At 43.6% G+C, this 267,168-nt stretch overlaps 32 protein-coding genes across 67 annotated transcripts; 12 read left to right on the top strand and 20 right to left on the bottom strand.

Moving 5' to 3' along the window:
* The first annotated feature begins 708 nt into the window (after positions 1–708).
* Positions 709–10,486, top strand: pah (phenylalanine hydroxylase). 2 transcript variants are annotated; one of them, XM_047022864.1, is made up of 13 exons: positions 709–920; positions 1,839–1,955; positions 5,119–5,302; positions 6,215–6,303; positions 6,689–6,756; positions 7,215–7,411; positions 7,799–7,934; positions 8,077–8,146; positions 8,320–8,376; positions 8,485–8,580; positions 9,179–9,312; positions 9,435–9,550; positions 9,798–10,486. In XM_047022864.1, the coding sequence occupies exons 1-13, from the start codon at positions 855–857 to the stop codon at positions 9,839–9,841; spliced, it is 1,374 nt and encodes a 457-aa protein (XP_046878820.1). In that variant the 5' UTR covers positions 709–854; the 3' UTR covers positions 9,842–10,486. The 2 variants fall into 2 exon arrangements, with proteins under 2 accessions (XP_046878820.1, XP_046878821.1); XM_047022865.1 differs by lacking the exons at positions 709–920; positions 1,839–1,955 and adding an exon at positions 3,027–3,275 and having other exon boundaries at positions 9,798–10,480.
* Positions 10,487–10,727: 241 nt separating this feature from the next.
* On the top strand, positions 10,728–13,890 carry th2 (tyrosine hydroxylase 2). Its single transcript, XM_047022863.1, has 12 exons — positions 10,728–11,167; positions 11,252–11,426; positions 11,523–11,611; positions 11,703–11,770; positions 11,849–11,899; positions 12,067–12,212; positions 12,428–12,563; positions 12,657–12,726; positions 12,813–12,869; positions 13,088–13,183; positions 13,331–13,464; positions 13,582–13,890. Exons 1-12 carry the CDS (start codon positions 10,940–10,942, stop codon positions 13,739–13,741), a joined length of 1,410 nt encoding a protein of 469 aa, XP_046878819.1. The 5' UTR covers positions 10,728–10,939; the 3' UTR covers positions 13,742–13,890.
* A 99-nt stretch (positions 13,891–13,989) lies between these two features.
* On the bottom strand, positions 13,990–26,541 carry nup37 (nucleoporin 37). Of its 4 annotated transcripts, none has more exons than XM_047022869.1 (10): positions 26,300–26,538; positions 25,256–25,469; positions 25,040–25,164; positions 23,540–23,612; positions 22,935–23,029; positions 19,390–19,480; positions 19,063–19,244; positions 18,885–18,935; positions 18,619–18,712; positions 13,990–16,585 (listed from the first exon to the last, which is right to left on the bottom strand). In XM_047022869.1, exons 2-10 carry the CDS (start codon positions 25,409–25,411, stop codon positions 16,571–16,573), a joined length of 882 nt encoding a protein of 293 aa, XP_046878825.1. In that variant the 5' UTR covers positions 25,412–25,469; positions 26,300–26,538; the 3' UTR covers positions 13,990–16,570. The 4 variants fall into 4 exon arrangements, with proteins under 4 accessions (XP_046878825.1, XP_046878823.1, XP_046878822.1 ...); XM_047022867.1 differs by lacking the exon at positions 13,990–16,585 and adding an exon at positions 18,247–18,477 and having other exon boundaries at positions 26,373–26,541; XM_047022866.1 differs by lacking the exon at positions 13,990–16,585 and adding an exon at positions 18,247–18,477.
* A 302-nt stretch (positions 26,542–26,843) lies between these two features.
* On the top strand, positions 26,844–35,104 carry LOC124469726 (PARP1 binding protein). 3 transcript variants are annotated; one of them, XM_047023195.1, is made up of 11 exons: positions 26,844–26,953; positions 27,168–27,322; positions 27,657–27,890; positions 28,196–28,300; positions 28,961–29,131; positions 29,224–29,378; positions 30,536–30,713; positions 31,016–31,197; positions 31,414–31,495; positions 33,692–33,893; positions 34,465–35,104. In XM_047023195.1, exons 2-11 carry the CDS (start codon positions 27,173–27,175, stop codon positions 34,767–34,769), a joined length of 1,764 nt encoding a protein of 587 aa, XP_046879151.1. In that variant the 5' UTR covers positions 26,844–26,953; positions 27,168–27,172; the 3' UTR covers positions 34,770–35,104. The 3 variants fall into 3 exon arrangements, with proteins under 3 accessions (XP_046879151.1, XP_046879152.1, XP_046879153.1); XM_047023196.1 differs by having other exon boundaries at positions 34,468–35,104; XM_047023197.1 differs by lacking the exons at positions 33,692–33,893; positions 34,465–35,104 and adding an exon at positions 31,768–33,683.
* Positions 35,093–36,550, bottom strand: pmch (pro-melanin-concentrating hormone). Its single transcript, XM_047023198.1, has 3 exons — positions 36,228–36,550; positions 35,433–35,568; positions 35,093–35,285 (listed from the first exon to the last, which is right to left on the bottom strand). Exons 1-3 carry the CDS (start codon positions 36,474–36,476, stop codon positions 35,236–35,238), a joined length of 435 nt encoding a protein of 144 aa, XP_046879154.1. The 5' UTR covers positions 36,477–36,550; the 3' UTR covers positions 35,093–35,235.
* Positions 36,551–42,118: 5,568 nt separating this feature from the next.
* On the bottom strand, positions 42,119–55,521 carry igf1 (insulin-like growth factor 1). Of its 3 annotated transcripts, none has more exons than XM_047022951.1 (5): positions 55,242–55,521; positions 53,753–53,912; positions 46,956–47,218; positions 46,621–46,659; positions 42,119–45,242 (listed from the first exon to the last, which is right to left on the bottom strand). In XM_047022951.1, the coding sequence occupies exons 1-5, from the start codon at positions 55,287–55,289 to the stop codon at positions 45,183–45,185; spliced, it is 570 nt and encodes a 189-aa protein (XP_046878907.1). In that variant the 5' UTR covers positions 55,290–55,521; the 3' UTR covers positions 42,119–45,182. The 3 variants fall into 3 exon arrangements, with proteins under 3 accessions (XP_046878907.1, XP_046878909.1, XP_046878908.1); XM_047022953.1 differs by having other exon boundaries at positions 47,037–47,218; positions 55,242–55,507; XM_047022952.1 differs by lacking the exon at positions 46,621–46,659 and having other exon boundaries at positions 55,242–55,507.
* A 4,138-nt stretch (positions 55,522–59,659) lies between these two features.
* Positions 59,660–62,216, top strand: washc3 (WASH complex subunit 3). Its single transcript, XM_047023143.1, has 7 exons — positions 59,660–59,852; positions 60,161–60,259; positions 60,364–60,429; positions 60,534–60,668; positions 60,748–60,861; positions 60,946–61,010; positions 61,140–62,216. The coding sequence occupies exons 1-7, from the start codon at positions 59,802–59,804 to the stop codon at positions 61,231–61,233; spliced, it is 624 nt and encodes a 207-aa protein (XP_046879099.1). The 5' UTR covers positions 59,660–59,801; the 3' UTR covers positions 61,234–62,216.
* Positions 62,217–62,237: 21 nt separating this feature from the next.
* On the bottom strand, positions 62,238–65,115 carry dram1 (DNA-damage regulated autophagy modulator 1). 2 transcript variants are annotated; one of them, XM_047023142.1, is made up of 7 exons: positions 64,720–65,104; positions 64,089–64,156; positions 63,636–63,679; positions 63,333–63,510; positions 63,157–63,215; positions 62,970–63,062; positions 62,238–62,870 (listed from the first exon to the last, which is right to left on the bottom strand). In XM_047023142.1, exons 1-7 carry the CDS (start codon positions 64,848–64,850, stop codon positions 62,823–62,825), a joined length of 621 nt encoding a protein of 206 aa, XP_046879098.1. In that variant the 5' UTR covers positions 64,851–65,104; the 3' UTR covers positions 62,238–62,822. The 2 variants fall into 2 exon arrangements, with proteins under 2 accessions (XP_046879098.1, XP_046879097.1); XM_047023141.1 differs by having other exon boundaries at positions 62,240–62,870; positions 63,636–63,778; positions 64,720–65,115.
* Positions 65,116–65,311: 196 nt separating this feature from the next.
* Positions 65,312–78,746, top strand: gnptab (N-acetylglucosamine-1-phosphate transferase subunits alpha and beta). Of its 2 annotated transcripts, none has more exons than XM_047022532.1 (21): positions 65,312–65,600; positions 65,831–65,916; positions 66,082–66,201; positions 66,749–66,799; positions 67,572–67,774; positions 67,917–67,981; positions 68,110–68,244; positions 71,421–71,582; positions 71,723–71,902; positions 72,042–72,212; positions 72,317–72,440; positions 72,532–72,747; positions 72,862–74,024; positions 74,156–74,355; positions 74,495–74,714; positions 74,808–74,921; positions 75,024–75,109; positions 75,196–75,294; positions 75,413–75,580; positions 76,532–76,622; positions 77,307–78,746. In XM_047022532.1, exons 1-21 carry the CDS (start codon positions 65,469–65,471, stop codon positions 77,376–77,378), a joined length of 3,858 nt encoding a protein of 1,285 aa, XP_046878488.1. In that variant the 5' UTR covers positions 65,312–65,468; the 3' UTR covers positions 77,379–78,746. The 2 variants fall into 2 exon arrangements, with proteins under 2 accessions (XP_046878488.1, XP_046878489.1); XM_047022533.1 differs by having other exon boundaries at positions 72,538–72,747.
* chpt1 (choline phosphotransferase 1) lies at positions 78,735–86,164 on the bottom strand. Its single transcript, XM_047022534.1, has 8 exons — positions 85,701–86,164; positions 84,006–84,153; positions 83,080–83,221; positions 82,874–82,958; positions 81,972–82,103; positions 81,642–81,800; positions 81,340–81,465; positions 78,735–81,006 (listed from the first exon to the last, which is right to left on the bottom strand). Exons 1-8 carry the CDS (start codon positions 85,938–85,940, stop codon positions 80,890–80,892), a joined length of 1,149 nt encoding a protein of 382 aa, XP_046878490.1. The 5' UTR covers positions 85,941–86,164; the 3' UTR covers positions 78,735–80,889.
* Positions 86,165–86,400: 236 nt separating this feature from the next.
* On the bottom strand, positions 86,401–111,259 carry mybpc1 (myosin binding protein C1). Of its 19 annotated transcripts, XM_047022510.1 has the most exons (36): positions 110,994–111,259; positions 106,912–106,938; positions 105,999–106,070; positions 104,922–105,125; positions 104,215–104,307; positions 103,077–103,127; positions 102,293–102,334; positions 101,422–101,463; positions 100,535–100,645; positions 100,238–100,386; positions 100,044–100,161; positions 99,855–99,906; positions 99,014–99,070; positions 98,452–98,460; positions 96,637–96,800; positions 96,213–96,345; positions 94,975–94,983; positions 94,451–94,575; positions 94,212–94,317; positions 93,911–94,077; positions 93,580–93,745; positions 92,923–93,029; positions 92,675–92,811; positions 92,388–92,547; positions 92,196–92,300; positions 91,912–92,100; positions 91,170–91,304; positions 90,902–91,069; positions 90,732–90,820; positions 90,448–90,643; positions 90,199–90,338; positions 89,955–90,114; positions 89,511–89,647; positions 88,832–89,018; positions 88,209–88,247; positions 86,401–87,193 (listed from the first exon to the last, which is right to left on the bottom strand). In XM_047022510.1, exons 1-35 carry the CDS (start codon positions 111,013–111,015, stop codon positions 88,231–88,233), a joined length of 3,846 nt encoding a protein of 1,281 aa, XP_046878466.1. In that variant the 5' UTR covers positions 111,016–111,259; the 3' UTR covers positions 86,401–87,193; positions 88,209–88,230. The 19 variants fall into 19 exon arrangements, with proteins under 19 accessions (XP_046878466.1, XP_046878464.1, XP_046878460.1 ...); XM_047022508.1 differs by lacking the exon at positions 88,209–88,247 and having other exon boundaries at positions 104,215–104,292; XM_047022504.1 differs by lacking the exon at positions 88,209–88,247 and having other exon boundaries at positions 99,014–99,067.
* A 1,846-nt stretch (positions 111,260–113,105) lies between these two features.
* On the bottom strand, positions 113,106–115,178 carry spi2 (Spi-2 proto-oncogene). The gene is made up of 5 exons (XM_047023085.1): positions 115,017–115,178; positions 114,808–114,901; positions 114,644–114,720; positions 114,338–114,488; positions 113,106–114,026 (listed from the first exon to the last, which is right to left on the bottom strand). The coding sequence occupies exons 1-5, from the start codon at positions 115,017–115,019 to the stop codon at positions 113,689–113,691; spliced, it is 663 nt and encodes a 220-aa protein (XP_046879041.1). The 5' UTR covers positions 115,020–115,178; the 3' UTR covers positions 113,106–113,688.
* Positions 115,179–115,484: 306 nt separating this feature from the next.
* On the bottom strand, positions 115,485–117,568 carry spic (Spi-C transcription factor (Spi-1/PU.1 related)). The gene is made up of 5 exons (XM_047022862.1): positions 117,428–117,568; positions 117,084–117,171; positions 116,657–116,760; positions 116,448–116,565; positions 115,485–116,298 (listed from the first exon to the last, which is right to left on the bottom strand). The coding sequence occupies exons 1-5, from the start codon at positions 117,437–117,439 to the stop codon at positions 115,796–115,798; spliced, it is 825 nt and encodes a 274-aa protein (XP_046878818.1). The 5' UTR covers positions 117,440–117,568; the 3' UTR covers positions 115,485–115,795.
* Positions 117,569–118,273: 705 nt separating this feature from the next.
* Positions 118,274–123,189, bottom strand: si:ch211-214j24.14 (uncharacterized protein LOC559160 homolog). Of its 2 annotated transcripts, XM_047023019.1 has the most exons (3): positions 122,975–123,189; positions 122,315–122,357; positions 118,274–120,747 (listed from the first exon to the last, which is right to left on the bottom strand). In XM_047023019.1, exon 3 carries the CDS (start codon positions 120,553–120,555, stop codon positions 119,815–119,817), a length of 741 nt encoding a protein of 246 aa, XP_046878975.1. In that variant the 5' UTR covers positions 120,556–120,747; positions 122,315–122,357; positions 122,975–123,189; the 3' UTR covers positions 118,274–119,814. The 2 variants fall into 2 exon arrangements, with proteins under 2 accessions (XP_046878975.1, XP_046878974.1); XM_047023018.1 differs by lacking the exon at positions 122,315–122,357 and having other exon boundaries at positions 118,280–120,747; positions 122,975–123,179.
* An 894-nt stretch (positions 123,190–124,083) lies between these two features.
* Positions 124,084–127,942, top strand: atp6v1e1b (ATPase H+ transporting V1 subunit E1b). 2 transcript variants are annotated; one of them, XM_047023020.1, is made up of 10 exons: positions 124,084–124,169; positions 124,273–124,327; positions 125,043–125,108; positions 125,387–125,496; positions 125,714–125,780; positions 126,305–126,394; positions 126,613–126,681; positions 126,784–126,878; positions 126,970–127,057; positions 127,160–127,942. In XM_047023020.1, the coding sequence occupies exons 2-10, from the start codon at positions 124,295–124,297 to the stop codon at positions 127,220–127,222; spliced, it is 681 nt and encodes a 226-aa protein (XP_046878976.1). In that variant the 5' UTR covers positions 124,084–124,169; positions 124,273–124,294; the 3' UTR covers positions 127,223–127,942. The 2 variants fall into 2 exon arrangements, with proteins under 2 accessions (XP_046878976.1, XP_046878977.1); XM_047023021.1 differs by having other exon boundaries at positions 124,119–124,169; positions 124,276–124,327.
* Positions 127,943–128,201: 259 nt separating this feature from the next.
* Positions 128,202–131,774, top strand: ada2b (adenosine deaminase 2b). Of its 2 annotated transcripts, none has more exons than XM_047023014.1 (10): positions 128,202–128,279; positions 128,431–128,808; positions 128,930–129,149; positions 129,398–129,608; positions 129,715–129,842; positions 129,950–130,040; positions 130,135–130,243; positions 130,548–130,705; positions 130,921–131,123; positions 131,430–131,774. In XM_047023014.1, the coding sequence occupies exons 2-10, from the start codon at positions 128,496–128,498 to the stop codon at positions 131,527–131,529; spliced, it is 1,533 nt and encodes a 510-aa protein (XP_046878970.1). In that variant the 5' UTR covers positions 128,202–128,279; positions 128,431–128,495; the 3' UTR covers positions 131,530–131,774. The 2 variants fall into 2 exon arrangements, with proteins under 2 accessions (XP_046878970.1, XP_046878971.1); XM_047023015.1 differs by having other exon boundaries at positions 128,210–128,279; positions 128,393–128,808.
* LOC124469614 (probable polypeptide N-acetylgalactosaminyltransferase 8) lies at positions 131,552–135,441 on the bottom strand. The gene is made up of 11 exons (XM_047023011.1): positions 135,191–135,441; positions 134,469–134,709; positions 134,172–134,338; positions 133,865–134,048; positions 133,564–133,761; positions 133,351–133,465; positions 132,960–133,145; positions 132,552–132,689; positions 132,322–132,417; positions 132,062–132,229; positions 131,552–131,941 (listed from the first exon to the last, which is right to left on the bottom strand). The coding sequence occupies exons 1-11, from the start codon at positions 135,384–135,386 to the stop codon at positions 131,807–131,809; spliced, it is 1,824 nt and encodes a 607-aa protein (XP_046878967.1). The 5' UTR covers positions 135,387–135,441; the 3' UTR covers positions 131,552–131,806.
* A 1,921-nt stretch (positions 135,442–137,362) lies between these two features.
* Positions 137,363–144,224, bottom strand: LOC124469615 (dual specificity tyrosine-phosphorylation-regulated kinase 4-like). Its single transcript, XM_047023012.1, has 14 exons — positions 142,996–144,224; positions 142,023–142,112; positions 141,445–141,528; positions 140,522–140,662; positions 140,011–140,292; positions 139,735–139,871; positions 139,400–139,540; positions 139,079–139,217; positions 138,736–138,817; positions 138,430–138,602; positions 138,263–138,323; positions 137,990–138,119; positions 137,706–137,869; positions 137,363–137,612 (listed from the first exon to the last, which is right to left on the bottom strand). The coding sequence occupies exons 2-14, from the start codon at positions 142,044–142,046 to the stop codon at positions 137,380–137,382; spliced, it is 1,791 nt and encodes a 596-aa protein (XP_046878968.1). The 5' UTR covers positions 142,047–142,112; positions 142,996–144,224; the 3' UTR covers positions 137,363–137,379.
* Positions 144,225–145,529: 1,305 nt separating this feature from the next.
* On the bottom strand, positions 145,530–148,646 carry rad51ap1 (RAD51 associated protein 1). Its single transcript, XM_047022888.1, has 9 exons — positions 148,493–148,646; positions 148,007–148,056; positions 147,695–147,842; positions 147,284–147,390; positions 147,045–147,131; positions 146,761–146,898; positions 146,472–146,660; positions 146,233–146,376; positions 145,530–146,098 (listed from the first exon to the last, which is right to left on the bottom strand). Exons 1-9 carry the CDS (start codon positions 148,507–148,509, stop codon positions 145,971–145,973), a joined length of 1,008 nt encoding a protein of 335 aa, XP_046878844.1. The 5' UTR covers positions 148,510–148,646; the 3' UTR covers positions 145,530–145,970.
* Positions 148,647–156,336: 7,690 nt separating this feature from the next.
* Positions 156,337–160,599, top strand: fgf6b (fibroblast growth factor 6b). The gene is made up of 3 exons (XM_047023205.1): positions 156,337–157,533; positions 158,022–158,125; positions 158,905–160,599. The coding sequence occupies exons 1-3, from the start codon at positions 157,194–157,196 to the stop codon at positions 159,079–159,081; spliced, it is 621 nt and encodes a 206-aa protein (XP_046879161.1). The 5' UTR covers positions 156,337–157,193; the 3' UTR covers positions 159,082–160,599.
* A 3,580-nt stretch (positions 160,600–164,179) lies between these two features.
* Positions 164,180–165,932, top strand: fgf23 (fibroblast growth factor 23). 2 transcript variants are annotated; one of them, XM_047023063.1, is made up of 3 exons: positions 164,180–164,494; positions 164,576–164,679; positions 164,931–165,932. In XM_047023063.1, exons 1-3 carry the CDS (start codon positions 164,260–164,262, stop codon positions 165,366–165,368), a joined length of 777 nt encoding a protein of 258 aa, XP_046879019.1. In that variant the 5' UTR covers positions 164,180–164,259; the 3' UTR covers positions 165,369–165,932. The 2 variants fall into 2 exon arrangements, with proteins under 2 accessions (XP_046879019.1, XP_046879020.1); XM_047023064.1 differs by having other exon boundaries at positions 165,099–165,932.
* A 1,437-nt stretch (positions 165,933–167,369) lies between these two features.
* tigarb (TP53 induced glycolysis regulatory phosphatase b) lies at positions 167,370–169,908 on the bottom strand. The gene is made up of 6 exons (XM_047022818.1): positions 169,816–169,908; positions 169,410–169,447; positions 169,089–169,210; positions 168,809–168,886; positions 168,560–168,670; positions 167,370–168,364 (listed from the first exon to the last, which is right to left on the bottom strand). Exons 1-6 carry the CDS (start codon positions 169,902–169,904, stop codon positions 167,930–167,932), a joined length of 873 nt encoding a protein of 290 aa, XP_046878774.1. The 5' UTR covers positions 169,905–169,908; the 3' UTR covers positions 167,370–167,929.
* Positions 169,909–170,219: 311 nt separating this feature from the next.
* ccnd2b (cyclin D2, b) lies at positions 170,220–180,373 on the bottom strand. 2 transcript variants are annotated; one of them, XM_047022767.1, is made up of 5 exons: positions 179,800–180,371; positions 178,685–178,900; positions 176,930–177,089; positions 174,928–175,076; positions 170,220–173,416 (listed from the first exon to the last, which is right to left on the bottom strand). In XM_047022767.1, the coding sequence occupies exons 1-5, from the start codon at positions 179,989–179,991 to the stop codon at positions 173,249–173,251; spliced, it is 885 nt and encodes a 294-aa protein (XP_046878723.1). In that variant the 5' UTR covers positions 179,992–180,371; the 3' UTR covers positions 170,220–173,248. The 2 variants fall into 2 exon arrangements, with proteins under 2 accessions (XP_046878723.1, XP_046878724.1); XM_047022768.1 differs by lacking the exon at positions 178,685–178,900 and having other exon boundaries at positions 179,800–180,373.
* Positions 180,374–196,162: 15,789 nt separating this feature from the next.
* On the bottom strand, positions 196,163–198,961 carry usp18 (ubiquitin specific peptidase 18). Its single transcript, XM_047022880.1, has 10 exons — positions 198,751–198,961; positions 198,520–198,616; positions 198,230–198,372; positions 198,030–198,109; positions 197,759–197,893; positions 197,558–197,653; positions 197,268–197,432; positions 197,026–197,157; positions 196,872–196,915; positions 196,163–196,763 (listed from the first exon to the last, which is right to left on the bottom strand). Exons 1-10 carry the CDS (start codon positions 198,821–198,823, stop codon positions 196,709–196,711), a joined length of 1,020 nt encoding a protein of 339 aa, XP_046878836.1. The 5' UTR covers positions 198,824–198,961; the 3' UTR covers positions 196,163–196,708.
* Positions 198,962–199,052: 91 nt separating this feature from the next.
* Positions 199,053–201,419, bottom strand: pex26 (peroxisomal biogenesis factor 26). Of its 2 annotated transcripts, none has more exons than XM_047022879.1 (5): positions 200,967–201,376; positions 200,561–200,701; positions 200,120–200,445; positions 199,857–199,951; positions 199,053–199,697 (listed from the first exon to the last, which is right to left on the bottom strand). In XM_047022879.1, the coding sequence occupies exons 1-4, from the start codon at positions 201,356–201,358 to the stop codon at positions 199,863–199,865; spliced, it is 948 nt and encodes a 315-aa protein (XP_046878835.1). In that variant the 5' UTR covers positions 201,359–201,376; the 3' UTR covers positions 199,053–199,697; positions 199,857–199,862. The 2 variants fall into 2 exon arrangements, with proteins under 2 accessions (XP_046878835.1, XP_046878834.1); XM_047022878.1 differs by having other exon boundaries at positions 199,054–199,697; positions 199,857–199,997; positions 200,967–201,419.
* A 4-nt stretch (positions 201,420–201,423) lies between these two features.
* Positions 201,424–202,415, top strand: llph (LLP homolog, long-term synaptic facilitation factor). 2 transcript variants are annotated; one of them, XM_047022883.1, is made up of 3 exons: positions 201,424–201,521; positions 201,860–202,081; positions 202,243–202,415. In XM_047022883.1, the coding sequence occupies exons 2-3, from the start codon at positions 201,868–201,870 to the stop codon at positions 202,404–202,406; spliced, it is 378 nt and encodes a 125-aa protein (XP_046878839.1). In that variant the 5' UTR covers positions 201,424–201,521; positions 201,860–201,867; the 3' UTR covers positions 202,407–202,415. The 2 variants fall into 2 exon arrangements, with proteins under 2 accessions (XP_046878839.1, XP_046878837.1); XM_047022881.1 differs by having other exon boundaries at positions 201,428–201,521; positions 201,860–202,087.
* An 813-nt stretch (positions 202,416–203,228) lies between these two features.
* hcls1 (hematopoietic cell-specific Lyn substrate 1) lies at positions 203,229–206,477 on the bottom strand. The gene is made up of 13 exons (XM_047023252.1): positions 206,394–206,477; positions 206,101–206,174; positions 205,623–205,752; positions 205,367–205,477; positions 205,178–205,232; positions 204,979–205,089; positions 204,744–204,854; positions 204,612–204,667; positions 204,456–204,525; positions 204,130–204,278; positions 203,637–203,790; positions 203,472–203,540; positions 203,229–203,365 (listed from the first exon to the last, which is right to left on the bottom strand). The coding sequence occupies exons 1-13, from the start codon at positions 206,475–206,477 to the stop codon at positions 203,229–203,231; spliced, it is 1,311 nt and encodes a 436-aa protein (XP_046879208.1).
* Positions 205,183–223,460, bottom strand: golgb1 (golgin B1). The gene is made up of 24 exons (XM_047022877.1): positions 221,901–223,460; positions 221,188–221,278; positions 220,852–221,025; positions 220,400–220,513; positions 219,946–220,107; positions 219,726–219,848; positions 219,423–219,536; positions 218,385–219,279; positions 218,155–218,231; positions 217,444–217,513; positions 212,076–217,101; positions 211,517–211,940; positions 211,131–211,364; positions 210,121–210,957; positions 209,843–210,015; positions 209,582–209,741; positions 209,341–209,441; positions 209,067–209,229; positions 207,178–208,929; positions 206,394–206,477; positions 206,101–206,174; positions 205,623–205,752; positions 205,367–205,477; positions 205,183–205,232 (listed from the first exon to the last, which is right to left on the bottom strand). The coding sequence occupies exons 2-19, from the start codon at positions 221,266–221,268 to the stop codon at positions 208,792–208,794; spliced, it is 9,066 nt and encodes a 3,021-aa protein (XP_046878833.1). The 5' UTR covers positions 221,269–221,278; positions 221,901–223,460; the 3' UTR covers positions 205,183–205,232; positions 205,367–205,477; positions 205,623–205,752; positions 206,101–206,174; positions 206,394–206,477; positions 207,178–208,791.
* Positions 223,461–223,785: 325 nt separating this feature from the next.
* Positions 223,786–226,204, top strand: guca1a (guanylate cyclase activator 1A). Its single transcript, XM_047023323.1, has 4 exons — positions 223,786–224,112; positions 224,915–225,064; positions 225,169–225,262; positions 225,357–226,204. Exons 1-4 carry the CDS (start codon positions 223,915–223,917, stop codon positions 225,482–225,484), a joined length of 570 nt encoding a protein of 189 aa, XP_046879279.1. The 5' UTR covers positions 223,786–223,914; the 3' UTR covers positions 225,485–226,204.
* A 376-nt stretch (positions 226,205–226,580) lies between these two features.
* Positions 226,581–232,432, bottom strand: orc5 (origin recognition complex, subunit 5). The gene is made up of 15 exons (XM_047023321.1): positions 232,246–232,432; positions 231,879–232,061; positions 231,630–231,722; positions 231,297–231,482; positions 231,062–231,136; positions 230,635–230,746; positions 230,319–230,449; positions 229,077–229,125; positions 228,867–228,957; positions 228,649–228,704; positions 228,148–228,260; positions 227,989–228,036; positions 227,734–227,844; positions 227,486–227,598; positions 226,581–227,361 (listed from the first exon to the last, which is right to left on the bottom strand). Exons 2-15 carry the CDS (start codon positions 231,990–231,992, stop codon positions 227,316–227,318), a joined length of 1,338 nt encoding a protein of 445 aa, XP_046879277.1. The 5' UTR covers positions 231,993–232,061; positions 232,246–232,432; the 3' UTR covers positions 226,581–227,315.
* Positions 232,433–233,003: 571 nt separating this feature from the next.
* On the top strand, positions 233,004–253,222 carry lhfpl3 (LHFPL tetraspan subfamily member 3). Its single transcript, XM_047023322.1, has 4 exons — positions 233,004–234,092; positions 249,443–249,673; positions 250,878–250,911; positions 251,028–253,222. Exons 1-3 carry the CDS (start codon positions 233,666–233,668, stop codon positions 250,892–250,894), a joined length of 675 nt encoding a protein of 224 aa, XP_046879278.1. The 5' UTR covers positions 233,004–233,665; the 3' UTR covers positions 250,895–250,911; positions 251,028–253,222.
* On the bottom strand, positions 252,957–266,666 carry kmt2e (lysine (K)-specific methyltransferase 2E; the record flags this gene model as incomplete). Its single annotated transcript, XM_047023253.1, has 22 exons — positions 252,957–255,302; positions 255,412–255,583; positions 255,739–256,013; positions 256,154–256,705; positions 256,815–256,871; positions 256,961–257,187; positions 257,300–257,450; positions 257,593–257,910; positions 258,045–258,374; positions 258,508–258,687; positions 259,288–259,359; positions 261,193–261,291; positions 262,437–262,689; positions 262,812–262,921; positions 263,045–263,162; positions 263,379–263,509; positions 264,227–264,427; positions 264,647–264,685; positions 264,882–265,063; positions 265,559–265,698; positions 265,832–266,058; positions 266,517–266,666. Coding segments are annotated over 22 exons (5,025 nt in total), but the record flags the coding sequence as incomplete, so codon positions are not given.
* Positions 266,667–267,168: the final 502 nt, after the last annotated feature.

Here is a 267,168-nt window from a genome sequence, read left to right on the forward strand (position 1 = left end):
GGACTCTAGGAAAAAGTGAACTTACCCTTATATACTGCCGTCTAGTGGTAAACACTCAAGCAACCGCTTACTCTTTTTCATGAAAGGCGACATTTGGAACATTTAGAACTACATAGGGATCGATTCAACTTGGTCTGTAAACAAAGAGTAGGCCATAACTACTTTTCTTCCGGTAGCTTGAGTGCCATTATAATAATCCACTATAAAAGGTGTTATAAAACTACTCCTATTAGGTGGTTGTTAGGCGTCACCTAGTGGCAAGTCTGTTTTCAGCACTGGAAGCCAAGTGCTCCAAAGGATTCCCCCAAAAGGTGATTAACTGTTAAATAATCTGTCTTTATTTTCTTCCGTACAGTCGAATGGCTTGCTGTCAAAACGCAATAACAAAGTAGAGTAAAATAATCAAATACATATGTTTATTGTTGTACCTACAACTACTTTTATTTTATTTTATAAGTACATTGTTTTCATGGGTTTAATGACAGCTATCCAGGTATAGTTGAATTACTGTTTCCATTATGTATCTTGTATAAGATGACCGCGGAGGCGTTTGGACGGGCTTGACTTTGTCAGCAGGAAGGCTCCAGTCGGTTTTATAATGCAAACTTGACGCTGAAGGTATTCCTCCTGCCTACTGCCCCAGCAGCACTGAACAATGCGGACCAGATGTGCCATTTCACAACACACAACCAGTCGCGTGACAGGAGTATGCCCATAGGGCCAAAGGGGGTGTGGTGTCACGTGGCCCAACTTTAAATTGCTGAGGCTTAACAAGAGCTGCTCAGACAAACTTCACCAAACCAATACTGTTTCACGTCCGTGGTTTCATACCTGTGCAGCACTCAGACCAGAGGATGGACGCAGCATACAAAAGAGTGAACGGAGACCATGGACCCATAGAGGACCAGAGTCAGTTACAGGTAAACCTTTATTAATTACTCATTATGTAGCAGTACTGAAAATCATTTATTTCTGATGAACAACTGGACAAATAATGAATTGATTGCGTGATTAAATGATTGAAATGAACATCATGATCTGAGCAGTGTTGCATTTATTTCAAATATCACCTTTCAAAAGTTTCTTTACCATATTGTGCTTTCCAATGTATTATTTCCTACTTGGGAAAAATGTTAACAGACCAGCGTCACTCAAATCTGCAGTTTCAAATAAAAGTGATGCACAACTCAAGGAGCATCCATAGCCATAGTTGTGCTGAGATTAATATACTGCAGAGTTCAGAGTGGAGAGGTTAATGATATGAACTAACTTTTAGCTAAATCCATTGAAATGTAAAATATCATGGGGTTTAACCACACAGACAGACACACACATCCACACCCACACTCTGATACTATTGTGACTGATGACACAAGATGAATGCATAGGTGGCTGCTGTTCTTGACCATTACATTTACAGTGCTATGCATTCATGGGTTTGTGATGTATGTGGGTTGGATAATGCCTAGTCATGCTGGAGTCCGGTGAGCAGCCTGTGTTTGCAGTTCAAGGGATCAGAGGGACGAACAGGAAAGGGCAAGACACAACCGTACAGAAGTTTCATTTAACAGAGCAAAGTCTTGTCAGGCAACAAGCTTCATTATCAGCTTACTGCCTCTGCTACCCTGCTAAACCCAAACCCCCCGAAAAACAAGTTAAGGCTCCATTCCAGAGTCCACCATGACACAATTTGCTATGCCCCTCTCTCTACACCCAGTGTCCAATGCTATGTGTTTGAAGGTGTAATCTCTGGGCCAGCTCCTTTTCACTCTCTGGATAGAGTGTACAGTGGTGTTATTGGTCCCGCAAGTCACTCTTCTCTCTTTTCTCCCCGGTAGAGGAGAGGCTCCATGTACCTGGAGGAAGAGACCAGCAACAAGACAGGTGTGCTTTCCTGCTTCTTCTCTCTGAAGGAGGAGGTTGGGGCGCTGGCTAAGGCCCTCAGGTTGTTTGAGGTAATTCCCCTCCCCCCTCACACACACACACACACACACACACACACACACACACACGCACGCACGCACACACAAACCACCATCCACACTACCACCAATTCCCCAGTCTACTTACTACTGTCTAAACACATGTCATAGATAAAAACACAATAAATATGAGTATAACCCCAAAATACTGTACAATAGTTTGTTGGTGGAGAGACAATTGGGGAGGAGGAGTTGGGTTACCATGCTAATATGTAAGCGGTAAAATGTATGAAAAAATACAAAATTAATTGCTCCTCCTCCTGCACCAAGAAAGAGTCACCCATATCATATTGACAGCTGCTTGTGGACACATGAGATTGTTCTGGCTCAGAACCTTCTTCTCGCCTCCTGTGCTGAGCAGAAGGAAACGTTTCACAGATAATATCACTGACCATAACATGAGAGCAGATCAAACAGAAGTTTCTGTCAGATAGAGGGGTTCATCTTAAAGAGACAGGTAGGACTTTACACTAACTTAAGAAGATCCTTTCTCTCTTCCTCCCCAACCACGTAGGAATTTACGAGCCACATAATGGGTTGCATACGGCAAGGTGGTTTTACTCAGCTGCAGATGCTAAAGGCATCGTCCTGCAACCCCATGACGCTGTCAGTGACGGCTCTGAAAGGGGCTCCAGCAGCAGCAGTTTAGGGTTATAGACCATAGCACTCACCAGTCATGCACCTAAGAAGGTAGAAATACTAGACCTTTAATTAGACTGCTTACGTGCATACCCAAAGCATTTAATAAGCCTTGAGGCAATTCACCAGTATTTAAATTACATTTACATTTAGTCATTTAGCAGACACTCTTATCCAGAGCGACCTACAGTAAGTACAGGGACATTCCCCCCGAGGCAAGAAGGGTGAAGTGCCTTACCCAAGGTCACACTGACATTTGGCAAGAACCGCCAACCTTCTGAGTAATAGCCCGATTCCCCAACCGCTCAGCCATCTGACTGGTATTGAGGTGTTGGAACAGTCTGTTCCCTTTGTTTAAACTATAAACAGAGTATCACACAGTGATACTTCCCCTAAGGGCAGCACTGTATATAATTGTGAGGTGTGTTATGAAGAAAAGTGTGGGTTGATATACAAGATGCGATATACTCATTATAATAGTATTATAGTGAGAAAGTAGCAAATGGTTCTTCAGGAAGCCAGCGGAGGCTTTACCTGGTTTGGGAAATGATAAAAACATTGAGCTGGAATCACAATCCTCTGACTAGGTCTTATGCCATAGTATCGATTGGCCACTGTTGTTGTGTCACCATCAGAAGGTCATCTTGTTGCAAGGTACGTCCTGGTTTTATTTTCTGTTTACTTACAACCTACGTGCTAAATCACATGAAGTTAGGGCTTGATAGATTGATAGCATTTTATCCTATTAACCTGCTGTGTGTGATGTCAGGTGATCTACACTCCAAACACAGTTGTAAACATGAGAAGTTTCTCTGGGCCTATGGGCTCCCATCCTTCAGATCCACCCCCTGCTCCACCTCCTCTGCTTACCCCCTCCCCACCAAATCCGGCAGCAGTCCAGCAACCTCATTGCCTCTCCACATCTCTCTTTCTAGAAAACAGGCTGAATACAACATCAGCACACCCTTGTCAATATCCAAAGATTTTCTGTATAAACCAGGTAAATTGTAATGTATATGACCAACTGGATCTGGTTGAAAGAAAATCAATACATTTCTGGTTTCTAAAACCAAAGTGTGATCATATGGACAGATCATTCAGGAATGCAGAAGTCCATATGGCTCTGTTGATAGATGTGGAGTAAAACATCAAGGTAGCTTGTGCCTCTCGCACACATGTTTTCTTTCAAGGGAATTTCTTTTTTAACAACAGACATCTCACAGTCATCCTTTTTTATTTTCAGTGAAACATCTTCATCAAGAAGTGTATTTATTTTTCTAAAACCCCATCACAGTTGACTTTGTAGAATCAAGGTGGCGAGATCTCTTTATTTGAAACCATGGTTTCTAAACTTAAATCACAACTCACTGTTTATCCCTTGGAAGCCCAGCACATGTGATGTGGTGTGGGCATCATGTGAGGTGCAGCAATTACCAGCATCTTTTAAGCTTGTTCTGCCCAGACCCAGACCAGGGAGGTCATCCAGTCAGGCCAGGAGCAGGGTTCATGTCCCGCACGGTACACTTGAATTCTCAATGGTGAAATAGCCACAGTAAAACCTCTGTAAGTTACTTAGATCAAACCTAGCTGTCTTATATTTACCAACTCAGCCCTGTGACTGTCACGAGCAAGGCAACACACTCTCATCCACATCATGTTAGTTTAATTGATGTTTGTTGATGTAGAACAATAACCAATGATTTACCCCTGAACTAATTCTGCTGACATTGAGACCCAGCAAACAGTTTGGGCATGTTCCCTGACTCTGCAGAATAATCACACATTCTTACGTGATAATAGCAGGGAGGTGCTATTCAGGACTGAGCATTGTTTTGCTAGAGGATGCAGGGCCATGTGACCCCTAGAGAGCCACAGTTGGGAATAGGATCCAGATGGAGAGAAGGAGCAACGAGAGAAAGAAATGGGCAGAATGCCGCCCCTTTCCTCCTCTCTATTGGACCAATGGCAGGAAGAGAACACTACACTCCCTCTCCATCCCTATGGTTTACATAAATAAAAACACATTTTTATCACAATTACTGATATTTTTAGTGTCTAGGAATTTGAGTATTGAAACCATACTTTAGATGTGTGTGCCACAACGAGGAACAGAACAATTTAGTTGGAAGATATTCAACTTGGCTGTACATTTTGTGACCAGTGTAAATGTGTAGACTCACTCTAGTCAGTTTTGTAACAGCTAATGGTTGATAAGCTGGTTGATTGTTCTCTGAGGTTTTGACCCCAGGGCGTGGTAGACTCCAGAAAGTCTAACCGAGCACGCACAGTCAGACATGCTTATACTGACCTCCAGTGGTGAAACATAAACTTTTAAAGCTCTTGGATACAGCAAGCAATTATACAGAAACGAATGCCTTATCAGAATCTGCCTTACAATACCACACTAAACAATTAAACACTGCAACATATCAAATAACTTACATTTAATGCATGGAAGTTAGTATAAAAAAACATGCCCTGTTTCCATGAATGACAGGAAAAGGGGATGAACCTGACACACATCGAGTCTCGTCCGTCGCGAATGAACAAAGAGGAGTTTGAGTTCTTCATCAGTGTGGACACCACCTGCTCCAAGGCCCTGGATGAGGTCATCGACGGCCTGCGCACACAGATCAGCGGCCATGTGCATGAGCTGTCACGCAACAAGAAGAAGGACACAGGTGTGTGATTGAGAATAAAGACTTGTTTGAAGGCCTGTGTGTGTTGGAAGACGATATCATACAAACCAAGTGGAATTTCCAAAAAGCAGTTTCAATAACATAATTGTTAGACTTGTTTGTGCAGTGAGAACAAATACTGTACAAGGGTTTGGCTGATTCCATTTTAATTCTGAATTACAAATGGAATGTGTTCATTGTCCAGAAGTAGACAAAGCTGGTGTTATTGATGATGTTTTGGCAACATTGCATGAACTCTGGGATGTGCTTTAGCAGGCAACCAGCCAGACATGGTGATGACTAACTAGCGTCGCCACAGAGACGGATGGCCTGTCTCCCACATCCAGCCATTTATTAGTTGTTTCCAGAATGACATTAGTTTAGTTACTGAGGACCAACAGGCCTGGTAGGAACAGAGGGGCCCAGTGTCACTGAACCCCTACAGAACAGACAGCCAGTGTGACAGCCTTGGCCCAGGGAGACCCTAACAAGGTCAAGGGTCAAACATGATCCAGACATAGAGACTGAGACAGACAGGGCCACCATCGAGTATGCATTCCCTGACCCATCCCCAGCCTATGATATTCTGGACAGGGTCAAGAGTATGAGGGGATATCTATATTTATGGCCTGCGATGGAGACAGCCTGTTTGTAGAGGGGCCTGGTAGGGGTCTATTGTTCTCAAAGCCTCAGGCTTGACCACACTGCACAAATGTAGATTAATGAGTAGACCCCAGTGATTCTGTCTGTCATAAATCCACATCCAGCCAAGAGATGACCCCTTCCTGCTGTTCTGTTTAACGTCAAAATGTCTCCCTTCCACCCAAGCACATAACACTCAACAGAAAATTCTCCACAATTCCATACTCATCAAAATTCACTTGTTGTTGATTAACATGATGTTTTTTTCTACAGTCCCATGGTTCCCCAATCAAATCCAAGACTTGGACCGCTTTGCCAACCAGATTCTGAGTTATGGATCAGAGCTAGATTCGGATCACCCAGTGAGTCATTTATCTCCTGGTCACGACATCCTGTTTTGTCCAGAGTGTCTGGGTGTGTTTGCCTGTGTGTGTTTCATTAAAAAGATGGAGATGACAGCCCCTTCTTCTGCAATGGAAACTGTCCAAGCCCACAAATTGATGTCCTTGCTTTAATTGAGCCCCTATAATTATAGATAATTGCTCTCTTTTGCAACCGCCATTTGAGTGAAATGTATTCATCATAAGCTGAAAACACTCTACAAAGGCTCCATTTGAATATGTATTTCAGTATACTTATTAGAGTGGGAGTGCATAACGCTGTCAAAGGCCACAGGACTTCTGTTTTATATGAAACAGAGGATCAGGGGATCTAACACAGCCTACATTTACCTCTCTCTTTCTCCAGGGCTTCACAGATCCTGTCTACAGAGCCCGGAGGAAGGAGTTTGCCGACATTGCCTTTAACTACCGACAGTAACTATCCTTTTGAATTCATATCAATAATGCGTTTTCACTTTACGTGAAGACTTACTTGTTCTTGTACAGTTGGTGAGATCAAATCCTTAGTCCTGTACTGCGGAGCCTCATAAGCCTGTGACAATCCCCACATTTCCTTTTAATGAAAATGACCGCAGACAAAAGAGAGACAAATGACAGGGGAGCAGTGGTGGACTTGAAGCCTTTGGCTTTGTCTACATAATTGAGACGTTATTCAGAGGCACTACAAAGAGCACCAGCCCCAATGAAACGCCCACAGAGGGGAATCTCATTTACATTCTGTAGCGGGGAGACCTCGCTGGTCGGCCTACAACCACCCGACTCGTTCCTGGCTTCCTATTTGTCCCCCTGCCCAAAGTTTTGAGTGTGTGTGTTTGTGTGTGTGTGTGTGGCTGTGCATGCATGTGTGTGTTAACAGCATACCTTTGTCTCAGTGGCCAGGTTATCCCCATGGTTGAGTACACACCTGAGGAGAGGGCCACATGGGGCACGGTGTTCAAGGAGCTGAAGACCCTGTACCCCACGCACGCATGCCGCGAGCACAACCGTGTGTTCCCCTTACTGGAGAAATACTGCGGCTACAGACAGGACAACATTCCCCAGCTGGAGGACATTTCAAACTACCTGCAGTGTATGTGAAAAGCAGTTTCCTCACGTCTACCACTGAATCAAAGGGTTCAGTGGGATGGGTGTAGCTCAGGAGCAGAAGGTTTGACTGAGAGGTAAAAGATTCTGCTACATGAAAGACAAGGAAGGCCATTAGCCTGTACGGTAACAGAGGCTCAGTCCCTTTGAGTTATCTAGCTGTAAGTGTGGCCTCTTCATCTTTTCATTCTGAGACAGTGTCTTCTGTGATGATATGCAAAGTGGGCCATGTAATTAACCAATTTTTTCAGACCAAATATAGTCCTACACTCACATGATACCCTCCCACCACCCTCATTCCCCCTCATTCCCACTCCCTCTCTCCCCAATCTCCCCCTCCTTATCTCCCTGTCCGTCTCCCTCCCTCTTGCAGCATGCACAGGGTTCCGGCTGCGCCCTGTGGCTGGCCTGCTTTCCTCCCGTGACTTCCTGGCTGGTCTGGCCTTCCGGGTCTTCCATTCCACACAGTACATCCGCCATGGATCCAAGCCTATGTACACACCTGAGCCGTGAGTATCTCCTACAGGAGAGAAATCTATGAAAACATCAGTGAACTGTGTGCTTGTGGGGGCGATCTGCAATCCAACACTCTTAGAAGGGTAGCAATTCAGTAGGAACCTGTCTACTCTGTTTGGACTTATCTTTCCCCAGGGATATCTGCCATGAACTCCTGGGACACGTTCCTCTCTTTGCAGACCCCAGCTTTGCCCTGTTCTCCCAGGTCAAGTTTCTCAGTAGTATTCCTCCAAATCAGCGTAAAAGAAAGAGCTCAAATTCATTTTTGCTCAAGGGGAATCTTATAGCTGAAGGCTGCATTATACTGAGGTTACCTGCCAACCTTCATCTCTTAGATATGTATTTTTTTCAAAGTTTGTTTGACTTTTCTCTGTACAGGAAATTGGTCTGGCTTCTCTGGGCGCACCTGACGAGTACATTGAAAAGCTTGCCACTGTAAGTATGTCCAACATTGCATAACTTCTTCAAAACGAATAACTACACTTTCACCTCTAGCTTAGGACTGTGGATGTGAGGGTGATGTTGAGCTAGTATTTCCTCTAGGTATACTGGTTTACTGTGGAGTTTGGCCTCTGCAAGCAGGGCTCTGAGATCAAGGCCTATGGAGCTGGACTGCTTTCCTCCTTTGGAGAGCTGCAGGTGACTGGTTTTATAACAGCACACATAACATACAGTGTCACATGAAAATACACGACATCTACAAGAGCACATACTGTAAATACTGACTGGTTCCATAACAGCAGAACTTATGTATTGTGTTGATCTCAGCTTTCCTTTACATGTGACACAAAGTATTGGCCATTTGAGCACTATTTTCTACCAAACACAAGCATGTTGTTAACCTAGCAGTAGGTTATTGGTTCACCTTGGGCTCTGGATAAATGAGTCACTTGTGAGTACTGCTCACAAGTCACTGCTGCCAGGTAAATGGGTTAGTGGTTCACTGAGAATGAGAGGCTGTGTCTGGTCAAATGTTACATCAGAGAGGAGACAACAGAGGATGTTCAGTTTACTGAGTCATATCAGAGGCAGAGTAGCACACTGCACTGCACATCCTGTTTAATCTGGAACCCTATCGGATCCAGAATCCATCTCATTGAAGAGTCCATCTTCCTCTTGGTCCACAAACAGCAACCCTCCCTCTTAGACCTTGACAAGATGTCTTCAGTATTCATTGTGTCTTACTTTTTGATCACAGAACAGTCATTGAAAAGTAGGGATTATGACTGTTTTCCAGTACTGTCTGTCCGACAAGCCCCAGATTCTGGCCTTTGACCCCGAGAAGACAAGTCTCCAGAAGTACCCAATCACAGAGTTCCAGCCTGTTTACTTTGTTGCTGAGAGCTTTGATGACGCTAAAGACAAAGTCGGGTAAAACTAAGCATCAAGCATTGATTGTTTATTGAGACAAATATTCATTATAATGATGCAGCTGCTTAGGAGCATATATTTGCAATGCAAATCTTTTTTTTATTGTGTGACCCTTCCCAAAGGAAATTTGCTGCCACTATCCCTCGCCCTTTCACTGTGCGCTACAATGCTTACACTCATAGCATCGAAGTCCTGGACTGCACCCAGCAGCTGAGGAACCTGGCTGACAGTATCAGTGGTAGGTGACACAATAGGTTCACTCCTTTAGTCCGTGTAACTGTCCTATGGAACATGCCAGTATATTCTCATTGCTAGAAATGCACAATACATTTGCTTTAAAACGAAAACTAGTATAAAATGATGAATAACTCAAATTAGCCCTTTCGTTTGTCACTTTCACTGTGTTTCCGTAAAAATAATTAGGCTACCTTAGAATACATAACAAAATTAAATAATGCCGTGTTTTTTTATGCTTGCCTTTCAAGGTGAAATCGGAATCTTGTGCAACGCCCTGCGGAAGATGGAGTAAAAAAAAATACCTTGATTGAGAACCGTCACGAAAATGATTGAATTATGCAATAGAAACAGTCTTTGTTATCAGCCTGTTGCAATATTTGTACGTATGTATGTACGTATGCTACATTGCTTGCCTGACAAATGTAACATTTGTATTTTTGTAGAGTAGCCTCCATTAAGTAACCGAATTAAGGGATATGCATGGGTTAGGGCAAATTGACATTAAGTGACATTATAATAGTATAGTCACATAGTTTCAGTAGAATATGTTATCATACAAACATGCCAATAGCCAAACGCCTAATTGCAATTAAATGTATTCGCATTTTATGAATCTATTAGCCTGCGTTTAGGAAGCATAAACCTTCTTGAAATTAATTGTAGGATATGATTGTGATTTTTCATTTGCTTTTACTCAATAAAAAATAACGAACGCAATGGTCCTGCAATGAACGTCGGCTACAGCCTACTTTAGGCCTATACCATGAATACCGCACATAGAATATCACTTGATTGTGATAAAAAAAAATAGTTGCATCTGTTAGGCCTTAAATGGGGGATCAACTAGCTTAATGAAAACGGGGAACAGAAAACCACAAACAAAATGAAAAGTGTTATATGCATGAAATAAATTGTAATTGTAATGTGATTAAAAACATATATTTACTGTAAGTTATTAACTGTATTATTGTTGCTATTATTATTTCGAATATTATTATTACATTATAATGATATTGATGATCAAATAGCCAGATTTTTCGCTTTCAGCACCTTGGACAGCACACATCTTCCCTGTCGGCTATATTAGAACTTATTTTGGTAAAGTCACGTTTTTTTTTTTTCAACCCATCTGCGTCTTTTTTTCAGAAATCACCAATTTCTGTTCCATAATAGAAGATGCAGAATGACGCATAACACCTTAAAATTCATACGCACGCATTTGCGTAAGTAATTTCCATAAGGAATCCTTGTGGCATGGTATATAAACCTGTCTCCCGGCCGATGGCACAGAATGAATCAAACCGTTGTGGACTTATCCAGCACACTTTTACAAATAATACTACATATCAGATATACATCAGCAATATTATCTCAGGAAAGTCCTAACTAAATGAAGACGGAAGGGGTAGTTCAAAATGTTCCTTTCACCGGCAGAAAGCGGAGTCTTATTGAAGATGCTCGCAAAGAGCGCGCGAGCAGCTCATCCTCACCGGGTCCGTCACAATGCGGGGACAACTTTGTGTTTGAGGGGAAGGATGGAACAGTGACACTGAATATTCTTTTCACACTCAGCAACGAGAAAAATGCAGGGTTCCTACAAACTGGCAAGGTCTTTGAGGTAGGTGAACAGGCCAACTCTCCGATGTGATTGCGTAATGTTGCCCATTACTAACAGTAACCTTGGAAATGTGATGATTTGCAGACATTTAAAGCCAAGCTCCTACACATTGAAAGCCGACCTGGGAGGAAATCGAAAAACAGTCTGATGGAATTAGAATTCTTCATGAAATGTGAAATCCACAGCTCTGATGTTGACGTATTCCTTAACTCCCTCAAACGAGTTGCCGAAGATGTGCGTCCTGTTCAAGAGGAGAAAGGCAAGGCAAACATTTTTTACATCATATACCTGTATTATCTCTCGATAATAACAAAAATCTGTTTACTTATGTGCATTTTACTTTTCAATGTTTTAGTTCCATGGTTTCCCAGAAAAATAAATGATCTGGACAAATGCAACCTGTTAATAACAAAATATGATCCAGACATGGACCAGGATCATCCCGTGAGTATTATTTTTCCAGTTTAATAATTCTAGCATTGCAATTCAGATTCATTTGCAATTGGAGTCATGTATGCTTATGACTTCGCTCTAGGGATTCACAGATCAAGAGTACAGAAAGAGAAGAGCTTACATCTCGGAACTTGCCGTCAACTACAAACAGTGAGTCAGACTTTATTTCCTGACAGACAGTTGCAAATGGTCCTTCTACTGTCATGCCTGACTTTCTGTGTTCCACAGGGGGGATCCATTACCCACAGTGGAATACACTCCAGAGGAGGTGGCAACATGGTGAGAACTCAGCCTTTAAACATGGAAATCATGAAGACTGTTAATTGATCATTGATCATTTATCAGCTATGTTGCCCATGTCTTGCATGCAGAACGCAGAACTGTTCTTTTACCGTAAAGTTCATTGAGTAGTTGTCTTTACGCTTACATGCTTTGTTTCCTCACAGGAGAGAGGTGTATCGCACCCTGCATGATATCTACCCTAGCCTGGCCTGCAGACAGTTCCTGGAGGGCCTGCAGCAGCTGGAGAGGGAATGTGGCTATGGCGAGAACCGCATCCCTCAGCTCAGAGAGGTGTCTGCCTTCCTCAAAGGTGAGAATGCGGTGGTCACTGTCGAATTGATATGAAAATCAGGCCAACATAGGCAATAATTGTGTTAGAGTAAATGTATATCGAATGAAACAAACAGGTGTTTTGTACAATAGCACAATATTGATTCTGTTCACATAAACGTTCTAAGGACATACATGTGGCTGGTGTGAGTTTATCTGACAAGTCTGGCTTGCTGTGTTTTGTGATGTCATCAGGGAAGTCAGGTTTCCAGCTGCGGCCAGCGGCTGGCCTGCTCTCAGCCAGAGACTTCCTGGCCAGCCTGGCCTTCCGGGTGTTCCAGTGCACTCAGTACATCCGCCACGCATCCGCCCCCATGCACTCCCCTGAACCGTAAGGCAAAGAATTAGTCTCATACATTACCAAATTGTAGCCTTGTGAAATCTATGTCGTCACTCGTATTGTCTCTGGTTTGGACTTTTACAGAGATTGTTGTCATGAGTTGCTTGGCCATATTCCAATGCTTGCAGACAAAGAATTTGCTCAGTTTTCCCAGGTAAAGTTCCACTTCCACGTTTGTCATTGATGTTACAATTGATTGATGTCTCCTCTCTCGCCAAAGTCAATTCTTCTTTGTTACAGGAAATTGGTCTTGCTTCTCTTGGAGCGTCAGATGAAGACATTGAGAGACTATCAACAGTAAGTCACACAGACATACATCAGTGTATTTAAAATTCAACCATTTTTGTTTAACCTATAACAAAATAGTGCAACTTTACTGCCATCTAGTGGAAATAAAATAAGGCACCGCACACTTCATAAAACATTGCATTTACCCGTTTAAACTAATTTCTATTCGATTGGAAGTGGCACATGGAATCTGATCATTTGCTCATCTCTTCTCCTTACCTTTACAGCTGTATTGGTTTACGGTGGAATTTGGACTCTGTAAGCAGAATGGAACAGTAAAAGCCTACGGCGCTGGCCTCCTATCATCATATGGAGAACTTATAGTGGGTTCAATTTATGGGTAGCATTATCTTGCTTCTATTCCACCCTGTTAAGGATCTTAACTGAAGGAGATCATTTGAACACGTTTCCCTACTGTGCAACGTCTTGTTTGCTTTTCTCAGGCTTTCAATCATTCTTTCTTTTTTCAGTATGCCCTCTCTAATGAGCCAGAATACAAGGCCTTTAGTCCAGAGGAGACAGCAGTTCAACCATACCAGGACCAAACATACCAGCCAGTTTACTTTGTGTCAGAAAGCTTTGAGGATGCCAAGTTAAAGATGAGGTACACATATTTGCTTCATATTTGTGCCTTATTTGAAGTTAGAGTATTTAATAAATAGTGTAATATTGTGTAAGATATGTGTGTGAGGTACTAAATCAGTAATTTCCTATGCTTCAGGAGGTTCTCAGCAAAAATCCAGCGCCCCTTCTCTGTGCGGTACGACCCGTTCACTTGCAGTCTGGACATCCTTGACCAGCCAAGCAAAATCCAGAATGTTCTGAGCCAGATGAGAGAAGATCTGAAGATCCTTCACAATGCCATAGAGAAGCTTGGCTGAACCACCTGGGCCAGTTATTTAGTCGTCTGTTTTGCATGGATGTGTGCTACTGTTTTCATTAAATAATTTAGTTGAGACACAAAATTCACAGCATAATATAATGTTGAGACAATGTAAGAACCAATAAATGTATTTATTTACTTTTTAAATAACTTGGAATAGTGATGCATCTTGCACGGACCACAATGGTAAAAAGACAAAGTCAGAAAGACAAAAAAAAAGTGAGTATGATAAGGGAGGTGGAGCAAGAAAACAAGGTGCCTGATTGAGAGGAAAAGTAAATGAGTAATAGAAAGAGAGAGGGACAGAAAGTGTGTGGGAGAGAGAAAGAGTAAGAGTGGTGGGACCATAACAAAACTGTGTTCTGTGTCTGCTTTGCCATCCAAACCAACCGTTTCCATTTCCAAACTTCTTGGAATCCATTTGTCTTCACGTGTTATTAGACAGAGGGAAGAAGCTAATTTTGAACAATTTAAGTATCACATTTCCTTAGCTGGCTCAAGTCAGAGCCAGCACTAAAGCCCGATGAATCTGAGCTGGACTGGGTCACTGCAACCTCACAGTAGAACATGGCAGTCAACAGGGCTTTCCAGCTGACAGATATCCTTCTTCCTTTCTCACTTCCCCTCTCCTTGCATATTTCTACCAGGGACATTTCCTGTGTGATTCTGTCTATGGGGGTTTAAGGGTGTCAGATGTGTTTCCACATAAATGACGCTTTGACTGTAAGTCTACTTCAAGAATCAGGGCACAAATCACCCCACTACAGCAATCATAAAACACCATGATGTACACGGTGCCTGGTAAAGCCTCCACATGATGTGGGAGGCCTTCCTTTCCTGTGATTCAACTGTAAATCACCGCTCCTTCGCCCTTCCAGGGTAACCCAAGCCCTCTGCACTGCACTGAGAACATTGTGCGGTGGCCGCGGAAGGGGAGGAGGGATCTGCCGCTTGACTAGAGTGCAGTGGTGCACACACACATCCACTTCCTTCACCCTAAAAGTTGAACACTTCATCATTTCTAGTAGCTCATCTTACTTCCAGCACATTGAAATCCACAAATCCCCACAAATCACCCCTGAAACCACAACTGGGAACCAAATACACAGAGCCCCAAACAAAAGTGAGTTACCATGGCAATAAGATAACCACCACAATTTCCAGCAAAATCCTTGTGCCTAACATGTTACCCGCAAATCCCAAACTCTGTATCATCCTGCCTCCAATCATGAGTGTTTCCTTTGTCAATGTAACGATAACTATCGTTACCTTGGCAGGCCCACATATTCCAAGATGAAAACTGGGTCAAAGGGTTTACCAAGACCTCAAAGACAGGAGAAAACTGAGAAACTCGTGGGAAAGTTTCTATTCCCTTCCAGAAGTTATTTAGTTTGTATTAAGAATATTTACTTGCACTACCTTTAGAGTTTTTTGTAGCTTTTAACAAGACTTCTGCACTTGTTGAACAGGTAGTTTGGCCCACTCTTCCTGAGCAAACTGCCCAGCTGTCTCAGGTTTGATGGGTGCCCTCTCCAGACTGCAAGTTTCAGCTCTTACCATAAATATTTGATAGGATTCAGATCAGGACTCATAGAAGGCCACTGGACAGAACAGTCCAATGACCTTTGAGAGAGCTGTCTGACAGTGTACAGTACATTTAGTTCCAGAATGCCCTGAGAGTCTTGAGATTTAATTGGGCCCTGCACGAATTCAAGACATCCTAGGCAAAGCTTAATCTATTTGTCTGCAAACATAGAGCGGATGTGAATTGGCAAAAAGCTAACATTTTTACTCACCTGTCCAAAGGGCATTCTACCAGAAGGATAGTGGCTTGTCAATAGGCATTTGAACAAATTCCAGTCTGGCTCTATATTTTTCTTTTAAATGTGGTCCCCTTGGGTCTTCTTCTATGGAGGCCACTTTCACTCACAAAGCAATGGATGTTGCCATCAGAAACGGACTTACCTTCACCTTGGAGTTCAGCTTGTATTTTACAGCCATCCTTGGTTCTTTTCCTACCGTTCGCACTATCCTTCTGTTCAATCTGGGGTAAATGTTACTCGAGGCCTCACCCAGGGAGTTTTGCTACAATTCCATTCCATGTACCTTGAAATTCTTTAATAATATTTGCAACTGTCAATCTGCAAATATCAATCTGCTTGGAGATAGTCTTGTATTCTTTACCTGTACCATGCTTGTCTAATATTTTCTGTCTGATTCCCCCAGACAAGTCTCTTTTGCTTTGTCTGGTCCATGTTCAGTGTGGTGCACACAATGATACCAAACACAGAGACTACTTTCCTTTATTTGAAAAGGTCTGAAATGACTGATTATAAGATATGTGTTATACTAATTAAAGAAACTAACTGGTTTGATGAACCAATTATGTATTATATTTTCAAAGGGGTACCAACAAATATGTCCAGGCCATTTGAGAAAATTTTAGTAGATTGAGATTCACAGCTTCATTTCTTTGTTCTATGACATTCCAAAGGCATGCAAGTATTCATGATGCAATAGCTTTAAATGCCATAATTTTTCAGGAGGAATGAAACCTAATTTCAATGAACTGTAAGGGTACCAACACACTTCCTCGTCTGTATATGAATTGTTGTAATCATTCTCTAATGATATACCGACATTTAGCTTTTATCCAGACCACTCTATCCAGACTTTAAACTTCATGACATCATTCAACAAACCAGCAGATTAAACTAAAGTCTTCAAAGGCGATTCATCCATCCCTTTGTTTTCCCGCCTCATTATTTGAATGCGTTCTCCTTGTCTTGATCCCTGGCTTTAGAGGTGGGCTCAGAAAAGTATTATCTTAGAGCACCACCATCTGAAATAGTGGAGGAGATTAAAGACGCTGAGGTGTAGAGTTTAAATCTGTCTGATCTCTCTTTGATCAATTTCTGGCTTTGTTATCACATCACAGCAAGAGACGAGATTGTACTATCAAGGCAAAGTTTACACTTCTCCCACATGGTCAAGAGCAGGTATAGGAGGGTATTTCTCCTTTGTTTCCATATGTACCATCTCACAATCATGTTCCAAGGAGTAGAGTAGCCAGACACTTAAAACCAGGGGACACATGCACGCTGAAAATGTAGAATCCACCAGATGGTGCTCAAGTCATCTTAATTTGCCGGTGTACCACTGACAGGGAGATTCTTGACTCGTGTTTCAGAGAAAATCTCTTCTTACTTAGCAATTCTAATTCTCACTCAAAGTAACCTAGTTTTATATCCTTTGGAAAAATGTCCAGTGTTTGCACAGAGATGTGGCAGCAGCTCTCTCTGACATTGACATTGAGACTCTGATTTCTCCAAAGTGTTATAAACAGCTGTTCCAGCCCCACTTGTGCCCAGCCTTGCAAACGTAGTGGAGACCACATTGGACTTGTTTAAACAAAGAGAGTGGACCAGCAGAGCGGTAGCATGTTATTATTGTAGATGGTGGTTCGAGTACACTGTCCAAGAATCATACATGGCTGTCTAAGGGGTTTGAAGCCGTCTTCCCCCGTATACCTGTCCCACTCGTCCACACAGACAGATCACTCACTGCACAATACAACCCAGTGTTTGAGTCAAACACATACATTAAGAGCACAATAAACTGCTCTGTTCCTCCCCTGGACACGCACTCTGCTGTCACTTTAAATGATGCATGATTAAAGTAAATGCGTGACTTCTGTAGTTTATTAGATGTCTAACCACCTTGTAATGCATTAAGTGGGATTTTCAAGTAAACCCTTCCAAGGTGATACAATGAGTCCTTGTTTTTACACAGTGAACATGACAGGCCGCTGGCAAACTACATCTCCCATCTCAGCATCCCTGATTATCCACACCCTCTATGATGGAGGGATGAGTGTCTTTTCTCTATTCTTCTGCCACCACCTCCTCTCTTCAACCCTGCCAGTAACTAGCATCTGACCTGAGAGGACTTCAAACTCCCAGTTTCCTGAGATGTCCTAGAAAGAACATGCTTCTTGAGCCATCTCTCTCGTTTCCTGTTGTTGTCTTAAGGGTTTACCCCGGTCTTTGAAACCGAGCCAGGAGCCCCAGAGCCGAGTGCCTGTCTAGGCCTTCCTCTACCACACCAGTCCATCCTAGCACACTGTTATACACTGGTGCAATGAGTATGTCACAAAGGGCGATGGCTGTCTATACTGCCACTAATGTGAGTTTGAGAGAGAGTGTTAGAGGGGAAAAAGGGAGAGAGATATAGAGAGAAAAAAGCAGAAGATAGAGAGCGAGAGAATGTGCACCTGTGGAGGAGTGATTATCATGTTGACCGGTAGAGTGGTGTGCTGGCACAGTAGACCTAACACATTCCTGGGAGTTGGAGCTTACTCAACTCTTCTGAGAAAAAACAGGCAGGTTTTCACAGAAGCCAGATCAACCCATTGGTTTGTCCAAGGGGTGACAGAGGTGGTCAGTTAGAAATACCAAAGGTCACCTAGTGCATTTGTCCAGTATCCCATTAGCACACATCACATTAAATAGATAAGTTTATTGAAACGTTATGACACACACTTTATCAAAATACAAAAATAGGACCTTGTGACACAGAAGCGCAGTGTCTATAGTCCATATCCCCAAGTGAAGTGCAAATTTACATTTCTGTCATCCAAAAGAACAGTTTCCTGTCTCCACCAATAACACACAGTGGAAGTGTCCTGTGCCAGCTCAGCCCTGCCCCCACCATGGCTGATCCAATCATAACAGGCTGAAACATAAACACATACGACACATACTTTGCATCCTCAAAGACAGAACACTTATTAGACTTACAGGGACCAGTGGAAGGTTCTTCTCAGGGTATCGTTAACCTTGATAGGGAGCCAGTACAAACACAAAGCAGACTGACCTGTGGGTGACCCAGATGATGCACCAGCAGCTGACTGCTGATTTTTCCTGGACATCCCGTAGTGGAGAAGAGGTTCTCATTGGCCCTCGACCACCTGTGTAAGTAAGTGGAACCCATGATTAGCACCATTATTATTTCCATCCTCATTAGAAGTGAAGTCATTACCATATCCTCTGGTTAACAGTTGGACCATTGTATATGTGAAAAGCCTATATACTAATGAAATGGCAAACGATGAGGCACCAGTTTAGGGTGAAAATTCTTACTTGAAGAGCCGCGCTCGGCCTACGTGGGCAGGCCTTTTCTCTTGAGGGTAACTGAAGGAGAACAAATAATTAGAGCTGACCTTTAAGCTAGCACATTACTGTCATTTCCCATGATGGAATCAGGTACAGTGGGCAGAGTAGACAACAAGCTGAGCCAGGGGCCATCCTGTCCACTCACCTGGAGCGGGTTATGTCCCAGATGAGCCAATCACTGCCCACCACAGCGCCAACCTTGATGGTATTGGTGAGACACCAGTCAGCAGACATGAGTGGAGACTGGCCGCAATCCAGCGACAGAATAGCCTGCCGGGTAACCAGGTCATAAAAGCGAATTGTCCCCCGCTTTTCAGCTACCATCAGCTGCAAAGAAAGGAAGACGTTGAAACATTAGATTTGCCCAGTCTTATCCTTTTCTCATATACCAGTAACTAGAGATCAATTCACTTTAATAATCCCGAAGGAAATTCGTAAGGCGTTGCTGTAGATGCCAATGCTGTGTTGGTACCTTGAAGACCTCCTCGGGATGCCAGCATACACTGATGCCAGGGGAACGCAGTCTGAAGGAGGTCGTCTCATTGCCCTGCAGGTCCCATACCCTGTGAGATGCATCAAATATCACAAGGATACAGGTTAGGTCAAACCATGGATTTGTACATGCTGTCCAATCAATGCAGAAATCAGTGGTTCGAACTGAATTGTTTTGTAACAGTGCGACTGCTGTCTTCAACAACCCCTGGTCCCCAATCACATGCAGGGAGCATGGAATTCAAAAGCCGTGTTTGAATCCTCAGAATAAAAATCATTATTAAGACAAAAAAACAAAATTAATAGGCTGGTCAGACTGTAGGCGCACAGGTCCTAAAATAGCTTCCAGAGTCTAGCCACCCTCTGTGTGCAGAGATGACGCACAGGCGGAAGGCTTGGTGCTGACAGCACAGAGAACAAAGGATAACACAAGCGAGCTAAAAATACCATGGAACAAAGTGTCGCTGGCTGGCTGTTCTCTCACAGCTTCTTGCCTCAAAGGTCTGCTGTACCTTGGTTAACTTCCCTTTCTCCTTTCTCCTCCTTTTATTAGCACACAAGGTGTTTGCAGGGTATAATGATGAGAGATTTAAAAATAAATAAAACATTTGAAAGTATGTCATTTCCTGTAGGCCGCCATTAGGCTCATCTTTACACGGTGGAGAAGCAGTTTAGAAATACCAGAACATTCCCTTCTTCCTAGAAGAGAGGGGATCTTGTCTTTAAGCTGGTCTCTGAGCTGTGAAGATGGACGGGCCGAGCACTGGGACTGATGACACAATGAACCTGCACACTGTGGCAATAAATCACATGGATGGAAGAGACAGAAGCTTCTGGAAGCTGGATCTAAAGCCAACCCACATCTAAAAGGCACCACCCCGGCATGTTCCCCCGAGCAAGGGGCGCCAGACTTGCAAAGGTTTCTGGGAATCTCAAATAAATAAATAAATTAATAACCGGGGGAATGATGTGAAGGCGCTGACTGATGAGGTCATGCAGAAGACTTCATCTGAAGCCTCAAAGTCCTCCAAAGCCAGTCTAAATGTCGAGCGGTTATGGGAGAGATTAATATCCTCGAGGGTACAAGTGGCAAAGACAGATCAGGATGATTATCCCTTCTCAACGGAAGATTTCTGCAAACTCTTAACTTTTCTCAATTCTCCTCCAACCCACCACCCCCCCCCCCCCCCCCCCCCCCCCCTTCTACAGAAGTTGAACCCTAGAGTTCTTGGGGCCTTTTCCTCTTGTCCCGTTCAGAGTCCAACCCTCTTCCATGTACGTAGTGTGTGTGAGGTTAAAAGCCTCAGACCACAGCAGACAAACAAGCCTCAACCCTCTCCTCTCAGATTATAACCAAACAAGAGTTCAATCGCACGCTACGCCACCGCCAGCCAAACCGTGGTCAACCACGCTCCCTTTCAAATGATGGGGGAGGACTGCCCAGTTAAACGTAACCCTTGCCGAAAGAGGTGAAAGGCATGAGATGCAAAAACAAGAGCAACCGCCTCTGACAAAGCACCGTGTAATTGCATAACACTACAACTGACACGGCATCAAAAAGTCACACTTAGCTTCCATTCACAATAGAGTTGAAAGGGGAGTCGAGCATTTGAAGTTGCCGTACTTTAGATCCTAGTGAGAAAAGCAGCTGGCCAGACTGTTTGGGTTTGTCAATGTTTTCCCAAAAGTGGAGGAAACGGGAAATGTTGTGTACACTGTGATCTGATTTATCAGAGAGCGCAGGGTTAACAACCGTGGCGACCCTATGGGGAACCAGAGATAACAACAATCCTGCCTTGGACATCTCACAGGAGAGTTGAGTCAGAGGTGCGCGCCCTTTCTCGACTTCACCACCTCAGCATCCATCTTAAATCAGACCTGCTCAAGTGTCTTAAGCAACAACATTGTTTTTAAACATTAGATATTTGGATTGTTGAAATGATCTAGGCCATTAGTCACTTTTATTGGATCAACTCACCCCTCTAGGGCTGAGAGCCCCTAGCACTACATCAGAGGGATAGCGAAGCACTTACAGTGCGTGAGAACATGTGCTGAGAAGACGGAAGCTGAAAGAGTGATGATTAGAACCAGGGTTTAGTCCAGTAGAGAGGTGAGCATGACCTAGTGGGATTATTATTATTTTCATTAAAAAAAGGATTCAAACTGATGGGGAAAGGAGTTTGGATCCGTACAGTTGTAGACAGTGGACTTAATTCACTATCCCAGGTCATCTGTGAACTGTCCACAGCCCCAAAATAGATATAGGTAGCTGTCCAGCGTAGGGTAGCAAATGCAATCAAGATCAAGGTTGTGCCATCGAGCAGGTGGTGCGGTCCAGAGGAGGTGGCCTACAGCTACAAGTTGCTTTCACAGGAACAACCTGTCGTGTTGCAGTAACAACATGCCAGACACTGAGGTGACGGCAGCTTGAAGTCACACAAGCCCAATTTGGTTCTGAAGGTAATTACGTGCACACGCAGGGAGAAATCCGTTTCCCCCTTTCCTATTAGGGGCTCAGTTTGGGTGGGCTGACTGAAAAGCTCTGTCCTATTAACCTGATCTTTCACTCGTTACGCCTCTCTCTTCTTCCTGCGTCCTATATTTTCTCAAGATGACATGTCTTTAAATCTTTCTGCAGATGGAGTGCAGCCCTGTTTTCTCTGGCCGGCCAGTAGGGGGAGGGCTGAGCGAACCCAGCGGATGTTCTCTGCTTCAGAGGGGCCTTCCTCACCTCTCTCTGCTCATCCCCTCCCTCCTCCCACCGCCACGGGGGGAAAGAAGGGAGCGGATCAGTGGCTGTGACCCAGACAGTGCCGTTACCATGACACTCTGAAACTCCAAAAAACAACTGGCCGTTCCTGCTGAGTCGTGGCTGGAGGAACCTTTGCTGGGGTAGAATGATCATCTGAAACCATGGGTTCATAACTCTTAGGACACAGATTCAATAATACATACAGAATCTACATCTAGAATTTCTATTTGCTTTATTTATAGTAGCTATCGTACATAATCTAACTATTAGCCAGATGTTACAGTTTAATTGAAAGCGGATTAAACTTACATATTATATTATAGGCTATTACTGAGAACTCGGACTCCAGTAACACATAACAGGTGGCTACACGGGTAACAGTGTGTGTGGGAAGGAGAACAATCCCTGTGGTTAGACCTGGCTACTAACACACTTTTCCTTTTCCACTACTGATTGAAAAGACACATTTGGGGACCTTGTTAAGAACCCCCGCCTCCCCCCTTTTCCCCTTTCCCCAGGAAGGGAAAGACTCAGCAACTAATTGGATTTCCATATTTAACTAATTAGTTAGAAAAGCTGGGAGGCAGTTGTGTGCTTACGCACAGCAACACTGGGGCATGTTGAACTAAGCGTTGGGTTTCGCTGTGGAATCACAGTCAGGACTTTCTGCACCATTAACAGAGAACAGAACACAGAATGAAGAAGAGAGAACACACACACTCGAACAGTCTCTACTGTTGTCAGGCTTAGAAGCAAGAGAGGGTCATCCTGACCTGCAAGTGTGGTCGTCACTGACGGAAGCTATTTGTTGTCCCTCAGTGGGCTCGTACACCAAGTGATTGATGAAGCTGGTGTGACCGCCAAAAACCTGAACGACACAGATGTCCACAAAAATAAGCAAACAAGTGCAAATAGAAAACTTTCCTTTTTTCCCCTCATTGTATGAGAGCTTTTATTGGCCAACTGTTGGCTCACTAGGTACTCATTATTCCATTACTGATTTATAACCTTTCATTACTTCTAATTCGATTTCCATAACTATTAAACGTACGACACGCAATGTTTGCTTCTGTTTTTAGGTAGCTAGGAACATAATTGCAGACATGACAGTTAAGTTAAAAGGGAGGCTACAGTTCTCAATTGTTTAAAGGGAGAAGTTTTACATCTAAGGAAACAAACATTCCATAACTCCAGATCCAACATTCCAGCAAAGACATGAACACCTGCCTGTACTGAAATACACTTGACAACATTCTAATAAGAACAATGGAATGGAATATGATCAACAGAATAATAATATTCCAGTAAGATAATTATCCCTTGAAACACAAGTGACCTATTGACAGGAGTTGTTGATGGAGTGCAGATGGTCCAGTACCTTGACTTCATGTTTGTTCTGTAGGTCAGAAGACAACACCCTCAGTTTGAAGTCAGCCGCTGCGGTGCAAAATCTGGAGAGGGAAAGAAAGTGAGATGAAAAATCAAAATAAACACGGAGAGAGAACATCCTAACAGAGCCTAAACGTCTTCCTGAGAAACCACCTTCCCCCCACCCACATCTATGCGTGTGACTGCTGCCTGCCCTGACACCTTTGGATAAGTGTGAGTAAGTGTGCGTGTGGTAAGGACTTGGACATTCATCCAGGAAAACATTGCCAGGGAGATTGTAATTGCACTGTAAGATAAACATGGAGAAAAACAAGAAGGCTCACGCCATTTGACCATTTCTCTCTTCAAATCCTAAGCAAAGCCAAGGAGCCTACTTTCCCTCTAATCAGCTGGATGATATACCAGTAATTAGTCACACAATTACACAAGAAAAAGCACACACATCACAAGGTGCAGAAACATATGGACTCGGGTCATGACACATCGATTGTATACTCAGAATGATAGCAGTAGATTAGTATAAACTAGATCATACTTCAGTGTCTGCTAATAATGTTTTATTCTGCAATTGAGTTTCCTTACAATGCATTTAAATTTCCCACCTTGACAAATCAGTTAAAGCAAACCTCACATATTGAATTGTTTGACTTTTGTAATATGATGAAAGAGCAGGCACTTAGAAAGACAATGCCTATCATCAGAACCATATATCACAGCCCTTTTTCCTGTCTTAGCTGGAGAGGTTTGACAGTACTGGTAGACCAGATTCACAACTCATCCTGGTTCCCAATAGTATACTGCTGACTGGACATCCCTTGCTGGCCTGGTAGAACCTGGCAGAGCCCCAGTACAAGCCCCCTTCTCCCACCCACCCACCCACCCTCGCCTGCCCTGGCCCCCTCTCCAGGCCACTGCCTCAGGCACGCCCGTGAGAACACTGTACTTTTCCTGGAAGGCACCGATACGTGCAAAATGGGGGTGGAAGGGGGAGGGTGGAGGGGTCTGGAACATGAGCGGGGAAGCCATCAGTGCAATAACATGTATGGACGTCACAAGGCTGCACTCAGGGCCCTGCAGGCCTAACCACGGAAGGGCCAGGAAGTATCACTGCCTTTCTCTTTCAATTACAGCAATCTGAAACACCTCCAGAGGGATTGTGGCATTCCCATCCAAGATTCCAATTAGAGAAGAAGTATTTGCTTTCTAGCAGGTTACTGTAGTCCCTTCCAAACCTACAGCGTGACACCATGATGACTAGGCTAATCTTGTTTGTAAGCTTTGGCTGCTCTGTGCTCACTCTATGTTTGAGCCTTTTTAGTCCATTTTGTTAAGACCATTCTGTATAAATAAATACATAAACAAGTATGAATAAATGAATGCAGCTGAAGCTGAAAGTCTTAAGTATATATATATTTTTTTTTGTATTGATATATATATTATTTTAATAGCTTTATTGTGACAGCGCTTAGAGTGTCACTCAGGAGCCTACCTTATGAGCTGGGGCAACTTGTCCAGATGAGATTCAGGACTCCAAGCTAGCGCATCCACACGCAACGTGTGGCTGAAAACCTGCAGTGTCGTAAACTCAACTCCCTCTACCTCAAGATCTTCCTCCTGCATAAAACAAATAGCACAGCTGAATAAAAGTCAAATGTAAACAGACTAAACTAAAACGTTCCACAAAATTGACCAAGATCTCACTAACCTGGAATCGGACACTGCCTACAACCACAAGCTGGTTTCCTCCATAGGCCAGAAGGGATCCTGCTGTGCCGTTGTCAAATGGGCTGAATTCCACCACATCCACATAACCCTCACATGGCACAGTGTAACTGGCACTGCGACGGCTGTCCTCCTGCATTGTGTCAACTTGGAATAAGCCTTTGTCAAATCAGATGATCAAGTTGACTTCACCACACCTGAAATGGGATGACAGCCGCATTATAGTAAAGTCAATTTGTTTCAACATCTATTATGAGACAAGTGTTTTTGTTGGTTATACACAATCTAATGGGATACAACTGTTTCCAATGGGGTGTATTAACTTGGTACTGTAGAGTTAAGTGATTACAAGACCAGCGGCCGCCTCAACATGCGGCATTTCCACTAGAGACTGACCAGACAGTCATATAATCAGTGTTTCCAAGGAGTGGTGTGTGTGTGTTCAACACGTCTCTCCCACACATACGGACCCAGGGTTCATGTAAATTCAAGCTTTTTAAATGTGTGAAAGGGCATAGGTGACAGCTGTCACCAGCACACCGTGACTTTATTCTTGGTGTTTAAAGTGACATGTTTTAATCAAAATGGGTGATCTGACGGCTAGCATAAACTGGGATGCAGAACAGACCATCTGATCCCGTTATCTGTTGTAACGTTGAGTAGTTAACTTGTGCAAGGCGCTCGATGAGATGCTAGCTTGTTAGTGCTAACGTTATAAGTTGAGGCTGTGGATAGTTAGTAGTTGTGCAGCATGTACAAGTTACCACGTGTAACTAGCATCATATAATAGTGATTAAACATGTGTACTGCAGATTCCATTGTTTTCACAGTGCTCTACAGTTTTGCTAACGCTTTGCTTGGTTAGCTCAGTTAACTTTGGTTGGTTAGTTAGATAACTAGAATAGGTACAACTAACTAACGTTCTAGCTAACATTAGCTCGGTTTCCTAGTAAATTGACTAATATAATTATGGAAATTTGTTCACCAAGTAAAACACATCGTCGAAGTTCATAGTTTGTCGACTGACCTGAGCTTCTAGATACATCGTTTCGACAAATTGTTTGACACTATAAAGCTATTCATGTTGTATTGACTCATACCTCCGCGCGCCTTTCATTCATTCTTTAAACGTGCTGCACTTCTTGTCTATGTCGCTTGGTTTAGTGTCGTCCAGATAATGGAAACCCAAAGCCGCCCGGTTAATCTGAAATCGAGGGAAGTTGAGTCCAAAATATTCGTGAGCTATAATACAATGCACCGGGAGGCAGCCCGGGCGTATTAAACTAGTTTTTCATTAGTTCCGGGTCGGAAACAGAATGTACCAATTTGCAGCACAATCTAAAGGGTGGTTGCCCCATGGATGTGTATTAAACCAATGACGAATAAACGTTAAAAAAAACAACTAACTGTTAATAATTTTGAATTGTTATACATAAATGTCATTATTATGTTTTCTTAGCCCTACAAATGTGTAGTATATACAAAATGTAATCTATAGTTACACGATGAAACCCATTCGGTGACGATCCTTGTCAGTAATTATCGAGACGAGACATCATTGGTCAGATTCATTCGTTGAAGGAGATTTAAATTTTCAAAATGTCAGCTACGTTAGTGCGTTTAGTTTGCTGTTAATTATTGTTTTGGATGCGTCTTATTCCTAGCTAGACTTCAGAGCAAGGTGAGTGGTTGTTTGTGCCTGGAAAAGGTAACTTGTATTTGCTACTTTGTTGCAACAGAATATAAAATAAAGATCTGGTTGGTTGGCAGTACAGTGTGCATTTGAACTGTTCTTGTAAAACAGTTACTTTAATCTAAACTTGCTTGTTGGTAACATAAATCGCATCCCTCAAGTCAAGTAATAGACAAATACAGCAAATTATGTTGTGTAACAGGTACAATGGCGATTTTGGAGGAGAGTCTGAAGACAATGGTGAGAATCTTTAGAAGAGAATGTCACCGAGTTCTGGAATCGGAGAGGACAACTATTCTGGGAGCAAATGAAATATTGATGGTTTTACAACTTACCATAGCAGACGTCAATAAACAGGTAAATATTACCATTAAGTGCACCACAAAATACTGATGAGGATGTATGTGGTAACAGCAAGGCTGCAATTTATTCACTAGCATTAGATATTCCTTTGACGTGCATGAGCACAATACATTTCAAGAGTGTGGTAGTGTTAAAAACAGTCACTCAATCACTTGAACCCTATATTCTACTAGGTCATATTCTCCCTCATTAAGGCCTCAAACACACCTGACATCAGCATCACCATTAGATTCCCAATTTTTTCCCATGGTAACAGGACTCAAGGACACTTCTTCCATAACATGCGGTCGTGTCTGATTACATTTCTTTTTCTCGCTCTCTTTGACAGGAGTGTGGAGAGTTTAGTGTGGCGCTGAGTGAAGTTCTAAAGATCTGGAAATACTTACTGTGTGACAAGCTTCACCTACCCCACAACGACTCCCCACGCCCAGAGAACTATGACCTCATTCGCAGAGCGTACGAATCCTTTCTGAAACGGACAAACTCTGTGGACCTGATTGATATCCAGTCTATGTACAAACAGCTGAAAGTCGACTCAGACCCAGGGGAGACTTTGAGCTCAGTGAGTAGTAGTATGATTTAAATGGGTTCACTAGGACCCTGTTTTAAATTGTGTAATTTTAGCAGATGCTCTTAATACAATTTTCAATAGTTTTCATACAATACAGCTTCAACCTTAAATTCTCTCTAAACTGGACCTGTGCCTTTACACAGCTGTGTTACCAGCTACCTATTTGCTTGTCATTTTGCCAAAGAATGGTTGCTATTAAAGTTAAACAGGCCACTACGTTCTGCCTTCATAGACGCCAGCAAAGCCAAAAAGCTAAGTCGGCCAAGCCTAACTTCCATGTTTTGTTTTCTGCCAAGATCCAGCTGTTCCAGTTTCTGACAGGTAATACAGAGACTGGTGATCTGAGGGATTCCACAGTCCCTTTAACTCCATCCAGCAAGTCAAGGCCATGCAGCACACAGGTAATGGCTGCTCATGTATTGTAGCGTATATGCCAGTCTTGGAATAGCACATTATATATAATTTTCCCCTCTGCATCACTGATGGTGGTTGTGTCCATAGAATGAAATGTTATATTGGCTCATGTCATTATACCAAAGTCCAAACAGGAACTTTGTGTCTGCCGTCTAATTTTCCCTTTTGGCAAGGATTCATTCATCTCTTCTTTCCCAGCACTCGTTTACCCTCTGAAATCTGTCTCGCTCTTATTAAGAGGAACTTTAAATCATATCACTCAGATTTATGTGAGAAATGTGAATTCAATTACCAGGCAGATGTTTTAAAACACAACACAATGTGGGCTTGGACAAGAGCTTTTGCAGCCCAGTCTCCTCTCCAGATGCTTTGACAACTGATGATTTGTGTTAGAAACTAGTTGCTACTATGCTAGGAGCTAGAGTGATGAGGTTTATGAATTTTTGTTTTTATAAACCTACCTGTCGTTCAAAAGCCTTTGCAAGCCGAGTTGCATTTACCAATACTTTTTCAAAGAATATAACTTTTTATGGGTCTAGTAAAACTGTCTCTTCCTTGTGACATGAAGTTTTGAGAGTGCTTGGATGTTTTATAGGATTATTTGGAGTGGTATCAACTGAGTTGCATTTTTGTTTTCAATCTCCAAGGTTAAAAAGGTCATGAGGATGGTGTTCTGCTCATACTTAAATCTGCTAGTCAACACCAAGAATGACATAGCTTTAGCACACATTCTTGACACACCTAATCGTTCGCTTGGACGCGTAGCATTTACCAACCTCAAGCATGCAGCACGAGACAAGGACACATCACTCTTCCTGGTACAGTAAACACTTTATTTCTTTGCATTCTGCTAAGGTGACTTCTATTGATCTGTCAGCCAACGATGTTCCATATCTGTTCTGCATTTCAGGCCGTGACCTCATTCGTAAGGGCCATCCAGCTGGGGGGGAGGGGCTATGCCCCAGCTGAGTCTGATCCACTGAGGAAACACTTAAAAGGACTATCCGACTTTGTCCATTTCATGGACAACTTGGACGAGATACTGGGAGATAACCCCGACCCCAGGTGAAAGACACAATCTGGAATCTGTACCCACCCTTGTCTATGAGATCCTGGTGGTAGTGTTTGAGAGGAGATGTGAAGCCCATCTGTTTGGGAATTCTGTTGATTGTAAAATGCACATGGAGAACAGACTGTTCTGCACAGCCTTGTCAATAGATCCCACCTGCTCCATCATGGTGTCTAGATCTTGTTGTTCTCTTGAAATAACTCCTAATGACCTCTGACGCAAGGTCTTACGATAGCATATAAATTGCAAAAACATGTTTATCTTAACATAAAAGTCAAATTTGCTAACAGTCAAAATATCTTTATGGACTTTATCGGTCTGATCAGTTAGGGGAATTATCATCAAACTAAGCTTCCCTTGATCCGCCCCTCCCCCATCTGTCATTATACAGCGCAACGTGTTCTTGGCAATGCATCAAAAGCTTTCTTTTTTTTAAATCATTATAAGTACTGAATGTTGAGGTAATGCTGTGTGTAACCAAAGGATTTCCTTCACTGCAGAAACTGCTAACAAGTTACAGTACCTGTGATACTTCTTGATCTCTGACTGCTCCATAGTGCTATTAACATAGCTGTAGAATGAAATATTGTCCCAGTTTCATTTTAGCCCATCAGTTGTGTTGATAACTGCAAGCCTTGCAAAGGGTTTCCTACCAACACGGCTGCATGGTGCTTCTATGATGAGATTGTGAATGTTTGGAGCCAGAATTGCTCTTTCAACAGCCCGCACCCCTAGCCTTTCCCCTTCACCTCCAGTGGAGTACTGTATTTCCACACACAAACACCTTCTATAGAGGGTTCAGGGCCTCTTGTTCAACTAACATCTGTTTTCCCAGATGATTCTGTTACTGAGCCTCACTCTCTTAAACAAGAGCTTGATCAGGGGATTTAAAACCATTCCTTCCCACCTTACTACAATGTTTACACCCATTTTTTAACACCCAAAGTGTGACCGCTCTATGCTAACATTTCAAGTTGCTCCTTCTTTAAGTAAATGCTATGCTTTTTGAATTATTTATGGATATGTACTCTCAACTAAGTCAGTGCAAAATATGCATCATTGTCATTAATGGCAGTGTTTTTATTAGTAACTAGGTCTAGACACTGAATCTGTTTGTATTTAGAAATTTACTTTGTTTTGTTATTCTCCACAGTATTGCGGGAATAAGACTAGTGACCAGTATTAGAGCAGCTCTTGTGAAGGGCCGCAGCAGGGATGATGTGGTGTATGCTGCAGCAGAGGAAACTGCCAGGGATCTGAACAAGAGGATCCAGCAGATCCATCAGACCCGGAATAAGACGACTAGTGGAACAGGGATAAGCCCAGCCAGGGTAACTGATACTGCAGTCTGGTCCTGAAGCTTATCAATTTTGGTGGCCACTACAGTCCCTTTACATTTAGTCATTTAGCAGACACTCTTATCCAGAGCGACTTACAGTAAATACAGGGACATTCCACCCGAGGCAAGTAGGGTGAAGTACCTTGCCCAAGGAGACATTTTTCACTGCCGGGAATAAAACCGACAAACCCTCTGAGTAGTAGCCCGATTCCCTAACCGCTCAGCCATCTGACTTTACATGTCTACATATTTGAAATATGAATAATCTAAAGTATGCATTTTGTTGAATGTCAGCCCAAAGCGTATGCGATCAACCACGCCACTGCGTTAGGAGGCCGGGAGACAGTGAAGGTCCTGATGGCGCTGCTCGATGAGGAGGCCCTGGTCCCATCGTGCAGGAACAAGGCAGACCTGCTGTCTGAGGATCTGGCTGTCCTCACTGGGGCAGAGGAGACCTGCATGCTCACACTGTTCAGGTAGCCTTGTGCCCATTATCTTACCCACAAGACACCCCACACAAGTGGTTTTATTCTTTGCCAAGACAAGTAGAAGGAGGGTTAGTGCAAGCGTGATGGAGATTGTGCTCTTCTCTTAACAATTACTAATTGAATTTGCTCATTCAGGCTTGTGCAGCTGTCTGACCCAAACTCATGAACTCTGCTCTCTCCTTCTGATCGCTTCTGTGTCCTCAGATCTCCTGCAGCTCCTTCTGTGTCTTCTCCAAAGCCGCTGGCCAACCGTCTCCAGGATCGTCAAGACTCCTTTAAACCCAAGGTACCCCCCCCCCCCTTCACCTCCCTGAGTATAGAGACCAGGGGACGCAAATCCCAAACATCAGTTAGCTCAAATTATATCAGATGTACAAACACTGAAAATAATGTCTTTACGCCCTGTAATTTCTCCCCGGTGTTATATTATTTATTTGCTTAGCTGACGCCCTCATCTTAACTTGCTTCCACAATTCACGTTTGCACAGCTGTATTATTACTCCTTATGTTGGTTTAGTGTGTTGCTCGAATCTGAGGTGTAAAACTACTCATCCGCAGGGGATTCAAACCGTCAACCTCCTGATCCTGATGGTCAGGACTCCACCCTATTGACATGTGGGCAAGATCTGCATTGTAGATTCTCATTTTTTTTTCTTTATCTAGTTGAGTCATATCCGTAGGTATGTATATGTTATTTTAGCATCTGGGACTGTAAAATAATCAAATATTATACTTTTTTTTTTTCTGCAGCCAAGGAGGCTGTGTGGTATATACTTATACTTGGCATAAACAGGTTTCTGTTTTTCAATGGACTAAAGAACAATGATTTCAAGAGGGTCCTGGTACATGGGTATGTTTTAATACACCCTACCATAGTAGTTGCCAATATCCAGTATCCAGACATCAAACTGCTGAATCATTCAAAGATTATCTCCAATGACAATTTTAGATTTAAAGGGTTGGGCTGTTCTTTCAACATGGAAATAAACTGCTTGAACCCCTTTAAGCATGTATGCTAAACGCATTTTGTAAATGGCTTCTTTATTTGATTGCGCTAGCAGATGTCACTTTAGCTCCCCACAATCCTCCGGTCTTCCTGTTTGAGTGCAATGTAATGGTCCCTGGGTAGCTCACTGTTTCCTGAACTCGGCCGGCGGAAGCTTTCTGCATCAAATTCACTTTGAGGATGCCATATCAGTGGTGTAACTGGACTGGCAGGGTGAACTTGAAAGGTTATTGTTTCCTGTTGTCTGCTGAATAACTTTATCCTGCTATCCTGCTCTCTTGAACAGTTTCATCATGTGCTGACGTCAACTGGCACACGAGAGATACTGCAGACAGATGCAGTTTCTGCTTTGTGTTTCCCCACATGCGTTTCACTTTTTGGATATAGCTCAATCCAAGCGAGATTATGAAAACATCATGCACATTTTTTTTTTGTCTGTTTTGAATTTAATGCCAAGAGAAAGTCTTCATGATTGGGAAACTTTGTGTATTTGCACGATGGTTGAAATTGTTGCAAGATGCATGGTTGTGGCCTGTCAACAATTGTGAGGGAGCGTGCATGTGCACTTTAAAAATGGGTAAAACGGTAGCTGCATTTCCAGTGTGCCTATGCCCCACAGCTAGATCATCAAGCCATTTGCATGGCGTTCCTACCATCTTAAACACTACTTTAATCCACATGACTGGAACCCCATGTACGTGCCTTCTGATAATCTGCAAGATTATGATGTTAACCATTTGGAGGCCTGCCTGTAGTGCAGTCTATTCTTGTTTGGAGTTTGTGGGGGTCATTCGGTCTACTGGGGTTATGTAAGGACAGGACGGCCTCCACCGACCACTCCTTCCTCCAGGGAACGGAGGACTGAGCGCGCGGCGCCACATCAGGCCCCCACCTGCTCTAATTGGATTAGGTGTTCTATCCACTTTGGCCCTGTTTGCCATGTCTCGGCCTCTCTCTCATTGTTTCTGAGAGGTGTGTTATTAAAATGCAACGGGGGCAAGCCAAGCCCTCTTTTTAGCTCCCATTATTGAAGCTCCTGGTCTGAGGGTTACTGTTGTTTTAGGTGCTCTTTTGAGAAGTTCTGTGAACATCCCCCCCACCTCTCAGGTCTTTGATCCACACCCAGCTTTTCAAACTGTATTTCTTTCCTCACATTCGTCTTCCCTACTGCGGCCCACTAGCCCGGAGGGTGAAGTTCTTGGATCCTGATAATCCAGACCAGGCGTAGATCAAACGGTGGATGAAAGGAGGGGATCACTGTGTGTCCCTGGGGCTGGGATTGAGGCCCCTGGAGGTCATTGACTTTATCTAGGATGTTCTGCACCCACTTCTTTTAATAGGCTACCCTAGTCAAGTTTTGGCCGTCTATGGAATGTTCGTTGTCTAATTGTGATTGCAAAATAGTTCTGTGTCCCTCCTCCCCCCAAAAAACATTTTTTCTCCAAGTTTAAAACTATTCCGTCTTTTTTTTTTTAGGTCGCTAAACTGGTCATTAGGTCCCAGTTTGCCTGTACCTATCTGGATGAGGAGCTGCCCCTGAACCGTGTGCTGGAGTTCCCCAGCACCAGCCAGGTCCCCACCTGTGTGCACCCTGCCCCCAAACGGACCATCACCGCCGTGCCAGAGGAGGAAGACTGGGAGCCAAAATCCACCTCTGCTGTGGAGGACCCAGGCACAGGTACAAGTTCTAGCTGTGTTACATCCATCTCCATTTCCCACCTCCTAACTGCTTGCACTAGGCTGCGTGCTGAGAACAGGGTCCAGATTTCATCACAGAAAAGTGCAGCATACACACTCTTAGAACCCCCCTCTCTTCTGGGATAGGCTTCTATTCCCTCTGACGCCACACAGTGGGCCCAATGCCTAGCCCCACCCTCACAGCCTGGCCTCAAACCCTGCCCGGTCCCAGTCTGGGGACTGCTACTTACGATCAACCTTTTAAATGATTCCCCGTTCTATAAAACCTGGCCACCCCCACATCTGTAGTAAAAGGAAAAACTAAAGAACACCCCCTCCTTCTCCTCCCCCGTCACTCTTTTCCTTTCTGTGGGAAATCCGGCTGTGCTCCTTCAGGTTACATGACAAATGTACACTTTCAGCTCTGAAGAATAAACACACCAGCTGTTAAACGGCAGGCTAACGTCTACAATTTTGTCATATGTAACCCCCCCCTTCTCCTTCACTTCTGTTATATCCTTGTTTTTGTTTTTTTTACATATTGTTTCCTTTTCTTTTTTGTGTGTTTCCAGCAGAGGTGAACACCGAGTCTGTGAGGAAGGAGCGAGGACGTCCACTTGGGCAAAGGTGTGGAAATGCCTCTGAGAGGCTGGCTATCCAGAGCAGGAAGAAGACCACCAGCCAGACATCAGTCAAAGCTTGTAAGAGGAAGCAGGTGGATGGAAATGAAGATGACAGCTCGGAGAACCAGCCTCCTCAGAAGAAGCCATCCATAACGGTCTTAAAGAAGATGCCAGTGAAAAATGCCCCCAAAGCCCCTGGTAAAAAGAAGTTGATTTCTGGGCAGGGCAAACTTACCAGCTTCTTCAGAGTGTGAACATTTTGCTTTTGTTGTGGAGGTGGGAGGCATGGACAATGCATCTTCTCTCCAGTTATACAGGGAAAAGTGTAAAATGTGTTTTTGAATGTTCATAATGCATTGATGCAAAATAACCATGAGGCAATTTGGAAAATCTGAGCCCTGTCAACCCAACCAGTTTATTTTGGTACTAGATCAGTTGACGTAGTTTAACTTTGCCCTGGTAGTTTGGCCAAAGGCTTCTCTTTATCTTGTGTATCTCTGCCATCATGGATCTATTTTTATTCTTGTTGCCTGTGGAATTATAATTCTATTCCGGTAATGAAACACACACTGTACATATTGTTCAAGTTTAACATTTAATAAAGTTATAATTTTTTATCTATTAGTTTACACTATTGTTTTTACAGCATGCAACACATTTTTAAAGGAACACATAGAGCAGGTTGAGGACACAAGTCAGGGGTGCTGGGGTCGCACTTCCTTAGGACTGCCAGCAGGGGCGGTAGACTCTTCCTATCATACATCGGAGCACTAGATAGAAGAACATAAGAACAACTGAAGTAACTGGTACTTCGCTGTGTCGACCATTCACATCAAGTTTCCGATACGATTTTACATTCATTGGCAAATAATTTTTTTTTCTTCAGATTAGAGGAGCACCATATAGTTGATACTCACTGTCGAGATCTGCCTCCCTGCGCTCTATTCTCAGATTGTATTCAGCTGGAGTATGGTCTGTGCTGCGCTCTGTGAGAAGAGGGGGAGCGCGAGCAGGGTTCAGGCCCCGTCTGCTGTGCCGTTTCAATCCGATATCCTGTGGGAGGGAGTCGATCAGTGCATTGGCAGTGGCAGACTTCTACTAAATCATATCAACCACTTTTAACGTTGGTTCACACCATGATTTCGCAATGTTCTGCGTAAAGGATCCTCTGGTAGTTCAAGCCGCAGCAAATCTGTAACAGCTTTGTAAGATTTTCAATTTAAGACCCAACAGTGAACATCAAGTAGCAGAACAGACCCTCTGGGTCCCAAACCTCAGAGTCTGGACAAGTGCCAGCTCAATGAAATAAAAAACACATGGAAAAGATGGCCAATGCCTCACCTAACCCATGTTAACTATAATACAGTGGCCTCGTTACTCCAAAGCCTTGTTTTGCTGAACTGACTTTGTTCCCCCCGTCATCTTATTCCAATGCAGTTCCATTACAGCAGAGACAACCACCATGTCCATGACACCATCTGCCTGACAAACTCCCTACAGATGTCTGGCCAAACCTTTGTGGCGACAAAGACATCTTGCTACTTTTTACCACTGTGACAGTAAAACATTGCTATCCTTTTACGTCTCGATGATATTTTTGGAAAATCTTTGCTCATAAACTTCAGTTAGAGAGAATGACATGCATGGTGGGGATCAGAGTCTAAATAGACTAGAGGTATTGCCTAACATGGGTAGTGTGAGGAACCACTTACTGAGAGGATGAGGATCTTGGGAGTTCCATCTTCATCTTCCAGTCTGTTGTCCTGGATGGAGTTCTGCCTGTACGCAGGGACATGGATGGAAGGCTCAGCTATTGCCTCATCATCCAGCATCAAATTCAAGTTCTGCCGGTCCAGCCTGCCTTCTTCCAGCTTCCCTGTTGGTATGCCCTGGCAGACGGCATGGGTGCTGAACTCACAGAGGAGCACCAGAGTGAACATGACTGAGTGGATGGAGATCATGATATCTACACTGTTTCTGCGTCCTTTTGAGTGACAGTGACTCTAGACTGACTTGATGTCTTCTGTGGCGACTGTTTTTGGTGGCCTGCCAGTGTCTTTTATATTATTGATTACCAGAGGGTGCCTATTTAGAGAAATCCGAACAAAGGGAGCAAATGTGACGTGGTTTGAGGGCTCCTGTTGGGATGATTACGTCTTCATTGGAAAACGTGTTCAACAACAAACTGAGACGAGGCTGAGGGGGATGTGTTTGCTAAGCTGCAACCAAAAGTGTCTTTTACAAAGACTAAACAGAACATAGGTCAACAAAAGGATTACTCTATGTGTATAGACATTAAATACCCATGTGAATGAGAGGGAGAACCCTGGTTCACCCCACTGTGCAGTCAGGGTCTTCACCGGCCCTTTGAATGTCATAGGTCTGAAATTGACAGCATATTTCCTCTAAAGAGATAAAGAGAGAGAATAGACACAGACCTACTGTGCACTGTGAAAGACATCCACTGCATGTCCAATGTGGATTTGTTAGCATCATTAAATGACATCAATGCGAGACCAGTATTCTTTGTGAGGGCAAAATATTGCACAAATCAAGTCTCCAACCATGAAAGGATGCTGTGCAAATCAGGGTCACAATGTCATAAGGCTTCAACACAATCTCATAGAAATGTGCACCAACCTGTATTGGTCCTGTGATTTAATGAGTGGTTAATGCACTTTTGGGTAAGAGAACTTGCCATGTTAGTGTGAGAGGTGCCACTGTCCTTTTAAGAGAAAGGACATGGCTGCACCCAGGGACGGTGCACCTGTTAAGCCATTCTTTCTGATGTGTGGTAGTGGGTAGCAATTAAGCACTCTTTATTTATTTTTTTGGTGTGCTGGGTACTGCCATAGTGTTTCACCTTGTCCTCCCATCTCGCCACAGTTGGGAAAAGTGACTTTATCGTCTCTTCAGGTTTTAACAACAGCGTGTTAATATCAAGACGTGTGGATCAATACGTTATATTTTGTGAATCCACATCTCTGCTCTCTTCATTTGGTTGAAGGCTTGCAAGGAGGTTTAGATGTTAGGTGGACCACCAATCACCACCTTGCCACATTAGCATCATCGTTATTAGCTGCCTGCTGAGTACCTGCGGTTTACATGCTTGATATCTGTAGGGGTTATGGCCATCAGTTTGGGAAATGAAGGTGGAGGAGTTTTACAAATGAAAACAAAAAGGCCTTGTTGACATAGGTCTCCCAAGCTCCTCTTCTGGTCTTAGGAAAACATAGGAGGGCTTACATTATTACCATCACAGAAGCTGTAGCAGATGGATGGAGAAATGGGACATGAATAATAGTTATTGAACTCAGTTGAAGTGATTTTACTTGGAGCGCTCAGCCTTTATTTTGTGAGTATTTTTGTTGGAGAGTGACGGGGCTCTACTGAAGGACTGAACTGGTCTGCTGGGGCACGGCTGTTCCAGCAGCAGCACAACTGAAGCTCTGAGCTTCAAGCTCTGTTGTTGTAACCTCTCTTTCTCCACTCCCTCTCCTTTTTTTTTGTTCTGTCCGTCTTTCATTCTCTGTATGACTCTATTCAACAGAAGTCGGGTGGTCTTCACATTATTCTTGAGAATGAATCTGTGTTGAACCGTTCCTGAAACAGCCCCTCTGCTGCTATTTCAGGTTGTTGCCCACAATGAACACATTATTTACCTCTAAGGCACCTATGTTATCTCTTAGACACCCCTCAGTGCTTCAGTAAAACACATTTTACTAGTGCACCTTTGCCCCCTTTACTCCGATGAATTCTTAAGTCGGGGTGAAGCTGTTTATCTGGGGGTTTTCTATTTTCCTAACAGGAAAACTTTGCATAATTCAGAAAAATATCTAAACTCACATAAAAGAGAAGAACAGAATAATCTCGTAAGAACCAGATGTGATATGTGGTCAAAGTGTGAACATAAATGTGTACGCTCTGTGCCTGTTGAAGAGCTATGAAAATGAAGGTGATATATCATGCTGTTTAACTACCTTGTTTAAAAGTCATGGGGCATCATTGAACTGAATGCCTGCAACCAAGTGGCACAACTGACATTTTATCATGTTGTATAATAATTTTACCTAGAAAAAATATTATATTATATTTCCCCATCATAGCTACCAGCACCAAGACATCAGGCTGGGGAATCATTTTCTCATCAGCTCCTTCTGGCAGTTGTCAGGGGCCCAATGCTGTAACTTGATCAAATCCATCTTTCAGTCATTTCAGAGTTCCTAAGAAGTCAAGGCCAGATAGACTACATCAACGGCAGCATCACTTGATCGTTCCCCCCGGAACAAAATTTTTTGATACATCCCCTTTCATCACTTAATCTTCATCACTTGTGGTAAAAAAGAGTAGCAGTGTCTTTAACAGAGGGGACATTCCAGACGTGTGTAATGCTGCGAGTCCTGGATGCTGCTCACTGTGTACTGTCTAACTCAGGGTGAACGCAAGGGGGCTGGTGTAGGGGGGCTGGTGTAAGGGGGCTGGAGGGTGTGTATGTGTGTGTGTGGGGGGGGGGGGGTTGGGGGTGAGCATTGAGGTCTACAGAGATATGTGTGTGTAGGGCAGACCCTCTTTGTTGCCCCAGAACAGACCATGGTTTCCTGGAACAATGCAGCTGATGAGAAGCTCTCCAAGGAAAATATGGGTCTGACATCATTGGTTCTTAAAGTGCACAGCTGAGCCAACACTCTCCTGCTATAATCAGTGCTCAGTGAATTTCCACTGCAGAGTGCAACGGAGGAGGAAGAGTAGTGAGAATTGTAAGGCTGGGTGTCACCCTGCCCCCACCTCTCATATGCTAAAATCTGGAGTTGCTGGACGGGGTCTCTACTTGATGGCTCTCACACCCCATTGTGTAACTTTGATTGAATTGATGTTTATTGGCCATGAAAGTTTGCACAGACACGGAATTTGATTTGGCAGGAGAGCCTACCTAGGCAGCCATCAAAGGCGCCCACCAGAAAGATTACAGCAAAGCATAACATGAGGAGAGAGGAGGAGAGAAAAAGGCAACCCCCATACAATGCTCCTAGAGGAGTACAGTATGGGAACAGGCAAAAACCTCAGCACATAAGCCCACAAACATTAACAACACAACATTACAAACACTTGCAATGGGAAAGGGCGGTGGGGTAGACCAGCAGCATCTGGACCTGCGACCGTAATAGGCGCTGGACACAGACCCGCCAGCCACCCAGGGAAAAGCAATCGAAGGCGTTGGATGGGGGTGGGGGGGTGGTGGTATCTGTAGTAGGTGAAAGTTAGTGTGTGAGTAGGTCTGGGTTGGCGCCCTCGACCTAGGCCACAATCAGTCCGAGTCTCTCTATGCAGATAGTGTTGGCAAGGAGACGTCCTTGGTCATGACCCGGGTAGAGACCAAGCCACAGATGTTGATGGTGGGGGAGTGGGAAGGGAAGGCAAGATGGTCTCGCTTCAGCGCTCTCCAGGGGAGTTGTTTTCCAGCAACGGCCTTGGCCAAGGCCTGAGCTGGTTACGGGGCCGAAAGTAGATGAGATTGGTGTAGATGTTTAGACGAGTAGATGCGACTCAATTTTCACGTCCACCCTTCAGGAAGGCCTCCAGATCCTCAAACCTTCTTTGCTGAGCCGCGAACTTATCCCTGTTGTACTCCCTATTCTGCTGTAAGTTCACAGTCAGTGCTCCAACGGCTCTGCCCACCGTCTCAATCAGGTCGGGCAGCCTAAGGGGGCTTACCTTACTGTAGCACTGCTAGTCATATATTGATAAGTAAGGGTCAAGAAGTGGTCTGACTGGTGGTTCTTGTGTATAAAGGGAATTGTAGCATTTTTCTGTGGATTCTTGATCTCCTGAGGCCTTCTCAGCTCTGGCTTGTCCTTGTACTCATTCTCCTTCCTCACATCTTGCTTTCTATCTTTGGTTTACAGTAATCATGGTAGCGTAGGTCAGAATTAACCTTCATTTTGTAACATGTTTGCCTTGTAATTGATTTCATTCATTTGCAATGTTATATAATGTTTATTTCATTTAACCTTACTTTGACCGTTCTTGCTCTGATTTAACCCATAGAGTCAAATAACAGTAATTCCATTGATATTGGCATTATTTGGTTAATGTAAATACACTGTTCAGTTTCCCATCTTCCTTTAAACCATAGGGGAATTAGTTTTGGTTGTTTCGCCAATATTTAACCCCCTACAGAATCATGAGTGGGCATGGATGGGCATTTCATACACTTGCCTGCTTGCTCGTTGTTACAGTGAATTAAAGGCATTTAGAGTGCATGTGGGATAAGGGTTTCTTTATGATGGCCATTTAGGGCTACTTTTCCAATCACAACTGAGTATTTGACCAATGATTATGATACCTATGTCCAGAGCCCCTAAGCCAAAGATAATTGAAATATTGTTGTTGTCCAGGTGGGTAGAACAGTGTGACTGAAAGACTAATGGAGTATAAAATAAATGTTTCCTAGCCTGTGTTAGAAATGAATGAAGAGGATTGTTTGCCACACAAAACAAAAAGAAGAGAAAACTGAAGCTTGTATTGGAATAAACCACAAGTCCATTCTAAAGTCAATAGGGTATGTAAGTAGTGGGGGAACAGATTCAATTTTGGGCTGGGTCCAAAATCTGTGTCCTGAGGTGCACTCAATTCTGTGAGCTAAAAATTAATTGGGAAGCTGTCTCTGTTTCTCTAAAATCATTCAGTTGAATGTTAAGATAGAGTTGCACTGGAATAGAATAACAAATTGTACCTCATCAATTTGTTTTGTTGTCACATTTGGAATTTCATGAACATAGGTATTTGGTATCGATTTGCAAGCGTCACGATTTTTAGGTAGCCACAATGGACTGAAGTACTCAGGTCATCCAGCATCAGCAAGCAATTTATCAGGGGTTACTTGAAGATTTATTTGAACTTAATCTGTGTAGCTTGCACACAGCAATTTCACTATCTTGGACTGATAACTGATCCTGTATTAGGAGGTTTGGTGGGGTGAAATACCATCCACGATAGTTGGACCAGATGCCTGCCAACCCCCTACTCCACATTTCAAACTGTAAGGTCTTGCTGAATGCCAGCCAGGCGGCCAATTTATCAGTGAAAATGACTTGATTGTTCCGCTATATATTCATTAAAAAGTGCTGACAGTAACTGAAAGCTTTGTCCTGTCACTGTGTTCGTCCTCCAAAGACCTGAACATGAAGCTCTACCCTCGGTACACCCACATCAACTCTGTTTTCTTTGGCAGAACATGCCATTTTTTAGGAAGTATCACTTTGTCATGGAGAGTGTGTTTAGTTTCAGACTGGTGAAAAGATTTCCAATCTAATTTATGGGCTGATATACTGTACATCTGACAGTTATCCTCCTTCATAGAATTTGCACATGCTCAGAGACAAGTCTCCTTTGTTCTCATCCAGCAGTCCATGCCCGTATCCACTAGCTTTCTCCTACAGAGTTGTCTCTTTGTGTAGATAGCAATATCAATTGTGTATTATTATGTAATAGTGCTGATGGTGTGCTTGTAAGATTTGATATAGAATAGAAGCATTTCACTTGGACAATTCAGTTCCATCATCCAGCATCAAGCAGTCAGTAAATAAATGTCCAGTCAGTGTAATAATGTTGACAAGTGGTTTTATTCAGCAGGAATGGTGAACAATCTGTCAGTATTTAAACATTTTCCTACAGAAAGCAATCAATCGAGTGCCAGAATAACAGCACTTTAATCAAACTGTTTTTTTTTATAGTGAGCTTTGAAGTCCTATGACAATACTGTGTTGTACTGAAGAGCTCACTAGAGTAACATTGTGGTTTCCAATTGTAATTAGGAACATTTTATTCTCTTGGGAAGTTATCAATTACTTTTCTCTCAATTAAAACATCAGCCATTGTAATGTAAATTGTAACACAAATCTGTTAAACTGTATTTTCATGATTGTATTGGAGGACCGGAGGCAGAGACATTAATCTCAGTCACAAGAGTTTTGATTGCAGTTTTATACATGTCTGCCTCTAAAGATGCCAAAAAGATATCTCTCAACTTTGCATTCAGCCTCACATAACTGCATCTTTAGCTTTGTTTCAGAGAACAGACTTGTTCATGTCTAAATGAATGACTGGTTGTCAACTCAAGCAGCTTTAGCATTGCTGAAAAATGTATGTGATGGAGCTAACTTCAATGAATAGTGATGGCTTATAATTGATTAAAAAGTATTGAAGTTGGTCAACAGTTTAGTTGACACTTTTCATAGATAGTTTGTAGATAATTACTAAGCTGTATTGAAGCAAGTGAGGCTGTGTTTTAATCAAAGGGTCTTTGGTATCATAGTCTGGTGATATGACTAAGGAGGACAATCATTGGCTGACCACAGCAACAACGCAGCCCTTGTCTAAAACAACATGCATCTTCATTGGTAAAAATGGGAGAGGCATCCATACATATAATATGTTGATAGGAGTCAAGGGTCAGAAAATTCAGTTAACCTTTACATAGAGCATCTGACCCCAGTTAATGTATGACCAAATACACACCCATCATATGGGCACTAGGAATAGCATTTGTTTCATGGTATGATTCACTGTCACTAATGGAGGACATGGATATAATTTAAAATAAAATGACTCTCTGAATGAATCTCTGCCTTACTCATACTCATACCTACCCAAGTGTTTGCAATAGTCAATAACCCGGGCTTTCAGATGAATGAAGTTCATGTACACACATTTCATGACAGACAAAAGTACACTATGACTTATAACACTTTAACATTATTGGAAGATCACAGTTCACAGTACTTTTTGTCAAGTCATTTGGCATAGGGATCCATGTTGAGTAACAACAATAATTTAAAAACAGTAGAAAAAATAGCGTTTTACCTTCTTGGGACCACAACATGATATTTTTCCATGCATTCACAGATTTCACACAAATACATTTGCTCGCTTACACTACTACCTTATTGAAATAGCTTACAAATAAAAACACTATTAAATGGTGGCCACAAGGCTGTGCAAAAGGGAAGACCTCCAACAAGAAGCATTTCCATCTCACGCTTTGTTTTCTTTTTTTCAGCCAAACCCTTGCAAGTAACAAACTACAAAATAGCACCATTAAACAGTGGATAGGATTTTCTTAATACGGTTTTGCTATATGAAACCATCATGTAAAATGATAGAGGAAGAATGCATAGGATAACATAAATGGGAGTATTGGTTGATTATACAGACACAGACAGAGGAGGCAGTGCCAGAGATACGCTGTCTAATCTGGTTACTAGAATGGGACTGGACTATCATCCACATGGAGGATTGTGTAAGCAGCCCTTCCTCGCAGTCCTGGGACAACCACAGGACTTCTCAGAACAGGGTTTTGATGGAGCCAGTGTGTGTGAACCTTGCTCTTAGTAGCAGAGCTCTGATTTATTATACAGTAACATGGTCTGAATGTGAAAAAGAGTAAATGGGATTGAGGACGTGTGACAGCATTTGAAGACTGCAGATTTTTGTGTATGTGTTTGTGTATAGGTGTGTATGCATATGTGATTTGAGTGTACTTTGGTTTGGAGGTCATTGGTCTCTCTTTTTTAATAAAAAAAACGTGCAGTCCAAATTGTTAGAAAAGTAACCAAGGTCCCTGTCTCCCTAAGCTAACAAATGAAAGACTGTAGACCTATTCAAATTAATCATTGATCCTCCTTTTAGTGGCTATTCTTTGGCTTCTCTGTCCTCTGTATTGGCCCCAGTTTTTGACAATACTAAGTGTTTGACACAGGGAATCTCTTTCTAATCAAACATCTACATTTGAGAATAGCATTATTATGGGTTAGGGTTAGGGTTAGCCCTAGGGTTAAGTGTTTTCTCTCAACTTGAAATATGACTTAAATGTGACTCTTTCACCTGTGATCAACTTTATGTGGTACTGCATTTTCTTTTTCAATCAAACTATTATTTTCCCCCTGTTAGTCATGTATGATAATGAATCAGATTTAGGCCATCCCTTTTCTAGGACACCTAAAGCTCTACTCCGATTTCTTGACTGTCTAATCGACAAATATTATGTGTGAATATGGGATTCCATCTCTAAAACCTTAGTCATTCAGTACCTTAAATTGTGAAACAGTGTCTTCTTCTGACAAATGCATGACACTCCAATAAAATGGAATCACTCTATCAATCTTGAAAACAGAAGCTTGATCTTACCTAACACGGCCAAACCTCTCAGTGTAAGATTCAACTCTTCAGAGATCAGGAAATGAGAACATCCCAACGAAGCGACAGACCTCTGTTAGCTGCTCTCCGACTGGTTGTTGCCCCAAAAATGTCAGACCATTCCAGCAGCAATGGAGCACTACTTACACATGGAGGAATAATAAGATCTTGTATGTGTCTCAGCAGCTAAACTAGTCTGTTACATTGATTGATTTGACATAGAGAATTCATACTAACATGAAATGGTGCAGTGGGTGGGGTGTATTAAATAATCAGGACACCTCTCACATAGCCCAGCACTTAAAATGTCAGGTTTATATCAAACATAGAGCTTATTGTACCATTTCTCCATTTTGATTTTTTTGTTTTGTTTTACAGTGAACCATTCCATAGGGGCACCAGGTAAGGCCACACCCTTCTCTCCTCCCTATGCACCATCGGCCCGTCTGTGGTCCCCTACATTCTGTGGTCCCCTACATTCTGTAGTTTCTGCCTCCTGTGTTCCCTCGACTTGAGTTTTTCTGATGGACCTCCTAAAGAAAACAAAGAAGAAAACAAATTCAGTTAAGCAATGGAAAAGTAAGAAAACTCCTGGGGTCATAAATCCTTCCCTACTAAATAAATCCTACCCTCTGAAATGTAATGGACAGGTTTTGTACATTCTGTTGCCACATTCCACAAGCCTTGGACTGACGTTGTGTCTGCTGCTATTTCAATGTGTACTGTATGCCTTATTCTTGGACCATGCACATACCAACCTGTTAAAACCAGAGGCTGGGATTTCAGCACATGATGTACAGTACAGTAAGAGCAGAATATGCCCTGGGAGGGAGAGTGCCTGCAGGTCTACCACAAAAACCACTTAGTCCTTCTTTACTAATGGAAGAGTACAGAGAAAGTATAACACTGGGACACAGGTTGGAAGCTAGAAATCAAAATCTCTACATCTTGTCCTCACTGTTTCCTATTTTGGGACTAGTTAAATATGCAGTCTAGCACTTATTGGTTTGGTGATGAGTGTCTCTATTTTAACAGACTCTATATGCTGCACTGGCTTTGTAAAGTGTTTGATATACACTTGCATAATCTTCCCTCTCACAAACCCATAGTTGAGAATGTGGGTGTGTCTTCCAACCATATCACAAGTACACAATCAGCCCTTCTTGACACCATCAAGCCAAACAAGGGAAAGAAAAGGGGGGCGACCCCCTCTACTCTGCATTGTATTGCTTTCTGATCTTTACAACTGACCTTCAAAAGATCTTTCTAGACTACCTGACTTCAGTCACCAGTTCTCTTCCTCACTATTTCCTTGGCGGGCCTTTCAACAAAGGAGCAGGTGTTTACCATGGAATGCAGTGAACAGAACTTTACGTCTTAATTCTTCCAAGACTACACCTTTACCACCAAGAGTATAAGGTGTCGATTTAAGATAGGAATACAGGTGTGATGATAGCTACTTTTGTTGTGTTGACTTTAATTTGTTGTGTCCATCAATGCCAATATGATGCTGTTGCAAGAACCATCAGGATTGTCTGGCATCTGAACTTTGTTGAGGGATGTTCAAAAAACTCATGACTCAAAATTAATAATCAAACTTGTTCATTTTATTTCATATTTACTTTACTTCATCCTTAAATATTATTTTAACCTGTGTGTTCATCATGTTTACATTCTGCTGGAGAATATGGCAATTATTACATTGTATATCTTTCCCTTGATTGGTCTTAAGGCAATGTAACAGTGATCCCATACGTAATAAATACCAAAATACTTCATGCAAATGATGTAACAGATCCAAATGATCCAAGTGTTAATCACAAGCATGCTTTAAATATGGCCTATCATGGCCCATTCACACCATGCTGTGGCTTACATCAAGTCCCATCACAAGTTCAGGGAGTGACATACCTTGCAAGAAGGGTGACTACTATGCCCAGATATAGGTTTCTGTGGGGACAATAAAGCAATTTAGATGTGATAGATTTGCTTCCTATTGTGTAACAGGCAGTTTACTGCCCATCAATGGAAGATCAATCTTCTAAAATATTTGAAGGGTACATTCAAATGAATTGTATTCTTAACCAAGTCAACTTCTATCATTTTCTGAAGCTGTTGTGGGATATGACATAATGAACCAATGTTAAAGCCTTGCAAGCCACCTCTATGCATTCTTTTTATGCGTCCCTGACTGTTGTCAACTATGACCTTTGTTTTGGTGTATATCGGTTTGGCGCTGTGCTCACCTTCTTGCTTTTAGTCTTGTCTGGGTGCTGTGCTGTCCTACGCTCTGTGCTCTTGTCCACTTTGTGCCCTGGGGTACTAACCTTAGGTGTTCTCGGCATGTCTGTGTGGCGTTGTGCACGGACAGAGCGAGCTGCCTTGTCAGGCTTGGCAGGTGCACAGTACATCTCCAGCCGCCTTAGCTCACAGCTCCGGAAGCAGCACTCGTCCACAATGCCACGGTTATGTGACCGCCGAGCACTGGGCCCATAGCCTGCCGGTTTGTCTGGGAAGGAGAGAAAATACTTTAGGAATCAACGTGTATCATTATTCTGTCACAGTGCCTCAAACAGAGTAGATAGCAACATCTTGCTGTTTGGGACCTATCGTCTGGATATCCATGTCAATAATGAGTTCAAATGTATTTGCATATAAATCAAAAGGAGGCAGTAGAGGTCAATACACAGGATAACATAACCTCTTAGCACTAGGTCTCCATTTCAGTATGTATGATGTTGCTGAATAAGACAAATTGACAGTCCAAGCCAATTCTATATATAATTAATTCACAAGGACACTGAATATGGTTATGGGCAGAGTTATGGTTAAGCGTTTGGTACAAACTTCATTTAGGTGGAGTACTTTCTTATATCACATACACAGTGCATCATCCCACCTCAATCTATCGCTGCTGTTGGGCTTTTAAATATTCCTCCTGTTACATGATTCAACTGCATTGATGACCGATACCTTCCGTCTTTTCATTTGATATGTAGCTATCATATGCTTGTATGAGGACAAAAAACAACACACAGACGTCCCTGTACAGGTGCTTTAGAAAAAGCCAATGGGTTTACAGGCAGACATTTAGATGTTGGATGTAGCCCAACTTTTATAGAGCAGGTTTTTCTCCAAGGTCTTATATCTATGAGAATAATTAATCACAAAGCTGTAACAACTTGTGGCTTGTAGCCAGGCTCTGGAGCCTGTAATAGCTGAGTGCTAACAGCCAGGTCTTGGGCCTGATTATTCTGATATACGGACAGCGTTAATGACATGGATTTCTTCAGTCTAAAATTTACAGGGTATCACATTGCTCCAAGTGGACCTTTTTTGGCAGCTGTTTCCCAGTAAAAGGGGGTCACCGTCACCCAAATGTTGAGAATATCACGTTTGGCCATTTCAGACCTGGTGTCTTTTACCCTGCGGCCCTGCAAGCAAGGCCAAACCTCAAGCCAGGTGGGCCCAATCAGCCCTCAGCAACCAGGCGGCCTGAAGTCCCGCCCCCTGTTGGCTAAGCTTCCACTTTTCATTCATATTTTCATCTGGATATCCAGATAGGCTTCACATGCTGACTTTCCGGGAGCCAGTCTATCTCTGGATATCACACAGTAGGTGGGAACAAACAACACCCAGCTTCATACCGTAGGTGTTTTTGAGGGCCACAAGAGAGACAGAAATTACATTCCTTGGAAGTCTGCTGTCCTTCAGTATTGCTTACCATCTTTCCAATCTCAGCACTTCTGTTTTAACCTTTTTAACCTCCATGTTCTCAGTATGATGGAAGGAGATGAATGTCACGTTGCACACCTGAATGTCAACAGCTACTTTTTATCCAAAACCCACGTTCTATCAGTGGCCTTTATAAAATATCCCACTCTCCATTTAAAATTCCCACGTCACCCTGGGCAATATAGCCCTGCTAGGCTTTTCCCTGTTACCAAATGAAATAATAATAATTTAATGTGGCATTTACAAGGAGGAAATGCCTTTCCCTCTCAGAGTTAATAGCTCTTGGCTCAGAAGCCTGCCAGTGCTGACAAAGTACATTAACTTCTTCTCTTTGCCTGCCTTATCCTGACAATGTTGTTTTGGATAGCGTGGAGGTCCCATTCAGAAACCCATGCAGCATCTCAGGTCCCTGGGCACAGTGTCCCATAGGATGATGGAGGGGACAGAGTGAGAGAAAAGGAAAGGAAGGCGGGAATGAGGGAAGGAGTTGTGCTGTATGTTGTTCTGTAGAGAAGTTATTAAAGTTATCTAGAACTAGTGCTATATCTTATATTTTAAAGTCTTACAAAGAGGTCTCTAATTCTCCCCTCTGGTCTGGAACATGGTTTGAATAATACAGTCTACTATGAATTGCCTTCTTAATCACGGTTCTTGTTGTCTAACAAGCACCTCTGGGAGAGAGAGACATGATGCTGAGCCTTAGCTTGTGATCTTGCAAGCAGACAGGTTGTTGCAAGCCAGAAGTCGACTGTGCGTAGTTCTTTGGACTGTTTTCCAATTCCTTCAAATAAAGCCTCACAAATTAACATCCGCTATTATTCTCAAAATAGCCCTGTAACCCTGCTGAACAAACAGCGGGAGGGGAGAGACAAATCAGCTGGCACAGTTTTTAACATGCAGAATAATCAGCTGAAGCAAGTATTAAAAAGCTGAATAATCAGGTTAAATAGTTTCTATGCCGTATTTTGAAGGGATCACTGTAATCCCCATAAACAGAGTTTTAGTCCGTGAGCTGTGGTAAACAAATAGGGAAAACAACCTTTCCTATCAGACTGAGCCTCAAAGATTGCCAGTTTAAGGGGGGATCCATTAGGAAAGCCATTGTTTTTTCGTTTGTTCGCTGACATTCAGATCAGATTAGTGGACACTTCTTTTGTTTGTCTCTCGTAGTAGGCAGTCACGACAGATTAGGGAACAATTTTGTTTTGATGTTGTTTGCTATGATGCACGCCTCCATCATGGGGTGGGGGAAGAGAGAAGACCCACTCCCTTTTTGTGCCATCTCACAGATATGTCAAGTATGTAATGACTCGAGGGACGAATGGTGGTGTAAGGAATAGTGAGTTCCTGCATCATGTCACACTTGATTGATGATTGGCATGTAGATCAAAACAAGTAGTGCTAATAATAAGTGCTATAGCTGCTTGAAAAGATGCATGCAAAAATCCACAAACATACATAAAATAACAGACATACTAAGTTAGAGACGACAGCCTCCCAACACAGTGACGACATCTCAAACCCAATGCCTCTGATAGTGATAACATAATCAACAGTTAATATTATTTTGAACAAGTCATAGTTTGCCTGACAGACAAGTGAGAAAAGTCATGGTGAGGTCGACCCGCCATCTGGCTACTTGAGAAGTCGAGTCCATGACTCTGCTGGAGATATTGCATATAGCAAGCATTCCTCAAAGGAGTAGCGCTGGAAAGAGACTGCTGGATTCGCCCCATCCAGAGTGGCACAGCAAGGATCGCAGTTTTAAGGCCTCGCCGTGGTCAATAAAAAAAGTGGATTCTTGGTCAGTGCAGCGCACTGCCTGCAGAGTGTCAGGGAGTTTATGGCTGGACTGGGACTACGAAAACTGCTATAGACCTGGAAACTAGCTCTTTATCACTGGTACCACAAAGCGTTTATAGCCAAACTACATTTTTCTTCTCATTTTCAACTGAGTTTCGTCTTCTTTTGTTACGCAATTAAAACGGAGTATTGAAAGGCACAGGCCTACATGATCTGTCTCTAAGTAGTGAGCCACACCCCCAGGGGACAGGACATGCAAGATGCCGCTGATGTATCTACAGAAAATAACATGACATGTACTTGGCAAGCTCTGAGTAGACAGATCTAAACATTTTACCAGGGTCTAGCTTTCATTTGCTAGCCTCAATGCAGGTCAGAGATATGGTTATAGGTATATGGATGGATAAATGAAAAGCTATATGACATATAAATTGAGTGACATTTAAATGTTATGATGGAGTTATTAAGGTTAAGTATGATGTACATTGCAGCACCCCAGGAGTTCTCAAAACACCTTCAGCCTGAATGCAGAGGCCCATGCCTGTTCTTTTCATGTGGTGCCTCTTTGTTCAGCTGAGTAGTAATTCAGACAGGGTCAGAGTTTTTATTTCATCCCTCGTTGGAAAACGACACCTTTTTTCCGTGATGAAGTGAACACAGGAGGCTTTTCTTTAATGCTGAGTGCCTTCCGCTGTGTGTTCAGGTCCAGAGAAAAACTGGGTGGGGGGGGGGGGGGGGGGGGGGCATCCTGATCATCCTGTAATCCCTGTAATCCCCTGCTGCTCAAGGACAAGGCCTAGCTGTGTGTGTGTGCGTGCGTGCGTGTGTGTGTGCATGTAGCTGATGTGCTGTTTACACGTTCTAACACTCTTGGCTCCAGCTGCTTCAAGTATAACAGAAGGAGACAAAGGCTAAGAAAGTCTCATCTATGCTTGCTTAAAAGCAATTTACTACCCACCTCTTCATTCCTTGTTCATTTCACATGCTGCTAGTAGAGGATGGCACAGCCCTAAAATAAATGCCTTGAGGCATTTATATAATATTTTTTTATCAGAAATCTTCTCTTTGTCTGAGATTGGTTCACTTTCAAATGGTAAATCCAAATCCAAACGGTCCTTAAGGGTTTGTGAAACAAAATAATTTAAAAGAATAATCGTGTTTAAAATCTCCAACAGGTTGTATTTCATAGACAAGCAAAAATGTACAGTGGGTGATTAATAGTACCTAACTACCTCTTAGATTTAGACTTGGGTTTATATTACATGTTGGGGGAGGCAGCTACTAAGAGACAAGTAGCTGAGAAGTCATTCTTCATTTTTATTCTGTTGTAATTCCTTTTGACCTTGTTCCCCCTGCGATCAATGGAGGGCATTGATCGCAGGGGGCGCAGATGTTAAACTGAGTATGTATCCCAGGATGCATTTCAGCAGGAAATGGATGTCACTTTAGGGCAATGAAGACAATGTCCCTGGCCAAGAGACCCCAGTATATAATTCATGGAATGCCTATCTACATATCCTCTTCGACACAACTCATGATTCTGCCTGCTAAGGCATTACAAAGACAACTGAGGATTTCTAGGTCAGGCTAATAATTGGAAAAACTGACTATAGTTATGCATTTTTTCCCTCTTTTTGGAGACCACACTACATAAAAAAGGTAGATATATATATAAAAATACAAAATTTCCACCGAGTAGTATTTCACATTTCTGTCAGGGTAATGAAATCTGAACACTTGAAATGCAAGTGCAGCTACTTTACCAGTGACACGAGGTAAGGTGGATTGGCACTGACTTTCACCACAGAGAGCCCAGTGTCACTGCAACACCCTCTGACAACACATCATCACCTTGGGGTTTGCCAAGTTCAACATAGGCAGACTGGAGGGTAAGAGTTCAGGCTGGGCCCAGCTGTCACACTCCCCAGTGCTGAACCAAAATGGATTCTCCAGATATCTCACCTAAAGAGTCATCGTTTTGAATGTGTTTCCATCTGACAGCAGGAGAGAGGCCTATTTTCCACAACCAGCACCCTGGTACACATAGCTCATCGTCTTCTTGAAAAAGTATAGTGTGCAAGGAATGCCCTCCTTTCTGAAACACAAGCGACTGTGGCATTGATGGATGGATAATTTGCAGTTCTGTGACTGCTCAGTATAGGGTAATGCCGTCAAGGCCCAAACCTCCATGAACTCATTTACACAGTTACAGAACAGGTCAGTTGAGGTCTGGGGATTAAGAGGGCAAACCGGTTAGTTCCTTTGCCATTGTCCGGTATTCAGTTCATCAACCACATGTTGAGTGGTGGCCTACTGTTAAACATTTATATATAGACTATGTGATATTAAAAAAACTATAAAAAAAGAGAAAAATGAATCAATTTAATATTCCCAGTCCATATTAAATCCATTCAGTCTCACCTCATCAAATCACTTGGACACCATCACACCTCATCAAAATCTTTACACATCTTAAATATATCAGTACATTTACACAAAGTCATCACTCATGTTACGTGCGTCTATGTTCTCAACTCTCACCCTTTTATAGAACAAACAGTCAGTGGTATAAAATGTGATTGACAAGAAGATTGACATGTCTGTGCACATTGCTGCACAATGGGAACATGATAGCTGTCCACATAAAAACACCACAGTTGTTCAGCATTTGAGAACTGCATGGGCTTGACATAGGCTACAGTGTTTGCTAGTGCCAAGTCAGTATATGATGCCAGAGAACCCATTCTGGGTCTGTAGCTCTATTTCTCCCAAAGAAGGGAACCAGGGTACACAGCAGTATTACTATCATTGAGGGAGAGCACCCAGCACCTTGCATCAGCAGCTCCATTTTAGTCATCTTGCTCTGGCTTTTGTGTCTCTAATGGAAACAAAAGATTTCAATCCTGGATTCTTATTGTGGGGTTTTCTTTGGATAGCTGTGCTCTCTCTCCTCCTCTCTCTCCCCCTCTCTCTCCCCCCCCTCTCTCTCCACCCCCCCCCCCCCCCCCCTCTCTCTGTGGAAAGAAGTTCACTGCAACATGGAGTTTTTCCCTCCTCTTTCTTATAGATATTAAGCCAAATTCCACTTAGTCCTTTTCCTCTTGGAAGGAGCTGCGATTTGCCATGAGAAAAATATACTATATTCCTGTTAAGCATCATTCTGCACGTCATTTACCTCTTTGTAACACCCATACTATCTCATTTCTGCGTCAAGAACTGGGCACCATGCCATACTATATTGAACTAGGTCGTAAGCACATTCCAATCAGTAATTAAGAAAACTAAGCTTGGATATATACTGCTGTCTTCTCTGATAATATAATTTGAATTGTTTAATACGAGTTAAGAAACCAAGACAGAACCCGCGAGAAGCGGGGGTGTGTGGGTCCATATCAGAAAGTAAAGGAAACATGAAGAATATGCTCTTTATTTATTCATGAGGTGCGCATAAGAGCAATGGGATAGAAGCCGCAATCCTTTATTAATAAGTAAAAGATGCACTTACTGAAATAAAAGCCTCTGTCTCCACATACAAACTGCAGCGTGTCGACCAGCTCCGCCCCACACAGGGTCTCTGGCCCTGCCCCTGTTGCCGCCGGAATCAGGGCTACGACGCACAGCAGTAGTGAAAGGGTGTGGGTACAGGAGATACAGCACATCGCACACTGCGCACAATGGGAAGAAGGAAGCATTTAGTTGGTTAGAACGACGGCGTAGCAGGTTGGTCACATGGCATCTAAAGATAATTCCACATTCAAAACCAAAGTAGTTTTATTAGGCTGTACGCTACCTTATACAGCCTAGCACTAACAGCTGCCAAACCGAAGGTGAGGGAACAGGTGTCAACCCGCCAGGACAGATTGTGACAACGTATGGGCCAAACTAGATAAGACTTCAATTAGAACATATTTGCCGTGTCACTAGCTATGCCTCCGTTTGGGCAACAAAATATTAGTTGTATCTTGAATCATCCATCGTGTAAATAAAAGCCTTCGTTTAAAGGATGCGCTGTGACCGGCAAGCGCCCTGTCTTGAGTAGAGGGCTGCATTTCAGTTCGGACCATGCAGTCACACTTTGCCTTGTCTCGTCCAAGATAGTTGACTAAAGGCTTCTTGCCATAACATCTGTGATATTGGAAAATACCTGCGTTATGCAAGGACCTGTCAGGTTACTCAGCATCAGCATGCGCAACTAAAATGATCTGTGCCAAATTATGTCTTTGAAATTGTTCATTTGCCTAGCACACTGACAGCAATATTGTAACGCTCTTAGTTTTAGCACAAAAAACGATGGTTTATGAGGCCCGGATCTTGCCTATCCAAATATGAGATGGAAAACGGCTATCCCGCCAGACCCAGCAGAGGAAGCTAAGTGGGCCAAATATACATAATAAAGAGAATAAACACAGGATCCATCTACATCAAACTCTTACCACATAGTCTCCGTTCCCAAATAGCGCTTTTAAGACTTCTTAAGTCATCCCCTTTAAAGTTTTTTTTTTTAATTATTGGTCATTAACAGAATCAATGCAGAGTCAGGAGAAATGACAGTGAAAGTTGAGTAACGCTGCATAAGGGTTTATGATTATGAAAATGACACCGGAGCGCACTGCGCAAACATAATGATGATTCTGGAAAAGCATTCATATCCAAGGAGTGTGCTAACTCATGCACGTAGATAGTCTATCAGGAGATCCCCAGAAAGTCAATTAAAGTAGAGGGGGGGAATTCCTATATTTCTATTTGAAAACAATTGGGGATGCTCTCCAGCGCATGCATTTAAATACATTTAATTTTCCTGATCAATTCTGAAAAAGCCTTAATGCGTAACATTTTTTACAGTATCTAATCCTAAATCGTATGCAATACCAGAACGAAGCTTTTTATTGATTTGTTATATTAATCTGAACATAAATCTGGTTGCTTTCTGCAAAAATGTAATAACTGAATGACCAAAGTGACAATCTGGTGTCAAATTAAATCAGATAAGTTACCTTGAAGACATCACATAAATGCCACTTGGAGGAATGACCGCTAGACATCCCCACGGGTCTCCGCACGACAAAGCCCAGCAAAAATGAACTTGTTTGAAGTCATTAAAAACAGCGAGAAAGAGGATGGATGCAGGCAATGTCACATCTCAATATTCCGACTTTGTTCCATTGCGCAGGCTCGTTTTGGAGAAGTGAGATTTAGCGAACAGGAGACGGATTTAGAGAGAAAATCCCTCACATTTATCTACATTACACAGACATTTTCAACAGGAAACAGCTGGGGCAGCATTTGCCTTCTCCTCGTTCTAAGTTATTCATTAAGGATTTTGGGCACATATTCAAATAACGTCATTTCTCTTTTTCTTAGAACGGGATTGAATTTTGATCTCTTTAAGACTTGGTTGGTAGTTCAAGTCAAGATCAAGCGCCACAGTTCCACCCGCGCCATCAAAAACTGTTGGGTGAAGAAATCTGAATTAATTGTTGAAGGTTTTGAAAATACCATTATTTTGTTCACTGCGCGCCCGTGCGTAATTTGGGTTGCTTTCGCCATGAAATGCCTTGCATTTATATTAATTCACCTGTAACCTTCCAGTATCAAAATTAAAATGTTTAACAAATGAATTCATTTTTTCATTGTGATTAATCGTTGTCCTCATTAGAATAAGACAACCCACAAATCAAAATGAATGAACAGATATACCTCTTTATTCATTGATTCATGCTTCATAAAGACTATGCTAATATGTCTCGACAATATGACACCTCGACTTGAACTTAATTCCATTTTATCAGACTTTATCAGACTCATTTTAAGACTAACACTGTGACTTGACATCCCACAAATGGAACCACAATGTGGACTTCAGATATATAAGACAATACATTTTGCATTACTTTGAAGATTCGTTGTATATGCTTCCAGCTAGGGGCAGTCTGTTTTGAAGAGAGTTCATTGGCTTAAGGAGAGTTCATTTTAGCAAACAAAGAAGAACAACACTGATTCAGTGACTAAACAGGAGATCATTGCTGACCCAATCATGAAGAAGGAGATCCTCACATAGCTAAGACACAGTTATAAGTGCACTGCACAAACAAGGTCAGATCTACATTGAACCAAATATGTTACTTGTAAGGATACATCTACAGTAGTAGCACTAATGTGGGGTCAAAGCACACAGGTTAGTTGTTTATTGAACGGGCAGAGCAACTTTTTGAAAAAAAATTGATTTATTCATTCATGTCCAATTGAAAAATTATTTTATGAATTGAATCACTTCAAATAATGTCATACAGAAGCATGTGAAACAGTCCATTTTTATTTTTTACCTATGACTAATAGCAGTGCAATAATTCCTTGGTTTCAAGCCCAGATAACTAAGAACATGTCCTCACCCCATTTCAAATCCTCTTGTCTGCTAGGGTTGAATATGTAGCTTACAGTTCTAAGGAGATTGGGTTCATTCTGAAGCCAGTCACTGCATAACCTTAGTGGCTCTCTCTCTTTCAAACATTTGACATCATAATCTCTGACTTGCTGACTGGCACAGAAGAGGCAGGATGTGCTCTCTATGTCTCTATTTCAAGTCCCAGGTGGATTGTTCCACTCTCAGGAGCTCGGAATATGATGATGCTCTTCTGATGAAAGACAGAGCTGCTTTGAAAACCAGAGGGTGACCTTGTTAGAATCAGGGTTAGAGTCCCTGATGCCAGGAAAAGAAAGCTCTGGCATTTTATAGTTCTCAAATATAATGTCTTAAAATGTGTTAGACGTTGACCCTTCTTGGTCTTTTGTCAGAGAAAGTTGTCAATGATATCAGTGGATTATCACAGTGCTGGGTGTTGCTGTCGTCACTGCTGCTGTACTATTGATGGAACTCTCTGCTGATGCATTGTGCTGACCTTCCCTCTTCTCCCCCTCTAATATGCAGCACTCAGGGCTGTCTCCTTGCCAGCCCCCTCTTCCCCTCCCTTTTCTCTCTCTTATTCTCTCTTTCTCCTGCTGTCTCTCTTTCTGTTTTTCTCTCTTTCTTTGCCCTCTCTATCTTGCTCTCTCTCTCTTTGTCTGTCTGTCCAAACCACTCCCTCCTCCCCCCCACACACACCCCCTAGGCACCACCCACCCCAGTGAACTCATTGACCAGCTAAAGGCTTGTTTTCACTCCCAGGGCTTCCAGGGGAAAAGGAAGGGCTGACAGCATCCTCTGTCTGGCCCAACCTCCCAAACATGCCCATGTCAGGCCAGAGGTGAGGACAATGGAGTAGCATACTAATCAATGTGAAGAGAGGAGAGAGATTCAGCACTGAAAGTTCCTGAAAGAGAGCTATTTCACAAACAGCGTCAAAGGCATTCACCACTGTGTGTACAAAAGTGTATTAATGGACAAAGTGGAGAGGTGTGTAGAGAGCAGAACTGGTACCCAGGAAGGAGGGGACTTTAGGCCAGAAATGTGTCTGGGTACACAGAGGAGTTCACCCGAGGACGCGTATAGACAGTCCAGTTCTATCAAGACTTCATATTCTTCATCCCACTGATTACATTCATTTCTCTCACTCTGATTAGTTGGAGTTATGAAGCCACAATATCTGTTGTATAAAAATATAAAACAAGGTTAAATATTGCATACAAGAGAGGAAGTGAATTATTTGAGGTTTTAGTCCACCCCTTTTTGAACAATGTTTATGGTTTTCTGTTAAATTGAAGAGTGCATTATTGATGTCTTTTTAAGGTGTTTTGCAGGGACATATCCTATTGGTCAACAAGGAAAAAGTTACGTGTGTCATAGCTCAGGCGGAAAAGGGAATGTCTCTTTTGATACTGCACGTTGCCATGGCAACATGTAGGGGTAAGCGTGTTTTAGTGAAAAAGGAAACACATTTCCACAATGGTGACTGTTGGTGATGACATTCCTAATTCAAATACAGTTCTATGATAGTTTAACTGTGTGTGTCTGATTGATGAACTCACCAGATTCTAGGAAAATGCTGAGTTAGCCAAGTGTCCGAAGGCTTTTCTATCCTTCTAGCACTGTAACAAGCTCCAGAAAATAAAAGGTTATTATCACTATCTTTTTAAACCCTTTCAAAGTGGTTTAGTGTGTAGACATAAACATTTGTATGAGTACATAACACGTTTAAACTTTCCAAAGACAAATGGACACATGTATGGAGGTAGTAAACAATGCCATTACACCACATTTTACAACCCTGGCTTCATCAATTCCCATAGTGACGATGAATTACAAAAAAACAACCCATGCTTGGAAAGCCATTTCAGAATAATTTAATCCTTATTATCATCATCATCATCATCATCATCATAGTAATTATTCAAGAGCAGAGCAGTGGGGATGCATGTGTGAATCATATATGAGAACTCTGACAGAGCAGCTTACTCCCCACACTGGGAGGAAGAGAGGGTTATTCGGGGGTAACAATCTACTGCTTGCTGCCTGGTTGGCGGAGGATAGTGGGCGTGGTGCTCCTTTGCCCGCTCCCTGGCACCGACCATGTCAAGGAGAAAGGGGTTTGCCAGGCCTCAATTATGGGGGAGTCATCCAGGACACACTGAAACAATTACAGCCCCATATAAATCAATATGCTGCTAGTTTAAAAGAACAGTGATCTGCTCCCAACACTATCTGAGTAGGGTCTGACTCAGGTCAACTTTGATTCTCTAACATGATAGCTTTTTTGATGAAAGTGGGGGACAACTTTGTGCTGCTGTTTCTGAGCAATGTTGAGTTGGCATGAGTTGGGCTTTTAGAGTTGTTTATGATCAATTTATTAAAAAAACGGAAACATTCAGGGATCAGGTTAAAGTGAATGGACTGGCCTTTGGATTGAGAAAAATACGATTTCTTTTAGTTCATAAAGAGGTCATCGTTAAAACCAGCAGATTTTGGTTCCCTCGCCTCAGTTTAGTCTTTAGAATGGTATTGATATTTAGTCTCCAGATATGTATGGTCCTTTGCATTTTGTAATTTTGTGGGTTGCCTTTCCCCCCAACAAACAGAACATAACATAACCGATTGATTGATTGAGTCCCTTGCTTGAGTATTTTTTCCCCATTTGATTTAACTTGTGCACAATTAATGGTAACACATTCACATTCTTTAGAATCTGAGAAACTCATTTAGATAGTCTACGCAGCCTATCAGTATCATGTACATTATTTGGAACTCATTGTGTATCTACTAACAACAACGCCATGATAAAACCTTCTGAAAGAGTGGTACGAAACGCCCTCATGCAGGCTCTTTCGGAACAGCAGTCTCATCCTTCTCAACCTTACGAAATATTTGACCACTTCTACTCTACTGCCACCTTGTGTTTAGTTTGAGAAATTCATCAAATGCGAATGCGAAAAAATAACAGAGCACCTCATTGGTTCGTGAACCCGGAAAAAGAGAGAGTCTGTGTATGACGTGTACATTTGGTCACAGTGTGGTCACATGAAACATATCCCTTTGGAAAGCTATTCTTTTTGATCTAGAAGCTATATACACAAGTTGTTTTTACATTTAAAACATCTAGCCAGTTGACTGACTGAGATTAAACATGGACGAAGACGGACTACCTATTGTGGGATCTGGAATCGATTTGACCAAGGTTAGTCCTTGCAAATTAATAAACTAAAGCTAAGTCACAAATAAGGTTTGCACGATTTGCAACTCAGGGTAACTACAATGCACGGAGTTTCCATGTACAGAATCGCTCCATAAGCGAAACTCCTGCCGCGGTAGTTACCCTATGTTTTAAATTTAAATAGCCTACCTTAAACGGTTGAAGTTCAGTCCATTATAGGCTAACGGTAATCATAAACGAGGCCACATATCTTGCTTATATAACATGTTGTCTCTTTCTTACTAAATGTGTTTGACTGAATACTTACCCAGCATACATTATATTCCATCCAGGTCCCAGCAATTCAGCAGAGGAGAGTCGTTGCCTATCTCAACCAGTTTATTGTCCACACAGTCCGATTCCTCAATCGCTTTTCGGTTGTTTGTGAAGAGGTAGGCCTATGTGCACTCTGCTCAGCATGTTCTCCGTGGCCTCTTTCAGTTTTCTTGGACATTAGCCTACTGAGAGATACAATGTTCCTCTCCTTTCTGTACAGAAACTTGCCAACATATCACTTCGGATACAGCAGATCGAAACAACCCTCAGTATTTTGGAAGCAAAGGTGGGTCACCCAGCCTGAAGAAAAATATTCATTTCATAGGGTTTGTGATGACAAGTTATGGAGGCTTGTGTACTAACAGAAGTGTATTATATCGGTAAACGTAGCTATCCTCTATCCCTGGTTTGGAAGATGTCAGAGTGGATGGGGTTGGTCAACAGCAAACGACAGAGGCCAATGGTCTAGTACCTGTTCTAAATGAAGTTCAGATACCTTCATCTCTACCGGTAGTACCAGCAGAGGTATTTGTTTTTTCAGTTACACATTCCGTTACACAAAACCTCTCTCATCGGTATGTAAGATGAATGTCCTGTGTCCCAGACATCTCAGATTGTCCCCGAACCTGCTCAGGAACAGAAAGGTGAATTGGCAGAGAATGTAGTCACTGTGGCCAAGGACGAACGGTATGCCCGTTATCTGAAAATGGTACAAGTGGTAAGTCTTGGAGAACCTACTCAATCTGAATCGAAAATTATTTCACGTAAAAAAATAAAAAGATAACGAAACATTCTTTGACAGGGTGTCCCAGTTATGGCAATAAAGAACAAGATGGTTTTGGAAGGACTGGATCCCAACCTTCTCGAGTGAGTCGACTCAGTCCACTGTTGTTAAAAACATATGTACTTTTGTACTTAAATTGGTTGGAATGTGATATTTAAAGGCAGACCTTTTTTGGACCCTTTTCACTTTTCTGTCCTTCCTTATCATTGCAGCACACCAGATGCACCTGTGCCTGACAGTGGTAAGAAAAACACAACGGAGGCAGATGATGATAGCTCTGGCAGCGAATCATCTTTCAGCGACTGATCTCTCCATATCGCCATGACACTCCTCTATGGACCGCCCCTCCCTGGTCATTAATGATCCAGGACTTTGCACTGTGCTGTGCATGCATGGCAGGATGTCTGTGTTCCTAACTGGAAGGACTGCAGAAAGGAATGTCCAGTCCCATCAGAGTTTCATGACTGAATCATTTGAAGGAAAGTTTGAGACGCACAAAAAAGCAGATTATTAAGTAGCTGCATCAGCAAAGAGTGAGTGAGTGAGATTTTCAAATGATAAAGTTCCAATGTTCAGGTATCTGGGTAGTGGAGTTTTTATCGACAGGAATCTTATAGTGAGACAAAACAGAATCACATAGTTATCATTTAGCATTTTTCTTTAATATGCATTGGGCAAATGTGCCTGCTTATAAAAACATTCCAATCCCTATACAATAAGTTGTTTAACAGCCACATACATTGATTGTTTTGTATTGTGTCTGTACTGAATGTTTTTGTGTGTTTGTGTAAGAGAGAATCAAGCCTGTGTTAATATTTTGAAAATGGTACTGTCTTACACTACCACTGCTACTGTATGAGGAATTTCATGTTAAACAGTAGGCGACTAATGTTATCCAGTGAGACACTGAAATGTATAACTTATTGTGTCTTGGCTGTCAAGAATACTTTAACATGGTTGCACTGTTGGGTAAATGTATCAAACTATACACCACTATTTGCAAAGTGAATCAATGATATTGTAAAGGTTACATAAACATATTTAATTGAAATAATGATCTAACCTTGTGTGACCAGATATGCTTAGCAAGCCTTGGATCTTTAGTTACATTGGCAGACCTGATATGTGGTCAAGTGTCAAGACAAAAAATAATGTAATGTAAATGAAAGCATCAGCAAATGTGTATGGATGGCCACAGCTGAATGGGTTTGATATGATTATGAGTGTCTTAAGGCAGTCAGAAAAACTGGAAAGCACTTTGTTTACAAATGTAGGCCCATTGACATTACTGTATTAAGCAATGTTTGAAATAAATATTAACACATTTTAGACTGGAGTGCATTTAATTTTTTCATTTTATACGTAAACTCATAACTTCAAGTTTCAGCAAGTACTGTAGCACCAAATTAGGAAATACAATGATGTCCATTTTCTTTTCAATTTTATTATTGGCTGTAGCTGAACAGTACAGTGTGGTCAGTGTTCACAAGTCCACTTGATCTTGTGATTACCTTCCACAAAACTGACCTACCCTTACTTGCCACATTGATCATGTGTTTGCCTTATCATTAACTTGGCTGTAAGTAAGAGGAAGTGGGCTGTGTCAGACAGCTTGAAGTTCTACTTTACTACAAACAATAAAATATCATTTCGATCACTAAGCGGTTCATGTATCACAGTAAGAGTAAGCTCTGGTCAGTTTTGATTGCTGACCATGCCTTAGCGCATCAGGAATTGTCAGTCATACAGTATTACAGTAATGTGCCAATCTCAGAATGTTTATCAGTTTCAAGGCAATATGCACATGGATTCATGGATTAGTAAAATACATTTTGTAATAAAATACAGTAACTTTTGATTAAAATGTGATGTGAAAAAGTTGTCAGTTCAAATGATTAATATGAATATTCCACAAACTCTGTCCTAATTTTTAATGTAAACATCTGCAAGAAAAAAAGAGAAAAAGTGAAAATGATATTACACGATCCAATTTTAATACCCAATATTCCTATCATTATGACAAAGCAATCGTTGAAACTCACTTTGAAATCCTGAATGTATGTGAAGAAGAAGAAGACAAAACTGAAGGCCACAATCCACTCACACACCGCACTCACAAGATGGAAAACAAAGTCCTGGAATGATATAGACAAAGAGACAAAGGGTAATGGTAACAGACTCCTTAGAGACTATCTTAAAGGACTGAATAAATATGTGTTAATACTACACCTTGTCCCCTGTGTTTCTGTGCAGACTGGTTTGTGTCACAAAACCAGCGCAAATTATTGCTGGATGACAGTTAAGAACATAAAGTAGACCTATGTAATGTAATTTTAAAAATCATGTTTGATTATTTATTGTTATACATAAATAATGTCATTATTTATTATTATTTCCAAGGATACTGGGGAAAGCCGCCAGGAATGCAATGGTGGCAATAGCCACACGTGTGTAGAACAGGGTTGTGGAGCATCCAAAGGGGTGAGCACAATATGAAATAACAGACTGTAGTATGGTGTAAACCACACCACACACAAAGAATAGCAGAGCTCCTGCATCATGAACTGCCGTTACCGTGGTTTCCTGAAAAGACAAATCACACAATAGAGGGGTCATTCACAAGCTGCTAACATCATTCAGATTTTTATAGTTAAAAATTGAGAAATCATTTATTCTTTCAAGCAAAATCCTTCCTCAATGAAACTTGCCTGAAAAGTGGCAACACAACTCATCCCCAGACAAGACAGCATTCCTATCCAGAAAGCAGTCTTATTCAGACATGGGGGCACAACATCTTCCCTCTCACTTAGTTTCTCCACAAACTTGTACCTGGCATACATGGTGACCATACCTGTAGGTCATTTAGCATGGTGCATTAAGTCTCAAATACACATTATGTGGTTCATATTTTATGTTCAGAACAGCTTGCATGGATTTTTTATATATGTAAATTATAAGTATTCTTACAATTTAACTGGTTTTAACATCTGATGCTAACTATAGTAACATGTCACACCCCTCTCATGATTAACTGTACGTTTCTGCTTTCAGTTTCTGGAAAAGGGGAAGAGTGACAAGCGTTTTGCCATGGGAAACCCAAAATTGAATTGGCCTGCAATGACCTTCCATCACATTTTCCTTTTCTCTTTCTTTCTTTTCACCTGTAAATGAAGTGATTGCTGTCATCAAGCCAAAAATGCAGCTCTCCGGTGGGTTGGCTCCAGTGTCACTTTTAGAGGGAAAATGTCAAGTGTTAGCGGTGGGTTACATCATTAATTGCAATTCGTTGTATTTTGTCAAATACATTTTTAAGGCACGGGCATTATCTTAAGGCGTAGAGTAAACATTGGCCCTTTTGAAAGAATTTGAGACAGAGGCCATGTAAGGACACGGTTGTAGTTGTAGGCTGCAGCTCCCTGCCTGGAATCCTATTACAAATACTACAGAAAACGAAACTGATTCAAAGGAACGTATAGTGTGTTTTCCGTTCATTTGTAAAACCTAAAAAAGTCAGTTATATATATCCGAAATGCAATTGTTGATATAAAAAATTCGAGTTGATTTCAACAATTCATTGGTCAAATGATAAAACGGATTGCCATACAGTTAACTCATTTAGTCATTTGACCCTCTTATCCAGAACTCAAAATTAAACCAATTCTGCCTTCTCTTAGAGCAAGAATTCACAATTTTCAGAATTACAAAGTTGGCTATAAACGACGACATTACAGAATAGGCTATTATCGCATATTGAAAAGGATAAACCAGGAAAAATAGTTTTTGTCTACTTACCTAATGTATGGAAATATAACATCAATATCTCGTTTAAACAATGCTATTACATATGAAACGATAAAAGTGCTTGAGGACGAAATGACCAAAAATGATGGCCAAAAGCACATTCCTTCCATAAACCAAAGCATGTCGATACATTCAGAAAAGTTAGATTACAGCTGGAAACTCGCGAAGATTAAGTGGTATTATTAAGCAACACCTACAAAGTTATTCAGTGTTTTTGTTTTTGACCATTTCAATTGTTTAGCGACATCTCTTACAGAAACAATATATATGCACACGTTTGTGTACAAGCAAGAATAAGCTACTTCCTTTCAATTGTAACATCTTCCTCAATCTTAATTTTGTGTCTGTCATTCATTTCATGCTCTCTCTCTCTCTCTCTCTCTCTCTCTCTCTCTCTCTCTCTCTCTCTCTCTCTCTCTCTCTCTCTCTCTCTCTCTTCGTCTCTCTCTCTCTCTCTCCCTCTCTCTCTCTTTGTCTCTCTCTCTCATGACAGTGGTAGATCATACAGTGCAGGCGCAGGGGCGCATGTGATGTGTTTCCTAGACGATAGGTGGCGATGTTAAGTTTTCCGAGAATTCTGCGTCATCACCATCCAGGAAGTACGATGTTTGGTCATGTGTTTTTTAGTGTATCGCTCGCAAGCTGTCAGGTGACTAAGACCTTGTTTATTTTCTACTAATTCGATATGTTATTTTATCCCTTTTGAATGGCTCGTATGAAATGGATTACCAAGGAGAACCATGGTGATCATCAATTCAGTCCTGAAGCTTTTGCAGAGACAGACCTATACCTGTCTGTCTCACCGCTATGGGCTATACCTCTGCTTTGGGGGGATTGTCCTCATGATAGTTTCCGCCTTCCAGTTTGGAGAAGTAAGTTGAAAGAAGGCTTTCACAAGTTCAACATTTTCACTCCATTGGCTGCTGGCCCTCCTGTATTAATTATGCACATTTTAGCATGATAGTAGCTAACTAGCTAATCCGATCTGACAAGCAGCTTGCTGCAATCGAGCTAGCCAGTAATAGACATGGCCCTCAGATATGTGATATATTGACATATTGACAGTGTGCATCTAAGATTTGCATGTCACATGTATGTACAGGTTGTTGTGGAGTGGAGTCGGGACCAGTACCATGTGTTGTTTGACTCCTACAGAGACAATGTAGCAGGGAAATCATTCCAGACCAGGTGAGTGACACCTTGTGTGACTTAGCATTGTCATTGGCTAAACTACAATTTTCACATTGATTCAACACTGTTGAGTCTAGAGTTATATTCTAACAAAAGTTTTTTTGAACAGTCCATGCATTTTTTTTTTTTGAAGAACAGACCTAACATGCTGTTTTAATATAGGTTGTGTCTGCCCATGCCTATCGATGTGGTGTATACCTGGGTTAACGGCACTGACACCGCTCTGATGAAGGAACTTCGAGCAGTCAGAGAGAACCTGGAAGAGGAGCAGAGAGCACTGAGGTACATGCATTATCTTACCACATTTCTTAAACGACTCTGGCCGGGTTTCCCAGATTCGTTAAGAAGATCTTAACGCTCAGAGCTTCTTTGGATCGTTCTAAGAACGCTCTAGAACGCTCTTAGAACGTTCTTAAGAAGCTCTTAGCGTTAAGAGCTTCTTAACGAATCTGGGAAACCCGACCTCTGTTACTTGGTGATGCAGTGTTGTTTCCCTCAGAACACATCTGTTGGCTGTAATAACAAAACACTTTTTTGATTGAGAGTATTATTGACAGAAGATGCTCCATCTGAACCAGTCTATTTTTCTGTTGACACACCAATCTTCTCAGAGTAACCAGGATGGCCTTATCATGGGTCAAAGGTTATTTCTCACTAAGTTTTGGCGCTTAAGTCTTATACCTGGTACACACAAAGCACAGTCATAAGAAAGATACATCAGAACATGTTTAAAATATGGCACTCTCAGTTTCATCCACACGTATCCATGTATCCTAATGGAGCATCTATAAAGTTGAAGCTGTATTAACTATGTTTCTTGCTGCTACAGAGAACGCTTGGGAAAGAATGCAAGTAATACAACTGAAGTGCCAAAGGATAAGTAAGTCAAAGAAAGTGTGTCTGCCGGCCTATGTGCTCTTTCACCACACCATGTATTGACTTTTGATGTGTCACTGAAATAGAAATAATAACATGCTCATCAGGGTTCCAGCAGTCATGGAAAACCTTGTGAATTCCATGGGAATTGATTAATTTTAAACTGTGGGAGTCTTGCCTGATGTTTTCTAAATGTTGGTCTATGTTCATGCATAGCCACGATACTTGAATGTACCGTTTAATTCCAGTAGCATGCATAGCCATATTGTTTTATATAAGGCTTGCCCTAGAGAATAAAAAAACACACCATTGGTAACAAAAACGGTCTCACTCTACCCTGTGGAAGTGTGTGGAAGCTTCCTCTGAACCCTCAGTGCACTGCAACCTATTTAGTTTTTAACCACATGAAGGTGTTTATGACCCCATAAAGGTGTGACATGGGTTCTCATACATGTAGGTCATTTAGCATGAGTACAGAGAGCTTTATGAAAAGTGTTCCAGGAATACCTGGAAATGTATGCATACACATATAAAAAAGAAATCATAAACAGCTCTTTCAAAGTGCAACAAAAAAAAGGACCTACTAGTCATTCTGAGTCACCAGCCTCCTTCCTGTCGTTAAGACGTTTTTTCATTCAGACTTTTTTTTAAACAAGGTTAAAACAATCTAGAAGTTTCTATTGTCTCATGCTACTTGAAGTCCTTAGAATGGAATAATAGAACACAGGTTTAATTATGCCATGTCCTGATGTTTAATACTGACTTTTTATTTCCAGAGTGAAGCCGGAGTGTCTGCTGTCTCACTGTATCATAGCACCCATGCTAGCTCTGGAGCCAGCTTTACCAGCTAATGTGACTGTGAAGGAGCTGCCTTCACTCTCACCCTCCTTCTCTACAGCCAAGCAGTTACTGCAAGTTGCAACACCTCTACACCCCTCAACCATGGTGTCTGTGGTTGTCTTTCATTCTCAAGCTGATGGTAAGACATCGCAAACCAGCCCTAGATGCATGCACACACACACACACACAAGCCCAATCACGCACACATCAATCCTATATCATGCTACTGCAATACACTCTGGCAGACCTTGTTGTAATTCTCTCCTATTCATCTCCTGTAGCTGAAAAGGCCTATATTGAAGTGTCTCAAGATGACTCGAAGAGGTCTGTTTCCCGATGTTACTTGGTGAGTCGACAAGTTTCTGCCAATAATATTTACAGTTCGCTTTGAATGAATAATAATGAATAAACTCTCGCTTTGAATGAATAAACTCCCGTTATTTCCATTACAATGCAGTAGTGTTTCCTCTGTAGACAACAGACAAGGAGACTCCAGGTCTGGTGCGTATGCATACGCTGGCCTACCTCAGTGGCTTCCCAGCGTCCTACAAGGAAACTGAGCTGCTGAGAGTCAAACTGCCCTCTGTTGTCACCAGCAAGATCAAGCAGGTGAGACAATCAGGCCACTGTTCAACCTGGATAAATAACTTCTGGGACAAGCAGCTAAATGCATGCAGAATGAGATGCTGGTTTGAGCTGTAGTGTATATTCACTTCAGGACACTAGAGGGCAGAGTTTGCCACTTAATTTTGTCAGCATAGTACAACTTGAAAAATACCTTTAATTCAAGATGTCTTACAATCATAGCACAGCTATGGCAAGATTGACAGTGTTGACAGATTAATAGTTCTACAAAATCAATTATTCATATTGATTATCATCTGAATGGATCAGTATTTTAAACAGTTAAGATGTGAAGAAAGAGGTTTGTTTAGTTTGGCAACGGTGTGTGTATCTAATAATTTTCTCTAATCAGAACTCTCCCAGAGATATTTCAAGGGGAGGAATGTTAATAATGAGCTTGCATTACTGTGTGTTAATCAAAGAAAACAATCTAGTGATGGTGGTCTCCCAGAGAACCACCTCTGTCTTCTCTGGGCCTGGGATGCAGATTATAACAGACAGACTTCTCAACAAAGCTTTTGATGCCTATGATAGATATTATAAAATGAAGATAGACAAGATTTCTGTCAAGGGTCAATCAAGGGTTTGTAACAAATAGTCCAATTTGTCAGAGATTCTGTCAATTCACAATTTAAGATGCATCTGTTGCCTGTGTCTTTAATCTACTCTCCTATTTGTGATAATGTACACTACAATATGCCAGACAAGTCCTGTGCTACCAAATATTATTTTAGAATTTTTTTTATGCAGTTCTAGATGTCCTAAATTGTACATATGAGCTAAGTGTAGTGCGTAGTCTCTCCCTCCAGTGGAGGGCTTTGTCTTCTTCTGGCCTGCGGTCGGTGGTCATATGATAATAGCAGGGGTATTAGGGTGAAACCCTAGCTGGGGGAGCTAGGGTTAACATTAGAACAACTGTTTGAAGTGGCGTGGCGCCAGTCAGCACACAGAAAGGTCACCAGGATTTTACTGTCCTTCCCTCTCTATCTCCCATTATCCTTATTCGTCAGTCACTTGTGCACATTTTTTCCTTTTTTTCTTGCATACATTGTGTGATTCAGAGTCTTTCCCCACTACAGGTATATTTAGCTTATTTTCCTGGCAGTTGGGCTGACAGTCAATGGATGGTATCGTCAGCTTTAATAACCTGGGTTACAAGTCGGGCAGGTTTGGTGTGAGGGGAGGTTAGGTGGGAGACGATGGGATTCAAGGTACGCAGGTGGTCCATCCATGGCACAATGGATGGATCCTGTTACGATGCTCTTCCTGGTGCCCTCAGGCTGATTCTGTGAAAGAGGGATGATGGGGAGAATGTGGAAAGGAGAGAGAGAGAGAAAGAGAGGGACTGTGTCACAGTACTGAGAGATGGCCAGTATTTATAGACACAGTGTTAGACTGAGTGCAATGGTGATGAAAGCTGGCCCTGCGACCCCCATCATCTACTCACACTGTCACCCTGTGAAATACTGCTCACTGTGGATGTGTTTGTTTATATGTTTGTGTATATATTTCTGTGTGTGACTTACGGGTCATCTAGCACCCATGAGGTTGTTTTCCTAAATGCTTCTGTGCATCGATGAAGTGGTTCGTAAAAGAACAGAGCAGAACCTGGTAGACTACACTGACCAATGTATCTACACTGATTCTTTCTAGATGTATTATTACCCATAGTCCACACTATATCCCAGTGTCGTCTATCATATTAGACAGCAGGAATGGGCCCAGGTGTATATTTCCCCTGACCTTGCATAGCCCACTCTCAGTCCTGGTTAATGATGGACCAATAAGACCAGCACAGGATGCCATAGCCCCAATGAGTCCAGGTCACCACCTCACCCATCACTTTTGACATCTCATTTTTCCTGACATGTAAACATACTGTATTTACTATAGCACTTATTCCAGGCCGTTTGATTTAGTGATTGTTAGCAGCGTTCAGTGTTGAATATCTAAGTATTTGTATATATTTTAAGGTAGGTTGGACATAAGCATGGAAGGTGTCAGTACTTAGCCTGGAGCAAGGTAAATTGTGTGGTGCTTGCTCCGGGTTCAATTGACCGTGGCTCATGTTGTATAGTAGTGACATGACCTACATTATTTTATCTGACTGGCAGTGTATTTAACTGGCTGTTGACAGGCAGACATGTTAGGGAATGTCACTGGCCATATCCCTCCCTGTAAAGCTATTTAAAATCTGTATTTTTTTTTTTTTTTACAATTGTCTTGCTGATCCACTGTCATAAACATGGAAATGTATTTGTGTTTTAACTGCGCTAGTCTGTAACAAAAATGGCAACGCGATCTGTGGGTTACCTTCCTCAGGTAAGGCTTCCTCACCTTCCTCAGGTAACCCCACTCCTAAAACCACAGCTGAGACAAAAAGAGTCAAGGCTGAGAAAGAGCCAGCAGTCTCTGGCTGGCACTGCTGCACACAGAGCGAAGTGTGTGGGCTGTGTGGATAGAATGTGATGTGCTTGCCTCTTTCATGGGAGGCTTAGGTTAGGCAGATGACAGAGATGGGACATATGGTTTGAAGAAGCAATGCCTGGGATGCCACCATGTCACACGCACACAAAACACGGAGCCAGTGCCTGCATGCCTCTCTTAAGATGCACCCCTTTCCACCCCTATCCACAGAGATGACATCACAGAATTTTCCACAAACACACACAATCCGATTCCCATGTCCAGGTCATCATGACTGAGGGCTGTTCGGTCGTGGAGGGGGGACAGTGTACGTCAAGGCGGCGACGAGTCCAGCACGTTCAAGCGGTTGCTCTGATCTCGCCCATCTCTGAATCAGTGAACAGCTAAGGGGTCAGAGGTCAACATGGCTGCTTTGAACCAAGCTCACGTTCAGCCGTGTAGTGGTTCTCACTCCTATCATCTGTTACCCAGGATTCCTCCAGGGACAAACGTGACCAAAGTCACAATGATGGAATCTGGGTCTGCATTGTAACCTTGACCACGGCCACGTCTTCAACCAGCTTTACGCCTGTTGTCGGAGCTTGTTGTGGAGGCATTGAGTGGCCTTGACTTGAAATAAATAATGTTGTTCTTTGTTTGTGGTGCTATACTAAGCATGTATATTTTCAGCTGCTGCCTCTTAACACCCCTTTGACTTCTTTGTGTTTGTTGTGTGTTCTTATTGGTTTGTTTAGTTCCAGCTGTATTCCGAGGCCAGCATAGCTCTGCTTCACCTTAACAGCCCCCAGGACTTCCTTGACCTGACCCAGCAAGCCAAGAAGAACCTGACCTTGGACGGGAAAGAGTTAAATATCAACCCTGCCTACCTGTTTTGGGACCTCACCACCATCACACAGGTACACCTCCCTCTCTACTTATCAATCACCACCATATGACTTTACTACTCCAGGTGTGCATTTTCTGTTTAATTCTGTTGTATAAAGAGTAGTTTGTCTCACACACACACACCTACGTGCTGTGTTCTCTGCCCCCTCAGTCTAAGCAGGATGAGGACGTTTCAGCCAGTCGCTTCGAAGACAACGAGGAGCTACGCTATTCGCTGCGCTCGGTGGAGAGACACGCCCCCTGGGTGCGGCACATCTTCATCGTAACTAACGGGCAGATTCCTTCCTGGCTGAACCTGGATAACCCCCGCGTTACCGTGGTTACGCACCAGGTGACATTTGAGTCCACTTCTCATCACACAGAAAATTTGTCCTGTAGTCTGTCATTTCAAAAATATTTTTGAAAATCGTTTGTTCTTTAGATTGTATGGATTATAATATGCCATGTGATGTCATTCCCTGTTTGTGTAGGATATCTTCCAGAACCTTACTCACCTTCCCACCTTCAGTTCTCCTGCCATTGAAACACACATCCACCGGATCCCAGGCCTGTCCCAGAAGTTCATCTACCTCAACGATGACGTCATGTTTGGGAAAGATGTGTGGCCAGATGACTTCTACAGTCACTCCAAGGGACAGAAGGTTGGACTCTAGAATCTAGTTAGAGAAGAATAGAGTAAAAATAAAAATAATAAAAGCTTTCATGGTATGATGTTTGATTATTCTCTATGTGTTCGTCTATACAGGTTTACCTGACATGGCCTGTCCCTAACTGTGCCGAGGGATGCCCAGGGTCCTGGATTAAAGACGGCTACTGTGACAAGGCCTGCAACAACTCTGCCTGTGACTGGGATGGCAGTGACTGCCTGGGTGAGGGAGGATCCTACGCTTTCCACCTTTTCTGACTGTCTCGCTACTTTTCTGGACGTCCCTCTCATATCTTCTTCTTGTCTTCCGTCAGGAGCAGCTGCGAACAATCGATTTGGGGCTGGTGTGGGAGCAGGTGGAGCCGGAGGGGCCGGGGGACCGCCATGGCACTTTGCAGGTGGCCTGGGAGGCATTGGAGGGATTTCTTACTGCAACCCGGGCTGTGCCAACTCTTGGTTGGCTGATAAGTTCTGCGACCAAGCCTGCAATGTGCTCTCCTGTGGGTTTGATGTAGGAGACTGTGGCCAAGGTAGGAGTCTGTTATTTATGACTTGGTACACAAAAAAATACACAGTTCTCAACAGCGTTTGTACCAGTGATCATGGTGTATCTAAGTGTTCATTATTCTGTATTTATCTTCCAGACCACTTTGGACAGCTGCACAGAGTGACGCTGCATAGGAACCAGACGCTGTACACTCTGCCAGTGGGGGAGATCAGGCCCCACTTCAGCTTCGCTGGCGTGGGTCACAAAGTGACGGACGCCCATGTCAGTGACAGCCCCGTGGTACGGCACACCTCGGTGGCCAACAAGTGGAAGACCGTCCACCTGCTGCTCCACCCAGGCCACAACGCCAGCCTGGTCCACTACAACCTCACCTTCCAGGACAAGGACGACAAGGAGTTCATCATGACCTTCACTGTGGCGGTGGACACCCGGGATCTCCCCCAGCCTAACGTCTCTGACCCTGTCCAGAGGGAAGGGAGCAAGGGGGACAAACCCACCACCGCCACCCCTGAACCCGAGGTCCCTTTTGCCGATGTCCCCAGGGAGAAACAGGGTCCTAAGGTCCAGAAGAGGCCCCCTGGAGAGCCCGAGGTGGCCGTAGAGGTGCCTGATCGGAACATTCCTCTGCTGCCTGTAGCTGTGCGCACTGAGCTGCAGAAGCTGGAGGAGAAGCTACTGATGGGTGATATAACTGTGAAGGGTTATAACCTCACAAAGGCTGCTCTGTTGGGTCCCTACAAGGCACTGGCCAAACCCAACCAGGAAGGCATTCGCCCACCGCTCAAAGTAGGGCCACAGCAGACTGAATCCCTGGATGAGCCATACAAAGAGCAGGTGGGGGATAAGATGGAGGCACCAACAGTGGGCACTAAACCACAGGAGGCCCAGAGAGAAGAAGGTGACGTGGAGACACACAAAGATTTGCCGGCCAAAGAAACCGAAGTCCCAGGTGATGTACCAAGGGCGGCGATTGAAGAGAGAGATGAGCAGAAATCCCAGTCTCCAGTGGCCCTTGTCCAAGTCCAGATTGATGGAAAACCTCCTGAAAACCCAGGAGGTCAACTCCCTGTGACAACGAAACCCGATGACGTCATAACAGAGCGTCCTCCATCCTCCAAGTTGCTGAGCACTCTGGTTGGAAGCATGTCCAAAAGCAAAGGCCCAGACAGCCAATCACACCAAGCCATCGACGGTGTAGGGGAGGTGGGGCTTGTTGGCAGGAAGTTGCAACACTACACTTCCTCAGACAGAGGCTTCTTGCCATGGGAGAGGAGGAAGTTCTTTCAGGATCTGCTGGATGTGAGTCTGGAGTGGGGATCATATGAGGGGCACCGAAAGTGTTTTGAAATAAGCATTTCAGACCTATTCTCAGGTTGGCTCTGTGCCGAAGGGTTACTAGGTTGTTGACTGTGTTCCCCCCTGCCTTGTAGGAAGATGAACGTCTGACACGGGAGCTCATGTACCAGTCTGACAGCACCGCCACTGGCCGGAGGCTGCAGGACACCTTCGCCGATTCGCTGCGCTATGTCAACAAGCTGTTGAACGGCCAGTTTGGATTCACGTCCCGCAAAGTCCCTGCCCACATGCCCCACATGATTGATAGGCTCATCATGCAAGAGCTTCAGGACATGTGAGAGCACACCAGACCAGAAGAAGAAGCTCTACACTTCCTGTCTTACAAAATTAGATGGTCAAACATGCCACCCACAAAATTGTTTTTTTAAAAGACAAAGTTGCTGTTGTCGGTTAACAGCTCCTCTTGTTCGCAGGTTCCCCGAGGGCTTCGACAAGACGTCGTCCCACCGGGTACGTCACTCCGAGGACATGCAGTTTGCCTTCTCCTACTTCTACTTCCTGATGAGCGCCCTGCAGCAGCTCAACGTCTCCCAGGTGTTCGACGAGATCGACACAGACCATTCAGGGGTGCTCTCGGACAGAGAGATCCGAACGCTCGCCACGAGGATACACGAGCTGCCCCTCAGCCTACAGGTCAGTCCTATGGATTTGTGTTGTCACTTAATAAGTTCTTCACTTAATAAGGTGTGTCTATGTATGTAGTGATGCACCACGTCTCTGTTTCAGGATCTGACGGGTCTGGAGCAGACGCTGATCAACTGCTCCAAGATGCTGCCTGCCAACCTGACCCGGCTCCACGTGGTCAACCCCACCCAGGAGGCCTACTATGACCCCAGCATGGTGAGTCTCACAGAACCACCCTCTAAAGGATTATGTGCCCTTCATTGTCTTCATGTCTCATTAGTTTGACCTGGTGGATTTCTTATGTGTTTGTGTTTGCAGCCTCCTGTCACCAAAGGTCTGGTCATCCACTGTAAACCCATTATAGAGCGTATACAGAAGGCCTTCAGAGACCAGAACAAATACAAGTAGGTGTTCTCTGTAGCACGCTTTAGGAATCTCTAAGGTGTCAATCCAATAATGTTTAATTAATAAGATCTCTGTCCTTTCTTAGGTTTGAGATCATGGGGGAGGAGGAGTTAGCCTTCAAGATGGTGCGCACTAACGTGTCCCATGTGGTGGGACAGTTGGACGATATCCGAAAGAACCCAAGGTGAGCGTTCCTTCCTGTGCCAGAACTGTCTATCCTGGTGCCTGCTAAAACGGATTTCAAGTTTTGGCTCCAAGGTCCTAGTTTCGCACTGTAACAGCCCGCTTCCTGTTCCTCACAGGAAGTTCATCTGTCTAAACGACAACATCGACCACAGCCATAAGGACGCCGGGACAGTGAAGGCGGTGCTGAGGGACTTCTATGAATCCATGTTTCCGCTGGCCTCCCAGTTTGAGCTGCCCAGAGAGTACCGGAACCGCTTCCTCCACATGGGAGAGCTGCAGGAATGGTAGAACACTAGAGCCATATGGATGAATGGATGGGTCGAAAGAAAGAAAGAAAGATAGACAGGAAGAGTCGGATTAGTAAACACACCATAAAGACTATGTTAAGACACTGTCTCATCCTGTGATGTTCTATTACTGTAGCACTGCTACAGTACATGCACATTTTTAGTACTTGACACATGGATTACTGTGCTATTCCAGAGCTATGTGCAAGGTTTCTTGCACGTGAAAGAATAGGTGATTTATCAAGTTTGTTTTTCCAGAAGGAATATTTAATGATCCAGGACTGTCAGCACCTGGGAGCTTCCAGTGTTCCCAGCGCCGGCCAGTGGGAATCCCTGCCGGTTTAGAAGCTCTGAGAAGGGATCCTACTCCCAGATATGCAGACCTCAGAATGTAGCAGCATACAGAGACTTTAAAATTAGACCCCTCTCTTTAGATCTATGACAGCCAGTAAGACTGGGACGATCCTTATCACCCACTATCCTTTAGCCTTTATTGTGAACGACCTGCTTCCCTTTTCCTTCCTCACCCTTCCACCTCCTTCTCTCTTCTCCCCCTTCCTTCTGTCCCTCCTTCATTCCACCCCCAGGTCTGTGTACCTCCCTGTGGTACTTGGTGTTAAAAGCCTGATGGTGTTAGTGAAGTAATAAGCAGGTGGGAGGGATGATGTCACCTTGTCACCTTGCTTGTCTGTGTTCCCAGAGCATTCTGCTGGGTCACATACTGTACAGGACATCAACTCCCCTTTTCCCACTTCCATGGTCTCCCTCAGGGATTGAGAGTTCAGCTGTTTTATCTTAGCTGCATCCCATACAGAAATATTTTATGTTGGCGTTCAAGTTCGGTGAATTGGCACAAGCCATGTTCCTATGGTATAAAGTTTAGACTTGAGTTTTTTTTTTTTTTTTAGTAATAACTATGTATAACTGTGTGTGTGTTTCATATTTCAGGCGAGTATACAGGGATAAGCTCAAGTTCTGGACACATTGTGTGCTCGTGACTCTGGTTATCTTTACTGTGATCTCCTTCTTCGCTGAACAGGTCAGTATTCCATTGCTCTGGTCTGATTCACCCCATTTCCAGTCCCAGACATGCTCCATAGAGATCTCCTGATTGTCACATCCCACCAGCACTACATGAATCTAGGCTGGAAAGTGAAGTGACATCATTAAAAGGAAACACCGCAGATGATGCATCTGTCACCCGTGGAGCACGACGTTACATACCTGCTTTGTTGACACGGGGCACCTGTTTGCCGACTGATCTAAGGGCACAGGAGTCCAGTTTCTCCTCAGAGATCCATGGAGGAAGGTCAACAGTCTGAGTGACCTAAAGGGAATGTTTGCTCTGCCTCGTTGGCTGTGGGACGTGAGGGACTGTGAGGGAGTGGGTAGCCCGATCATGCTCTCCCCAGTGAGCCCACACCGGCCACACGTCCCCCTCACAGGCATCAGCTCAACCCTCATCCAGCCCTGATCTGCTGGCCGCTAGAAGTGCGGCCACTTTTTAAATAGGGGTTACTGGTATTAGTGGAGTAGGCAACCTGACTCTTATTTGGGTGACTATAAAAGGACTTGGAAGTGAATTTGAAAAGCCTGATGTGTTAGTAAGGAGACTCAAAAGCCAACCACACCATATGCAAACCGACAAAAACTTGAGACCTTCCTCCTCCCCTTGTTTGTTTGAGTGCCTCTGTGATGTCATCCTTTGTTCCGTCTCCCTCAGCTGATCCTACTGAAGCGCAAGCTGTTCCCGAGACGCAGGGTCAGCAAGGACGTCAACCCAGAGCGTGTGTGAAGAAAAGGAAGTGTTCCTCTTCTCTGCACCATCCTCATCCTTCCTCTTGTCTCTCCCCCATATTCTTCACCCTTCTCGTGGCAAGGAAACGACCCTTAAGGGGTGAATAGGGGAAGAGACGTTGGAAGAGGAATAGCCGTCCCTCTGAAGCTTGTGAGGTGCTCACCTCAGAATGGCTTTAGAAAGTGGCCATTAAGTTTCTCGACAAAGAGGCCATCAACCATGTGTTGGCAAATGATTGACAGCCCTCAACTGCTGGTACAACAGATGCCAAATTATACCGGCGTTACTCTAGATTTCCTCCACTAGGGATGCCAGAGATCCTAGTCTCCAATCCAGTGAGCCAAATGTGTGCCACACTCCTGCTGCATCCGCGCCATTGTGATTTATGCAATGTTAAACCCTCGACCTGGGTGGGATTGGCTCGGAGGATCCTTTCTTGTGGGTTACATAGAACCACACTCACCAAGGCACAAGACGTTTCAGAGGTTAGGGTAGAAAGGGAGAACCAGAGAACAATGACCGAGGGATTCATCAATAATAATAATAAAAAAAAAGAGAGTTACACAAGTCGATACCTGTCTGTTTTAGCCTGCACAGTCTGTGCTCTCACTGTCCTCTGTCCAAGAAGTGCCTTTTCCTAAATAGCTTAACGCCTGAGCTGCATCCATGATCCATTTCTGATTGAATGCACTTGTTTTCTTCCTGTCCCTGCTTGCCTTTAAAATTTCCTTTACATATCATACCACCTAGGTATGTTGATTTCTTAGGTGATAGAGTTGCTAGTGTTTTATTTGTATGTTTTATTTTTATTGTGAATGTTTGACATTTTAGTGACTGCAGCATTCAGCCGTCCGTCGGTGCGTTCCCATGGGACATGTTTAGCTCTCGCTAGTGTCTGAAATTCAGACTTCTTGGGCATGCTGTTTATAAAGATGTGATTGTATCGTTTGTGAAAAGCCAAATGTTCTCATGCATCTGTAATGACTACCACGGAATGTTTATTAACCTCACAAAAGGTTCTACTGACCCTGTTTCTTTCCATGGTTTGACTTTTTTTTTTACCAGACATCCGTAAATCTTGTAGGGTGACAAATACTCACACTGAATAACTGTTTACAGCAGAGGGCCATGACAGATGTTTTGCTGCTGTACTGTTTGATGTCTGTCATGTTACCTACAAATTCAAATGCATGCCAGCCAATTTATTTTAGGGGAATAACTCTTTGGATGTTATTCTAATTCCAGCACATACAGTGCATAAGTTGTAATTTGCTTCCACCCCAGAATTCAAAATGACAACAAACAACTTTGCTTTCTTGGTCTTCGTTCTTTCAAATAAAGAAATACAAGTGATTGAATGAAAAATATGTCTTTATTAAAACCTTTTCACTCACTTTTGTTAGTACAAAGGTGTATTACTGTATAGTGTTGAACAGTGCAATACCATGTTATGGTTGAGCATGTGGACCTCTAATGCATAGTTCCATAGTTAACCAGCTGGAAAACCCCTGATTGAACAGAAACATCAAGTTAGTGTCAGTTACAGTCACTCAGCAACCTTACATCACCTGAAAGCTCTTATTTAGCATTCTACCTTCATTATCTGCATCCAAACAAAATGACCTTTTAGGGCATGGATCACTACTATATGCATGTTTAAGACAGAGGTGATTCATTTTGTATATTTGATCATTTAAGCCTCCATTATTACATGGGGTTTTGACCACCATTTCTCCCAAATGTATCCCTTTCTGTATCCTAATGTTAAACACAGATTTAATTTCAATGTTATGTTCTGTCATCCTTCAAGAAACAGAGCCATTATGTATGTTTGATATCGGAAAACTGTTCCAATCATGGTATCATTATTATCACAAATCATTGAGGTTCAAGTACCAAATGCATTCACCTGTACATTGTATAAATGTGTTTGTATAAATGTTAAATGAGAAACAGACAGATTCCAGTCAAGAGTTATGTCTAGTTAACGGTAAAACATATTCCAGTAGTCCTATGTCTTAGCTTGGGTATCTTGCATGATACTTAAATTACAGTTATAAAACACTGATCCATAAGTAAAGTTTTCTGCATAAACTACAGAAAATTTAAACAAAAAGACAGTGTTTATCAACTTCTCTCACCAAACATCCGCACAGAAATTTAAAATAAAACAATTAAAAAATAAACTTTAAGGCTTCAAACTAAATTCTGTACAATCACATATAATTATGTAGCCCTTTAGGGAGGAAAACAAAGAGAGCGTATGATCTTGTGTTAACACATCATCTCCAACAGACAAAACTCCACATGGACTTGGATGGATGGGAAACTAAGATTCCAGAGTGATTTGCAAAATACACGTTTTATGTAGTGTTTGTACACTTTAAACAGTTAGAGGAGTTGTAGTGTAGCCATAATGGTTAGATGGAGGAACCCTGTAAAAGCTTTGTCATTGTTGAGCCAGTGTTAACACAGACCCTCGCCCCTGCAGTCCTTGACAGATGTAGAGCTGACCACATGGAACTGAACAAAAGTTAGTCCACATTACAAATTTCATTGGAAATGATCAGAGGTTTAAAAAGTAAATTTTGGGAGAATTTTCTAGCCCTGATTTCAGTTGCTGCAACTTTTGATTGAATAACCCTATAAATAAATTCTAATGATTCACACATTTTAAGGAGGTACTAGGTCTATGCAAATTGTGGGCAAGTATCAAACAGTATAACACAATCTAGATCTGTATAAAAGCAACTAAAAGGCTTTTTTAGAAGGAGATATGTACTTATACTGCATAAAAGAAAGGTTATCAAGTGTAGTCAACATACCAATTGAACTATAACAGGCCAATAAACAATGCAGCATAGGCTACATTTGATATATTTACCCAGACTTACAACTAGTACCTCATGCTAGCAAGCAATACTTTTGTCTCTAAATTGAATAAGCTGGAGATGGAAACTCTGCCTTTTAGATGTTCAAGAAAACAGAACTGTCTTCTTTAATGAAGACATACATTTCAAGTTGACATTCTAAGATCTTCCAAATTGGCTCTGATAGTGAAAACGACCTACGTCATCAAAGACGAAAGGAACCCAAGACCCGCTTGGTTTTTCATCCTCCTGCCCGTGCTGCCTATACTACCTCTACATAGTGCTGCAGTCTGGCAGTGGGCGTGGTCAGCAGGAGTAGGGTTAGGGTTAGCCTAACCCTAACCCTAACCCTAACCCTATACTACCTCTACATAGTGCTGCAGTCTGGCAGTGGGCGTGGTCAGCAGGAGTACCCTTCATCTAAACCACGGCTGGTCGTCTTCCTTTCACAACTCTTGTATGTGGGACAGACTTTAGTTAGAGGTGGTCACTGTATCAAGATTGCTGCAGTTTTGGATCGAGGGGCTGTCGTCGTCGTCTGCTTTCAGGAGCGGGGTGGCATCGGCCTGCCCCTCCTCCTCCTCCTCCTTCTCCTCCTCCTCCTCCTCCTCCTCCTCCTCCTCCCGCCGGGCAAGGCCTCAGTCGTGGTGGCTGTGGCCCTGCGGTGCAATGCTGAACACGCTGATGCGCAGGTGTGAGGCGATCTGGAGGCAGACGCCTGTGCAGTAGCGTGTCAGGTCCAACAGAGACAAGACCTGAGGAAGCACAACAGAGAGAGATGACTCACCAGGGCACATATGTCCACTGTTTAACCAACACTCTAGACTTGATATATAGAATATGATCTATAATATCTCATTATTATATATATTATATAATATCTAATCATATATAATATTGTAAATGCAGTACTATTGTTATTATGTTACTTAGGTTGGTTATCAGTGCTGAATTGTGGGAATCTGTGAATCCCACTGTAACAGGGCTATACAAATACATTTTTATTTTATTACATTGTTATTGTAATATTGTTACTGCATTAGCCGACAGATTGACAGCCACTGACAGCCTATTCGGAGGGTACTCACCATTGCAACCCACAAGACTATGTACTCATCAATGAAGCTGTTAAAGTACTGGTTAAGGAAAAGAAGGCCAGGCCCGATAAAGGCTGTGTCTGGGAGATACAGCTCACTCTTGGTCATGTGAGCAACCTGCATATAGGAAGAGAACATTCTGAGGAACGTTGACGTACCCCTATAACTGGATTACAATACTGCGAGATAGTGACATTTAAATAAAAAGAGAACCAATAGGAAACTTTGTCTCTGTGTTCTCGTTGAAGACGTTTATCCATAAGTAACAGTTTTTCATCCATTTGTGCACCCACCACCAGTTTGTTGGAGATCTTGGCGATGACCATGCCGAAGGTGAGGATGTAGAGGCAAGGGTGCAACTGAAACAGCTGGGTAGAGGACTTCTTGAAGATGATGAAAGCCAAGGTGAGGATGAGGCCAATGTGCATGCCTGGGGTCAGTACACTGGTGTCCTGCACAAGATGGTAGAGCACAGAAACCATGCTGTATAAAATCAGTACATCGATCTTTGCAAAGATATTACAATGCAATGTGGAACTCAGAACTCAAAAGTCAGGGAATGTATCATTTTTTGTTGTTGTATTCTAATGAGTTTGATGACATCAGAATATACTTTGACTTACGGCAACAGTTGAGCCATTTTTGCCCACGCCCCCATTCAATATGACATAGAAGTAGTTATAGGTGGACAACAAGAATCCACCGATGATGCCTATGATGGGAAAGGCACTAAGCTTCAAACCCACGACAGGCAACTGAGGAGAAAAAGAAAATAAATAGTCAAGTTCGTGGAAATCTATCAACTTGTGTCCAGTAGCACTCCACAAGCTCTCTTTATACTGAAAGCTGCAGGCATGCCGAGCATGATGGGAAGAGAAGCCAAAGAAGCGGGTGACATCAGCTGTCTGAGCCAGATCATGGCCATGAGTGACCTGTTGCCATGAGGATAGCTACCCATAGTTACCTTCTCACTTCTCATTTGACGTTTAGTCAAGCCTCCACGGGCAGCCAGAGTAAAAGTAAAACAGAATTGCTATTTAATGACTATTAGGGTGATTGTGAGTTGGCTGACAGGTACTTTGTACACTGTTGTCACACAGTAACTGATTGGGTTTGGTTTCAGTTGTCACAGTCTAAGATACTGATCTAAAGCTAAAGGTTTAGTTTTGTGGTCCTTTCTTCTACAAAAGGTGTAGCACTATAAGACTTGTACTTCACTAACCTCAGAATGGATCTTCTATAAAGTGACTGGAGCACTAAACTGTTCTGGTACACAGATAACTACACATATCTCCAGTTCAAGACTCGCCCTTGCCATTTTGAAATGGGGGGAAAAAAGTATGTCACAAAGTTGGCTCCCCCTTATGCCAGATTTGCAGAGCTGTTATCCCAGTTTGTAGGACAGTCTGGGGCATTGAGACTAGAGGTTAGAGTCTGTATTAGAACCCTAAAGCCAAGAAAACAGAGAAAACAGTATGTATGACTGAATGTTTGGAGTATTTGCACATGCGTGTTTAAATCATACCCTGTTGTCCCAAAGGCCCACTCCACCAAAAGCTGACATCAGATACATGACAATGATGGAAATCTGGACCTCTGTAACATCAACCCTGCATGAGGACAGTGAAAGATACTTAAAAGGAAGATTCAGACCAGTTGTAAGAAAGCAATGAGGAAATGTAAGTTGCTTTGGATGGAACATATAAAACGTAGACTTATTACACAACTCACAAGCCAAAACGGAGAGTTCCAGAAACATAGGTCTGCCACTGGGCACAGAAGAACATGAACATCCCAACGAAACCGCAGAAGAACATCCAGTCTGGATACATTCCTATCCCACAGGATATACATGTTCCCACGGCAACAAACACTGTAATGAGAGTACACAAAATGTAACTATCACAAGTGAATTCAAATCACATGACAGATTGACACTAACTAAAGTAGTATAAAAGCGATTTGCTAAATGGAGTCAGATGGCTTAGCGGTGAGGGAGTTGGGCTAGTAATCAGAAGGTTGCCGGATCGATTCCCCGCCGTGCCACATGATTTGTGTCCTTGGGCAAGGCACTTCACCCTACTTGCCTCGGGGGGAATGTCCCTGTACTTACTGTAAGTCGCTCTGGGTAAGAGCGTCTGCTAAATGACTAAAATGTAAATGTAAAATGAATAAGTCACTGATCTGTAAATTTGCACTACTGCACTGTACTCCATTTAGGTTAGATTAGTTTATAGGGTTGTAACAGGTTTTTTTTTTTTTTTTTTTTTTTTTTTTTTTTTTTTTTTTTTTTTTTGTATTAGGGTTAGTATAGCGTACTATTTATTGTTATCTGTAATTTAGGAAGTTTTAGTGTTAGGGTTAGTATAGTCGTTTATTTATTGCTATCTGTATATTTAGGAAGTTCACTTATCTAAGCTCAGCATAGATGTAAATTTGTTCTGTGTACTTATATGTTATGTTATGCCAAGTGCTTGCGTTGTCTTGTCTTAAGAATTTCAGTGCCCAGTCTAACCTTGTGTTGCTCTGTGCACCTGACAAATAAAAGACTTGAACTTGAACTTGAACTTGAACTTGAATAAATCTAAACGTAATCCTAGTTGTGTACAACATTTTGGTCATACAACGTGCTGACAAAACAGCAAGGCCTACCACACCTGTAGAGACAGCGTCACAGCCATGGTCAAACAACTCTCCCAAAGGTGAGCTGCTGTTGGTCCTCCTGGCCTGTTTCCCATCGATCGCATCCAGAGACTGATAGATGAACAGTCCCAGTGCACTGAGGAAGAACGCCCATGCTGGAGCCTGGTAAAAAAGACAGGGGAAGAGGGGGTGAAGGACGAGAGATGAGTCGAGGCAAGGACAATCTGTTTCCTTGAAAATATTGTTTTTTCTTTCAGAGCACAGATGAAAGTAGAAATCATGTAATCTTCATTGCAGGATGCGGCTGTTGTGTCAGTAAAATCCTCTTTTTTTCCTAAGAAAGGGCCATCAGAGTTAGCTGAATGCTCGTGCCCAGTAAGGATCCCATACTTTACAAACTACTAAAGAGTATCCTATCATAATGCATGGGACCCCACACACAAGAACAGCGTAAAAAACATTGGGGGCACCACTTGTGTGTTGTACACTTAGTCACACAAGCCAAATCATTCCATATTAGGTTAACTCCTCTGAGGCTATGGCAGTGTGATCTGAACAACTGTTGTTGCATTTGTGTCATGCTAGACCAAGTGCCTGTAAAGTGTAGTAAAATGGCAAAAGTGGCAAGATTGCAAGTGTGTGTGTGTGTGTGTGCACTAAGACCAAAATAGTAAGACCAAAATGTCAAAAGAACAGGGCATTTCCAGAGATTTGACTTTTAGCAGCCATCTGCCCACCAAGAGCAAGCCAATACTCTGCTTGTCTCTCCACAAGACACTGTTTCAACACTATAGGCTAGGTGTGTGTAGGTGCATGCATGTGTAAAACAAACTAGAATAACAAGATGCTCTGCTCTTTCCCCTCATTCTGTGTCTCTCAGCCATGCCCTGTGTTATGACCATGGTAAAATGCTTGTAAATGATAATTGATTGTGAACAACCATTAAGCTGTACTTTCACATAAGTGTCCTTTTGGACATAGTCCAACAGTTTTTGGTCTTATCCTTATGTTTGCCAAGTAGGCAGTCGTCCCTAATCTTACCATTGACTGCTCTGACTTGTAGCATATCACCTACACAGGGTAATTATGGGTCATCAGTACAGTGGTTGCTCACTTAATCAGACCCAAGTAGGCTATGGCATAACAAGCAAAAACCTTTCAATCTTTTTGCAATCTGGACTTTGTCAGGGTTAAGGTTCTAATCTATACTGAAGCATACGGGCTAAGGCATTCTGCAAGTCTGATAACCTGAATGCCTCTGTTAAAGAATGAATGCATGCACCACACACACACACAAATGGGCCTACTCAGTATGGCAACACTAAGTCTCTATTGATGCCAGATAAATGGAACCTAGAGTCATCAACGTAATCAACGTGGCAATATCTTACTCGAACTGATTCTGACTGAGATAATGGGTTGAAAGCTGACTGCACACCATTGATCCAAAGTTCAAAGCTCGAGTTTTGTTTCCTATTAACAAACATCCGTCGTTTTGTACACTAAATTATTAAGTAGCCAATTTACTTCTGTCTATAAACCATTTGTCAAAATTACTGTGGTTCCTACAAACAAATGAATGACTGACCTAAAACGTGCTTAAATATAAGCAGACACTGGTTCCAGGTGTATCGTGGTATCAATTGTTACAACTACACATAGGACAGAGACATTATATCAGAAAGTTTCCCAAGGTCGCCGTCACTTACCTCTTCTGTTGCCGACGGGCAGTAATACACTAGCACTACAGTTGTGACAATATTCACAACGAGTCCAATTATAGTCAGCGTATTCGGTGCGATCGTGGTTGGAATTTGTTGGACCAGCCAATTCCAGTATACTTGACACGCTGGTTCGAAAAGGGATCGGCCGGAGGCGCTGTATTTATGCTCTTCTAGTCGCTTGAGTTGTGCGACTGACAGCGGCTCTGGACACAAGAAATGTGGCATTGTTTTTAGCCTCTGTGCTCCAAAAAGTACCCCCCAGCGATACTCCTAACTTTCTTCTGTCTCTCCGGATTTAATATTTGCTTGTCTCCAGACAGAAAACGGTTGTTCATTTGACATTTAAGAGTGAACGGTTATTTTTCAACCATGAGTTGTAAATACCCTCTCCGTTCATCGAAAATTGCTTTTCAGCAGGAAGCCAAGGCCCGGAAGAGAATGTAACCGGGAGATTCAAATGCGATGTATTCCTACCACCGCTATGTGCGCAATTTCCAAACATTTAGAAAAACAAAACACATCGGCTGTCAGTAGTTACGAGTTCACCATCGACAGCTTCGTAAACACCTACTAAAATAATAGGCTATGATTTTCCAACACAATTCTGAAAATATCAAATGGCTTAAGGGAATGTTAATTGTTATTTAATGACGTCACAAAAAAAGAAAAATCTCAATCTTTCCAGTTACAATGTACGTGTTTTTTATTCATGAGACATAATTACAAATTAAAGGTAAAGGCATGCACAATTGGTCAGACACACTCGAATACAGCACAGTATCAACGCTAAAAGCATTTGGCATGCAGTGACGGCTTTACAGTCACCAAAAAGGACAGTTTAATAAATCCAACATCACCTACTCACAAAAAAAGTTAAATCACCAATAAATAATAAAGTGTTAGTTTTAATGCTCCTTAATGTGTTTTCAGTCTTTTCTATTATGTGTCTCAATGTTTCATTCATTCTATAATCACAGGATTCCCTTTTACAGACATCAAACCATGTTATTATTCATTTCCAGTCTACAGTTTTTTTATTCAGGCCCTTGAAAGTATTCATACCCACTAGGACTTTCCCTAACAAAAAACTAAATGCATACAGGTGAAGGATGTTATTTAACCTATACTACACACTACTAATCTCAAAAAAAAATATAGAACCAAACCACTGCTGACATGCATCAGAGCTTAGACAGAGCTGTTAAATACCAGATGCTGACAAATGGGCTTTTCTCTATGACAACTAGCTCCAAACGCACACACAGCATGCCTAACACCACAGTCCTCTTCTCTGGCCTATTCAGACTGCAGGCAAAAACTGAAGAGGGGCACTGTTGGCAAGGATCCTTGAAAGCCTAGATGCATCCGTTCTCAGTCCAATCACTTCTCTGCCTCCACGTTCTTCGCCTCGTTCATGTACTTATCAATCAAGTGTAACGGCACTCCACGCTGCATGAGCTCGTAGAAGGTGAACCCTCCTGGAGGAAGGGAGAACAGACAGACTCAGGCTGTTGTTGGGAATGACAGAGGTCAAAGGTCAAGGAAAGGGTAAGAGGAGACAGAGAAAGAGAGAGAAAGCGTGTCTTTGTGTGTGTGTGTGTGTGTGTGTGTGTGTGTGTGTTTGTGTGTGGTGAAAAGGAAAAAGTGAGAGAGAAAGGGTCAAATAGAGAGACAAAGAGAGAAAGAGAGAAAGAGACAGCATGCCAGGACCAGCAGAGAAAGTCAAGAGCCAATGAGGAAAGTAGAAACGGACAGTGTGAAACAGAGGACAGCATACAGAAGAGTAAGAATCTGAAGAGAACAGCAAAAGGAGGGAAAAAGTCAGCGTTGGTACAAAGCAGGTGCAGAACACATAACTTTCAGTCTGTGAGTGAGTCTGTATATGCTTAGACTTGCAAAGCAAGGAGCAAAAGTGCTCATTCACCATGTGTGGCAAATAATATGAAATCTCAGTTATAATATGAATGTAAGATATAACATTCCGATACAAGTTGCAGCCCTTCATCCACAGCTGTATTATACAAGACCAAGCAAATATAGGGATATTCTTGAGAAATTCGCAAAATCTGCCTATTGTTTTTATTATGTCATACGTGATGTGAGGTTGAGTGTACAGTTGCTGGTTTAGACAGTGAGTCAAGTCCAGATAATTTGTACTTATACAAAGGTTACTCACCTTTTGTGTGGCACGTTATATGATAAATAATATTCAACAAGTCACACAAGCACACAAACAATGTTCTGAAATGTTAGTTGTATGGATAATAACACCACACATGACAACTACAAAAACAAAAAAAAATCACACACATCCCATTTGGATTAATACATGCCACGCATTCCTTTCCTGGTTCCTGTTCTCTCAGACTGGTGGTTGCTGACTAAAATAGTCTACATATTGAGTCACTGCTAAGAAAAGCTGGGTTAATGGTCTTTGAAAAATGCAAAATGAATGACATAAGCTTCATATGCCAAAAACATATGAAAGCTTACCTTAGATGGGAACATACAATCACTATTCCTGAAGGGGGACTGAGGGAGAGAAGAGAAAACGGGTTAACCAACTGTTTACATGAAGGAGTTATATTCCAGGGGATACTGTTAAGTTACTGTTGACTCTTTTACATGAGGAGTTAAACATGTATCTTGGGAAACATCCCGCCTGTGGAGGTGAAAAATATTTTTTTATGGAGTTACAACTTAATTTGGTCAAGGGAAACATTGATCTGATGTTATGTGGACTGTGCCACAACACAAGGACTGCTTGTCAGACGTGTTCAAATATGTGCTTTCAGGTAGGTGATGAGAAGGGCAAATATGAAATGAAGAGTATTGCTATTACATGTCTTGATAATGATATTTCCAATGATGATGGATAAATACTTGAAATAATGTAATTATGAAGATAAATAATATATTTTGAGACTAATTGAACTCAAATCCTGATTGAGATCCACAGCAAGGCTGATACTTACATGTCCAGCAGCTATTGGCGTCCTCATGGTTGTGTACTGAAACACTTGAGTCAGGCACTAGGCTAGGTGAGTCAGTAGGTTTACATAAACACACAGGGGGTGTATACCAGGGACAGAGTTTACCTCGTAGCCCAGACTGACCTTTGACCTCCAGCTTGCACTCCACCTGGGCATCCCCCAGGTCATTAATAGCCTTGCAGGAGTACGTCCCTCCGTCGTAGGGGTTAGGTTTGCGAATCTCCAATGAACAGACTCCTTGGTTGCTAAACATGCGGTAGCGTGGGTCATCGATGATGGCAATCTTATTCTTCATCCAAATAACTTTGGGCTGATGCCAAAAAAATACAAGTGAGCAGGAAGAAACAAAGAAGCTCAATATAATTATGAGGTTATTAAGAAGCTCTGTCAGTTTACACATTAATCTACAAGTTAATGTCAATGTTACGATAAGGAACCTGAACTAAAGCTGTCCTCAGTGGACAGTATATCCCTCAACATAGGACATCTGGGCTGCTGACTGAGAGTAGAACCTGACCCACAGGACAGAGAATAGTAGGCAGGTGTAAAGCCTGGTCAGGCCTTCTGAAAGGCTGCAGGTGTAAAGCTATTACATCTCATTGGGAGGTCTGGGTTGTTCAGGGTGCATCAAGAGGCATATGCCTCAGGTGAACTTCTCTCTAAGCACAGCCTTCATCATCCAAATGTATAAAACTTTAGAATTTTTGAATCTGTGAATGCCTGTTTGAAAGGTGACAGGCATTACCTGAGGTAATCATAAAATGACACTGGGCCATTGTAGGTGTAACTCCCCCCAACCTACCCTCGGATTGGCCCGAACGCTGCAGTTGAGCGTGGCGTTATAGCCAGCGATGGCGAACGTGTTGATCAGAGGCTGTGTGAACTTCGGGGGCTCTTTGAAGTCGTGGTCTATATACTCTGGGTTTTTGAGGTTCATGCCTGTGAAAGGAAGGGTAGAGGAATGGGGTTGTACATGATACGGGCATAGAGCTGTATCATGGGGGAATTTCCCTTGTGATGAAGAAGAAACAATGTTGTTTTTTATTTTTTGTCAGGCAAGTATTCATTTTTCTTTGACAGAAATGTAAAGGCGGTGACAGTGAGGCTTCTACAATATCTCTTTGAATGGGTAAATATTGTAAATGACTTGATGTCTATACTGCAACTTCAATATTATTGATACATCCTCTACTGATCACACTCATTGCTGTTCTTCTACATCCTCCTCAGCGGAGCTCAGACATACCTTCCTTGACGATGAGGGCGCTGTCCTTGGTCTGAGTGGCACACTCGCTCAGGCCACACATGTTCTCCGAGTAGATCCTGAAGTAGTACTCGTTCCCTACCACCAGCTCTGAGATGGTGATGCAGGTGCGGTGGTAGTGCTCAACACACGTATACCATTCCTGTCAAAGAGATCATGCTCACAGAGTCAAAACAAATGCAGTCACGGGCTGCACACTATTGATTATGTTTTCTAAATCTCATACCATGGTTTTCTTGTCTGCCTTCTGGATGGTGTAGCCTGTTATGGGGGCATTGCCGTTGTCCTTGGGAGGGGTCCAGTCCAGAGCCACATTCTCCCCCCATACCTCCTCTATCTTCACGTACTGTGGAGGGCCTGGCAGGTCTGAACAGAAACCAGAAAGTCATCAGTACCTCTTCAAGAACCAGGAGTGTGTAGAACGTACACGCTAACAGTGCTACGATCTGATGTGGAAAGGAAACCTTGGGCTCACCAACAATCTGGATGTCAATAATGGCTGTGTCCTCATGGTTCTCCACCTTCACATTCATCTCATACTTCCCGGAGTGGTTGCGATCCGCTTTGCGGATGAAGATAATGCTGTCACATTCTGTGTTGCGGATGCTGACGTGGGTTGGGTCGATGGCATTTCCCTCTTTCAGCCAGCTCACCTTTGGCCTGGGCTTCCCCTATGGATAAGACAGAGGAGGATGACCTCAACTGGTAACCATGGACACGGCTGTGAGGATGTGAATGTTTATGCCATGGCTGCTTTACCATAAATGGAACCACCAGATTTACAGCTTCTCCAACTCTACGAATGTATGTCTGCTTCAGGTGTCGGGGGATGCGAATCTTTGGTGGTTCTGGAAAAGACAGGTCAGATTGGCACAGGAACGGGATCAAAAATGTCAATGTGTGCCTTCTAATACAAGCCCTAGACTCACCTATGACCTCTTTGACCAGGATAGAATGCTGGAGGGTCCGAGGTGTGCTGGCACCAGCCGCATTGATGGCCCTAACTCTGACTAGGATCTTGGACTCTGGAGGCAGACCAGTGATCGTGTACTTGGTCTTCTCTGTCAGCCCCTTGTTGGCTCCAATCCAGTCATCGGCTATGGAGAAAAACACCTTGAGGTCCCTACAAATATTCATAGTCATAGAGAGTATAAATATCAGGTGAGTCAAAGAATTCCAAACAGGGTGTCATCTCACTTCCTTCTACGCAGTACTCCACCAGGTAGCCATCCAGGCCGGCAGCACCGATCGTCTCTGGGGGACGCCACTTCATGGTCACCGTGGTGTCTGTGACATCATCGACCACCAGCATGGTTGGCTCACTAGTCACAGCTGAAGAGGTTGAAATTTACAAACTTTTAAATCAAATTATAACGGGAAAAAACATGAGTCATACGAAAATCTTCATAGCCTCGATGTAATACAGGTATAGCCATGGGCACATGAGGACAGAAACCCTTGAGTTTGCATGCCATTAATCTGCTATTCAGATACATTAGGGGCTGCACCCAACTTCTATTCTTACTTTCAGAAACATATTTAACTCCACTGAACTCCGTGGGAACTTGATCTCCTAAACCTATAATCCGGAGGTGATTTGGCAGCCATTATTAAGACATATTTAACATCTTCCAAAGTGCCGGCCTGTGTGTTGGAGGTCATCGCCAGAATGCTTTGAATAGTGCAGCATCAAGAAAGACAGGTGCTGAAGGCTAACCAAGGGCACATCACAGATGCAAAAGTATTATAGCCCGAGTAGCTGAAATTCTTTCCCCATTATCATCATACAGTCAAAGGATAAACTGGAATACAGTCTTACGTAATAGTCTTATGTCATGTCTAATGTCCAGCAGTGGGATACTTTGAGTTCAGAGGCTACTAGTTTTACAATGCTGTGTGTACTTTCTGGACAGGGGATAAGGCATTAAGGGACACTTACCCAGGGGAACAAACGCTTTAGATGGCTCGCTTGGTTTGGAAACGCCAATGGCATTGACGGCAAAGACCCGCACCTCATATGGCACGCCCTCAATCATCTTCTTAGGCTCAAATGTAGCCTCTTTGTTCAGATCAAAGTTCAACCTCATCCACCTGGAACTCTGTTTCTTCTTTCTCTCAATGAAATAGCCTTCAGTTGGGTAAGAACAGAATGTTTTCTTTACATTCTCATGTTGTGGAATCAATCTTAATATTTATGTGTTGACACAACCTAAACAGACTCACCCAATATTGGCGAGCCCCCGTCATAGTGGGGTGGGTCCCATGTCATTGAGCACCAGTCTCCTCCCACGGCTGGGACCAGAGGAGCCTCAGGAGGGTCTGGGATATCTAACAAGTTACACCAGTCTGAGTTATCGAGAAGTTATTTGTTGCCACGGTGATCTTTGACTCTGATGCCACTTCTATATTTCTTACCAACGACCTTGACTCGGACACTCCCTGTGTCTTCCCCAGCCTCGTTCTGCAGGACTATCTTGTAGTTTCCCGTGTCTTCCCTCTCTGTGACTTCGATGGTGAAGCAGGTTTGATCAGCGAAGGTCTCAGCTCGAACACGGTTACCCGAATCTAGGATTACCTGTGATAGCAAGCAGATGAGGGTGTGGCGGTGCATGTAGTGATCTCATGACGCACATAGATACGGTTCCAAATGAAATGCATCTTCTAGAACCAATGTCAGTCTCCATCCCAGCCCCTCTACCTACCCTCTCTCCCTTCATCCACACCACTCTAGGTGCTGGTTCTCCACTGATGGGGATCTCCAGGCGGAGTTTGGTTCCTGCCACGATGACCACTGTGTTGTCAGGCACATTCAGGCTGTCTAGGTGCACCTTAGGGGGGTCTGTGGAAAATTAAATGACCACCAAATTAGAAAAAAAAAGAAAGAAGATAATAACTAATATTTTATTATCTTCATGTTTAACATGTTTTCATATGAGATTGAATACTGTACCGATGATATGAACTTTGGCACAGAGACTCTGTGTGTACCCTTCAGGCACAAACGTATAGTCCCCTGAATCATGGATTGAACTGCTTTCGATTTCAAGTCTGTGGTTCCTGTTAAACATAGAGATAAAATTTTAACGCAGCGGGCCGTCTCGTGATAGCACAGCAAGACAAATCCCTGGGATGTGTTAACAGAGCAGCTGACAGCAGTGGGAACGTATTGATAGAGTTGGATAGTCTTCAGATCAAGTCAGAGTGTACAGAGAAGACTTACTTACATTTACATTTACATGTATTCATTTAGCAGACGCTTTTATCCAAAGCGACTTCCAAGAGAGAGCTTTACAAAGTGCATCGGTCACTGATAATAGCAACAAGATAGCCCCAAAAACATTGCGAGCAGCCAAAACATGAAGCACATATTGTGAACAACCAAAATAAGTGCCAAAGGGAAGAACCATACGAGCATGTAGTTAAACAAGTTACAATTAAACAACATGAACCGCTATAAGTGCAAGTGTACCTGTAGAAAAACAAGCAACAATAAAAACAATATATCACAGCGAGTACAAAAATGTAAATCAGTTACCACTAACCACAAGAGCAAGAGTCATTGGGATCCTTGAGGAAACTAACATTGGGTCAAGCAAACCATTCCTACTTGGCTCTGTGCAGGATGTTGATGCGGTCGTTGGGTTGGATGAGCTGTCCGTTCCTGTACCAGCGTCCGGGGACGTTCCCAGGGTTGATCTCACAGTGCAGCTTCAGGGGCTGACCGAGCATGACCGTCACATTCTGGAGGTCCTGCAGAATCTTCAGCGGCTTCACTGACACAGCCAAGAACAGGGAGGTGAGAGAAGGGACGGATAAGGAGAACATTTTGAACATTCAGAGGATATGATTTAGACATAGACGACTTGAATCCTAATAATCAGTCGTTCATAGAATGCCATTGAGGAAGAGGATTGGTGAGATGTAAGCTCAACACCTACAGTCGACCTGTACACGGGCCTCAGTGGTGCCTCCGGTGGCCATGAGGGAGTAGGTCCCTGTGTCGTCCTTGGAAGCGTCGTCGATGATTAGCCAGTGTTTGGTCCCCTCTGACTTGACACGATAGCGTGAGCGTACCCCTGTAGGGACCTCCACGCCATTCTTCATCCTGAGAAAAAATACCCACAAAGCCTCAGAGACACATTTGCCAGCTCACGTCTTCACTTAAGTGACTTAATACGAACAGAAGAAGAACAGCAACAAGTATGTCACTCATTAAGAAATATATGTTTTCATTCTTACCATTTGACTTGAGCTCCTTCTTCAGACACCTCACACTCCAACTCAATCCTTTCATTCACAGTGGTTTTTACGGCCTCAATGTCTTTGACAATCTTCACCGGTAGCTCTTTGGATGGAAGGATCAACGTGTTAGATAAAGAAGATCAAGTAAAATGAAACATGATATTGTCAAGAAAATCCTGTCATCGCTGGGGAAGAACATGATCTCAAGAGAGATTGTGTTTGATTGAGTTTAGTACCTTTAACAAACAGCTCAGTAGTGCACTTCTCATCTCCAGCGGATACGGAATATGCAGCATCATCGTTTAGGACGCAATTGTTGATGATCATGATTCGCTGTGTGCCCTTGTGCTCAAAGATATACCTATACAGCAAGTCAATTAGTCAAAACACAGAGTACACACAGGTACATGCAGGAAACAAGTGTTGGATGTTTGAGTTGAGGGTGACTATAGAATGAGTAGTGAATGCAGTATATACGGAACGCCTATCTGCAAATAAGGGAATATACAATAGATTATCTTGCGACTGTGTCATTTATGGATGACTTTGTCACTGCTTTCTTGTGTCTTCTTAACAGAGAAATTTCAAGTAATTTTTTTTATAATTGTAATTATGGAATTGCAGACAAACAAAAATAGAAGAACCAACAAAATGTCATCATGCAGCATTTAGGGTTGTCACTGCACACAGATGGACGACTAGAAAGAGGGGAGGGGCCACACTTCATAGTTTTGTTATGCAATCAGACGAGTGAACTTACTTCCTTTGACTTAAGTTCATCAGTGGAGCCAGAAAGGGGCCGGAGCACAGTGTGGAGGAAGTAGTTATGGCAGACAGGAAGGAGTGCCATGGCATGGCATGACAGAACAGACAGACAGACAGACAGGGCAGAGGGACAGATAGACATCATGCCTGGAGGGGACTGCGATCACCAATAGTGTCACAGCAGTAAGAAGACAAACGAGAAAGAGAGCATATGGAACAGAGAATCCTGGGAATATTCCACTGGAGACCAATGACCAGAAAACTGCAATAGCCTCCCAGATGGCTTTAACCTGGCCTGGATCTGAACCTTCACAACATAGGGTGTAGCAAAAGTTTGCCATGACTACAGTAGGTTAATATGTAGGATTTGAGATGATGCATAAGGTGTTGCATTACCTTTCCAAATGTGATCTGAGCTTAGCATCTGGTCTACTTAATATAAACAGTAACCAAGTAGAGGTGAATAAAACATTTAAAACAGTAAAGCTACTAAATAATACGGTTTTCATCCATCTATAAAGTTACCAAGCCAGACAGAGTTAAAGACCTGTGAAGGAGGTACCACAATTTTCCTGTACAGAGAAGGACCTGTAGTTAATAGTAAAGGACTGTTTTTTAAAACATCGAACACAGGAATATCAATCACATAACGTTCAGGATCTACAGAGCCCTGGAAACATCTAACGTTCTTGCGATGCAGGGGTGACAACTCTTGAAGTGAAGTTAGAATTGAGAGAACGTTATTTGTTCACAGTATGTCGGCTGGCAATGGCTCACAGTGCAGTGGATGGTACTGGTTGTATATGGATGGACCAGGTTACAAAGAGAGCTCTGTGGGAGAGTGGAGATGTTTAGGTGAATGTAGGCCACAGTAGGCTGGAAATTAGAGTAAATGTGCTTGGTGTGCATGCTACATTTTCTGTGTTGAAATACAAGTTCATGTATGTATTTGTGTGCATGCCATGAATGGAGTAGGCAAGTCTGTTTCCCTTTCAATAGTGTTCCTTATATTAAACCTAGTAAATTTCCATAACATCAAACTAACATGTGAACCATTGCTTTTAAGCCCTGAGAGATGACAAATAACAAAATCACAAAGGATCAACAGACCAGCAGACAGGATCAGACCACGAATGAAACACATTTTTTGAGAGATGCTCAAAAACGTTTTTCATTTGTGAGAAGACGATGGGAGACCATCTAAAAAGATAGATAGAAGAAAACATGACATACTTGGGAGTGGGTCGAATCTCCTGTCCATTCTTGTACCATTTCAGCTCCACTGTGGGGTCTGCCAGTTCCACAACAAAGCGGATCTTCCCTCCCTTGTCCACCTGGTATGCTGGATCCAGCTTCTTAGCAAAAGCTTCAGATAAACAAAGGTTGCTGTTGAATTTTCTAGAAGTGTACTTAGACCCATTGTCCAACCTGCGAGAAGAATAACTCTCCAACCTGAATTATAGGGGAGTGTCAGTAAGCTAAATCCTCTTCTCTAAAATTATGGATTAACTATAAATAATATACATACTGTATCATATTAAATCACAAACATGTATATACATAATCAAAACAGTGCAACACTATTCCAACATACCACTGTTCCAAAATCCCATCTGAATTTGAGAACTGAAGCTTTGTTAAATGCTACAGTCAGTACCTTCGCTCTTCTTCTCCTCCTTCTTGGTCTTCTTCAGCCTCTTGAGCAGGCCCCTCAGGTCTGTGATGCCGTAGTTGAACGCTATCTTCTCGTATTCATCCGGCCGGGCCGACTTTAGGATCTCCCACACGTCCACATCAGGAGCCTCCTCCTGCTTGGGCTCTCTATTGGGACCGGACACCAGGGCAGGGTGTGAATCCCGGGGCGCCAGCTGGACGTTTGCAACATGTCCTGAGGAACTGCTAGTTGAAGTGCTCACGTGTTGAACAAAAGTAATGCTACATTGAATTCTCCGTGGACACTTGGTGGAGCTGAATCTTCTGATGTGGCTTACATGGATTGTTCTCAACCTGTTTGAACTATGATATTTTCTACAGTAGTAAACATATTTCTTTGTGTGTAAAACAGGCTATACAAATAAATGTTGATTTGATTTGATTTATTCAGCTAAACCTTATCTTGATTCTTTTGATCTTTTATGGTGATGCGTGATTATCTCTTCTCTGTAATCTCTGTATCTGTAATCTAATCTTTCTTTCTAGTCTATACATATAAAGTTCTTCTCCCTAATCAGTTCCTCAGGACATGTCACACAAAGGGATGGGCATGGTCTGCTGTCTTACCTGTGCTGTCACATAAGCCCTGGGAGAGTTATTACAGGGGCGGGAAGGCAGAACAGCATGTCCTACAGGGGGACTATGGTGGTAATACTGGGAGTTTCATCTGTGGTTCAATACTATAAGTGAAGTGAAGAGAGGGGGGGGGGGGTTGGGGGTGTGGGACTTCAGGGAAGGGTTTTGACCCAGTTTGGGTTCTTTTAGTTTGGTCATTGTTATTTGGCTTCAGGGTGAGCTTTTGGGAAATTAAACAGAAAAAATGTTTGATTTTATTGGTGTTGTAGAAACAAATTCAAACAACATTACATAGTGTGTGATGTGAAATGCAATTGTTCTTATGATTCATTGGGGCATAATTTACTGTCAGCGCAATCAAGTGTTTTTAGGATTTGGGAAAGTAATATATTTGTGCAGCATGCAGGAATGAAGGAGACCTTAGACAGAGGTGTACAGGTGAAGAAACATGTATAATTCCTATGACTATTTATGCTAGCCCATCCCTTTGTATCTATCTGTGTTCAGATGATCACTTCAGAAAGGTACTGACACTGTTAAAGATGGAGGCGTCCATAGCGGTTGTTAGATCTATGAGATCCAGGTTAATAAGCATGTTGTCCTGGGCGTGAGTACATTTATTAATTAGCTAAATAAAGAACAGTCAATCAGCCCTTTCTTTCTTAGACATTTTCCCAAATGTCTGAAAGGTTTAAGGCAAATAGCATGACATATTATTTCATTCTTTCTATGTAGGCTATATATCTTCTGTTTATTTTCAGGCAATTATCAACAAAGTCTGAAATAAACAATCTTAGAATGTGCCTTGTATTTCTGAGTTGAAATAAAATGACAATGTAGCGATAACACTATTTCACAGCTTCATTCATAAACGGCCCGCTAGCAGATCAGAAATGATCCAAAATGGAGATTTGTGCCTCATAAGGACAGTATTCAACTTGGAAGAGTGATCACCCTAACAATGGATACTGTATGAAGCAAAGTCCATTTTCACCAATGCTGATTATTAGTGGAGCATTTGAGAATGCAGCCTTTAAATGAAGTGTTACCGTACTCTGGGCCAACACTCTTGCTTGTCTAGTTCCTAGAGCTACATTCCATGCCAGGGACTCTGCAGGATTATAGTACTTACCCCAAAGTAAGGTCTAATCGTTTTATTACCTATGGTATTCTCTCTACTAACCTGTTCATTCTGAATGTGTAGGAAAGAAGAAGAGACAAGCCCATAATAAATGTGTAATTTTACCTTAGTGAACAATGTCACTGAATAAGTTGAATGTACTTATAGCAGTGTATTGAATACATGATTTTGCTCAACCAAGATTCATCTTTCTTGAAAAATCGAATTAAAACTCCAAAATACAGGTAACTCTCAGGAAGCAGAAAATAACTTTGTATTGAGTGTAAAAACTACTGTCATATCTAGCTATACTACAGAAACCATTTTGTGTATTAAGTAATAACTATGTTGTGCATGGTACAGGCATCGTCACCTTTGCACTCAACATTCAACTATGCATGGTATTATATTCTATTTTCCACAAATATGTAGCAATACCCATAAATACCATGTCATAAAATTACAAATTTGGAAGAGAAAAAGATTCAATAGCCGTTGTTGGGGAAACATAAGAAATATACAAGACTGAAAAAGAGAAAGAAAACTGGAAGCAAAATCCCAAATAAGGGGTACAAAAACAAAGAAAAAAGACTCCAGCCACTTTGGAGTGGAAAGTGTTTCTCACCTATGTTTAAGAAGACCACTAAAGTCAAGTTCCCCTGCATCCTCTTGTCCTTCACTGCTGTTGTTAACAAGAAGAGATTAATAGAGACTGAATTAGATAAACAGTCACGAGCTTTAGATAAACAATGTTAAAAGAACAACGCAAAGCAATGGCACTGACTTCAATCGATGCATTAGGTCCGAACTAACGCATGATTGGGGCTCACACAAAACCTTTCACTCCGATTTGCAATTAAAGATTCTGAGCAAACAGGTTTGTATAAGGAGCTTTGAGGGCTATATCCCAGACGACATTATGAAAACATTGCCACAATGTTTCTGCTATGTTGAAGCAACATCGCTGAGCAGTTACATTGTGAAAATGCTATGGCGCTGGGATGTTTTGCGTTGCTTTCTGACACATTGTTGGGAGGGAGGTTCCAAATGCAAGCGTTGGCCTTCAAGGAGATAAACACATAGAGGTGTTTGGTTGATTTGCAATTACCTTTGGTAAAGGTTAATGACATTTTGCAACCATATTCGCACACTGGTTTGTCAGATTTGTGTCATGGCTGAAACATGTCTCCCTCACTTAGCAATTTTATGTTCCCAATTATTTCGATTTACATAAGTATATTACAGAAGTCTATTAGTAAACTAAGACTACTACACCTACAAAAAAGATTGAAAGATTAAAAAGATTGTTTGGTAATTACTTAAATGTACATACAGTAATTTATTCATTATGTTGCACATAGTGTATCTTGAATACTAGTTTGTCCTGCTAATAAGTTAAATCTTTCTGACTTTATATATTTAAGTCAACTATGTTGTAATATTGTGGCCCTCATCTTGCTTATTACCTTCTTTTGAAAGCTGATCGAATATCAACATTCTGTGACCCCTGTTCAACTTCTGAAAGAAAAATAAACATACATATGGCATTCGTGTATCATCTTTGTGATTTATGTGTATTAAATGAATACATTATATTGTCACAGCTGTACTGTAACTGTAAATAAGCCAACAACAACAACAACAGCACAACTAACCTTTAACTTCCAGGTCGAAGGCACAGCTGTCAAACTTGTCTTTGTAGGTGACCTCACACCTGTAATTCCCTGCATAGTTATCTTTGGCTTTGATGATATGCATCTCAAAAGTATGTATCTGCAGGGTGATGAAAAAATAATTACATTAGGAGCAAACTGAGGGGTGAGGGGATAAACGGCATCAGACTACGTACCTTGGTGAATCGGTCAAAGGTTTCCTTTAGTTGTAAGTGCTTCCCAGTCTTGCTAGCGAGGTCCATCCATTTCCCTTTAAACCACTTGATGGTGGGTTTACGAAGCAGATCTTTAGCCTCCACCTTAGCAACAAAGGTGATGTCCCCACCTTGTTCACATGTGAAGCACAGCACAATGAACCATCGAGTCAGATGGCGTCTCAAACAGATCACTTACACACACTTTTCACTCATCTACCAGCTTGTTAATGGCAAAGAATCTTCTGAAATGGAATGCATGTATGCATAGTCACTCACCCACTGTTATGGAGCCTCCCTGAGGTTTCTCTATGAGGAGGGTGGACAATGGCGGAGTGTCTATGGGCTTGTCCAGGTCCTCTGGAAGTTGTCCCTCTCCCAGGGACCACACTGGTCGGACAGGGGATACAGATAAATCATCACACAGACACCACCCTATTCACTGTGTGACTTGTATCTTCCAGACAGGATAGATAGTCAGAAACAAGCTCACACGCAACAATCCTTCACAATACAGTTTAAAGCTGCGATTTAAGCATTTTGCAACATGTAAAGCATAGAACATGGAACACAGAACCGAGCTCCACCTAACGAGGAACGTATTCTTGAAAGGACAAACTGCAAGGAAATAATTTGATTTCTCCTTGGAAACAGGGAAGGGATGCTGACATCTTGACTCTCTAAGCTGTCATCTTAAAAAGCTGACAGCTGTTCACGTGCAAGTTCTCTGCATTCTCCACATCTCAATGAGTTGAAGAATTCCAGATCCAACATGTTCCTTGAGGCCAAACCAAAGACAACCCCATGTCATCAACTCTGACTAATCCTCAACTACAATTAAAACGTTCAAACTAATGCCAAATTGCAGTAACATTTTCAATTTCCCTATTGGTGTATGAAAAAGATGAGAATTTCCAAAAGCCCCATAGCTTCCTACAAGCTGTAGAGGAAATATGGCGTTTGAACTATGACATTTTAGGAAACCAATCTTTTTCATAAAGCACCACTGTACATAGTATTTAGCCAAATGAACTTGAACACTCAACGACAACTGTGACAGTTTACATTTGGCCCGCTATGTGAGGAAAATTAAGCACCAGTTACTTGAATGGACTGTTTGTAGCTCTTGCTTTCTTTGGGCAATACATTTGTTTACACAGCATTACCTGAGTCTTTTCTCCCCATGGCTGATAAAGGGACGCTATCATCTAAACAAAGACAGAGATAAGTTTACAGCATATTATAAGGAATAGTACTGTAAAGTCCATAGAAGCAAGCAAGCACACACCAAACAAACATACAATACACGATCAGCAAGCAATAACAAACAATTTAAAGCAAGCTGGGCCTGACGAATAAAAAAAGGAATCCACATAAAAAACTAACAGGTGACAGATTCCAAAAAAAGGGCATAACAAGCCTGGAAATCTTCCTGTGGATTTAATATTTCTCAAAACAGAACATATTTAAGGTCAATGTCTATTATATGATTCAATGTAAAATGCATGGAGAGACATCAATTAACCTCTATTGTAGTTAACCAGATTCAGGGGCTGCATAGGACTTAAATAATATATATCCTATTATATTTTTGTAATAATCAGTTAAGAATGTGTAAGTATTCAACACCATTATGCAGGTTTTTCAGATGTATGTGTATGAGACAAAGGAATCTGCATGAGTGTTTCTCATATTTAAATGTGTAAGTGATTCATATGAGGATGTATAAGTGTTCACATGAGCATGCATAGGTTTACAGAGTATATGTTTGCAAGAGCCATTCCGATGTATGACAACAAATCTTATTTAGGTCCTAAACAGCCCCTATTAAAAAAATGTTAATGCTCCAAATTTACCATTAATAATCTCCCCTCAGTCGGGGAAACATAAGTTATTTTAAAACACACAAAAAACTTCTAGAAATAAACATGTCTCCGAACATGTTTCCTACACCCAGGCAGTTGAACATTCTGGTCTATGAAGACTTGATAAGACCTACAATATAGTGGTACAGTAAGGTTAACAGAGAGATCTTACGAGGCAGCTCAATAGAGAGTTTCTTGAGTGAATAGGCATCCTCTGTGAAGAAAGCACATTATTATTTATATTAATGGAAGTGTTTTACTGTCCTTAATGGTTCATCTATTTTGATCACTCTGATATAAGGATGACACCCCGAAATTGAATTGAAAAATTGAAAAAAAAATTGGTTAAAAAGATTTTATGAGAGGATTCAAATTTTACAACCTAATTAGATAACCTATGTACTAGTATAATAAGACAAAACAGGTTTTAGACAATATAAAAGATTTCATGTATAATATTTACACATAACATATGCATATACATGATGAGCATACATACATACAGTACATGTATTGGTATTATATCATAATACATACATGTCAGATGTGATCATGTGACACATCCATACCTTTATTTGACATAATAAATAAAGGTTTATGTGCTTTTAGAAACTGTGCTTAGGAATTTTTGACACTGCACATAGATGGCAAATAGATTACATGTATGTCTGTGACATACACATACATACATTTAGTCATTTTTAGTCATTTAGAATACATACACTATAATAGTTTAAGATCTATTCTTCTATAAAAAAAAATATATAAAAAACGTGTTGCTTGTGTCAAGTTGAGGGACCCATCACCGTTGTTGAAAAATGTCCATAGTTTTTTATCGTCTTGGACTGTTGTTCATAGAAGCCCAAAACAGAAACCGTTCAAGAGTCTCCAATCCATGGTAACCATCATCAAGAGGAGAATAAGACCTAATGAGGGTGGTTGTTATGGTTACCAACCTGCTGGGGGCGTTGGGGAGGGGGTACTGGCTGCAGCATCATCATCTTTATCTGCAATAAAGGTGTGATTGATACACAGACCCACCTATGAAAAAGCTCCAAGTCCATCACGGGCAGGCCAGCAAAACATGCCACAAGACCAGACTGGTCATGCAAGACAAGACAGAATTCAGGACAAAAAATGGACATCATTGAAATGGACAGATGGAGTTTAAGATACATGATCAATGAGATTGAAAAGTGTTGGAGGAGAACACACCTGTGTGTTTGGGATGAGACAATGGTATGAGATCACACATGTGTAGTGATTTATGCTTGACACCACAAGCCTGTTGATAAACTATAGTACCACACCAGTGACTATGAACTAAAGTACCACACCAGTGATTGTGAACTAAAGTACCACACCAGTGATTGTGAACTAAAGTACCACAACAGTGACTATGAACTAAAGTACCACACTAGTGATTGTGAACTAAAGTACCACACCAGTGATTGTGAACTAAAGTACCACACCAGTGACGGTGAGATTAAGTACCACACCAGTGATTGTGAACTAAAGTACCACACCAGTGACGGTGAGATTAAGTCACCATGCGAAAAACAACCAGAAGACAAATCCCCCAAAACAGAGGCTTTCATTTCAAGTAACCCTGTCAACGGTCTGAGTTATATCCTTTGCATAACACCAACAAAACATTGAAAGACGCAGACAACAATGCAACAACATGAAGCCAGTGAGAGATATTTCTACTCTTATTGAGCAATACAACGAAACTACATCAAAAAAACTATATTAAATAACTGAGTATGGACATAACATGAAACCTGCCTTTTGCTTTCTGAAAAACAGGAAGTGACACTGATAACTAGGTCGAGATATGACCTTGCATGTGGCAGGTGTCAGGCGGTTGGCTGTGTGCTTGTTTTTTTTCAACTGCGTAAAACACAGATCCTCACCTATTGTCTATGAGAGGTACAGCACTTGAAAGTAATTCTGCACAGAACACACAGGCACAGACACACAGACACTCAAACAAACATAGGCAGACAAAATACACTTGCGCACAGAAAGCACACACACATACAGTATTCACACACACACACACAACAACACACGTCACATCCAGTCCCAGACCTGCTGGAGGTGGAGGTGGAGGTGTGGTAACAACTATAACTGGCTCTGCTTTCTCCATCTCAGCAGGACGGGGTGGGGCTGATTGGGACAAGGCTGTCATAAATGAAACCCACCTTCCACCCATGCAGTAGCCTATCACATCCACTCAAGAAGAATCTCAGCCAATCAGCACTGCCTTTTAGAAATGTTTCCTTAGACACTGAAACGTATAAATCCATGTTCAGTATGAAGCCATTGTACTGATTTCCTACTGTTGACTTACGAACTTAAAATTGTTTAACCTGTATAAGTGCATTTTAGGAGGGGCTTTTCACCAAAGAGAACAGGTTATAAAAGCAGATAGCAAAGCATGAACCAATGTATGGCCCAATCAAAGAATATCAATTAAGTCCATTGCATTGGGTCATATAGCAGCCCTGGAAGCAAACAAGATAACATTGTCTATAATTACAGATAACGTTTTCAACCAAAGACACCCTGAAATAGTGAAGCATCAATCTATTACTTGATGTTTTTATTCTCTGACAGAAGATACATGTTGACTTTCTCAAAGAGATACTGATTGTTCTGGCTACCAATGAAAGGTGGACTCCACTGCAGTCAGACAGGGTATTTGAATGAAAGCGCTACTTGAGTTAACTAAAAGAGCAGTAAACAGCGAGAGTTACGACTGTAAAAGGCTAGAGACTGAGTGTTCCAGTACTTACCAGGCGGTGGGGGGGAGCAAGGGGCCTCCTCCTTAACTTCAGGCTCGACTTGCTCTTTAACCCCAACAGCTACGGGCTCTGGGTCTGTAGAGCCATTCTCTACTGGCTCAGGCTCCTTAGCCACCACCACCTCTACCGGAACAGGCTCTACGGGGTCTGGCTCCTTCCCCTCAGTTTCTACTGGCTCTGCCTCCGCTACAGCCTCTGTACAGCAAACACAGCGCCTAGCTGGAGCAGCAGGCTTTGGGCAAAAGCAATGGACCAAAGCCTCGCGGAACACTGCCTTATTTGAGACGTGCATAGATCGCTAGTGACCACATTGGTTTGATTCACTGACATCCAATCAAGATTAAAATGTTCCGGAAACGAAATTTAAGTTGTTATGCTTTTGATCATTTTTTTTTAAAGCTAGTGTAACGACCTTTGGACTACAAGGTTACTATCAGTTACCTAGTCATTGGAAAGTTGTCACCAATCTGGTCACTTTATCTATAGTGTTAGTTCTAGAGATCTCAAGGAAGCAGTTTTACCAATTTTACTAAGCAGAGTTGAAAACGTTTTACCAATTAAAAACTGACCAATTTATCAAGAGGTTCTATCAGTATAGAGTTTACATATATATACATATATTTTTGACAACAAAAAGGTAAGCAAATGATTAAACACAGCTTCTAGTAGAATGAGTAAAATTCATACTTCCTCCATCTCCCAATACCTACTCTTTGGATGATTCCATCATGTTCAGCCCCTTTTACGGTTACACAAAAACTGTTACATATGGTTTTAGAGGCATCAAGGCATTTGTGCATTAGTAACAATGCAACGTAAGGGTTATGTGTTCAATAGGTAACTGAAATAGCAGTTAATAGGCCATATTATGCACATTCTTTCTTTGTATTGGTGCAGTTCTCTTTACTTCTGTGGTTCAGTTATGCTCATATGAAGATTGTCAAGTGGAACAGTGAGGACTCACACAAAACCAATGTGTGCTGTCACAGTGATATGCACAAGAACATCCTGGGAGTGTGGGGGGGGTAAAGGGAGGGAAGCCAGGGGGGAAGAGGGAGGGGTACCCACCTGGGGGAGGAGAGATCTGGAGCGATATCTCAGGGAGGGGCAGGACACCGTTACTTTCTGGGGCAATGCTCTCTGAGTGCGTGACAAATATAGCAAGAATGGAAAGGCTTCTTCACAAAGCACAAAGCAACTACACAGTCTCACATACTGACACACGTCCTGTTGAACCCATTCTCTCCATCTTTCAGTCAGACAGGGACACTTTATTCTTGCATGCACAGTATTGGACTGTCTTACAACTCCCTCTGTGTACATGTCTTTCGTTTGGTATGTAGGCACAAGAGGAAATACTGTGTATGAACGAATAGTACAGTGTGGCTTTCACTTACTGTACACCACGCTTTATCAGAATTTATCCATGTGCTAATTTAGGCTGAATATGATCAAGATCAGTTGAAAATAAAAAATGTCATGCAAACGTTTGTTTTTTTCCCCCTTGGATTATACCACTCCAAGGTCAAAGCCTAACGTGGTCTGACAGCACACTGCATGCCAGCGTACTGGTCACATGGCGGGACAGGGATGTCAGCTGAATCAACAGGGCAGGATCAGACAGTCAGGGGGCGGAATGTTGAAGATTCTGATCGCTTGGCTGTAACGACTGATCAGAGTCACAGTGACACAGTCGTACCTCTGAGTTCTCATTTGCTTAAACCCAGAATAGTGTCTGAACCCACCATGGTTACACACTGTACTAAATTCTGCACTGATGCCCTACCGCCTTTCGTGTTTGCACAACACAAAACAGGTTGTGTTTCAGTGAACAATATTTTACGCTATAGGTTAACCGTTCCCCATTGTGGTCTTGCAGCCGGTATTTGTCAATAGTATTGTCACTCAAAAAAATTTTTTACTGATCTGTCCCTCACCTCAACATCTTATAGTGTAATATTGGCCATTGGTCTTTACTCACCTTCTGGCTGGGCGTTTGCCGTCTCATCTAGAAAAGAAACACAGAGAAAAGAATCAAGGTTTATTTGTACGATTTGTTCCGCCAATAAAACCCCTCCACTAAAAACCAAATATCCCAGTAGATACATGTAGTGGTTATTTATGAGTAGGCAGCCATTTGACAGACTTTGCTGAGACATGTACTGTACTCACCTTTGGGCCTCAAGGCACCTCATGTCTAGACATTGTCTAGTCTTAACTGATTATAGAGGCTCCCTATGATACACCACTTGTCAGAACTCTGCACTGTGTGGACATACCAAACTGATGCAGAGGGCAGCATAACATATTTGGGAAGCATAATTATCAAAAGATTTAACGCTACAGTAGATCAAAGTCACCATACAGTAGGTCAACTGACATGCCACAGCTTCTAGGCTCCAGGTATTAGCCTTGTGTGTTATTAATGGGTTAGTGGGGCACAGTCATGTGTGTGTAGTTTTCTGTTCCTCATGGGAACGAGGCATAGAGCATCTCCACTCTGTCATTTTAGGCTTGGTTCCTTTTTCCTGTGTCTGAAAGTCCATGTGAGTCTGAGACTTCTGACACCATGATCATCATTTAGCATGAGAATTAGAAGAAGGAATTGTAGCTTCACCAAATTGTCGCACAACCCAAGCATCCTCAGGATGGATTCCGGTTTAACGTAACATGAACTCAGACATGGAAGCCTACAGACAATGTGAAAGCTCCATAACAGGAGATAAAGATTAAGGAAACAGAGATTATTGGGTGATGACGACACTACTGAACAGCCTTGTTGCCGTCACATGACCTTGCTTGTCCATTTCTACACTCTCAGTGATGAGCAGTGGCACAGCAGGCTGTGAATTCTGTTAGGATGCCAGTATTCCCTGTGCCTGCCATGATGGGTCCTTAATGCCCCAGAGAAACACTGGGCATTACAGTGCCATTCCTGTCCACAGTTTAAAGATGACAGGCAAGACAGCCTGGCAGTCTACTGTCGGCAAATCTTTCCTCTCCATTCCATGATGCTGAGGTGGTCTTGCTGTCTCTCACTTGAAAGTCCCTGTCACTTGACAATCTCTCCCATGTGTAATTGTACCACCAGAGGCAGTCATAAGGTTTTTTATACTTTCCCTGATGACCTTCAGCTCGGATCAACCTCTCTGCCCAGATTCTGTTATCCCTCAACTCTGATGATTCCCTCTGGGCATTCTAGGTCAGATATAGACATGTATTTATATATATAGACATATAGATGGTCACACCACACTGAAAACAATGTTTTGTTGGCTTCATCATCAGAGTCCCGCTGGGTCACATTTACATTTATTCATTTAGTAGACGCTTTTGTCCAAAGTGACTTACAAGAAAGAGCTTTACAAAAACTGATAAGTCAATGATCATAAGCAACGAGACAGCCAAACCATGAAGCATACATTGTGAAAAGCAAATAAGTGCCAATGGGTAGAATCAGAAGAGCATGAGTGTACCCGGAGGAAAGCAAGCAACAATAATATAATTCACAGCGAGTACATCATGCAGATATATTCTCTGTCTCATTGGGGAAATGATGAGACCAGGGAGAAGCAGATTCCCACTGCAGTTGGTGAAGCTGCAGGTATTTCAGCTGTTGTCCCTGTTGTTGTTGTGAAGACAGACAGGCTCATACAGAATCCAGCTTGAACCTAACCGAGTCTAGTTTATCTTCCTAATTTAGAATGTTTTTGTTTTTTTATTAAAGTGGAACTTCTTTGTTTCACCATCGTGAAGGGTGGCCGTCCATAAAATATTTACTTTTTTGGAGACAAAGTATGAGGATAGGACCTAATGAGAGCCAAAAGGTTTAACAGTGTTTGTGACAAGCAATCACCACGGCCCCCTGTGCTGTTTACCTAACCTAGAGATTGGTTTGAGTAAAATTCTGAAATTTACGACTTGACGCTGTTAGATGCTGCAGAGTAAATAGAGTGATGGTGGTAGTACATAAACAAAGGTGATGATGTAGATCTGTAGGTACTGAAAGCCAAGAGTGACTGAAGGAAGTCATAGGGGGGGGTCGGTTACTGTGAACCTGAACCCTGAAGGCAAGCCTGAAGAGAGGTTTTACCCCTGACTCATTCTAGTTGAAATGATACTGTCAAGCATTGAAGAGATGGTTGTGTTTCTGTTGTGGGGAGGTGAGAGAGGGAGAGAGGGAGAGGGGGACGAGGGATGAGGATTTAAAGTCTGGACTATTCCAGGAACAAGTATCCCAGTCCCAAGGGCTACATATGCTACTCAGCCAGTCCATCATCTCTCATCCTATTTTTCAAACCCTTTAGTGTGTAGCCTAAACATACAATGGCATTCTCCTGTTCAGCTGTTCCAAGTCATTCAGAGAACAATACTTTTTTTATTGCAATTCATCTGGTCTTCAGTACTCAGTGGTTATTTCAGGACCACGGTTGTGGTAGACTGGCATCTGCAGCCACTCCTTTTACTGTGCCTTAGTTTCATAGGATCATCAATGTTTATCACAGTGGATAAACTCTCTAATGAGGTCATTTCCAATACGTTAATTAAAATCTACGGATGTAGATTCCTAATCCCTTCAATTTTTCTGCTTCTATTCCTGCAACAATATTTTACAATGTAGCACAAAACTATATTGACAGCCGAATCGCAAAAACAAACTGGCCTAACATAAACCTGGCATAAACCTGAACAAAGGCAGGGTTTTAGAACACACAACTGGCTGTTTAGCTGCCAAAGGTGGATTGGAACATCCACTAAGGATTGTCTATCCTCTCTCCATATTTATTGCCGCTATTAAAATAACTTCCATGAAAGCAATCTTGCAAATCCCTCCCATTCCATCCTGTAATCTCCATTGTCATGAGGCGTACGGGAATGTGCCCACAGAATCGCCTGGATGTGTGTGTGTAGAAAGACGAGTCTGTTTTCACTCCAAACATGATTAGCGTCTGCTGACTTAACAAACTGTCCCTGGGCATATCTGGGCTGTCAGAAAAGTCTCCAAAGAAACTGCAGTAACGGATCAGGAAAATATCTTGATGACAGACAAGAGGGGGGAACAACAGGAGGTGCTGATGGAGATGATCGTACGGAGAAGTGATGACAGCTGAGCACAGCCACAGCTCAGCAAGGGCAAAACAGTGCATTAGTAATGCAGAAGATGAATATCAAGTTGAATGTGGAGTTATCTGTGTTGGATAGGGAGGGGGTATTGTCATTGGCATCTTGTTTTGCTACAGTTCCACAATGACGTGTTGCCAACCTTGCCACATGTCCATAAGTCATCTGTTGGGGCTCAGAACAACCACAAACACCTTCGTCATCACCTGGGACTGTGTCCATCATCCACAGGCATCCTCACACAGACCAGGGATAGGGAATCCCAAGGCATCATCCTACAGCGTCTTTGCTTGCTGTGTTCAGCTCAGCCCTGAGCCAAGCTCCTGTGCTCATCAACATTCCTCCAGACGGGCTCTTCAAAACATCTCATTCCAAAATGCTCCTGTCTCCAACAGCATTGTCCATCATGCCAACAGGGAAAACCGCAGCCTTTTTATAAACCTCTTTGAACTCTCTCCTTGGTAAGGTGGAAACACTCCAGAATGCCAATCAGTTCTTGCAGCTGGTTGCTGCAGACATCTAGAATTCTCCTTGCTCTTTTCAACACGTTAAAAATGATTCCATCCATCTATCTTTTCAACATATTAAAAATTATTCTACCCGTCTTCAAGCTGTGGAAGCTTTGGAAAAGACCAAAACTAAATGATAACAACAAGCTAAATGTTTAGAGGTGGACATTGGTGGCCCTTTTTTACAGTCTATTGAGAAGACAATACTTTCCCCATTAGAAACACTCACTCTGCAATGACGTACGTTTGTAATTCAACATAACAATTTCACCCTGTCATTTCAATAACAAACCATTTTTAAAATACCTATTTTTCCCTTTAAGATCTGAAGCAAGATCTTATCGCATTTGCTACATTTAGAAAACAATGTGAATTAAGGTTACTGCATGGTTTTGAACTGGCATCTTCAGTGAAGAGAACAGGCCGCTCCTACCTTTCTTTGTGGGCTCTGGCATCTTGAGCCGGGTCCCAAGAGAAGCGTCAATGAATCAAAATGTGCAGGTAGGCGCCTTGAGACCAGCGTTACTAAATGGGAGACCAGGCAAGATGTAGAAGCCCTCAGTCCAGGGGGAGAGAGCTGAAGATGGGCCACTAGTCACAAGTCTCTGGGACCCCGGGCCAGAGTGGTGGAAGGTGAGGAGGGCCCTGTGTGAGACAGAATTTGAAATCTCTGTGGGAAAGGACAGGTGGTAGAGTGACAGATTTGAGGGGGACAGGCTCCCTAACCTTATATAGAGCACCCACTGGCTCCTCCTCCATTTGACAGTATGGGCTCATTGTGCCCCTAGAATCATCGGCTTCAGTGCCACTCATTATGGAAAGTCAACACTCAGGGGTTCTGATATGGTATTGGGTAGGGAGGCTCTGAAAGAAGTGTGGTTTAAAGTCTAGACAAAAGATCTCAGGCACTGACCCCAGCAACTTGTGATATTGTAGTACCGGATCTAAATTATTAGCTTTTGATTACTTACCAAAGCTTCCAAGTTGAAGCAAATCCTTCTCCAGTTACAGACCTTTACACAATCTTGATCAAAACATTTCAGCAAACTGTGAGATGAATCACGGGTCAGGGCATCAACTTCGAAAGTGATGAGTGTGATCACTGTGATTTATAGAAGATCTATCATGTTAAAGATCTAGAGGTGAGGGATGAGGTGAACATTATGGTCATGACAGTGGAAGACGTATTAATCATTTTGGCCAAGGTGTTGGAAAACAGTAAAGTGGGGGGAAACTTTCTGTAAACAGAGACAAGTGGGGTATAAAAAGAAGATATATTTGGTGTGAGGTTCCCAATGATGTAATTGCATTCATATTCAAAAATATTTCTGAGTGACTGGGTGATCTCCACATTTAAAAAAAAGGTTAAGATGACACCCACTCACCTGATGCCAAGTGACAAAGATCTCTTTAATCCAGAGGGGATGCTGTCCAAGTGTAAAAGGCCTGCCTGCTTGGCCAATAAATACTGGAGAGATGCCTGGGCAATAGTGATGGCCTATACTTAGAAACTTGTCATAAACCTTGACATTTGAAATATTCAACATGGAAAGAGGGTTTGATATATTTTTGAGTCTTTTGCCATGGATGTGGTTGCTAGGTTCCTAATTAACATTATTGAAGTTAAACACGTGATAACTCAAGCTCTGGTCTCCAGTGAGGCCAATTTGGCCAACAAGGCTTAAAGCTGCTGAGCTTAAAGGAAGAGGTACAGTACTAAGGACTTTTGAACCCCACACATTAAGGCTTCTGATCATAGCCTAAAGACAAGATCCATAGCAATCCATAACCCGCTGAGACTTACTTTACATAACCTGTCACTGTTTTTTTTGTACCAACAATATCAACATTTATAATATTTGTCAGTCAATTGTCGTTAATCATAAGGGGATTTGCAGTACCACTGAAAACAAAAGCAACACGCAATGTACATTTTTTTCTCAGAGACAACCAGTCTGCATGCTGCTGTTCAGACAGTCACATCGGAATGGGAACAGTAAAGCCCTTCATTTGAAGTACGGCAGTTCATTTGTTCTCTCCCTCCTCCATAAGATAAATAACTCAGTCGCTGTAATGAAAGCCTTGATGATGCAGCCTAGAATTCATCAGGCAAAACAAGCTAGTCTTGACTCAGAGTTTGGTGACTGTGCTCAGTTAGGTTTTAAGTATGGCCTTTCTTGGTAACAGACACAGAGAGATCTGTTACCCCATTTATAACTCGGTGGGCTCCAGTGGTAAATGCTAGGCTTAAGGGAGTATCATGTGGGTCTGCTACAAAGAGCACACAAAATAATTTTGAATTGCCTGAGCTGGATAGGAGTTTGCATCACAGAGGAGATTTAGCCATAAAGTCACCCTCAAGAGTAGCAACAGCCAACGCAGATTCTTTGCAATAGATGTACTGCACTGCCCCCCTCAGGTAACACTACAACATGAAAACTTTAGCCATTTTTAATGCAATTGATAACACAAAGACAGCATAAGAAGATACACAGAAATATGCCAACGTGGTAACAAAACATTCAAATAATTTACGGTTTTAACAGCCAAAGTCAAACCTGTAGGCCTACAGGTTATTGACATCGGAAGACACAGTTACATAACACTACAGTTACATTATAAAGATGGACAACCATCTCACCCACATAGGCCCACGCATGATACGGTGGTGAACTTACTCGTCCAGTCATCAGTTGTCGCTGTCGCGTACGCTGCATATTTATGCTCCCCACAGAGTGTGGTCAGTTTTAAACTTTATGACGAAGCATGGAAAGTATCGATGCTAATGGCGTACTTTAAATATGCGTTCTCCCTTCTTTTAGAGAATGTAAATAAAATGATGCAAATTTGTTTGCTTGTAGAATTGGTTGAATCATCTAGTTATTAAATAATTAATTAATTAATTAATAAACAATTAATTTTCAATGAAACGGCCAGCTGTTTGGCGAAAAACGGTCTGATTAATTTTTAGGTATCGAGTCAGTGGCTTTATCTGTGCAGGAATTTGAGCAGTATTGCAAATGTAGCCTATAGCCTACTGAACAAAAATCTTAACGCAACATGCAACATAATGGATTAAATGCTATTTACCAAAATAACTAAAACTTCCTATCCGAAGCCCTTGTCATTTATAAAGTTTCAATCTTGTAAGCATTTGTGCTTGAATGTTTTCCGTGGCACATCCTCAAGGCACTCAGTGTGTCTCTGCTGAACTGGTAGGTGAGCTTCTTCTTAACTTTAAATATCTCTCCAGAACGCCTATAGTTCCTCAAAGCCCTGCACATCTTCTGGTATGTCATAAGCCTTCTGTTTCCTTTCCTCTGGCCCCAAAGTGCTGCTACCTGGTCCTTGTACTTTGAGGAAAAGCTGAAGACCCCTGAGGCCTCTGGCACCCAGGAAACACAATGGGCCATGTCTGGATCTTCGAGCATCTCAAACAGGAAGTGAAACAATCGTACCTTTCTACCTGTAAGTCACCATGGTGATTGTGGTTAGTAGATAAAGTACAGAGGATCAGTTAATCATTCCCCCACATCAGTCATTTGGGAGATGCTTTGTTATGACTGTGCCACATAGCAGTAAATTGTAACGTTTCCAAACTATTGGTTATCAGACATATGTAAAACATAGGGCCCCAAAGGTTTAGTACTGAATGGCATCATTGTGTTTTACAGTAAAGGGTAGGTCTGTTATTTATTATTTAAGTGTTGTTCACTTACTACCCGCTATCTCCAATGACAGTATGCCGATCTAGTAACCCACAAAAGGAGAACTCACCTCTCATAGCAGGTTCAGTGTGGCATGTGGACGATTTCCATTTAAACACAGAGTTTGGAGCCGACCGAAGCTCAGATAATGTGACAGTTGTTTGGTTTAATGTTGCGGTGTTACATTTTGATTGTGTTGGTTGGAGGTCAGCTTTATCACCCTGAACAGGATAACAGATAAAGTAATCAGAGAACAGATGTACAATATGAAAATGAAAATCATTAAACAACATGTATTGTTACATGTATTACAACATGTAATGTTGTTCCCCACATAAATCGCTGTAAAATGAAGTATAATCCTTCCTACAGTTACCTCATATGTCAATCCTGATTCACTTCCATTACGTTCCTTCACAGGCAGAGGTGTGGACCAAACACAGTTCTCTTCCACTGCAATTTAACATGAACATTTGACAGTGGGTTTGTACCCTGTCATTTTATCTGAATCCTATAAATTTAACTTTGGAAAGGACCAACCTCTTTCACTACCGACTCCAGTGTTCTGCCTGTAGTACTCTTCCAGAAACTCGAAGATAACCTCCAAATCGGTCTGATTTTCCTGGAAAGAGTTCTGGTAAAGATGCAATAATGAGCAGCAAACCCACTTAAACTCTCCACAGTTTTGTTGTAAGGATTGATCTGTATGCATTGATCTCGGCAATAGTTGGTTAAGCTGTCATAGTTACCATAATTGTCTGGTGTACAGTAGAGGGTAAGATGGTTTAAGAACTTATTCCAACGCCAGCCAGCTATGGCACAAAGCTGTTTATGAAGTAAAGGACAGACTAACACTAAGACATTCAACCTTTTTATAATTCCACCCTGATATGAGAACCAGAAGCCTTTTGTTCCCCTCTATGAACCCCCAACACAAGAACAATGTCCTCCACTGCCATAAACCTGCCCAGACATCCAGCAAACTCCCAGGTCTGACCACATCCTCTCCACTGGGCAAGATAAGAGTAGATGGACTGCTACACTGCATTGACACTTTCTGAGAAAAACATTTTTCTTTGGCTTTGACTCTCAACGTCATGGATGCATTGTAGACTTTTTGGTCTGTCATAAAATAATGAACATGGTTTAGTTCTTTTTTTGTCATATATTTGACCAATTAATTGTTTTGCAGCTAAAAGAATAATAGTACAACACAATTGTTTGGACATTTTTATTGAAATGTAAATTGCAGAAATACTGTAATTATTAGCTATAAAAAAAATAAAAAAAACATTTCGCTTTTTACTGTATCTACACACATTGCTTATGACTGGTCCACAACTCTTCTAGATGAAGGTAAGTATGAGTGGACTGGATGTTAAACATTTTCACAGTAAATCATTTGCATTACCATGACTTCCAAGACAATTACTCAGGGTGAGCAGGCCAACATTAGGCACCCATAAAAAGATCAAATTGTTAGTTTACAAAGTGTCTCAAGTGTTTTTGTCTCCACAGTGCTTGAGGCTTACACCTTGGTGACACTGCGTGACAAGAAGCCAGTGCCTAGATCACAGTCTACCTGGTGGGGGAAGTGTCCGTACCCGCTCGGCCACTCAGGTGCTACAGAACCGGGATAGTAGCCCTGCTCAAGTGGGGCATGTTGCTGCTGGTGGTGGTGGTGGTAATGGAGGTGCATGTCTCGTCCAATGTGCCCAGAGGGATGTCCAGGGGTGTGTGTGTTTCCAAGCCTTTGGAGGATCATAGGATTGAACTGGTAAGTGAGTTTGCGCCGCACTTTCACAATCTCGCCAGTGCGACTATAGTTGCGTAGTGCCCGTGCCATCTTCTGATAGGTCATGGTCTTGCGGTTACCCTTGCGCTGTCCCCAGCACTCTGCTAGCTTCTCCTTGTTCTTGGAGATGAAGTGGAAGGTTCCACTGCCATGATCGGTCCACTGGATGGAGTCCACCATGTTGGTGTCATGAAGTGCTTCATGTAGGTATTCATAAAGACGGAGCTTTTTACGACCTGGTGAAGTGTGGATCTGAGCTTATTATTAATGTAAACATACTGTAGATACTGTACATGAAAATAAACGGAAAATTCTGCATCATTTCAGTTAGATTTAAAGTGTTTTTTGCACAAATTGTTAAGAGGGATGAAGATAACCTGCTTACCTTTCCCAGTTCTCAGTGGGGGCAAGATGGAGTACATCTGTGCAGACTCCACCATCACAGAGGGACTCAGCGAAACATCGGGGACTACGTGAGTCAGATGGTTCACATCCATGTGATACTGTAGGACACACACACTTTAATTTAAACAGCATTGCACACTTCACAAGTGGTCACATTTTTTGAAGTGTGCACCTTTTCTCAATACTTACAGTTGTCTGATACCAGTCATAATGTAAGTCAGAGGAATGTGTGATTGGGTATTCGGTGATACTCTGACGAACAGTAGACTGTGACGCCTCGTAGTACTTAAACTCTAAATAGAAAGAAATATTTCGCTTAAGTTTGTCATTTGTAATTTAAAGATCAAATTACATTTAGTGTACGCTATACTGTGTACTGTATAACACAAATAATATACCATTGAGTATGGTAATTCAGGTTTCAATTACGCATCCCTAAATCAGATGATAAATTATTGTGTGCGTATAATAATATAATATTAATAGTGATTGTTATGTTTTATTTGATCTAGTCTTAATTTATTCAGGAAAAATGTGTTTGTTTTTCCAATGAAGACCAAAGAACAGCTACAAAATTACATAGAAAATACTGTATTAAATGTATGTGTAAATGTACCTGGATCATCATATGGATTGCTGGAGTGCCTTTGAATCACATCAATTGCATCCTGGAAGTGTTGGTTGATGTCGTTGTCCAAGGAGCTCTAGAAGTGCATAATAGTTTGAATGTAAGTGAATGAACTTAAATGTACTTAATTTCAGAAAATACCATACAGTACAGTGGGTGTAAGTACCTTACATAAATGTTTTTTATTCTATTTGCCGATACGAATAATTGCGAAAATATGCACACATATTGAAGTTATATTCTTGTGGTGAAAATAAGATGTATTATTCTTCTAAGAAATCAACATGCTTCATTAAACTTCATATCGTAAAAATCGTATCCGCACAACTCACCATCTTATGCATCACAATGCCTGTGAAGGCTTTTGCTAACCGGCTTTGGATTTGATGCACTTGCACCTGAGAACGGGGGCTGTTTAGTGCAGGTGTGCAGTACCTGGACAGGTATATATAGAGCAACCCACCAATATTCACCGTTTGGACAAACAATTGGATTGTCAGATAAAGGTTGGTTGTTTTAAATATGTCAACGTCACCTCTACAGTCAATGTTGAGGAAACACTTCTCTTTTTGGAAGAAGAGATTAGGTAGACCATCCCTCTCAAATTTTTGGGAGGGGAAAAAAACTCACATCCAGGAATATTATTTACCAGTCTTCATATTTGCATCTCTGGTAGATAATCATCTTGTGCACCGAGCAATGGTTGAAATCTGAGCCTGACGATTTCTAGAGATACTGTATTTTCCATATCAATTACATTACTTTACATCTGCATGTACCTGCTTAGCCCACAGTTAAGCCAGCAACTATAAATTGCTAGTTTTCAGATTTATGTCATATTTAATGTCAGATAAATGTAATATTTCTTCCATTTTATAATTTCAATTTTTCCTGCCCAGTTTTTGAGAGTATGCACATGTTGCATTTAGTGTGTCTTTAGCCATTAGGAAGGTTCATGTCTCATTGGGACCATTGTTACGTAGATGTTTGTTGTCCGCCATACAAACTCCTCCCCCATCAAATAAGCATAGCCTTTTTGAGAAGTTCTTTTATTGCATGCTGCCTACATAGTTTTAAATATCAACTGACTGGCTCTTGAAGTTCCCCTTTCACGTGTTTGTGAATGCCACAGGGGTCATGGATGGATGGATTGATCATATCATGAACACAATTAAATAAAGATGCACAGATTTCATAAAGTTTTAATGATAAATTGTTGTGTAAAACAATGGAATAACTGTTAAAGCAAAGTGTTGAGTAACAGGTTTAATGGCAAACTGTTTTCTAGCAGTGTGTATGTGTATTTGAGTGTGTGTGTTTGTTCTTCCTGTAAGTGCTGCACACTGATAAAGTTTGGACTGATTGAAGGAAAGGGACCACAAAACCTTGCCTTTCTCCTTTTCTTACTTTGTTCCCATTTGAACATTACACACAGTGAATTTTCTGTCAAGGGACCATCGTAAATTATCAACCACTGCTTCTAGCTTACTACCTCATTCTGTTTTGTCCTAATGTATATACTTTAAACGCTAAATCTCTTAACTCTAAATCTTATAGGGTTCCATTTGTGATTATAATGATGATAATGAACAAACCATATATATATATACAAGACATTTCTGTATATGTATTTGACTCAAACTATTTAGAGAATGACAGTGTGTTTGTGTCTGTGTGCATGAGAAAGAAAGTGAAAAGGCCAGGAGAGACAGAATATTTCTGTCAAGGTGTTTACACTTTGTGGTAAAGCAGGCGTGAGGGATCTTTATCTCTCTGAACAAAAGACCAATTTTCCTTCCCTTCCTCTGTCCTCTGTTTTCAATGGCTCTATTTATACCGACACCAGTGAGGGAAGGGCAATGTAACCGCAACATGGTCAACATCTATTTAACTTCTTTATTTACTGGCAATCAATGAAAATCAAGAAGTTCAAAAGCCACTGACAGATAAGGATATCAGGGAAAACAAATGCATGGTGGCATAGTTGTTAAATCCATATAAATGAGATCATGCTATGGTTGGGGGTTGCATTTTACATCCCAAAAAGATATGATACGGAAAGGTAGGCAGGTTGGCTATCATCCCAAAGGTTCAGTATTTTTACAAATATTTTATTCTATTAATCAGAAGGTTGCTGGTTCGATTCCAGGCTGTGCAAAATGAAGTTGTGTCTTTGGGCAAGGCACTTCACTTTCCTCGGGGGAACGTCCTTGTAATTACTTTAATAATAATGATTATAATAATAATGATAATTAATAATTTGATAAGAGCGTCTGCTAAATGATTAAATGTAAATACATAGAACAGGACATTGACAAAGATTGTCGAAAGGAGACTAAAGCAACAGAGGGCAGTGTAGCATCACAAATTGCATGCATTCTGTGTTGTGTGTTATATTACTAATGGAGAGGAGAGCCAAATAAAACAAACCAAGATGAAGACTTCAAAATTCTTTAAAATTCTCAATTTATATATGTAATTTAGAATTCCTGGTTTACCACTGTGAATCTACATAGAAACAAAAAGGCATTTCCGCCAACCTGTTCCAAATCTCATGACGTGAACTGAGGTAGCTCAAGAAGCGGATGAAAGATCTAACCAATGTCCATTATACACAGATACAAAGAAAATCATTTCATTAAATCTCGTATTTAGTTTAAGGATGTGGAAAAGTTTGGAATTTATTTTTAAAGACCAGTAAGAGTGGCTCATGGGGTAGCTACTTTCTGCAGTAGACCATTGCTCCATAAGCCGCCACTCCAACAATGGCCACCAGGGCGGCACACCCACACAATAACACAGGCATCTCAGTGTGGGAAGGGGTTAGAGAAGCCTCAGGCTGTGTCTTCTCCTGGACTTCTGTAATGGTGGGCTCCGCAGCATCAGGGAGGGTGCCAGTAGACTCGCAGTGACTGTCAGTCTGGCTCTCCAGTTGCGGTTGTGGTAGGACAGGTGGAGGGTGGAGCTCTTGCATAGAATATAGCTGCTCTGCTACCTCAGCGGCAGTGGGGATGGAGGGGACAGGGGTGGAAGTAGCGGAGGGCGGCTCCAGCTTGACAACTGGCATTGCCATAGGTGGGGTTACATGGGTGACATGTGCCAGGTGCTGAAACGGGTCTTCCATTGACATCAGGAGCTCCACAGTCTCTGGGCCCCGCAAGCCTTGGTCGGCTTGAGCACGAGGGTGGGTGGAGCTTATCTCCCCCCTGAGCTCAGCCAGCTCCCTCTCCCCTCCCAGCATGCTCAACATACTACTCTGCATCTCTTCCTCATCCTCCTCCAGGGTGCCCTCCTCCTCATCCTCCACCCCCAGGTCTTCCTCCTCCAGCAGCTCAGCCTCTTCCCGCTCCAGGTGCACCATGTCGGAGACGGAGGAGTGGTTCTCGCTGCGTTCTTCAGGAAGGATCATCCCGTCACTGCTGTCCAGGCTCTTGGTGTCCTCGCGATCCATGTCGCCCATGGTGGACCAAGACTCAGCCAGCAAGCTTTCGCTTTGCCAGGGTCCGGACGCTGCACTCTCTGTTTGGGTGACAGGCAGGGTGGCTGGGCTCAACCAATCAGGGTTGGGCTCTCCAGACAGGGAACTGACCTCAGCACCATCTCCCCTTCTGGACTCAACTGGGGCCTTGCCCTCCAGACTGAAGACTGGGCTCTAACAAAGGGGGAAAATCAATGCATTAACATGGATATCTATGAATACACATGACTAAATCCAGATAAAGAGCTTTGAAAAGCTGTCTGTCGTGGTGTGACATGGTTGTGGTTAATGTAAAAGAAATGTTTATGTCCTTTATCTGACCATAACCAGATAAAGTCTGAATGGAAAAAGTTGCACTCTTGTTCAGCCTTGGGCTGCATGCTCATGTCTATGTATAGCCTTGTCCCCACATTTCTGACTATGTATAGGCACTATATATGCCTCCGTCTGTCACCAAAGAGTGGAAGCTATTTCAGAGATTTCACATGACGTGAGGATTGGTCAAGAGGTGGGATATAGAGGGGAAGTGATGAGGATGTTTGAAATACCAGATTTTTGGAGTGGAGAATGGATGACTATTCATCTTTTCCACACACACACAGGACTGTTCTTATCTCATAAATATAATTAGCAATATACTTTACAGATCAGATTGTTGTGTTTTTTGATTTTAAGGGAGAGAATCTGGGGGAAGCTTAATGGGAATCAGGAAAAAATCTAACTCACACCTACTTAAATAGTGACCTCTTTCACCTCCTGTAAATACCTGCTATAGTCCTTCCATGCTGTCTCTGCCCTGCCTGCAGTAAATACTTGACATTGCCCAACCACTGACTAGATTGGACATTCAGTTTCTCTACAGCTCAGAATGTCAGAAATAAAAATGTCTGGCTGTACAAGTGGGTGGGTTCTGGCATCAATCAATGTTTTTCAATTTCTTCCATAAAGCTCATATTATCATTATTATTTCATTTTTTTTAATGCTTCTTACTATTTTACATTTTTGGGGGGGGGGCAAACAGTTTACCTCCTAAACACTCTGACTAATCCCCCAACACACACGTGGGAGGTTATCACATCTAAACCCAGCCCAGGCACACAATCAAAAACTGAGATCAAGAGGAAAGGGTTGTGTTAAAACACTATCCTTGTTTATTAAACACTACAGCAATATTACCTACCCACTAATGACAGCAAGTTCATTGAAAGAAACATGCTTCTCACAATAAAGTTACATGGGACCTAAAATATGTGCCTTAAGACAAACTCACAGACAAAGGATATGCTAGTGTTGTAAAGTAGTATTATTGAGCCCAAATCCTCCTCCTATCAGTAATGTAACATGGCTCTATCATGGCTCTACATCTGGAACACGTTCATGATTCCCATTTCTCAATCATTAATCAACTATCTACAGTGAGTCCCCACTGTATTACACAGTGACATAGAACAATGTGTAAACTCTTCTACAAAAAACATTGCATCACAAATTAGAGCCTGCTTGATTTATTTAGCCTGCTGACACTAAATTTGGGAATGTTGTTTGTGCTGCTCAGCACATATGCTGTTTGCTGGACATGCTGCTATTAGAATATGAAGTCCCTCTATCTGTTCAAAAGCCAATCAACCTTTTACCACTTCCCATAATCCTAAATTTACTGATTAGTCTGTGTAAGTAATATGATTCTCATTCATCCTAATTTACCAATGACAGAGGACTTTGACCCTACATACTACATACCAAGGTGAATCGATCCAGTCAAATTGGAGTCTTGCACGTTTGCCTATGATAGTATCAGTTGGGAAAGGCAGTGATGTCATAGATTCAGAGCCAATCAGATCTCGGTGAAGGTCATAGTGAATGTCACTACACAGGAAGTAATTAATAACTACTTATTAAAACAGAGACAGATCAGATATTACGCTTATGTTTATCCATCCACAGCGATAGTTACAACTAGCACTATCATGCATGCTTGAGGGTGTTAGCACATACACTTGCACTTACAGTATGGAAAATGTAAAGGAAGGTGAAGATCACAGAGAAACAAACTAACAACTCAGATAATCCTTCCCTTGTTGATTTGATAAACAAAACATGCTATAAATGACAGCATGACGAAAAACAGACCCAGAAACAGACAGTAAACAAGTGGTAAACAAGGTTAGCATGTTGCCCTTCATAAAGGTGTCAATAGTGACTTGTACCGTTCCAACACATAACAATAAGCAAATCAAATTTGGACCAAGTATTTGCAAGAGCACTTTGTATGCACTTACTCTATTGATCCAGACAGTTTATAATAGTTGGCTAAGTCCCATAACTACTATTTTTGTGTGGAACATTACACTAAGTCTTTTAACCTTCTATTATAAAGAGAATAAAAAGTGTCCAACCTACCTGACTCCTCTATGGAAACTTTTATATGGATGAGAGCTGTTAAGCAAGAGACAGATATTCAAAATGCACAAGAGACATACATTTAGACATGGAGTCTGGAATTGAGCAACAGAAAAGCTGACATGGAGGCTGTGCTTAGCAGTGGAACACCAGCTGCTGCTATACAAGACTCTCTCTCACTCTCTCTCACACTGTCTCTCTCCCTCACCGCCTGTCCATGTCATGACGTAACATTTGGCAGGAGTGGGCAGAGTGGTGACTTTTCTGCAGAAAAAAAAAAAACTGTTAGTGTAATGCTGCAGTGAAATAATTGTCAATTTATTCACAAAAGAAAAAGAAAACACTTTAATCCTAAACTCACACTACAATCTTTTTCAATATCTACTTTTGTGTCAGCTTGGTAAGATAGATAACCTATCAGATGTCTGTTCTGGGCATGCATGAGCAGACATCATATTATTCTGCTTAGTGAATAACCTCTGACACAGTGACAGGGTTCAGGGTTGGTAAACAGTTGCATTAGTTTTGCAATAGTGCAACTAGTGTATTTCAGACAAAATAAACAGTTACAGCATTAGAGAGGTTTACACAATTATTCAGTAGTGTGTGATCTTCAGTATGCTCCAGTGAGGATCATAGCTTGGAATAAATGTTTTTGGCTTAGATTTATGGATATTTTGATAATGGATGTTGTTGAATCAACTGAACGAATTTACAATGCTTGGTTGTTTTTTTGGAAATTATATGAATGATTTGCCTGTAGTACCCTCTACTGGTTGTTGTACTGTCCTCCTAAGGCCATCATTGCTGTAGTCTGTGTTACCCGTTTAAATTTAACGTAAAACTTCCTCTTATTTAGATTATAAACCGCTTTAAGTATTTCTTATATTTCTGATTTCTGTTTCCCCTCTTCTCGCTTTCGCTTCTTATAAATATGATAGATATGATTTTGGCAAACAAAAAATTGACAGAAGGTTAATTAAGTTACGGCTCAGTTTCTCAAGCAGAATTTTGCATTATCCAAAAATTATATTTAAGAGGGGATATTTCATTATTTCCCAAACCCTCACTGTATTGGTTGACTAAACAGGAAGTAAACATCATGTGACTTACAATATCAGCTGATCCATCGTAGACATCTTTGAGAGTCACGACTACGGCGATTAATTCATCCGCTTGTGTTTCATTTTTTCTGGTAATTATACCACTGGATTGTGTGTTTTTTGGTTCACGGTTAATATAATTGACATATTTGTATTTGTTGCGTCGAAATTACCTTGTTATTATTTTTCTCCTAGCGGATCTTAGACAGCTGCGACCATGGCGCTCAGCGATGCCGATGTACAGAAGCAGGTACATAAATTCAGCTAACCTTCAGAGGAAAGACGTACATCACAGGCCTTCTCCGATTTAAAGGCCTTGCAATTTAGATGTAAATCGAATTTTAGATGGACCTTAGTTGATATCGACTTTAACCAATAATATGTCACGGTTGACATCGAGAAAATCCGAAAAATACGAACGTATTTAACTGAATAAAACACATTAAGGCTAGGAAAGGGTATTCAATGCTCATTACTCACCGCAATTTATAACAATCGACCATAGATCGTTCTGTATTTTGTGGAGAATCGTAGTCCAAAAATTTCTCTGGTCACATGATTGTCTGTTGAGGAATGCACTGTCTGGTTTCACCAACCATGTGATGGATACAACATGATGTAGTTCCATGCAAAGTTCACTGCAAAGCAATAGTTCTTCCCAGCCTAAATGTAAATGTATTCCTCGTACATACTAATTCTGTATCTGTAGTTTGATTAAGGTCTTCCTTGTATGAAATGGCTTCGACAATTTCTAAAGAAAACGCACACTAGGCACAAATCACACCTTAGTGACAACGTTTAGCAAGTATTCAAAAGAAATTTGGAAGGGGGGAAAAAGAGGGCATAACTCAGTCCAATTTAAGAACGAGGGGAAAACGGAATCAAAGTCATTTATATAATGAAATGTGCTTTATGCTTATCAGAATGGTACATTATATTTTCACTTTGATATCTGCTCTGTTTAGATCAAGCACATGATGGCCTTCATCGAGCAGGAGGCCAATGAGAAGGCAGAAGAAATTGATGCCAAGGTAGAGTGTCTATTTAGTCTATTTACCTTATGGTCTGTTTGAACAATGCATTATGTTTTTAAATAATTCCAAATAAAAGCCAAAACTCAATTTCCAGACAGGAGTGTACTGCTGAGAGTATTTCATTGATTAAAGTAACTTTGCTTTATCATACCTGGCTTCTCAGACAGTGAGGTTAATCTATTACCTGATCATCCATACAGTATACAGTTCCCTTTTGTACTTCACAATTGTCTCAAGACCCTTTTCTGTGAGTGATATGTGTGTCTCCCCTTCAGGCCGAAGAAGAGTTTAACATCGAGAAGGGTCGTCTGGTTCAGACGCAGAGGCTGAAAATCATGGAGTATTACGAGAAGAAGGAGAAGCAGATTGAGCAGCAGAAGAAAATGTAAGTCGTGTTTTTGGCCGTCTGGACTGTTCTAGAGGCATATCCACCCCATTGACTTCCTCTCCCTCTGTGAAAGAGGAACTTCCTCATGGATGTTTTGTGTAGTTAGTCACATGAGTCAGTGGAATACAATGTCCTGATCTAATTCTTTTGAAGCTAACTTGTATGTAGATATATAACATTGAGCAATGTTAAAATATTTTCTCTCTACTTCTAGTCAGATGTCCAATCTGATGAACCAGGCTCGTCTGAAGGTGTTGAAGGCTCGTGATGACATGATCTCTGTGAGTCTCATCCATCCTGTCCCATCTGTCCCAGAACATATGATAGGATGAGTTTGCAGTGAGACTCGACATCTCTCTCTCCAAGGTCAATGGGTTACTTAGTGAACTTCACACAGCTATATGACTTGGGGCCTCTTGCTGGAGATAGCTAGGAGACAGTATCTAGCAGGACTTTGCTGAGTTATGATAGTGTCATGTATCCTTTTAAAGGATTGAAACATGATTACCTCATGCTTTGCCTTAAAAGGAAATATTATATGGTAGAGTAATATATCAAAACAATATTTGTACTTGTTTAATACAATGTATATAAGTCACTCTGAACCCTATCCACTTCATTCATTTGACCTCCAAGTACTAGGCATTGATGAACCAATGATTCCCAGCTCCTAATAAAACATCTGTTCAATGCATTTTATTGATAGTCTTAAGTCGTTCCCCGGTCATCATTTGAATATCATTGCAATCTCCATTTTTCTTCTCCATGAAACTTACATTCATTGTCATGTTAATATGGGTCTCAGGAAATGTTAAATGAGGCACGCCAACGGCTGTCAAACGTGGCTAAGGACTCAAGCAGGTACCCAGCACTGATGGATGGTCTGGTTCTGCAGGTGAGGAGGTCATCTCTTTATGATGCACATTTAGTATTAAAAAGTAAAGGTTGTGTTCCTGTTTGGAATATAATTTATGTCAGTTCTTACAATGCTTGACACAGATTCCCTTCTGGGATCAATACAGTTCTTATATACCCATCCATTAATTTACCCATCCCTCCATCCAACCATCCATCCATCAGATTCAACTGACATTGTCCTATTGTTTCTGTTAGGGTTTCTACCAGCTTCTTGAGTCGAAAGTGACCATTCGTTGCCGCAAACAGGACGTGCAAATGGTCCAGGTCAGTCCACCAAATACATTTCCTGCTTTTTCTTGTGGAGTTGTGGAAAAGGATGGTTCATTTGTGTGGATGCATAAAACATGTTTTGTGTTGTATGCACAGGGATCCTTTCAAAAAAACATACCCATTTACAAAGCAGCAGTGAAGAACAATATCGAGGTCCGCATCGATCAGGAGAACTACCTGTCTCCAGACCTGTACGTATAATTCATTACCAGCAACATAATAATGAAATCAGGTGTCTGAAATGATTGTTTGAAGTTTAAAGTTGCGCCTCTCCTTTCCCAGCTCTGGTGGTATTGAGGTCTACAATGCCGATGGGAAGATCAAAGTGGCCAACACTCTGGAGAGCCGACTGGATCTCATGGCTCAGCAGGTGAGATAGGGACACACACCCATAACATTTAATGCTTCAACTATATAGTATGGTGATCGTTTCTCAGCTCATTACTAACTGAGAGTCTGTATCTGTGCCCAGATGATGCCTGAGATCCGTGTGAAGCTCTTCGGCGCTAACATGAACCGCAAATTCATGGACTGAGTGTCTCCGTGGTCTTACAGAGAAGCTGTTCTTTTTTTTTTTTTTTTTTTGTGTAAAAGATTCCATTCCTGTGTCTATGAAAAAAAAAATGCAATTCCAACTCCAAAAAGACACTTTGTTTGTTGTTGTGTGATGTATAGTCATATTTGTGCAAATTCTGGGACGGTATAGAAGTTGCAACTTAATTTGCGTTTGTAAGTGGGAGATGTTTTTGCACTGAGGTAACTGCTGGTTTACTCCATCAAGGGGTTTTTAGTTTACACACCTCAGTCAACAATGTCTTGATTGGTGAAATTGGTTTAGTATTTCAGACTCCGACTGAATCAGCCATAAGAGACAGAATCTCTTTACTGTTTCATTATGGATTCCTCCATGTTGGCCCCACATTAATCTCTAACTTGACAAATTGCATGTAAGTATCGTAATAACAATAGGTATTTCTTGCCACCTAGCAAAATTGAAGTAATGTGGAAAAGTGCAAAGACCATTTATGTTTTATTAAGTTGAGTTAATTTATTTATGTTAATATCTACATTGCTCTTGTCAGAAGGGGGATGTAATTCTACAGTATAGGGTGCACAATATATACGGTTTGAGGATTCCCCAAAAATATTTGTACGTTTGTGCTTTGTTTTATGTTGTTAATTCGGATTAAATATGTCCATCTGAACAAGTTATATTGTGAAAATATGATGTAATAAAGTATAAATCAAGAATGAATATTTTTTTCTTTTTTACTTATTTTGTTAGGCTGTAGTTGCGCAATGTATACAATGACTTAAGGTCACTGAAACCACTTAAAATATTTTTACCTCAAAATGTTGTAACATTGGTCACGGGTCATCCACTGGTTCATCATTTGCACAATTGTGTAGAAGAGAATGTCCCCATTATCTTATAGATGGGGGAATTCTGCTGACAAGCTGCAATTTAGAGGGAAGCACCATCTCATTGTGACCTACTGTGTCTTAACAAGCAAATACTAGTCTGAACTAGTCTGGCATGAGGAAAAGCTTGGAGAGAGACACAATCGCAGGAGAGACTGAAGAACTGAAGGGTAGGAAACCTTGCTTACAATAAACGTACATTTTCTCATGCTTTATTAGATATTCAGTGCAAGTACTGTAGGTTATCCAGCAGTACTAAGACCTTTCTTACGGTGACTCACAGTAGACTCACAGTGTCTTTTCCACTTGTGACTGGCGAAGTCTGAAGGTGACACATACTCCCCAAGGGAGTCCAATATTACGTCCCACCGCACCCCAGGAAGAACATGATGGTTATGTCCACTAGAGGGAGCTACAAAGCTACCCTTGCATCTGCAGCGTTGATGTGGTTTGTGACGGTCTGTGTTGGGGTCCCGGACCCCCGTCAGCGGGATCTGATAATACGTCAGGAGGCCTCCAGGCAGACAGGGGGCAGAGTGGAGCTGACAGCGGCAGAGCGGAGGCTTGACTCTCACCTGCACATGTTAAAAGAGCAAGAGATGACAGCTGTGCCGTTCCTTCCTGCAATGCACTTTTTCAAGGCACGGCCTTTCATCCAAAAAAGCAAAATTTTCAGCTTACTGCAAAAGATGCCCAAAGGTTATATTCTATTCTATATGTCTTCAAACCTTCTTGATATACCAAGGGTGTGAAAACAATCTTATCTATTCCTCTGTGGTGTTTTCCAATGTTTAACATGTTGATCACCACTCTGTCACAGGGGCAGCCCTTCACATCCACAGCTTCTCCCTGGTCAGTGTTGATTGGCTGGTGAAAAATGTAACATACAGACCCCATTGCTATATCTGCTTTACCTGGGACACATCTGTGCGCTTCCTTTTCTCCAATGGACGGCCATTTCCTCACTGGGACTGCTTCTCCTGGTATCTGATTGAGACCTTAAGAGCCAACATGGATGACCCAACAGGCTTTGACAACAGGTTTACAATAACAGATACATGTATTTGATTTTGATCTCATTTAGGTCTATTAAGAACATTCTTATTGGTTTTACCTTTACATCGAATTACAGACAAAGGAGACAGAACACAATTACACATGGGGAACAGTGACCAAAAACTGAAAACAAGCATACATCGGGCTCTTTGACATTGAACCACAGCAGAACAAGTATGTGATCTGGTAAATGTGCTAAACTACAGTATGCATTAATAAATGTTTTTCCCAGCTTGATCAGGAACCTCACTCTGTTCACTGAAGATCCAGAGAAAGCTTATCCAAATCAGGACATAGTGTGGGAGAAGTTTGAGAAGGCATTCCTGGCAGCTTCTGGCCTGGTCTCTTATGCACCTGTGTTCAAAGACTACATCTACAAGGGTCTGGAACTTCTCTATGAGGATAACATCATGTACTTGGAACTAAGGGCTGGTTTGTCAAGGGTTTGTGCCAACATGGAAAAAGTCTAGTCCAAAATACATTGAATACCCATTGATCATAAATATATTATTCAATAATAAATATAGACTATTTTCATTTATGTTGTAGACATATGAGCTTGATGGAAGCACTAATGATAAAGCGTGGTCTCTCAGAGTGTATGAAGAAGCATCCCAACAATTCATGGCTTACCATCCTGACTTTCTTGGAACCCGGATCATAATTTCCGCTCACAGGTGCAGTTACAGATAAATACAGTCCCTACTAAAATGATACTTTCAATGTATACACTGTATACAGTATATGTAAGGTGTGGGTGTGTGCTTTTTGTTTTTGCCCCCAGGACTCAGAGTGTGTATGATGTCAAAGCAGCTGTGAAAGAGGCCATTCAGTTGCAGAAAACATTTCCACAAGTTGTTGCAGGATTTGACCTGGTAATGCGTCTGTTACATCCTGGTAAGATTTAGTTGTGAAGTTTATTTAATTTGTTTGCATCTGACAAACATTGTGTTTAACCACTGGTTTTAGGTTGGTAGGGAGGACAGTGGCAGGCCTCTGTGGTACTTCAGAGAGGCCCTGTCGCTCCCTGAACAGTTTGGAGTTGAACTGCCATATTTCTTCCATGCAGGAGAGACAGGTGAGCAAGAAGGATTGCTATCACCTCAAACATGCTAAAGGGCATATAACTATGAAATGCCCCTATAGGAGTGCAGTCCCACCGAATTATAATAAACCTTTTAGGTAGAGTTTTCTAATCACACATTTGTAAGGGGACTGCAAACGGCGTTTCTAGAACAGGTGTGGAATTAACAAATCTATGTTATTTGCTTGCTATATATGTTTAAGGGCTTTTGATTGGTTAGATGCAAGGGATTGTCTGACATTTAGGTGGATTACAACAGCACTGTTCATTTATTGTAAGCGTTTTAACGTATTTGCAGATATGGATGGTACTGATGTGGATGAAAACATCCTGGATGCCTTGTTGTTTAACACCACCCGTATTGGACATGGGTTTGCGATGGCACACCACCCTCTTGCAAAAGAGCTTTCCAGGCAACAAAATGTTCCAGTGGAGGTGTGTCCCATCTCAAACCAAGTGAGTCAAAAGTGGATGTAGCAGATAAGACTAACAAAATCGTTTCTGAGGAACTCCAGTAGCTTACTGGATAAGTGTGTGTACCATATAAGCTGAAACCTTAACAAACCTTAACAAACGACTTGGCTGCATAGCTTTCTATTTCCTGTTACACTTCACTTCCAATGAAGTATCTCAAATATATCTTAATTTTTTTTGTCTGTTTGTTCTTCCAGGTGCTGAGGCTGGTGTCAGACATGAGGAACCACCCTGCTGCCATGCTGATGTCTGAGGGACATCCCATGGTGATCAGCTCTGATGACCCTTCTCTGTTCGGGACCACTGGCCTCTCCTATGACTTCTATGAAGCCTTTGTGGGGATTGGTGGGATAAGAGCGAACTTGGGCACCCTCAAGGAGTTAGCAATCAACTCCATCAGGTTGGATACCCTTCAGTAACCCTATGTAGCACATCAGTCTCTGGTGTTTGTGGATACTCATTAGCCAATGCATTTACAAAAGTGCATAGGTCACTGATCGTAACAACGAGATTGCCCCAAAACATTGCGAGTAACCGAAACATGAAGCATACATTGGGAAAAACCAAAGAAGTGGCAATGGGAAGAACATTAAGTGCATGTAGTTAAACAAGTTACAAATTAAACAACAACCTAAAAAGTGCAATGCCAATTAGTATTTTAGGGTCAAGTGTGTCCTTTTAATACAACCACTTACACTCCCTATAGGTACAGCTCTCTGCCCTCTCCACTGAAACAGAAAGGCCTAGCAATATGGCAGAAGAAGTGGGAAACATTTCTCTCTGAGAACACACAGTGGGAATACTGAACAGATGACGGAAGGACCAAAGCCATTATACTTTTTTTATTCACTTATGAGTTTAGTAAAACAAATATAGAACTTGAACATCAAGAGACAGACTGTCATTTACATACTTTTTAACATCCACATTTTTTGTGGCAGCAAACTTATACAACCACTTTGACTCACGTCGTTTAACAGCATTATTTAACTCGCAGTTGAGGTTAATGTTCCAGTTTTGTGAAAAAATAAAAATAAGCCTGTTCATCCTACATGATGTTGTGAGCCAGTCAATCTCAATCATTTAAAAATCTTTGATTACATACTGGATGGTCCAGTTTTGCCCACTACAAGCCTGAAGGAGGAGTTGGTGGTAGGCCTCTTTCCCTTTGACAAGTTCTACACATCTCTGTGTGTCTCGGTTCTGGATAGCGCTTCCCTGTGGAGACAACCACAAACAACATTTTACTAATTGAATGCCTTTACTGCAACACCAACTTTACAGTGGGTCATTTTCTGTCACTTTGAACATAGTCAGTAGTTATAGCAGTAACATCACCTGTTTGAAGTCCCAGAGCATGTTGAAGCCCTTTTGCTTAGCCAGTTTGCAGTCATAGAGACCTGGTACATTACCAATGCCAGGGTCCACCAGACAGCGGTTACTATTATACTTGTGGGATTTAATTAGCCCTATGTAGATCTCTCCAGAAGTCCTATAATAACAGAACTGTATACAGGCAACATTCAGTACTACCATCTTTACATTGTACATATACTCAGTATACTCAGTATAATTAACTTCTGCACTACTGAACCAACCTGTGGAGAGTAGCCATGGCATCCGTACATTACAGGAATGGTCCCTGGAACTGGACCTTGGTCAATGCAGATGTCTGGATTCAGGTTATTAGTTACCTAATAACATAAACTGACATTAGCCATATATCTTGATAGAATACAAAAGTCATGATCCCACAGTACTTTAGGAGGAAGGATGTCCTGCTGCCATTAAAAGGATAACAGGTAGAAGACATTGTGATGTCACTTACCATTCCATAAGCCACCAGGTGGTCCAGGGAGTCCAATTCGGGATACACGTTATCTAGGTACCACTTGAAGGGCTTGCACTTTAACCTCTTTCGAAGAGCTTTCCTCTCCGAAACATCTCCTATATCAATCCCATGATTCTGTCAGAGAAAATTACATTTATGTAAAGCCACAGGCAACAGTATATAAATGGAGGAAATTAAAAGGGTCTAGTCTTCAATAACATCCCTCCTATTGTATGAACAAAGGGCAACAGTGGTGATCTAAATATATTGTATTAGTCTTATTTAGTTGAAACCTTTAAAATATATATATATATATATTGTCACAGTACTTTGGATTTGACAGCCATTTCTTCAGATAGATTCTAAAACAACGTTTGTATTTGCTTATGGTACAGTAAACTGAACCTTGGGTGGGAGATTCCAGGCAATGTTCACATTAGTTTTATAATCATCCATCCAAACTTCAGCCACCCTCAAGGCATTTCTTTTCATGGTAATGGTCAGATCAGGTAGGTAAGGCTTGTGTGCCCTCTCAATGTGGGCAATCTTCGAACAGGGAATGATCTCAATACTTCCTCCACAAAGCCACACCTGAAAAATCCAACACATTAAGAGTGAGACTTTACTGAGAATCATAAATTAGATTATTTAAAGCTGAGATGTTTGATTGTGATGGGGACATCGATAAACCTGACTGATCTTTGTTCAGTTTCAAACATTTGATCAGTTGTACATCACTAATGTTTGCGACAAATGTTTGCTCAATACATTTACATTGAACTGAATCGTGACTCACACGGATACCAAGCTCTACGTTTTCTCCACCATAGATCTTCATCCCACCATCCAGTGCTCCAATTTCCCCAAAGAAGATTCGGTCAGCAACAAGAATACCCATGACTGACGGGCTTCTGAAAGAATAAATCGTAATGACCCGTTTATTTTATTAATATGAAATCCTGTATGTTACATGTACGCAGAAATTGTAACTATAAAAAAGCAAACTTACTTTCCAGGAAGGGACTCATTTTTAAGAGCATACCACTCTGGTCTGAAACTCTCGTACATACACCACAAAGCCCAGTCAAAGGCATGAGCTGAAGGGTGATAATGGGTCACAAGTAGGTCATCAAAATTGACTCTGTCAAACACTGGTGTCAACACAACTGTTCGGTCCTCCTTGATTCGGGCCAACAGAGGTTCTGCCCTGTGAACATAAATACAAAGTAGAGAGTCTTAGACTGGTGACATAGACCATCGTTATTCCTCCATCAAGTCCTTTGTGGAGGGGAGAAGCCCCTCGGACTTACCATTGCAAATGGACTTCTATATGGGCGTCCAAAATGGCTACCACATCCCCGGTAGCAGCCTTCCAGCCTGAGAGTCTGGCCTGCGTGAGCCCCAGCTGCTCAGAGTGTCTGACTCTCACCAGAAGGCCTGGACGTTCCTCATTGATGGAGATGATGTAGACATCCAGCTTCTCCATCAGGTCCTCTAGAGCAATACAAAGAAAACATGCAAATCTGATATCCTATTAAGAAAACCAGCCAACCCATAGTCATTCTTGAACTCAAATGTGGAAATGAAATTTACAGTACAATGGTTATAAAGACCAACCATTGGAGCTGTGATCATCCACTAGTACAATGCTTTTCAACAGATGTGAAGGTGTTTTGTCGATGACGCTGCGAACAGCCCTCTTAATAATAGACAAGGCCTCGTCAAGATAGATCAACACTACACTGAGAGTGGGAAGGTCCTGAGTGTACTTCCTCTGGGCACACCTAATTGTTAAACAAAACATTAACTGTTATCCATGATTAAACAAAATTAAGTGTTTATTTGTGCTATCTATGGTTTACTAGGGAGAGTAGGTACAAAAGGTGCATTTACAGTTGTATTTACAGTGTTTACCTTGGATCACGAGTATCTGGGATATCTCTGTTCAAGGGCAGCCTGTCACTCAGAAAGGCATTGTAGCCGTATCTCTTAAACAGCTCCTCAGCCTCCCTCTGCTCATCCTCTGACAGATCTTCTCCCCATTTGTTGAAGAGATACGAGTTGGGGTACAACTTCTTAACCACCTTATGCTCCTTGTGCTTAGCAGGCTCCACAGGCTGTTCTGCTTTCACATCAATGCTATTGAGGGACTTGACTGCAGACACATACAACTTGCCATTTAGGAAACTATAACCAAATGCTTTCATGACAATATCCCATAATCAGAAGAAAAATCTATATTAAAAAGCACGTGGGAACCTAAAGGTTCCTACTCCCACTCCCTGAAAACAAATAGAGCATTACGCAATGTTTGCCCTAAGGTACTGAGAGCACATGTCAAACGTACAGTTATATACACTATTACTTTAAAATGATAGCAATAAAACAATAACAATAAAAATCAACTTGCTGAGAGGAAATCAAATCCTAAAGAAATAAGAAAATCACAACTATGCTAACAGATTACAAATATAAATATTTTTTTGTTTATTTTGTTATTTGATTGACAAACACCTGCTTGTGTCCTATACAATGTTTAGCATACCTATACATGACCCTACAAAGTCTCATATGTAACAGTTAGGGCCTACAAGTCTGAGGAATTGACATGCTGTGATATAGAGAATTTGACTCACCCAGCTTATTTATGTTAGCCTCCATGCTCTCCAGTCTCATAATAATGTGTTGGTTCCTGACCGAGTCATTCAGGTGGGCCCTCTGAAGGTGTTTTCCGTGGGAATGTATCTCATGTTTGATGGAGGAAATGTAGAGGAGCAGGGCAGTGGCCATAATCATGACAGGGGCTAACCCTCGGAGCCAGCCTAGCCTCATAGTTACTGTGTGTGCGAATACTAAAACTACTTTGAGATGTCCTTAGCAAGTTGGAGGACAATGGAAAGTGGGAGGGAGCATGTGTGGCCCACCTGCTATTTTGTGGATTGTGTTTATACACCCTTTCTCAATACATTATTTTGTTCTCTATTGGTGGTCTAACTGTCAGACACGAGAGTTGAAGATAAAAAAGAGGCTTAGCATGTTCACTCTTTGAATTGCGCTAATGAGAGTCGACTTGTCTTGTTACGTCAACTAATGGCTGTCGCTGCACAGAGAAGCCTCGCACTGATGCTGCTAGCTCTAAATTGGGTTAGTAAACCTAACCTAGAGAATCTGCGCTTCCCTGTTGATTTCCATCCTAGCTTCCACCTCTGGTTCTGTTTACCTGTGAGATGTTTATATTTTATCAATATGCATTTCATGCGCTTTATGAAGCAGAACCACAGCGCTGAAGAGGGAGTTTTTACATGTAGCCTAAGCCTACAGTAATGGTAAATATCATTCCTAAAATACAGGCTGCCCATCATCGTTATTTGTACAGACTCAAAGGGGTATTGCATATCAAATTACAAGTTAAAGATAAATGATCCAAAGGCAAACATGGTGCTGTGCCACATCTGAATCACCACTACATAACTAGCCGTCACTGAGGGCCTTAATTGGTGATGACAATGAGTGTCCTCATTGTGAACAGCTGTTGTAATTTAAGTTTTGTGATTACCTGCTTTCATTACGTACCTGCTTTCATTAAGTAATGGAGCATTTATGTACATAATAAATGTCACCTTTTCCCTGGTGCGCACTAAAAGGCAGAACAAGTAAGCATTAGCTTGGCATACGCCCTATTAGGCTTTATTGATTTAGGAACAATTATAGCCTTTGTTTGAATTATGAAAGCAATACCCTGCCAACCTAGCCCAATTCTTTTGTATTATGTATTAATTTAATATGTATGCTTAAGTTTAGTGTGACAGATACACCAAATACTGTGCCACAAAACAGGTTTTATTTTATCACCAATAATATAAAATATTGTAACAATATCCCTGAGCTCCAAATTAAAGAAAGATACTTTTTATGTTTAAACACTTTAAGATATAAACACGTCACTTTTAACTGTAGAAAAATTGTACCTTTTTTGAAAAACCAAAACTAACCAATATGGACACACTTGACATTTATATGTTACATACATTCACAGCAGGTCACTTAAAACTGACTTCCTCTTACATTTTAGAAAATGAATTTTTTTAACATGCTAACAAGAAGTATATCCAGATCATTTTTGTTCACAAGTAAAGCACCATATCTTATCTTATCATAACAATTTCTTTGTTGGCTCATGTTTTAGTTGAACAAAATTGCCAAAGTTAATTTTCTGAGAAAAACAGGGCTTTATATCAAACATCCCAGATGCTGAGAAGTTTAGCGCAAGATTTTCTGTGTTAAAAGGCACCGATAAATAACTACAGCTTTGGAAAGCCAGCAGATATTCCTGTTTTGTAGACAATAATGTTATTTACTTTGTATCAGATTTAAACTTCAAATTTAAACCTGCCGCTTCATGTCAGTGAACGGTGACATATTTGTCACCAGGGGGCCTTCTCCATGAAACAACCACCTGAGGAGAACTGTTCAACCACTTGGGGACACATTGTATGTTTTAAAGTGTAATTATACATAGGGTTAATCTATAGTAAATTACCAACATGTCTATGGTCACTAGATAAACAATCTGTGTCCACAGAACCAACAAGGGGAACTTGTTCTACTCTCTCACTTTCTACCATTTTCCTTCAGTACTTCAGTGTAATGGAAAGTAAAATAAATACATCTCAATTTAATTAACGTAATCATCAACGAAACAGGCAATACCCCAGCCCTTGCTCATTGTGCTTTCTGATGACACAAAAATGTAATGCAACCCCTGAAAGATGCCCCCCCCCCCCCCCCCCCCCCCCCTTGGAGCCCCCTTCCCTCTGTTGGGTGCTCAAGTGATGGAGGGCAAGCCCTGGGACAGGGCTGGACTGTTTGACTCTTCAGTGGTCCCTGTAGGGGGCCTGATGGCAATGTGGATGGTCCTCTCCCTCATGTTCCTGGTTATGCCCTCGCCCATCTGTTGCTCAGCAGAAGCCCCGATTGGCCGCAGGCGCTCAGATGATGCCAGCTTCCCTGAGTTTTCTCTTTTCATCCTATCGATGCCATCAACGAATGTTTTCTCAACTGTATTAGAGTTTGAGAAAAGTTCAGTGAGGTTTAGTCAAGTCATGTCAAGCCAAATGAAGGGGTGGTATGACAGAGGCCTGGAGTACTTACCTGTCCTGTTGGTGGCTGGTTTTTGGGAGCTGTGCTCCACGTTGACCATGCTGCTCTGGCCCTCGTGGGGCTTCCTGGTGGGCCGGGTCTTGGGCCGGGTCTTGGCCTGGATCCACTCGTGCTGCATCGCCTCCTCTGGTGTAATGCGCTTCATAGGGTCCCACCTTACAGGCGGAGCAGAGAGAGAGAGAGCGTAAGTCGAAAAAGCCCAATGAACACATGAGGGTGGACAAGGAATTATAGTTGCAGTGCACATTTCTTGTTCTTGTGTGAGGTACAATTACGTGAGGCAGCGCTGGATAAAGTCCAGTAACAAAGGATCCTTAGTCTTCATCACAAAGGCCAGATCCTTGGAGTTGGGGCGTCTCTTTCTACCCTTACTGTTGATGACGTTCCTGGGGTTGTTCTTTGAGTCTGCACAAAGACCATACCCACGAGTTAATCAACAGCTCTAATGAAGAACACATTTGAAGTGTTCAGACGGCACAAAAGTTTAATGATTTCTTTGAGTAACAGATATGAATGTCTGTGAATTGGCAGTTGCTTTAGATGCTCACCGAAAAACAGCCTCTTCCTGGTTGCGGTCTGTAGGAAATCATGTGGAGGCATTCCAAGCACCTGAAACCACACAGAGGTCAACATGATTATGATAAATTAATTGGCAGGAATATCATGCTGATAGTGAATTGTTAGTAGCAATAACATGCCAATCGTGAACAGCTACCTCCAGCATGCAAGCAATCTGCTCCACCTCACTCTCTCCAGGAAAGAGAGGGAAACCAGTGTACAGCTCCACTAGGATGCAACCCAAGCTCCACATGTCGATGGCCATGCTGTAGGGGTGACCCAGGATCACCTCTGGGGATCGGTAGAAGCGACTCTGGATGTAGGTGTATACTGTTGAGGATGGGCAGGAGGAGAAGACACGGTGCATGCATAGTGAGACCACAGAGAGCCAATAGACAGAGCAATGAGATGCTGTCACTTGGTGAGGTCGACTGATGATAGAGCAGCTCCCAAAGACACCTACCTCTCTGCTGCTCATAGCAACTGGAACCAAAGTCAATCACTTTGATGTTCCCTTGACCTTTGTTGGTTAGGAGAATGTTTTCCTGAAATATAAACACCAAAGTAGGAACTCATTTCCACTGGACTTGTTCCCTAATATACAGTAAGATAAACATGAATTTGTGATAAATAGGATCACCCCTTCAAAAATGTTAATTGTTGGACTGTTTCTACAATCACTTTTACCCATCCTCTCTAAGCAAGTGAAGTTGTCAGTTATTATCCTCTGGCGGTACTACCTTTTCTTCAAAATAATTTCAGTAAGTAGTTAACTTATATTATTTTGTATTGCTAAGAGTCCCTACCGGTTTAAGGTCACAGTGAATGATCTTCTCCTTGTGCAGCATCTGCAGGCACTTGAGTAAGGAGTAGGCAAAGCGTCGCACCAGGGCCTGGCTAAAGCCTTGGAAGTTGTTCTTCTTGATCAGCTCATACAGGTTCACTCTGCACACACAGAGAGGGAGATTTAACATTGAACATTTAACATGATGAATATGATGAAACAAATCGATAAACACATATACAGATATTAGAACAATCATTATATATCCATCACATATTCCCTTCCTTGACCTTTAGTCCTGTGCCCTACATACAGTATATATTGAGAGACATTTTTGTCTTACCCCAGGAGCTCAAAGGAGATGCAAAGGTGATTGCGGAAGTAGAAGTATTCCTTCATGTGGATGACGTTGTGGCAGTTGTCCTTGTCCTTCCTTCGTAGAGCCTCCAGGATCTTCAGTTCTACCATGGCCTGATGGTGGAACCTGCAACCGGCACAGTACCATGGCAACATGAGGACCATCACACAAAAATGACAGCTAAAAATGTATAATACATACAGTATTCTAATATGTATACCTGTTCTATATATGCTATAGTTAGCATGGTATACTATAGCTAAGGTATAGCTGGTGATTATTTGATTTATAAAAGTGCACTACAAGCTGGGTTGGGTTACCTTTTTTTGTTGCGGATAACCTTGATGGCCACATGCTCTTTGTACTTGTGATCCAGGCACTTAAGGACCTGCCCAAAGGATCCTTTGCCAATCACCTCCAACACCTCAAAGCGATAGGCTATGTGATTGTGAGCAACCTGCAAAATAAAAACTGGTCATTGCTTTACTTTGTTAAAAGCTGTGTACTTACCGTGCATGAAAATAAATACATTAACTAAGAATATTAATAATTCAAATGCTGTTTAAATTCTCTAAATGTTTCGGAGGTGTGATTACCGTCACGTAGCCTCCCTGTTCGTCATCATAACCAGAGTTGTGAGGGAGCCCATGGGATCCCTCAATCTTCTCTGCCTCAAGCCCCAAGTACCAGATTTCACTATAGTCCATGATCTCCTCCTGCTCCAACTCAGTGAGGCTGTCCCTGAAAAACCTCAGGACCTCAGTAGGGGACATGGGCAGCAGGTGTCCTTCACAAGACCCCTCATCCTGGGCCTTGTTCTTGTTATTGAGGGGCTCCCCCTGGCTGTCCAGTGTGCAGCTCCGTACTCTATCTTCCTGCTGACCATAAACCCCAGAAGATCAAACCAATTGTAAAACAATACATAGTGAGCGCCGATGAAATTTCACATGCAAGAAGCCAGCACTAGGTGGTGCGTTCTTCCATTACGCATGTTATGAACCCACACAACATTTGACATTCAGCACATTATTTTATCCAAAGCAACATACAAATAATACACAGTACAGCAGATACAGCAAGCAGATTTACAGTGAGTACAGGACTGACCTGGAAACTACCCTGGCTCTGCATGCCCAAGCAGGTGATCCGGGGCAGGATGATCTCTGACTGGTGCTGGGTCTTGGCATTGTTCACAGCCACAGGTCTGGTCTCTAGGTGGGGCAGAGTACCTGGGCCTGTGCCAAAATTCTGCAGCAAGGGATGAGAGTAACTCATTCAGTTAGGTGTTCAAAATTAGATCCAAGGTTTGGAGACCCCTGCATTGTGCGTTTAAAAAAAGGAGAAAAAAAAGACAAGGGCAGGGAGTGTTTTGTTTTTTTGGACTGATCAGTAACGAAGAAGCAGTCGTCTAAGGCCCCCCAGAGAGAGTAGAGTTACTTGTCTGGGTAAGAGAAAACCAGAGACAAAAGCCTTGAGGTCTGCTCTCGAAAGAAGTCTTTACTGGAGACCCAGCTGGAGGGCTTTATCTGAGACAGACTCTCATTCTCTCACTGTCTTTCTATCTTTTCCATAATCAGTTACTACACTGTTGCAGGCTGCTCCTCCTTATCTAGATCTAGCAAGAAAATCTTCAGCAGTGCTGTTCTAAACAATTAAAACGTCAAAATAAAAAACTGAAAATGTTGCACTCGGCATGCTAGCAGAATGTTAATGGTAGTTCATTACTGTGAAAACCCTTTTACATTTTGAAACTGTGTGTATACTGTACGTGCCCACAGGAGATTATGAAGCATGTTAGTCACAGGTTATTGTTAGCTCATAGACCCTACCTTCTGTCCATGTTGTGGTCTGCAGAGCTGCGTCAGAGTAACCGCGCACACAACAGTCATCGAATTCCCCCATGTTGCCAGATCATAACACAGTCATAGAGGTCCCCCACACTCCCAAACAAAAGTGCGTGAAGAGGACCATGGAGTCCTCATGCACTGGGGGTGGTTCTCTCCAAGAAGGAAGGAGGGGGATAAGCTTACCTGCTTGTAGGGGCGGTTGGATCCAAGACGAGTGCCTTCAGCCTGGATCTTGTGTTGCTGGGGGTAGGCATCAGGCCTCACTGCCTGTAAGAATTGGAAGCAAGACAAATGTTTTATAACTTGTGCATATGATTAAAAATGCATGTACCCTGTCTTCTGGGAACACACACAGACACTTGCACAAATCTACATACCTCCGGTATAAAGAATCTTGGGAGGCAAATGCCCTACTTAAAATCAGATTTATTTATAGAACAAGATTTTTTACTGAGCAAGGATATTCTGCATATTCATGCCAATGCTGCAGGGAGACTACGGAGAATTTACAAGAACACCATGGTACAATTAGCAAAACACAGAAATCCAAAACATCAACGATTTTCAAAAATCGTTATTGAAGGTTACTTTGACCATTAGTCCAATGCGCTGATAGGTTATCTAACTGTAGAGCTCTAACCCGTTAAATGCGAATACATACAACATGCTTGGCATAAATTGAGTGAACGAAGTGGAAAATCAATCTATTGAAATGCATATGCTACACAAATGTATGCGAAATAAAGCTGTCAACTTCTCACCTTGATGTTAATTTCGGGAAACATTGTTTTCCTCCAACAGGGTTGTCCAATAGGAAAAGTGTTTTTTTTTCTTTCATAAACAAGGATGCACTGGAAATTGCATTAAAACATCTGGCGTTAAAAAAAGACTCCCGATTCTTAGACATTGGCCGATTGATGCAGTGGACTAATGCCTTTGAACAATGAAATGAAGTGCGGACACACCATTGCATTGAGGAAAACGGCTTTTGTTAGCCGAAGATCAAAGAGGATGGGATACAAGCTGTTGGTATACGTTCATCGTTGAGGAAAATACACCTGTTAAAACTGACAGCTTATCCACACCGACAGCTTGGGCTCCTGATATAAACTGTTGGTCAACTCACCGGCATTACCACGGTGCAAAACATACTCAACCCAAGCATGAATCACAGTGCGCTTTTCAATCAAATATGGCTACAACAGAAGGCTACAGCAGTTAACCCAGAGTCATATTAGGATTTGGTATCCGTCGCAAAACAACGAATCCACCCTTTGCCTAAAAGTTCCTATGAATTGCTCATTTTTGGGCTTGGTGTTAAAAGTTTCCATCTTTGGAAAAGGGTTAAACTGAGCACCTTTATTGCACACCTTGTGTCATGTTGACTGAGTCACTGACCCACGCGGAGCAGTGCCTAATGCAGCATCACACAGCCAAGCTAATAATTAGCCTACTTTCCTATTACCCCCCAGCAAGTTACCTTGAAGCAAAAAAATATTTAGAAAACAATATTTGACGAACAGTCTCTCTCTCTCTCTCTCTCTCTCTCTCTCTCTCTCTCTCTCTCTCTCTCTCTCTCTCTCTCTCTCTCTCTCTCTCTCTCTCTCTCTCTCTCCCTCTCTCTCTCTCTCTCTCTCTCTCTCTCTCTCTCTCTCACACACACAGAAGAAAAACAGTAAATCAGAATGTGATGTGATGCTTTGAAATTGTGGAGTAAAAAGCATATTCACTTACATAATAATGGAATACACCCCCACGCAAGGAGAAGATATTCTTTCAGAAACCTATGTCAACATGGAAGTGTTAGAAACCATGACCATATGATGGCCACAAAAAAATTCTGCAGGCTTTAAAGATAGAATCAATTCCAATCTTCCATGGATGTGTTTAGATGAGCAGGAGGGTAGGCGTCGTTCTGACGAGGGGGACAACCCGGCAGAACGGCTCATAACAAATCCAATTAGAAACCAGTAGTGGCTTGAAAAGGAAAACCAATACCAATGTAGCATGACCCAATAAACACATAATCCTTAAAGACAGAGATCCTCTAGGGCTATTGTGCAATGTTCATATCCCCCATTACTAGCAAATAGAAGAGAAGTGTGGGATTCAAAACGTAGCCTAAGTGGGGGTTTTACATAAACCCTAGGATTAAAGTATTTAAGAACCCTAAATCCTCCTAATATTGTTCATTAGCAGGGGATATGAAATGCTATTTACATGCTGCAGCAGACCTGCCAACCTGAATCTTCCACAGAATGCCAACTAAACTCAGACAGCAGAAGTAGACTAAGTCGTCGTCTTTCTGGTGTCTTACCTCGTTCTCGTCTTCATTGCTCAGGACAGTTTGGGAGCCATCCACCGAGGCCTGTGTAGGAGGCTTACCCCAAAGACCCATACTGTACCTGATTATACGCTACCCAGCTACAAACAGCACTGTCTAAAGTGAACTGGGCTTGTTGGCTAGTCATGAAGCACAGTCTGGCTGGGGTCATAAGTAGTACAACTTGACTGGTCAGAGTGAATTCTATCCTCTCGCACTCAACGCTGGGTGGTGACACATCTGTCTCTCAGACACCTCTGTCCAAGATGCTGGCATAGGACACGAGGAATGGGGAGTAAAATGACAAACTATCAGCTACTGTACCTTTAAGATAAAAAGCTGAAAGCTTTGTCGTACAAACTATGAAACTAAACTTTAAACGGTATTGCATGAATCGGATAAATTACTGATACGTATTGTTGTTACATGACTACAACACCGCTAACTTAATAACTTTAGTCTTTAAAAGTCTTCAAACACTGACTTAAAAAGCCTGCACCAATCCAATGAGTACCTATGACCATCCAACACAGATACTATCACGGAAACTACTGCTCAGAGAACCGATTAAGATGTTGTAGAGCACATGTCTTTGGCCTAACAATCGTCTTAAACCCTGAACATGGTGTAAGCAACCTGTTTGCATTGTCTGTCCCACTGAGACATCTGTCAGCACGCCCACCAGAGAGCTGCTGTTCCCCTGGCTGCTGTCCACCATGCTGGGGATCAGTCTGGCTACTCAGCCAGGTAAGGTAAGACCAGGTTATGTCATCCCCACCCCACCCCACCCCACCCTCCATACATACACATGCCACTCTTTCCATAAGTATAATGAAGTGCACACATGTATACACATACGGTGTTCTCGAAATTTACTTGTTTAGTTAGAACAATCTTTTGAAGGAATGGCTTTTGGGGACTTTGGGCTCATCTTACGTAACGGTTGTGCAACATGGTCATTGTGACAGTGGGCTTAGTCATATGTTCATTTTTCAGGCAAAAATTTTGTTCAAAAGGAAAATGTTTTCAAGAGTTCAAACACTACAAAAAAGGTATATTTCTAGCTTGATTTGATGTTGAAAGTGTAGACAGGTTTTTCCAAGCTATTCTCATCACAGATCCCAGCCACAGCATACAAGGTGTTCCACATGAAACAAGATTTGCCTGTAATAATGGTTTACTGTGCAGCTAGATCAACCCGGTTGGTACATTTAGTGGCATGGAATATTACAGTTCAATCAGCTTCAACATGGCTTCATCACTATAATTAGGATTTTGTTTTCATCTGCAATTTTGCCTACCCTTTTCAGCTGCGGGAGTGCGAAGTTCCTGTCTGTGATAAGTTTCTCGAACTTCTTTCTGAGCTCTTTCCTTAATTGTTTAAAAGTTACACAATATCCTGAAGTTAGTTCATCAACGTATCTAGTCAATGCAACTATACATGCCTAGTTGTTAGCCTACAACTTACTCACTTTCGTCCAGAGGATGGATTAGTTGTGCTCATGATTGCATGTGCAATCACGAGCAAATCGGAACATTTAGGCTATTTTGGGTTGGCGGCTTACAATTTTGTGCCATCTCATTATGCTATCATGATTCTGTCATAATAGCGGCAAAATTCTTATTTTTAACATGACGTAGCGAGACAGTAGTGTTTAAGTGTAGCCTACAGAAGATACTTTTTATTTTGTAGGCTAATTATCGTTACTTTGAGAGAGCTCATAGAAGAAAAGTATAGCGTGAGTAGGGCTACTTTAATGAACGTTCATCATTGAATGTATTCAATGCGATATCGGTCGCAACAGGCATGTAAAACACTGGAGTTGCAGTAAGTAACATTCACCAACAGGTGGCCTATCTATGCCATTTTACACCTAAAACAACTCGTCTTGGGTGTGTGGTAGCCTTACGAATATTGAGTGTAATAATTACATGCCACAAAGCCTACAATTAAATCTTTAATGTTTTATCACATATTTACAGTCTCTCCATATGTTTACAAACACATCGTGTATCTGAATGATGGATCAATTTATGCCTGTTTTGAGAAGAAATAGCCTAAAATATTAGTGAAAAAATAATAATTAGGCATAGCATATTTTTGACCCAGTCCATGGAGCTATGATGACCATTCATATGTTGCTAGTGATATAACATATAATTTGCTATAGTGATCTGATATACAATGTAGAAACATTAGACTATGGTCCTAAAATGAAAATGGCCAAGGACAACAATAATATTGGGCACCTGTCTAATAAATATAATATTACTTAGTTGTTACACTTTAAAAACATTGCAAAGACAAATTGACAAAAAAGTCAGACAGTGAAATGGGGGTCCTAAATAACGATGTCTCCAGAAGCAGGCCACTGAAACAACTCACTCAGTGGATGGCAACACTGGGGTGTAGAGGTTTGACCCTCATGCGACGGGACAATCCAAGCCGTAGACCCTGCCCAGGGGACTTCCCTTCGGCATTCTGGGATGCCCCTGGACTTCCTCCAATCTGAGCTGTTTAGATAAAAGATAGTGAGCTGGACAGTTCACCAAAGATTTAAAAGGCATGAGGACAAACCCCTCAGTTTAGGACATGCCAACCTTTTAAGGGATGGTGATAACCTGGAACTATTATCATTCTGTCTTACCTGGAGGATTCCATTTGGGTATTCTGCCCCCTGCTGGAGTTGGACTAACAGAGACAGTAGATCTGGACAGAGGAGGGGTGGAAGGATGCCTTGATACGGGTGCAGGTTTGGCCGCAGTCCGACTTTTGACCATTGTAGGATTTGCTGTGTGTCATGAAAAATGTGGAGACCTTTTAGATCATAGAAATCTAGAAAGGTAAACATTTGAAAATACATGAACGTTGACTTCACATGCTTACTTGTTAAGTGTGGCTTCACTTGAGATGGCTTTGTTGTAGCCAGCGTTCCCTTTCTGGAGACCTGTGCTGGTTTACTTCTATCTTTTTGGGGGATTTTCTCTTTCTTGTTTATTTTCTTTGCTTTCTTTAAACTAAACTCCTTGTCTTCACTCTCTGCTTGATCACTGAAGTCATCTTCGCTTTCCGCATCTGAAAGGACGTTCATATAAATAAAGTACTAAAGGCATAAAAACACATTTGGGATGAAGAGAATAAAAAGATGCCAATGCATTTGTTTTGAATAAACAACCTATTGTTACTATAGGCTGATAGTCCTCATCTTCATCCTTCAGCATTGACCTCTGCTTCTCAGGGGCTGTGCAGGCAGGCTTTCTTTGTCTGGACAGGCCACACAGGGATCCCTGCTCACTTGTTATCTTGTCAAGGCCTGGGGAAAGAGATCACCCACAGTGAGTGTTCAATGGCCAACCTCTGTGGGTAGCTTGACCAAAGAATCCACAGATTTAATATAATGTATAGATGGTTTGGGGAAGTATGGACCAACATTAGCAGGGAATTGGGCGGGGAACCTACCCAAAACATTGATGTCCACACTGCAGTTTGTAAGGTGCAATGCTGGATCTATATTTTCATTATCTGTTTGTGGTTGGTTCTTTACATCTTTTCATAAGGAAAATAGAGTAATGAAGCCAAGTGTTATTTAAAACAGCATATAACAACATTTCATGGATTGGAAAATATTAAACACAAAGGCAACATGGTAATGATTAAATACAAATTAATGTGTGGGGAATCATCAGACTAACACAAACCTTGATAAGTAGAACAATGTTTCTCTTTTAAGTCGGAATTCTGGAGCAAGGAGAGGGTAAGAGCTGCCTCTAAATCTCTATTATACAACTTGTCATGCACTGGTACTCTAAAAGAAACAAAGACAGTAAAATGTTTTGAGAAACACAACAAAATTCCTCACAGAAGAGTTGTGAATATGCCATTATGTATGAGCCATTGTGTCACATTCCGAACATGCCCTTTGCAACCATTAGACATTGCTTAACCACACATGTTGCTCTTTGTTTGAGATTAGGCATATGGATCATCATGAGAAGTGCGTCACTTAAGACTCATTCTAGTAAGAGTTCTTATTTTTGTCACACTTCTCTGCACCAGTGAGCACCCTAATAGCTAAGATATTACAGCGTTGTTGCAGTATGTTTCCTAACCTTTGCTTGCAGCCAAGAAGAGACTGTGCGTCACTCTCTTGACTTGATGACTTGCTTGAAGACTTCTTGGGCTTTTCCTGTTCAATGTCTTTCATACACTCCCTTGGTTTTTTGCTGGGTGGTGCCTTCACAAAGGCAAAATCCTCATCTATGGCAGGACGACAGAATACAGTGATGCGTAGCTAAGCATGCAATTTTATCACAATAATATCTCAAATTATTAGTAAAAAAAAAATGAAAAGTTAGCACCTCAACACACAACACTGGTCAACACCTCATCCCACACAAAAATAAACATTCTGTGGAACTCACCATCATCGAAGTCTTGATCAACGACAGAATAGTTTACAACCTTCGTTTTCCTGACAGCAAAAAACAACAAAATCCACAGATTATGTTTATTTTTTCCTTGGGGGGTAATCAATAATTAAGATAACACATTCTATATTGTTCTAACTTGGCATAAATCTAGCTAATAATGGCTATAGCTATTAGGTTGAGTAATAGTGCTACGCTCGCTAGAACTACAGTAACGCTACAATACAATCACAAAACGTCCCTGAATTTGAACTCTCTCGGTAATCCAAGCCGTTTTCTAGTAACAGTTTTATTAGTGTTAAAGTCACAATCTCTTTTTATTAGCAACCTACGTGTCTGTTTCGAATAATATGTGCGGTGTTATAAAAAAAAAGAAGAAGCTATACGTTATACTATAGCTAGCCAACAAGCTCATTATTTCTTTACTAATAGCCTCCTATTTAGCTAGCCTAGTGCTAGCATGCAAAGCTATAAACAAACCTTGACGGTCGCTCCATTTCTGTGTCCTCTAATAATTATTTAATCGATTGGCGTGAATTTGAGCTTGAAACCTATTTCAACAATGTTCAATGCACACTGTAGTCAAAACCGTAAGCAGTAGCCCGCCCGAAAACTGAATTATGTTGATAAATCTGACCATTTGTAGCCTCAGATTCGCGTTGTAAATGCTCAACTAAAATTAAAACAGCGCTTCAACAATATAATGTCCACATTTCCAGCAAATATATGCATCTCTACTAAATATTAAACTAACGACTTCAGTTATTAATCTAGCAAATAAAATAGCTACTTAGAAGCATTTCCTACAACTTGAGTAAAATGATGAATCTGCTATTCTGGAATAAGCCTACATTTATTCACGAGAAAAACGATGGTTGTGGTTGTGTCTGATTCTATGGTCTGATTCCGTAAACTTGTTCACTATTTCCTAGTGAACGGCAGTGAGTGCACTATATTGTTTCAACTTCATTAATGTTAGCCAGTGTTTCTCCAGTTCCCCTTAGAGAAAGCATTGACATTTAAAAAAAGTATTCCAGTAATGCAAACAAATGAACAAATGCTCATGCAAATTACAATGCAAAAAGAGATAACTTTTCACATTTTTATAAAAACATTATTTGATTCAGCTTTTTATCTAGCAAATTAATGTCAATCTTGGCAGCTACCATGCCTACACAGTAAACAAGCTCCCAAAGAACAGATATTGATCTGTAGCCTCCAGTTCTAACAGCCGAACACTACCTATTAAAATTGAGGGGGAGTATTGACACTTTTGGTGGTTGTCTTTTAGCCAGGATGGGTTGAAAAACCTCTAGAGACTGATGTCACACAGAATCCATAGACGTCCAGTGGCCAACCTCCAACACCCCAGCAGATGGCACTGTGTGACTGGTCTTCAACAAGGCCCAGACTGCTGATGGATTGACCTGGTGGGTGACATGAGAGCGACACGTCCACAGCCCGCCCACTGTCTGCCGGAAGCAATCACAGCTCCATTCTTTTCTCTTTTACGGTACCTCACCAGAGCGCACCAGCCTTCCGAGGGTTGTCATTTTCTAGTTTGTGGGTGGGTGGCTGTCGGGTGTGGTTTGTCACACAGTAGACCTGCTGGAGGAGATGTTCAATGATGGTCCATATCCTCGAGCCCAGACGAGGGAGGAAGACATGCAGCCATGGGCTTAAAGGGCTTGCGGTTACACATTCCTCCACTCCTACAGCACTGCCTCCAGCTCAGACCAAAATATCACACCCCTCATGCGGTCACAAGGTCTTGCTTCATTTACATGACTTGTCAAGGTGTTTTGATGTTGTTGACACAAGTAGTAGCCGTAGTATATTATATATTGGACAAATAAATTAGACAAGACTACCATAGACCAGTCTAGTGGTATTTGTGAACAATTAGCCCAGTCTATTCACATATATGGCTTTATTTAACTTTATGTACAGGAAAGGACTTCAGACATGTATGTTGTAAAAGTGTGGTAATAGCACCCTACTCTACCACTGCATGTACCCAGACAAAGTCATATGATCATAATATTTTGGGCTTTCAGAATGTGCAGACTGCTTGTTGTAGTCTGCAATCCATATAGTATTGCATGCAATACACTTCACATCATTCAGTCATGGAAATGTGTTTATTTGTTTGTAGGTAATGATGTCATTAGACAGGGCTTATTTAAGAGATGGAAGGAGGAGATGGAAGTGGTGGTTTTAAGAGGGACAATGATTTTATTTTTTATTTCACCACTGAGGTGAATCCTGTCATTATGTAACCTATAGCATTACTGAGTGGCAGTTTGCCTGGTCCTCTTGGAGTGCAATGCAGATTAACTTACTAACAAGCCTTATATGGGTGTTCCTTAGCAGAGGATGTTATGCATTCTTAACTGCTATAGCACAGGTGAAAGAGGAGACATGTTTAGACACATGATTCTGTATTAGGTCGCCAGGTACATTCACAATATGGATGAGGATGAAGGATTGAAATAGTTAAATCAGCCATCAAGTTTAGAATGTAGCCCAATGAAATTGAACAAATCAATCTAGAATTATTATTTAAATAATCCCTGACTATAGGCTTACGAGGTCAATAATATAAAAATAAAAAGTACTAATATTAAGTCATGTATCATCTTTAGGGGTCTTGGATCCAATACAACCCCCTTTAAATATGAATTGACCTGTCACTAAGTGTTGCGGATATCCGGTACCCTGGATGTGTATGCGTGGTATTATTGTAACCTTTAAATGGCCTTGGGTCAGATGTCTTTGGCATAAACCAGTTCTAACCGCAACCCAGCCACAGAAACCATTGCTCTGGCACTCAGGGTAACCGGAGTGGGCAGACAGGTCACTCGATCAGTGTGTTCCGGAGTTTGTTTTCTAAGTCTTCTCCATTTAAGTGTACGCTTTTGAATACTTTTTTTGTGCACTCAATCGTCTGCCACAATACTAATTGCTAGTGGGATGTGAGGCGGTAGAGAAACAATCACAGAGAGACTTAAGGAAGTGCACTCCAGGGTTTGACCACAGGTTCCTTGCTCCATCAGTGTGTCTGAAAGAGCGTCTCATAGTTTATTGAAGATAGTAAATTTAAGACCAAAATAAAGGCTTGTATTGATCAGCGTTTTGATTACAACATGCGCAGAAAAATAGTTTTATGCTTGATGAAACTTGAGTAGACAGCCTGTTACCACCCTATTGTAAGGCTGCATAATACAGTTCTAGTCCACATTATATTCACTGCTGCAAATATTTCCATCCTCAAATATCCAGAATAGACCAGAACAAGAACACAGAGTTCTATATTTGGGAAAGGAGCGGAAGCAGTGCACATGAATAAACCATCAATGCCGTTGACTCATTCATATGTGCTGCTGAATCATCTTGGGAAGAATGCAGGCACTTGAGTTGAGAGAAAGGGGTTGTGAAGTTGTTGGCAGAGTCAGGTCCCAGGTCAGGCCTCTACAGTATGATTACAAGTGTTGACAGACTATGGAGATAAAAACAGCATCAAAGGCCTCACAGCCATTCAGGCCTGCCAGTCTTACACTCCAACACCATTGAAAATAGTATCTCGAAAACAGCATTGTTTTCTGCACCCCAGCGTGGCACTTAAAGGGCACACAGGATCAGACTCATTAGGACAACTGCCTCTAAGCAAATTGAAACGGTGAGAGGCACAAGTGCTTTTAGCTCGCGTGGTCAGTCTTCCTGAGGGTAAGGATCATGGAATGCAACTTTCAAGTATCCACCTACTATTAGAATTGGATTTTACTAATTTACAATCATCAATTTGTGTTTTCTCATTACATTTTCAGCAGTTATTTTGTAGTTAGAATAAATTGCCCTCACAAAAAATGTGATAGATAGACATAAACGTCTGATTGACGGAATCTCCCGAGAGACTGCTGAAGGCGTTTGTGGGCTGTTCTGTGCATGTGTTAATGTGTGTTCAGCAAGCTGTCTTGTATGTTTAGCATACCGACAGTCCATCTCAGAGGACCTTTCTCAGCTTGAGAGACTGGCTGTCTCAGAGGCTCTGACAGTCTCTGTGCTGCTGACATAGAAACACACCCACCATTATAGACCAATCAGCCTCCGCAAACACTCTGACACAGCACTCAGATCCGATGTAACCTAATTAAGGACTGATGTTTCTCCACACGATTGACATGAAAGCATTGTGAACTATCTCGGTTAATTTATCACATGGTAAACTGCAGGTACCAAATGTATACAACTCTTACATTTGATTTACATAGGAATATAGTATAAATCATCTCTCTGTTGATCCTGCTTTACGAAATAATGGTTTTTCTGAAATTACTTTTGTTGAGGTTTTTTGTTTTAAATCCAAAAGGCATTTTACATAGCAGCTTCCTTGTTGTTTTAATATTCCTCAGGGACACATTCACAATGCAGGGCCTGACATAGTTTTAACAGTAAAGGTGTCCCTCTGCGAGCAATTTAAATATTTGAAGTTGACTGTTCTTAAAAAAAACTAAATAAATGTTGTTTTATCACCTTCATCTTTTTCTGAGATTTCCATTCTCAGACTAAATAACTAATCTCCCAAGTCTTTTTTCTCTAAAACTGAATGACTTCAGTTCAGACACATTCCAGTGTCCCAATGAATGCTGCAATGCAGTGAATTACTGTCCCTGGACAATAATGAACTGCATTTACCACTGTTTCTCACCAGGGGGCGACCTTCACACAGAAGAGTCACTTCTTGGTCCTTGTATAGGAAGTTATTCTAGAGTCAAGTGCAAGCCAAGCATTTTTCTGCAATGTCAAGCATTGCCCTTTGACTGTCATCCAACTGGGCTTTCTGACAATAAGGCTTACTCAAAGAATTTTACCAATTTTCAGTAATAATATTTTGTTTTACTTAGACCGTTTGGGATCCACTGTTTCATGATACTACATACGGTCATTTCAAGATAGGATCTTCATTTTAGCAGTGTTAATATGTAACCTAAATGAATCTTTTAAAAATAAGTATATATAAATGTACTTTTTTAAACAAATGTGATGTTAAAATTGTAATGTTATGTTGTTCTTTTTTTATATTTGGTGGTTATATCCAGTAGGAGCCCAATCATAATCTATGTTCAATGTGTCCGCTTCCCAATCAGGTACAGCAAGAGTTATCACTGGTTGTCCTTTCTGTCCTACCGACGCTGTGACTGAAAGGGGATTATGGAAACACAGTTTTTTTGGCAGTATGACAGAATCACTACACAGGATGACTCATACCCACAGAAGAGCCATCTCTTAGCATCTCCTGTCCTCCATCAGTCCAATTACCTTGACCAGCGCCCACGGCTTCCTCCTCCTGCCCCGTGCACACAAATCACTCTGCAGGGCAAGGTGGTAGTCACACCCTCACACCGCTCTCAAGCCGGTGGCACTGTTTACGTCCTATGGGGGTGAGAACGTGCGAAGCGGTGACTGAATGTGTCACAGAATGCCTTACATTCCTAGGCTAGGTCTGGGAGGCCTGGCTTGGTATTGGTTTCCTGGGGGTAAGGGAAGAGGAGCCAGGGGAATTGGGTGCCGACTCAGCAACTGACAACTCCTCTGATCTCTCTCCCTTCCTTCAGCCTAAACCAAATACTGGGCAATAGGAATATGACATATGGGAACCTTTCATCAGGCCCAGATATGCCTTAACCCAAGCTGGTGTTTTTAGCCTGTGTAGCTGGACATCTCATTATGGGGATGTAGACACATACAATAGCTTATCCCTCCTCGGATAATGTTGTGATAACTTTGCCTAGTTGAATCATTGTCCATGGTGAGATGTGTCCCCTGTTGTTGGAAAACCAATAAATTGTAATCTCTGTGATTATAGGCTATAACATGCAATTGCTCCTGTTTAGAATAGACATGGGAGTGACACTGGTATCACTGGTCATAAAACACTATTGCATCATTACCATAATAGTAACAATAAGAAATGCTATATAACGTTTTTTGCAATATCATTTCGAGTTAAATAAACATACTGATGGCTTAATTTCATTTCATACTGTAGCTCATTTTTGCTGGTATAACTTATTTTAAGTTACATTGCATTATAGAAACCTTTTGGAAATGTAAAGACGTTTTGTTTTTCCTATCCTGTTACAAGACATAATTGTATTAATATGTATGTAAGACAGCACATCTAATTACGTGATAACCACTTCCTGTGTGAACAGCCCTGTAGTCTGTTTAAATCGTTTTTACAGACTTTTTGCTTTGTCATCCATCATTCGGAGCATTAAAAGGTGAATCAAAAGTCACCTCTACCTTTTTGGATTTTCCCTTAGTCACTCATGCTCATTTTAGCTGCACCAGGGGGAACTGCAGGGTGATTTAGTTGTACACTTTGTTCTGAACACTCTCTTCTAACAAGCTGTGCTCTTATAGCTTAATACTAGCAGCAGCTTACATTTCCTGGCAAATGTAGTAATAGAGCACTGGTTGAGTATACATAACAGGAAGAATCATTCTCATCCTCCCTTTTTCTTCTGGACTGTAGATCAACTCTGTCAGGAAGAAAATGTTTCCAAGTTGTATCCATAGTTTTCCGGGACAGTGTTTCCATTAACTTAACATGAAATCAGTTTATTTTCCTCCATGGACGTAACAGCCTCGTTACGCCTTACGCATAACACTGAAATTAATTCCTCGTTCTGAAGATCTGAACAAGCTTATTATAGTCCTGCAGTTTTGGGTTCAAGTTCAAAGTTATCTTATATCAGTTGCTGAAATATGATAGTTAAGGGAGTTGAACTGTTAAATATGTGGCGATACATAGGAGCTATTTAAGAAGATGAGTACTCTGCTAAATTTGAATGGCCCAGAATGTGTGGTGATTCCAACATCAGTCCATCTTATAAATTCAAGGCCTGTGAGTTTTATTTCACAAATATTCGTTTATAGTTTAGATCTGTCCTTTAAGCCATTACACTGCCAGTGTGTTCTATTGGTTCTGATGTCATGTCAGAACAATTCTCCTCCAGAGCACACTCCCAGCTGTTGTTTCAATATCATGTTCTAACCCCACGTTAATAAAAACCTAATTGAGGGGGCTGATATCCTAGTATATCCAGTTACTTACACTTACACTGCAATGTACACAAAGCCTTGGACTTTATCGTTCGGCCCATTATGATTGATTTGTGTGTGTGTGTGTGTGTTTGTGTGTGTAAGTGTATGTTGAATAAACCAAGTAATTGGCAATGAGACAGCTGACCTGCCAATAACAATTGCTGTATACTAACCAGCAGGCAACTTTCCGAGGGAGTTCCAATGTTACATCTAGTAATACCCAGACCATTTGAGGTTAATGCTAGATAACTGATGGACATGACTGGAATGTATCATATGGCATAGTCATTAAAATAATGTTTAATGTATTGTGCTCAGCTCATAGAAAGCATGAAGTGTGAAAATGTCGTCTGAAATTCAGAATGTTGTGTTGAAAGCATGTAGCCTACAGTAGGAGACCCAGTTTCCGAAGGCTCTTGCTATTGGCCTGCTATTTGTTTTATCTTTGTGCAGCTGTGTGGAATCCTTTATTTCTAGTCAGATTGCAATGGACAATAGCAGTTGATAGGTCAACTGCAGTTGTCTTTGTTGAAGCCCCATATTTTGTACTCTTGCTATGTGATATGATCCATCACGTAGGCGACCGATAAAAGAAGTATGTCCTAACAGCTGGGTTAAGAATGCCAAAATCCCCACACACTGTAGCCTATATCTTATTATTTTAGTTTCAGTTTATACCATACTTTTCCTCTGGCTTGCCATTAATCACACAGTTTGAACCGTGCTTCAAACTGTCAGAGGTTGCCTATTGTAGACTGTCATAGAGCTCAGCAAAGCATGAGTCTCAGCCTCATTAGCGGTTTCAACTCAAAATTGATTTAACTTTACTCAATGTCGCAATCCAAGTTTTTTTTCTGCCTATTCAGACTTCAGGTTTGATAGACTAGGCTTACGCAGGAAGTCTGAAACAATGGGTTATATTGGATGAATCTAGATTGAACCATATGTAGTCATATGTTGTTATTATTATTATTAAACCCGAAAATCACCCCTTCATTTCAGGATTATCGTGGAACTGTTGCGTTTTTGTCAGTATCTTGACAATATAACAGGACAATTATGTCATTTTCTAGACTATTTCAAGTTGTATTTGACCTTGCCTAATAATTAAATGCTTAATTATATCATGTTTAATGAACTCTACAAATGGAACATTAAGGAATAGAATAGTTACGTTTTTGGAAACGGCGGAAACCCTCATAACTTCCGGTGTGACTGCTCTCTGGCATCAAAGAGCACCTGGGGAACCGCGTAACATGGTCTCTTGAAGGCTGACAATGACACAATGTTTTCAAAGATGGGATGCAGGCTATCGGAATCTTGACAAAAGTGTGCACGGATTTGTGGCATCGTTTTCATAAGTAGCAGGTGTATTCTCTTACTATAACAACCTGCGGTGCGTCTATGCATTCTAATATGTCGTTGTGTAAACTTCCTGAACAAACAGCTAAGGAAGTGGCAGACAGGATTGCCATTGCTCTCCGGTGACTACTGGACTGTTTTTACACCTTCATTCTAAATAAGGAAGCAGCCTGTCCGACATATGACCACCGTCCCGATTTGGGCTCTGCCACCGTACCCATCGCATCCCATGATTGCTCAACGCTATCCAATGAAACTCCTCTTTCCCCCTCCTCACAGGAGAGGGAACAGAGTCGAGACCACACTCTCATCAGGATTGCGGTTCTGCGCTGCGCACACACATGCTTGGGTAGCAACTCTCTCTCCCTCCCCTCTCTTAACAAGCAGTGAAGTCAGAGTGATGTCATACCAGGATGCTAGTGCCTGGCAAGGTGAGATAGCTTTTTGGTGAGTGGTGTTCTCCACGGCCAGCGTTGCCAATCCAACGGCGCGGAGCTGCGAAAGATGGTAATCATCACCACCACCACCTCAAGCTCAGTCGCGCGTTCTCCTTTTTCTAGCCCTCGGCTCCCGGGCCACCGTTCCATGCCCGACGCTCTGATCTGCCTTCTTAAAATAATCCTTTACCACCATGCCAAAGGAAGAAAAACAAGAAGAGCGGTATTTTTAGGGCCGTTAACTCTGACCACGTGCCCTGAAGGTAAACCGGATGGCAATTGCGCAAAGGTGCCTCATCAGTATGTCCTACGAGGCCAGCACGCACTGGACGTTGACTGCAATTGTTCTCTTGGGGTCTGTTTTGGGGATTGTGTCATCATATCCGATTCCAAGCAGGACTAATGCAACTTTATTGGAAAGAAGGTGGGAGACCCTATTCTCCCGCTCCTTTCTGGGGATTTCTGGCGAGAAATCAGATATGAACTGGGAGAACGACTACTTGCTGGGTATCAAGAGAGTGCGGCGACTTTACTGCAACGTAGGCATTGGGTTTCACCTGCAGGTTCTCCCAGATGGCAGGATAAATGGTATACATAATGAGAACCCATACAGTGAGTACATCCTAATATCCGCCTAATGTACTGCAAACATGGGTGTGTGAAAGCAGTTCTCCCAAGTTTCACTAACCTGGGTAGCATATCTTTACATGCATGATATTTAATCAGTGGTGTCGGCAACATTGGATGTCTCTTAAACCAAAGACAAATCTATTAAAAAACCTTGTATCCGTCAGTGTTAAATATCTTCCCAGGCCAAAACATGACATGAATGCTTGGACCAATATAGACACCAACTTATTTTTACACCGGCTCCTTCTGCGGCCCAGAAACGATTACCATGCACGCTAGTCCGAAAGTATAGTTCTAAGAGATACTCATGTATGAAATGCGAAATCAACACAAAATGCTAAAATAATGCTGAACAGGGACTATATCGTCACCTGCAAGGTTACACCCACTGCTGCATAGTGCACGTCTTTGTTCTACTCGCATTGATAACCTCTGCCAGGGTTCCCTTAACGTCATGTTTCGTTTGATAGGTCTAATAGAGATCTCTACAGTGGATCGAGGAGTGATAAGCATGTACGGAGTGAGAAGTGGGCTGTTTGTCGCAATGAACAGCAGAGGAAGGTTATACGGGACGGTAGGTGTGCGTACTTGTATTTGCATCATGTTCAATATCGCTGGCAAAATACGCAATGATGTGTGGAAATGTGTGATTATGTAGGCTGTCGTGATTGAAAACGGATAAATGTAGTAGGCTAATCACCGTAGTATTACCAGCATTACCAATAAGTGATAGCTTCTTGGTTCACACAAGCGTGTTCTGTTCTCTTTGAGCAAATTAGCCAAAAACACTTAGTCATGGAACACGAACTAAAAGGGTACAGTTAGTTATATATGTATGTATACATCTATGTATTACATCACCATATGATGATAAACCAGACTGGTTTGTGTTTGTACATTGGTGAGTTAGTATAATTAGGCCTACTTGAATCACAGCAGGGAACCGTTGCTGATGTAGGGTTATGCTCATTTTAAGTTCCACGAGCATCTTAAATTATGATTGAACAAACCCACAATGTTAAGTTAAATTATTAACAAATAGTTTGTTCAGTAATGCTGTGTCACCTGTGAATTATATCTGACCATTTAGGCCATTAACAAAAACAATTCTTATGAATTAGTTTCTTCATTAAGGTTATGTGAGTGTTAGTTATTCAGAATGCCTTTAATGTTGAGCCAAATATCATCGTCCTCCAATTAATTTCTAGAAAATTGGCTAATACAGACAGTGCTTCAGGCCATTCCAGCTGCAATGCCATTCCATCAAAGACAGATCATTTCAAAACTAGGCATGTAAAGTGATGTTCAGTTGTGGGTCTCGCCTTAGATTTTCTCTGCTTTTACCATTTTTAGCCTGTCTTTCGGGAAGAGTGTAAGTTCAAGGAGACCTTGCTGCCAAACAACTACAACGCCTACGAGTCGTTTGTTTACAAGGGCTCCTACATCGCCCTCAGCAAATATGGCCGGCTGAAGAGAGGCAATAAGGCTACCACCGCCATGACAGTGACACACTTCCTCCCCCGACTATGAGCAGAACTCGACTATGAGCAGAACTCGCAAAAACTCTTTGATTTGCACATGTGGATGTTCTTCCAGGTAATATAGAAAATACATATTCATTTACCGTAATGACCGGCGGACTGCAAGAGTTACACATTATTTGGATAGCTAACTTTGTATTACAACTGATGTATTATGCCATTCTGTGCTGCTTATAGTTTGTAATATTATTGTTGGGGAAGACGACTACTTTGCCAGTCTCAACACTTTACTTTGGTGCTTGCTGTAACAGAAGTTCACCTCACTCCGTCTTTGGGATGGATGACTAGCTGTATCCTTGGAAAGAATGAAATGGATACTTTTTATTACCTCAAAGAACTACTTGACTGGATGAAGGATGCATGGAGTTATACTCAAAAATACCTGCTAAGTTTATCCTTTCTCTGAGGGCTTTGAGTGCTTGACTCCTCTGTTGAACACTGATGTCCAGCCAGGGGAACCCCAGACAACCTAAATGCACTTCTTTTGCTGCACGATGTGAAGGTGCCTTGCTGTTCCCACTTGTGGCCCCCTTCTTCTTGCATGTAAGATACACCCACTGAAGTCAGAAATAGGCTGACACTCTGAAGAGGGCCTCAGGGGGGCAAGACTATCTCTGGTTTATTTTCTTTTTATGTCATTCGAACTGATTTAGGTTTGAACAGTGAGACCCGAGGACTCTCAGCTTTGTGTAGTGGTGGAGCCTGAGGTGAACCTAGCTGCCCACTTAGAAGTTCAATAATGTGGGGCAATCATAATAATAACAGGGTTGGATAAATGTTTATCCATAACTGGTGTAAAATTATATTGGCCCAAAACTCTATTTTTTTGCATTCTGAAATGAATAGATTAACTGTATTAATAACATGCAAGCACACAGTGGAAAAATACTACATGTCACCTACATGGGACACTGCTAGCATACAATCCAAATACTTATGTTTTGGTGCTTCTGGTAAGTGTGTGAGATGTAAAATTGCAAGCTTTGTGCATCGCTGTGGAAAAAAGTCTAAACAGGCTCCTGACTAAGAAGCCAATTAACAATGTTGTAAATAGTGAGAATGTGAGACATTGCTAAAGAGAAAGAGAAGCTTTACTTTGCCTGGTGGCAAAACAGAGTTCAGGTTGCACAATGACCATCAATGATGGTGCCTAATAGTTTTTGGTAAGAATCATTACCACACATATTTATTTGTTTGTTGAAGTGTTCAATGGATTTCCACTGAGTGAGGTGTGTGCTGTGGGCAGGCTTCACTGCAGCAGCAACTACAGTGGAGATGGTGTTGGGTAGCCTGGCTGCCAGCCCAACTTAGCCCTGCCCACAAAAATTTGGTCGGGAAGTACGGTCTGGGGTGTCTCGTTTGGGGAAAAACTATGTCCGAACAGGAGCTGTTTGGACCAATAAAATTGTCTGGGCAGGCCTTTTACGATGATGGACAGATGATCAACAGTAACGTAATCAACCACGTCACCAAAGAGCGCTTGGGTTGAATTTGTTTTCAACAAACAACATATTACGTTGCTCTGATTGGTTGTAGGTCTATCCAATTGAGCAAAGAGGCATTTGTTTGCCCCATACTCACAGCCCAACGGAGAGTTATCAGACTCATATTCTGACTAGAATTATGAGTATGACAACGTCAGGCTAGGTGTTGGGAGCTATCTTTTCAAATGTAATTATGGAACAGTTATTAGATCGTCCATGTGTGTCACTGAATTGGAGGACGTTTCAGTTATTTTGTGATTTTTTTGTTTAACATGCTGCTGGTTACTTTTAAACTGATTCTCATAATACCACACCCTGGCACTGAGAGAGTTGGACTATTTTAATCCCAGTAAAGACGTATGGGACAATCCTGCCTGCTGTCTCTTTGTTTGATGAAACTCCCTAAGAATGTGGCTGTTGTAACATGTCAGGCTGCCTCCCACATACCTGAACAGCCCCCCACTGAGCATTATCAGCCCACCACCAATCACTTACACCCCCAGGAACCTTGGGATGCCAGCAGTAACCCAGCAGCTTCCTCTTCTGCTTCAATCCTATTTTAGTTCAAGGTCACAGACCACCGTTGGTCCTAACCAGGTGTCCGTGGTACTCTGCTATTTGGGGCACCGTTGTCCCACCCAACACTTTGTGATAGCCCTGCTAGTATCTCTGTACTGAGTGCATTTACACCAAACCCATTTTAGTATTACTTTGCTAGTTCACCTTCAGCTCTAGGGTATACAGATTATTTATCTTATTCAGACAGTGGTTTTAGTAGTCCACTATGGGTGGACCATCAGTGGCCTCCAAGACCTGTATCTTGTCCATATCTGCTCCTGTAAATGTAGCTCTAAAAGAGGAATTCTACAGCGAGTAGTTGTTACTTTCCACATTATAATGCCTGACAATGCATGTGCTAAGGGAACTGCAGTGCTTTCAAACAATCTTATCTCTCTCCTGGTGATATTAGAACAGCTGGGGTGTGTGCGTGTGTGTGTGCATTTGTGTGTGCGTGTGCATGAAATGCAGCTCCTTACACCCCTTCCTCCCCACATTCTGCTAGTACATCTCTGGATATTTCTGGGAGGGGACATCTGCAGACTTGATGCAGTGCGTGAGGCTGAAAAGTGCAGAATCACACAGAGCAGAGCAGTGCCTCCCTAGTACACCCTGTCTTTAACAGACCCTTGGGCCAGTGTGCTTCCCAGGAATAACCTAATGTGACCTGAAAACCAGTCTCCCATGACAAAACACAATAGGCAGCTTTTCCAAACCCTACAATTACTTATCAGAAAGGCCTTAGTGGCACATTCAGCTAGAACAGCTGGAGAGTTTCTTTTTTCTGTGGTACAGTCTGTATGACCCCATATTTCCTATCAGAATTAAATGGAAGTTACAAGGTATTATGCTAGTTTGTCTGTGACAGTTTTGTATTTTTTATTTTAAAGATTGTAACCCCAAAACTTGCAATCCTTTAGCTCATTATCATGCCATCCGCCAACAGGAATAATTTCGTGACTGATGTAATGTGGATCAAAGTGTCGTTGAGTAGAAAAGGTTTTGTTGCTGTTGTGGGATGACACTGCATGGGATACATGTATTATGGAATAATGATTGGCACAGCTGAACAAAAAACATTCACTGTCATTCTGTATTGATGTATCTTTTGTGTTGTCAATTGTTACTTATTCACATCATGAACACGTTTAGAACAAATTACATTATGACTGTTGTTTGTAAAGTATGATTTAGACAGGCAGAGCACTAATATATACTAATATCAACTCGGTTTTACAACTGAACTGGCATGTGTGTTCTGTGTATGTGTGTATTGTGTGTGTGTGTGTGTGTGTGTGTGTGTATGCACGTGTTTACAGGAGAGTTTATCTTGTCCTTGTTTATCTTGTCCTTGTCCGTTAATAATGTTATAAGATGTCTATAATCCCAAGGTGCACCTTATCAAAGACATCTTAAAAATTCTGGACAAAATGTGAAGAAAAGTGAGCTAAAAAAAACACATTGAGTTTCTCATGCTTGAACATGATAAAAGGATGGTTACAAAACCTAAAGATGGAACCTAAAGGTAAAAAGTTGTAGTCTGCATGGAGAAGCTTTGTTTCAGCTTTGACCAAAAAGTCTTTTAAGAGGGTCTCACCTTTTGAGAGGGCATCATTTGTGAAATGTGTTATCTGTTCATTTCAGTAGATGAGATCCTATTAGTCTCAGTGCAAGAAGTGCAGAATGTGCAGTGCAGAATGCAAGAATATGTCAGAACCCCAAGCGTGGTTAGGTGTGTGTGTCTGCATGTGTTCCCTGTGTGTGTTGGCAGAACTTTTTCTCTCATTGTTTTGTACCCCTGCACTAAGGGGAGTGAGCTTTCACCTGTACCCCTGCTCTCTGTAAACATATACCTCACCTTCTGCCTTAGTTTGGATTTGTTGTAACTGTCTGAGGAAACAACAGACTTCTCTGATAGTTTGTTTCTGAAAACAATTGCTACGTTACTTAATATTAATATAAGAAAAAATGTCTTTCCTTTTATTTTTGTACGTATGTGCTATGCACAGAAGTCTACTGTATTCCTAAGATACCAATAAAAGTTTTTTTTTTAATTGGTTGTTGTCATGGTGTGCTCTTAAGCAGTGTGTGATGAAGGATGACAGGCACATAATTCACCTTTCTTTTACAGGGAATACCAGAGACAAAAACAGCCAAATGGTGATGCCCTGAAAAGTACACAAAATCAATGTCTTTATTTTTCTTAGAATAATCTGTCCTGTTGGAAGAGAAGTATGCTGTACTGAATGGTGAGTGTGGGGAAGTGTAACATAAAACTAGGTCCTTACCGAGAAGCAAATAGCCAGAATTTTAAGTTGGTTGTTTTAGAATGTTTGGAATGGTTGTCATTTGGCCTCATGCCATTCTTAGTTTTGTGCCATTCAAATGTCAAACCCAGCTTCACCAGATATGTGACTTGAATAAAATATTCTCCTTCAATAGACATCAGTTAAAAGTCCTGCGCGTTTTTTTGAGTGTCACTCCCACTGCACATTATTCTCAATACGTAAGTTTGTGGCTCCCTCTGCTGGTGTCATTTGAATCGTGTACATTAACAAGTCGAACTACAGTATTACAAGCAGGTGCGTAAAGATGAAACCATTGCCTAAATGTTACGTTTTCACAAATTAACGTCTAACTTTGACATTCTGATCAATTATGTTTGACGGAAACGTGCCATATAGAAAAACATTGAGAAACACATTTACATTTTACGTTGTAAAGATAAGTTCGAATTCTTCTTAATGACATTTGTGTATTTTCATATTGGTTAGTCTTACTAAACGTACAACAGTTATGGCTGAGGACCTAAATGTTCAAATGAAATGTAAAAGGAAACCATCACTTAGATGGCGCAACAGGACTATACGTATACATATTGACCAATACCTTAAGATGAAAAGGCAGAGGTGGACACATGGCCCCCTTTCTTCCGCAGCAAGAAAGCCGCACATCTGCTCTGGGGGCGAGCGCTGCGTAAGAAGGATGCGAGCAGGAGTGGCCCTTTGGGCCTTTAAATAGAGCTGCGTTCAGACCTTGGGACACAGAATCAGCTGAAGTTTCCCCAAGCTTGCAGTAGAATTCAACTTCTAAGTTTCTGGATTCAACCTTCACTCTTTTTAAGAATGGAAGGAAGAAAGAAATATGGAATGAGGAACATAGTCCTCATGCTCCTACTGGCTTTGCTACAGAGATTCAGACTTGTGGATTCTTTCCCAAACCCCTCTCCACTTGTTGGATCCAACTGGGGGAATCCAAGACGATATGTGCACCTGCAGACATCGACGGACCTAAACAATTTCTACCTTGAGATTAGTTTGAATGGCCATGTGCGCAAAACTACCGTTAGAAGTTCATACAGTAAGTTACTTTGTACTCATTAAGTTTAGGTGTTTTGCTCATTTGAAACTTTTTGTATTCATTTTTTTTTTTTCTTTACAGGTGTTATTTTGATGAAGGCTGAAACAAGGGAACGTGTTGCAATCCTTGGTGTCAAAAGTAACCGTTACTTGTGTATGGATACAGCGGGTAACCCTTTCAGTTCTGTAAGTTCATCTTTTATAAATGTGATGGTCTTTATTAAAATGCAAACTTTGTTATTACTTTTTATTGGAGGAATTTTCAGTAATCAAACAATGATTTTTACTGTGCACAAAAGCGCCTTTTACGCACGTGTTACAGACTACACTGGTTGCATATTCTTTCTAATATCGTTCTAATTCTTCATCTTAAACTACTTTTATTTGTTTCTGCTTCGAACACTTCTATGTTCAAATCCAAAATGTTATGTTTACAGCCTACTTGCCAGAAGGATGACTGTCTTTTCAACCACAAACTTCTTGAGAATCACCGAGACGTTTACTATTCGTGCAGAACCGGCATCTTGTTTAACTTGGAAGGGACAAGACAGGTGTACGCCTTTGGTCAGAACCTACCACAAACGTCCCTCTTCCTTTCGGAACAGAACACGGTGCCGCTGGAGCGCCTCCTGCACAGGGAGAAAAGAAACCGTGTCGTTGATCCTTCCGATCCACACAACGTATATGGGAAGACCGAAGAAGGCTCTGACTCCAAAGCGATGCCGGAGGAGGATGCCGACCAGGAGGTTGAATTTCCAGAAGGGGCCGTTAACGTTTCAAGAGAGACACCTCTGTCTCCATCCACTCACGACCCCTGGAACGTGCATTCCACCAACTCCAACGTTAGTCCGCGTATTACGGGAACGATGGGATGAGGGCACGACCTGTAACTGTGTACCCGGACACAATGTCTGTTTTCACGTCGGGTCTTTAACAGCTGGTCTGAGAAATACCCTTACCCATTAAGTGCTGTTGTTTGGTAGCGCTGCCTATGCAAGACCCACGTCTACCCTACATATTTACATGCTTTAGATGCTTTATGAAGGCATGGCCAGGGATTCTAACAAAAGTAGGCCGGTAGATCGAGATGATTCAGTGAACATATCTATTACGAAAATAGAATATGTAACTTTGTTGGTTTTTGGAAACGCACAAGCGTTCTTGAACTACTCATGGTCCAACTGATATCTAACAACAGTCTTTGAATATTTGTTACATTAGTTTACAGGTCCAGAAGAAGACACTCATGTCTACTTTAAATCTTAAATAATATTTATAGGCTCAATTTTGCATTAAAAATATCTAATTGATTTAACATGTTGCGCAGTGTTTCACCAGTTTGCTAATCTCGAATTGGTCTGCACACTTTTGCTACAAATTTAGACAATGACCAACCATCCTATTGAACACATGTATTTATTTATAAACGCAGATAAAATACAGGGTATCGTATGTGTACAATTAAAATAATAATTTGAAACTATAATTTACAGGTGCTGGTCACCATCAGTAAACAACCAACAGTGTATTTATTTATTTAAATCCATTTATGTTATTTATGGTATTTATACGGATGCTCAATAGTCATAAATGTATGAATCTGTTTCTGTCTAAAATGCACAGCATGTATGTTTTGATGTTTGGAATAATAGTAAGAAAAATAAATTACATTCATAAAGGAACCTTTTTTTTTTTTGCTCAGTTTTTATTTTATTGTCTTGAGATAAAAAAGCTTCTCTACAACCACCTGCCCAATGGGTGACTCTCATAAAGTAAGCATCAATATGTTCAAATACGTAAGCAGGTTGAACATTGAGTTCTGAGGTGCCTGTCATCAGGTGAGAGTCCAAAGCTTCCGGACAAGTAGATGAGTAAAAGTTTTGTCTGCATCATCTTTGTCTAAAAATAAATATTTCCACATATCTTTGTTTTACTGAGTAACAATGGTAACAGAGTTATTTTTGTCCAAGCAGCACATTATCGTCACTACTAACCTGCATCCTGTTTGCCTGTTGAGGTTAACCCTATTGACCATTCACATCTTATCAGCCTCAACTCCTTAAAGAACATGTCACGTTTCTTGGCCCATGTTAACTGGGATAGCCATGAGTATTAGCATAGCCTTTCCAAATCTGTGTGGTTTATCTACAGTAAACTGATTGTTGTCTGACATGTTTACAAAGACAGACCCTTTTGAATAGAAAATATGGCTTGAAAACACTTGGCAACCTTTTCTCAGGTTGTCAGTGGAACAACCTGGATACAGGTCAGTGGATGGATAATCACTCCCCTCGGGGGGTTTTCTAACCATTCCATGTCATGCTTGACCTGCAAAGACAAAAGTAGTTCTGGTCCTGATCACATACTGTGTGAAACAAAATGCAGAAGGAAATATAAACTGCTTCTTTACTAATGGTTCCTAGGCTTCTGTGTCATCTTGCCACACACAGCATAATCATACCGATAAACACATTGATGATCTGTCAATGATCATACATTTTGGTAGATGAACTCCTACCATCCATGCTAATGACATTTTAATGTGACATTTTTGTGAAGAGTTTATAAATAACACTAGAAACTGTGGTTAATCTGTAATTCAGCTATAATCTGATTTATAGTGTACATTAACTCTAACTATGGATGTGAGTTGGTTAACAGGGTTGTCATGTTGTGGACCGTTGCAATATAGCTTGAAATATCCTCCAAGAGTTGTCTAAAAAGTGTCCAGTTGATTCTACTTCTTTTGGTTCTGACAGAACATTGTTTTCCACAAACCAAACCTAACTTCACTGCAATGAATCCATGTTATATGTATTAATCCATGTTATATGTATTAATCCATGTTATATGTATAAGATTCCACGCTGCACACATTTTAGCTTCAGATCTTATTTATTACAGTGATGCCTTTGATTTGTATTTTACACATAGATAATAACACAGACCACAAGTTAGCAGATACTTATATGTTCATTGTCATTCAGTCAAAATAATTTAGAAACAGTGTTGACAGAGTTCAGCAATAACTCTTTGCCTTTGGTGCAATCAATCATTGTAAACACACAACAGAAAAGTTCACGTTTAAAAGTGCAGATCAATTCAGCAAAATTCTTATATAATAGGTGCTTACTTGTACAAGAACGTCCGATGACTGGAACCGGATTCGTTTTCCACCAATCCCACCCATGCAATAATGCGTTGCTAACAGAAGTGTGGTATTGCACTGAGGGAAAATGACTAAAACTGAGTAACCTACTGCTCAAGCAAAAATAATTTACCCTGTTCATAACAATGTTGTGCAAACATGTCAATAGTAGTGTCTACTGTCTAGATACAGTACTTCAGTCTTGGAGCCTTCCATTTTTCATTTGAGCGTTCCCACCAAAATAGATTTCAGACATTGCACAATAAAACCCAATCTGGGGTTTGATCTCTATTTATCAGTATCTTGGAGTTTTGCCAAGTGGTCCTTTCTATTTGTGAAGACACAGCGGACGGTGGAGAGTGCCAGGCCGGCCTCATCCCGAGTCAGAGTGAGAATGAAGCGGCTGATACCTGTGTTGGGGCACGGAGAGAACACCTGGGACATCCTCATTCCTGGAGGCAGGGAGCACTGCAGGTCCTCCACAAAGTGTCTGACGGCCACCCGGATGTAGGCTCCGTGGCTGACCACCAGGGCATGGACCGAGACACCCTGGAGCCCGTCTTGAGGTAGGCCAGTGTGAGGCCTGTCTTTCGGTCCACCACCAGACAAAGGGGCAGCTGCAGCCTCTTCCACCCCGGCAAGATAACTCTGTCCTGAGTAGCCATGTTCATCCACCATGCGCTGGTTGAGTACCTTGAGAAACTTCTTGAATCGCATTCTTACCTTGAGGCAACAAGAAAAATCCAACAGACGTACACATATTACTATCCAAGTTGTTGTTGTTGTGTACTACTGTAATTTCTATTAACACCACTGGATGGCGCTGTTGGACAGACAGGCCAAGTCCAAGGTTAAATTTATCAAGAAACGGATGGGAGGGACATTGTTCCTGTGTTTGCATGTCACAAAATGGCTTACCTGCTCTAAGGTTTCTCCTCCAGGAGGGGTGAAGTCTCTGCATGATTGACCAGCAGCATTGGCCATGTTCTTTAGGTCCTCCTTAGGCCGCCCCTCTGCTATTCCAAAGCCCTGGAAGGTGGAACATGTATGGAACAATGTAGATGCGTAAACAATGTACATTGACACAATGTAGTGGAATTGTGTGTCTCCTAAATGCATAAAACATGCTTTGAGGATTCTGGTATTCTACAGGCAAGGGAAACATACTCTTTCTCGGAGTAAAGGGTCCAAAACCATTTCAGTGCCAGATGAGTGGGCATTGTGTCTCAAGATGATTTCAGCTGTCTGACAAAAATGACAGAAATACAAAAATGACACACTTACACAAGGACATTTCACAGTCAGGCTTTTGGCTTATGCCAAGCCTAAAGCAATAAAAAGGGTAAGCAACATATGTGGAAGAAGTCCATACTCCATGGTCCAGTGTCCATGTACTGTGATATTCCTAACAGAATCTGGATCCGCGTTGTCAGTTATAACAACTCACATGTCGGGCACGCTGTAGATTACTGACAAACACATTGTTGAACCTGAGCTCTCTGAGGTACTGGCCCACTGCTTCAGCCTGCTGCAGCCCTGTACCTGACAGGGGGGTGTCCACTCCCTGACCTGGCAACAAAGGACATCCAAAATATTGGTCCCATACACACTTGTCTCTAGACATTAAATATGTTGTTTTATCACACATACATATCAATTTTACTCTGATATTATATTCTGTGTTGGCTTCATAGTTGCACAGGGTGTCTGACTCAGCACCCTGGTAGGGTTATGTGCTCTGCTGAGACAGTGATGCTTTTCGAAATACCTTGCAACAACTTGTCTCTGTTGTACTGCGTCTCCCCACTGTATGAAAACAAATCAATATATCAATAATGACAAGATGAACTCTAGTGTGACATTTTCCAAATATGAGATGATGACATTTCGTTCTGATTTAAAAACAAAAAAAAACATGCGGTTTATTAGTTCGTAGAGTGAGCTTCGTCTGGCGCAGGTGATCTGGCGTGGCTACTGGCCTATCATATTCCGCAATGTCCGAAAGGTAGCCGGGCTATCTAGCTAGCACTAGCTATATACAATCCTTTCACATAGACTCGTTCATTTATGACTGTTGAAGGTCTTCACAATATATAAAAGCCAATGTACAAGCATAAAGACAATACAGATACTATACTACATAGTTCCATTATTTTGATTGAAAATTCACTTACTGTCGTATTATTGTCAAGCTAAACTTTAGCATTGCACGGTCCGCTAATAATTCTGTGATTCTTCCTGTATTGCTGTTACAAAACGTCATTCTCAAGTCCAGCCTCTTCCTCCAACGCAGCCTATTTATACACACCAAAACGAACTACAAACATGGATGCAACTGGCCACAATGACTATCTAGTATTATGATATCTAACCTCAACCAAGGCCTTAATAAGTGCTTGTTTAACATTTTGTAAAATTCCTTGGTTGAGCCAAGCCATTCAAAAAGTGCTTGGTCGAGATTTTTGTCCCTCTACATTCAGTTATCTTCTTGCCATGCTCAAGATGAAACTGTCATGATGCAACCTTTCCCAAAATTCAGCAGGGTGATAACAGCATCGAGCAATAAAATGTCATTTTGTTTTAAGCAAATTTATTTATTTAGCAGAAGTTATGGATAAGACACTTCTGAGGTACATGGTGTGGTGTGATTCCTGGGGGTGAAAACAAACTAGAAACCCACATAATTAGACCACACTGAACAATAACACATTCGGTTCTGGGGGTTGAAGATAACAGACTAAATGGGTACCTCATGAAATTCTTTCCACTTAATCCAATGAACTGATCCTAAATGTGCCAAATAATTGTTTGACTATAGTACGAAAATATCATAAAAATATAAATGTTTTTTTGTCTTTCAGATATATGATATATAGCAGTTTCTCCTCTGGCACCAGGGGTGATGTGTGATGGTGTATTTTCAGCCAATAGCATTCAGTGTAATATTAAAGCTATGCAAGAGATGGCCTCTCATTCAGGGAAAAAAACGTCTAAATCTGTCAAACAATCTCAAAGAGTTTTGAGCTGTTTCCCCTTGCTCTCGAAAATAATTCTGAGTTGTGAGGTAATGCGAGATGGCATCTCGCTCTAAGAAACCTGAGGTACAGACACACACACACATTTCAGTTGTAGAATGCAGCAAGGAAAAGAAAGAACATATGATACAATAAGAGAATAGAATAAACATGCTATTCTAGAGAACTGCAGAGTACTTCCAGTCCAGAACCCATCCTCCTCTTCTTTTGCTACTCTCCAGTAAACACACAACACAGGAAAGCAAGGACAGTTACATTTCCAAAATTCATTATATAGCAGCACACTCAAGTGAATCTTAAAATTAGGCAATGTCATATTTGTATAAGACAGAAAAAGAAAAGCTTAATAGCAGCAAAAGAAAGATATCAAATATAAAACACAAATATATCTATTTAGGTTTTTATCATTTTTGGAATAACCTCCCCTGTAAAGTAATTCACATATATGAACCTTTCAATGCATTCTGATGTTTTGCATGATGTTTTTCTGAGTTTGAGGTCAAAAACTGTGCACAGATCAACATGCCAATGGTGAAGAAAATAGTCTCACACCTCATAAACCTTACATTTCATTTCACCATAGATTTATGCAGAGCTTTTTTCCTCGTCACTCTTAATAAAGGTATAGAACATTTATCAACTAACTAACCACTCACCATGTCTGAAAGACTGTCAAACCTTACAAAATGTCTGTCTTTATTAAGTTCTAAATTAACTTTGATGACCAATAAACCAGGAAGAAAAATAAGTGTCGGTATGTATACTGTTGTATATAAGTAACCATGAGTTCAAGGAACCATCACAATATTTGGCTATAAAACAGGCAAAAATATTATTCAAGTAAGTTAAATGGATGTAATCATTTAATTAAATCAAGTCTAGGTATGATATTAGCTCTCCTAGGTTTGCATTGCAATTGATTTGGTTCCATATTTTAACACAACTATAAATTGGTAAACCCTACTACTGGTCAGGGAATGCTTTCGAGGAAACATGCATTGCCCCTAGTGGGAAACCAGCCCAGAAAAGACCAAATAACTTACAGAAAACAAAACAAAAAACAACACAAGAAAACCACCCTACTTGTCTACCATCTCGCCTTTGACCACCTTCCCCTTCAACTCTTAAGGAGTGTTTTAAAAGTGCATTAAGGTTAATCCAAGTCCCACTTTGACTATGAAAATCTTAAATATCTACCATACAGCCAAATAAGTCACTAATGGGGAATACTGCAGCGTTGCAGTAACATCATTACAGTATGCCCACTAACGCCTTCGTATCAACTGCTATCAGAAACTGGCAGTAAGTTACTATTTAGTCCTGCTGTGCCGCTGCAGTATCATAGGACTGGTCAGAAAAAGTATTCTTGTATGTCCTTTACAGTACTTTGTATGTTGCACTGTCTGCTGTTTCGTCATATCCATACACCATTTCCATTGACTTTCCTTTCTACGCTCACTTTCTAAAACTTTATTCCATATACTTCTATCCAATCCACAAACACGTCCCCTTACTCACCCACACACAGTTTTACCAACCACTCTAATGTCCAGCCCATGTCCAACCCCACAACATGCCACTCCTTTCTCCATTATTGTAACCTGATCCATACCAACGTACAACCTCATTCATTTTACTGAGACACAAGTATACTGGTATATGCTTCAGATCACAGACTGAACAACATTCGAGAACTTCCAAGCACACAGACCTGTAACATTATTCTAGAAATAAAGTAATTCAGTACTTATAAAGGTATGAACGGGCTTGGTAACTTAGCAGTGAGATTAAGACCTTAACAGCCAATGTCCTCTCTCTCACCCTTTAAAGAAGTAGCCTTAGCTACTATTACAATATCCCTCCTCAACCCCTCCACCCTCTCTCTCTATGAGTGGGCCCAGCCCCCTCCTGGCCAGCATAGAAAAGCTTAAATAGTAAGCAGTGCTACAGGTGCACAGTATACTATACTGGAGCAGCGGCTTGCTCTCCTATCCTCTAGACTAGCTTTGTTTAAATGCCAAGTATGGATGCTGTGTACAATCAGCATATCACCTGCTAACAGCACTACAGGGTTTCCTGTTAAATGGAATCTAAACAGATATCAGGTGATACCTACCCACTTCATTTCTGCTTAATAAGGATAATTCCTTAATAATGATAATAATCATATTTAATTCCCTGCACCTCACTAAAGCTTTTATCAACTGAAAACTTTAAACTTTATATTATTTCAAGTATGAAATGTTTCGCAGGTTTCCATTTCCAAAAAGGCACCATCAAGTTTTCAAAAACATTTTGTTTTAAAATAGCTTGTTTGATAGTACTTATTTGATGGCATAGCACACTGGTAGCCAATATGTGACCTTACAAATTTTATATAAATGGGACAAAAAGATACAAATCATAGATGTATAAAATCAAAGCACACAACTTGATCTGATAATAGATCACCGGTTGACTTGGTGCAAATGCTGATACTGGCAGCTCATTGGTTGATGATGAACCTTGGGGAAACCCATTCGCATGAGTTCATTGACAGACATCATCCAGAGTGTGCGGTGGCAATGGAAGCTCAAAGGTTGACATCGCGTACGTCTGTAGGGGTGCTGGACTGGGCCTGCTGCTCCATGGCCTTGCTGCCTGCTCGGCTGGATCCAGTCTCCTTACTCAGCTGATGGCAATCCCTAAGGCTGCTAGCCAGGACCCTCTCAATCTGCTCCTGACAAGCCCGCAGACAGTCCTGCAACACAGACACTCAAAGCAATGATCACACTGACAGCACTTGGGCTATACACACACACACACACAAACTGTAGACAGTCAAACACAACTATACCCTAAAATTGTTGTAGAGCAGCTTTAGTCACATGCAAAGCATGCCAAAATGGAATTATGGGTCTTGTGCTAGGTGGTCCTGTCAGTTTCATGGGCAGTCCTGCAGAACAATGCATACCAGAGAACACAGACACCATTAAGGCACAGCTGCTTTAAGGCCACTTGTGTCCTGTCAGACTTACAGTGTGGGAGGTTAAAGTGACCATTAGGCCTACTAATAGCCACTAAACTGAGACCAAGGAGGTCACCAAGGTTTAACAGGGGAAGCCCAGCAGACCTAAAACCCTGGACACCTAAAACCCTGGACACCTCCTCCCCGACTGTGAAGACCTGCAGAACAACCAGGTGGTCCACGAGGCAACAGCTTTGACCTGAACCACACACCTTCGAAAAAGGGGTGTAAAAAGGAATATAGGACAGGATGTTGTCAAGATGCCCTGCAGCAGTTGTAAAAAAAAAAAGAGAGAAAACAAAAAAGAGGATTCTCCTTCGTGCCATATTTCCCTGTCTTCCTTGTTCCCCTCCACAGATCCAGGGAAGCAACTGATGTGGGAGGTCTACAGGCCGACGGCGGGGGCCTTCAAGAATGTACCCGGCTCGCAAAGAGGCCAGCATTCCTTTGAAATGTACGGATAATTAGAACCCGATGGGCCGCAGTCGGAGTGCCTGTTGTGACGGCTGCGCAGGGCCGGTGTTGCTATGGCGACATAATAACCACAAGTCACTGGGGGGGGTGAGGCTGGTTGTTCTTCTGACAGGGTTGGCTGGTGTGGCTTCTAGTTCCTGTGCTTCTGCCCTAACCTCTTGTGCTTGTATCAACAAAACCTGTGTGAGCAAGGATCACAGTTGAAACATGCAGTTTGTTAACTGCAGCCCACAGATTCCACAACTTTCTGCCTATGTTAGCAATCCGGAATGAGCTGTCACTGCAGCTCTGACAGACGATCTCTGTCTGTCATTTCTCCTGGAAATATGGCATGTGTAAGGTTTAGGAGAAACAGACCCAGGAGGGGTAAGTTAAAGAGGGAGCCATGCATAGGAACTGCCTGTGTTGTACCGCAAGAATGTAGGCCCTGGGTTCTAAGAAGACGTTCCCTCGCCGCGGCCCTTTATAGCAGCAGTCTGGATTCTGAGCCAAGACCCACAGGCTCTGTCCATGAAAAGTAAATAGGTTCAATGTGGGTCTACAGCAGCTATTGACGTTGTTTACTATAAGGTTCTCCATGGTGCAGCCCAGAGGAGCTTGGAAAAAGGAAGGAAGACAGGCCTCGATGGCCCATTATGACCTCCTAAAGTCCCTCTACTAAGTGTTGGCAGAAAATACCTGCTTCTTCAAAAGACTTGCACCACCCAATCCCTGCTGCCATGTTTGGGAAATGTTCTCTTGTCTCCTATGTAGCGCAGTGCATTACTCACCACCTCCGTGTTGGTGATCTTGGCCAGCAGGTCAGTCAGATTGTCCCGGCTCAGTGACTTGTCTGCCTGGTCCAGTTGCAGGCCACAGATGGCTGCTCCCACGCTGCCTGTGGCAATCATGGAGGGGGGGTTCATGGCCAAGCTGAAATCTGAAGAAGATAAACAAGGGGCTCAAGCTCTACACAATTGAGACAGAAACTTCTATGAGTAGAAAGGGAGCAAACCACAACTTGAAATTCAAGTTCACCATTGTGCAAATATGTGCAGTAAGTAAGTTTGAAATTAGTATAAGGGAAGTGTGTGAGTCATATTGAAGAGCTGCAAAAGAAAAGTGCACAATAAGCTTTCTACCTATTCTAACCTGAATTTCCCACAGTCTAAAAATGTCAACATGGCTTTGATTGGCTATATGATTTTCCTTACCAAGCCTCAGCCCTGATTAGAAAAACAGTGCTGAAATCCTCCTACTCAGTGAGCAATGAGTTCCAGGAACTACTCCCTCCGGTCCTCCATCACGGCCCAGAGGTTTGAGCGACAACAGGCCGTCTGGTGGGGGGAGGAAAGAGGCCTGGGGAAAAGACCTGGAGGAAACTGCTACAGTCTGGCCTGGGGAGGTTCCAGGCCCCTCCCATATTTGCACAAAACCAAGCCAGGAAATACTCTGGTTCAGTCCTGCCCAGCACATATACAAGACTATCCCAGCTCTTACATTGGCTCTACCCAGCACAAACAGAGGCCCATCCCAGCACAGATCCTGGTGGCCTTGGTGGCTTTTTACTCTTTATAGAAAGAGGATGCGACTGATAAATTTGGATAATCCCCAGAGAGTAACCCACTAAGCCTGTATTTCCCGGCCCATGTGCACCCAGCTGGCCAGATGACAAGCTCCCCTGTCATGAGAACAACATTTTGAGATCACATAAAACCCCAAACATTTACATTTCTCCAAACCACTGGCTGCCTTTTTTCACTGTGGCTGTTTTGTGCTTGGATATAACTGGCTGCATATGAATAGCGGGGCAACCGCTGAAACACACCCAAATAAGAAATGCTACATTAAAAGAGCACTAAACAGGGCATGGGACTCATTGAAGGACCCCATGATTCCAATAACGCACTGTTGTAAACAAGTACCCTGGGCCAGATCTGACCAAACAGGCATATGCAAGAAATCTTGCCACATTTAAGTACCCTTCTTTGCTTTGTTTCATTTCCTCAGTTAAACATGTTTAAGAGGACTGAAGCAAGAAACACAGTCGTATACATAACACATACATAACAGGACTGTGTAGGATGAAGTTAGCCATTCCATGACTTGCACTGTCTTTCTATCCTATACTCAGCCGTGACATAGAATGCCCCTGAAAGGAGCTACACGTGTTGGTGATTCAGCCCTGCAATAGGAAAGGCCTGAGGGGACATCTCAGTTCACACCACTCCTCGACCACCGACGTTTATTTTGGAGATGCATCGTAGCTAGGAGAGGAAGGAAGGAAGATGGCTGGCCTCTATCCCAGAATAATCAAACCTGGAAACTCCACAGTCAACAAACAGGCCCAATAGTGAGCAGTGACCAGCCATCCAGCTGCACAGTCACAAAAGGAGAGATGGATCTACTGATGCTGTCACTGACTGCCATCAGAAGAGGTTAATGTAAACACTCCCCCTCACTAAGAGAATTTTCCCATACTCCTGGAAGAATATAATGCATGTCTCGTACACATAAGCATTCCTAAGCAGCTGAAAGCAGCTGGATTGTTTTGTGGACTAGCACACAACAAGCTGTGTTTCCATAGATGGACAGTGAGGGGGTAATGGACTCCCAGCCATACAACCCCGCCCTTAGACAGGGGAGTACAGATATAGTGTCAGAAGAGAACACTCAAACGTGACTCATCGTGTGGGAAAGTGTGTGCGTGCAGAAGCAACTAACTTAACCAGAGAAAGACAGATGGATGGAAAATTGTGGCTCGTACATGAAGATAGTTTTATGCTACCCTACCTGTGGCACACAGAGCGATGAATGTTTCGGTGTGCTTGCGGACAACGGCAAGCTTGTCCATGGGCAGGGGCAGCCTGCGCACAATGTGCTCGATGAAATCATTGGGAATGACAGCCGCCATGTCCCACTTCAACTTGCCCAGGACAACCAGCTCCCACTCCTGAAGGACAAACAACATGCAAGAATTTCAATGTCTCAGACTAAACAAAAACTGTGCATGCACAGTTGGGAACTTAGTTATGACCGCTCGTTTTTTTTGCGGATTATCTTGTTTTATACATAATTTGATTATCTGAGATGGGTGTGAGACGGGTTCTCCTTTGAACTTCAGCTTTGCAATGAAACACCACAGGCTATGACAATTCTGAGAAAAAACAACCCACAAACTTTCCTTCACCCCTTCTCTCTCTCGTTATCTGCATGCTTGTCTCATTCTTCTCATCCTTGGGGTTAACACTGACAACATGTGACAAGCCTCGCCCATGGTTGGATTCCCGGCCAGAGTAGCAGTAGTCACTTCCTTCCTGTCACACAGCTAGCAAGCTCGCTTGCGTGGGATCAAACCAAACTGAGTTGAGCTTTTTCATGAAATCCTCATTCTAAGCTTTATGAAGCAATGGTAAAAAAAAAGTGTGACCAATTCGGTTGACTTCTGATGTCCTTATTTAAGGCGCCAATATCGCCATGGTAGATGACACAATCCCTTTGTGTTCTTTTTTTCTGGTAAGGGCCAGGGCAGCCCAGGACACCTAACTCATGGATAACTCATCCATCCCTGTGTTTTTGCTAGCCTAGCATACACATGCTAATGTTTAACCTATGCTGGACTCATGCAGTGTTGACTGTGGATGAGCAGGGAGGTGGTCTATTGGGGCTATGTGCTCACTTCCTGGACAGCTGCCCTTGCAGAATCCCCCTGAATTCCCACTGAAGATGCACCCACAGGGTCTTTCAATATGAAGACAGATATCAAAATATCAACATGTTCTCTCTTCCAGTTGGGTTCCTGTGACTTCTCTGTGCCTTACTATCAGGTTCTCTCTCTAATTACCCAGGAATCTAAAGCACTAAACATTCTTCTGTGAATCCCAGCTGCCGAGAGCAGAGATACACTAACCTGCAAGTCTGCTTTTTAATGATTCATACGAGGCCTGATGTGTAGCGTGGATGGGAGATGTCGCAAACAGGGGTTGTAACAAAGTAAAGAAAGAAGCAGTAGGAAGTGCTTAGCAGTACTCTGTGTGGCTGGTTAGAGGATAGTCTGAGACAGGGAAATAAAATCACTTGTGAAAAAGCAGAAGGCATTTTTCGTGACTTCATCTTTCGTGACCATCTCATTTTCATTGCTTGACATGCAAAGAAGGTAACAGATGAGGATACGGCACTCACAAAAGAAATAACTATAGTATCAATTGGTTTATGACTGTATTAGATCTGCAGCCAACAGTGATGCACAAACCTAATCTCTACCTCACTCAATGATCACCATGATAGAGTAAATGAATAACTGCCACTAGATGGCGATACATGCCACTTCAGAGACAATCAGTGTACATGTGCTCATAGAATGAGTCCCTCTACTTGTAACTTTATTGGCCTTCGCTGCTCTGCAGTGGTCAACTAACTTAGGCCTACCGACTTAAAACAGATGTTGCGCATTGAATGAAAAGGGAGTAATGATCTAGATACAAATAAATTTCTGTGATGAGTAATCTAAAAAACAATAAGCACTTATTTAAAGACAGCGTTTCTTACCAGCATTTCCCTTGGTGTGATGGAATTGTCTGTGTACATACAGAGCTTTTCTGTAGTTAATGGACGACTCTCCTTTAACTTGGAGGCAAGGAACATGCACACAGCCCCTAGGAGTTGTAAGTGACACTTTCTAGTGGGCACCACAGCTAAATATCTGTCCAAATAGTTAATGGCCAAAGGAAACACATCATCTTCACTCTTCTCCTCTTCACACACCTATAGAAATGGAAAAAATACCATCTTTTATTTTCCAGTTGATGGCCTTGGCACTAAAATGTGGAACCAAAACTGCAGTTTTACATTACCCCTGAATAAAAGCTACAGCCTAAACTTTAAGTTTCTGAACTGAAACTCAAAGTGTTAGGATTAGTCTACTGTAGGCCTACGTATAGGCTACTAATGTGTAGGCCTACTTAGTAAGCTTTACAGTCTAGGTCAAATAGCTATAGGAAGTCCTGCCAAAACATCTAGCCTAGCCCACACCATGTCCCTCGTGTCGCCGATTTTCAAGAAATGTTAAGAAATATATAGATAAATTGTCGTATGACAACATATCAAGATCATAAAAGTCACAGGGTACCCTTCTAACATTCCCGCACATTCTGATTATGTTTTCTTGGTTCCAACCTTAAATAGGCTAAATTCAAGAAGTTAACTAAGCGGATGCATGCGTGTTGATCGACGCAGCTCAGCGTTGACTTCTGAGAAAAATTATAATAATTATACGTTAAGGAAAATATGGATATATTCAACATGAAAATTAAGCTTTAAGGGTGCTCTATCGTTTAAGTCATCCACTTCCTGAAAATATTTAATGTTTTGACATTCAGAAGATCGAAAACATATGACACCAGCTGCCTTGACCATTCATACGCCTTAGATGAGTCATTTTTTGTCAATGGACAGAATGAGGATAGGCTACATAGACACATCAGCTCATAAGCTATTTAACAACCCATCTATAACCAACTTAATTAATGTATTGCAATATGCTATGTTAAATGTAAATTTGTTAGGCTTCTATCGCAAACATGCGCTTCGGTATAGCTTAATGCAATTCAATGCAAAACCGGCAGACATGACTTTTAACCAATGCACACAAAAGGTTCACAAACCTCGTGCATCCATGAAGCAACCATTCGTCTCATATACGGTTGTATATCCTTCTGGACACATTTAAAATAGGAACACTGTGGTAGGAACCTGTCTTCAATGGTTAACAGACTTTGTAAAACTCTGTCATCACACAAAATGTTTTGATCAGGTTCAGCTCTCAAGACTTTGTCCTCGAAGCAAAAAAGTTCCATGGTTTCGGGTCCTCTCTTTACTAAAAAAATAAATAGCGTCTAAATAACGTCAAAATAAAGTGAACGGGAGTGGGGACAGTGTAAATGCGAAGAAGTGCCCTGGAGGAAACATGAGGGAGACTGCAGGGTAGCCTTCCCAGGCGAAGTCCAGCCTCTCGATGTCGCTTGCTTTCCTCTCCCTCTGCGTTACTGTAAGCTACTAGGCTATACTTTCCTCTCATTACATTCTGAAGCATGCAGAGTGCGTAACGTAGCCTAGTCCATGTGACGCATGCATATTTTGATTAACAGACAGCTATACAGACAGGCTGAACGCAGAGAATATTTCCTTCTGTGCACTGCAGAGAAGGAACCGGATGACTGCCACCTCACTTTCTATACCCAACCCATTGTACTGTATCCTCGTGGCCTCGCGCACTACACATGCGCTGATGCGTTGAAATACAGAATGGACGAAAATAGGCATACAGATAAGTGTTTAAATAGTAATTTGCCTAAATACGTAACATTTTGTATATTTGCAGATGACAACCACAACCTACGGGCAGTCGTGCCAGCAAGAAATAGTCATGAAAATACAATAGCGTTGCATGCATAGAGTTAATGATTGCATGCATATGTAGGGCATTCAATCACCTGTATCTGGAGTGGAGTTGATTCCTTATTTTAAAGAATTTGGTGTATGTATGTACAATAGGGTAGTCATAAAATGAGGTGTCCTGCCAATATAAGAGAGTATTACCAGTTTTGATTGACACAATAAACAATGTTTTATTTCAGTTCAAGTCCATCTGATCAGATATTGCTACATATTGTATAATTAGCCCATGTAAATGCTGTAATACACATTTTCCAAGTTCTTACTGTCATTCTAGCTACAGCTAAAACATTTTTTATGTGTTTTTATAGTGCTAACAAATGTACCTTTACAGAACTGCTTGGTGGGATGATTTTACAAATATCCCCTTTCGCTAAGATGACCAGGGAGCTGAATGAGATAATAGGTTTCATTGAGAAAAAAGGGCTGCTTAGTTGCACTGAGAATGGAATGCAGAGTGAGAGGGGGAATTGTCTCCACGGGAATGTCAAGGTTAGACAGATTAGTTATACTTCAAAGGGAAAAGGGCTGAGAGAGTGTTCATTCTGAATGGAAATTTCAGGTCAGAAGGATCTGCAATTACAACCAAGTTGTGCAGGTTGGAGAGGACTCCACTTGGGATATTAGGAGACCACCAGACCCATACCATATCCGTACCAGACAGTAAGTCAGACCCTTGGGGGCAACAGAGGTGTCAGAGTGATAAAGCTCACTTGCCCTACACGGCCGTGTGTGCATGTATCCAATGATAACACATGTCAGGCGCTATCACACACCCTGAGTCGCACAGAGGTATCACAGAATGGGCGAAGCCCTGGGAAAACGTGGAGGAGCGTGAAATCACCTTGATCCAAAGATTCCTGCTGCATACCAGTCCACTGAACCCTCCAGAGCACAGGGCCCATACATAGACCTCCAGAGCACAGGGCCACAGTATAAGGGAGGGGGGAAAGGAGAAAAAGGGTTAGAGTGAAAGACAAACAGAGAAAGAGAAAATAAAGACAAAGTGCGCAAGAGATTTGAGACAAAGGTTCAAGTTCAGCCATTCTTAAACTTTGCCCCGGAGGTCAACATTATCTCATTAATTTCCTGTGATGGAGTGGGTAATGGTTCCACAAGTGGGGCCTTTCTAGGAAATGAACAGAGCAGTGACGAGACATGCGGGTTACAGTCCAAACTTGATTACTGAGGAGACGGAGTGCCCACAAAGACTCAAGCAGTCTGTTTGTTTCTTCATTGACCGAGGAGAGGAGGATGCTATGACCGGAATGCTGTTGTGTCAACAGTGGGGATCCCCCCCCCCCCTCAACACAGACACACACACAGCGTTGAAGTGATGACTAATGACTGGGGTATCTAAGTCAGCAAGCCACAACAGACCATCTGTTACAGTAGAGTATGCTATCACCTGATTAAGCCCAAAAATGCATCTCCCACTCGCCCAGTCTCCCCCAACCTCCAAGATGCACACAGGCACACAAACACGCTGGCGTACACACACACGCACACAAACATTCACTCACTCAAAATTGCATTCAATGACATATGCATTGTAATACTGTATGGGATTTGAATAAAGTCACAGAAATGTCTTGTGTTTTGTGAAATGAATGCAACAGACAGATGTAACAAGCAATTGTTCCCACACATCTACTGTCACGTGTGTTTACAGAAATCAATGATAGCTTCTCAGATTTGTATAATAATAAGTGATCAGGTTACTGACACAGACCAAACAAACTGACAGGATGTGAATGTGGCGTTATGTGCATGTGGACACTGCAAAAGAAGCTCTGCAACCCTGTAAAACGTTCATGAATATAGTTCAACAGCATGCTGTGTCAGAGCAATGGAAAAGAACATCCACACAGGAAAAGGAGGGTGTTTCCCACACAAAGTCTTTGGAATGTTTTGGCTAAAATGAAAGCCATCATTCAAACCCAAATACCAACATTTGATAGGACGATGACTGGAGATATAGAGAGAGAGAGCCCATCCGTAATCTAGAGTCCTTGGATCTAGACTGTTCAACACAGGGGTTTGTTCTCTATTTGCAGGACCTGGGTCAAAGGTTCTGCATCCCCCTTCCTCTACCAATACGTCTGCCTCTCCTCCAACTCACCAGCAGCCTGTATCTCTTACTCCTACCAGCGTCTCTGAGAACATTGTCCTATTCTGTTCCACACGTTCAGGGGTGAGGAGGGAAGGAGGCACAGAAGGAGAGAGTGAAGGGGAGAGGATGGGGGAGGGGTGGTGGTGGTGGACGCTCTGCACAAAGGGGAAGCCTGGATTAAGTCATGAGCAGCAAGCGACATAGGTTGGATTTTTAGTGGGTGAGCTCACATCCTCCCGTCGAAACACAGAACCAACTCGTCTTCTGACGTCCAGAGAGACGCGCTGTGATGAGCAGGGGCCGGGGTGGCTCTGGTGTCTCTCTGTGACGCCGTGTGCGTGCAGTGAGTGCTCTTCAGTATGCGTGCGCATGTGAGTGCGATATATACGTGTTCGCAGGGGGTTTGGTGTACTTCATGTTAGCGATCAGCCTTTAAGGGTGTGTTATATAACTATGCAGACGGGGGGCCTCCTTTGGCTGGTTCAACTGGGCTGGGTTGTAAAGTTCTCCTTCCTTTTCCTTCATCTGCCTCTCTTCACATCCCAGCACGTTCTAAAGGTAGTTAAGAAGACAGACAAGACAGGACTAGGCAATAAGTCAAAATGTTGGCCTGTCACAAGAGGATGAGGCTGTGGGGTTGAAGATTGTAGAGGAAGGACAAAAACATGAGTTCCGGCGGAGGAGCTCCTGTCAGCAGCTGTGGATTTCTGAATGGGAGGGAACGTTGGACAGCTGTAGCCAGTGGATTGGACACAGAGACAGAGGGATGTGTATTCACGACCACCAGTTTCCTATGCAAAGGCCTGAAGGACATGACTGACAATTCTTCAGGGACAGGATGTCCAATAGGAAGACAGACCCTGGGGACAGATAGCCAGCTGCAGCCGGTCAGACGGTGACCTTGTGTTTAACTAAAGTTAGTCCTTCTCTGATTTCTGTATCTTTAGAAAATATTCAGTGTCATTGAATTAGTTGTGATCCGAGCAGCATCAAACTGGTTTTTACTCAACCGTTTTCAGAACGTTTATTTTAAGCCATTGGCCCTCACTGTTCTACAAATAACATGCTTTCTTCATCTCGGACTTCCCTCTAACTTTGCAACATTTCCTCTCCAGCACACGAACGTTTCCCTCCAGAGAAAAAGGAGGAAACCGGGGCCCTCACGCTGGTGAGGAAACTGCTTTGAAAGCAGCTTAAGCAAGGTGATCTACCTCCTATAAATCGCTAGCAGGGAGTGAGAGAGCAGCCTGCCGTAGCTGCCTGGACTTCCCACCACCTTCCTGAGTGTGATACATGCTCGCTATTGCTAACCCTGGGCCTCCCGACATCAACAAGGCATAAAGAGGGCCTCTGTGAGGCTGACTCAGTGCCTTCTTAATTCACCTTATTGGGTCTCATTGCTTGATTAGATTGAGAGTGGAAGTTGAGAGTGGAGGTTGATAGTGAATGCGCTGCACTGTCACCAGTCTGATCCATTCAAATAGTAGGATGAAAATCATCATGCTGCGAAATGTGGGACCTGGATTCTAGCCCAATAAGGACCCCAGTGTATGGGAATTACAGTTACAGATGCTACCCCCTGCCCTCCTACCCCCACTAAGCTCAGTTCTGGGATTCAGCAATTCAATAAAGCTAAATCAAGGTTAGAAAGCCATGTCAATGAGCTAAGCCTTTACAGATTTCCCTAAAGATCTGTGCCTGACCATGAAACCATGTTAGGAATCGTGACTGAGTGAGTATAGCCCAATCGTCCAGTACAATCTAGATTATCCTGTTAAACAGCAGAGAAAAGGCGTACGTATGGTATCTAATGAGAATGTTCCCCTCTGAGACTGCAGAGACTACAGAAGTTCAATGCTTAACTGCACATAAATTCAGTGGCACCTAATGTATATGACTTCACTGCAGCCAACACACTAAAACAAACAACTAAGTACTGTTTGGGGTTATGGGCTAATAAAATACTTTCCCTCTCAGATTGCGTAATCACACGTTTTAAATACCTGGCCCAGAAAGCAAGACAAACAAAAGGCATACCAGGTTTATCTGCAGGAAATGCCATGATAGAGGGGTGGCAATGATGTTGCCAGGGTGGGCAGAGAGCTTTGATCCTGCTATGCCCCAGAGTAGACAGAGGTCTGAGGGTCTAAGCAGGGTGGGCGTGCAGCCTGGTGGTCTCATTAGGACGTTCTGGGCACCATCAAGCTGGTATGTCAGGACTGTAGATACCCACCAGGGCGTTCCTCTCTCTGACCCAGCCGGAGAAACTCACGTAGTGCCAGCCATTACTGAAATCATCTCATCTGCTGCAAAACTGGAGGACTATGAGACCGAATCATTCATGCTATGGAGCCAGTGTAAATAGATAGCCCCATCGTCTGATGTCTAGATAAATCCATAATCCTTTTTTCTTTTTCCCAATGCTCTTTCTCTGAATGAGCCACTTATGTGACTGGAAATGTGCTTAATTGTTCTTCCCATAAATCTCTGTCTCCTAAAATAATGGTAAATGTTTCCCATGTATTTTTCCCAGGATACTTTGCAGTGGGTGCAGCTCTTTTTAGTTTTTTTTTTTTAGCTCAGATAGTTTAAGATCCTGTTGAACAGGCTGGATCTTAATTTAGACACAGAAAGTCAGACTTCCTCCTCCACAGTAAAAACTTGTTGAGATTTAAACCTGTAGATTGTACTTAAACAATCAGGACAGACCAGACACAGTAGCTTAATGCCAACATTAGACAGCCCTGGCCTTTGGCTAGTGTTGGATAATTATATCAAAGCTGACTGAACATGTTGCACATACACATGAAAAACATATACCTGTAGCAAATAATTAAGAACTTTTTGAAAATTGATATAGGATCACACTGAAACATTCCCACTGGCACCAGTCTTTTGGCTCCACTGGAACTATTAATAACCAATACCGCCAGAAGAAACGATCAGCTCCACTTTGAGGTCAAACAAGAGGAAGTCATCAATTCTTCCCACCAAATCTCTGGGAAGAATAAGACCTATGCTTTTTTTCTCTCTCTCTCTCCCTCTCTTAACATTATTATTGCAATGTCAGCCAGAGCCAGCCCACACCGGTCCAGTTGTGTGAGTGGGGAGATAGCGAGGTTCACAGTGCTGCAGCAAGGCTCTGCTGCGATGCCGTGGCTGATGCTGGCCCTCAGCTTCCCAGGACCAGGGCCACCTCCCTGGGGAACCCTCCTCCAGTTCTGGCCCTGTCGCACCGGACTCTACTCTGCCTCTAGACTGGGACATGTTTCAACAGTGACCTACAGTGGCGCGCCAAGTGGAAAGAAGACATTGGACATACACCACTTAATGTGGTTACTGTACTTATGTCACAATACACAAGTTACTCTTTGTACCGAGTGTATACTTTGTCATAGAGCACACAGCTTGTTTCAACCACTTGACAGCATCAGTTTAAAGATAGCAAAACACATTTTTCCCTTCCTTCAAACAGAATTCTGTAAAAAGGCAAGGTTGAAATCAACTCTCTCTGATGCCACTCTCTTGGAAATACAGAAGGGCTGGTCCGTCTGAAGACCTTGTGGACGTCTGTGTTTCCGATCCTTATGTAAGTATCCATAACAGGAAGTAGTGAGGCGTATGTTATGGTTGGAGCAATGGCCAGGGCTCAGGCCCTTGGTCAAGATTCCCACTGTCACTAAGGAAGTGAAAGCACAGGGAGGCTCTCTTTATGGTTAGCTTATGAAGAAATAAACACTCACGGAGAGAAGGAAGACTTTCAACAGGAGGCAGAAAAGTGATGACTGAGAACCAAAAGCTTGATTCTGAATTGCAATGATAGACATGATTGAGATTGCACCATGCACGCATACACTCATCCCCCAAAGCATTACAAATTCCTCAGATGAGATACCTTGAACAAATTCTTCAGATCCAGTCATGTTGCATCCTTGACACGAGATATGAGCACATAAAAAAACAGGCATCTCGGAAGTGTGTTGTGTGGGCGGGAGTGACTTTACAGAAAGTTCTGTTAGAGCTCAAGGTGCAACTTTTTTTTTCCTACCTCACTGTCCTGATTGTAACCAAGAGGTGTGCTGACAGGTCAGTAGCCTCAGAAGTTCAGCCTTTGCCTGTAAAGTGTGCCAACAAGGAGGGTGTCAATTATGGCACTGCTTTTCCAAGGCCCTCTCACTCATGGAATGTTAGTTAGGTATTGAAGATTTTTTTCCAGATCCAAATTGTACCCGCTTGAAATCACGTGTCAAAACAAAGACTGACATGGAGAAAGCCCAGAAGACAGACAGGCAGGCAGGCAGGCAGGTCAATCAAATTTAAAGATAGACAAGCAGGTATGTAAAAGGATTGGCTAAACTGTCATGCAGACAGTGTTACAGACATAACACACAGTCACAGACACAAAGGTGACAGAAAAACAAGATGGTAGAGTTGTCACTTTCATACCATCCTCTATTGTCACAAGAGCGAAGAATAACAAAAGTGCCGGTAATTACAATAGTGAGGCCCTGCCTCACTATTGTGGCTTGTGACTGGAAAACACGATTACAGGCCTATCTTCTTTGTGGTTGACGACCACAACAACCTACATGGCATTTGGCATGTGTTCCTGTGCACATGACCAGCTGACATGACACCAGGAAGTATGGACAAATAACATTTGTCATTTGGTTGGAGCTGTGTAATGTGTTCCCCTCATCTGGCTTGATAAGGAACCGGCATGTCATACCGTATGAAGGGTTCTACTTGGGAGAAAAAGTGATAACACATTCCCTTACACTGTGCTCATTTCCTCCCTCCGGCACTGTTGTTGCCTCAACAGCTAGCACACCAGCTGAGAGAGGATGTACTGGGAAAGTATGCCTGAGCAAATGAGAAAACTGAAGATTTATTGGAACCTTTTCTGCTCATTTTCCAGTAGCCAGTAGGCTGTTAAGTAGGTCCTTGATGAGAGTTCTCTGTGTCACCTGTGCAAGCTGTTCTTTCAGTCTACTGATGAGTTACCTCAGGAAGACAGAAGGCTTGGTCAGCACAGTGACTAAGGGCGAAGCTGGACAACAGCCGTAAGCATTTCACATCAAAAACGCAGTATTATCATCAAGCAAGCCAGAAATAGGCTAAATGATTCCACCTCCGTCATGTCACATATGGCTCGGAGATTAAAGTGAGCTAATCAGTGGGCACAATTGATGGGTGATCAGTAGAGAGAGTTTACAATTGACACGACTAATTCTAAATCAAAGAGAGCCAAACGTGGAACAGTTGAAGTGAGATTATAGCAAAAATAAGATTATAGCAAAAGATTTGGGGAGGTGACACGATTGTTAATGAGAAAATGTATATCAGTAAATCACAATGTCTACTACTTATAAAAGTGACAGAGATCCTCTCTGTGCCTGCAGCCTCTCTGTCAGAGAGGTATCTCTCTGTCTCTTTCGCTCTGTATTCTGCAAAGACTGCTGTTTGCCCACAGACGCTGAGTTGCACTTTGGTTCTGGCAGGAAATCTGATGTTCTCACCGCCTCCTAGAGATCTCTGACCTCTATATTCACCACCCAGAGAGCAGCAACCTATGTGGGGCAGAGCTCTGAAACAAACAGACGGGCATGTGCCAACGCGCTCCGTTCTCTGCCAGCACCTGTCACATCCCTCCCATTTTCCCACACAGAAAAACGTGTCTTCACACCCATGCGACTGAGATTATGACAAAAATGAGATTATGGCAAAAGATTTAGGGAGGTGTCACACGATTGTTAATGAGAAAATGTATATCAGTAAATCACCATGTCTACTGCTTACCCTTAACCACATAGCAGGAAACATAGAGGCATGACTGGGAGGCACACTGTCAAAGACAAACAGAGTTCTGCCCTGTAGAGGTAAATCTCCATACTCTGTCTACAGTATGACTGGCCAGAGGAAATGAGATGCATGCTTACATTCACAGATCCAGGGCAGCCAATTACACTGAGCATGCACTACCACACTATCAAATTGCTGCTTACAAAGCGAATGGGATTAAGGTTTTTTTTTGTTGCATGTTATAGTCCCTCTGATGTAATTTAGGTCCCCAAGACACACATCTGAACCCAGAAAGAATTGTCTAATCTCATTTCCAGATGTTTAATGTTCCAAACATTACCAACATGTGCTAGGAATTTCAGTATTAGAGTATGCCTTGTGACGCTGTACTGTACATCTATACAGAACACCAGTCACGTAGCAAGCCACATGAACCGTTTCAAAACACCAAGAGCTGATGTCTAATATCAAACATCATCATTAGTCACAGTTACACAGCATCCCAGAGGTGCTGAGGGGCTGATTCCAGCTCTGATGGAAAACTGTGTGGGCATGAAGCAGTCTGACGTACGATTTAGAAAATGCCAGAGAACACATAAAAAAATGCTTCTTTTCTTTTTGTAGTCACAAACATGCAGAATAGACAACGTCTCTATTCCACGACTACAGCAGTGGATTGTGAGCCGATCAAACAGCAAAGCCCCCCCAGGCTCCTCATATCAGATTTCCTTTTGGGTTGAGGCCCTTCATTCATTTCTGACATTTACAGTTGGATCAGCCCCCCTCACAGAGGCCTCTTGGCTTTAGCTCTCGTTGAGGCCCCAGCAGCTTCTCTGGAAAAACCCGGTGCATCTGACTTGCATTGCCTGGCTCCACTTGTGTGTTCCGTTTGGCCTGCGTCGCTGCCGGAGGAGAGCGGGCCAATTACCAGCCCCTGCTCCCAGAGACGAGCATGATGTCACCTCCCGGTCCACCATAACAGGCTGCAGATGAGAGAGCAGGGGGAGAGCTCCAACAGTGGGCTGGGTCTCAACACAGAGTGCTTGGTCCCATTAAAGTCCATTTTAATAAAAAGGAAGCTATACCTGAGGACACATGTCTAACGCTTTGTCAATACTTATATGCAAATATGCATGTTTGCATTGCAAAAATAGCCCAGGGGGAGAGCCAAGGATATATGCAGCATATTTTGAAGGATTATTGTACTACGGCTCTATTGTTTCAGACAAACACCTCACAGCCGTGGCAAAAAGCCCAGGAGGAAAGATGGGCGAGGCCTATTGAATGTGGTGTTAATAGCACTGATGTCATTACTGTGTGACAGAAGGAAAGGCTTCAAGGCAGGACTTCCATATGGTGCTCCGTCTTTCGACTTAGCCACACCCACAAGGGCACTGTCAAGACCAACAAAAAAACACCTGATTGAGATTAGTGTTCCCCTTCTGGTCTCTTACAGAGTCCTCCATGATATTCACCAACACCACACCGTGTCCTCAGATATCAAAGAGAAGTACAACAATGAAACAAAGGGAGCCATACACAAATAAGGAGACCCACCAACACACATCCAATCATCCCAACCCCAGACCCTCACCCACACGCACACAGATCTGGTGATTGTTTTTGCGATTATCCCAGAGGGCTTTGCGCTCTCTAGGAAATGTGTGTTGAAGCCACATCAGAGCTAGTCTCCTTCTGGACTGGGCCTGTGGGTTACAGCTGGGCCTCCTGTCATTTCCACATGAAATCCACCCCAAACCCTGGCCAACCACAAGCCCTCCCTCACATACACACACACAGCCCACCAGAGGTATGGTCTAAACCTCACTCATCTCCACTTAAAGAGCATATAAACTTTGCGATTATATACATTATATGCTTTAAATCTGGTCAAAATCGACCATACTTCACGGTGGAGCCAATCCATTAATAACGCTGCTTACATGACTGATGCAAGTGAGGCATGATATTAAAAAAAACGTACAGGAAAGTGCATTGCAAAACATGTAAAACGTTTAAAATAACGGGGTCATTTATCCAGACTTGGAGGCATTCAGTATGTTTATCGATTCATTTCCTAGGTGACACCAGGTCAAATCTGTTTTTCCTCACTCAGAATAGTTTCTTATGAAAACCGTAAATATAAATACAGTTTGCCACTCTATGTTTTGCTTCCTCTAACTTACTTTCTGAAATACACTAGTGGAGTGGAGAATTGTTATTCATTGAGTACGTTCGTCTTTAAACCTTCACACAAAATAGTTCAGCAACAGCCTATGAGACGCGTAACCGAACCACTAAGGACTGTGTTTCTTGTGTATTGTGCTTCTATGTCAATGAAAGGTGTATGAATGATGGATCAGTTGTATGCTATCTGTCTGTGTCTGTAGATAGAAAGACCCAGGATATCTTTTGGGGGCTGTAGAAGCTAGACTCAAATGAGTCCTGAGCCTAAGTCAAGCTCGATCCATCAGGGTTTATTAGGATTCATCTGGGCCAATCAAGTTAATAGTGCAGAACCTCTGTGTAAATTCACAAATAAATAAGTACCATATTTATTGTATATCTATTCCTTAAAGTATGAACTCTGTTGGAGCCATATTTGTTCTGTTTCCCTATATCTTGTCCATTATTAAGCTAGCTGTCTTTCTGCTGGAAGACCCCTGCCCTGTGATTCCACAAGGTAGTGTCATAGTAACTGGGTGAGCTATGCCATGGTTCACATTCCTCTGCCATCCACCTCTGTCCTGCCTGGACTTTCCCACAGAACTTTAAACCCTGTGAATGAGAGTGGGTCTTTGTTTCAGGCATTTTTCATCCCGATCCCAGCAACTTCCCCATAGAGGAATGCAGAAGGAATGCCAGACCCTGCTACCTGGCATTAGAGAGTCTTTGTCCGGAAATAGGAGAGGCTGAAGGAGAGAACAGGTCAAAGAGGTTTGACAATGGATACCTCACTTGAGGTGCCCAGCCCTAAAATCCTGAGCAAATGAACAGGACTGCCCGGCCCGGGTCAATCTTCTAAACATGGCAAGGTGCAGGCCTAGCAACAACAACAAAAAAAGGATAAAGTGTTTGCAAAGACCAGTTTCAATTTGAGAGCTCTTGCAATGCCCCGAAAATGTCCTACTGTCCTACTAAATCATTTACTTGTCTACTCAGGTCAAAACCTTCTGGAACACGCAACTCTGGTGTAAACCAATTAAAATGTGCCTACAGCAGCAGCTAACAGGTTGTTCATGCCTCCCTCTCTGGCAGGATGATGAGGCAGTGGTTAGTCTCTGGATATACAGCAGTTCCAGACGTTCCTGAATGTTGAAATGTTAATTATGGACTATTGCAAAAACCTTCTAACAAATGTGTTACGGGGTTAGATTAAAGTAAATTATGAGCATTCATTTTCATTCAGTAACTTGAATTTTACGTAATCCATTATTCCCTGAATCATTGCCATAGCACATTTTTATTTAAATTGGGTTGTGTGACAAGGTTCTGTGCCTCTGACACATGCAATCAGAGATTTTGGAGACTTTCATGATGCTGTAAAGCAAATTCCATGATTTGCTTCTCAGTACATTATATACGTGTGAAATTAGTTGCTGAAAGCATGTGCAAAGCGCGAAAACTTTGTCGCACTGAAATGTGGAGTGAGACCGTTTTCCACTCAGGTTTTGTATAGGCGGGGCAAAACCCATCCTATCTACGTCACAGCCACCTATCTACGTCAGATCACAGACGGTTTATATAACCTGCATTCTGTTACTCAGCTGGTACAATGCAAAGACAAAGTAATTAACACATAAAACACTCAGAGACTGCAGGTAAGGCTGTTCGGATATCTGCAATTGATTTAGCTAGTTGTTGCTGTTGTTGCTAAATTAAGTAAATTCGAGGGGGCAGAGCTTCAGCTCCTTCAGGCGACACGCCCCCCTAGTCTCAAGCAGAAAAGACATCTGATTTTCTCACAATTTCAAAGCCTAATTTCACATACTTGAATGTGTTTTTTTTCATTTGAATGGGTAGTTTACAACACATTCTTTTGTGGTGTGATGAACTTAAAACTTTCAGTTCTGCTTTACAGCATCTTTAAGAGAAATTATTAACGCTTTAGACAACACAGGACAAAATCTGAAAACATGCAGAATAATAATCTGAAAACAAACAGAATAATAATATGAAACATTCATTGCACAAATCAACATGGAGAGAAAGAATCTGACAAAAGCCTGGGAACTATCAAAGGCCACATGTCAAAACAGGAACGTACAGAGTCTTTGCAACGACATGCACAGACAGAGGCCCTCAGTCAAGCCATTTCTGTCACCTGAGAAGGTCTATCTCTCCGGGACTGGGTTCATCAGTCCCGGATCCCCAGCCTGATAAGCGCTCTGAGATAAGGTGGCGGCTGAGGGGTAACGACAGCCCTGGAAGACAGGGTGGGACGTTGGATCATGTCCCCATGGTGATGACTATAAAGTCTGATCACATTTCCTGGGAGACCAAAGAAGCACCACTGTGGCCAACAGTCTTGGCACGCTAGCCAAACTAAATCTGAACCACACTCCACCTTCAGTCTTAAGTTATGGCCAGAGCTTACTATATCCTCTTTCCTAGAAGACGCAGCAGATGTGCTCTTTATTACACCCCAGCCGCCAAGATTCCTCGGGAGTAGAACTGACCAAGAGGAGAAGTTTACTTCCTGATCATCCAAACTGCCTCTTTCTCTCAAGAGTAGATATTTTATGAAGTAAGTAGGGGAAAGCTGAACTCCGTCTCCCAGCAACATGACAGTCCATTCTAGCAGAGGAAATACAGCCGCTGAACTCAGGTCTGGGAATATCCCATTTTAGACAAAGGTTCTTGTGAGGAACCTTGTGAGTACTGGTATGAACACGAGCCATGGGTCACCATCTTGAAAGCAGAGGTGAAAGGTCATAGGCCACCAATCATAGTAAATCACAAGGTTGCCTTAGTACATCACCAGATGGTTGTAACACCTGACTGCACAGCAGATTAAGGTAAGGTTAACCAGATAATTTAAGTGTAAAAGATACAGGATGCATGTATTAAACTGCATGTGTCTAATTGATATTCACTTAAAGACATGATTCAGTTCAACTAATCAGTAAATAATCTTTGGGAGGCCAGTATAAAATGCCTGCTGATAGTTTACAGTGCCCTGCATTCCATTATTCGATTTACCAATAGCATGATGAATAGGAAAAATCTAAGTCATGCATCAGACATTTGCCTTCACTTCTTGTTTGCTATTAACAACCAGGCTTCACCATGGTCACCAGCCTACAAACTTAACATGAACACTGAAAAATCATTTCCTTTCTGAAAACCCATTACGTAACCACAGAGCAGCCATATGAGCTTTTCTGCCACCCCTGAGATCATGCAAGATGGGTTAACTGAGATTAAAGTAGATCACAAGCAGTTGTGACTGGGCTTGTGAATGGATGTTAGAGCTTCTTTCCTTTTCCTAATCTCATAATTGTGCGAATGAGCATTTACCTTTAAATCAAACAGGCTAGTGAAAAAGCCCTGGACTGAAAAAAGGGGAAATTATAAAAGTACAGGACGGAATAGTTTTTCTCTATGCTTATGAATTTGCGTTTCATACCGATAATGCTTCAAAGTCTTTCAGACTATTTAAATAAACTGCAAACCTTAAATCAAAATGGTCTTTGATAGAGCCATATGCGAGCTGGCCTACAACAGTTCAGTAGGATAAACGATGGCTTAAAAGACCATGTCAACCACATCAAACCTCTCTTTTCACTATGTCTTTGTGGGTGGAAGACTGGGAGGACGACTGCAGCAGACTGACAGTATATTGCAACTAGTACTGCAGTCATTGGAAAGGGAGGTGGAATACTGGCAGGGTGAGGAAATGTCACAAAGATTCATTCCCCGAAGAGCATTGATCTAAGCTCCTCAATACCTCCATACTTAAAGAGGAAAATATAAAAGACAAAAGAGCCATTCTAGAACAGGCCAAATCCTGCTTCATCCAAGAATAATCACAGTCACATAAACTCACCTAGAAACTGGTAAACACACATCAACAAAACCCCAAAAGCATTAGTGAACCTCTAACTTCCACCAAAAAACCCTCAAGGACCACTTAACAGCTGCCACAGAGGAACATCTGTAAAATGTCATTTACTGTAACAATGCCAGCTACTATGAGCCAAGAAGAGCCACCACGTTGTCACTTGGTACAATGTCGATCCTTACTCTTAGTTTGACAAATTGTCTAGCTGTCGTGGCACAATGACTTAGCAAGCAAAATATCATTTTCAACTTACTGTTATACTGTTTCTAGAAATTAGCTTGTGTCAACCTAGTAAATATACCAATACTTCAATCAATACAATTGTCTCCTGACTAAACTGCCAGGTATGTTTTCCACAGACTTGCATTATAGTCCATAAGGTGACTAGTGTAATCACACACAAGGTCTCTAGTTAATCACAGTACAAAGGCCAGACAACAGGCTGCGGCCTCAACAATAGAGCTGTAGACACCAGACATGTGCGCTGCATGCATGAATGGAAAAGAATATGTCCCTTTAGTGGAGCAGAGCTTTAAACAGCCCCTGGAGCTGTTCCCCATCTCTGAGCCATGCAGTGAGTTTCAGATGTGTGAGAGTCAGGTGTGCCTTGACAGGTGTTTCTTTCAGTGAAACCTATGGCACATGCTGGCCATCACTCGATCACACAATATTCATTGCACGGCATCTGGTTGGTGTTGGTCTCATTGTATTGAGGTTTTAATAATTAATTTGATTCATTTCAATGGAAAAAGTATTTATTTTAAAGGTGGAGTATTGTAAGGGAATGTCAGTTGACACTTTGTTGACACTGAGTTGCAGGAAAATGTTACAAATATTTTAAAAATTTTAACCATTAGCCCTTAAAAGTCCATAAAGATATATGTACCAAGTGCAAACGTAAGGATTTTTTCCTCAATCAGAGAAAGAAAACTAAGCTATTTTCACTCAGAAACAATAATGCTGAGTTTTCTTAGAACAAGAGAGGTGAACTAATCCCTACGCTATTTCTGATTGGCTGGAGAGCCTCAAGCCTGCAGTGACACAACCGTTAACAAGATGCAGACTGTACAGCACACACATACACAGCCCCGCTCCCGTCTAGCTGTGGGTGGGACAGGCCCCTACATTGAAGGCTGTGCTTGTGTTAAACGGTACAGGGATGACTAAGCATGGGGCCCACTGCCTGTGGCACTGTACAGACTTGTTCCATTCTGTCAGAGCCAAGCCAGCACACAGGCACCATTTCACATGCTCTTCAGTCTCCTGGCTGAGGTAGTGGGAACAGTCTGGTTTAACTATGGGAGAGACTTTCCCAGACAGCCTAACCAAGCACCCATACTGTAGCTGTAAATACCGGAACATTGGGGGTTAAAAGTGGAATGCTTAGTCCTTCACCTTGAGGTGTCATGTTATTATTGTGTTTGTGTGTTGATGGAATGAAAAATAGGAACGCCAATTACATAAACACGTCAGATTCTTAGCATGACATTGCAAACCAGATATACAGTATTTTAGTTCTAATACGAAGCAAGCTGATCTGAATCTTAAACTGCAACCATCCCTATGGTGCTGCAAAGTAGAACACAGTCTCAGCTGCCAGGAATGTTTTTTTATTGCTTTAAAGAGTGACTGAAACCAAAAAAAGAGCACCTCAACCCAAAGATGTGCCCAACGTTAAAATACAATGAGTCACACATTTCCAATTATAACATTCAGATATCTATCTCCAAAATTACCTATTGCACCCCACACATTAAATATTTTAACTCAGGAGTGTCTTAGAACGGTGTCAATATGTGGTGTCAGAAATGACAGAGCAACTCTTTGTTTTAAAAGTCTTTGTGTCCACCTAGTGGTACATTTGAAACTGTTCCGCACTCTAAAATTGCTTGGCCATAACTCTGTATGTTACCAGTTATCTCCCCTGTACAACAATAAAATCATAACATTGTGGTACATATATTCAAATATTACATAATTTTCTCTGATTTGAGTGAGTTAAAACACATTAGCATAATACATTTAAAAAGATACCATTACATGATAACCAAAATTAAATTAGTGTACTAACTAGAGGACGGCCATCTGAAAGGCCTTTTACATTGGGCCCGTTTTCTAAAGTCACAGGGTTTCTATGCCATCAAACCGCCATTCCTGTGTCTCTCCTGTACAGCAGCATGTATGCAGTCCTCTCTCTGTAGACAACATTATGCATAGGTCAACTACGAATTTCCTAAAATAAATATATCTTTGACTTCACTAAGTGAAGTTAATTATTTGATCCATCCATGTTGATACATTACCTGCCACCACCTCCATAAGAGCTCTGCACATCACTCCAACTGACCTATGAATGAATGAATATACTTCACACAATATGCCTCTCATCATCAGTCCTATAACAAAACATTCTGTTGTGCTTACTAGTTAATATTAGGTTTTATCATCAGAGTTTACCTTCCGAACAGAGCTGTCATCTGCATAGTACCAGCTCTGGTCCCCCTTATGATGAACATAGGCAGTGTAGTGCCCAAACATGGCACTACCAATATGCACGATGACAGCACACAAACTGTACTTGCTGCCATTCTGTAAGAACCAATACATGAGAACATGAAAAGGTTTATAACTCTTCTTTCCCAATGTAGAGGGATAATCAGTGACTTTCATTTGTATATCAAAACATATTCTAGTCATACCGTGACATATTTTTGTGACAGTGTCTCTTCATTCACAATCTCCAAAAAATCAAAAGTTTCAGGGAAAGTGACTTTGCACTGCAACTTCATGGTATAGTCACGACGACTGCGGAATCTCTTCAGGTGCAGGCACAAAACAGGGGGCAATGACATGAGCTTGAAACCCTGGATTACAAAGTAGAAGATTACTTATCTGAACATGGAATTCACACAATGCTATATTTTTATAGATAGTAAAAAATAATAAGATAACTAGATTCCTGCAGCACATAGGAATTTAGTGAGCTTGCCCGTGTAGCGCGTGTCTTCATTCCGCACCGTTCACAGTAGCACTTCTCACTATCTCTTAGTACCTCAGGTTCAAAGAAAGACTTAATGCAATCTTCCTAGAAGAGTAAAAACATCACAGAGGCTGTGAAAAACAGAAAAATGAAATGCGTAGCCATGACTGCTCACTTGAAGGCTTAAAACGAAGTTAAGGCACAACTCACCAAAGAGTTGTGGTCTTCTTTGATGTGTAGTGGGAGGCTGAGAAGGAAGCTGGTATAGGACTGGATGTATTTGCATTCTTTACAGTGCAGGACTGTCTCTAGTGTAACGTTGTACAGGGAGTGGATCGCCTGCACCTGGGGGAGGCATGATATAGGATTCCAGCTCACATAGGATCAGGATATATTCAGTTGGAAATTAAGATTTAGAACCACCACATAGGAAAAACATTCAGAATTAAGGTAAGTTTTCTGTCACATGATAAAGACAAACCAAGGTGTCGTCGTCCATCTGTTCTTGTAAGAAGTTCAGAATAAAGAGGAATACCTCATCCGCATCATGCTGCACGTAAACTGCAGAACACATCCACAACACAATGTTTGGGCCTGGCAATAACCTACTCAACATTGGTGAAATCAATCCAAATAGTAGGCTATTGACATAATTTCACATAATCATGGACAGTATCATACGGCGAATGTAATTGTTGTCCAGACAGTTCAGGAAGTCATGATGGGAGACTGGTTGTGAGTGGTCACTCTGCATGGCTTTGAACACTTCTTTGAGCTGCAGGGGTACATTGCGGTTCTTATTTTCAACATGAAGTGGATTCCACCTTTAAAAAAGACATTATTATAACGTGGTTTACAGCAGTAGCCGAGACAACAGACAAACCATCTCCAGCCAAACCACGTTAAACACAACACACTGGTCTGGTGATACATTTATGAGTTTTAGAAACTATTTGGGTAACCTTGCTTACTTGTCAAGTATGTCTACCAGTTCCCAGGTGGCACAGAAACTCTGCAGCAATGCATTTACACAGCAGGACAAACCATAGTTCACGAACCCTCGTATGCCTAGTCATCAAATCACATCATTATTTTTGAACATACGTCTGTCTTCAGCCGCATTGATTCAAGCAACGTAATTGTTCAAATTGGCAGGTGATACGTGTCGTATGTTAGGCCTATTGCTCATGTTGCATTCCTACCTTGTGTTCTGTAAATCAGATGTGATTCAAGAGAAAACGACCGATGGAACCTTGATAGACCACTGCCTGCCATAGTATTTAATAAACGGGATCACAATCTGTGAATTCTAATACACAGCGCCGTGGCAGAAAAGTATGTAAACCGATACTCATGGACGTTGCATATCCTTTAAACCCCGAGCGACACCCCACGTAGGACTAGTACGCACAGAGAACAGTAGGGCACTTAAGTTTCGCTTTCTATTCTCCATTTAGCGTCACCTCCTAGACGAAACTTTTGGCAGTAGGCCTACCAGCAATCAACTGAAAACAGCCGTTGAACGAGGGTGTAACTTTATTACATAATATCGCCGATTAGACGCAAAAGTTTCTCATCCCTATTTTATTTTTTCAACAATGGAATAAAAGGCGTTTCTGAGGACTAGGCCTACATCATTAAATTAGGTCACAAATCATGAAACATTAAACACAGGTCGTCGACAGTCTCTTACTGTAATAATTGATAACCCTGCCTCGTTATCAATTAATTTGTTTACAGCTACACAAACTTATGCTCCATGATCTTCATAACAAAGACTGGTATTGCATAGCCTATGGTGCAAAAGTAAGGTAGGCTAAATGTAATGTAGGCTACATGTATAAATAAATAAACCATAACAATCTATTTGTTGTCATACATATTTTTAGTTTCATTCACCAGCTTTTACGGATTTCTTTAAATTCTGGTGGATATATCCTTTCAGAAATAAGCTCCCATTGATTTTAAGCATAAATGCAATCAATTCACTATTTCTTGTCAGTTTTTGCAGGATATCCCAGTGCAAGTTCAGTATTTTAAAGTTGTTTGCTCTGTGCACGTGTCCGGTAGTAAGGAGCAAACGTGACATTCCACATGTGCTTCAGTATTTGCAACAGCTTTGAAATCCAAGGAAAAGATGACTGCAGAGCTGTGGAGAAATCACAATGAGAAAAGTATTTTGGCAAAGTTGTTTACTGAGTGAATCAAATGAAGTATTATAACAGAGGTTGATATGAGTCCGTTGTGTATTTTATTTTCGTATATACTTGTATAAGCACAAACGCATCAAAAAACACTAACTTGTTACCTGGATCTATCTTGACAAAAAGCATGTAGAGAAGGATGAAAGCCAGACAGAGTCTTCGTAGAGGGATTGACCCAACAGTAGCCTCGGACAGCCTTCTACACAGAAACCGCAGCATGGCTTTAAGCTTCTGAACCACAGACCCTGTCCCCCGCAAAAACCATAGACTGTTTTACTGCCGGCATTATACAATTTACAACAACAACACATGAGGGTCAGTGTTGATCCTTAATCTTATTAAGTATAAATAAAATGTGAGCTTGCACCTTGAGGCGTAGCAAGTCTTGCTGTCACATCTGGGCTAGAGCCACAATGAGGGCCAGGGGGTTGTGCAGGACTTTGATTCTTTTTATCTTCCACAATCTCCAGCGCCGTTTGTTTCTGGTCGTCTGTGAAGGCATCACTACCCACCTCTCCCAGGATCATATCCCGAGCCTCTTCCAGGAGGCCCAGGGGCGTAAGGACATGCAGCAGGTACAGCTCTGCTACTGTCCTGAATCCAGTTTGACTTCGGTTGGCTGGGCAGTGGAGCCAACTTCTACCTGCCTCTTGGACCATGGCTTGTTCACCCACTTTGGTGTAAAGGAGAATGCTTGAAAAAATAAAGATAATTATGTTAACATAACTATATCTGGTTACTTAAGATTCAAAACAGAACAAAGGTACACCAAACATTAGAAGTATTTCTTGGTTAATCGGCTCCTTACCACATCTGCATTATTTTGGCAGGCATTTTCTCAGGGCACTCGTATTGCTGGATTATCCATTGCAGTACCCCACGCCACTGATTAAGTTCAGCCAAAGCTTGTATACCCAAAATGCAGAGTGCTGCCTTAAACTCTGCATACCTAGAACCAAAGTGGGTGTCAGTAAGGGCTACTTTACTTGTACCGGTGTCCTTCGATTTTTTGCAACCTATCAGAACGTGAAAACAGGAAGTATTGTGTTTGCGCTAAGCAAGATTAAGGTTTGCCCAAAGTAGCAACATCTTACAGGGTTGGAGAAATGGCAACACATCGGCAAAGTCAATTTAACAAAATGTGAAATCATTTAAAACGTTTAAGTCACATTAATTAGACAACCTAACGTTTGCCATCTGTCGGTACCACTTACCTGCAGTCCTCATGCTCATCATCTGTAAGACTCTCCAAACCTCTCTCACATGTGTCAAGTGCATTACGGAAATCTCTGAGAACCATCAACTGTTCTGAAGCTAAATCCAATAGGCTGTGTGTCCGTACTATATTTGCATTTAGCGCGGGGCTATGGTGTTCAGATCCAAAGCAACGAGTATTGACAAGTGAGGTAGAGTTGCTCATCATTTCTTCTTCTTCTTTGTTGCTTAAACTGTACAATGAAGGTTGAAAACTGTATGCTCCGTCAGATGTATTAGCTAATTCACTTTGCAGCAAACCTAAACCCAAGTTCTCAAGAATGACATGGTGGGCAAAAGCTTTTAAGGAATGGAACCAAGCTTGAGAGGTGTCTGGTTTGTTTACAATCATCGGGTTCCCTCTACAGTTTACCCTGTAACCAATAATGTGTGGAAATCTTCAAGGACAGACGAACCAACCAATCAGGTGAGTTGTTACTCCTATACGGATATCAGACACGTGTGCTTCCTTACGCATAGGGAGACATCGAGCAGAAACCTCACTACCAACAATTGTAAGTGAATAACCTTTTTACATTAGATTAGATACATAGGTATATAAGTAAATTCGTGGTTCGAAGAGCTAGTCATATTTATGTGGGCAAAAGTCTTGCTAATATCGAAAGTACACGAGCTAACTATATTAGCTAAAATAAGCTAAAGTCAATGCTCAACCAGTTTCAACTAGATAGCTAGCTAGCAAGGGCACATTTCCACAAGATTTGTATGCTGTTTTATTATTCCAATCGACTTTATTGCATACAATGGTGCGGTGGGTTTAACCAGATTGTAACATTATCACGCACATGAATATAGTCCGAATAAAAATTACGTGGTTAATAATGTCTTTCAGAATCTACAATGGCCAAAAGTTTGAGAAGCAAATGGAAGAGGAAGATGCGTGCAGAGAAACGGAAAAAGAATGCTCCAAAAGAACTTGCCAGACTGAAGCAAGCGTTGGCGCATGATGGGAAAGGCGAGATCTCCATGGATGATATGCAAGAGATTGTCACAGTGGTGCCAATAGAGAAGATAAAGGAAAAGAAAGTTGACGCTGTTATGGATGGGGATGATGGTGATGGTGACTGACTTAAAGTTCAAACATATAAACAGCATTCCCAAAAGACTTATCTGGTTGTCAAACCTGGGATTATGTTTTGCCTGTGTGTATATGAACCTGGCACCCTCCCCAACGAAAGTATTCATAAGTTTGACTCTTGCTTTTTATCCTTTTAGATGGAAAGATGGACTTGGACAGCAAGCGCAACAAGAAAACATTGCTGGATGAGCATGGACAGTACCCCACGTGGATGAGCCAACGGCAGGCCAAGAAACTGAAGGGCAAACGGGTTGGCAAGAAAACAGGAAAGGCCAAGAAGCAGAAAGGCATGGCTTGGTAAACTCGAAAAGCCAAAGGACTATTCTTTGGACCTAACCTGTTCAACACAACACCCAGATCCTGGGAATGCATGTGTCATGATTTCGAACACATTTTCCGTATAACCCGTGGCCTTGAACTCTTGCGAATTGTTGAAATTCGGGAGTTAAAGGCACTGTAGCTTATTGACTGCCACTCATCTTATGTTCTGTTCATCTGTTTATGTTGTGGCAATGTGTGAGATGGTTGTTAGTCAGCTATGTCCTGACCATTGTTACTAGGTGTACCTGTAACCTTAAGGAAATTCTCATCTTGATTGCAGCATATTTATGGAGATAATCAACTTTAATAAAATGCCATTGTATCTTCAATGGATTTAAAGAAAAATGAAAACATTGCTACATTAATTATGGTTGCTGGTTATACCTTTAGCCTAAAAGGTAGCTCTGTTCAAGTAATTTGATCCTTGACGCACTAATGGCAATGTCAGTGGCATGTACTTTTAGTTGTAGAATCCAATGACAATTCTTTTTTTTGGGGGGGGGGGGGCAGTTTATTCATAATATTTGGCAGATTCGTGGCACAAATGTGCCTATTAAATATAGAACACTTGTCAATATTGAAATGTAATCTGTGTATAGAATTTCAGTTTAAAATACAATAACTTTGAACAAGACAACATATTTGAATGCCTTGCCTATTCAATACAGTATATTTGCACTTAACCGTTGAGCATGCTGGCTTCATGAAAGTAGCACGTGCTATGAAATCCTTCCTGTGTGATGGAAGGTTCACGGAAGCCCTAAATGGTACCAATGAGTTTGAGCCTGGCAACACGGTGAGCTCACTGCTGCAGCTGCACAAAGGTGGCTGGGAAGAGGCCGAAGCGTCCATGACACTGTCCCCTCCACCACCCCTCATCCACCATCTCTATGTTGGTGATCATGTCATCCGGATTGAAAGATATCTCATCATCAGCCTCTATATTAAAAGAGAAGAGTTGAGACAATTGAATGGAAGGCATTTGAACACATTATTAGGGTATATATATATATACACACCTTTGATAATACTAAACATTACATACCTCCTTGGTAGTCATAAATTGCCACTGCAGTCAAGCCATTTGTAAGATCCTCATAGTCATTTTCCACAGCTGTTGAAAGACACAGGAGTCAGCTGGATTTTAATCAGACACACATCTGCATTTGCCTCCACAGCCTCTGACCTACAATAGGTGTGACACACTAACCAGCTGCATGTGGTTCAGCGATGTCTTCATAGTCTCCATCATCTTCCTCCAACTGTGGCTCTGGGAAGACGGGTGTTAGGACCTCGGGGGCCTCCTCCGGCAGCAAGTCAGCTGAGCGAGGGGGCAGGCACGGAGGCTCCTCTTCCACCTGAGACTACGGAGGACGCAGAGGAAGAAGTCAAAGGATGGCTCTCTGGAACACTTTAGTTGATATTAGAATGGGTCCTTCATACTGAGGTAGTTGACAGTACCTCTGGCTCGTACTCGTCTCTGGGTACCTCAGGCAGTGCCCGGGGCAGCTGTGGTGGGCCCCTCCTGGTCTGTGGTAACGGTGGGGGTGGCTGCTCCTCCACCTCCTCCATCTCCTCCACCTCTTCCACCTCCTCCACCTCCCTGCTGTTCCGTTCCTAGGGAGATGCATGAACCACTGTGTCATACTGTATACATACATATTGTATTTGCGTGTCTGTGTTTTAATGACCTTCCTTACTACCTGTTGTCTTTGTCGGGCCTCCTCCTGCTCTCTTTTCTCCCTGGCCTGTCTCCTGGCTTTCTCCTCCTCTGCTTGCTTTCTGTTCTCTTCATCTGATGCCTTGGCCATGTTTTCAAACCGTGCCTTCAAGTTACCAGCAGGTGCACTTGCTACACAGAATAACAACACAAGAAAAATATTTGGAAACTATTGGAAACCACAGATTGACAAGCCAATATTGACTTACATAATGATCTGAGAGGCAAGATAAAAACATGGGAGCAACACATTACTGTATATTCTCAGCAAACATTGCAAAGGCAGCATTACAACGTGTTCATACTAACAGGCCTCCAATGGCTGTGTCTTCTCATAGGCTGAGGTAGGAGATTCCATATCTGTGAAGTTTGCTGCATTCTAGAGACAAAAACAAATAATTAAACAAACAAATGGAAAAAAGGGAAATAGGGCAGGATATTTGATCATATGTCTTTAATACTTGCCTTATCCATGCGGTCTTCCTGGACTCCAAAGCGTCCCCCAAAGCCCTTAGAATAGTCTGGGAATAAAGGGCAAATCAGTATTGTGTTGCACCTAACATAATTGTTCACAGCAACTATCTGTGAGTACTTCACCTTTCTGTGACTCATGTTTTTCTGTCTGTCCCTTGTAGTCATAACCCAAAGCAGCCTTGTCCACTTTCTCCTTCTCCACACCAAACTTACCCCCAAATCCCTTTGAGTAGTCTAGTAATGGAGAGGGAAAGAGTGAAGAATGACAAAATAATTCAGTTTCAAGTAACAACATGCTGGCAGTATTTTAAATAAAGATATACTTGAAGGATTCATAAGGAAAATATACAGGTCTGACCTTTTTGGGACTGGTGCTTTTCTGTCTCTCCTTTATAGTCATAACCCATGGCAGCTTTGTCAACCTTATCCTTCTCCACTCCATACTTCCCTCCAAATCCTTTGGCGTAATCTTAAGGGTTGAAGCAGGTGACAGATGTTTAGGGTAACCAAGGGGGCAATTACAATGCTACCATGGTTGGTATTGCCATGACCAGTACCTTTCTGAGAAGTATGTTGATCCACCTCTCCCTTGTACTCAAAGCCCATGGCAGACTGACAGAAGCAGGGGACATTTAAACGTGAATTATAATCACTGCATTTCATACAATACCACTCATTGTATCCAACCATGGTGTCTTTACTCATATTAAGAGGGTTGGTTTGGAAAAGCATAATGTATGTCTCACCTTGTCCACACGGTCTTTCTGAACTCCAAACTTCCCCCCGAAGCCCCTCGCAGCATCTGTTTGTGATGAGTGCTGCTCAACCTGAGCCACATAGCTATGCCCCACAGCCCCCTGGGTAACCACAAACAGTCAATCAGAGCCCAGGACATTGAGAGAGGTCAACCAAACTATCAGCTGCCTTAAAGTTCAAATTGAGATTGCATCACCAACTATTACGTTCACTTTTCTATGTTGATATTTCATGTGGGAGTCGAACCTTGTCCATACGGTCCTTCTCCACTCCAAATGTGCCTCCGTAGCCGTAGGAGGCCTGGGGTGCCAGCGCCTGCTCTTTCTTCTTCACATGCTCGTACTCCTGAGACACCTTCTGCCTCAGCTCTGCCACACTGCAGAGAGGGGGGCATTAGAGAAGACACACACACACGTGCACACACAGACACAATGTGCAGACATCAAAGAACTAGTGTTTATAGCTATAGGATTTAATAATACAGCTGATTGTGTGGGCTGACCCAGTGCTTTAGTGTACTGACAGTCGCCATCCCATATAAGGTAAGACTTGCTGCTTGTTGTCAGCATATGCTGTTTTCACTTCCTTTTCCTGTTTCTATTGAGCTTGAGCTCTGTGCTCTGCACTTGCACAACTTGAATTTGCTGTTTCTCCCAAGTAATCCAAAATGATCTATTCTTCATCTGCCCTGTAGATCTATTTAAATCTTTCCATGCTTTGTTACCTGATGTGCTCTTTATGGCCAGACCCCTCCACAGTCTTGGATCCCCATCTCTGTTCTTGCTCTGACACGTCATTCTGGAAAGCAGAACCAGAAGATGTCTACACACATTCCTCGCATGATCCAACATGACTTAGGGAGTTATTGGAATATAGACACTTTCTAGCACAAACTACACAAAGTCCAATGGGAGGTTGTATTGATTAGAGAATGATCAAGTCAACAGCAATGTATTCCTTGCACATAGCTCCATGATAAAGGCCCCATCCTGCACAACATCAAGGCCGGCTGCTCACCTCAAAATCAGGGTCGGTCTCCCAGTCATCCCCTTCTGCAGCCACCTTTACATTAACATTGTGTCCCACCACCGATTTCCACATCTGGAGAAACAAAACCATATGTTTTCTGATTTTAAACCCAGTTGAGTACAGTTTAGTATCTTGGCTATTGGCAGGTAATTGGAGTGAATCGTTTGAGTGAGGGTGTCATTCATAATTTGCACCTGCAAAGGCTCTTTTCATACTATTTTAATCCCTTCCCTTCCTGTGATACAGGTTCATTCACAGTGGAAACTCAATCCCTTATTTAGCTAAAGGTCATCAAAAAGGAAGTTTACTTTGGCTATTTATACTAAAGTGAATTGAATTAGTTTCATCCCAAACTACCAAAGTATACAGCAACGATAACATCCTCTTGAGATAATAATGAAATCACACACATTTAATGACGTTTTCCAGGAGATTAACACCATAAGATATCCTTTTCATGTATATCATGTAGAAAGGAACTTTTGGCCTTCAACAGCTGACCGTCGGTCCTCAGTTTGGTGTACCATTCTGTCGTTCTAGTTAAAATGGGATTCTTCTGGAGTAAAACATGACATTGTTCTTATAAAGGTATGGTAGTTGTTACTTGCATAGTTATACTTGTTAAGCTTGACTTGTTCCTTTTTTTTTAACACATACGTTTTGGTAGCCCACTTCCTGAATAAGTAAAGGTACGTTTTGACAAGTAAGTTTTTACCCTATCTGCAGAAACACATTTTACATTCCTGAACAATTTCGCAAAAGTTGTATTTACCGTTCAATATATTCCTCGTATTTTGTCAAAGTTCACGTTAATCCTTTCAATTAGTTTTTCGGCTGACCGAAGATGAGGAGACGCTGAGTAAACACGCATGCCCTATAGCGATTTAGGAAATACAGTAGCAGTCTGCCAGCTCACATCCGAGTCAATTGTCCTAAAACTGATTGCTAAACTTAATGTTTATAAATTGATCAGACGAGTCAGGTAGACTAAAACAGTTGTCAGTTGTGATTCCCAACAGAGAAACTTTATTTCAAAATTAGCCCAAGAGAACAAACTCCAGGTGTTAACATTGATGATTATACATAGATTCAACACTTGGGGGCAGATTTACTAGGTGTTTGCACTTGGGCGTTTTCCCTCATAAGCATCCAAAACATTCAAGTAATTTTCCCTTTATAAACTTCTATGTTTCCACTTAATTCAATTCACACACATACCATTATATTCTAAAGTGGTTAGGTGCAAACACATAATCAATCTGCTCCTGGTCTTCCAAGGGCTGTAATGAAAAATTCCTAACCACCATAAGCATCTTCATCAATTCATTCTATACAGCCCTTAATAGGGGTAATTAATTTACAGTAGGTTATTACATGGGAATAGCAGTAATGTGAAGCGTGACAGGACAATAACAGTAGTCATCAGTTTACCAGAAGTTCAATTATGAGAAGGAGCTCGTACATCTATGCATGTACTGTAGTGACTGTGAGCAATAAATAAGTGATACAGCAGAGAAATATAGGGTGGGACATAATATATTAACCAAAGATAATCACTAAATTGTGCTTAACTGTAACATCATTGCACCTTCTATGGCAAAGAACCTTGTGGTAGATTATCCATAAAACAACAAGGAACAACCATATGGGAATGACAGAGACCCGGATTGTACCCACAAGGAACACCCACGTCCAGCACACATCCACAACATAACCTTGAACCAAATCGGCCACCACTGTTCCTTTGTTAAATGAAGGTATAAAGTGGAAAACAAAAAGACAAACCCCATGGTCGGTCGGAATGTAACGGTCATAACACATTGCACACGTTTCCATTTGTGTCAGTTCTGCATGCGGACAGGTGGGAGAGTGAGAGAAGGAGATTCTATTGGCATACGGTACCCACAGACGCAGATCACCACGCCCCCCGGAGACAAACAAACCCTCACGTCTCAAATCTTGCTGATAAAATCTATTGGATCTACATGTTGCCTAATCAGTTCCTACAGGTAATGTATATTAAAGCCACATAGCCATTCACCATTATAGAGTCCAAACTAACTAGGCCTAAGAGGTAGGCCTCTACTGCTTTTTATTTGACATAAATGTGACCAACTTCTGCTTTGGAACAACATTGAATATTAAAGTGGAACATAAAACTACAGAAACTTAAATACAAATCAGTCCACATAAAACAATTGACTTTGGCTAAAAAGGCTGATTTCTGTTTAGTGCCCTGTATAAAAAAGTGCATGGGCAGAGTCGGGATTGCAAGTATGTTAAGGTATTCAATGAAACACTACATAAGGGTCAGTCAGTCTTATGGTGCGCGTCATAAGTATGCTTGGTCTCCTTCTCTCCTCTCTCCTGGTCTGGGGCCAGTCTCTCAGAGGTAACCCCCCAGGCACAGCAGCAGCAGGGCGTGCACAGTGAGCAGGTAGAAGGACACCAGGAGGGGGGTGCGCTGGCGGGAGCAGAGAAACCCGCGCACCATCCGCATCCAGCCCGGGCCACCGCTCCGTGACTGCAACAGGAGGAAGGAGGATGGACAAGCGTTAACTGACCACATAAGACAACATTGCGTAACATTTGTCAAGTTTGACGATCGGTTAGGCTTCATATGCCGTCGTTTGTCATTCGTGAGAGGTTATTTGAACTCACGCGAGAGACGGAGCCCCCTTGAGGCTCTATGAGTACGGCGGTCTCAGAGAACTGTCCTTCATGTCCCGATTGCCATTCACCCTGCGTGTACCGTTGGACACGTTCCTGAGCAGCCATCAACTGCTCCTCCACCACCAGCCTCTGCTCCTGCTCCTCATCAAGTCTGACAAGCAAACAAAGAAACAAGCAAAGAAGTCAACTGAATGGAAATGTGTGCCGTGAGATACGAACGGATGTGTATCTATTTTGTCGTAGCAGTGTGCTGTGTTGGTACCTGCGCTGTAGCTCCTTGAACTCGGTCTTCAGGTCCTGGTTCTCAGTGGAGCCTCCACGTTCCTGGGGAGCCCCTGGAGCACTGTCCACTTCTCCTGTTCCCTGGAGAACCCACCCAGAGGAGGTTCAAGAACCATCACTTGCAAATTCTCATCACAATTCCTAATCTCATCCCTCCATGCTCCACAGTACACACACTTTTAGGAGGAAATGATTTGACTCTGGTTTCCTGGGGTACTGACCTGCCTCTGGTAGTGTTCCTCCGTCAGGTTGGGCCTGGGCGTGCGAGCCTCCTCCAGCATGGCAGTGAGCTGGCGGACTTGCTTGTCTCGCTCGGACAGGGTGGCAAGGGTCTGCTGCTTCAACAGCTCTCCCTGGGCCTGCCAGTCGATACGCTCCAGTCTGATACACACACACACACACACACACACACACACACAGTGAGCGACATTCAATGAAATGCAGGTCAGACTAGACAAGCGGTAAACATGATTCAATCTTACTGGAGAATTTCAAGTTCTTGCTTCTCTCTCTCCAGCAGATCATCTTGTTGCTGAATCCGGGCCATCATCTCCCTAGCCCTCCACCTCTCCTCATCAAGATCATCGGCCAGTTTAGCCAGATCTCCCCCTCCGAGTCTGGCGAGCTCCGAATGCTGTTTTTGCAACTGTTCCAACTAGAGGACCAGAAAAGATGCTGTTTTAGATGTGGTAAATGTAGACGTAGTGTTATTATTATACAGTATATCACATGCATGCTATTAAACGGTTAAGCTGTGTACCAGTCTCTCCCTGTCATTCTGCAGAGCTGACAGTGCATTCTTCAGTCCCCAAACCTCCCCAGTAGAACCTCCTGGGCTGGTGGGGGATTGTTGGCCCGCTGCCTTGCTCATCTCCTCCAGTCTAGAAGCCAGCTCCTGTGCCTGGTTGACCGCCTGATCTCTGCTGTCCTGCAAGGACGCCATGGCCTGCCCGAAGGACTGGTTCTGGGCCTTGAGTTGGGATGACAGTTCCCTCTCACCTAATAGCATCTGTTCCAGCATCAACATATCTCTGGCCAGCTCCGCGACCCTCTCCTGGGCCGTCTCCGACTCTGTGCGCATCACTCCTCCCTCCCAGCGCAGCTCATTCAGCTCCTTGGTATCGGTGGCCTGGGTATCTCTCTCCTGCTGCAGGCTGTCCTCCAGGGTCTCCACCTGGGCCCTGGCTGCTTGCAGCTGCTCTCTCAGCTTCTCCACCTCTGCACCAGGGGCGTCTCTCATCTGACCCCCGCCGTCACCGCCCTTGCTGAGGGTCTCCACCTCCAGTCTGCTTGCTGGGGCTTCCCCCTCCAACTGCACCCCTCTGTCCAGGGTCGTCAGCTTGGCTTCCAGCTCTTCGCGGTCCCTCTCCAGGGCAGCGATGCGCTCTAGCTGGCCAGCCAGGAGCTGCTTGTGTTGGGAATCCTTCATGCTGAGCACCTGGTTGAGGTCATCCCTATAGCCGTGGAGCTGGGCCGACAGCTTGGCCTTCTCAGCATAGAGGTCGTCTCTCTGGACTAGCAGGGCTCGTAGCTCCTCCTTCAGACTGTTGTTCTCCCCTGCTGCCTCCTGTATCAACCCATCCTTCTCCATCATGACCTGAGGAATACCATGCACGCACACACACAGGGGGAGAGGAACAAAGAAGGAATAATTAGGATATACGCTTCATGAACTTCAGCCATAAAATCGCTCTCGGTAATTGTCTACCCTGAGTTGGGCTGTATAGTAAATGTTGTGTCGAATGTCGGGTCAGGGGATAGTAAAACTACCTGCAGGTGCTTCTCCTCCAGTTGCTTGTACATGCTGAGGACACGGTCCCTGTCATCCTGCAGAGAGCCCATCGCTTTAGTGAAGGAGTCCAGTCTGGTTTTGCTGTGGCTGCTCTCCTCCTCGGCCTTCCTCAGTCTGTCCTCCAGAACACGCACCTCCTCTCTCCTCTCCTCCAGCTCCTTCTCGGCCTCTTTCGCTCTCCCGTCAGACTCCTTCCTAGCCTCCTCGGCAGCCTGGGAAGAGCAAGCATGACAAGGAGACAAAAACTTTCACAATGCTGAAAACTCTGCTCTATAGACATGGAAGAGTCATGTCGAAGACTGGTGGTTGATCAGAAAGGCAGTGAGAACTACACTACAACACAGAGCAATGACATACAAGATACCTGTGCCACAGCCTGTTCCTTCTCCCCTAGCAGCTCCACTTCTCTCCTCTCCTTCCCGCTCAGATCAGTCTGCAGGGTCTCTGTGAGGACCTTGGAGGAGCGCAGGTCAGTTTCCAGCTGCTCCACACTCAGCCCCAGCCTCCTCTCCTCAGCCTCCTTCTCCCTCAGCTCCGCCCTGGCCTGGTTGGCCTCTTTCTGCAGCCTCCCCACGGCCTCCTCCAGTGCTTGGGCCCTGCGCCGCAGCCCCTCAGCCTCACTCTCAAGCGAATCTAGCTGGGCACGTGCCTCCGCCAGAGAGCTCTCCGTCTGGGTAAGAGCCTGCTGCAGCTCCCCTCTCTCCCTCTCCAGTGCTGCTTGATTCTGCCGGAACCTCTTTTCTTCTTCTTCCCACTTAAGTTGCCATTGCTCGTCTGCTTTATGCAGTCTGGGTGCACAAACAATTCACAAACAAAGCATTTAGCAACAAGTACGACTCAGTAATTCAGCTTCGCTAAGAATACAATAGGGTTCTTCTCTCGGAGGACCCCTTCATAAGACCTCTGTAGTAATAAATTCTTACCTGTCCACTGCAAGCTGCAGCTCTTCTTTCTGGGCAGTTTCTTTCTGCAGCTGTTCGGCCAGATCCTTGGCCCGTGTCTCTGCCTCACGTACTTCAGCCTCCTTCCCCTGGAGGGTGCTATTAAAACGACTCTCCCATTGTTTGGCCTCATCAAGCACACGGTCTCTGTCATCCTGCAGGGAGGACATGCACCGCGAGAAGGCCGCCAGCCGGGCCAGAGACTCGTCGAGGCGGGCCTGCATCTTGTGGGCCTGTCTCTCGGCGCCCTCGGCTACATCCCTGGCTTCATGAGTGGCCTCCTCCTCCCTCTCCCTCTCCCTGTAGGAGTCCTCCAGCCTCAGCTCCACCTGCTTTAGCTCCGCCCCCAGCCGGAACCTCACCGAGTCGAGCGTCTGCTCTGCCTCGGCCTTCATGTCCGCTTCTCTCTGGAGAGCAGTCTGCTCGCACGCCGCCTTCTCAGCCACGGCTTGACTGGCTTGTCTTTGGGTCTCGACAAGCTGGGCTCTGCAACTCAACAGTTCACCCTCGGTCTTGTTCAGCTCTTCCAGGGTCTTGGAGGTCTCCAGACGGGCTCGTTCCAGCTCGCCACTCAGCTCGTCTCGGCCGTGCTGCAGAGCCTTGGCGTCCTTGCCGATCTCGCTGATTCTCTCCTGGTACTGGATGCAGTCCTTCTGCATCTGACGCACTTCGAGCTGCTTCTCCCTCAGCAGTTCCTCAAGCTGTCGTGCCCGGCTCTGGCTGCCCTCCTTCACCCTCTGGGCAGATTTCAGCCTCTGCTCCAGCTCCCTCTGCTTCCCCGCTCCCGCCTCCGCCTCCGCCCTCTCTCTCTGAGCCTGCCGCTTGTCCTCCTCCAGTCTGGCTGCCCGGTCCCTCTCGTTCTCGGCCAGGGCCTCCAGCTCGGCCCGCTCCCTCTCCAGCCGCTCCACCTCCCGCTGCAGCTCGGCCAGGCGCTCCCTGCTGTCTCCTGCCTCCTGCTGGTAGCCAGCGATACTGCCGTTGAGCTGGGCCAGTTGGTTCATCAGACGCTCCTCCAGGTCATCCTTCTCGGCCTCCAGGTTCCTGTGCAGCTCTTTGAGCCGGGCTTCCGTTCTGGAGCTCTCCTCCCTTAGGCTCTGCTCCTGCTCTTTGCTCTGCTGAAGGTGTTGCTCCAGAGTGGCCAGTTTAGCCACAAGTTCTGCCTCACAATCTTGTCTCTGTTCTTTTTCTGCCTGTAGAGCTGCTTCCATCTCCCTCGTTTTATCTTCAAATAGAGCCTGTGCACTTTCGTATGCTTCCATCTTTACCTTCTCGTCATCGACATGTGTCTCGGCTGCTACAAGGTCAGTCTCTGTATCTTCAGTCTGTTGTTCTACTTCCTCAGGTTCCTGACTCTCAACTACAGGCTCCTGGGTATCTTCAGCCATGACGCCACTATGCTGCTGGGCAACAATAGCCTCCTCCACGACAGCATCAGGACCGGGGGTCATATCTAAAGTTAGACTGTTCACTTTCTCTAACTCTTGAGCTAGCTGCTCCCTCAACTCAGTTGCCTGCTGTACTAATGAGTCTCTCTCCGCCTTGGTGGCTTCCAGGTCTGCGTTCAGACTCTCTACCTGACCTTTTAGATTTGCAAGCTCCACACTGAGACCCCTGTCCTCCCTCCTTATTCCCTTTCTTTCGTCCAACTCTCTGAGCCTCTCATTCTCCTCTTCCAAATCCATGATCTTCTGCTGCTTGGTCTTTGCAAACTTTCTCATCTTGTCTTTGACCGAGTCCACCTCTTTCTGGGCTGTCTCGGCCTGCCGTTCAGCCTCCTGCCTCGCCGCCTCATGGGTCCTGATCCTGGCTGCTAGCTCCTGCCTCTCCTGCCTGGCGGCCTCGAGCACTCGTCTCACACGTTCTGCCTCGTCGCTGACATTCTCATAGGACTTCAGCAGAGTCTCGTACTCATCTTTCATTCCCTGAACTTTCTCTTCCCACTCCCGGCGAACGTTGGAAGCCTCCTCCTTGGCAAGGTCGGCCTCTCTTTTACAGGTATCTTTCTCTGTGATCATACCTTCCATCGCCAGCTTGAGACTCTCACAGGAGGCCCCAAGACTCTGGTTCTCTACTAGGGTGCGATCAACCTCCTCTATCAGTTTCTCTCGCTCAGTTCGAAGCTTCCCCAGCTCTGCCTCCCTGGCCTCCATCTTCTGCTGAAGCTCAGCTATGAGGCTCTCAGAGGACGCCAGCTCCTCTTTCTTACTCTTGTTTTCCTTGAGGGCCTCTTTGCGGGAGATGAGGGCGGCCTGAAGCTTCCTCTGTAGCTGCTGGATCTTGGCCTCACTCCCTTGCCCCTCCTCCTGCCTTTGAGGCAACTCAGCTTCCAGTTTCTGGGTTTTCTCCTGCTCCGCCCTCAGGCCCTCCTTCAAGGAGACGATCAGCTGGTCCTTCTCAGACACCGTGTCCTGCATGGAGTGTAGAAGGGAGCTCTGCTCACCTAGCTGCTGGCTGAGCTCCATGATCTCAGTGTTCTTTTTGTCCAGGAAGTGTTTGAACTCCTCCACCTCTGCCTGAAGCTTGTTCATGGAGGACCCCGAGTACGAGGCGGCTTCCTCGGCCGCAGCCTCCAACTCTGCCTTAAGAGTCGCCACATGAGTCTCAGCTTGGATGCACCGGTCTCTCAGAGCCTCAATCTCCTCGGTGAGGGAGTCGATCTGTTTCTCGTTCTGTCTCAGTGCTTCCAGCTCTTCTCCCAGCTTCAGGAGCTCGCTCTCCTTCAGTGCCAGGCCGGCCTGGCTTTCCTGCAGCTGCTCCTCGAACTCTGAGCAAGCCATCTCTGTAGCCTGTACCTGCTTTTTCAGGGCTTCCATCTCTGCCGACAGTAGCTGGGTGTCTTTCTCAGTATCGGGGATGGCTTGACCAGATTCCTGCTGTTGTGCTTCATTCTCGGGCGCAGCAAAGTCCACCCAGTCTTGCTGGACCCAGTCACCCGAAGATGGTTTTTCTATCTTCTCAGCCTTTGTTTCTTGATCTGGCTGCGCTTCCTTCATGGCGCTCCTCTCCTTCTGTTCAGACAGCTCCTCCAGCTCTTTCAGTCTGAGCAGCAGGCTCTCTCGCTCGACCTGCTGCTGCTCGAATCGCTCCAATAACTTGTTGCAGTCATCCTTCTGCTGCTTCAGCTGTTCGCGGTGGTGCCTGTCCTTCTCTTTGGCCTTGCGAATGGTGTCCTTTCGAGCCTCCTGGGCATCCAGGAGTTTCTTCTGGAGTGATTCAGACTCCGCCTCCAGAGAGGACACGTGGGATTGCAGCTCCAGGATTGTAGCTGCTGTGTTGGCCAGCTGATTTTGCTCCATTTCCTCACTCAGTTTTAGATTGAGAGCGAGTGCCACGGCCAACGCTTGATCCTTCTCACTATTTCTTTGTTCCAGAGTCTCAACGACCGTTTCTTTGGTTTTCAAGGCCTGTCTGGTCTCCTCTAGCATTGCCTCCATTTTTAGAATTTCCTGTTCAATGTCTTTTTCAGAATATGATATATTGGCAGGAGTCTCCTCCGTTGGTGTCCCCTCCTGCTCAACTTTTTTGTCTGCATTCTTCTCCAAACCTTCTACCTTTTTCATCAACTCTTTGCGTTGTATCATCGCGACCTGGAACTTTTTCTTTAGAGTGGATAGCTGGGTGGTCAGCTCTTCCTTGTCCTTTTGTAAACCAGCGAGCTCGCTAGATTCCTCTGTGTCGTGCTCTCCCATAACTGTCCTTGGATGCTCTCTTGCATTCTCCAACTCGAGAATCTGATCCCTGAGCTTTTTCATTTCACCGTTCATCTGGTACTTCTCCTCCCCTGCCTGTAATAGTTTGGTCGACATCCCGTCGCTCAGCTCCATCATCTCCTGGTCCTTCTGGGTAAGAAGTCCCTGCAGCTCCCTGATCTCTGCTTCCTTCTCTGATAAGGCAGCCATGGCCATGTCCTTTGCCTGAGTGAATTCCAGCAGGTTTGCTTCCTGTTCCCGTAGCGTCCGGTCCAGTTCTGAGGCAGCAAGTTCCTTGTCCTCCAGCTGGGCACCCAGCATCCTGGCCTGTCCTTCCTGCTCGGACAGAGCACGCTGGGCCTCGTCCACATCTACCTGAAGGACTTGGATCCTCTGCTCCTTGGAATGAGCGTCTGCCTCCAGGGCAGCTAGCTGCTCCTGCAGGAGGCGTATGTCAAATCTCTGCTTTTCCACCTCAGAGTCACTGTGCTGGGCCATCAGATTCATCTCTGACTTGGCCATATCGAGCTTTTCCTCGTAGTTTTGGGCCCGGTACTCAGCTTCTTCCTTGGCAGCTGCCAATAACCTGATCTCTTCATTCAGGCCTTGGATTTTCTCCTGAGACTCTGTTGTTGCCTCTCTCAGCCTGGTGATCTCAGTCAGCAGCTCGCTATACCGTTTCTGGAGCTCATCTGCTAGAGCCTGGGCAAACATCTGGCCAGAGGTTGAGTCGGCACCAGAGATGGATGCTGCCCCCTGTTGGTTGAGGTGCACCTGCACAGTCTCACGGATGACCACAGACGAGGACTCCACCTGGACTGTGGAGGTTTCCTGCTCGGAGCTGGTCTGCTCCCAGGACTGCAGCTGCACCTGCCCAAAGTCCTGCAGCAATGAGGGCCACTCCTGGCCTCCATCTTGATTGACGGCTTCCAGGAGGGTCCAGCTGCTGTGGGCCACCTCAGAGTCGCTACTAGTCACCATCTCGTCTGAGGAAGCCCCCTTAGATTCTCCATTGGAATCGGACTGTGGCCCAATGAGCTCTGGGCTGCTTTCATTATCAGCCGCGATGGATAAGATGGAAGAATCCTCAGCTACCAGTGTGGTCTCCTCCTCAGTAGAGTCCTCCAGCTGCTCTGCCAGGTTTGTGGGGCTGTCACTGGTGGCCTTGAGGTGACTAGGGCTCGGGTCTGGAATCGGTTCACCTTCTGTCTCCGGTCCATCCCTAGAGTGCTGCTCTTCAGCGACAGCAAGGCGGTCTCGCAGGGTCGTCAACTCCTCCTCTCTCTCCAGCAACTGCTGCTCCAAAGCGGATATTTGAGCTGAGAAAAGTAAATGAAAATCAAGATGGTCAGCTACGTTCTCAACTCAACACAATTTAATCATTAAGATATCAACAAACAAACCAGTATATTTGATTTTGGCAGGACTAAATGCTAAAGATTCCTGACTGGTCTTTCAGGTTTCCCCACAGCTTGTGTGAGACAGGTTAGGCATGCTTAGGCATTAATATGCGTTACAATATAGTCAAACAATAGGAATGTCACTTTCTCAATAGGTGTTCTATTCAAACACATGAATAGAGGGTGTGTGTAAACAGGATTCCTAACAGGTCAAAGTCCTAGTAGAACGAATGCAAAAACTCCATTCACTGGTCCGGTTACCTTTAGCATCGTCAGATGATTCCAGCACAGACGGGTCAATCACATGCTGAGCTGATGTTTCACCAGGCATCTGTAGGTTGGGTTTGGTGCGGGAGGGGAGGGCAAATGCATTACAAGCAAGTCATTTTTGAGCACGCAAACAGGAAATAAACAGAACGACTCAACAGAACGATACATTGCAAGCCTCATTCTGTGGTGAGTGTGCACATTCAAACAGCTCTGCTGCTGATAGGAGGTAGTGACATGGCAGTGTGTTGGCCTGGCTATGAAGGTCAGCTCTGAGGCTGCAGTCATAACAAGGGATAAGTGAAGAAGGGATTAACCTTTTTCCTGACCCATAAGACAGAGGACATTCTGTATCAGCACTAACCCCAACTACTTTATGTCCCTTTGTCTGACCCCTTGGTAACAGACAGAAGTTCCGACCTATCCCAGGTGTCAAGGCAGAGACTAGTCAGGCTGCATTACTCAGCATGGCTGATATTCAATGAGCTGACTTGAGCAATTCTATCAGTATAAGGAAGTAAGTCTACAAGTATAAACTACTAAGTATAAACAAATAACAAGAAGAAGTGCATGATCAAACGAGCTCACAGGGTGTAGATCCAGGGAGAACTGAGAAGCAGTAATGGGACTATGGGACTTTATTCTTTTTGAAAGACTACAAAATTCTCCAAATATATATTTTGCATTTAATTGCTCACTACTCACCAATCCAATTTGCAGCTCCAGCTGCTGTATCCTGGCAACAGCATCCACCCCTTCTGCAGTGCTCCTATCAAGTTGTTCTGAAAAGAAAAAAACAAGCAAAAGGCTTTTTAAAATTCACATTGAATGACTAACAGCAAACAGACCATAAGGGGTGATAATTAGGTAGGATATACAAGCACACCATCTTGTTTTAAAGAAAAACCCATTAGATATTTGTTTTGTTCCCTTACCATGAAGGGTTTCCATGGTGTTGGTGACATGGCTACAACGCGCCTCACTTTCCCTCAGCTCTTCCTTCAGTCTGTTTAGTTGGGCATCCAGGGACTGAAGCGTGCCCAGGAACTGGGCAGGGTTGGTGGGGACATGACTCTCTTCCCCTGGTCCTTCCACATTCCCTCCAGCCAAAGAGCGGACACCTTTCCACAGCTGAGCCAAGGCCTCTTCAGCCCTCTGGCCGTCTCCCTGCTCTTCCCTAAGGGCAGCCAGCTCCCCCTCCAACCAGGCTACTTGTTCTCTGTCTCTCTCTAAGGCCTCCTGGTTGGCTTGTAGATCCTCCAGGGCAGCCTCTCTTAGAGAAACCAGCTCCTTCAGCCTGGCCAGTTCTTCTCTCTCTCTCTCTGAGACCTCTTGACCAGCTTGCATGGCTTCCAGCTCAGCATCTCTCTGGGAAATCAGCTCCTTCAGTTCTTCTCTCTCTCTCTCCAAGACCTCTTGATTAGCTTGCAGGGCTTCTAGCTCAACTGCTCTTAATGAAATCTGCTTCTTCATCCTGGCCAGTTCTTCTCTCTCGCTCTCCGAGCTCTCTTGGCTGGCTCGTAGGGCTTCTAACTCAATCTCTCTAAGAGAAGCCATTTCTTTCAACCTGGCCAGTTCCTCTCTATCTTGCTGAGAGGCTTCTAGGTTGGCTTGCAGGGCCTCAAACTCAGACTCTCTTAGACTTGCTAGTTTCTTCAACCGGATCACTTCCTGTTCCTCTCGCTGAGCGGCTTCTTGAACGGCTCGGAGAGCCACTAGATCTGCGTCGGTCTTGCTCGTCTGCTGGGCCCACTTCAGCTGCTCCTCCTCTCTCAGCCTGGTGGCCTCTGCCAGCTCCTGCTCCATCTGGCGGAACTGAGAAGTAAGGATCTGGAGAACCCCAAAATACAGTGGGTGGGTGGGTGAGTGATGAAGTCTGGAGAGACAATTGCACAACAGTACAGATTTGGAAGGGTTTCGTTTCTTATATAAATCAGCGATATTGGGTGAGCTGCGTTCGCTATGTAGCCCACCTGCTTTTGCTGGTCAGCACTGTTGAGTTCTTGCTGCAGCATGTCGAGGACTTGGGAGCGTGAACGCATTGCCTCCTCCAGCTCCTCACACCGCCTCTGGGCAGCACGTAGGGTCTAGAGAGGAACACACACACACACACTCCTAAGTTCTTGGATACAAAGACAGAATACGAATACATTTGTTTACAGGAGTGAAAAAAGTCTTCCTGCTTGCCAACGTAGCTTGATGGACTACCGCATAGTCTTCCAGGTAGTTTACCTCTGTATTGTTATAGACACTGTTCACTAAGAAATAGCTTGTACCTGTTGCAGCTCCGGGTCGTTCAGAGTTTGAGCTGTGACCATCAGCAGCTCCTCCTCATGTTTCTGGACCTGGTCCTGAAAGCGCACGTCCTTCTCGCTCACCACCATCTGCATCACTCGGAGCTGAAAGCGGCAACAACCAGGCAACACACATGAAACAAACGAGTAGCCACATCCTACGTCGGAGGACAAAGAGGACGAGGCAACATAAGGGGTTCACCTGTTCAGCGTGTGCTTGGTCCTTCTCCCTGAGAAGCTGCTCGGAGGTCTGGAGGCGCTCCTGCAGGGTCCTAGAGGAAGCCTCCTCCTCGCCCAGCCTTCGTCTCAGCTCCTGCAGCTCCTCCTCCACCCCGGGGGCAGCACTGAACGAGCTGTTAGGACTCTGTGCCGCCACCGACAATGAAAGATGAAATTCAATTCAAAGAACTTCACATTATTCATCCTGAAGGAAATTCAAGCGTTTAGGTAACTCCATGAGCAGTTGGATAATGACTATTTGAAATACATATGTAATGGGAAACATAGACAGACACAATAGAATTTACAGACAATCTCACCTCAGATGCATTCAATGTTCCATTGCTTTAGAGACTAGTGCTATACCCTAAGATCATTCGTTAAGTTCTATGTAATTGAGAATCAATTCCAAGTCAATAGGGTTACTGTTGACTTACCATGGCACCTTCCTGGCCTTTCAGCTCAGAGATCTGTTTGCTGAGGGAGGCCATCTTGGCCTTAGCCTGCAGTTTGAGTTTGGTGAACCGTGCTTCGGCTGTGTCCCTTTCATTCTGTAAGCAGACCCCAGCCAACAAAATATGTATTTACATTACATTTACATTTAATCATTTAGCAGACGCTCTTATCCAGAGCTACTTACAGTAAGTACAGGGACATTCCCCCGAGGCAAGTAGGGTGAAGTGCCTTGCCCAAGGACACAACGTCATTTGGCTCGGCCAGGAATCGAACTGGCAACCTTCAGATTACTAGCCCGATTCCATATACATATATTCCAACTATATCATCTTTTTGTAATAATCCTCTCATTAAGCCCCCCCTTTATCTCTCTCTCTTAACACAGTGTGTGCGCGTGTGTGTGTGTGTGTATAAAGAGAACCCAAGCCCTCACCTTGAGCAGAGTCTCTGTGTTGGCCAGCTGGGTATCCTTGTCTTTGACCTGCTCCTTCAGCTTGACCACCAGCTGTTCCATCTGTGCCAGCCTCTCCAGGGTGTCCTCGGACATCCCAGGTTCCTCTGGGGGTCGAGCCACACCAGCATCAGGGAGTTCAGAGGCCAACCCGTCCTGATTGGGCCCAGACAGATTTGGATGAAGAAGATATTTGAAACTGATGGAAAACAGCCCCAAAATACACTAGCTGTTAAGCAAACAGCTTTTTAGTGAAGGTCACACTGACGGTGTCACATCATCCCTGTTTTTTGCTGCTTGCTGGTTATCTCGTCTCACCTGTGGGTCTCCATCAGGGGCCTCTTCTCCAGAGAGCTCGTGGAGAACCGTGCTCACTCCCTGGGCCAGCCGACTGAACATATGGATGAAACTGTTGGGATGAAAACAGATGTGTAACACAACACCTAGGCTAAACCACAAACTCTACGTCTTTATCAACATGTCTTTAGTTGTCTATTCGCCCCAAAAACAAATATTCACAATGCAGGGATGCAAACACGCGTGAAGGTTTTATATTTGAAATGTCTTCTATAAAAGATGTCAACTTGATCGACTCCACCGAACGGAACCGAGTTCTACCGAAGAATTCAGCGACACTACTGCGGCTGCGTCCCAATGTCTGTAGCTAGCTGGCTTCAGGATACTGAAGAGATAGATGGCTAGCTAAGTTTTACCTTTTTGAGAAATTGACAACTGTTTCTCCTACTACACTTTGCTATGTGTATTTCACGATGCCAAGGTTGGTAAGATTCACGTATAGAACGTATCTGATTATAATCACAGATAGCAATCTAATTAAGCTCGCAAAATTTTCAGCACAACGTAGACACTGTTTATGGCGCTAGCTGACTTGCTAGCTACCTCGTAAACAAGCAGCTCTCAATAGCTTACTAAATCAATAGCCGTGACTAGAACAGTTGCAGCGCTTGTCAACTGTGCTAATGAAACCACGGGAAGAGTCAGTTTTTTAATTAAACGATCAACGGACTAACCTGTATGGGTGCTTCTCAAAGACACTTGTTTCTGCTTTTTATTTGGTATATCTCCACGGCTGGATTGCTGAGCATAGCCACATCACCAAAGATGCCGGAAACAGAATTTGGCTTTCCGTGATTGGACAATACGATCTGCGCATCAGTAAAGGGAGTGTCATCAAAATATCGTCTTGTTCACAATTTACTAGAGACTTTCTGACAAAAGCAAGTAAATTGAAAAAACGAATTTTCATGAAAGAGTGAATGAGGAAAAATAAGAATTAATTTTTGACATAAGGATCTTTTGTATTTTACATTTCGTCACTGATTCTCATTGAGAATTCCTTCAGACTATTAGGATGGTTGGACATGACCTAAGGGTCAATGTGATCATCAACCATGGAAGACAACTGGGACGAAACCTCCTCCTGCTTGCACACTACACTACAGTGTTTGTGGCCTTTGTGGCTCGTTCTGTGAAATGGATGGTGGAAGTGGTGAAGTGGACCACAATGCTTGCACAGTACACTGCTTCAGCCTTTGACTCAGTCTACAGACACCTGCTCTGGTGGCGCAGAAGGGGAGGTGGCGGGACAGTAAAAGACGTCTGCCCAGGCCCTGAAAGATGACTGATCTAAATGTATCCAGGGATATTTTGGGTGATTTAAACAGTGCTAGACAACCAGCTGCTGACACTGTGAAACTACAGAGCGGATCCCATTTGAAGCTGAATGTGAAGTTGATGAAAGGACAAAAAATGTACCCTGGGGACTAACACTGAGAAGAATGGATTTTAAAGATATGCCTTATCTAAGTCATTACAATTTTAGCTTTACAATTACTTTTATATTTGTTTCTTTTGTAGTATTACATGTTTAAATGTTATCCTACATGTAGTATAATTTTATACTACATATATATTTTCATTTGTTGTCAAAGTATTGCATGTAAATACAATATAATGCATATCACAGGCTGTTAACTCAGAAAGAAGAAAGCAGTAATGGGACTAAGATACATTGCTGTTTGTATAACCTACATTTGAGCTGCAAGACAGTTGGCCAGTTAGCCATTTCATGTGACTGTTAAATATATTCCAGATATTCAACAAAGCCAGGTGTTATATAGATGAAGTATAGTCTTTTGTTTTCAGGACTCCTCAAAATTAGACATTTTTATTTAAAATAAAGATGATATTAAATCATATTTAGAGGCAGACAAATTGTGAAATCATTACTGAAGTATGGCTTTTGAATCAAAGGGAAATATTTTATATTTTATAATCTGGTTTACAAATTTGTGAAAATATTGTAGATTTTTTAATGATCATGCATTTAAAATGCAATAGAAAAAGAAATATAGAATGTCTGTTCTTATTTTGAGAAACTCTGATAATAGTTTAAAGTAATGGGATGTATTCTACCATAAGCACCAGGCCACTTAACACGTATTGTATTGTGTATCACACTTAATATTATGCATGTCTGGCAATATCTGAACTGTGGTCCAATTATGTACTACCTAACTCCTATGTAATGACTCAGGCTGACTTGGTTTATGATTGTGTTTGTGTCTCAATAAAGCCAAATAAAGTGGTTATAATACTTTATTGTATTACCATTCTCCACAGGTTCCTAGCTAGAACATTGTTACTACTGCTAAACCACAGGCATTTCATTAGGTCTATGACTAACCACGCTTCATTCATGCCCAAATAATGGGGTTGAGTTGAGGTAACATGATTGGTTGTGGACAGTCCACTTTCACAGCAAGGGAAGTCTTTAAGCTGTTTATCTGCTGTTGCACCTGAATTACAGCCAGTGATTAGACCCAGCAGAATGCAGAGAGGTGTGGCCCATCCCAATCTGGTACAAAAGCTCCAGCCCGTGACCCCAACCCCTCTAGATGCCATTGTTGTGTGACTGTGAAGAGTGATCAACTCTGCTTCACAGTAGACCAATAGGGCTCTACGACCGCACACACTATCCTCAAGACACCCTTCTCACACGAAACCCACAATCACTCCAGGGACATGGGGAATTCTACAGGATGCACCGTGGATGACCTCCAGGCTGTTGAGATGCACCTCTGGTACAAAAAGTTTATGACAGAGTGCCCCTCTGGGCAGCTCACTCTACATGAGTTCAAGCAGTTCTTCGGACTCCGAGGGTTGGACCCCGAAGCCAATGCATACATCGAGCAGATGTTCCGTACTTTTGACATGAATAAGGTAAGTGTCGTGACGCATCGACATAAGATGGGATTGATCCATGACTGTTTTCGATCTTTGAGCAGCTGTGGGGTTGTGAAGTGGGATGGTAATTTATCTGGGGAAATGTTCTATATATTTATATATTTCTAAAAATATACTGACAAAGAAATTAGAGAACTTTATAATTATCATGATATTATCCTAACTTCTGCTTGAAGTTACTGCGAATGGCCCATTGTTGCTGGTTGTCTTACTAAATTAAAGTTTGTGGTAAGGATGTCAGTAAAAAGTATGGGAAAATGTTGGGAAATCTTGTGAGGATGTCAAAAATAGGTAACCTCTTCACAGTAAAAGCATAATTTAGGGCTGTTCCTTAGAATTGAAACATTGCTGATGCAGGGGTTAAAGCAGATACATTTTGACCGTACCATATTTAGCAACACTGTCCGTTTTAATTGCTAACAGCGTGATTGGATTATTTCATGCTTGAGCTATGAGATTAGAGCCGGTACCATGATATTGGGGGTGGAGATTAACCTAGGGTGACTAGAGGAGAACAGGTGAGTCCCCTCATGTGTCTGTGTTGCCATTTTGGAAGAGATTGATTGGGATTATCTCTCCGCAGATAGATATAATCCCAGATGAACACTGACTCAGACATTATTACATGTGATATCAAAAAGACAGTACAATTTCAAGACATCAGAAAAAGAAAAAAGTACAGAGCCAACTTCTGATCAACACCAATTGTATCGTGTTTTAACGGACCACAACATTAATATTACCACCATGCAAAGAACTACACTCTTGGTTTTTACAGGATGGCTACATAGACTTCATGGAGTATGTGGCTGCCTTGAGTCTGGTGATGCGGGGTAAAATGGAACACAAACTACGCTGGTACTTCAAGCTGTATGACGTAGACGGCAATGGCTGCATTGACCGACATGAGCTCCTCAACATCATCAAGGTACAATAATATACATAACTTTACCTCAAATATCTCACCCCAGTGCTGTACAGAGTAGGTTCCTTAGATGTTGATCACAAACTGTGACTCCCTCTCGTCTGTAGGCCATCCGTGCAATCAATGGATGTGAAACCCAGGAAACAAGCGCAGAGGAGTTCACTAACCGTGTGTTTGACAACATAGATGTGAATGGAGATGGTGTGTTTCACGTTTGTATTTTGTTTTCTTCTGTAAATAGCCAAAACAGTTTAAGAGTACCATATATCATAAAAAAAATTAATCCTCTCCCCAGGGGAGCTGTCCTTGGAGGAGTTTGTGGCTGGGGCTCGCACCGATGAAGACTTCATGGAGGTGGTGATGAAGACTCTGGACCTCAACCACATAGTGGCCATGATTCATAGCCGGAGACACAGCGTTTAGATGTCTCCCCCTTCTCCACCCTTACTCTGCTACATCCCTACCCTCATGGCGGTCACCCATACCCTAAAGGTCTCAGCCTTCATGTGATTTAACCCATTTTGTTATTATAATGGAAATGAATCAGGTCTAAGCTTTAAATGCATCTCTGTATAGTGTCAGACCACGCGTGTGTAACTCAAAGACACACACACATGATCTAAATCTCTCAAAGTCCTGCATGGTGAAAAGCATTATCTTTCAGACAGTCACCTGACCTTGAGACACAAGTAGATCTTAATCAAGGATGCTACAGGGCCTAGAGAGTAAGGTGGAAACTCTTTGCCTGTACCAACTGCATTTTTCCAATATGAAAAGCCTGTTTCTCTCTCGTTTCCAGCCAGGTTGTGGGAACCTCTGTTGAGCTGTTACGCTCAGTGTCCGTGGGGTCTATAGCAGGCAGTTAAAGTTCAGTTTTCACCTACGATATGATGAAATGGTTAGATAATCTGGAGAGGGACAGTTCTTGAGAACTTGGAATACACTGAGCCACAAAGCAAACTCGAGATCGTAGACCCCAATTTTCAAAGAGATTAAACAAGCTGCATTATCAGTTGTAGAATCTGCCGACTGAAAAGTCTATGTATAAATAGAACTTTGAAAATAATGATATATCATGTAAAGACTTTAATATTTTATCAGTAACTGGTACCTGTTGTACAATGTGTATTGTATGTTATGAGATGCTATGCTTTGTGGTCACCACAGTCAGGATGACCTTTACAGTACCGTAGCCTCGCTCAACCGGTGCCTTCTGTAGGTGGACTACAGCTTGTGTTTATTAAGACACTGCATTTGCTTACATTTATACAATAAAAGATTAAATGCGGCAACTGTATTTGTTTTCTTTCTATACAACTTTGACATCTTCAAAATCAAGCAGCTGGCTCAATATTGATTTAGTGGCAAAACTGTGTTACAGACTCAACCTCTGGGAGTAGACACAAAGCGATGAGTCACAAGCCAGTCTGCAGCGGTTAGTTACCATGGCAACCACAATGAACTGTAGCTATGGTAACACAAATCCCTCAAGAAGGACTACAAAGGTCATACAACAAAATGTATTAGATGTGAATTTATTGTGGAATGGACAAGAGACGATTAAAGAACTGTAACAAAATGATATGGATGAAAGTCCAATTCTGAAATCCCCCAAAAATGTGATAATGAAGATGTGAATGTTGAGATTCATTCGCAACCAAATGGCCCTTACCGCTGAATTTCATACCTCTGGAGACTACAATTTTTAGTCGCTGACAGGACAAAAGCGTGTTTAAGAGGGATGAGAACCAGTGGTTAATCTGTATCTGTCATGATGACTCCAGTGCTCTTCAAAGACAAAAGCACTGTCATCAGTTAGGGGATTCCCAGGCCGATGAACAAGACTGTGACAGATGTCCAGTTGACCCAGGCAGCTTCAGTAATCCATTATGAATTATGGTGAGATAACATGGTGCAATCCCCACCACGGAGAAACAAACAGTTTTGAGCACTCTATGGTAACGAGTCATTGTATTATCATCACACCAATATGGATGCAGAGCTATGAACTGGATATGCGTGTGGACATTTGTCCTCTATCTCAACCAGTTGTCCATTGCAAATGGAAACATTTAAATCAACAGTGCTTTAAATCAGTCACCAGGAGGCAGTACAACACAATGCCACAGTCATCAGATTCAGCGGTAAGTCAACATAGACCAGTCCTCGCCCACGTCGATGTAAATGGGTATCCATCAGTGTGTCCTAGTAAAATTCAACCTTCCCCCTCTCTCTGTCTTCATGTTTTAACATCTTACAGGAAGTCATACAGGTACTTCACAATGTCAAAGTTCACAGTCCTGGGATAGTGAAAGAAAGAAAACAAACGTCAGTGAGGAGGTCATTACTGAACCAATCCATCAATACTTTGTCAAATTATCCTATTTGGCTGTTACAAATAGGAAAGTAAACACACACACACACCTGGATATGGCCCGGATGAAGTCCAGAGACACGCCACATTTATACTTGGGGGAGTCTAGCTGGTCCTCGTGGCCCACCTGAGTCAACAGCTGCAGAGTAACCAGGGAGGAGATCTGGGGAGGCAAGGGGCGAGGAGGAAGAAGAACCAATCATTCAAGAACTGTCTCAGAACAGATGAATCATTCAAACACGTCGTGATGAAGACACTATAAAATAAATGCAGTCAGCTACTGTTGACTAAACCTGACCTGGGAGAAGATGCTGGCAGAGGGGGCCACTCTGCTGTCCACCACACTGTAGAATATAGCCAGCAGTCTGTCCAGGGGGAAGGGCTTGGGCCCCAGCAGGTGGTTACTGGTCTGGAGGAGAGACACACGCAGGGAGACAGGAAGTCAGAAGAAACTGGACAAGAAAAGTGATACGGTGAATCAATAGAACATTTAGTACAACACCTTTAAAAACAGATATGTTCTTAATGAAAAAGAGAATCTAAAGACAATCACCTTTTCATGCTTCTTCAAAAAGTTGGTTTTCTTAATTTTACCATGATGCTTTGGGGAGAGAGATTTATCGTCACGTTAGCAAACTGGAAATGTTGATTAGATAAAGGACGACAGGGCTGTAAGTGACTCGTAGATAGTTGTTGCCATGAGAACACTCACCTTCAGGAAGAAGCGCTTGTCTGTGCGGGCAGGGTTGAATGACGCCAGATACGCAGCAATCAGCAGGAACTTAGAGTAGTACGGCAGCTCTACATGACCATGAGCTGACAAACCTGACGGAATGTTGGAGAAAAACAACAACATTAAGAAACACCATCAAGCCAATTAGAAGTATCTTCTATCACACAGCAATGCTGTAACACAGCACCACTCGCATGCAATGAAAATCCCATACCAAATGAAGACATGACATTACACAGTCCAATACAAGAAAAGGAGAAGAGGAGTCACTTGTTTACCAGTTCAGGTGTCTACAAACAAACAAAGCAGGCTCTGATGTGCAGGAAAAGAGATAAGGACCTGCCTTTAGAGAACCTTTCATCTCCCACACAGAACAGATGGCTGGATAGTTTACCAAAACCCCTAAACCCTAAATACGAGTAGGTTACCGAGGCCCTGTCTTGTTCACAGTGTGTGTGTATCCCTGGTCTCTATGGGTACCTCTCATAGCTCCAGCCTCCTTCTCCTCCATCTGTTGCTGCTGCTCCCATTGAACGCTGATGGGAACAAAGACAGTGCTGTCAGGGGACAACTACACCCGAGCCAAAAGCACTGGCGAGCCGATGCTGTAAAGCCTGGCCAATGGAATCAAAGCTTGTGATCAGATCCTATGGGAGGATGATCACTGAGGCTAAATCAACGTGGCGTGGTGGTCTGACCTGGACACTTCCCGGAGGTACACAGTCTGCATGGCTTTCTTCAGGTGAGGCTCAATGTTCCTCCAGAGCTTGTGGGTCTCGCTCTCCTTCACTACAGACAGACGCAAAACAACAGTTACTACAGAGGCCAGAAAAAGAAAGAGGGAGAATAGGAAAGGACAACTAGGAAAGTTCACACACTGACAAAACCACTGATCAATATTTAGTTACCGTTGCCTTCCTCCAATGGTTCACAGTACTTTGAGAAGTTGAGGGCAGCCTGTTAAAAAAGAAAATGGAAGTTTGTGCAAACGGACAAAACCCCATTACATGTCAGTCACGACTTCTACATCAACAATAAGACACAAGTTCACATTAGCAAACCACTTTCCCCCTCAAAGTACTCCCTGAAGCAGACAGAACAAACTGAAGGACAGAAACAAAACACAGCACCTGAATCTTGAAAGTGTATAGATTATACTAAGTGGTGTGTATCAGCTGCTAGTCCAAGCACTTTTCCTCTCCAAGTTGGACTACTGCAACTCGCTGCTCGCCGGTCTCCCAGCATGCGCAACCTGCCCTCTCCAGAGGATTCAGAATGCAGCAGCCCGCCTGGTCTTCAATCTACCTAGACGCTCCCATGTTACCCCGCTCCTCATCTCCCTCCACTGGCTTCCCATCACAGCCCATATCAGATTCAAGACCCTGGTACTGACCTTCCGAGCGGTGAACGGGACTGTACCCGACTACATCAAGTCTCTCCAGCAGCCTTACACCCCACCCGCCACCTAGGTCTTCTTCCGACAACCGTCTGGTGGTCCCACCACTCCAGAGCGCCCAGTTCCCAACACAAGCTCTTCTCCTGTCTGGCCCCCCAATGGTGGAATCAACTCCCCACCTCCATCAGAGACACTGACAGTCTCCCCACTTTCAAGAAAAGGCTCAAGACGCACTTGTTCCGGGAGTACAACGGCACTTAGAAATTATTGGCTGGACCTGATGTTAGTTTCGCCCAGGACCACAATGACTCTTATTGAGAGACTTGTTGCTCTTGTTGGTTTGTTGTAACTGTCTTTAAATTATTGCAATCGCTGTGAAATATATTATTGTTGCTTGCTTTTTCCACATGTACACTCTTACACTTTTGAGGTTCTTGCTGTTTAATTGTAACTTCTCTAACTACATGCTCTTATTGTTCTTCCCTTTGGGACTTATTTGGTTTCACAATGTATGCTTCATGTTTGGCTACCTTGGGGCTATCTTGTTGTTATGATCAGTGACCTATGCACTTTTGTAAAACTCTCTCTTGGAAGTCGCTTTGGATAAAAGCATATGCTAAATGCATAAATGTAAATGTGTATGTGTTGCTATTTGTATTTACAGTGAATATTTAATACCATGCATTGCCTAACCAACCCCCCCCCCCCCTCCTCCTCCGCCCCTTAATAGAATTGTATGGTATGTGTCTCTAACCAGGTGGCGGAGTTCTCTCAGGTCCCTGCAGACACAGTAGAAGACCCCCAGCAGGATGTTGATGAAGGCAGAGTACAGCTCAGGGGAATAGGATGGATGGCTCTCCTGGTCCAGGATGTGCTGCAGCTCCGCTGGATGGTCAGAAACACACGCAGACACACACACACACACACACACACAAACACACAGAAGCTATTTACACAGTACGTCACACTCTGCCACATTCATTGCTCAAGCACCTGGGGACTTGCACAGCTACAATGAGCTCTTCTGCCAAGTGACTTATTATTAATCAGTGATTATTATTCAGTGTTACCTTTAGTGTAATCAGGGAAGTGGATCAAGAGGGGCTCAAAGCAGCCTGTGCTGGGTCGGAACTTGTCCCAGACTATCTCACTGAGCAGGATTACTGTCACGTTGTCTTTAACCTGCCACAGACACAACAACTCAGTGACAACAAACAGTACAGCTATGAAAGAAATGATCAGGTCAGTGTAGCTGTTTGCCTCTACAAAATGGGGTAAGTTTGGTATGAACCTTGTGCAGATAAAAAAATTAATAAATAGTAAACACCCTTTTTGGTAAAACTACCCCTGCTCTGTCACAATTTATTAGTCTGCCTTTGAAGTGACACCTAAGCCTCTTGAAGTTGTTCACCTTCATCTATCACCTACTGCAAAATTACCAAGCAGCGTCACTTTTTTAACCACTGCTGGGAAAACTAGAACATGGCCCTCTCTTACCAGTTCCTGGAGCCGCAGCAGAGCAGGGAGAAGGTTTGCATCCATGTCCCTGAGAAGCTCTGCTCGCTCCAGCACCTAGCAACACACAAGAGAACACTCGGTATCTGGGATTCTCTCTCAACACACCAGTTATGGAGATGTTGGTGTAACAGCGATATACTGCATGTGTGTGTGAATATGTTGGTTTAACGATATAACCTACGGGAGAGAGAAAAATCTATATATACACACTCACAATGTATCGTGTCTGTTTGGAAGGGGACAGGGAACACAGCTGCCTGTAGATGCGTACAAAGTCAGACAAGGAAGGAGTGCGTGGGAGTAGGGAAGAGGCTTCTGAACCAAACAGGGAGTGCAGCACCTGCTCATACAGCAGTCCCACTGTCACACACTCCACACAGCTCACTGTGGCATGGGGTAGCTGGGAAGAGGAGAGGGACACATGACAGGGTGCTTTCACAGTTTTCCAGTGAACTCAGAGCTACTCTTTATGGTCTTATGGGTTTTTGAGGAATGCCTTGGTCTAAAGTCTTGAGAGTTATAGTCTCTGTTACATACGTTTTCTCACCTCAAGTTCCTTCATCAAAGTGTGCATCACATGACTTTTCCCTGTGGCACGATGGCCATAGATAAAGATGGAAGGGTAGCAAAACTGATCCGGCTGTTGATAGGAAATACAGTTTGCATTCAACGAAATTCGCTTTACTGATCTAGAAGGAAATTTAAGAAATAAACAGAACCGATAGATATCCCACCGGCGTGAAAACGTTGAAAGTAGGAGAAACTACCCCCCCCCCCCCCCCCCACACACACATACCTCTCCCAGTAGCGAAAGCACCGTGCCGGCCAGTGTCTCTCTACACCGCAGCTTCTCCGACACTGATTGAAGCTTTTCTTCCGAGTACCATGGGTGCTGAAGTTGCGCTGACATTTCTGCACTTCCTTGAGCAGTTTGTATAGCAGTAGTAACTATCGGTTACCTAACAATGCCTTGGATCACCTATAAAGAATTGACATGAGGCTGTTCATGATTTGGCTTGATATAACAAGCTATCTGAAACCTTAAATTGCTGACTTTCTTTGTTTAACATACAGTACTTAGCTAGCTAGTATACTTGCTTAGAATAGCTACAGTAGCTAGTAGTAAAACATGTAGGAGTGGTAAGACGGAACAGGCTACTCACAAACTTAAACGTTAAATAGTGAAGTGGAAACAGCAGTGTCCAAGCAAATGATACGCTTAATGCCCACAACAGTGTTGGCTTCCACCGTCGACATTTCCCCAGCACGTATTAAATATTTAAACAAATCTGAAGAGTTTCGCGGAGAAATGTTTTCCCGCCTTCTGGAGCACGTCACTTGTTTGCTGTCCCTTACAGCCAATCATAGCTGGTGAAGGGCTTTGGACCTTGGGAAATGTAGTCAAAATGCAGTTGTACAAACAAGTTTCATATTTATACACAAACTGTAGCATAACGAACATTTTTGTTCAATACCTTTTATTCAATCAGTATTTTGTTGATGTCTAGCAATGTTTTAGGATTATAAATACAGAAACACGCCAACAATCTTTTATTGGGATTCACTGCTTATAAGCATATATAGTTATAGTAACCCACCTTTATGGTTTCATTGCTGTTACATTATTGCCACTTTTCGGTCACATTTCACAGTAGCCTATGGTCAAATCTGATTATTTTTTTGTGATGTTGAAATATGACTATAATTGAATTAACATCGTAACTACAATTAAGCAGGTAAATTACCTGTGGCTAGACATCAGTGTTCACACCAGGAACAGCCTATCCAGTTGCAGTGATATTGCCAGAGAATGTCTATTACGGTCAAATTTCCCGCAAATAACGTCTGACGACGCAGTGACTATGGACGTGAGAGTGATTAAAGGATGCTGGTTGGCTTCAGCTTTACTGAACAACAGCAGGCTACGAGAGGGGCGTCGATGTGTTTACGTTTGTCCTTGTTTAAAAAAAAAGGTGTTTAAAATAGGCTAGGTTATAGAGATATGTAAACGCATTATAACTGTAGCCTAACCTATGGCCAATGACCATGGTAGATATATCTGCAGATATTCCTATCGCTGATTTTAATCAACCTCAACCAGGGAGAACTGAGATTGTAGGTAACAACACATCGGATGGTTTGGTCAACCCAGGTAGGGGTGTTTTTTCGCATTGGTTTAGCCTCGACCACCTTTTATGCGCTTTAGGCTATGGAGTTTAGACGACTAATTAGTTGAGAGCTGCTGGTTGGTGACCACTGTGAAGGCGCAGACGTTGGAATGCAGAATTAATCCGAGATTGGCAGTCATTCATGATATTCATTCATCGTTTCGTTCAGCGAAGACGATGGTAACGGAAGGAATGGGTCAGGTGATGCTGGGGCTCAGAGAGTGACCGAGATAGAAGTTTACAACCCTGTCAGAGCAAGCTGGACTTGCATCGGCAACGTAGTCACAAGAAGGAGTTGCTCGAGCCTGTCATGGACTTAGCATGTGATATTGTGATCGTTTTTGATATGTTGAATGAATGGTGAGATAGCCTACTCATTGTAGAAAGTCGCGTCTCAAATATCTAAAACTAAATAATGGTGCCAGGTGCTCCTGCAACAATGCTTCCTGCCTCGGAGGCTGCCAAGATCTACCAAACCAACTACGTTAGGAACTCCCGCGCCATTGGGGTTCTTTGGGCAATCTTCACCATCCTCTTCGCCATAGTCAATGTGGTGTGTTTCATACAGCCCTACTGGATTGGAGACGGTATAGACACGCCGCAGGCTGGTTACTTCGGTCTGTTCCATTACTGTATAGGGAACGGACTGTCCCGGGACCTGACCTGTAAGGGCAGCTTCACCGAGTTCAGCACCATCCCCTCCGGCGCCTTCAAGGCAGCGTCCTTCTTCATCGGGATGTCCATGGTACTGGTCCTGTCTTGCATTGGCTGCTTCGCTCTCTTCTTCTTCTGCAGTACTGGGACGGTGTACAAGATCTGCGGCTGGATGCAGCTGGCCGCAGGTAAGTGGATTCATGCCTTCAGGTAGAGGGTAATTCCTGGAAGTTTCATACATTAATCCTGATGTGCAGTCCGAACCAAATGTAGATTATAAAGTATGTAACACTTAGGCCTACCTATTGGCTACATTTACAATAATTGTTTATAGTGATGCACAATGGAGTTCAAACATTAAAATTGTTGTTAAAGTTGACAAAGACTGACAAAAAAGTATTGTCAACAGGTCATTAGCACTGCATACATATAATTGTTATGCATTTTAAGTAGCCTATATGTAGATTAATGCCTGTTAGCCAGCTGTGAAATAAAGCGTCTCTACATATTGCAATTTGGCTTTAACTAAACATCACAGTTCCAAGAAAAAATCAGTAGATATTATATCATCAAAAATAAACGTAATGTAAAATAGACATGTTCTATGGTTTAATATATATGTCCCATAAAATGAATGACCACTGATGAATTAATGATTTAATAAAAAAAAAAAATTCTATGAGTCTAAGATTCCTCAGCTTTCCTGAGTGGGTGACATTTTCATCAGATGTAGGTCAACCATATTATGTGTGTTTGTAATGACAGGCACCCCAGTGATAATTCATGCACAATTACACAAACAACACAACTGATATTATCTGGAGTAAAATCCATAGCAGCACTGCGTCATTTGGGCAAAATTAAAACACAAGCCAGCCTAATGAGGAGCAACGCTGTTTGGGTCTCCTCTTTTTCTGCAGATGAAAGCGAGTTTGTATTCCTCTGTGTCAGTGCTTGCTTTGCTTGTTTTTGGACTTACCACAGGGAATGGATGTAATAATAAACTGCCAAATATTCAGGTGTAAAAAATGATTAATGAATCCAACTGTTATTATGTCAATCCTTGTATTCTTTGAGGAAACACAATAGAATAAATGTGTTGCGGCTACGAGCTGTGTAGAGTTCTATGATGTGAGAAGCCGTCTATACAGACAATGGACTCCTCATTGTTCTGTTCCTTCTATCTTATGGATTCATCAAAATGCTATGTTCCCAGACATGACATGTTTCAGTATTCACCACATAGTCTTCATCCTCAGTGAACTCACTTAATATTCGTCTTTTGGGGGGGGGGGGGGGGGGGGGGGTCTTTCACCTACCATTTTCTCAAATGTCATTTTGTGGCACTGTGGAATTGGCTATTACATGTCTCCACCGAAACTGTAATTGGCAACAATGTAAGGGACTTTACATCTCTGAGAATCCATAAATCCTGGTTTTATATACTTAAGCTTGATGGGGTCAGATGGGATTTCATGAGGAATTGACCATAGTAATATGCTGCCGTGCAGGGCTGCACAAGTTCAGGGCTTCAAGATGGGGTTGATGGTGGTTATTCACTGAACACTATTCTAGATATGTATGAGATGTGCTTTCAAAGTTGGTGTCTCGATTGTACTTAAGTCAGGTGTATTTGCTTTATGCTCTTCCTTTTTGAGTGCCTTGGAGCCTACTTTTATGTCCTTTTTTTCGGACTCCCCCAGACTCTGCAGTGGTTTGTGGATGTACTTCAATTGACCACCCGTCACAAGGTCTCTCTCACTCTCTCTCTCTCTCTCTCTCTCTCTCTCTCTCTCTCTCTCTCTCTCTCTCTCTCTCTCTCTCTCTCTCTCTCTCTCTCTCTCTCTCTCTCTCTCTCTCTCTCTCTCTCTCTTTCTCTTCAGTACATCCTCCTCTTCCACCCACAACCCTACTATTGTGTATTAACAGCTAACCTTGACTGACAGGCTGCCCCCTTCTTCGGGTGAATAGTCTGCAAGGTCAATGACAAGCACTTATTCTGTGACAATCAAATCTCAGAGCCCTCTCTGTCTCCCTCTCTCTTGTGAATTAGGATGAGGTGAGTGCCAGCCGGGGCTGTGTAGTGGCAGGCATCCTGGCATTGCCTAACACCAGGCAGCAGCTTGATGCTCAGCAAACCTGGCTGGCAGTCCGACCCAGACGCAGTGCTAAAATTATGGAACTCTACCACTGTATATCCTGTCAGATGGATTGTATTTCCCAGTTTAAAACTCAAATTAAAACGCATTTGTTAATGTGTTTATAAAAAAATGCTGTAACGTGTCCTTGAGAGCCTTGAAAGCCACATAGAAATAAAGGTATTTTTGTTATTTAAAATTCCTTCAATAGAAAACAAAGCAAAGGAACTGAGTGAGGGATCTTGAGTTTGTTTCCTGGTCCTGGTTCCTGGCTTCCCCGCATGGCTAAAGTGTTCCGCTCAAAGCTGCACTCAGTGCCCAGGAAATGGGCCTCTTGAGGAGGATGTTGGCATTAGCAGCAAACATAATAGAACCCATTTGATTGCAAGTGTCTTATTGATCAAGGGAGTTTTTCTCTAGAAGAGCACAAAGCAGGGTTTCTAATGGGAAGCAGCCGTGGTTACTGTCTGGCTCCCAAACACTGTCCGGGGGTGTGTGACTGTTTACTGCAACCACTGATCTACGGATGTACTATTGGGGTCAGGGTCAGTTCAGTTAACCTTGGTCTCTGTACACTATCTCTGTACACGAAGGCTTACAACCATAAGAGTTATTCCAATAGACCCTCCTCTAAAGTCATTGGATAATGACATTGACTTGCTCTTATCCTTTCAGCAGTACTGTGACGTACAGGCAGGGTCTGAGGGGATTACTGTGCTAAAGCAAGGTGACCAATCAAGAGCCCCAGAGATACACACACACACACACGCATGTATAAACAAAGAACGCACACAGAAACCTTTAAAAACAGTCAAATTCACACACACAAACACTTCCCCTCAAACCTATGGACCCAAGTGCACAGACACATCCCCTTCAAGGCCATTAGTCGGGGCTCTCTAGGACCCAGCCATTCGGTCATCTGGCTAGCTCACGACCTGGAAGGCTAAGGGGCATTGAGAAGGCAGTTGTGGGGGGATAGTGGCAAATGAAAAGAGAGAAAATACATTTTCAACTTTTTATGACACGTGACCCGGCCTTCAGTAAATGGACCTCATAAAAACATGCCTATGTGTTCTCCTTTTTGTTCCTGCCGTCCCTGTGCTGAATAATCCTTCTTTATACACTGTAACTACAGATATGTAAGCGTAAACGCTTATCTGATGCAGTGGCAGGCTAGTGGTAGCCTGTTTGAGCTAAAGTGAGAGTGGCATGTCTGATTGAAGAGCCACAAGGTCTTAATGGGTTGAAGTGTGATTGACAGTTTTGATCACAGAGCAGTTGGTAGGGCGATTTTAAAATAGAGAAAAGATTGGAATTGGAGGAGCGAGGCTGGAGACACTAACCAAGCTCTCTACCACATCAATGACAACAACATCACCTTTCTCTCTTATTAGATAGGGATATAAAGATGTCTTAACGTATTGTAACATGAGTTCATATTCTTACACTGCCCTCTAAACTACCATACATGACAGAGGGTCATAGTCCCTACTGACGTGGCAATTAAAAAAGTTGTTGATAGTAAACTTTCTTGAGTGCAGAGTATAGTACATCATTAAAACAACTTGCTTTCAAAGTCACTTCAGCAGCATCTGTGGATTTCCGTTGAAATACATCCACAGCGGAACCACTAAGTAAACCCTTGATTTGCTGGATGAGAGTCTTCCTGTGTGCGTCACCCATTCCCTAAAGAGCAATTTCAGTCTGTCTGTGTGGGGCGACCTCTTTGCCGTGGTGGGAGCCTTGCAGGGTTTCCTCTATGCTTCATGAGGCTGATGCCCTTGGCTCAGGCGTGTGGTTGGGTGGTTCTGCTCTGTTAGCATTTCTCCTCCTCTCTGGCCATTTAAACTGGAGAGTGAATGAGGAGATTAGGCCCGGGCGGACTCACTCCGGTTGCTGGGGCGTCTGACAGGTGAGATAACAAGGGCCTGTTTCATAGTCCCTGTAGGCTGCTGAGGTGTCAGCCTGGCCTGTATGTCATGCTACCAACCACCCTAACTCTCCCAATCAAGGTACTCATGGAGCGGCGGGGCACCTAGCAACAGGGGAGCCACATGATGGCTCACCTGAGGAGATTGGCAACTTTAGGTACCGTTAGTATTCACAGTGTGCTGTCTAGTAGTCTAGAGACTATGTAAGGCTGTTCATTGTGTGTGCGCGTGGGTGTTGGGAAAACCTGTAGAAAACGAATGTTGTGAATGTGCACAGAATTGATGCGTATAGAGTTATCCTCTGCAATAGAAATGGTGTCTCTCTGCTTCCTTGTGTTATGTATTCCTTAGGGAGCGTCACTAAATAGCTCTACTGCTCTCCACTGCACAAGGGATCAGTGACAAATCCCCCAGCAGGGGAAAGTGATAATCTCAAGGAGCATAAGCTTGGCCCAGAAAGGAACAGAATACAGTTATTCCTTTTCTTTCTGTTCCCTCTTGAGGGAAAGTTTACTGTGTCCATAATAACTCTGGTTATCTACTGGTTTGTCGTTAAGTGAAACCGTCCATTTACATTACATTCACATTTAGTCATTTAGCAGACGCTGTTATCCAGAGCGATTTACACTAAGTACAGGACATTCCCCCGAGGAAAGTAGGGTGAAGTGCCTTGCCCAAGGACACAACGTCATTTTGCACGGGCAGGAATCGAACCAGCAAACTTCTGATTAATAGCCCGACTCCCTAACCACTCAGCCATCTGATCCCCCCATGTTAGAAGTCTAGGCATCTTGCAATAGTGTATAAAAATAACTCTTATTTGACCCACTTGGCTTGTAATCTACAGCTATCGACTGACCTAATCGTGTATTACACCGCTGCAGTGCACAGGCTTTCTCGTTGGGGTCATGAGTGTTGCGGAGGAGGTTTGGATCCCGAGTCGCAGCTGGTGGGTGGTATAGGTTGGACGCTGCAGTTGGGACTCACTATTCAGGCCAAGTGTCAGGTGATATCCAAGCCAAGTAGTCTGCACTTCGTTAAGACTTGATTAGCCTGGCTCTCCAGCGTAATTAGTGGCGGAAGAGGAGGGGCAGGTTCTGATTGCAGCTCTGTCTCTGGACAGCTTAGAGACCTACATATCAACAACTTAATCCTTTTGAAGGAGAGTCCCTACCGGGTGCAGACAACAACCTCACATAACTTCAGACAACTAGGGGAAGACCCTGTAAGTCTAAAACCCACATACAGCTTAAAAGCAGCCGACAGTCTTACTGGTTTGATCGCTGATTAACAATGATTTCAACGACTGTGTTTTTGAATACATAAACGTGTTTGAACTCAACGTTTCGAACGGCCATGTTAAGTTGCAATTGGATGACCAAGTATTCCTTAGGTCAGTGACTTTAGTAGGAATGGATTTAACATTGTAGATGTGGCTGCTGCGGTGGTTCTTACAATGCACCTCAAATTCAACTAGCCTACAATGAACTGAGCATGACCCCGTAGATAACAGCAGTTATCTTTGAAAATCCCCTCCAATCCTTTTATGAAGCTTTGACACATCCGGATGTGTGCATAACACTGGTTTATGAGAACAGTTAATGGTCCGTCAAGCATGAATGAAAGCCTTTGAAGGAGTTTTGTATTTCTGGTCGCCCTCTGAGTGGTTGGAGATTAAATGAAAGCCTCGCTGAAAAAGTGCTATATTTTTGGAGTCTGGGGATAGCAGTCATTAAATAACTGCATGAATACTGTGTATGTGTCCTCAAACCAGAAAGAAATTAACAAAGAAAAATGCACAATGCTGCAGACCTCAGCATCACTCCAACAAACTTCAGCTGTTTACCGGTACTCAACCACAGGACAGACTGACATGTTCTCCAGATAGTTCCTTTCCTCTCTCTCTTCACCTCTGTCTCCTTTTCTTTCCCTCTGCATCAGTCTGTTTATTTAACACAATCTTAAATAAACACTTCACACTCTTCATAATTACAATGTAAAGCTAGCTAACCACTTTTCATAATTAGGACTAGAAGGCTGTTGGTAGTTCAAACACTGCCCAAGGCAATGAGTGTGTACAGGTTTACAAGGAAACTGAGATCACAACCCCAACTTTTAGCACAAACACATAACATAAAAACACTGAAACATGTTCTTAGGTTGAACCTTGTATGAATATTGTCATGTTGTAATAGAAGTTGGATAGGAAGGGGCTATATGACACCACCCCAGCTACACCTGTCAACTTGATTTGGGCTGCTTATCCTGTTCATTATTGAAAAATATGTGTCCAACCGAAAGCAGTTAGATCAAAAATGTGTTTGATCCTTCCAACTAGATTAGGCAGTGTTTTTTTCTAAATCATCAGACTATAGATGTTGTCCACAAATCTCCTCCAGACTGCCTCGTGTCTCTGATTCCAGAGGAGCCCTTGGCTTTATATATTTTCCATTTAAGTCCATCTTGATCACCAGGCCAAAGCAACAGAAAGCCGACTGATTTATCCCTCCTCCTGAGACCTGGCTGGAGGACAAGGACGTGACCTGTAAAAAAACCACACAAAATGAAAAATCAAACCAGACTGCAGTAAACGAGACTGGATGTGTGTGTTCACACATTCTTGATTTGGGCATCTGGGATTGTATTTTTGGATGAGGGATGATTGAGTGTGAGTATGTTTGTGTATGCCTGCGCCCAAATGTAGGCTAGTATGTGTTTGTGTGTTTGCAGCTGTATTTCTCATCCAGCACTCTCTAGCGTGCCAGGTGTGATCTCTTGTTCAGTGATTTAGGGTGAATGAGCTTTGTTGATGGTTGCAACACCTGGACAAATACCCTCCAGCATGGACAACCAGCTGCCAACGCTCCAACACCTGTGACTGGACGCAGGCTGTGAGACCATATAGATATTTGGTGTTTGGGATACGTTCTGCAGGGAGGACCCTTCCCTCCTCAGCATTCCATTCCAGATATCCCCTCTCTTCACGCATCCATTTTAAGCTTCCAGAGAAATCAAAGACATGGTGCCTGTCCTTTGATGTGCTCAAAGGGTGCTCCTCGGTCGTGGTCCATGTTCTGTCTGGGTGTGGAAATGAGTCGTATGAGCATGTGCAACCTGGGATCAAAGCCTCGGTCCTCTTTCTCTCCTTCCTTTTTTCTCTCTTCTCTCTCTCTCTCTCTCCTTCCTTTTTTCTCTCTCTCTCTCTCTCTCTCTCTCTCTCTCTCTCTCTCTCTCTCCCTCCCTCTCTCCTTGGCTTTTATTTGTCTATTCTCCCCCCCCCATGCCCCATCTCTTGTTCTTCCCTCTATTTCTCTCACTGCTGATCTATGCCTTATCAATCATTTGCTGGTTGTTAAACAAATCAGATTTTAGACTTCCAATGGTTCAATTGAAAACTCAAACCCCCTTCTCCTCTCATGCCATGATCTATAATAATCTGACTGGATTCCCCCTCATCTCCTCTTATTAGTCAATACATCATAATAGATGGCATTTGACTGGGCCTGTTACAGAGGCTATATAGTCAATGGAATATATTACCTTGGGGGTGGTATTTCTCTTGGAGACTAGTCATATTGAAAAAAACATTATCAGGTTTAAAGGGTTAGTAGATGACCTGACGGTGATGTTTGAAGTCTGTCAAACTGTACATTGAAAACTGTAAATGATTTAATCTGTACATTTAAAACTGTTGATGAACTCAATTGGAATTCCTGTCCTTTACAGGGCAATAATGTGGTGCTGTCTGTTTGTAGTGGAGTTAAACCAGTATGGTAGGAACTGCATGTGGCATCAGCTTGCACCATAATGGGGTCAGTCTGCAAAAGTAAAGGACTCCAACGTTCTCCAAACCAAAGGAATGAAATGACTTGATACGCCGTCGTTGCTTGGTAAAGCAGCAGAAGGAGCGTCGAGGTGCAAATGAGAGCGTGTTCACCGTGAGGAGAACACAGCTAATGATGTTGACAGAGAGCCTTCCATCAAAGACAGCTCTGCCGACGACTGTGGGCAAGCGGAGAATACAAATGAGGGCTGAGTTGGGAGGACATCAAACAGCTCCTGTCTTCATCTAGCAGGCAGCGCAGCAGAGGTTGCTGTTTGATAAACTTAGCACAGAGACTCTGAGCATCCTTGGTGCGTGCGTGCGTGCGTTTGTGTTGATCCCAATGGAAGACGCAGATACTCAAGGGAGTCTGGAAAGAATTCATCTGTGTTCAGGAGTAGGTCCCTTGGGCTCCAATAACGTTCTCCCCCCTCATTTGTAAGTCAAGGTCTGTGACTAGATATTATGAGTTGGCTGTCATTGTTGTTGTTTAGTTTTTTTACTGTTGCTTGAGTCGTGTAGTCTCTTGTGTGTGAGGCCTGCGGTTCAGAGATCCCAGACTAGAGGAAGCCCTGGTAGGAGGTTGGTTTCTGTGAGCTCTGCAGTCAGTGTTCTTCGCTGCCTGGCTGGGGTTGCCATAGAAACGGCACACCGGCAGCGTTTGCCCGCCTCTCCCCTCCTTTCGCGATTGGCGGGAACATGGCTCGAGCCCTTGATCACGGTTATGGCCGGAAAGGTGCACTCTGGGAAGAGACTATAGGGATGTTGAGGGTGTGTCTTCGTGATAACCATCCCGGCCATTCAGCTTCCCCCTGATCCTGTTAGGAATCACCTGGGTACACTGTTGGTACACATTCACTTTCACTTTTCATGGCAGATGAATTCCTTCTAAGTTACTGTGAGTGGGCAACTGTGTCAGTTGGTACCTTAAGTTAAGCTATCTATCTCCTCTCTCAGGTCTTCATCGCTATGCAGAGGGGAAGAGAGAAGAGTAGTGCAAGAGAAAAGGAGGGAGAGGGAGAGAGAGGGAAGAGGGACAGGGGAAGAGATCTGCTGTCGACCCAGATCAGAGGAATATTAGACAGAGCTTCAAACGCAGCGTGTGAAGATTGAGAGAGGAGCGGACGTCTGTCAAACGTTTAGAGGAGCTGCTGAAGTCACCTGGCACCTCGAGAGCACCGTCACTCTGTTTGAGGAGGCTGGGAGAGATGACAGCTGATTCACTTTCATGTCCTGAATGGAGACGTGCTCAGGTGATGGGACATCGTTTCTGTCAAACACATCCAACGCACAGGGACATTGTTTCAAGTGAACATCACATGTTCTTTGAATGTTTTGCCCCAAAACAAAAACATGACCACCCTTAAGGGGGATCAGAAGCCTATTGGTGTTCATGACAACAAGCAGCTACATGCCACTGTCTTTGTTGGGACCTATCCTAATAGGCTTGCAATAACGCCTGTGCTTTTATTTCATCAAGACATTATTAGTGGTGTCTTTTTCTCTCCTCCCATATTAAGCACACATGTATGAACTCATCGTTTAATCTGAGACTGCCAGGCTCGTCACCAAGGATCCTCCTCGGTAGCAGCTTGTTACTCTGCAGGTCTGCTGGCTGCCGCTCGTAATTAATCGGAACACCTGTTCCCAATCACCTCTTATTTTCCCTCCGCCCTAGAGCTTCATGGTAAACGGTGTCCTCCGGGCAATGGTGGATGACTCTGCCTTCCTTTTGAGCATGTTGAGAGGGTGTAGTCCTACTGTCTATGTGAGAGCTGGTTTGACTGAGTGTCAGAGAAGGCACTCGTGTAGCTCGTGCCGTGTCCTGGAAGAGACCAGAGGGGAGGAAGTCGAGAGGAGGAGGGTCACAGGAGAGGGTGGAGGAGAGAGATGCCTGGGATTGACAGCAGTTATGCCACAACGTCATCATGCATGTGGACGCAGCTGACAGTTGGATCCTCATCACTCACTGTACGCATCACAGGACTGACAGCAGGCAGCCAGTCACCATGACAATGCGGCATCTGCCCCTTCTGTCAATGGGAGAAGCTAATGTGTGACATCGCAACTGTGGCGAGCCTTATTGGTGGAGTAGCTGGTCTCTCATCATTGGTGGAATGGAACTATCTAAAGCCAAGACTGCAGCAGATCAGCTAGTATAAAATATTACTCTTAAATCCAATCTCAGCTTTCAGGAAGCTCAAAACATTAACTATTGAGCTAGATATTAGATTCATTGTATTACCTAGCATTCTGAAACTTTGAAGCAATGTGCCTTATGAAATAGTTTAAACAGGAAACATTTAAGCTCTTGAGGATTAGCAAAATGACTTACCAATCATGTGATAAAAATATGAAGACTTGTTATAGCTCTGTCTAGTAACTGGTGATGTTGACCATTTTCATTTGTCATTGTAAAATAATCTTCATTAAGCTGCTTTTCCGGATGTGACAAATGCTGACAGGTAAAGTGCTTTGATGAGGGTAGACAGAGGTCCCTTTACGCTCTTTATGCAGATCCTTATTTTTACCATCAACAAACGTGCAGATATAAACCCTTTTACTTATTTTATTTAATCAGCAAAAATACTTTCCAGAGGGAGATCTGACTGGTGTTCTCTTACAGTTATGGTTCCAATTTTAGCTTGTACAACCTTGTGCTGAGGCCATCAGTTTGTTCCTCTGGCGTGGAAATGATGACAAGCTAATAACACTATAACTCTGAGCTACTGCCTCAGCATGGCCTGATAGTAACCAGGGCTGATGGGAGTTGCTCCAGCACTAACTGATTGGCTGGTAAATGTCATATTCAATCAATTTTATGGCGACGCCATTCCACAGGGAGCATGCAGAAACGAGCCACTCATGTATCTATACTACATGAACAGTCTGTTGTTGAGGGCTACCAAGCAGTTACATTGATCTCAACATTTAAATAAAACGAGTGTTGATGAGCCCTGACTTGAGTTGCCTGTAGTGCCGGACTTGGTCTTTGAAGTGTGCACCGTGCTTTTTCACCAGCACTCCCGTCAAGTTCTGCATTTCTGCACACCCCCTTTCTTCTTGGTCCTGTCATACGAGCTCCATTGGGATTCCAACCCTGGAACTCCTTTTCATACCTTTACTCTGTATTCCCCTCCCTCTCTGTCTTGTCATCTCCGCTGCTCGCTGTGTGCTCCATGTGTACGCCCTGTCCCCCTCCCCCTTCTGAGGGACTCACCACTGTACACACTCCATCTGTCTTCCTCTCCGTCAGCCCTGCAGACCCACACCATTCACAATCACCCACTCGCCTTAGGCCCTCTCTCTCTCTCCCCTCTTTCTTATCTATCCTCGCTCGTCCCTTCCTTTATCTGTAGTCTTTTCTTCCCTGCCTGTAGAATCTTTATCAGCCCCAGTGACAACAGAAACAAGGTGTCGGGGAGGGAAGGAGAGAAAGGACCATGCAGATGGCTTTGTGTGCCTTTGTGTGTGTGTGTTGGTCTGCATACAGAGCGACCAGACAGGAGGGCTGCTCTGGTCTGAGATACAGAGCATCGAGGGGCGGACCAGGATAAAGCCGTTCAGTGTTTCAGCACCTCACATTTGGACAGCTCCTTCCCAGTTAGAATCACTTGCGGTCATTAAATCGCAGGAATTAAAAAATAAAAAATAAAGTTTGTTGAAATGCATTATTCTTGCATCTTTTATATATATATATATATATATATATATACAACACTGTTCCATTAATTCTCCATGAGTAATTACAATTGACAAATTCATCGGGTCATTCATAAATTTCGTGACTCATTCACTGGGTTGGCTGACTGAGCAGGCTGGTCTGAATGGAGCATTGTTAATAAGTTGGAGTGTATGCAGCAGACAGCAGCTTGTCATCCACGCCACATCTCCTGGCCTGCCTTATTACACCCAGCCATAAACACTCCCTCCCTACCCCTCAGGATGACAGAAGGAGGAGGAGAGGGAGGTGCAATGCTTGCTTTTGTCTGTCAGTTTTTGCCTCAATTAATTATCTCCCATTTGGTCTGGCTCATCCTTGCCACGCACAACACACATCATCTCCAAAGCACACACACACACACACACACACACACACACACACACACACACACACACACACACACACACACACACACATGCTCACGCACACAACCTCAATCACCATGGCATTTGAGCAACCACGTAGGAAGAGAGCAGAGAGCTGAGCCTGTGTTATGCTGCATGATTAAGAGCGGACTGTGTGTGTGTGGGGGTGTGTGTGTGTGTTAGTGCGTGTGTGTGGGTGTATGTGCATGTGTGTATATCATAGGGGTCCAGGTTCTGATGCCTTTTCATTAACTCAATCTGCAGGGCACCCTCTAGGAGAAAGAGAGGGGGGAGTAGAGAGAAGGAGAGAGATACTGAGAGTGAGACGTAGAGAGTCAGAGAGAGGGAGAGTTATGGAAAGAGACCATCAGAAGTACACACCACAATGGATAATATACGGAAAGATAAATGAGCTACACTGTGCAAAAGATGTACTAACTATGTTTAACTGCATGTTCTCCTGCTCTCTGATCCCTGATGCAGAGGCAGAGCTGGCAAGCCTTTAGTGATCATGTGAGCAGGGCAGAGCAGGGGTGTCTCTTGAGAGAACACCCAGGGGAATGCTGGGATCTGAAGTCTCCTTTGATCACTCTGCAGCCCACCCCAATCCTCCAGACCTGACTGGCAACACATGAGGGAGGGAGGGAGGCACAGTTCAGTGTGTGAACCCAGGCTGTTGACACCTCCCAACTAGGGGTGTCACGATACCAAAAATTCAGTAGTCGGTGCCAATACCATTAAAATAACACGATTCTCGATGCCAATTTCGATACCATGGTAAAAAAAAGAGGATTGTCTAAGATTCCATGTAGGCTACTTGAACCATGAACTTCTTTAAAATATTTGAAAAATAGCAAAATGTCCAACAAAGACATACAAAACATGTGCAATAGAGCATAGCACAACATAATAAAGTGCAATTAAGCCATTCAGCTAACAAGATGAACATGACATGAGTTTACCTTCCAAGCTATGGGCTAACGTTAAAACTACAGCTACAACTACAGCTAACCTAAACTATGTACATAAGCCATTTTAACACACGTGCCCACCATCTCAAACATGTAACATCATGTAACGTGTATTTTAGTATGACAGATTAAACAAACAGAAAAAGAGCATTCTTTGAATGTATTCAGAATTTCGCCGCGACTTCAACGAATATTGATTTATTTTGTATGATGCCAGATGTTAGCATCGGTGCTGTGCCTCTTCTGGAACTGAATCAGAACTTGCCTTGAATTCTTTAAACAAATCCAGACGACCATCTTTCAGGTGCTTAGCTAAATTGGAAGTATTCCCCCTTGGTCTGAAGACTGCGGTAGCATTTTGTGCATAATGGCTTCTGCGGATTAATTATAACGCCACGGTCATCTGCCTCAAACGCAAACTACTTTTTTTGCCTTTCTTGTCAACAAGTCGAAGCGGGGCGATCGCTAAAGTAGCAGTTGTTATCTTGTTTTTCTTAATGTAAACGTCGACTGGAACACTCCTGAAGGCGCAGCACCGATGCTAACATCTGGCATCGGCGCTCACGGTACTTACGGTGCTTCAAAAAAATGGGCATCGTCGGTGTTTTGTTATTTTAGCATCGGAAGGTACCGTAAGTATCGGTTCTCGTGACATCCCTACTCCCAACACACACACTTAGTTGTATATGCAGCGTCTGACACTGCCAGAGCAATACATTGAATCACTTTGCAACCCGTCATGGATATTTATGACTTAAATACATGCATGTAATAAATATGCATTAGGAAGTCAATGTAAGAGCATGGAAAGGCACCAATGTGTCCTTCAGAGATGACAGTGCTGGCAGTGCTCTGCCTGTTAGAGAGGAACATGCCTCACACCCAGTATCAGCCCACTGCACACACAGGTTAAGACCTTTCATCCTAAAGGTCACCTTGGCAACTGTGGATCTCTACCACAACAATCCTGTTGACCCAGCTGTTATGACACTGTGCTTTAACACCAGAACTCACACATTGAGACGGTCATAGAGGCAGCTGTTAGCCGAACATCTGCTGGGTTCACAGGTGCTAATTGGCCCAACTTACTGTCAATGCCAAGTCATTCTAAAGGTTGTCCTTCAGAACAGTTTATTATCAGACCTTCTGGAGGTTCTCTGGAGGTTCTCTGGAGGGGCTGAGGGGTTTGTCGGGTCCATGGGAGCTCTCATTCAGATGACCTCTCCTCTATTCTCTTGTGCAGGCAGAAGGAAAGAGACAGACAGACAGACAGATTGTTGAAAGGGTGGTGTGTGTGCGCATGAAGTGTGTTCCAAAACAGTTCAGACCAACAGAAGCATCAAGTCAAATCAGTGGGAGCATTAATAATTGACCGCTCGATGGGTGAGGGCAGGCTAGCCAACCGTTTTTACAAAGACAGACAAATAGACATAGAGACAAATAGGTAGGCAGACAGATAGACACACAGACAAGCAGTATTGGATGTGGAGACAATGAATGTGCACTGGATAAGATCAGGAGATTTTCTCTATAGACTGAAAATAACCTGGCGTATGACTTATTCTGAGTCAGAATGTAGCATCGCTCAGCATAAGTTAACCCTGCTGTCGAGACAGTTAACACAGAAGTAACAGAAATCAGATAGCTGTTCAACTGTTAAAGATTAACCAGACATTATTGAAGTTGTCAATAGTGCATTTCAAGTGAGTGGAGACTGGAGGCGTAGGATATGGATTAGTGTTCCTGCACTGGGATGATTATTATAGCTGCTATGATCATTATTGCCACCATTCTGCTCTGTATCACAGCATGTTTGTGTGCGCAAGAAACCAGAGATTAGAGAGAATGGGAACACAGCGGGGGTCCTGAGTCCAAACAGCTCTCTGTGCTGCTCGACTCCACACTTCCTCATAGGCCCCCTCTCCTCATTCAGCTTCCCTCGTCTCATCCCCACTCTGTCTCTACGTGACAACGTTGACCTAGAAAGAGGGCGGGAAAGAGAGAAAGAAAGATAGTGAAAGAGAGAGAGGGAAGAAGGGGGGTATTCCCAATGTCGTTTCCTGAGATTAACCATCTCTTTTTTTCATCCCTTGGAGGCTTCCATCTCCTACCTGTGTATCTGTTGTCGGTCTCCTCAGCTGTGGTTGCTCCGCCTCTGACAGCGCTAACTAGCTTTACACTCCCAGGACTGCAGACATCCACTTGTTCCTCCCGTAATGTGGCCGCGTGATTGGATGATGTCCCCTGACAACAGTTACGGCTCCGTGCAAATGTCTGTTATTGTCAGACAGTCCCCAGAAAACAGTCATCGATAAGCCTGACAGTGAGGTTTTTGTGTGTGTGTGTGTGTGTGTGTGTGTGTGTGTGTGTGTGTGTGTGTGTGTGCACCGTGTCTGTCTGGTATCAAAAGGGCAAGTGGAAAGACTGCCAATGAGCTCAGGTATGGTGTGACAATCATTTGACCTTGCTCTCCATCTCTCTGTCCATTTCTTTTGAACCCTCTATCCCTCTCCATCTGTCCCCCATCCTTTTCCTCTCCTCCTCACCCACATCTTTGGGCCCCTGTCTCTGTCCCTGTCCCAGGCACATGTCTGATCCTGGGCTGTATGATCTACCCCGACGGCTGGGACTCTGACGAGGTGAAGCGGATGTGCGGGGAGCAGACGGACAAGTACACCCTGGGGGCGTGTTCCGTCCGCTGGGCCTACATCCTGGCCATCATGGGCATCATGGACGCCCTCATCCTCTCCTTTCTGGCCTTCGTGCTGGGGAACCGCCAGGACGGCCTGATGGCAGACGATCTGCTGGGAGACAGTAAGGACCTCAGCCTGCCTTTAGAGCAACTAAGACTTTAGGCTCACCTGCTCCATTCACAACCTGCCTTGAGACACTCGGAGCAGTAGTGTCTCCATGTTCACCTGGTTGAAACGCAGTGAAGCTTAGCTTCGTTATATGGTGTTGTGTCAGGAGAACAGTTTGGGAAGATTAACCATGGTAACTCACGACTGTAAAATCCTATTGGCAATTAGTACTATAGCTTCAGACCCTGGTGTTTTGGTGACACAGCTGCAAAACCTCCCTTCAAAGCAAAAGCAACAGCCAGTGAATTCCATGGGGTGTACATCAAAGCTGCCTACTGCACCTCTTTATCTAAACTCGAAATACCCCACAGAAACAGGGGATGTTAGAAATTCTAAATGTGTCTCTTTATACAGGTATTCTGAGCATAATTTCACACATAGAAGTCAGCCATTTGAATATATCAGATGCGTGTTACATAGCACCTGCCTGCTGACATCACCACTGGTTTTATTGGATGGCTGAGGAGCGGAACGGAAGCATGAGCAAGACAAGGACAAAAGACTGTGTCTGAAAACAACATCAACATGATGAAAAGACACAGGAAGAATGAGCGATATAGCGAGGGAATGACAGCAAAGCAGGGAATTGAGCAGGAGCTGGGGTTAATTGAAGCCTGCAGCCACTGGACGGAATCATGAATTACTAATGGTTGTTTACACAGCTTGCACTCAGCCTGCCTAAATTAATCACAGGAGCGCCATCACCCTGGACTGAGTATCCCATTATCAGCCGTAGGAGAGAGGGGCGAGAGAGGTAGGAGAAGGGTTGGAGATAATGCAGGATGGTGTGCAACTTCTATTGAATCTCATGTTCGGTATGCAAAGGGATACAATTGATGAGCATAAATCTTAAATTCAGACACTGTTCTTCAATTACTTAACGTCAGTTCCCCAGTGAATCACAAGGCCTGTCTACAGACCTACCTGTCTCTGGGGTACTCCAGGTGCCATCTGATTTATTGCTTCATTACAGTGATGAGTCAGTCAACTGATATACTATGTTTGCAAATGAGATATCTGAGGCACGTACATAGATGTTTTCTGTGATTGGCCTTACCACACTGCCACCTTCCGGCGATCACTTGAACTGCAGCTCCACATCCTGCTAGCTGGATATCCCAATGTTGCATGCTTACATCTTCTCTTTCTCTCCACAGAGAGTGGTAATGCCTAACACAGTGGTACACACGGGTAAGAAGTCTTGCTGAGGATATTTCTAAATATCTCATTTCACTGTTCTCTCTGTTTCTAATCTGTGTCTGAAGTGATTCCATGAGCAGATTGAACAGTTCAGTTGATGTCCACAGGTGTTGGAGCCTATGGGAAGCGTTGATGTCCTGTTCCATCTTAAACCAGTCACCCCCTGGAGGATGGAGGGCTGCCGTTGGGGGAAAGGAAAGAACATCAAAGAGAGAAATAGACCCATTATGTCAAGAAGGAACTACTCACTCACTGAATAGTCAAATGTAAAATCACAACTATTCTCATGTAGGCCTACATCTAGATACTGACATTCCATCCAATAACCTTTATGGGTTAAGAACTTCTTTCTATATCACCTGTGACGTCTGTGATTTTCAACTGTGCCGACAGTTGATAATTGTGTCATAATTGTGTTATACTAGTATTCCGTAGCAGTCAATTCTGCACAGTCCAGGGGATTCTTTCCAAGCTACTGGTCAACATTGTAGCCTTTACTTGGCTGTGAACTATCAGACTGGACAACACAGGGGTGGGAGCTGTGAAGACTCTACACTGTTTGGCCTTGAGAGCCACCGTACCATGATGTCGCCGTACCGTGAGCAGACTGCTGGAAATCACTACATACTAAATGGAAGACAGTGACAGTCACACTGAACACTACTTCATGGAAGAAAAATAAATGTCCACTGTAAATGAAAAAATGAATTGTGATAGATTCAGTTAAAAAATACAGTATTGAGGATAGGAAAATATATGAAATGTGTTAAATATATACTGTATATATTCAGTGTATTGAATGTATTTTGTTTTGACTTTGACCTTTACAGTGTTGATGCAGTATTTGAAAGCTACTGGTCTATTTCAGTGTGTGCCATACCGCATTATCAGCCAGAATTGTCTTAGTGAAGAGAAAAAAAACACAAAAAAAACAGTCATTTTCTGTTTAGGCTGTTGCTTCTATTGCCTGTTCTTAATTGGACCAAGGAGAAAACGTCCAACACTATATAGGACGTAGTTACTGTATGAGGAGAGCTTATCTATGCCAGATTCAGTATTGCAGTATTCAGCCCGTGTCCAGTTGTGGTTGGTACTCACTGTAACGTAACGTAACACAACTCTGTTACATGTGTGTTACTTGTGTGATCCAAGTATATGTGCCTACTTCTCTTGTCTGAGGGCTTTGTGGCAAAAATGGACATCTTTCCATCCATGATGTGGATTATTTCTGGAAATGATGGGCTTCCTTGGATCCAGGATATGTGTGACTGTAATGTGTCCACTCATGCTGGAAGGCTCCCATTTCTCCGACAGTCACCGTGACCCTTACATTCACAAACTGAAGTTATTACTAGTGTATTCAACGTGGACATTTTGATGAACCATAACAAGACTAACAGCTGTTCCAACCTTTATAACATTCATCCTGTCTACATGTGTAAATATTCCATGAAAAAAAATATATAGAAAAACACAGATTAATAAATTTGTCTTTAATCCTGACTGTCAATTTCTTACTGTGAAACAATACATGAAACAAAACAAACCTTTCTTCTAGATAAAACGATACCACTACATACAATTGGTGCTTGGAAATACTGGATTGTCCCATCTAGTTAGACAGAAACAGGAACAAGTGTGTACTCTGCAATTGTAAAGAGTCCTTTTAAATCATTGACGTTCATTAAAATGCATTCATAAGCACAGTGTGCAAGATCAAAGACAAATTTGAGCCCATCTGGTCATCTGAACAACCCTTTGCCAGTTACCCAATCAGGATAGGCAATTATGCCAGCCAATGTGCTTTTTGTGGAAAAGCACTGAAAATTCAACATGACCAGACATGTCGTATCAAATGAACTGAGGCTGTCTCATGTCCCTGACGAGCCCTATGGTGTAATGAGCCTTTCTCTGAAAGGCTGCAGATGACCTTTGACCTTTCAGTGTACATCCGTCACCAGCCTGACAGCAAAGACAGCCCCAGGACCCACCGCTACTTACCCCCTTCCAAAAACGCACACACACGACACCACCAGTGGTATAAAACTGTCATTACAGTGATTTATTATATGAACCATGAAAATAGCCAACCAGTGCAGTGTCTGTGAGTCTCTCTCCTCCACACAAACATACACTCACACAAAGAATAAAAAAGACAAAGTTGAATAGTCCAGAAGAAAGAAAACAAAATAAAATAGTGCTACTGTCACAGAAACATTCAGCTTTGCCAAAAGAGCACTCGTATTTACAACCATATTCAAAAATGGGATGGGAGCGAAGTGTACAAGCATAGAAAAGAAAAGAAGCAAATATTTACAATCCTGTTTCTGGTGAAAGCTGGAGTAACCACCTATACATTAAATTACACTTTCTACAAATAACCATTGATATTCAAAAATAAACCGCTAACGTTCTACCTACGTCGAGTCCTCTCTCTCTCTCTCTGACCACTTCAGAAGACTACAGCACTCATCATTCCACCCTGCTTTCTCACTTTCAGAAACTCACACAGGACAAACATTTAGTCATTTGGAATCTGCCTTCCACTTTCCTTCCATCTCTCACTCTTTCACACAGAAACAGACCCCACCAAACACACACACACACTCACTTTCCACACAGGCAGCTTCTATGTGAGGATGACTGCGTCCTCTTGGGTCAGTAAAGCCAGCTCCCAGAAGGGCTTTTCTGAATCTGCAGCGGTGCACAGATATTTCTTACACAGAGGAATACAAAAAAGAATCATTCTGTAGTCACGTTTTTTTTTCTCTATACAAAAAGCTTTCTTTTCGCTATAATGAGCCACTAGATAAAAACAAATAAATGGTGTAAAGCAAGACAATAGACAAGAGAAGAGAAAGAACTAACTGACGAGGGGATCGAGGCTGGAATGTCCATTGATACAGAAAGTGCGGGGCGTTACAACAGGAATCCAAACAACACAGAGAGGACAGATCGTTCTGTCTATCAGGAAGGAGATTAAAAAAAAATCATAAACTAAGAAAGGGAGGAGAGTTGTTCTCCCTGGCAGAGTGACACCAGTGAGAGAGAGGGTGATGAGCACCAGGGGAGATCGGCCATCTTCATTTTACAAAGTCTCTTTTCAAGGATTGTTGCAAGGTCCTTTTTTTTTTTCTTCTTCCTTCTTCTCAAATCCTCAATTTTCTTTTGAAAAGTACCCTTTCATACCAAATCCTCCTGTTTTTCCATTGGCCATGTGTTCAGGTACATAGAAAATCTATATACAGCTTATGTTACACGCACATCGTCTGTAGGAACCCCCTCTCAGAGTGAGTTCAAAGGGGCCGGCAGGGAGGGTTGTTAGGCTTGCTCAGGGTTGGTCAGTGCCACCCTGTCCCCAGGTACCCAGTGCTGTGGAAGGGGGCGGAGGAGGCAGAGGCCCCACGAGTCCCACTAGGCATCTGGGTGGCTGAGGGCTGGGCCTGGGCCTGGCCCGGCTGAGTCTGCTGGGGAGGAGGAGGGGGAGGGGGGGGCAGTCCCGTCTGCTGGTGGGGTGGGGGGTAGGTGGCGGAGGGCACGGAGGGGTTGGTGGAGGCGCCGGGGTGCAGCAAGGAGGGCTGGAATCCCCCGAGGTTCTGAAAGTGGAGCGGGGCCTGGAGAGAGGCGCTGGTGGAGGGGGCGTGAGGCGGGGGAGGGGGCGGCGGAGGGGGAGGCCCCTGTGCCAGGGACAGGAGGGTGCTGCCACTAGGCTGCTGCTGCTGCTGGGGGGTCTGGGCCTGGGGGGGAGGGGGCGGAGGGGGAGGGACCTGGGGGGCAGCGGTCAGCAGGAGCTGCTGGATGGGAGGGGGCTGCAGGCTGACGTGCAGCAGGGAGGGGCCGGGCTGGGGGTGAGGAGGTGGAGGGGGAGGTGGGGCACCAGAGGTCTGGTAGTGCAGGGCATGGGGGTGGGTCTGGAGGAGAGGCTGGGAGCCGGGGGGGAAGGGGGATGTAACAGCTGGTTTGAACCCCGGAAAGGGCCCGGCGATGGGAGTGGCCTGGCCAGGGAAGTAGGGTGTGGAGGCTGGAGGTGCTGGGGGAGGAGGGGGCGGTGGGGGTGGGGCACTCTGGGGGCTGTACTGGGAGAATGAGGCTGGGCCAGGCTGGGGCTGGGGCTGGGAGGAGAGGAAGGCCCTCTGGCCGCGGAAGGGCGAGCCCTGGGCCTGGGTCTTAGGAGAGTGGAGGACAGAGGGGTTGGGGTAGTGGCTGGGGGAGGATGGGAGAGGGGCAGCATGCAGCTTGGTGGGAGTCAGGGGGGCTGTGGGTTTGGAGCCTGCAGGCTTGGCAGGGTTCTGGGTGGGGGTCTGAGGCTGGCTGTCGCTCTCCTCCTCCTTGGCTGGCCGGCTGGCAGGCTGTGAGGGGGCGCTGGGGCCTGGGGAACACGGCTGGAGGGGGACACATGGAGATGAGGGCTAAATCTCACAGCACCGCTTCCATCAGCTCATCAGAAACACAGACTACACAGGGAGAGAGAGAGCGCGTGTGTGTCTTTACCGTGTGTGTCGGGGTCTTCTGAGGACTGGGCGACGGGGGGTCACTGGACGCGGCCGGGGCCTCTCCCCCCTCGGCCTCCCCGTCTGGGTCCTTGTCCTTGCGGTGGTCGCTGAGCAGCAGGGCGCGGTGGTAGCCTCGCTCCCTGGCCTGCTCCACCGAGGTGGACGCCGTCCTGACAGGAAACGCCACGTTAGCCCTTCCATCTCATCAGACCTGACGGCCGTTCAAACGGTGCTCTAATCCCCCCCCCCCCTCCCCGGGGCAGATAGTGTAAAGGGTGAAAGGTCAGCCTTGCAGGTAGGGTAGGACCGGAGGGAGAGCACCTACCACTGTCCTTCTCCTCCTCCTCCACCCTCCTCCTTCTCCCTGTCCCCCGGGGCGGGGGGCGGGGCCGGGGGGTCTGGGTCCTCGCAGGCCTGGGGGGTGTTGGGCGTGTTGGGCGCCGGGGTCGGGGGCGTCGGCTCGTGGGCAGCGGTCTCCACGGCGACGGGGAACACGTCCACGGTGAGGGGCGCCACCATGGAGAGCGGGGAGCCACAGTCCGTCTTGGAGCCGCTGCGGCGAGCCTCCCTCTGACGCTTCCTGTACTCCAGCAAAGACACCTGGGAAAGGACCACATCAGCAGGGTCAGAACCCAGCCTGCTCCACCGGGCTGTTCAGCCCCCCCCCCCCCCCCCCCCCCCCCCCCCCCCTCCCCCCCGGTGGGACCATGGGAAAGACCATGTGACAGACAGCTGCTCACCTTCTTCTTCTGGGGGGGGTTGTGCGCTGACCCCCCTCCCTCGCCTGTGCTGTCCCCACTGAGCGAGCGCGAGAAGCCCAGGGCTCCTCCCTCCTCTGAGCAGGGGTAGAACAGCTGGGCGGCCTCGCTGAAGGGAGGGGCCACCACAACCACGGCCCCGGCCCCGACACCGGCCCCAGCTACGACAGCGGCTCCAGCCTCGGGCCTGAAGGGCAGGATGGGCTCCAGGGTGTGGGAGGGGGTCAGGTCCCTCAGGTTGGAGTTGATGGGGGAGAAGGACAGCCCCCCTGGGCCGGGCGCCGGCCCCCTTTCGGGGCTCTTCATCCAGGGAGGGTACGAGGAGGAGGACGGGTCGGCGGAGGACGAGGCCTCGCTGCTGGCCTCGGCCCCCGGCCCGGGGTCAGCGGCCTCCTCATCCCCGCAGTCCTGGACCTCCACGGCGGGGGCCTCGGGGCTCAGGGGGGCCGCGGGCGCCTTGGTGTCCTGGGGAGGGGTGTCTGAACTGGGAGCCCTGACGCAGGGAGAGGAGAGCAGCGAGGGGGGGCGCTCCACCTGGGGGAAGGAGGGAAAGGGCTTTTAGACAGGGGCCTTGGATTGGTTCTCTCAGTGTCCAGGTGAGGAGATGTGAGGCGTGTCGACACGCTGACGGCCCTCGGCTCACCTCGTGGGTGCTGGGTCTGCGACTGCCCTCTGGGGAGCTGTCCAGCGAAGACTCACTCTGCAGGTACAGAGACAGACAGTCAATACAACACCCCCTTCACTCCTGTGGACCACGGTGTGTGTGTGTGTGTGTGTTTGGGGTCGTACCTCTTGTGGGGCGCTTAATGTGTGTGTCGGGGTGCTGGGTTGAGCCTCCATGCTGGGCTCCTCCGCACGGGGGCGGGGCGGGGTGGCCAGCAGCAGGGGCGTTCCCGGCGTCTCTGATAGGTCTGCCCGGGTGGGCGTGGCACAGGGAGAGCCATAGGGGGTGGAGCTCTCTGACATGCAGGCGTCCAGAGGACAAAGGCGACGCTTCTTCAGGGGGGTGGGTAACTCTGAAACACACACACACCTTTGGGGTTAGTTGTACGCTCACACACACACACACAGAACGAGAAATCTGCTGTGACACGTTCCAATGGTGTGCACACAGGCCGCTGCACCCACCTGGTAGAGAGCAGCCGTTGTAGGGGAGGGGGCTGTCAGAGTCTCCGTTGATGGGGGGGCTGAGGGGCCCGTCGGGAGGCAGGAGGAGGGCGGGGCGGCTGCTGGCTGGGCTGGTGGAGCCCTCCTCTTCCAGAGCCTGCTTTAACCAGCGCTGTGGAGGAGAGGACAGGCAGGTCAGCACCGCACCACTGCTACCAAACTCCACCTCTACACAAAGCCCTCTATGAAGCCAGGAGGAGGAGCTATGAACCAGCCTGGCTCCAGCTGGTTCCCGGCGCCAAGGGCCTGCGTACCTTCTTGCAGGAGCCAGAGGTGGGGGGGGTCTCGGGCAGCTCTCGAGAGCGCCGGCGCCCGGTGGGCACGCCCGGCGTGGTGGGGCTGCGGCTGACGAGGAAGGGCGAGGAGAAGCGGACGTAGTGTTTGGGCGTGCTGTAGACGTGCGGGCTGCACGTCATGCCCGGGAGGGCGTTGAGCTGCGTGGCCAGCACCTCGGGATCGCTGCTGATCCTCAGGGGCCGCTCAGGGACGGGCTCCGGGGTCCGCACGGCGCGCTCCGGCTTGTCCCCCGCCCACTCGCTCACAAAGTGCTGCTGGGCGGACAGAGAGGAAGCCTGTGAAGGAGGGAGGAGAGGCTTCAATGAGGCAAGCGATACGGACTGCTGAGTGAACCAAATATCAGGGTGGCCTATGCGGGGGCGCTGTGTGCAAAGCCGTGAAGGGACGGAGGGGTGGATGAGAGCGCTACCTTCTTCGCCTTGAAGTTCTTCTGCCCGGGGCGGCTCCTGTCCGGGGCGGGGGAGCAGCTGTGCGGGGGGCTGGCGTCGGGAGGGTGGGACAACAGGGTCTCCGGCTCGGGGGCGCAGGGGGCCTCGCCCTCGGGGGCCCCCTCGCTGGCCAAGGGCTCCAGACAGTCCCCCGGGGAGCCCGGAGGCAGGTCGGAGCAGGTGCTGATGGTGCGCGCTCGCCGCCGCTGCTGGCCGATGTGCGTGCGGTTCCTGGTGAAACTCTTCCTCTGGCGGGAGCCTTTGACCTTGGCCGGCTTCAGGCCCGGCTCCTCCTTCACCTCCAGCAGGGGCTGGAGACAAGACGTCAACATGGTCAGGCACACAGACGCAAAACACACGACGGAACTTCCTGACTCCTGATAGGCCCCTAGCGACCACCTGGGATGTGTCCTGCTGTGTGTGTGTGTGTGTGTGTGTGGTCACCTGCATGGGTGCAGGACACTCGGCCTCGGGGGTGGCGGGGGGCTCCTCCTTGATGTCGCTGCGCCCCAGCACGTCTGACTTGGTGCCGATCCTCTCCAGGGCCTGCTCCCTGCGCTTCTCCCTCTTCTCCATGCGAGCGAAGGCCTGCAGGATGGCCTCCATCTTCCTCTCCTCCCGGGTCTGCAGAGAGAGAGGGGGGTGAAAGGGTTAGACCGTGTTGAGCGCCCTGCCCCTCTGGGTACAGAGGCAGGGCCACAGCCTGGTACACACTGCACACAGCACAGGCGACAGGCAGTGTAGCTGGCAGAGAGAACAGCAGGGCAGCAGCCACAGGGGGGAGGGGCCGCTCGGTCCCTTTCCGGGAGGGAAAGAAAAGCACCAAATGTATCAACCCTGTAGTGAGTAAACGTCAAACTAATCCTAAAATAAAGTCACTGGAACAGTTCAACCCTTTACCAACCTGTCAGGGGGTTGAGTGTGTGTGGACGTGTATGAGCCACGGTCAGGTACTTTCAATGTATCCACCACCCCCCCTCTCCTGTCTGCCACGAACCAAACGGTGCACCGGAACTAGCGCCAACACAGCCCCCTTGATTTGTTGCAGCGCTGGTCAGTCATTTGGGGGTGTGTGTGTGTGTGGGGGGGCTTACAGAGAATGCGGGTCAGTTAGTTTGTCTGTACGTCAGTGGGTCCCCTTTTATGGTTGTGGGTGGGCAGGGCAGGCAGTAGGGGGGAGGGGGGGTCAGGTCATGGACAGCGGGGACAGTGGGTCAAGTTTACCTCCTTGTTTCTGGAGCCCATCCAGCTGGAGGTCCCTCCGCCGGGCAGATGGGACTCCTCTGCTGGGCTGGCCTGGATGGTTTACAGAGAGACAGCCTGGTTTAGAAGACAAGAGAGCCCCCCCGGAACACACACACACACACAGGCTGTCGGGCGTCCCTGGGGGGCTGCAGGTGGGACAGGCCTGTGTGTGACTGACCACAGGGGGGGGCGACGCTGAGGGGAGGGGCAGGAAGACGAGGCTAGGACTAGATGGGGGCTCATATTAGTCCAGGTACACCCCATACAGAGGTCATGTATGGATCAAGACCCCGCGTCTAACATCCTGGACATCTAAGAGTTAATGATGGGTATAAAACCTTTTCCTATCTGTTTTGTTGTTGATCTTTCCCTTTCTTCCATACCATCCTCCACCATCACAAAACACAGCAACAACTGTCCACTGCAGAAACGGCAACACAAACAATGCAACAAACCCAACCACCATCCAATCCGGCAAGGTGTGTGTGTGTGTCTCCCGTCAGTCCCTGCTCCACCCCCACGTCCTGGACCAGCCCAGGTCTCAGTAGGACTGGACAGCACACCATGCCTGATTAACATTCCTCCCATGACTTACGAGCCCACGAGACGCTGCGTGGTTCGGCTTATGAACACCCCTCCACCCCTCCCCTGGAAGTGTCTGTTGAGATAAGACTGTGAGTACGGAGGGCTTGGCTCTGTCATGGAGGGTGGAGGTGTGTGTGTGTGTGGGGGGGGGGTTCTCCTGGCCCAGCTTCTCTTGGAGGCAGCTTATAGGATCTCTCCACAGTCAATATGGCCCTGGCAACACAGCGTGGACCAGCCTCCCCTCCCTCCACGGCCAGTTAGCAGAGTCCAACACAGCGTGGACCAGCCTCCCCTCCCCTCCCTCCACGGCCAGTTAGCAGAGTCCAACAGAGCGTGGACCAGCCTCCCCTCCCCTTCCTCCACGGCCAGTTAGCAGAGTCCCAGCCTGTCCAATGGCCAGCAGCATGAGTCAGCGCTTTAGACCTCAGGCTCACCGTGTTGAGGGGCGCTGACAACAGGGTAATTTCCAGAGAAAGAGTGAGTGTGTGTGTGTGTGTGGAGAGTGAGTGTGTGACTGTGTGTGGGGGGAAGGTGGCAGGGTCAGTGTGTGTGTGCATGCTTGACCCTGTATAACCAGCACACGGGGCTCACTGGCAGAGGTTGGAACAGTAATTGGCAATTTCAGATTTGTGTGGCCAAACTGTGCGTGAGAGTCCTACTCATAAGCAGTGGTTGGTTGGGTGGGGGGGGGGGGGGTGATCCTGTGTACCTGATGCCCACGCTTGTTCATTCTGGCAGCTAACAAGGAAGAGTGCCAGGGCCCCATTACGAGCCGGGGGTCGTGTGGCGGTTACCAAAATGAAACGGAATAAATGAGGAAAAACAACCCCTGAGCGATGTCAGCACAAGCAGGGGGGGGGGGGGGGGGGGCTCTGAGGTGGGGGGGGGGGGGGGGGGGGGGGGGGGGGGTCTGAGGTGAGGGGGGGGGGGGGGGGGGGGCCCTGCCGGAAGAATGAGCAGCCTCCCGGAGAGAGGGAGGGCAGGCGGGCGGGAGCAGCGAGGCACGGAGGCAGGGAGGAGCTACACAGCAACATGAGCAGAGACGGCAGCAGTGCTAGCAGGGCAGGATGAAGGGAGGGAGTGATGGGGGGAGAGACTAGGAGAGGGAGGCGCACAGGTCCAATCCCACCCCCCACCCACCACACCAAAACGGGCGCCCACACCCATATCAGCAGGGGGGGGGGGGGGGGGGGGGCAGCGGTGGCGTCGTGTTCCCCACCCACACCCCAGGTCTTGAGGAGGAGGGGGGAGGGGGGGGGGGGGCAGCTGCACAGCAACGCCGCAGCCCGGCGCACTTACCATCTTCTTCCTCCTCTCTGCAATCTGCTCCTCTGACTCCATCTCTACTTCATTGCTAACGGAGGTTTTGTCTTCTAGATCCTCAATAAACTCAGGATCCTGTGAGAGGGGGGGAAGAGGAGGGGGGGGGCGCTTTATCATGGCTCTGCAGTCAGTCTGGTTACAGACTAGGAGGTAGTTAGGTCAGTGGGGGGGGGGTCAGGTTAACTGGGCACTAGTGAGGTAGACGGGGGGGCTGTGGTGGGCGGGGACATGACTGGGCCTGTGTAACAGCGTGTGGGGGTCTGAAGGAGGGGCACAGCTCGGACGGGAAACGTCTTCGTTGTACTCGGGTGGTTCAGAAACCACCCACGCCACCTCGACTGCTTCACCTCTCTTTCTCTATTGTCTCCTGCCACATAATGACTTTCTCTGCACAGCTGTCAGCCTGCGCGGCCCAGTATATGGGTGTTCCCACAGTAACTGCATGTGCTTACGTCACAGCCCTCACTTATCTCCATTGTCTGTCGGCATCCAAACTAACCCGTCCTGAGACACCCTACCCCCATCGCCATGGCTCCCCCTGCAGTGTGTCTCCCTACGGACGCAACCTACTCAGCGCACATCGCGACTCCACAGTTCCTACCCCTGTTCCTACCCCTGAACAAGTGAAAAGCCCCAGCTCTCCACGTGTCATGTGCACTGGCACCAGAAGGTCTAGTCTGCTGTGGTGGTGAGGGCTGCTAGGGGGGAGCAGGGCCACAGCGCCATGCTGGATGGGATCTGCCGTGCCAGGGGGCCCAACAACCCACGTCCCTCAACTGGGAGGTCGTCTGTGGGAGGAGTCTGCTGACGGAGGGGGTGGGGGGTTTGGAATGATGGCGTGGGGGGTTGGAGGTGGGGGGGGAGAGGGGTTGCTAGCCAGGGACAGGGGGAAACTGAGATGACAACATACAGTTCATAGGAGGATACATGTGTCTAACTATAGATATTGCATGCAAAGTCATACTAGGACACATGCATGGACATTGATGAGGAGAACTGAATGGAAAAGGAAGCAAATGATAATAGCAGACTATGCATTCTAAAGGTGAGCAAGGGCCGTGGTGTTACTAGGACTGGAGAGAGACAGGCAGGTGAGAGTGAGAAGAGGAGGGTGATGGAGGGAGTGAGGGGAGGAGAAAGAACGAGAGAGCGACACACAGGGAGACAGAGAGAGAGAGACAGAGAGAGAGAGACAGAGGGAGAGACAGAGAGAGACCCACCTGGTTGTTTGAGATGGAGAGGCGGAGGGGAGACAGTTTCCTCTGCTTGCCGTCCATCAGGCCCCGGCCCTTCCCCTCACAGTCGAGGCCCAGGTTCTGGTTCTGGCCCCCGTCCTCCCCCCGGGGGGGCTCCTTGTCCTTGCGGCCCCGGCGGCGGGTGCCCGCCCCCAGGTTCTCCGTGGGCTCCAGGTTGTGCTTGAGCACAGGACACTCTTGGTTCCCCTTCAGACAGGCACAGTCCACCTTGTATTTACTGGAAACAGGGGGAGATAGGGGTGGGGGAGATAAAAAGAAAAAGACAACATGAGAATTGCGGCTGTTGACGTGTCGGTGGGGATGTAGGTGGGGAGGTGTGTGTGGTTCCTCTGGGCTCACCAGCTGCCATAGTCATAGTCAAAGCCTATGGTAATCTCACTGCCCTTGGTGATGGGCCTCAGGGAGTAGATATACAAATGCAGCATGCCATCCTCTATGACGTGGCGCACCTGAGAGAGACAGAGAGAGACGGAGAGTCAAGAGAGAGAGATATCAGCCTGTTGAGGTCAGTGACCGCAGGGGAGGGGTGGTTGGTGGGGGTGCAGTGCCGCGCTCTCTGATTGGCCGCTCACCTCAGAGTTGGGGGTGCAGGAGCGGCGGATGAAGCGGGCCTCGTTGCCGAAGCTGCGGGCGTCCACGCACATCTCCAGCCCGTCAAACTTGGAGTAGAACAACACAAAGGGGTAGGGCCTGGCGGGGGGGGGGGGGGACACACAGACACAGCTGAAGGACTGCAACTAACCACTGCAGTGAGTCACACACACTGGACCCAGCACAAATACACAGAGAGTTGTGTCTAGGGTATAAGAATCCAACATTGCCTCGGGCTTGCTATATCCATGAACCCAAAGGCCCCACTGCTCCAGTATTGCAGGACAGCACTGTGACACTGGCTAGTGTGCTCACCTCTTGAAGAAGTAGCCGTTGGCCTCAAACTGCTGCCTCAGCATGAACTTGCCCCTGTACTCAATGATGAGGGAGTCTGGAGCCAGGTCCCTCACGGCCTTCACTATCTTCTTATTCTTCTGCACCTGACTCTGCACACACACACAGGGGCGGGGGGGGGGGGGGGAGACAGCATATGAGTACACGCTGGGGAGGAAACCTTAACTGCGCTCGAGACGTGTGGTTATGAGGATGCAGGCTGAGTGTGTGTGACGTGTATGAATGCTGAACCTCTATATCAGGGGTACTCAATTAGAAACCCAAAAGGTCCACTCACCAAATGTTCATTCAGTCCAGTGTTCAGAACAGTGATTGGTTTTTCTGGCCCTTACATCAGAGTTCTGGGGGTCATTTTGTTCAAAGTGTCTATGCTTTGTGTGATAGGGACGTTTCACGTTCCACTTTTGACAAGGGCAACAGTCTCATTGCAGATTAAACACATCGGTTTTGTGCTCCCCACCGGCAGCACAAATGCATACTTCAGTCCACTGAAATCTGTGATTTTCGTAATCAACTTTTCACTTTGTCGGGTTTTGCGAACAACATTGAGTGCGTACAGAGATTACAGTTCTTAAAGCTCCTGATTGGACCTTTGGATTGGACACGGAAGATAGAAACCACATCTAGTAGGAAAATCTTTTAGGCTATAGCGCAAAATCACGCACCAATGAAAACTCGCTTGGATCATGACTAAATTAGAACGTTGATTTTGTCTTCGGTCCAAATTGTCTTGCGTCTGGATCCGGACCGGAATCCGCCTATTGAGTACCCCCTCTCTCTACGATCAGGTGTGTGTGTGTGTGTGTTACCTCTACAGGTGGCTTGAAGGTGGCAGGGTTGGTGTTGTAAGCCAGGGTCTTGCCGTCTCCGGCCTCTTTGACCCGCAGCAGGATCTGGACGTCCTCGCTGTACTGGTTGCTGCTGGCCTCCTCGTAGCGCTCCATCCAGGACTTGATCTTGTTCTCCCACAGGGACGGGTGCTCCGAAGGCTCCAGGTCTGGGGCCGAGCCCTGGGGAGGAGAGGGAGAGGAGGACAGAGAGAGGAGGAGAAAGGACAAATGGGAGGGGGAAGGAGGAGAGGAGGACAGAGAGAGGAGGAAAAGGATAAATGGGAGGGGGAAGGAGGAGAGCAGGACAGGGTTAGACTGCAGGTCCTAACCTCAGGGCAAACAGGAAGCCAGCAGACACCGGGAGGTGAGCAGGTGTGGCTGTGTGTGTTTGTGAGGTACCTTTACTCTGGAGGATTTTCTAGAGCCCTCGCGGAATGCCTGTGGACGCAAGACAAGGACACATGAGAACACGCGGGCCGTGCTGGCGACACACTCAATCAACGCAGGCCAGGCCTGCTCCAGGTCAACTTCAATTGAACACCGGCAGACGCATCTTAACACGAGTTCCACCCAACGAAAGCATATCAAGCGCTCTCTTGGGTGAGAGTGCCGAGCCCACAGGAGCAGCACCGACCTTCTTAGCTCGGGCGGCGGCGGCAGCGGGCTCCTTGTCTCCGCTCCTCTTGCGTTTCTTGTCGGCCTGCTTACTGGGCAGGCGCCCGGTGGTCAGGGTGATGGTGTTGGGGGTGTGCTGGAAGGCAGAGTAGAGCTCCAGGGGAACCTCGTCCCCGCTCTCTGTAGCGCTGGTGTCCCCGTCTGCACAAACACACAGACCTTCATCATAATAGAGGCACATGGCAAAAGTCAATCTCCACACTTTCATCTCCACCACAGCAACAAAAAAACAACAACAGTCCAAGAGAAATGTGGCATAGTGGTCTGTAATGCAACAACTCAATAGCAAGCTACATTCCCATTCAAACGAAAGCTAGTCTCCGTGGCTGTAATGTGTGCTCCCCCTCCCGTTTATGGCGTACGGCTGCAGTTCAGAGCCTGCCCAGCAGGTGTCAGTGTGGGGCTGGGGCCTGGTCTGTGAGCTGAGGTCTAAGGCAGCTGGTGTCAGACCTGCAGGGGGCGGAGGCAGCAGACTGACACTGCCTCGCTAGATCCTGCTCTGTCTCTCAAAGACACTGCAGCACAGGGGACGACACAGGAGACAGCACCTACCTACCCTGGCTGGGTCTACCCACTAGCCTGTGTGTAGATCAGTCTAGTTAGCTCTTGGATCTGTCGTTCCCTCTCCCCACTCACCAGACATGTTCTCTCTCTTCCTGGTCTGCAGCAGGACGGCCCTCTCCCTGTCCAGGTTGCGGGGCTGGCAGCGCTCGCACAGGTAGGTCTCAGGAATGTGGAGCCTGTCGATGGCCATGCAGTCTATGTGCTGCCACACACTGAAACACACACACACACACACACACACAGGACACAGGGCTCACACATGGCACAGACACACACACACAGCCATGAGACGGGGGGGTGGGGGGGGGGGTCCTCCCCCAGCAGGGTCCTGACGGTCCCTCCTACCTGCATTTGTCGCAGCAGATCATGTAGCCGTCGTCGTGGGTGAAGCCGCAGATGCAGCGGGTGATGTCGGCCCCGTAGCTGCCGTCCTCCGAGGTGCTGAGCGTGGTGCCCCTGGACGCCTCGTCCTGGCCCCCCGGAACAAACAGCCCCTCGCCCGGCCGGATCAGCATGGAGGGGGGCGGGGAGGCCGGGGGAGTGGGTGGGGGGCGAGCCCCATAGTTGTGGTCCTGTGGTGAGGAGGAGGGGGAAACTTAGAAGGGGGGAGGGTGGATCTCTCAGGTGAGGTGCCTGTGTATTAATGTGTACTTAGACACTTTTGGGGCAATGTACTGGGGGAGATTTGAACCCAAGACCTCTTGCTCTGCACGTGAAACGCTCAACTACTGAGCAATACCCATCTCCATACACTACGACTTTCAGATCAGTTTATTCCCCCCCAAATGTACATTTGATTTCCTTTTGTTGTTGTTGTTGCTGGTTAACCTGAAAACCTGATTGACACGCAGTGCCTCCCTACCTCAGGTGAGCGTTCTATATTAGCTGGGCTACCTTTGCTTATGATTAACCAGGAGGCAGAAGTCAGGTATGTAGGTCGGGTGGAGAGGGAGGGAAGGAGGGGCCGGGGGAGGGTGCAGCCCTGCTGTCGAGGCCAGGAGGACCAGGAGGGCTAGGAGGGCGTACTCACGGCGTAAGGCAGGCCTATGTAATTGTGGGAGTGGTGAGAGCTACTGCTGTAGATCTGGTGCGGGTAGCTGGACTTCTCCACCACCACAGGACTGGCCTCCACCGATTCAGGTCTGCTGGACACACAGGGAGAGAGGAGGATAGAACAAAACAACAGTCAACAGGAGAGATTGAAAGCAGTGGCAGTGATTCACTGTCCTTTCCAGTGTGGCAGAAGGGGGAGACCAGGGCGTGGAGCAGGAAGGGAGGCCGGAGGGTGTCAGGGTAGTGGAGTGTGGAGCCAGAGAGGAGAGACCAACACAGCCTTGCTATGCTCAGCCTGGTCACCTTGACTCAACTGCACAGGGCTGATAGCTGGGAAAATAACAGAAGCTGACCCCTAATCTCCCTCGTATAAAAGGCAGTTTAAACCCAAGGCCCCTATCTGGAGAGGACACTAATTCACACGCCCTTCTGCTTACAATGCACCAAAACAACACTCAAAACGGTGACAATAACAAACTGGCATTAAGTTCTCAGAGCTTATTCATATCACCAAACCGGTAAATCCACTTTCCCCCAGATGACAGGGAAGGAGTGGACCAGAAAAAGCCTGTTTGACTGTTGAGCAGCCCAACCTTACAGGGACATGCCTTGCCTGTTCTTCAGTCTTC

The sequence above is a fragment of the Hypomesus transpacificus genome, chromosome 7 (assembly GCF_021917145.1).
Source record: "Hypomesus transpacificus isolate Combined female chromosome 7, fHypTra1, whole genome shotgun sequence".
Classification (NCBI taxonomy): domain Eukaryota; kingdom Metazoa; phylum Chordata; class Actinopteri; order Osmeriformes; family Osmeridae; genus Hypomesus; species Hypomesus transpacificus.

Bases quoted from the DNA above. Each gene is read 5' to 3' on its own strand.
- usp18 (XM_047022880.1), bottom strand. From the start codon at position 198,823: ATGGCAGGCAGTGGTCTATCAAGGTTCCATCGGTCGTTTTCTCTTGAA. The intron at 198,373-198,519 runs GTAAGCAAGGTT...TCTTTTTTAAAG, and splicing joins CTGGTAGACATACTTGACAA to GTGGAATCCACTTCATGTTG. The intron at 197,433-197,557 runs GCAAGCTCACTA...TTTGTAATCCAG, and splicing joins TGAAGACACGCGCTACACGG to GGTTTCAAGCTCATGTCATT.
- tigarb (XM_047022818.1), bottom strand. From the start codon at position 169,904: ATGACGTTTTGTAACAGCAATACAGGAAGAATCACAGAATTATTAGCG. The intron at 169,448-169,815 runs GTAAGTGAATTT...GTTTTCATACAG, and splicing joins AGCTTGACAATAATACGACA to TGGGGAGACGCAGTACAACA. The intron at 168,887-169,088 runs GTGAGTTGTTAT...CATTTTTGTCAG, and splicing joins ATCTACAGCGTGCCCGACAT to ACAGCTGAAATCATCTTGAG.
- th2 (XM_047022863.1), top strand. From the start codon at position 10,940: ATGAAGACGGAAGGGGTAGTTCAAAATGTTCCTTTCACCGGCAGAAAG. The intron at 12,727-12,812 runs GTAAAGTTCCAC...TCTTTGTTACAG, and splicing joins AATTTGCTCAGTTTTCCCAG to GAAATTGGTCTTGCTTCTCT. The intron at 13,465-13,581 runs GTACACATATTT...CCTATGCTTCAG, and splicing joins GATGCCAAGTTAAAGATGAG to GAGGTTCTCAGCAAAAATCC.
- fgf6b (XM_047023205.1), top strand. From the start codon at position 157,194: ATGGCAATTGCGCAAAGGTGCCTCATCAGTATGTCCTACGAGGCCAGC. The intron at 157,534-158,021 runs GTGAGTACATCC...TTCGTTTGATAG, and splicing joins ACATAATGAGAACCCATACA to GTCTAATAGAGATCTCTACA. The intron at 158,126-158,904 runs GTAGGTGTGCGT...TACCATTTTTAG, and splicing joins GAGGAAGGTTATACGGGACG to CCTGTCTTTCGGGAAGAGTG.
- llph (XM_047022881.1), top strand. From the start codon at position 201,868: ATGGCCAAAAGTTTGAGAAGCAAATGGAAGAGGAAGATGCGTGCAGAG. The intron at 202,088-202,242 runs GTGACTGACTTA...TTATCCTTTTAG, and splicing joins GGATGGGGATGATGGTGATG to ATGGAAAGATGGACTTGGAC.
- gnptab (XM_047022532.1), top strand. From the start codon at position 65,469: ATGGTGATCATCAATTCAGTCCTGAAGCTTTTGCAGAGACAGACCTAT. The intron at 66,202-66,748 runs GTACATGCATTA...TTGCTGCTACAG, and splicing joins GAGGAGCAGAGAGCACTGAG to AGAACGCTTGGGAAAGAATG. The intron at 75,295-75,412 runs GTGAGCGTTCCT...TGTTCCTCACAG, and splicing joins GATATCCGAAAGAACCCAAG to GAAGTTCATCTGTCTAAACG.
- igf1 (XM_047022951.1), bottom strand. From the start codon at position 55,289: ATGTCTAGCGGTCATTCCTCCAAGTGGCATTTATGTGATGTCTTCAAG. The intron at 53,913-55,241 runs GTAACTTATCTG...CATTGTGCGCAG, and splicing joins ATTTATGTGATGTCTTCAAG to TGTGCGATGTGCTGTATCTC. The intron at 46,660-46,955 runs GTGAGCACAGCG...TTGTCCCCACAG, and splicing joins ACAAGACTAAAAGCAAGAAG to AAACCTATATCTGGGCATAG.
- washc3 (XM_047023143.1), top strand. From the start codon at position 59,802: ATGGACGAAGACGGACTACCTATTGTGGGATCTGGAATCGATTTGACC. The intron at 60,862-60,945 runs GTAAGTCTTGGA...ATTCTTTGACAG, and splicing joins ATCTGAAAATGGTACAAGTG to GGTGTCCCAGTTATGGCAAT. The intron at 61,011-61,139 runs GTGAGTCGACTC...TTATCATTGCAG, and splicing joins CTGGATCCCAACCTTCTCGA to CACACCAGATGCACCTGTGC.
- rad51ap1 (XM_047022888.1), bottom strand. The intron at 146,899-147,044 runs GTAGGTTCCCCG...CTCTTTCCCCAG, and splicing joins TGTGGACATCAATGTTTTGG to GCCTTGACAAGATAACAAGT. The intron at 146,661-146,760 runs GTTGTTTATTCA...ACGTCCTTTCAG, and splicing joins TCAGCCTATAGTAACAATAG to ATGCGGAAAGCGAAGATGAC.
- golgb1 (XM_047022877.1), bottom strand. From the start codon at position 221,268: ATGTTCAGTCGGCTGGCCCAGGGAGTGAGCACGGTTCTCCACGAGCTC. The intron at 219,537-219,725 runs GTACAAGCTATT...GTTCCTCTCTAG, and splicing joins ACGACCCGGAGCTGCAACAG to ACCCTACGTGCTGCCCAGAG. The intron at 218,232-218,384 runs GTAAGGGAACAA...TTTTCTTTTCAG, and splicing joins CACCATGGAAACCCTTCATG to AACAACTTGATAGGAGCACT.
- fgf23 (XM_047023063.1), top strand. From the start codon at position 164,260: ATGGAAGGAAGAAAGAAATATGGAATGAGGAACATAGTCCTCATGCTC. The intron at 164,495-164,575 runs GTAAGTTACTTT...TTTTCTTTACAG, and splicing joins TACCGTTAGAAGTTCATACA to GTGTTATTTTGATGAAGGCT. The intron at 164,680-164,930 runs GTAAGTTCATCT...TTATGTTTACAG, and splicing joins CGGGTAACCCTTTCAGTTCT to CCTACTTGCCAGAAGGATGA.
- lhfpl3 (XM_047023322.1), top strand. From the start codon at position 233,666: ATGGTGCCAGGTGCTCCTGCAACAATGCTTCCTGCCTCGGAGGCTGCC. The intron at 234,093-249,442 runs GTAAGTGGATTC...TCCCTGTCCCAG, and splicing joins CTGGATGCAGCTGGCCGCAG to GCACATGTCTGATCCTGGGC.
- nup37 (XM_047022867.1), bottom strand. From the start codon at position 25,411: ATGCAGGAGGACAGCCGTCGCAGTGCCAGTTACACTGTGCCATGTGAG. The intron at 23,030-23,539 runs GTACTGGACCAT...TGTGTCGTTCAG, and splicing joins AGAACAAACATGAAGTCAAG to GTTTTTGGCGGTCACACCAG. The intron at 18,478-18,618 runs GTCAGTCTGCTT...TTTATGTTTCAG, and splicing joins ATCATCTGGGTCACCCACAG to CCTGTTATGATTGGATCAGC.
- dram1 (XM_047023141.1), bottom strand. From the start codon at position 64,850: ATGCTTTGGTTTATGGAAGGAATGTGCTTTTGGCCATCATTTTTGGTC. The intron at 63,779-64,088 runs GTGAAAAGAAAG...AATGACCTACAG, and splicing joins AGCAATCACTTCATTTACAG to GTATGGTCACCATGTATGCC. The intron at 63,216-63,332 runs GTATCCTTGGAA...ACTGTCATCCAG, and splicing joins ATTCCTGGCGGCTTTCCCCA to CAATAATTTGCGCTGGTTTT.
- spi2 (XM_047023085.1), bottom strand. The intron at 114,489-114,643 runs GTAACTGTAGGA...TATCCTGTTCAG, and splicing joins AATCAGGATTGACATATGAG to GGTGATAAAGCTGACCTCCA. The intron at 114,027-114,337 runs GTGAGTTCTCCT...GGTGACTTACAG, and splicing joins CACTGAACCTGCTATGAGAG to GTAGAAAGGTACGATTGTTT.
- pex26 (XM_047022878.1), bottom strand. From the start codon at position 201,358: ATGATTGTAAACAAACCAGACACCTCTCAAGCTTGGTTCCATTCCTTA. The intron at 200,702-200,966 runs GTAAGTGGTACC...CTTTGGTTCTAG, and splicing joins GATGAGCATGAGGACTGCAG to GTATGCAGAGTTTAAGGCAG. The intron at 200,446-200,560 runs GTAAGGAGCCGA...TATTTTTTCAAG, and splicing joins GCCAAAATAATGCAGATGTG to CATTCTCCTTTACACCAAAG.
- LOC124469614 (XM_047023011.1), bottom strand. From the start codon at position 135,386: ATGAGGCTAGGCTGGCTCCGAGGGTTAGCCCCTGTCATGATTATGGCC. The intron at 134,339-134,468 runs GTAAACACTGTA...TTTAACAATTAG, and splicing joins CCAGATACTCGTGATCCAAG to GTGTGCCCAGAGGAAGTACA. The intron at 133,466-133,563 runs GTAAGTTTGCTT...TTATTCTTTCAG, and splicing joins AATGAGTCCCTTCCTGGAAA to AAGCCCGTCAGTCATGGGTA.
- LOC124469726 (XM_047023195.1), top strand. From the start codon at position 27,173: ATGGCGATTTTGGAGGAGAGTCTGAAGACAATGGTGAGAATCTTTAGA. The intron at 27,323-27,656 runs GTAAATATTACC...TCTCTTTGACAG, and splicing joins TAGCAGACGTCAATAAACAG to GAGTGTGGAGAGTTTAGTGT. The intron at 31,198-31,413 runs GTAGCCTTGTGC...CTGTGTCCTCAG, and splicing joins TGCATGCTCACACTGTTCAG to ATCTCCTGCAGCTCCTTCTG.
- ada2b (XM_047023014.1), top strand. From the start codon at position 128,496: ATGATGGTTATGTCCACTAGAGGGAGCTACAAAGCTACCCTTGCATCT. The intron at 129,609-129,714 runs GTTTGTGCCAAC...TTTATGTTGTAG, and splicing joins TAAGGGCTGGTTTGTCAAGG to ACATATGAGCTTGATGGAAG. The intron at 130,041-130,134 runs GTAATGCGTCTG...CACTGGTTTTAG, and splicing joins TTGTTGCAGGATTTGACCTG to GTTGGTAGGGAGGACAGTGG.
- hcls1 (XM_047023252.1), bottom strand. From the start codon at position 206,477: ATGTGGAAATCGGTGGTGGGACACAATGTTAATGTAAAGGTGGCTGCA. The intron at 204,668-204,743 runs GTGAAGTACTCA...CTTTATTCCCAG, and splicing joins AAAACATGAGTCACAGAAAG to ACTATTCTAAGGGCTTTGGG. The intron at 203,366-203,471 runs GTATGTAATGTT...CTTTTAATATAG, and splicing joins AATTTATGACTACCAAGGAG to AGGCTGATGATGAGATATCT.
- LOC124469615 (XM_047023012.1), bottom strand. From the start codon at position 142,046: ATGTTTCCCGAAATTAACATCAAG. The intron at 140,293-140,521 runs GTCAGTCCTGTA...GTTTATGGTCAG, and splicing joins AGAGCCAGGGTAGTTTCCAG to CAGGAAGATAGAGTACGGAG. The intron at 138,324-138,429 runs GTAGCTGTTCAC...GTGTGGTTTCAG, and splicing joins AGATTGCTTGCATGCTGGAG to GTGCTTGGAATGCCTCCACA.
- spic (XM_047022862.1), bottom strand. The intron at 116,566-116,656 runs GTAAGTATTGAG...TGTGTCCTACAG, and splicing joins ATGACTGGTATCAGACAACT to TATCACATGGATGTGAACCA. The intron at 116,299-116,447 runs GTAAGCAGGTTA...ACACTTCACCAG, and splicing joins CCCACTGAGAACTGGGAAAG to GTCGTAAAAAGCTCCGTCTT.
- si:ch211-214j24.14 (XM_047023019.1), bottom strand. From the start codon at position 120,555: ATGGGCGACATGGATCGCGAGGACACCAAGAGCCTGGACAGCAGTGAC.
- atp6v1e1b (XM_047023020.1), top strand. From the start codon at position 124,295: ATGGCGCTCAGCGATGCCGATGTACAGAAGCAG. The intron at 125,109-125,386 runs GTAGAGTGTCTA...TCTCCCCTTCAG, and splicing joins CAGAAGAAATTGATGCCAAG to GCCGAAGAAGAGTTTAACAT. The intron at 125,497-125,713 runs GTAAGTCGTGTT...CTCTACTTCTAG, and splicing joins ATTGAGCAGCAGAAGAAAAT to TCAGATGTCCAATCTGATGA.
- chpt1 (XM_047022534.1), bottom strand. From the start codon at position 85,940: ATGCCACATTTCTTGTGTCCAGAGCCGCTGTCAGTCGCACAACTCAAG. The intron at 82,104-82,873 runs GTATGATTTAAA...TTTTCTCCTCAG, and splicing joins TGGGCCTTTGGGACAACAGG to TTGCCTGTCGTGGGTTTGAA. The intron at 81,466-81,641 runs GTGGGTGCACAA...TCCTATATGCAG, and splicing joins AGATCTCCAACAAACTGGTG to GTTGCTCACATGACCAAGAG.
- orc5 (XM_047023321.1), bottom strand. From the start codon at position 231,992: ATGTCAGCGCAACTTCAGCACCCATGGTACTCGGAAGAAAAGCTTCAA. The intron at 231,723-231,878 runs GTATGTGTGTGT...TCCTATCAACAG, and splicing joins TGCTTTCGCTACTGGGAGAG to CCGGATCAGTTTTGCTACCC. The intron at 228,037-228,147 runs GTGAGTGTTCTC...CTCTCCCCAAAG, and splicing joins ACAAGCGCTTCTTCCTGAAG to CATCATGGTAAAATTAAGAA.
- ccnd2b (XM_047022767.1), bottom strand. From the start codon at position 179,991: ATGGAACTTTTTTGCTTCGAGGACAAAGTCTTGAGAGCTGAACCTGAT. The intron at 175,077-176,929 runs GTAGGGTAGCAT...TATCTTCTTCAG, and splicing joins CATCGCTCTGTGTGCCACAG to ATTTCAGCTTGGCCATGAAC. The intron at 173,417-174,927 runs GTGAGTAATGCA...TCTGTGTTGCAG, and splicing joins AGATCACCAACACGGAGGTG to GACTGTCTGCGGGCTTGTCA.
- mybpc1 (XM_047022503.1), bottom strand. From the start codon at position 111,015: ATGCCAGAGCCCACAAAGAAAG. The intron at 103,128-104,214 runs GTCTGGGACTGG...CCTTTATTGCAG, and splicing joins TCCACCTCCACCTCCAGCAG to ATAAAGATGATGATGCTGCA. The intron at 92,101-92,195 runs GTGAGTCTGTTT...ACCCAACTGAAG, and splicing joins CGGGGGCTCGCCAATATTGG to GCTATTTCATTGAGAGAAAG.
- pmch (XM_047023198.1), bottom strand. From the start codon at position 36,476: ATGATCTCCATCCACTCAGTCATGTTCACTCTGGTGCTCCTCTGTGAG. The intron at 35,569-36,227 runs GTAAGTGGTTCC...TCCCTCCCACAG, and splicing joins CCAAGATCCTCATCCTCTCA to GATATCGGATTGAAACGGCA. The intron at 35,286-35,432 runs GTGAGTATCAAC...TCTTCTATCTAG, and splicing joins CAGGGAGGCAGATCTCGACA to TGCTCCGATGTATGATAGGA.
- pah (XM_047022864.1), top strand. From the start codon at position 855: ATGGACGCAGCATACAAAAGAGTGAACGGAGACCATGGACCCATAGAG. The intron at 921-1,838 runs GTAAACCTTTAT...TCTCCCCGGTAG, and splicing joins AGGACCAGAGTCAGTTACAG to AGGAGAGGCTCCATGTACCT. The intron at 8,147-8,319 runs GTCAAGTTTCTC...TTCTCTGTACAG, and splicing joins GCTTTGCCCTGTTCTCCCAG to GAAATTGGTCTGGCTTCTCT.
- guca1a (XM_047023323.1), top strand. From the start codon at position 223,915: ATGGGGAATTCTACAGGATGCACCGTGGATGACCTCCAGGCTGTTGAG. The intron at 224,113-224,914 runs GTAAGTGTCGTG...TGGTTTTTACAG, and splicing joins GTACTTTTGACATGAATAAG to GATGGCTACATAGACTTCAT. The intron at 225,065-225,168 runs GTACAATAATAT...TCTCGTCTGTAG, and splicing joins AGCTCCTCAACATCATCAAG to GCCATCCGTGCAATCAATGG.